This window comes from Cebidichthys violaceus, unplaced genomic scaffold (assembly GCF_023349555.1).
Source record: "Cebidichthys violaceus isolate CVI_PGR_0920_01 unplaced genomic scaffold, fCebVio1.0.p SCAF_6, whole genome shotgun sequence".
NCBI classification, from domain to species: domain Eukaryota; kingdom Metazoa; phylum Chordata; class Actinopteri; order Perciformes; family Stichaeidae; genus Cebidichthys; species Cebidichthys violaceus.
Window position 1 is genome coordinate 3,730,153 of NW_027176816.1, and position 288,358 is coordinate 4,018,510.

The 288,358-nt window shown below is 39.4% G+C and overlaps 12 protein-coding genes and 2 non-coding genes across 34 annotated transcripts in view; 9 read left to right on the top strand and 5 right to left on the bottom strand.

Annotated features, from left to right (window-relative positions):
• Nucleotides 1-9,602, top strand: part of LOC137889850 (cryptochrome-1-like) — a 15,890-nt gene extending 6,288 nt beyond the window's left edge. The window contains exons 3-15 of the mRNA XM_068733945.1: nucleotides 1,323-1,431; nucleotides 1,636-1,778; nucleotides 1,906-2,090; nucleotides 2,550-2,638; nucleotides 2,905-3,045; nucleotides 3,437-3,748; nucleotides 4,467-4,618; nucleotides 5,234-5,436; nucleotides 6,275-6,373; nucleotides 6,510-6,635; nucleotides 7,256-7,336; nucleotides 7,601-7,725; nucleotides 9,210-9,602. Coding sequence (XP_068590046.1) covers nucleotides 1,323-1,431; nucleotides 1,636-1,778; nucleotides 1,906-2,090; nucleotides 2,550-2,638; nucleotides 2,905-3,045; nucleotides 3,437-3,748; nucleotides 4,467-4,618; nucleotides 5,234-5,436; nucleotides 6,275-6,373; nucleotides 6,510-6,635; nucleotides 7,256-7,336; nucleotides 7,601-7,725; nucleotides 9,210-9,218 — 1,774 coding nt within the window. The 3' untranslated portion in view covers nucleotides 9,219-9,602. The remainder of the gene's footprint in view (nucleotides 1-1,322; nucleotides 1,432-1,635; nucleotides 1,779-1,905; nucleotides 2,091-2,549; nucleotides 2,639-2,904; nucleotides 3,046-3,436; nucleotides 3,749-4,466; nucleotides 4,619-5,233; nucleotides 5,437-6,274; nucleotides 6,374-6,509; nucleotides 6,636-7,255; nucleotides 7,337-7,600; nucleotides 7,726-9,209) is intronic.
• A 20,847-nt stretch (nucleotides 9,603-30,449) lies between these two features.
• On the top strand, nucleotides 30,450-34,269 carry rps21 (ribosomal protein S21). Of its 2 annotated transcripts, XM_068733023.1 has the most exons (6): nucleotides 30,450-30,499; nucleotides 30,930-31,012; nucleotides 31,690-31,753; nucleotides 32,976-33,047; nucleotides 33,724-33,779; nucleotides 34,208-34,269. In XM_068733023.1, the coding sequence occupies exons 2-6, from the start codon at nucleotides 30,963-30,965 to the stop codon at nucleotides 34,215-34,217; spliced, it is 252 nt and encodes an 83-aa protein (XP_068589124.1). In that variant the 5' UTR covers nucleotides 30,450-30,499; nucleotides 30,930-30,962; the 3' UTR covers nucleotides 34,218-34,269. The 2 variants fall into 2 exon arrangements, with proteins under 2 accessions (XP_068589124.1, XP_068589125.1); XM_068733024.1 differs by lacking the exon at nucleotides 34,208-34,269 and having other exon boundaries at nucleotides 33,724-33,783.
• Nucleotides 34,270-38,364: 4,095 nt separating this feature from the next.
• Nucleotides 38,365-40,735, top strand: LOC137889489 (tubulin alpha chain-like). Of its 2 annotated transcripts, none has more exons than XM_068733370.1 (4): nucleotides 38,365-38,423; nucleotides 39,173-39,395; nucleotides 39,480-39,628; nucleotides 39,752-40,735. In XM_068733370.1, exons 1-4 carry the CDS (start codon nucleotides 38,421-38,423, stop codon nucleotides 40,727-40,729), a joined length of 1,353 nt encoding a protein of 450 aa, XP_068589471.1. In that variant the 5' UTR covers nucleotides 38,365-38,420; the 3' UTR covers nucleotides 40,730-40,735. The 2 variants fall into 2 exon arrangements, with proteins under 2 accessions (XP_068589471.1, XP_068589472.1); XM_068733371.1 differs by having other exon boundaries at nucleotides 38,406-38,423; nucleotides 39,203-39,395.
• Nucleotides 40,736-52,961: 12,226 nt separating this feature from the next.
• lama5 (laminin, alpha 5) lies at nucleotides 52,962-149,246 on the top strand. Its single transcript, XM_068733675.1, has 80 exons — nucleotides 52,962-53,496; nucleotides 59,129-59,281; nucleotides 88,494-88,611; nucleotides 90,622-90,740; nucleotides 91,700-91,870; nucleotides 92,812-92,909; nucleotides 100,753-100,868; nucleotides 104,521-104,639; nucleotides 105,449-105,539; nucleotides 105,705-105,839; nucleotides 105,976-106,038; nucleotides 106,721-106,861; nucleotides 107,483-107,620; nucleotides 108,179-108,313; nucleotides 109,204-109,338; nucleotides 109,544-109,681; nucleotides 110,612-110,664; nucleotides 111,061-111,160; nucleotides 111,269-111,321; nucleotides 111,817-111,922; nucleotides 112,043-112,142; nucleotides 112,811-112,967; nucleotides 114,188-114,326; nucleotides 115,529-115,671; nucleotides 115,941-116,044; nucleotides 116,741-116,894; nucleotides 117,017-117,180; nucleotides 118,089-118,197; nucleotides 119,197-119,294; nucleotides 119,383-119,596; nucleotides 120,454-120,580; nucleotides 120,661-120,800; nucleotides 121,496-121,611; nucleotides 121,885-122,090; nucleotides 122,622-122,823; nucleotides 124,542-124,686; nucleotides 124,795-124,935; nucleotides 125,117-125,278; nucleotides 126,956-127,063; nucleotides 127,274-127,357; nucleotides 128,143-128,373; nucleotides 129,237-129,350; nucleotides 129,481-129,611; nucleotides 129,706-129,786; nucleotides 130,467-130,681; nucleotides 131,017-131,117; nucleotides 131,329-131,512; nucleotides 131,920-132,060; nucleotides 132,268-132,419; nucleotides 132,538-132,648; nucleotides 133,277-133,388; nucleotides 133,683-133,856; nucleotides 134,818-135,014; nucleotides 135,099-135,215; nucleotides 135,752-135,906; nucleotides 136,093-136,222; nucleotides 136,331-136,433; nucleotides 136,581-136,694; nucleotides 137,356-137,538; nucleotides 137,639-137,781; nucleotides 137,913-138,092; nucleotides 138,943-139,082; nucleotides 139,883-140,042; nucleotides 140,579-140,712; nucleotides 140,887-141,052; nucleotides 141,536-141,670; nucleotides 141,874-142,025; nucleotides 142,710-142,842; nucleotides 143,028-143,171; nucleotides 143,364-143,494; nucleotides 143,653-143,820; nucleotides 144,642-144,774; nucleotides 144,883-145,037; nucleotides 145,648-145,840; nucleotides 145,997-146,134; nucleotides 146,565-146,724; nucleotides 146,828-146,958; nucleotides 147,096-147,189; nucleotides 147,280-147,399; nucleotides 148,228-149,246. Exons 1-80 carry the CDS (start codon nucleotides 53,185-53,187, stop codon nucleotides 148,374-148,376), a joined length of 11,112 nt encoding a protein of 3,703 aa, XP_068589776.1. The 5' UTR covers nucleotides 52,962-53,184; the 3' UTR covers nucleotides 148,377-149,246.
• Nucleotides 149,247-149,413: 167 nt separating this feature from the next.
• Nucleotides 149,414-154,665, bottom strand: adrm1 (ADRM1 26S proteasome ubiquitin receptor). 2 transcript variants are annotated; one of them, XM_068733537.1, is made up of 10 exons: nucleotides 154,558-154,665; nucleotides 153,453-153,693; nucleotides 152,615-152,731; nucleotides 151,855-152,065; nucleotides 151,326-151,404; nucleotides 151,108-151,244; nucleotides 150,876-151,010; nucleotides 150,369-150,526; nucleotides 149,906-150,008; nucleotides 149,414-149,774 (listed from the first exon to the last, which is right to left on the bottom strand). In XM_068733537.1, the coding sequence occupies exons 2-10, from the start codon at nucleotides 153,660-153,662 to the stop codon at nucleotides 149,686-149,688; spliced, it is 1,239 nt and encodes a 412-aa protein (XP_068589638.1). In that variant the 5' UTR covers nucleotides 153,663-153,693; nucleotides 154,558-154,665; the 3' UTR covers nucleotides 149,414-149,685. The 2 variants fall into 2 exon arrangements, with proteins under 2 accessions (XP_068589638.1, XP_068589637.1); XM_068733536.1 differs by having other exon boundaries at nucleotides 151,326-151,407.
• Nucleotides 154,666-154,724: 59 nt separating this feature from the next.
• Nucleotides 154,725-174,158, top strand: LOC137889037 (dnaJ homolog subfamily C member 5-like). Its single transcript, XM_068732617.1, has 5 exons — nucleotides 154,725-154,921; nucleotides 168,805-169,075; nucleotides 169,703-169,916; nucleotides 170,171-170,342; nucleotides 170,618-174,158. The coding sequence occupies exons 2-5, from the start codon at nucleotides 168,969-168,971 to the stop codon at nucleotides 170,713-170,715; spliced, it is 591 nt and encodes a 196-aa protein (XP_068588718.1). The 5' UTR covers nucleotides 154,725-154,921; nucleotides 168,805-168,968; the 3' UTR covers nucleotides 170,716-174,158.
• Nucleotides 174,159-175,471: 1,313 nt separating this feature from the next.
• Nucleotides 175,472-192,059, top strand: LOC137889036 (tripartite motif-containing protein 54-like). 2 transcript variants are annotated; one of them, XM_068732615.1, is made up of 13 exons: nucleotides 175,472-176,323; nucleotides 177,012-177,221; nucleotides 181,136-181,317; nucleotides 181,416-181,605; nucleotides 183,129-183,224; nucleotides 183,678-183,755; nucleotides 184,568-184,723; nucleotides 185,400-185,422; nucleotides 185,588-185,712; nucleotides 185,945-186,570; nucleotides 187,273-188,079; nucleotides 189,640-189,769; nucleotides 190,436-192,059. In XM_068732615.1, the coding sequence occupies exons 1-12, from the start codon at nucleotides 176,312-176,314 to the stop codon at nucleotides 189,724-189,726; spliced, it is 2,592 nt and encodes an 863-aa protein (XP_068588716.1). In that variant the 5' UTR covers nucleotides 175,472-176,311; the 3' UTR covers nucleotides 189,727-189,769; nucleotides 190,436-192,059. The 2 variants fall into 2 exon arrangements, with proteins under 2 accessions (XP_068588716.1, XP_068588717.1); XM_068732616.1 differs by lacking the exon at nucleotides 187,273-188,079.
• Nucleotides 192,060-193,555: 1,496 nt separating this feature from the next.
• Nucleotides 193,556-213,861, top strand: tpd52l2b (tpd52 like 2b). Of its 13 annotated transcripts, none has more exons than XM_068733922.1 (10): nucleotides 193,556-193,775; nucleotides 197,302-197,483; nucleotides 197,751-197,899; nucleotides 199,680-199,739; nucleotides 204,378-204,425; nucleotides 206,279-206,380; nucleotides 208,630-208,656; nucleotides 209,034-209,078; nucleotides 209,398-209,446; nucleotides 210,352-213,861. In XM_068733922.1, exons 1-10 carry the CDS (start codon nucleotides 193,757-193,759, stop codon nucleotides 210,433-210,435), a joined length of 765 nt encoding a protein of 254 aa, XP_068590023.1. In that variant the 5' UTR covers nucleotides 193,556-193,756; the 3' UTR covers nucleotides 210,436-213,861. The 13 variants fall into 13 exon arrangements, with proteins under 13 accessions (XP_068590023.1, XP_068590024.1, XP_068590026.1 ...); XM_068733923.1 differs by having other exon boundaries at nucleotides 209,037-209,078; XM_068733925.1 differs by having other exon boundaries at nucleotides 197,350-197,483.
• A 459-nt stretch (nucleotides 213,862-214,320) lies between these two features.
• Nucleotides 214,321-214,392, bottom strand: trnae-cuc (transfer RNA glutamic acid (anticodon CUC)). Its single transcript has one exon. It is a non-coding gene; the product is annotated as a tRNA-Glu (tRNA).
• A 423-nt stretch (nucleotides 214,393-214,815) lies between these two features.
• Nucleotides 214,816-214,897, top strand: trnas-aga (transfer RNA serine (anticodon AGA)). Its single transcript has one exon. It is a non-coding gene; the product is annotated as a tRNA-Ser (tRNA).
• A 5,333-nt stretch (nucleotides 214,898-220,230) lies between these two features.
• On the top strand, nucleotides 220,231-225,417 carry LOC137889260 (pancreatic progenitor cell differentiation and proliferation factor B-like). The gene is made up of 5 exons (XM_068733033.1): nucleotides 220,231-220,405; nucleotides 221,718-221,813; nucleotides 222,404-222,481; nucleotides 224,234-224,327; nucleotides 224,940-225,417. The coding sequence occupies exons 2-5, from the start codon at nucleotides 221,759-221,761 to the stop codon at nucleotides 225,052-225,054; spliced, it is 342 nt and encodes a 113-aa protein (XP_068589134.1). The 5' UTR covers nucleotides 220,231-220,405; nucleotides 221,718-221,758; the 3' UTR covers nucleotides 225,055-225,417.
• A 20,256-nt stretch (nucleotides 225,418-245,673) lies between these two features.
• LOC137889113 (protein-tyrosine kinase 6-like) lies at nucleotides 245,674-256,908 on the bottom strand. The gene is made up of 8 exons (XM_068732749.1): nucleotides 256,298-256,908; nucleotides 254,710-254,831; nucleotides 254,079-254,242; nucleotides 252,713-252,878; nucleotides 250,350-250,511; nucleotides 249,692-249,873; nucleotides 249,458-249,611; nucleotides 245,674-248,290 (listed from the first exon to the last, which is right to left on the bottom strand). Exons 1-8 carry the CDS (start codon nucleotides 256,729-256,731, stop codon nucleotides 248,109-248,111), a joined length of 1,566 nt encoding a protein of 521 aa, XP_068588850.1. The 5' UTR covers nucleotides 256,732-256,908; the 3' UTR covers nucleotides 245,674-248,108.
• Nucleotides 256,909-258,746: 1,838 nt separating this feature from the next.
• Nucleotides 258,747-283,650, bottom strand: srms (src-related kinase lacking C-terminal regulatory tyrosine and N-terminal myristylation sites). The gene is made up of 8 exons (XM_068732750.1): nucleotides 283,058-283,650; nucleotides 278,909-279,030; nucleotides 274,470-274,636; nucleotides 268,161-268,308; nucleotides 267,320-267,478; nucleotides 263,793-263,974; nucleotides 262,348-262,504; nucleotides 258,747-261,439 (listed from the first exon to the last, which is right to left on the bottom strand). The coding sequence occupies exons 1-8, from the start codon at nucleotides 283,435-283,437 to the stop codon at nucleotides 261,240-261,242; spliced, it is 1,515 nt and encodes a 504-aa protein (XP_068588851.1). The 5' UTR covers nucleotides 283,438-283,650; the 3' UTR covers nucleotides 258,747-261,239.
• Nucleotides 283,651-288,139: 4,489 nt separating this feature from the next.
• LOC137889112 (nucleolar protein 4-like) overlaps nucleotides 288,140-288,358 on the bottom strand; it is a 137,059-nt gene continuing 136,840 nt past the window's right edge. For all 5 annotated transcript variants that reach the window (XM_068732745.1, XM_068732747.1, XM_068732746.1 and 2 more), the window contains one exon: nucleotides 288,140-288,358. This exon is cut by the window's right edge. The gene's annotated coding sequence lies outside the window, so the exon portion shown is untranslated.

The window sequence follows — 288,358 nt, forward strand, 5'->3', positions numbered from 1 at the left end:
CGTGATACTTTAATGTGTTTTGTCCACTCTGATAGGAGAGCAGCCAACAAATGTGATGAAAACAGATACACAGTTATCAACAGTTGGTCTAGAAATGCAAAACCTGCTCATTGTTTTAATAGTTTCTACATTATTGGATGACTTTTTTAGGATCACCTTTCAGTATTCTTTCAATAATGTTTTGGGGGAATCTGAGGGTTTCAATGGCCTGGGGAGTTTTTTTATTCAGTATTTGCATATAAATTAAATACATTTTAAAGGTTTTATGTGTATGTGTTGGTTAGTTGAAAGTTGTTTGGTAGTGCTCAGTGATTTTAGACTTCTAACCATGTATTTAAAAAAATCCTGGCGGTGTAAAGACACATTTCTTTTGTGTAACTCATGCCCACCTCTGCATGAAATGACTCAAATGAGCATCAACAGGTATTAATAATGTTGCAACCTGTCTCAAAAATAATTTTTCAAAGTCTTTATTCACCACAGATTGCAAAAAAATTGTGGAAAATAGGGTTGTTCTCAAATGACAAAAAGCATTTCTTAGATGTCATCGATGGGGCAGGATGTACAGATTGTTGATTATGACGCGTGATTTTTGTTCCTGTATAAATGAGACCGTAACGAGATATCAGATCGGTGCATAGACTCTTGTACTCGCATTGATATTGATAGTTTGTCTTGTTTCTATAAATAAAAAGCCTAAATTAGAATACCATTTGAAAGGTGCAGAGCAAACCCAAAGGGGGACTGCAGGATGAGCTGGTCTACAAAAAGACCAACCAGTTTTGGACGCTCCTACGCCGGCTTCGTAGCGGTTTCTAGCTCGTAAGCAGGCACGTGCTTTAAGTGTGTGTGACCCTGCAGCCCGTCTAAAACTGAGCAGGAACATCGCCTGGCTGTCTGCTGTGTCAGTTATCCTGCCAGATTCTGCATGATTGGGTCGGCAGGTACTCAATAGTTTGACTTCTGGTAATGAAGCGATGCCTGTTAGCAGAGTTGTGGAGGTTGTGGAAGCAGAGGTGTTATAGTGATGGAAAGAAGTAATTATTGGCTTGATAAAATATTCTAGTCTTAAATTGTCATATCAGCGTGTTTTTTGAATGTTTTTTTTATTTTAAGTATTGTGACCGTGATAGAAGAACAAAATGTGTAATTATCTTTACCACATTAAGTTATTTCTGTATGTATAACTATACTCTAACCTGCAATAACATAATAGAGTTGGTCATACCCATTTTATAATGATGTATAATTTGACGTGTTTGCCTCGTGACTCTAGAATATAATCGGTAGATCAGTAATGAATATTTGTCTTCCCTCTCCAGGTTTCTCCTCCAGTGTTTGGAGGATCTGGACGCCAACCTTCGGAAGCTCAACTCTCGCCTTTTTGTCATCAGGGGCCAACCGGCCAACGTGTTCCCGCGGCTCTTTAAGGTCAGCATCTACAGAAAATTGTCCCCAGCTCTGATTATCTCACTTGAACAAAGTCCTTTTTATCAAACTCTTTCCAGCTTCTCAAGCGTTATAATTTGCAGCTTTTTGCTATTTTTATAGCATTGTTTGGTTTTGGACTGTCAGTCTGACGTCTTCAAAGGCTGGTTTATCTGACAGTCAGCTGTCTCTCTCTCTCTGTCTTAGGAGTGGAAGATCTCTCGCCTGACCTTTGAGTATGACTCAGAGCCTTTTGGGAAGGAGAGAGACGCTGCCATCAAGAAGCTGGCCATGGAGGCAGGGGTGGAGGTCATCGTCAAGACATCACACACCCTCTACGACCTGGACAAGTAAGCAAAACACAGACACAGTTTTAAAAACAAACCCTATGTTGGATTAGTTTAGTCTAAAGGTATGATACTAAATTTGATTTAAGATTAAGGAATTTGACCAGTCCCTGTCTCCTTTCTTCCCCAGGATCATAGAGCTGAATGGGGGGCAGCCTCCTCTCACCTACAAGCGTTTCCAGACTCTGATCAGTCGCCTGGATCCTCCTGAGATGCCTGTGGAGACACTGTCAGAAGCTCTGATGGGTCGCTGCGTCACCCCCATCTCTGAGGACCACGGAGACAAGTACGGGGTCCCCTCCCTGGAGGAGCTGGGTGAGAAAACAAACGCACACCCCTGCACTTGATCAAGTATAGACCTGGTGTGGGCAGCAGGAGGAGAACCCCTCAAACCAACCCCTGCATTAGAAATATGACTAACTCTCAACAATGCAGTGTTGAAGTTAGACTGACAGATGATTTGGTCCTCCATATGTTTGTGCAGTAAAGATGTTGGAAGGCCTCTCTGACTTGTTTTTACTCCTTTTCGTCTAATTGCCTAATGATCAGACCTGACTAACTGTAAAAGACAAGATTCAAAGATCATTAAAGGGATAGTTCTGATTTTTTTGAAGTGGGATTGTACTCACTGTATCTAAAAAAACTAACTAAATTTGTGCAGTACACTTTATTTTTGTATTAAAGAAAATAAAACTGTAAAATGAAAGCAGTTCAGGGGAAAACAAGTGCAACACTGTTGTGAACCAGGAAAGTGATTCAGATGATTGTTTGTAGGCTTCGACACCGAGGGCCTGCCTACAGCCGTGTGGCCGGGAGGAGAGACTGAGGCTCTGACCAGGATAGAGCGCCATCTGGAGAGAAAAGTCAGTACTGCACCTCCTGCTTATAGGCTTCTGCATGCTTGAAAGTTAATCAGAGAGCATATTTATGATAGTTTCAAGTGACAATTGAAACGTACTTTCAAATAATAATTTACCCAATATTATCATATGTATATTATTAACATGATATAAATATTTAAATTGTTAATATCATGGTTATCATCAATACTGGTATATCACAACACCCCTAATTGACATGCTTTACTTTTCTTTTTTAAATCATATTTTTTTTAAATGTCTTTTTCCAGGCGTGGGTTGCTAATTTCGAGCGTCCCAGAATGAATGCCAACTCATTGCTGGCCAGCCCGACAGGCCTCAGCCCTTACCTGCGCTTCGGCTGCCTCTCCTGTCGCCTCTTCTACTTCAAGCTCACTGAGCTCTACCGCAAGGTCAGTTTACAAGCCCTCCGGTGTAGCTCACTTTGAGAGAAAGCAGTTTTCTATCGGCTCCTATGGCAGTGTGGAAAGTCCTTTTGTGAAAATTGGGAACTCACAAGTCTTCCAGTTGATCTTACGTTATTATTACATTATTTTACAAAATTTGCTTACACATAATATATATACTTATGTAGAAATTGAACATGGGGTAGTGGTGCAAAAAATGATACAAACCCCAATAAATAGATGCTAAAGGAAGTGCTGCTTCATTACAGCTCATCCAGCAAGCTTGTTAACCAAATTTGTACTTGAATTATTAGATTATTTTACCACCCTTCTCACAGTGTCTTTTTTTTTTTTTGCCTAATATTCTCTATTCTTGCTGTGTTTTATTTGAACCCAGGTGAAAAAGAACAGCTCCCCTCCACTCTCCCTGTATGGCCAGTTGCTATGGCGAGAGTTCTTCTACACCACAGCAACCAACAACCCGCGCTTTGACAAGATGGAGGGGAACCCCATCTGCGTCCGCATACCCTGGGACAAAAATCCTGAAGCACTTGCCAAATGGGCCGAGGCTAAGACAGGTTTTCCCTGGATAGACGCCATCATGACTCAGCTGAGGCAGGAGGGCTGGATCCATCACCTGGCCAGGCATGCGGTGGCTTGCTTCCTCACCAGGGGGGACCTGTGGATCAGTTGGGAGGAAGGGATGAAGGTGAGAATGCAGGAATGTTCAGTACAGGGGAGGAACAACAGAGGATATGAGACTAGACATAAACTGCAATAATGACTGATGTCATCCACTTTTCCCATTCAATTTCATTGAAAATTCCTATTTACAAACAAACACTAGCAGCTCTCCCTCTGTTTGTTTTGGTAACCGAGCTTGTTTAAATAGCCGTGAGTGCTTTTAGTGCATGTGAGTGTACCACACTGGTTATCTCACACCCACTGCTCTTCCACTAGCATAGGAATGTTACAGATGTAACAGCTGATAATGCCGTTCTATGACAGCTTCACTGCGGGAGCATAGCACCCACCCTCCGCTTCCCCCTCAGGCACCTTTGCCACTGTTAGCTGTGAGCCATCAGCTCGCCGTCGATGTGTTGAGGCGGGAATTGAAATGTTGCCAAATGTAGTTTTTTTTTCTTAGAATATTGCCCCTCTCCCCAGGCTCCTTATTTATTTATTTATTTATTTATGTATTTATTTATTTATTTATTTATTTTTACCTACAATAGGCCTGATATGCTTTTGCACATTTAGGCCCGTCTGTTTCAAAAAGACGCATCATTTCCCAATCAGTCCAGAAAGATTGTGACCTCCCATATATCAAAGTTTGTGTTATGTCCCCTGAGAGTTCTCTATAACTCATGACACTTAAGGAAACCTCTGCATCAAGTGTAAAACAAACCGTTGTTTTTGTGTGGCAGATCTTTGAGGAGTTGCTTCTGGATGCAGACTGGAGCGTGAACGCAGGCAGCTGGATGTGGCTGTCCTGCAGTTCTTTTTTCCAGCAGTTTTTCCACTGCTACTGCCCCGTGGGCTTCGGCCGACGCACCGACCCCAACGGAGACTTCATTAGGTGGGTACCTTTCCTTTCCATGTCTTTTGTAATCATTTCATCTTGGTCTGCGGTGTGGATGCTATCGCACCAATTTACAGTAAATCTTCGTTTTTCTATCACGTTGTGATCTGTAGTTTTCATTGTGCAATGTGATGGTAACTCACAGATGATGGTAACTGACCATCAGTGATGGTAAGAGTTTTGTAGAGGGACTTTCCGTACTGTGCAGTGTTGTGGTTGTTTGTAGCAACTATTTTCAATAATACTTGTAAGCATGAAGTGCTGAAGACCAGCATGCTCTTATCAGTAAAATGAAAACTGAATTGTATCACATAACACAATGATTAATTTGTAATGTTTGTAATAAAACACATTAATTAGTATCTTATCATAGATATGCATGATTATTGATTAGATCGTAAAAAATACATTTGCACTTAATTCTAAATATTAAACTTGATACCTTTTTTGAAATAGAAAAACAGTTGTAGCTATTTAAGATTTTCTTCACCTTTTTCTTAACCTTTCGAAATATTCACTTAATGCATCCGTGCTTTACCCCTGATTTACTCTGTAACCTTCCACATCAGGTTGACAAAATTCTGCTAATCTAATGTCTCCCTGTTCTTCCAGACGATACTTACCCGTCCTCCGAGGTTTCCCTGCTAAATATATCTACGACCCATGGAACGCTCCGGAGTCCGTGCAGGCAGCTGCCAAGTGCATAATAGGAATCCATTACCCAAAGCCCATGGTGCACCACGCAGAGGCGAGCCGACTTAACATCGAGAGAATGAAGCAGATCTACCAACAACTCAGCCGATACAGGGGACTGGGTAAGAGATAAATGAATTAACAAAACTGCAGAGCCATGCCAGTTTCCCCTTGGGGGCTTCAAAGCTTGTTACTAGTGTTACATGGTATACCGATAATAGAAAGTTATTCCAATACCCGCTGTTAAAAACAGTCTGATAACCAATTTCAGTAGTACCAGTACAAGAGCTGTAGGCTATTTCCCATGAGTTGCGAAGATGTGCAACAGCAGACGAGTGTGTGTGTGTGTGTGTGTGTGTGTGTGTGTGTGTGTGTGTGTGCGTGTGCGTGTGCGTGTGCATGTGCATCGCTCTGCTAGAACAGCATTTCCCAAACTTTTTTTCGGGGACTCACTTTTTTAAAATGACAACCCAATTCACAATGAGCCTAATCTATAAGTCGTGAGAAGAGCCATTTTCATGTCATTTTCATTGCATGCATGCAGACAGACATGCAGGAATGCATGCAGACAGACATGCATGCATGCAGGAATGCATGCAGACAGACATGCATGCATGCAGGAATGCATGCAGACAGACATGCATGCAGACAGGCATGTAGACAGGCATGCATGCATGCAGACAGGCATGCATTCAGACAGGCATGCATGCATGTAGACAGGCATGCAGACGGGCATGCATGCATGCATGCAGACAGGCATGCATGCAGATAGGCATGCATGCATACAGGTATGCAGGCATTTATGCAGACAGGCATGCATGCAGACAGACATGCATGCATGCATGCAGACAGGCATGTATGCCAGACATGCATACAGACTTATATGTTGTCATGGAACTCTGAGGAATTATGTCGTCTCTGCTCAAGATAGAAAACTAAAAATGTGTTTGTGTCTTTCAGGCCTGCTGGCGTCAGTGCCGTCCACCAATGGGAATGGAAACGGAGGAATGATGGCCTACTCTCTTGGAGAGCAACAGCCAGGGACCAACAACTCACATTGTAAGTCAATTTCAAAAAAATAAAGGTGTGTCACACATTTTATTTCCATTATTGTTGGTGCCTTCATAGAAATAGTGTGGTAAATCCACTTTTGGCAATCAGTCACATGTGTTCATCTGTGTTATTCTTTTTCCAGTGCCTGCAGTGTCGGGGAGCTCCATTGCAACAGGTAATGGCAACGGGAGCATCCTACTCAATTTTCACAATGAAGAACCCATGGAGCCTAGCAGCAGACGACTACAACCGCACTCGCAACCGCATGGTAGGGCATCCCCTGACACGGGTGTTTTCTGTCTGCATTTCTAGCTTTTTACATTCAGTCTGGCTTTTATGCATATCAACACAATTTAAAAAATACATTTTAGAATGTATAAGGGACAGATTGACATTGGGATTCATCTTCCCGAGAGAATGAACACTTCAGATTAAAATTACTTTGGCCCTTACAGTGCCTCAGCTCTAAAAGCACATTTAAAAATGGGATAAAATGTTCCAAACCTAAAGTTGCTATATTTTACAATTTACTTGTGAAAACTGAGAACATCCCTGACTTTCTCGGATGCCTGTAACAGTCTGTGGACTGATTTCTACGGATAAGGTCGCGGGCCTGTAACAGTACAGAGTAAAGATGTATAACTAATGATCGCTTTCTACTGGCCAAGAGCGATGCAAGGGTTAATGTCAATTATTTTCATTTACTGCCATGGCCAACATTGAAAGCATTGAAAATAGCCATTTGGCTAACACTGGCACATTTGACATCTGCTTTAAAATAAACCATATACTATTTTTTTTTTTAATTGCTGTTGTATCGGTATATGATACTCAACTTTTGCACCATCTCAAAACCACCAAGTTCAAAGTTTGATGTGTCTGTTGCAGGATACCACTCAGTGCCAGAAGCCACCCAGACCATCACCAGCAGCCAAGTCTATCACGAGTTTGCTGTGCCTCAACACCCAGGTAGGAAACCGAAAGTATCTGTTGCCACTATCTCTCTTGTGCTACTGAATGCTCAAGACCTGTATTTGATAGAAATGATACTTAGCCCTCCTTATCTACTGTGTGCAAATGCCACCACACAAGGTCGACTCTATTCCTCTCCATCACCAACATCTGGTTCTTCTCAATGGAGGGAGATCACAGAAGATTCACCTAACTAGACCTCACATTTTAGAGTGTTTCTGATAATGCTAACGTTTTTCTTCTGTCTATTTGGACCTTCAGGACTCCTCCTGCACAGTAGAGGTAGTATCACAGGAAAGCGGGAGCGCGAGTCGGAACGAGAAGGGTCGGGCGAGAAAGACCCGGCATCCTGCTCTGCACACAAGATGCAGCGGCAGAGTGCAGAGGTCAGACTACTGCTCATTATAGTATATTTTATGGCACTTTAATGTCACTATTGATTACTTTACTTTATTGAATGAAATTACAATTTGGCCATTTCCTTATGTTTTGTGTTATGGTGTAGAGCAGAAAGCTTTTGTATATTGTTGTCATTTTTAAAAACGGTCTGAACATATTTGTGTGTGTGTGTGTGTGTGTGTGTGTGTGTGTGTGTGTGTGTGTGTGTGTGTTTTTACAAAGAATACAATTCAGGTGTCGTATGAAGGTAGATTTGTGTCTTTATTACGTGAACAAAAAAAAATGTTTTGAAAGCAAATTTCTCGCACTGCAATCAAAAATCAAGTTTGTAAGTGAAAATATATAAACTGAGAATAAATTATTTGTTAGTTTTGCTTATGAAACTATAATTTTTGGTTGCAAAACAAAAACCTTTGCTTTAAAAAAAAAAAAAAACTTTTGCTTTAAAAAAAAAAACCCTTTGCTTTCAAAACGAAAAGCTACGGTTTCAAAACGTAAAGCTACGAGTTGAGTTTGGACGTAGTGGGCGGGGCATACGCTGCTGAATGAGCCAGGAGTTTCTATTGGTGGGTTCGACTTACGTTACATGCACGCAGAAAGTGAAGCGTCATGTCAGCAACACCTCATGTCGTTCTTTAAAAAAAGAGACTCTACCACACTAACAACATGAACAACAGAAACTCCTGGCTCATTCAGCAGCGTATGCCCCGCCCACTACGTCCAAACTCAACTCGTAGCTTTACGTTTTGGTTTTGGTTTTGAAACCGTAGCTTTTCGTTTTGAAAGTAAAGGTTGTTTTTTTTAAAGCAAAAGTTGTTTTTTTTTAAAGCAAAGGTTTTTGTTTTGCAACCAAAAATTGTAGTTTCATAAGCAAAACTAACAAATAATTTATTCTCAGTTTATATATTTTCACTTACAAACTTGATTTTTGATTGCAGTGCGAGAAATTTGCTTTCAAAACATATTTTTTTGTTTGCATAATAAAGACACAAATCTACCTTCATAGTGTTGGTGCTTTAATGCCGCTGGTGTGTGTTGCCCTTTATACTTTATAATGAATTGTAAATGTGATTGTTGAGGTAAGCAAGGTTTAAATCTCCACATAGTACAGTAAATCTATCCCCAAAATAGCAGTGAAAGTTAGAATGATGACAAATCTAGTGACCAAGCAACCACACAATACATGGAGACTGTCAGAGTCATCTATGTAAATTTCAGCCTGTCATGAAGTTGCCATGCCCAAAATAAAAAATACAAAACAGGTGTTTGGATTCAGAACACTATGCAATTGTTTGAGTATGTGGGTGACCAAAACTGTAAAAAGAATAGTTAAGGAAAACAATGAGTCACAACCTTTCAGCTGCTTAGACTGTTCGGAGACAAAAAATACCTTCCTGCAAAAAAATGTAAATGAGGCGTGCAAGGTTTTCTCTCTGTAAAATCCTGTCTGTTTTCCCTATTTTCCTTGCAGACTACCTAGAGCAGGCGGTGGTGAGACTGAATCCACATTGGAGTCACCATCCAGCCAGCAGAGAGAGGAAACCTCATCGTTGCCACCTGTTTTCCAAACACGCGCAGACATGCCTGCCTCCTCTTCAAACATCTTGAACTGCTCTCTGTCTTTACAGGCAGAACATTCCCAGTGGAGTAAACACAAAGGTGAAAATGTGATTTTTGACACAATTTCTAAAAGGCCTTTAACATCAGAGGAATGTGCGAAGAAAGAAAACGCTTCAAACTTACAGCCAGACAAAGTATTTGTTAAAAACAAAAACAAAAGCCAGTGTATACTATGTGAACTCTGAAGCAGCTACAAATGTAAGTAATGGAATATGTAATATTTATAAAAATACAACTCCATCAATCACCTTGTCTGCTGTTTCATACACCAATGTAAAACCAGGCTAATTTAGTCAGGGTTTATGGAAATCATTTTTCTACTACTTTGTATTATGTTGGTCCATAATGTGCTGCGTCTCATAGTGCTCACTAGGAAAACGCCATCGCCTCCACACATGCTGGTCAGTCTCACTCCAGGAATATGTTGTTTAATTATACAAGTATAATCTGTTTAAAATGCTGTTTATACTGATATTTAATGTTTCTGTTTCTTGTGTTGTAGAGATGAAATGTTTGTAAATATGTCAAATAGACTTTTATCAAGATTGTTTTTCCAGATAAAATGTGGCCGAAAAATGAATTACGCTGTTTAATAATCTTTAAACCACGGATAACCAAACTTTTGTTGAATGTCGGCTATATACAGAAAGAAACTATCAATTATCAATATGTTTGAACTGTAATACAGTGCATGGCCTTAGTGCCCACTTAAAACATAATGATGTCATTTGTAAATCTGTAAAGTTAAAACAGGCAGAAATTGGTTTCTGTTCCTGGCCTAAGGGCCCCCTTAAAACATTACGATGTAGATATTAAGATGCAACAAACATACAGAAATGGTAAAATATTGGTTTCTGTGCCAAGTCAAGACAGAAATAATTTCACTAAATTTAATTGACATTTAGTGTTTAAACTAGGATGTGCAACTTACATACAGTGAAATTCATTAGAAATATGCTCAAGCCATATTCTAGTTAATTTTTTTAAATTCAAAGCGGGTAGCTGACTGAAGTTTGACCACCCCAGCTTTAAACCGTACTAAACTCTGATTTCACTAAGAGCACATGTGCAGTCACAGCTACAGCCTGGAAGGTTGTTTCAGAAACGTTATTGAGAGTATTGGTAGTTAAGAAATTCGTAATTTCTCAGCCTCTCTCACTAGTTTGCATTTAAGTGTAAGGTTCTTCAGGCACTGGAAGTCCAGTTGATGAGACATAGGGTTGAGCGATTATGTTAAAATTTTCCAACTGGCCACCAGCAACGAGCGGTTGCCAATATATTTGCACAGGTGTGTCTGTGTTCCACCGGGCAACTCCCGGGAATGTACTCAGCCATGTACTCTTTGTCCAATCGCACAACCCTAGTCAGTGAGCATGATATTTTTCTTACAACCAAATGCAACTTTTCACAGTTGAATTAATGGGAACATCTACTGCTGCCTGGTTTGCATATGTGATCACTTGATTTGTATCGGCAGCTAAAAGCAGATTTTTGTTTAGTTTTCCAGTCCATATTTAGAGCGTACGGTGTCTCAAAGGTAACACGGGTAACAAACCGCTTTCTATTGTTGGTCTTGAAAAACAGTGTGTTGCTTTAGATGAGTTAGGGAACGTTTTGTCGTGTCACTCTTAGCTGTAAAACTGCCTTCAGAATGTGGCATTATGGATAAAAGAGTAGCTTCCTTTGTAGTTCTTTGTGGGAAGTGCCATGGCGTGAGCCCATCAGAGGTGGACATGGAGCTTAGAGAAGTGAAACTTATTTGAAACAACCGTCAATTGTCACTGTTCCTGTTTAGAGTTTGCAATTTTTGGGGGGGGGGGACCATTTAGAGCCTTTGATACATAAAACATAATAAACACCATTTTCACAATTTCCATTTACGTCAGTGAAACAGGAGCAGGCTCTGTTCTGTAGGGTTATAGAGAATTATAGGTTCACTTCACCATCTTCATCCTTAGTGTTGCTTTGTCATCTTGTCATCGTTTCCTACATTGTTAATCATGTACAGATTATCAAAAATCATTGTGAAACCATAGAGATAGTTGGGTGCAAACTCCGCCCTCATTTTCTAAGATTCCTTATAAAAAAAATTTAAAAAAAACTTGCTAGACAAAAAGGAGAGGAAAAAAATTAAATATAACAAAGTTGAGTCGACACAGTAAAAGACATCTGATCCTAATGAGCCTAATTCTGGCAACTGTCCAGAAGGATTTATACAACTGCACAGGGAGTTATACGTTATACATCTATGGCTACCTGCAACATTTTAAGACCTGGATATATTTGAAACTGAAAATATAATATAACCAATAAATAGTTGTTGCAAAATGACCACAGTTTGATACATCACTTTGTAGTAAATAGAGTTGTTCAAATACTAGCATTGACCCAGTTATTGACCATCACACCACACCCAGACAGATACTGGATGTTTTTGTTGGTATAGTGTGAGCTGATTGTTCATCTTTAAACATACCGTCTAACATCTGGTTTTGTTGGAAAGGTTAGAATCTGCATTCAGTCTCGGGACAAATGACTTGGATGTGAAAATAAACAGCTGTCATATGTGCTCCTGAAAGCCACTGGACTCCATTGACTAAAACAGTAATTCTACCACGCTGATCATTGTAAAACACACTTCAATCAAAAATGAAACTTTTCAAAACCGTCTTTGTTAGTCTTTCCATTGTTCCAAAAATCACTGACTCTGGATTGAGATTTAGAAAGAGAGACTGAATAAGTAACACATACAAAAAAAGAAGTAGCATTTGATTTTTTTCACGGTTTACACAGTTTGTGACATTGCACTTCAAAAAATGGAAATAGGAAAGGCGTCTATCACATATTTTAAGTGGGTTGTCTTGTGTGGGAAAAGGATATGTTTAGTCTCGATTCATCTGAGCATTGCTTTCCTTCCAAAGGACCTTTTCTTTCTTGTCAATGTCCATGTTCATTTTATGACATTTTTTATTGAGGTCAGAATAAGAAAATTATTATAGAATTGGATATATTTAAAAAATAAATACCTTATCATCTGCTGGGCATGTTGGGACACGTCCAACCTTGAGTAAATTTGGAGATGATGTGGTTTCGATCACATGCTGCAACTTGTGATTTGACGACGGCAATTTGAGATGACAACACCCACCTATTAGAATGAATCGAAACCTGTTTATTCACAAGGTTTGCAAACTGTCAGTTTCTACTTTCTCTTGCACGATCAAACATTCTTGTTTGATTACAGGAGTGAGAAAGTTGTCCCTTGCAGAAATAGGAAAAATTAAAACATATTTCTTATTTTAATTTTTTGTTGCATTTACATGATACAAAAAGGAGCATATACAAATTACATGATAGATCTGTCATTATTTGTATTATATAAGAATACAAGTTGCCTATTAGGTGCGGTTTGTCTTCCTTTGTGCCTGTGGAAGATTTTTGGACATTCTTTAAAAAGTAATATTGAAGTTATATCAATTTCAAATACAAATGACACAGAAATGCCCATTCTCATGAAATACCTGTCCCTTGGACATAATGTAAATTCAGGGAATTCTTTACAGGGTGTGTGTACTTTCCATGACAATGTCATAGGAAAAGAAAAAGGTTCCTAATTGAATTTCCAATGGCATTGTTTCTGTAGTGCTGATGAGAGGAATGAATTAACCATGATCAGGTTGGCCTAGATATACCAAATACTAAAATGCAGGTATAGTATCACCAAATACGTGTTTTTTATTAATGCAAACCCATATTTGTAACATTTTAAAATTAAACTGTAAAATAAGATTGTTACATTTAATAGTTTGATTAAGTTTAGTTTAAAACAGAGTATTTTTTTTTAAATATTTTTTTACTTGATTTTACCATCATTTAAGCTCACTTTCATCTAAAATCTTCAAGGACAGGAGTTTCTGATGGCTTCAATTTTACTATTTCAAGTTCTATTTCAGAATTGATGTTACTTTGTGTTTGGGAAAATGAAAGAGAACATTTTTCAACAAGGCTGTTGGTCACATTTCATTTCAAATAGTTTTTCTGCAACACAATGTCATCTCATCTCAATACACATTTGTATTTTAAGTAAAATTCATAAAAATAACACTAATAATATTTTATACTTTTGGAAATTGTGCAGATATGGTTGCAATTAATGTATAGAATTGGAAAACTTGAAAAGTGAATGAAAGTGAACTTGTATGAACATGTATGTGCACTAAAGCATGCTCCTAACTTGTCTTGTCTTGTCATGTGTATCACCGGTGTGTTCGCTGCGGTGACTTCCTGGAGTTCGCTGGTCGTCTGTCAAGCTGACGACAAGACTAAGAAAACTTTATTAAAGTGATAATATAATAAAACAAAAAAACAACAACAATGACTGAAATAAATGAAATGAAGGAAATCTTTCGCTGAGAAACCATCTTTGATCAAATAATTTGCATTAAATTTCTTTCTTTATATTCATACGCTGGTTACTACACTCAAATTTGTATGTGCATGAACAGCATATAGCAAGTGTAGACTGTTATTTTCTTTTCTTTTTCATGCTTTGTTGTAAGGTTGACTTCAAGGTTCGACATACTAGTCCACACTATTCAAAAGCATTTGTGTTATGGGAAAATTATATAATATATATATATATATATATATATATATATATATATATATTCACCAATAGACATTAGTACAATTAACTCTTTTTGTGATTTTGTGACTCAATATTGCTTTCATATGAAATTAAAACATGTCACTCTAAAAACTCTGAGCAATGGTTACTTAAAAAAAAATATGGCAACAAAGTGACACGTAATATAATTGATTCGATTTAAGTACTACAACTTTAAGTAAAAAGTATTGAATAAATGAATTAAATCTAAACAAAAAAAATATGTAAATGAATGAATATTTGGGTGAAATTGATTTATATTTACTGAATATCTGGTTGAAATTGATTCATATTTATTAATTATCTGGGTTAAATTGAGTTGGATTCACTAAATAAAATAAAAGATATCAATTCATATTTTAGCACATTGTTACTTAATTCAACACATTCCCACTGCTAGTCTAACTTTAAATGTATTCAATAATATTGATTGTCACTTTGTTGCCATCATTTTTCCATGTCTAATTCATTCAATACTATGCCATCTTGGTGCCACAGTAAACATAACTTGGGCCAACAGATCACCATGCATATACAGTACAGCAGGTAAAAGGTATTTATTTGTGCAAATTTGTTTAAATGTGCAAAATGTATAAAAAACTAAATAGATAAAAGGGCTATAATAAAAACAAAACTGAAACAAATGCAATTCTAATATTACTATTGTTTTCAAACTGACATTTTTTTAATTAATAATTTAATTAATTATTTTATTTATTACATGCACAGATTAAAATTCTAAGGGACATGTTTTTCAAATGCCTTATTTCTTCATTTCTTGCTAAAATGGGACTCACTTGAACAAGTGCAAATTCCTCAAACATCAAATTGCATCCCTGGTGTACACAGTTGCAGTGTTTTGAATCACAAGGTAAAAGAACAGCTGCCTGTGCATCAAACATCATGCCGCTCCAATCACTTGAGTATGGTTAACACTTGAACAACCACCTGCAGCACTCTGTTGAACTCCAGAGAGACAAACCTATACTTCTAACTGGAATCCTTAACAAAATAATCATTGCATTGAACAACGAGTTGAAAGTAACCACATAGGACAGTTTTAACAGTGACTTAACAATTCACTTTTCACTTTTCTGAAGCTAGTAACTTGTTCTTGAGGCTGTTCACTTTTGGGGACCGCTTTGAGCAGTCCATACCCAGTAGGACTTTCTGGAACACTTGTACGTGAGCTCCTTGGGATAGGCAACATTAAGTACATATGCCAAGCCAACAAGCATGCAGCAAGCCCTCGCAAAGTTATCCAAAGCAGACAGAAGTGTCATGCCCTCTACCCCGATACCGACATCGTCGGGACCATCTGACGTAGTAGTCTTGATGGTGTAGATTCTCATGCTGTTATACAGCAAGGTCCTGTCTTCATCAGCATCCTGAAATAGCAAGAACATTGTGTATTACGGACTGTACAGCCAAAAGATAAGGTCCTAATTGAACATCTCCCAAATTGTTTGGACAAGAAAAACTGTAGCTGTCGTAGCTGTTGCACATTATGCACACTATTTATGTAAGTGACTTAGAAACTTTAGACAAAAAATGTATTGTAAAGCGTATTTTCATTTAAGTTTAGTTAAAAAGCATCCAATCACTTCACCAACAAATCAAAACATTTCACTAACCAGCGATAAATGATCTTTTTTCTGGCACTTGTGTATTGATGAATATATTATTCTACATTCACTAACAGGCTAATAATAATAATAAATATGTGCCTCAGTCTCTCATATAAAAGTGACTCATGGGCAGCTTTGTGAATAGCTCTGAATTCTGCCAGTTGGTGTAATCAGATTGAGATGGCGAGCATTTAGTAATAGTCCTCATTTCTGCAGTAGTATTTCAAATTTAAATAATAAACAAAAACATTTCACTCAGAGGACAGTGATTATTTACATGACTCAATGAAACAACAAAATGAAGTAGCTTGTCACAAATTACTGGGAAAAATAAAGTTATGATTGTATTTCGTGATTTGACTATCCCAAGACATAACAGGTAGAAGAGATGAAAGAGAGAGATCACTCTCTTTATCTTTCAACATGTACTTTAACTTACATCATACTCTTTTAAGAGTTGATCTGGAGATTAGGTACACTATCAAACACCGAATGACAGCATCTCAGGTCATGTTGATCCTTGGGTTGCTTGGAGCCTGAAATAACAAAAATAAACATGAGTAAAAAGTCATCCACTGATGTAAAACTAGGTTATATTCTGTCTCAGTGTCCAGCCTAGTGAAACACTTCCTATCATTAATTCCAGGGAACAAGCTGTGACTCCAGGAAGCCATTGGTCCCAGCAAATAAATAGTGCATGCCACATAAAGTCCCACAAAACCACAACACAATGTCATCATAACTTCATTGCATGTTTATGAGACATGTGTGATCAGTACTTCTATATTTTCTGCTGCTTTCATTTCAAATCCAGGTTGGAACTACTTATTTTGAACATCACTGACAATCAAAACTAGAAAAAACTGCTTTTTAACCAGCAAAAGTTGATACAAAAAGTAGTAATAATCACATGTTGTATTGCAGAACAAACTGTTTACACAGTTACTGTGTGTGAAATGTGGTATCACAGCATATTGTGTATTGCATAAAAGTATGATACATACCTGTTGATACATTTCAGTCAAAGATTTTTGATGCACCTGGGGAAAAAAAGACCTATTAGCTTTAACTCAATTGGATAGATTCATATATTACACAAACACACACAAAACAGGGAACATATTAAAACTACACAAACACTAAAAGTTTACATTTGCCTGTCCACGTATGATGAAAATCGCAAGATTACAGACTTACAAACATTGGCACTCAGACAATATTTTAAGCATTTTGTAAACTTTCCTCCACCTAACCAAATCTTAACTTGAATAAATATGAATTGAAGTACAGAGGACACTAAACATAGCTAAATGAGGTAGAAATAGTTCCAAGTGTGAATTGGAGACATCAATTTATCAGACGTTAAGGCCACTAGGTCTCATGAGGACAATCGGAGAACATCTGTTTATCGGTAGTAGTGGTCAAAGAGGTCTATTATTTTCCTGATCTTATCTTATAGCATCGTCACTGCATTTCCGTAAATCAGTAGGAGTCAAACTAGTCAGGAACACTTACACTAGACTTTCATAAAATATGGCAAATCATAAAAAACTGTGACATGCAACAATAATGATCAAATCTTATTAATTATCTTTTACTTTATGGGTATGATAATAACAGGAACACTGCAACATGTATGCAAATAAGAATGAGGCTGAGAGTAAACCTATCAAATGATGTGACATTTTATCATAAATTGGCTTTTACGTCTTCAGTTTTCTTATTCACTTTCACCTGAAGAAGATTATCAGAGGTTTAATCATCATTGAGTGATGTACTCTGTACTCTGTTGCACACTGTTGGCAGAATGGCCTCTATTTAGTATATAGTTCTGCTGCTTCTTAGCTAACCTAACTTAGCTTGTTAAGGTGGGGGGTGGGTGGAAACCACGAAACTCGGTCAGAGTCCATGAAAGTTTGTAAAAATAGATGAGCTGGTATCTCAAAAGGGCATAATATATGGTATAACATTATCATGGAGGAAAGTCATATGAAATTGTGGCATTGAACCGACCACTTTTTCAGTCCTTGCCATGCTTTTAGAGGATCAAAGACATGGTAGACTGACTTAACAAAAACCCAATAACGTTAGCTTAATTATGACTTAAATAAAGTTACAGCGCAGTAAAGTTGGCATGTTTGTCAACTTTTCATTAGCGCAAAAAAGAAATTCAACTGCTGCAACAACTTGGTTATAATTTGTTTGTTAACTAACAATAATTAAAACAGGTCTTTGGGGAAATGGCAGCCGCTGCAACATGTGGCAGAAGATGTCCATGTGGCCAAAATGCGTTGGGCGAAGTGTAAGTTGAAAACAAAGACCTCCCAATGAGTAAAATTCATCAATTTCCCGCATCTTTGACTTTCCTGATAAAATATAATTAAAGTATACTCAGTGATGATTTTATTCAAACAAAATTAAGTAAAATGTAATTAATAAATAATTGAAATTTGTTGGATTCAGCTCAATATAATTCCAAACTTTACATAGTCTTTTTTATTAAGTAAAGGTTACTATTATTTCTTTAGGAGATATTAATTAACGCCAATCACAGTTTTTACAGTCATTTTGTGATAACTTCAGCTGGCAAAAATTGCAACTGTTATATAAACTGAAAGGTAGTGAGTGTAAAAAATATTTTTGATATGCTACTTTATTTATTTTTTCAGATATACATATCAGGTGAGTTGAATTTCTTTTTATTCATACAGTGGTAAGTAAAAATATGTTATACTTGCAAAAACTTTGTTTGTGCCATTATATTAAATTCTGTGCATTAACAGCACTTACCTCTTCTTTGTGATTGTTAGGGCCCGAGCAACCGACGTCGCGCCGTGAAGGCCCTATTGAAATTCGAATACACATAGTACATCGGGCGCATATTTGGGGGACTTACCATACTCTAAAACTCACCAAACTGCACACTGCCTGGTGAATATTGCCATGATATAGGTTGCATATTTGTGTGTAAATAAATGGCTCTCTAGCGCCCCCTAGAATTTGGACCGGCAACGCCCCTCGGCCAGTATGTCCAATTTACTTGAAATTCAACACACTAGATCTACAAAAAAGCCTCTCAGATCCTTAAACTCCGCCTACTTAGACTTTCCGCCATTTTGAATTTTGTGAAAAACACATTTTTGCGAACTTCTCCTACACGCTGATTTCGATTGATACCAAATTTGCTCTGAATCATTATTGGATATACATCATCAAAAGTTATCAAAAGCTTTTTGATATCTTTTTGCGTTTACAAGGTATGGACCAATAAACTTCTTAGGGGTGTGGCTTATATATCAATACACATAACTTATCAGCCGTTTGTCCTAAAATCACCAAATTTGCAGCATATGTGCACATTGCATACTGTAACATACCCTGACATTTTATTTCATTCAACTAGGGGGCGCTACATTGTCATACATTTGCGCCATATTGTGCTTTTCTGTCACTTTTCGCAGTTTTCAGCCTTTGTACTTTAACAAACTCCTCCTACAGAATTCATGGGATCAACCTCAAATTTGGTCAGGATGATCTTCAGGCCTTTGTGATGAAAAGTTATCAAATTGGTGAGTTTTCATTGAAGAACCTTGAAGTGGGGTGGCGGCCATTTTGCCTCATTCGGGATGAATAATAAAGTTGTTTTAACTCCAAGGTACATTATTCAATCTGCAAAAAAATACATATGCATGATGCTAATTCAAGTCTGAGCATATATCAATGCCAAAATGTTCAATAACTCATAGCGCCACCTACTGGCAAAAGGAAATGTCACATTTTATACTTTTATTTACTCCTCCTAGCCAGTTGACCAGATCAGTCTCAAATTTAGTAAGGAAAGCCTTATGACATTGAAGACGCTTCATCATGAATATTGTGAGTGATGTGAAAAACTCATGGAACTTTGTACATGTGTCATAGGTCATGGGAATACATATTTTATATGGGTTTTTGGCTTGGCCGTTTTAAATTGCCTTCATAGAGCCCCCTACAATATTTCAAAAGAGCAGTCCCAGCTCTACATTTCAGTTACATGTATGAAACTTGGTAGGCTCATGTATCCCATAAAGTTATACAGTACAGTCTCAAGACCATTGTGATTAAAAGCTATCAAAAGCTTTACGTTTGACGGAATGGCTTAGCCGTAGCGGGCGGCTACTTTACGTGATTCCCCATGAAAAAAGCTTATGTAACTCAGCCGGACTTGTTCCAAACGCTCCCAAACTTCCCATGCTTGATAACACTGATGGCCTGAGGATGTCCACAAGCAAATTTTTGCCACCTGCTGGCAAAAGGAAATCTGCATTTCTTTGACAAACAGCATTCGATTTACATGACTTTTACACAATGTCGTCTGCAGTTGTTATAGAGCAACATAATACATGCTTGCACATGTTCTGTAGCGCCAAACAGCGGATTCAGGAACCGGTGGACTATTTGCAAAGCATCATTTCCTGCGTCACACGGTCCAAGAAGAAAAAGAAGCATCGGACTCATAGACGCATCGTCCGACTACCGCAGACGTTCTCAGCCGCGTAAGTTGGAGTCCCGCCAGCACCCCCAACGTGCGGGAAGATGCGAGGGCACGTTCATCGCTGCTCGCAGCGTTAATTGTGAGTGTTTTCTTTCAGCACAGGTTTAGGTTACCCATGTCTCTCTCTTTCTCAAACAAACACACACACACACACACATTCTCACATGGTCTCTCTATACTTGTATGACCCTTATGGATAGGATACATCAACTAGCCGTGTACCTTTACCTAAACCCAATTCTAACCTTAAGATACACCCGAGGGTCCCCCATTTGGACGCAGAGTACATCAAAACTTAGAGAGTTTTGTGTTAAAAGTAACTGGCAGAGAACCCACGAAGAACGAATATAGTGATGTTATAGTTCTGCAGAAACCTCAGCGTCCTGGGAACAACATGAACTAGGTCACTTCTACATGAGACAAACACATCTCCCATCAGCCAAGCAAACAAATAACAAAATATCATAAATCATACTCGATATGACTGGGACAGACCGGAGAAAAAGGCTGCTACACTCCGTTAGCAACGTGCTACCTACGAACATGCAGCATGAAAAAGCACGAGCGCCTGACGGAGATTACGGACATAGTTTCCATTTCTCTCCCCGGTAAACCATCGCAGAGATATTCAGCTTCGAACACAAAAAGTCACACAGCTTTCATCGAATATTGTACTTACTTTTGGTCGAATCTCAGCGAAAAAATGGAATATCTCCGTACTTCCACTTCATGTTTGTCCAGCTGCTGGTGCTCCGTGTGAATCCGTTCGATTCGTGTCTCTCCGACACTCCTCGGATTCTTGGGAGGGTTGGAAGCTCAGCAAATCAGATTTCAGAGCTGGACCTTTTTGAGCTTTATTGGCTAATAGTGCTGTCAATCATCTAGCTTTCAATTCCAGGCAATTCTATTGGCTCCTACGGTTCGAAGGATGTCTCAATGGTGAAAATCGGAGAGGAGGGGGCTGAGATACAGCCCTGAACAGAGAGTCGAAGCAGGATTTGACCTTAAACTAAATAACTAAAAAGGGCATAGAAAGAGCTTAAAACACTCAAAAAAGGTCCAATCTTCGGTCTATTGATTCAATGAACATCATGAGTGATACATAGAAGTGATATAGAGTGTTTTTGAATTTTAAAAATACTTTTTTATTCAAATATTGGAGTATTTGATCAGTTTTCTAATTTGAAATGCTCTATATTTCATAAATGTTTCACTGTATCTATGTATAGCTGTGTATATAGAGCCTATATCAGTTGTTCTAAGAGCCCAGCATATTAAAAGTCTTGGATACCCATACTTTCCAAAAAACAATACCCTAAAAGTGCTGTTTTTCAAGATCGAGCTTTTGAGTTTTCCAAGTTCTGCTGTGTTCCATCCTTATCTTATGTGAACCAGTAACATGTATTCTGATAGTTCCATGATTTTTCTCATCTCAAAAATATATAAAAAAAGTTTTGTTTTTTTTTGTTTTTTTTTATACAATTAATTAGGTATTTCTTATCTTTATTCGAGCTGAGGCCTGCAAATAGGCCTCGTTTTTTTAACCCATAAAAGCAAGTGTTAACCTTAAGTTCTTTTAATTAGTGAAGACCAGCCAAAATATCCTCACAGTGCAGAATTGTCCTCCCTAAAATGGTTAAAAACTTAAATTGGCTCTCACAAAGATAGCAATACAAACACACTCTCACACACACACACACACACACACACACACACACAACAAACCACTCACACCATCCCCGTCGAAACGTTATCTTAACCACAATAGATTTTTGTTTGTGAGTCAGCAGATGCAAAGCATGTAGCGGCTTGGACCAACAAGGCTTCAGCATGTTATTTCACCCAGCCAGCAAGCGCCATAGCAAATAGTTATAAACTAAAGGTTATCAGAGTTGAGATTGGGAAGCGTCCATCTAGTTTACCACTAGTTGCGGATTAATAAATAGTTAAAAAAAACTCAAACCATATTTATTTTCTGAAAAATCATCTGAATACAATTGTTTCTCCCCATACTTTACAGTAAACTTAGATTGTACTTTAGTTGTGACAAAACAGTTTTTGACAATCTGATTGTCTATAGCGATTGATCACCTGACAAAACATTTGTCCGTGTCAATTCAACTTCAAACTGTACTTCTGTCATCTTGTTGCACTTTCTGTTGTCATGTGTCAACCTCCTTGTCGTTATGAATGTTGTCATGACATGTTGTCATGACATGTCGTCCAGATGTATTATTATTTAAATTATTACATTTTAGTCAGGGATATCCTGCAGTCAAAGTTTAGATCCACTGGGTGCAACCTGTGACTCACAGGCCAAACAATAATAAAGTTTTGTGGCCTCCTTTCCATGTGTGTGGGAGTGTGTGATGGAGGGAGTCCCTGTATACATACATGCAAATAGGAATACTACAGTATATCGCTAGAAAACACAACCCCACAACAACACCAACAACATTAACAAAGTGTGTGACCATCTTTTGTTCCTGCTCTCCTGTTTTCTCATACTTCCTCCACCCACCAACATGTTTGCTTTTATTATGCAAAATCAACAAAGCATCCGAGGTCTTCCCAGGAATATAACAAGGTTTTGGAAAGAGTCTTACAACAATAAAAATACTTCAGCGACGGCCATTTTGGTCTTACGGCAACTAGTCAAGACAGCTATATAGCTATACCCCAGCTGTACCCCAGCTGAGTGTTAAAACTATCGAAAAACTGGTAAGTCTGTAAAGATCCCCAAAATAATCCAAACAAAGGGAGCCGATGGATTCAAGTTTACATACACAATGTTAAAGGAAAGACCACCGCCATGACCAGCCTGATTAGTAGTATGACAGGGAGAAAACGGTGGCTAACATAAAGCGCTAACATTAACTAGCAGGTGTTTGTTTGCCAGGTGATATCTGTGTTTGTCAACTGGGACCCTTAAGTGTACCACAGGTTTGTGCACACACTGCTTTGCAAGGATCGTTGGTGTTTTCATCAGAATGGGGGACAATTATTGCACACCTAACTTACAGAGCGCACCTTTCAACACCTTTTCTTTCTTTTTTTAAACAAAACGGTACAAATCTCTTTGTGGTCTATAAATTAACTTATGGGCTGTAACATGAAAATAACTGACCTTCCTGAGCTGCTAGTTTCAGATGGTTGTCAATGACATTTGCCCCACAAATACTAATAATGAGTGGGAAAGAACATGATAAACGTCTATGTAAGCGCTGTAAACAAGTATTATTATTATTGATATTATTTGTCTAATACCCTTGAAACCGGGACGTGTGGTCATCGTGAGGCAGCAGCAGTATTTTATCTGTCATGATATATCAAACTTCACCATAGCTGTTTAGCAGTCTAACAGTTTTCGGGAGATTCCTCCCCACCCTGAGTGTGACAAGCTAAATGCCCGCCGGGTGAATATGGGGATAGCAGCAAAGTCCTGACAGCCTCCCACACCTGATTTCAACACTTCGTTTAATTTTTTTTAAATTCTAGAAATTCTTTTGGTTATATCCTTTATTCACTAATGATGTCATAAATGTCAGCATACCAGCCAACAAAGCACACTCTGAGCTAAATGCCAAGACTTTTGTTGCCAGGTGGGTAGGGAGAAAAGCAGAAGAAAGGATTGGCAGTGAAAGTGACTCACTGCTCACTGAGAAATTATATCAACTTTCAGTGTGAGGCCAAGTTATAAATCAATACCATACAATGGGGTTGAGGCGAGGGAGTATGAAAATGTATCCTCGACAATGTGACATGACTTCATCATTGTTGATTTGTCACTAATCTGTGTTGCTGTTGGCTGACCTGGTTGTCAATGTGTTGGTGGTAAAGATGCAAATATGCTCGCTTGGGATCAACCCAGTAGCTCTAGAATTACGTCCACATTGGACAATTCTGCGACTCAAGATTTACATCCAATGCAAACGATCAGTGCAACACAGGAAGTATGGACCATATAGGCTCTATATGGTCCCATAAAATGTTTTCTATCTAATGGCGTTAAGGAGAGCGGAGTGCCCAAAAATGAAAGCATATCAGTGCAAACTGACTTCAACAGAATCTGAATAAAAGACAGCAAAATGGCCGTCATCAGTTGTTATCACTACCATTGCAACGTATGGTTCATATAATATCTTTCAAAATGTTACGCCTCATTTTCGCGTGTTTTCCTACAAAAGCCAAGAACACTCTGATTTCTCTGTGAGAGGCGGCAATTTCCTTTGTTAAATGCATACGGCCTTTTTAAAATAAACTTCTGTCTTCACAAGAAACAACTTCGTTAGGTTGAGGCAAGAAAAGTACTTGGTTAGGTTTAGGAAAAGATCTCCGTTTGGTTTAAAATAACTACAAAAGCGCCTTAAGTATGCAAGTTTTGTGACAAAGAAATCAACGTTGACTCCTTATTTCACATGGGGAACGAACAGCGGTCTCCTGGTTGAAATTTCGGCATTTGTTGTATCCATCCACCCCCCCTTGTGTGTGCTTTTGCGGTCTTTATACTTATTTGTTCATTATTAAATTGATAACAATCAAAATAATTCCATGGGATATCTAGGAATTTTATTTTATTTTATCACTTTAATGATTCAGATAGGTCAAACTGCACCTACCTGCATGTTGTGAAACAGTCGCAGTTTTAAACACATGGTTAATGCTGTGAATTGAAACAAAAATACTTGGTTAGGTTTAGGAAAATAAGATGGTTGATTTGCTACCAGGCCTGTCAAAAATAGACCAGGCATGTATTTTTAGCAGGCAGAGTGGAAAGCCGCTCCTGGCATGCTTCTGGCACGCTCCTGAAACAAGCTCCTGAAACACGCTCCTGAAACACGCTGCAGTGCATAAATAAGTAGACCGGTTTTCCAGCGGTTCATACCAGGCTCAAAATCGGATCTCCAAGCACAGCGTTTGATTAGATGTGGCCCAATAAGAATTCAGACAACAAAAAACACTGGTGTCTAAAAAACAGGAGAAAACGGCAAAATCAGCTGGGGCAGTGCGGGCGGGGCATCAAGGCCAGACAGTGGACCAATTGTAAACCGGTGAAATTCCTGCCCTGCTTGTTTTGTAACTTAAGTCATCAATGTAAGTTAAGTATGTTCAGTAAATTAACTCAAGAAAGTAAGTTAAGTTCCACACAGGGACACACAAAACTTTTCCCCCTAGACTTACATAAGGAAAGAGACAACGTTTTTTTTTTTTTAGGTAAATTCAACTTCCTAGTATGAACACTATTTAAACCATGAGGTCCTAAAAGTTGTAAAATGCACCAATAGCCAAATCCAGAGTTATTTCCTTCTTCCGTTCATGTGAATGAGCCCAAAAATGAGGGCTGGGAGATGGGGTTAAAGATTGCTCTATGGGTTTCAAGGATGTGGAACATTTCCAGGAGATCTGGGTATTTTCATCTGAAACTTGAACTTTTTGGTTTCTTTTTGGTTTCTTGTGTAAATGGAGGAATGAATGGGGCACCTCCCACACGCTGCATCCGGTTTTCTTTATACACCTATGACTCAAATATATTCTCCCGATCGGCAATCCATGCTGAAATGTCTGATTTAGCATTAAAACTGCACTCTTAGCATCTAGTTAGCAAAGAAAGTGGAGCATCTACAGTGTTAAGAGCCAGATATTGTCTCTCTGGAGACTCAACCAGAATTAAAAGAGTGAATATTGGATTTACATTCCTCAGATGACCAAAAATACAACTTTGATTGAATGCTGAATTTATGTGTTTGCTTTATATGTAACTAGGAGATGTTTGAGGGTTCATTTTCACAGGGACTACTGTTTCCTACTGTTGTTACTGTTAGTTTGAAGAGGGAACCCTTAAATCCCTGCAAATAAAACTTAACAATTTCTATGTGTAGATACTTTACCTGCCCAAATTCTGCACTTGCTTACAGTTCAGCCTCTCCCACTGCATGCATTACCATTCATTTATTTTATACCTATTTAGTAGTTTTATCCCTGTTCTACCTCCACAGTTCAAAGAAAGCAAGGGAGGAAGCAGGGATTGTATGCTAGACACGTGTAAAGGTGGGATACTTGTTACCACACGCCTGTTGACGGTGTCATGGGGATAGCCTCCTGTGTGGGCGTTTGTGCAGGCGAATTCAGTGTACGCCTTGCCTGAGAATAGTTGTGGAATCCCCAAGCAATCAGTGTAGGAGGTATCCCTTTAACTTGCCCTTGCGGTTGTTGCGGTTTCTTTAATGGTATCAGGAGAAGAAGCAGGATGACGCAATGGTGTTTGTCCACACTGATGACATTTTGTTTGGTCTTTTCGAATTTCATGTGAATTACAAAGACTACTCATAATACTTTGTCAGACAATATGTCATTCAAATATGAATGCGTCTAAAATATCGACTTATATTATATAAAATATAAAATATATATATATATATTAATATTGATAATGGATTAAGCCATATACCTCTGTGTTTTAGGTCCTGCATTGAGGTTATCGCAGGTTAGGGTTTTAAGTCAAAACGTATAATTCTGCTGATTCTGACAAATAATTTAGAAAAAAAGTTCACGTTTGTAAGATGTCAAAAATGAACACTTGTCAATGCTAGGTAGCAAAAATATACTAAAGTCAAATCAAAAAAGGAAATCCACAGCTTTTTTTTCTGGAAGCTAGTTATGTATTTTGTTTTAATACTTGAGAAATTAAACCATCAATGAAATCAAGAATCACATGTGAATATGAAGTTGAGATGACAACATATTGTTGGCAATAGTCCATGATGCGTCCGGTGATTTCCCCTTGATGCAAATGCTCTTTCGTCACCACTGGCATAAAAAGCGCTGAGAGAGAGTAGACATGGATCTGTCGAAGAGGACACCAGAGTTTGCACAACAGCAGAGGGATCTCCTTTTTTTCACTCTGCTCTCAAAGAATTTGCTTCAGTTCATCAGCCTCACCATGAACTTCACTGCTCTTCTGGTGAGTACTGTCAATGATCTGGGGGAAAACAACTTAATGCACTTTCAAGGTTATTCATTTATGTACTTAAAATGTTAATGCTTTTTACATGCAGTGCAGAAATATTAGACTGTATGCCTTCTGCTACCAAAGAAAGGTGCTGATAGTTGGAAGGATTTTGCCACACAAGGATACATTAAAATAATATTGTGCAAGAACCTTCCAAGAATAATTTTGACTACATAATATATGAAAGCTTTGAACGCTATTTCATTCATAGAAGCAGGTGGTGTGAGAAGATATTTTTCCAACAATATGACGATGAATATGATTATTAAAGTGTTCGGGGTTTTTTTGCATTTTAGCTTTTATTTGGTACTAGATAGTGAGGAGAGATAGGAAACGCAAATGATGTTGATAATGTGACTCTAAGATATATCTATATATTACTTGTGTTTCCAGTTATCACTGGGACTGATGGGGATGGTGTACAGCAGCCCTGTCTGTGACCCTGGCTGTAAATCTGCTCATAGGCATTGCGCTCCAAATTTCAAACACGTGTCGGAGCTCCAGCACTCTTCTGTTGCACCCTGGAATTTAAGGTGAGTTTCCTTTCTGTTGGCCAGAGGAGACAACCTTTTTTTAACTAACAGTACATTGAGGGATGTATAAATGAATAATAGCTATTTTAAAAGATATTTGGAGTGAAAGTAATTGAGTCACTTTGCAGAGCTGAACTTTGTCTTAAGCTTCTAACAAGAGCATAGGTCGGGTTATGCTAAGACAACTGGGTCAAAGTGTTGTCCGAACACATCAGAAATCAAAATAAGAAGGTGGTAAAAGCACACATCTTCTCACTCATTCCTAAAAGGTATTGTGTCAAGAATGGAAAAAGAGAGCTAGAGTAGAAGTTCAAACCCTGCTTACCTCCAACATATCAAATCAATTGATCATAAAAAAAATAATAACTTGGATTTTAATATTTCTTTTAGCTGTGAAAGAACTTGGATGAAGTGCTGGAACATACCTTTCCAAATTCCTGTATTAACCAGCCTTAGTAGCCCCTTATTTTCTATGCCAGAACCTGCCAAAAGAAAAAATAAGAAAGTGACTTGATGAATAATATTTGGTAAAAGAGGTTGTGCGTCAACAATGGGATTGAGTATCAAAAAAATATTTAAATATACTAATGTAGGTATCAATTAATTTACCTTTGTACAAATTCCCCTATTTATCCACTCTTCTAAACAATTTTCGTATTAATTTATTTGTATTAACTTTATTTATATATTTATTAGTAATTTATTTATTCATTGATACGATTTTTGATGATTCTTTTCTCCATAATGTGTCACTTCCACACTTGTTTGCCAATCTGCTTCCATGTATGCCTCAATTTTCATGGACACTTTCCTCCTTTTTTCAGTAATACTACTGTAGAAGGCAGAGAGCCCGCATTCATCCAGTATGCTGATTGCAAGGATTGCACTGAGGCAGACATGGTTGCCAAACCTATCTTCCTCCAGATTTTCGTCTACCACAGCCTAAACAATGACAAGTGGTGCCAGTGTCCCTTCGATCTGGCTGTCGGGTGTACATGTGTCAAGAAACAATGACAATGACGACCGGACATCAGGACTAGTCCTGGATGTAGTTGTACTTGTTGCATTTGCAGTAGTTTCACTGTATGGTGTCTTTGGAATTTATTAACAACCTAGATGGTAGTTTTTTTCTGTATTTGATTGCATCAGTCTCACACTACTTTGGTCCATTGTGGTCAAGCTCTCAAAAGTATATTTGTATTTATTAATATTTTAAAACAATTTTTTTTATTGGCTGTGCTAATGTATAATTTTTTAGATATTCATAGCTTACAATTAAATATGGTATAGATATACAATAATATATAAAAGTCCATCCTTTTTAATAGGATGAATCAAATTTTATTGTTGAAACCGTCATTGCTGAAATTGTATTAGATGAAACATCATAAGTTGATGTGTTTCTGGCAGTGTCGTAGATGTTATCAGGGGAATCCAATTTTGTGGAGAAATAACCCTACATGTTTTGTAAGATGTGGTACGTGTGCAGCATACGTTTATCACACTTTTAGTACGTATCGTGTAATGTTCAATAACAAGAACTTGGTACTTTCAGAATATTTGTGTTCAATACAAATGTGAAAACTATTCTTTTACATAATATGCATTATATAATGCTCCCATGGTTGAGGTGACTGTACCCGAAAATAAACATTATGAAATTCAAGTATAAGCAAAATGTGGGCTTTTTGTATCGGTCACTTAGAAACACTAGACCATCTGTACTAAAAGTACACTATATACAGTAGCTAAGCATATGTGGTCGCGTTTGTTTGTGTACTGGGGCTGATTTCCATTATTTGGGCTCTGCCTCTTTCTTTCTAAAGAAGAGAAATACTGCTACAGCATACAATGACTTTAAACAATAATGTGTTAGATTTGTAGCAACCATTTGGGGAGGCCTACATCTGTTTCAATATTTCAATGCACAAAACCAGCTCCATAAAGAAATTACCCTTTTATAGCCGAGATCATCAAAAATATGCGTGCACATGTTACGGAGGTGACGTTTGACTCCACCCATCCGGACAAGGAAGCAAGCTTTAGACATTGAATTAAATATTTATTTCTGAATCAAAGTACCTGAGAAATGAGTTCTGCCTTGTATTTTGTTACTCTCAACTACTGTGTAAAATACTTTCTGTCAGTCATTTAAATGATATTCCATCCAACAATTAATTTGTCTCCTGCTTTAATGTTTCTTCATTTAAAGACAAAATAAGGAACACAATATATTTAGTGGGATTTGTGAATTTAATCATATTTTCACATGTTTGAATTACATTGTATTTTTTTGTATTTTATGATTTGTTTCTTCAACGGCAACAAATAATTGATTGATTATTTAAATTATTTTTTTCAGGTGGCAGGCAGTTTAGGTTCCTCTTCACAAACTGTTGCCACAAAGCTAAAAGAACGCTAAATATTGTCTGAAATATCCTTTTACAATAGACTTAACATTTACCTTCATTGGACCTGAAGATAAGATAAATTGAAACTATATCCCCGGGGAAATTGTTGTGCAGCAATTGCAAATATATATAAATATAAAGAGTACATTGCCCCTGTTCAAATAAAGAAATATACACACATACATACCCGAACCATGAAACAACCCCTGTCTAAAAGTATATAGGCTTTTGGCCATCTGGTGTAGAGTGTGTGTAGTACCAGCATCTAGCCAGCAGGTGGCAACAACAACATCTAGAGAGAGATATTTCTTCTTCCGGATTGGCGGCTCTTCCTTTCCTGTCGGCCATTTATCGTATACGGTGAGTGTCTGTCGAGCTGTCGTCTTCAAAACGGTTAAAATACGTCTTCTATCCCTACATAGCCGCAATTTTCTGTGAGATATCTCGAAGTTAACGTGGCAGTGTCGTTGTAGATGGCCTGTGGATGGTGTTTATGGCAGAAATTGTGTGTTAATCTCAGACGTTTCCCGAGTGTGTGAGCAGCCACATGCGGCCGCATGCTAACAGTGCTAACTGCAATTGCTGGTTTCTCTGAAGACTCGCATTAAAATACATTTGTTTGTTTTTGTTAATACGGTTATAGATATATATGTATGTAGCTTTGGGAACAAGCGACTGTTAAAACATTAAGCGTCTCGTAGAGTCTCAGCAGCTAACTGTAACGTTAGCTCACGAAATAAGCGTGATGCCATTTCTGATCTCGTTTTTTTTTTGTTCACATTTCTTTCAGATTTGTAGGCGACCACCTGTACGACCTGTAAACATGCAGAACGACTCTGGTGAATTTGTGGACCTCTACGTCCCACGTAAATGGTGAGTGCCTTGTTACTGTGTGCAAAGTGTTCGTATTAGATCCTTTATTTACGTGGGAGTACTGAGACTGCACTGTAAAAATACTCCACTCCCAAGTAGAAGTCCCAAACCTGCCATGAGTACAATTATATAACATTTGGTAGTACTTTCTTTAAAATGTATTGACTGTTGAGAAAAATGTTCCCCGTCAGTGTTAGTCTAGTATGTTTCTGGGTTAATGTGCGAGTTGCGTTTGCAGATGATTACGGTTGTGCCAATGTTTTACTCCTTTATATAATATTGGGTAGTTTAATTTTCATCAATGCTTCATATTCTATAAGATCATTATTTTATAGAATATGAGATTAAAGAAATATATTTTTGAAAACAACCAAAAAGCTGTCAAATTGAGAGTAGAATCATAAAATGAAAAAAAAAAAGTATAAATTTAGTAGTAGCCGTATTTGGGTATGTGTTCACCACTGTCATAGGGTGATTAGAGGACGGTACTGGTCTTAATATTTCTGGGGACTGGCCTGTAGTTAACTTAGTGACAGTGGAGAAATTTGTTAGGAACATCATAAACTGTGTCATTGATGCTCAGCTGAAAGCTTTGTTATGCAGAGTACCGGTGTGAATGACGGTGAGGTTTCAGTTAGATGAACAATAAATTAACATATTTCATGCGTGTTTTGCAGCTCTGCTAGCAACAGAATCATTGGAGCTAAGGACCATGCCTCCGTCCAGATCAACATCGCTGAGGTAAGGGGAGAATTTCAGCCTTAAAGTTTATCCTGTCATATGTAATAGAAAGCGTGAAACTAAGATTAGTGTGTCCTGATTGAACCACTATTAAACATGCTGTTTATGGTTATAAGTTGTATTTAACTATAATATACTAAAGACGCCCCAAGAATACCTTTGTCTACATAGATGGCATTTGTATGCTTCAACTCTAATACGGTCTGAGTATTTGTGAATTTTGTCGGCTTGCTACTCAACAAGGCTTTGTGACACATGTAATACTGTCTGTTCTACAAATACACACAAAGTTCAAACACTAGGCTCAGTGTTGGTGGTAAATATTTGCATGAAGTAAACCACAGGGCCATGATGGGAGTGAGGTTCAAGGGTTATGGGAAAAACTGGTGCTGTAACAGCGTGAAGCTGGACAATTTAATTTATCAAACAGGGTCCGCACCAAGGAAACAGGAGAATGACTGGAGTAGTTTTGTCATCAATTAATAGAATAGTATCTATTCTGGCTGTCACTCTAAAGGTTGTCAGAGACTAAATGATCGCTCCGTGTTGCTTATTGTACTAGACATGAGTGGAACAACAGTGCCAGCAACTACACCTTTGTGCAGCGACTAGCCATGTTGCCTCACTGCCAGAGGGGCGTGTCGTTACAGACGATGACTGGATTTGTTTTATTTTCATGTGATGTCAAAGTCAGTTAACAGACATTTGAAACTTGCTTCACATGAAATCCACAACAGTAAAGATCGAGCCTGCGTTCAGTTTTGTGTACATTCCATTAGTGTTGGGTGGTAACATAGTTTGTCTACCGTTTGAATTGTTTTGAGAAGTACACAAAAATACCACGCAGCAATTATGTAACTAAAAACAAAGAATTTATTCTCAGTAATGAATTTCACAGCAAATCTCCGGTTATTTGGTTTTCATATCGCTGCGGATTGAGTAGAAGAAAGTGGATGCCTGAAAATACAATAACTAGAGCTGATTTTGTTTTGACTGATTCCAATTTTTTTTTAAGAGCTATAATTGACAAAAAGGCACCAGACTAATGTTGTGTTCACACCAAATGTGAAGCCAATTTTCAATTTATTCTTTTAATAATTAACAATTAAGTAAATGTATCTATTTGTGTGTTTATCAAAGTTAGGAAAGCAATGTTTATGCCGTGTGCAGTGGCTGGTTTGGACTTCAAATGTTCTGATCCAAAGTGCTCTGTCCTCTGCAGGTTGACAAGGTGACCGGTCGCTTCAACGGTCAGTTCAAGACCTACGCGATCTGTGGAGCCATCCGCAGAATGGTGAGTCTCCGTTCACTCTCTTTCTCCGCTGTCACATGTTTGCTTGTCAGTCCTCAGTTTAAGTGTTTTAGGAGAGGATTAAGCTCTTCCGTTTGTCACATTGTACAATGCAATGTTTTTGCGATCAAATTATATTTCTGTTTTTATTTATTTAATACATAGTTTATTAGTCAATTTATATTCCGTAGCTAGCAGGCTAACTTAATTGTCAAGTAAATGTAGTGAAATGGAAAACAATATTTCCTTGTGGAGTAGAAGTATAAAGTTACATAAAATGGAAACATTCAAGTCAAGTACATTTTTGAGAGCACAGGGTTCTTCTTATAGCTTCTCAAGTTTGCTCTCGAAGTGCACCAGATTGAAGCATTTACTTTTCTTTTTTTTTAAATCTACAGAATGTTCTGACAGGGTGTCATGACCCTGGGCCAACCTAAATGGTGAAAGGTCCACCCACTAATATAATCCTGAGGGAAGCACTGAACATGGATTTACATTTTTAGTATTGAGCTGCCGGGTAGTTTCTATTACAGACTTATTTGTGGGATAGGATCTTTTATTAAGAATTAGACAGAGTGTTGTGTTTGAATGCGTTGACAGTGGAAACCTGCCTCTGCCATGAAATGCTCTTAAGAGTGCTGAAAGCTTTAGTCTGAACATATTTTCTTTGGTCCTACAGGGCGAGTCTGACGACTCCATCCTGAGGCTGGCAAAGAATGACTCTGTTGTCGCAAAGTAAGAACCTGTTCTCAAGTGTCGTAAATGTGGCAGAATTACCGTTTTTTTATAGATGGGAAAATAATTCAGCATGCATGAATAAGGATGACCGACATAGTTTTGGTTATCTGTATAGTATAATAGTTCATAACTGTGTTTTTGACCAGTGTAGTGCAGGCTTTTCTGTGATGCTGCACTTCAATCATACATGATTTATGTTTGAAGCTAGTTTCTCTCTCAAGCAGCAGCAGTTGTTCCTCTTTGTCAGAGGAGAAGCATCTTGTACTAAAGTAATTGTTGAAAGTCTTATTAAAACAAATTCTAGTTCACAGCAGACATTTTGACCAGTGATACGAAAGCACATGTCACTAAAAAAGTGTTAAAATCTATCGTTTGGCCATTTTGAATTCAACAACTAACAAATCTTTTTTTCTTTTGTTTCACAGGAACCTCTAAGTGTGGCACTGCAGCAGTGCAAACTTTGTAAAAAATAAAATGGGGGAAAAACTTTTGTTGCCGTGGTAATAATTTCTCAACAACGAATGAAAGATGTAAAGCGGTTATGTGTTCCTTACACGAGTGTCAGTATCGATCGTTTTAGTATCGACTTGTGATGTTGTGACTCGTGGAGCCAGTGGACTCTTCTCTGTTAAAGTGGTGGTTTTGGTTTAATAATAGTCTTAATAGACCATGTCTGGTCGACGTTTCACAGCTGGAGGATGAAAGCTCTATGGCTGTTGTTGTCCACGTGTTTCTGTTAGACAAATGTGATCGGCCTGTAAATTTAACTATATGGCCATAGATGTACTACAGGTTTATAAATAAGGCTGTAAAATAGTACGTCAAGCTAATTGTCTTACAGATGTGTTTACGGCGCGGTGTGCAGCGGACTCCACTGGTCTGAAGTCAGTAGTGACAACAAAGCAACATGGTCGATGGTTTATTAAGGAGTTAATCTTGATCCATGTTTATTGGTTGAGTGAAGTTAAGTTTACAGTAAGTCTAAAAATGTTGAGTTAGTAGTATGCAATATTAACATAACTTGTTGACACTACTTATAATAGTTCAGGAGTGTGAATCTGTTTAGAAGTTAATCAACCTTTATGTTATAGGCTGCTCTAACTGCCACACATGAGCTCTATGCCTCCTCGGGTGAAAACTGTCCACCAAAGGGTCTGGAGATCTCTGTGGACTGACCGAGTGACCAATGGGGCTAAAACGTACTGTAGTAAATTGTCACAATGATAAAAGTGAAAAGTTGACAAAGCAGGTCAATATGAAGCCAAAGTTGTCCTCTGAATCAACACTGAAGCACCCTTTATAACATTACAGCCTTCTGTATAACTTCAACTTAATGCTCATTATTACATGAAAGCACAAACCCCAAATTACATTACAGGAGGTTACGCAAGTATTTACATTAGGCTTTTATTGTAACAAGGTACTGAATATAAACCAGCTCAGTGATTAGAGTATGAGTGACGCATTGATTTGTTTGGCATCACACTAGAAATAGGTATGAATGGTAGCGTGAAACTTGGCCTTTGTTTGGGAGTTTGCTTAAGTCTAAATCCTTTAAATAGCTGAGATCTGAGGTAATGTTTCCTCTGAGGTCTGAACAGACCTGAAGGGATAATATACAGCTATGAATAGGACCCCATCATTACTGTGATTTATTCCAGCATAGGCAGGTCACAGTAAATGGAAGTTTCCTTCAAAATCAGAAAAAAATCTTGTTTTATACTTCTAAAAAGGCAGCAAGCAAAAAGGAAAGCTCTGGACTTCATGTTTCTCATAAACTTTCATACAATGAAACTCGTTCAACTGATGCTCTTTCTTTAGAAATTGAGTCAACGGCACACGTGGTGAAAAGTTATTGAGGACATTTATTTAAGTACGCTTACAGTGCCCTCCAGAATCATTGGCAGCCTTATTAAACATGAGCAAAACAGGCTGTGAAAAAATGTCTTTGCTGTTTATCCTCTTGGTCTTTCACTCCAAATATTCACAAAAATCTTACCTTTTCATTGAAGTAAAATTATTGAAAGAAAAAAAAAATGTTGACATTAAATAAATATTTTTCTTCAAAACATGTGTGCCACAATTATTGGCACCCCTAGAAAATCTCATGATTAAAATCTAACTGAAGTATAATTCCAGTCATATTTTACATTTTTAAGTTCACCTGTTTGATTAGGAACTCTTAAGTGGTCAACCATGACTTCCTGTTTCACTGCTTTATAAATATGAGGTGACCTAGGCCAAATTCCCTTAGTCATTCATCACAATTGGAAAGAGCCGAGAACACAGTGACGATGTGTGACGAAAAGTTGTTGAGCTGCTCAAATCAGAAAAATGGATATAAGAAAATCTCTAAACAGTTGAACATACTTTCTTTCCACTATCAGGGCAATAATTAAGACGTTTAAAGCGACAGGAGATGTTAAGAATCAGCCTGGAAGAGGACGTATGTGTACATTGACCCCACGCACCATGAAGAGGATGGTTCGACTGGCAAAAGAATCTCCAAGGATCACAGCTGGAGAATTGCAGAGGTTAGTTGAGTCTTGGGGGTCACAGAGTCTCCAAAACTACCATCAGACGCCACCTACATCACCACAAGTTGTTTGGCCTCTGCTGTCAATCAACAACAAACTCAAGCGCCTACAGTTTGCCAAAAGTTACTGGGACTTTCAATGGCACCAATATGGTCAGATGAGACCAAAATAGAGCATTTTGGCAACAAACATCAAAGGTGGGTTTGGTGTAGACTGAAAGACAGCCATACAGAGAAGCACCTCATACCCACTGTCAAGTATGGTGGCGGATCATTGATGTTGTGGGGCTGTTTTTCTTCCAAAGGCCCTGGACATCTTGATAGGATACATGGTATCACGGACTCCATCAAATACTAGCAGATATTAAATGAAAACCTAACAGCCTCTGCCAGGAAGCTAAAAATGGGCCGTGGTTGAACCTTCCAGCAGGACAATGATCCAAAGCACACCTCAAAATTGACACAAAAATGGTTCACCGACCACAGAATAAAGGTTTTGCCATGGCCATCACAGTCCCCCGACCTAAAGCCCAGAGAAAACCTGTGGGATGAGCTGAGGAGGAGAGTCCACAAGCATCGACCTCTGAATCTGAAGGATCTGGAGAGATTCTGCATGGAGGAATGTTCTCAGATCCAGAGCCATGTGGTCACCAACCTCATCACGCATTACAGGAGAAGACTCAGAGCTGTTATCTTGGCAAAGGGAGGCTGCACACAATAATAAATGAAGGGGTGTCAATAATTGTGGCACATATATTTTTGAGAAAAATATTTGTTTTATGATAAGAATTTAATGTTTCTTTCAATTATGTTAGTTCAGTTAAAGGTTAGCTTTTTGTGAATATTTTGAATGAAAGATCATGAGAATAAACAATAAAGATGTTTTTTTGCATCTCGTTTTGATAATTTTTACTAAAGGGTGCAAATGATTCTGGAGGGCACTGTAAGTAATGTTCATTTATAAATAATTCTAATTCAGTAAAATTACATTCTGAATGATGAGTACTTTTACATTTTGTACTTTTGGTAACATTTTGACTGTAGGACTAAATGTGGATAAATGCCCACTTTATTTTATAGCAGTGTATTTTTACATTTATTAGATAGATAGATAGATAGATAGATAGATAGATAGATAGATAGATAGATAGATAGATAGATAGATAGATAGATAGATAGATATACTTTATTCATCCCCAGGGGGAAATTTGTTTGTAGCAGCAACAAACAAAGTTACAGAGTAAACATAAAAATATGAAGTATAAAAAATTGCTCAATATATACAACACAATACAATAACAGAGCAGAGCATATTACATTTAAGAAAATTAAATAATAAAGAAAATACAAAAAATGCACAGTATATATAATTCAATAGAATGGTATTAAATTAGCTAACTAGGTAAACTAAACAGGAGTGCAAGCATCACCAACAGCAAACAACAGCAGTGTAGCGGAGTGGTAGTCGATTGGAGGATGATTTGACCAGAGGTGGTTCATTGTAGAGTGTTATAGCAGAGGGCAGGAATGTTCTCCTGTATCGGTCCTTGTGACAGCAGAGCTGGATCAGTCTGTTGGAGAAAGTGCTCCGCTGTCCCTGCAGTAGGTGGTGGAGAGGGTGATCCGGGTTATCCAATATGGATAATCATTTCTTCAGTGTCCTCCTCTTCACCACCTGTTCCGGATAGTCTTGTTTGCAGCCAATGATGGAGCCGGCCTTCTTAACCAGTCTGTTAAGTCTGTTGGTGTCTCCGGCTCCAATGCTACATACATCTTAAATGTATGGAAACAAAATCTTCAGAATGATAGATATTCTTTCAATGGCCTTCAACTTGAGAGTTCAATATGGAAATCAGCTCTCACTGTCGCGGCCATTACCACTTGTGATGAAGATCAGTGCTTTCGTTTAACCAATAGGAAAGAAGCTCTTGTGACTCTCAACCAATTGGATTCAGCTGCTTATTCCTCCTTATAACTCCTCTATAAAGAGCTGCACTTAGCTGGGCTCCTTGTTCTCCTCTCACACAGCACTCCTTGAAGCGCAGCTGTGAGAGTTAAATCAGTCCATTCATCCTTATTTCACGCCTTTAGCTTCAGGAAACATGGTGAGTATGAACAATGAGAAGTTTTCTTTTTTATTATTTAACCAGGCTCACAGCCAATTTATCACAAATTTAATCTAACTATTTATTGGCATAAGTTAACTGTTATAAGAACTTTTTAGTGTAGTGTTTTATCCTGTTTTTATTTTATATTTTAGTAGTAATATATTTGTTGTGTATATTAGTTACGTTGTATTCTTAATATTGTGTATTATATTGATGTTCTATATATCTCTCCTAGTCTTTATGTTATCTTTCTATTTTTACCACCTATTTGAAAGGTTTTTTCCTAATATAATTCATAAATCAGACAATTAATCTGTAATCTTTATAATGGTGTACTACTGGTTTGAAAACCGTGTGCGTATGAAAAATATGACCACATCTCTGTCTGGTCCCTCCAGAGATATTTTATGTAATTACATATATGTGTATATACATATATGTAATATGTTTGACTCTTCATATGATTTTATTCATGGATAATCAACTATCTGTTCGTCTGAATAAGCTGATTCATTTTAAGACTATAAATAGATGGGCAGCATGCGTCAGGTGACTTGGTCATGATGTTGTGGAATCTGGTACTTTACAAAGAGTCCTTTTATTTCTTCCCCCCTCCCCCCTTTGGACCTCTGTCTTCAACATGTGGGGATGATCTGAAGCATCTAATTCCTCATGGTTAAAACATATAGATAGATGTCTGGCAATGTTTAATGGTAAAACGTTACAAATTGCCCGTTCCCCTCCAGCGTGAGTGTATCTCGGTGCATGTCGGTCAGGCTGGTGTTCAGATTGGCAATGCCTGCTGGGAGCTTTACTGCCTGGAGCACGGCATCCAGCCGGACGGACAGATGCCCAGTGGCAAGACCACGGGAGGAGTAGACGACTCCTTCAACACCTTCTTCAGTGAGACCGGAGCTGGAAAGCACGTCCCCAGAGCGGTTTTTGTCGACCTGGAGCCCACTGTCATTGGTAAACTCATTAAATACAGATCCCTCTTTTATTTCCTAAAATCAAAACCCTCAAGTGATTTCTTATTTGAACCGGTCTATTCAGATGAGGTGCGCTCCGGGGCCTACCGCCAGCTGTTCCACCCTGAGCAGATGATCACTGGCAAGGAGGATGCTGCCAACAACTACGCCCGTGGACACTACACCGTCGGCAAAGAGATCATTGAACTGGTGCTGGACAGGATCCGCAAACTGGTGGGTAAATTCAGAGCAGGAGGAGTTCCTTCCTAATCAGGCTGTTTACAATTACAATTTACCTACATTTTGTTTTACTGCATCTCATATATGTGATCAGTGTTTCTTTTCCTCTGCCCTCAGTCTGAAAGGTGCATTGGCCTTCAGGGCTTCCTGGTTTTCCACAGTTTCGGAGGTGGCACCGGCTCCGGTTTCACATCCCTGCTGATGGAACGTCTGTCTGTCGACTACGGCAAGAAGTCCAAGCTGGAGTTCTCCATCTACCCAGCCCCTCAGGTGTCCACCGCTGTGGTAGAGCCGTACAACGCCATCCTGACCACCCACACCACCCTGGAGCACTCTGACTGTGCCTTCATGGTGGATAACGAAGCCATCTACGACATCTGCCGCAGGAACCTCGATATCGAGCGTCCCTCTTACACCAACCTGAACAGGCTGATCAGTCAGATCGTGTCCTCCATCACTGCTTCCCTTCGCTTCGATGGCGCCCTCAATGTTGATCTGACAGAGTTCCAGACCAACTTGGTGCCATATCCCCGTATCCACTTCCCTCTGGCCACCTATGCCCCCGTCATCTCCGCTGAGAAGGCTTACCATGAGCAGTTGACGGTGTCCGAAATCACCAACGCCTGCTTCGAGCCGGCCAATCAGCTGGTGAAATGTGACCCTCGCCGCGGCAAATACATGGCTTGCTGCCTTTTGTACCGTGGTGATGTAGTGCCCAAAGATGTGAATGCCGCCATTGCCGCCATCAAAACCAAGCGCTCCATCCAGTTCGTGGACTGGTGCCCCACTGGTTTCAAGGTTGGCATCAACTACCAGCCGCCCACTGTAGTTCCTGGTGGAGACCTGGCCAAGGTCCAGAGGGCCGTGTGCATGCTGAGCAACACCACTGCTATTGCAGAGGCCTGGGCTCGGCTTGACCACAAGTTTGATCTGATGTACGCCAAGCGTGCCTTTGTGCACTGGTATGTGGGTGAGGGGATGGAGGAGGGAGAGTTCTCTGAGGCCAGGGAGGACATGGCAGCGCTGGAGAAGGATTATGAGGAGGTTGGAGCCGATAGTGTGGGAGAGGAGGAGGATGATGATGGAGAGTTTTAAACTGATCTGTACTGTGATTAACTTCAAAAATAAATTTTGTTCAGTAACTGCACTATTGTTTGATGTCTTCGATACACTCCGTCCACAGGACAGAAGAACTGTTGAACAGCTTTTTTAATGGAGCAGTGCAGTTTTTTTTTTGTTTCTGTAGTTTAAAGCATCTTGGTCAGTATTAAACTGGTTTGTACAGTTTCTATTGGAACAGTTACTCTGCTAACACTATGTTCTAAGTCAGAGTTAAACGTTTAACGTAAGTGAACTTTTTGATGTCACTTAGAAGAGCTTTATTGATTGTATTGAAAAACGAGAAATGATCTTGCTCCACTCACTTTAGTCATATGGGGGCAGTCACAGGTGTTTTATCTACTTGAGGTACAGCTCATTTTAGGGGGAAAAGATGCCTCGTTCGTATTTTGACAATGTTTCTTGTAAAATCATGTCATATTTCTTTTAACTTTGAGAGAAAAACATTGCTTTGTGTTAGCCACTCTAAATAGTTTGTTACATTTGACATCCAAGAAATGAATAGAACACCTGGTGGTTTCACTTTATAAAGTATTGTGCCCTCTACCACCACCAGAGGTCCCCATTTATTGAGAAAATATTGTTCTAAAATATTTTTCATTTACTTCATACAGTAGTTGCATAATGGTGGAGGATTCGTATTAAATGGGAAAACCAGCTGCACATCTGTCATCAATCTGCTCTACCAACAAAGCACCTTTCCATACGAATGCAGGATATGTAAATGTACTTGTATGTATACAGGATATACATATATTTATTAGACTTGCACCATTTACAACATATAACCAAACATCATCATTTGAAGTTTTTGTATTAAGTTAAGTTTCTAGCAAGGTTATAGTAGTTTTTAATTTGTTTTTATTTTATTTTTGACTTTTAAATTTCTGTTTAGTATTAGTTAGTCTTCAGAGTGTGTTTGTTAGTTTTAGCTTAGTTTAAGTATACTGCAAACATGTGTGTGTGTGTGTGTGTGTGTGTGTGTGTGTGTGTGTGTGTGTGTGTGTGTGTGTGTGTGTGTGTGTGTGTGTGTGTGTCGGGTAGTTGCTATTTCAGCATTGGTGTTGAGTACAAACTAGCTCCACCGCGACCAGATGTATCAGTATTAATATTAGGTAATGTATATTTTATCAGTCACATGGGCCATTTCTTTCTGTAGAAGTAGTACATTTAGTTTAGATACTTTAAGTACATTTAGCTGATTATGTGCATGTATTAGTTAGTACTCAGTTAGAATTTTGAATGCATGACTTTTAGTTGTTTGATTTTTTACATTGTAGTTGGTATTTTTACCGAAATAAAGAATCAAAGTACCAGGGGTGGAAGAAGTACTCTTAAACTTAAGTAAAACTAGCCATAGTGTAGAAATACTCTGTTATAAGGAAATGTAAAACAGACACAGTGGATCAGTAGTTTGAAAGGAAATTCTTGTTCTCAGGCTCCCTCCAACAATGCTACAACAAAATGTATAAAAAGTGGGAATCCAAGACATAAAAAAACAAAAAAGGTGATCATAATAAAATACAATACCTAAAATGAAATATAAGTACTGAATACTGAAAAATATATTTTGATGTGTATATTTTTACCGACATTTCTTGCAAAGCATGTGTCAGGATTTATGTGTGGATGTATTTTGTACTACTGTCTACAGGTAGCCATTTGTTTTACAGTTATTACATTTGTTTGCAGTTTTAATAGCAGACTGACTTGAAAAGTCTGCTACTCGTTGACAAAAGTGTATAGTTGTATGCTAACTTGATCTTCTCTGTGACTGTGTCTCAAATGTCTGCTCATTTTTCAGACCATTTTGAAAGTATTTGAAACCATTGCATACTATCACAGTAGGAAGAATACATCCAAACATTTCAAAACTGAGCCGTCTAAAGTCGCTGTCAAGAGTCTCAAAAGTGTACATGATTTGTATTGAGAAGCTAACATGTAGTGTCAGACACTGATATCTTTTAAGTCAGGACGCATGTAGACAGGAGACACTTTGCTAATTAACCAAAATATCAATACAGCTCTCTATTGTAACAGTAATAATGTAATGTAATAATACATTTTGAAGTGGTTATTCATCACTTTTCTGCCCTAAAGGACAAAGTATAGTGAAATAAACACCTTAATGTATGTTTTGGATGTTATCTTTCCACTAGTCTGAAAGAAGACATGTCATGGAGGCAGAATGGCACAAACTCTTAAAATTGTCCAAACAATGTTTTAGCCTGGGGCGTCTCCAGAGAAATGTTGAAGGTGATCCGTCAGGAGAGAAGACAGGGGATGTCAGGCAGCTCTACAGTAACACAAATCAGATTTAATCTGACTTAATACTGGTGATTTCCATTAAAAGGGAATGCGGCCTTTGCAAAATTGAACATGTCGCATTCTCTTTGCGACTGATGTGCTGGAAACTTTATTACAACGTTAGACCTGTTGCAAGTATGTTTTTGTAGTCGGGGCACGTTACCTCCTGTCTGACTCTCAACCATCTGGCTTTCAAGGAATGAGTGAGCAGATGAAATAGAGGTCAAAGTTTGAATAACAGGGCAAGGCATGGGGAAGTTACAGTGGTTATTCAGGCTAAATACAGTGCGATGGTCCAGTGGTGTGTGAGAGCGGTTTTAGGGCGTCTTTAACCTCACACAGCCTCAATGACAGGTATCATCAGCTGCTGCTTTACTGCTTTGTTCCCACACATTTTCTCTCTCTTTCTTTTCCTGCAGGTGAGTTTGTCATCATCGTCTTCATCAACTCTCCTCTTCTATCGCTCTCTTTCTCTCTCGCTTTTTTCCCAGACGGCCTGGTTGGACTGTGGAACAATTCATGTGAGGACTATTTGCTTCACAACCCATTTGCATCAATTAAAAACCACTCAAAGGTCCTGTGTTGTGAAGTGCTCTTACCATCTCAAGTTCACGTATACTGAAACATGGCCGAGTAATCTTCATGTCCAGCCAAAAGAAACTGTTGCTCACTGAAGGAGAATCAAAGTTGGATGCCTCTACAATGCAATGCTTGCAACAATAGTTAATAGGTAACCAGCTCTCACCTCCTCAGTAGTCTCTCTTTCTCCCTTCTTTCTCGGGTGAAATTACAGACGACAGTGAGTGTGCTCTGCAGTTTAGCCTTTTAATTGCATCACTTCCTATTTATGGACAAATTACTAACTGTTAGCTGCCTCAAACCTGTCTGGCTTGAGAAAAATGCTTGACAAGATGCAGTGGTGTGTGTGTGTGTGTGTGTGTGTGTGTGTGTGTGTGTGTGTGTGTGTTGTGTGTGTGTGTGTGTGTGTGTGTGTGTGTGTGTGTGTGTGTGTGTGTGTGTGTGTGTGTGTGTGTGTGTGTGTTTAGAGAGGAAGAAAGATTTATTTTTAAATTATATTGAAGTTAAAAATTATATTGAAGTTGAAGTATGCGAGAATGATATGTAACAACACTAAATGTGAACTGCCACACATGGCCCTGTGGGACACTAATACTAAGTTTTTTTTCTTCATTTTTTTACTCTTAAAGTATCTGTATAACACACACACACACACACACACACACACACACACACACACACACACACTCAGTGCACCTTCTCTTGGAGCCAAACTCCTAATCTGAATTAAATGCTGAGCATGTTTGCCTGTGGCAGGGAGCGCCAGGCGAGTCTAAGCTCGCCATACAATGATCTTAACGTGTAGGGATGGAGGCCCCACATACTCCCCCCAAACCCCCTCACCTGGCCCCCTGCATACCTTTGACACACACACACACACACACACACACACACACACACACACACAGACAAAGAACTCTGTTTCAGCCTTGAAACAAGGGACAGGAAGCCGATATGGTCCTTCAGCAGAACATCCAAATAAAATGTATCCTTATATTTAGAGTTTGATTGCATTTATGCTGACATATAGTTGTACTTTATGTGTCCTATCAGCAGTTTTTTGTGTCAGTTAGTGACGCAACTTTACGGACTGAAGCTCAACTGCATTTTCATCTAAATGGAAGTCCATGTCATTGTTTATTTATTGTATTACAGCACTGATCCAGGTTTCTGTTTTTAGCTGCACAGGCAGTGTAGGAAGGAGGGTCAGCCTGTAAGGCCGCCAGTTCAGCCTGCAGTTCTTTTGAAGGCCACTAGGCGTCAGCTAAAACAAAACTCAGACTACATTTAAGTGAACATCTGAACTAATGGAACTTGTGGTACTTCTAAATAAAAAAAATAAAACAGATTGTAACTCACCCAGAATAACTTTTACACTAATTTACTTCATGCCATGGTTATATATTATCCTACAGTTTCTCTTAACTTGTCCAGCTTTCTTAATGTACAGCCTGATGTCTATCCCTCACTTTTTTCATTCTACCATATCTCTCATTTGCCTTCTTCTCCCTATTCCTAACTTCCTGTCTTTTGTCGTGCCTCTTTCTTTCTCTTTCCCTATTTATCTTTCCATCTTTCTCGCTCATCCTTTTGTCCCTCTTCAGAAAGCAGCCACGGCTCGTCTCTTTGTGTCTCTTTGTTCTCTTTCGGACGCCAGCAGACTTCAAAGTAGTCGAGATCTATGAAGGGAAAGGAGGTGAAACAGACACTTGTGAGAGAGAAAGAGGGAGAGAGAGAGAGAGAGAGATGGAAGGAAGGAAAGAGAGAGTGAGCAGGTCAAAGAGACGTAAAAGGCTGCAGTCTAAAGTCAAATTCATTTAATACCTGTGGTGACATTGTACCATTGCAACGGCACAAAAACATAATTATCATCAATATTATTCAACTTGAAAACATTTTAGTAAAGTAATATTGGGTAATTGCAACAGAGATATCCCTAATAACATTTATTTTTGCTCTTTTCTTTACATGCGGGCAATAAAGTTTGCATTTAATTATTTGTGAACGGATTGCAGTAACCTAAAAACAGACCTTCCCAATGGTGTGTAGCTAATACACTGATCTGGCTGGTAAATTACTTTTCAAATTACTTTCTTTATGTTTTCTAACATTAATAAAATTAATTTAATAAAAAAATACTAATTTAACTGAAACATTAAAGCCTATAAAGGCTGCTCTTCCCTAATCAAACAAAATAACTTTGCTAGGCAATAAGCTGTCAAGAAAAGCACATGGAGCCCTAAGGAGCATTAACATGCTCATTTCTCTGGTCTGAAGTGTTGTATGGTGGTGGGATCGACTGACCCACAGGCATCAATAACGTCAAGCTCTGATCTTGAGAGGCAGAGAGAAAAAGAGAGGCCCACCAGGAGTGTGTGTGGTTTGAAGTGTCTTGTTGGAGGAGACAAAGAGAAGGGCATGTAGGTACCTGCCTCACACACACACACACACACACACACACATTTTAGTCCGCCGTCAACCCCAAACATCCCCTCCCCGGCCCACAGCACATCAAACATATCCACCCTCAGCACTGTGTGTGACATTTATGTGTGTGTTTGTGTGTATGTGTGTCTGGAAGTCCTATCTCCAGAACGGGAGGCGGCACACTTGAGGAATGCTGGGAATAGACACACAGTATTTACTCAATACTGTTATCATCTGAATATACTGAAGTTATGGCTGCAAAAGAGAAGAAAAAATGAATTGTGTGCACGTATGTGTGTTTGTGTGTAGCATGTGATGATAAGAGCATTACGTTTTGACTGAAGACAGATGCTAACAGATGGATTTAGATAAAAGCATCTAGTTTTCACTAAAGAGTGAGAACAGGAAGTTCGGAGCTGCAGAGCTGCTCCTACAGCTTACACCTACACTAATGTGGACCGATTTGTTTACCTGTCCGATTGGACTCTATTCACACTAAGCAAACTCAATGTTAAAACAGAACATGTTTCAAATCAGATATGTGAACGCTGTAGGTCTACTGTTTAAATATCAAATATATGTCACTGTGAAAAAATCCTGTCTCATAGTATTATTCTTATCAGATTGACTTTAGATATGGAGAGGATGTTGGCAGGCTGCCACTTGAGGATCGAGACAGGACAATAGAGACGTGTCTTACAGCCTTAGGCCATGTCCACACTACTCCGTTTCCATTTGAAAACGCATTATCTTTTGCTACGTTTACACTGAGCGTCCACACTACGCCGGAGTTTTCGAGTTTGAAAACGCTCCCGAGGATGGATAAGTGAAAACTCTGGGGTTGCCTCTTTGTGTGGACGGTCGTAAACGCATACGTTTAGAAACGTGTTCGCTCCTTAGCAGTTACAACGTGTCCTTCCCTGATTCGTCACACCCCTATCACGTGACCCTTTCCCGCAAAAATCACACACAACAGCCTTGCTTACCGATCAACTACCAGGTTAATTTAACGTGGACAACTGATTACAGGCATTGCTGACCTTGTTGTCTTTACTAGCAGCTGTTGTCCAGTTAAAGTCTGCCTGTCTGCGGAGGAAGCAGCTGTTATTGGAGCGATTGGTGAGCGGCGTGACCAGCGACGTTATCAGACCTACGGAGTGGACGTCTGAATTCACGGTTAGCGGCTTTTGATTTCCGGGAAAGTCACGTGATAGGGGCATGACAAATCAGGGAAGGATTCGTCGTGACTGCTAAGGACCAATCAAGGAGCGAACGTGGGTGTGGGCGTCATCGTTTCTAAACTTATTCGATTTTGACCGTCCACACGAAGAGGCAACCCCGGAGTAAATCTATTTATTTATTTATTTATTTTTTCAGTGTGAAAACTTTTGTTCTCAAATCTATTCTGTTTGTTTGGATAATGAAGACACAGAAGTAACTCCATGAATACCCACAAAGACAACGTTATATATATCCCAAAAATGTGATCATCCACATTTACTTTCATTACTTTCATTTACTTTCTTCCTTCCTATGATACTTCCTTCCTTCCCTCCTTTCCTTCCTCCCTCCCAGTCTTTCTTTTCAAACAGATTCCAACTGTTTAGTGTGTTTGTGAGTGTGTGTGTGTGTGTGTGTGTGTGTGTGTGTGTGTGCGTGTGTGCGTGTGTGTGTGTGTGTAGGGACCAGTAAGTGGTTCAATTGATGGAGCAGTTAGCAGTTGCCGCGACAACAAATGACCTATCCCTCATTCTCCTTTGGTTTCCTTGGTAACCAGGAAGCAGATTAGTTACAGAGTTCAGGAAGAAAGATGGAGAGAATGAGTGGATTAGTGAGGTGAAACGACAAGCCCTCTTTCTTCCTCTTTATTTGTCTCTCTCTTCCCATGCTTTTTTCTCTTTCCCAGGTTTTCTCTACTCTGTTGTCCTAAAGATCTCCATTCATCTTTGTTTGTATGCAGTTAAATAAATATACTTTCACATTTTGATGGAATACGTTTATTTGTTTTCTTTCTGTTAGTTGAAAAGTAGGATTACACACTCATGTCTGTGCATTGCAGAGTAACAGAGCTCGAGCCTTAGCTTACAACAAAGACTGGAAACAGGGAGAAACAGCTAGCCTGGCTCTGTCCAACGTTTAAAAAGAGAAATAAATCTTGTTTAATCTGAAAGTTACATGATCGAATATCCTTTGGCGATAAGTGGTAATAACAGGTGTTTTCGGGTGACACTTCACAGAGATCCAAACAGTGTTGCCTGTTTGATTTCAGTCAGTTGGCAGTTGTTCGTAGAGGACAGGAAAAACTGTTAGCCGCTTCACTTGCAAAGGATTTGAAGAGCTAGTCCGTTGTGTTAGCTCCACCTACTCTGATAGACCAACCACTACTGGGTGCCGCACCACTAACTGTACGCTGCTTGGGATTATTCCTGGGAATGTCGTCACCCTGTTTGTTATACTGTTAATGCAAAGACTTTAGTCAGCGGGCCACACAGTCGGCTAAAACACCCTTCAAGAGATAACGATTTAACAGACAGTTATTTAAATTTAAATCCCAGAGATTAATACTTGAACAGAAACGGTAAAGGTACGTTTTTATAGAAGGTTGAGGCCAAACATGTCCCGATCAGCAAAGTAAAAAAATCCAGACAGGGCAGAGTCTCTGCAGATAAAGACCCTGCTACACACTTCTAGTGGGTCATAAGTGATGATTGAGAGGGATTATTTTTCTATGAGTCTATACCATTGCTTTTGATTGTCTGTGATAGTGGTTTAATGCAGCTCAATCTGCTCTTATCATGTTTCCTCCATGTATTTCTTTTCTGCTCTTGTGTTTAAGGTTTACGTTTGGTTGTCAAAAAGAAAGAAAAAAAAAGCATTTGAAGACATCACCTCTGGCTCTTTGACTTTTTAAACATTTTCTGACATTTTGTAAAATAAATGAAATGATCCATGGGTTAATTGATAATGAACATTGGTGTAAATTGCAGCTGTAAACTGGAGCACACAAACCACACAAGTGAGTCCAGTGTGACCCGTGAGCCTGTGGAATGTTCTAGTGTGTCAGTGAATGAAGCTCTGCTGCATTAACACACTGCCTCTAGAGTCCTTTAAACTACAGGAGGTCACTGACCCCTGCCTGTCTGTGTGTGTGTGTGTGTGTGTGTGTGTGTGTGTGTGTGTGTGTGTGTGTGTGTGTGTGTGTGTGTGTGTGTGTGTGTGTGTGTGTGTGTGTGGCAGACTGCAGCCCACAGGTCAGAGTTCAGCATGTGTTTGACAGACGATGGAGGAAGTAGATGTGTGAGGTTTCTGGACTCTGGACTGTGTAGACTGTGCTCAAACATGGCAGTAATTTCACCTGCGTTACCTATCTTTCTTTTTTTTCTGCAGGTTCATCAGAATAGGATTTTTTTTTTAATGTAAACATCCCTTCAAACCAAAAGGCCTGTAAACTTTGACTCACCTGAGCATCTGTTATCTATGTGTGTGTGTGTGTGTGTGTGTGTGTGTGTGTGTGGAAGAGAAACCCTTTCATCTTCTAAAGTGGTTCCTGTAGCTTGATTAGATGGCGGTGCTCCAGAGTCCATGGGAAAACACACACACAGACACAAACACAGCTGCTCAGGTGTTATCCTAGAGGTGCATAAGCTTCAGCCAGGTAGCGTCTGTGTATGCAGCGAGATGTTTTACATGGTTGATTTAGTAATCTCTGGTGCACTGAACTTTACCTTTTGTAACAAAGTTTCTTCTACTTTCCCTGTACGATTCCTCATATAACTTGTTGAAATTATACACTTATATAGTATACACTCTTATACACTTGATGTAAATTTTCATAAATCCCTTGTAATGACTCAAAAAAAGCTTCATCCCAAAATTTCCTCAGACATTCTGTGATTTTCAGTCTATTACAAAGGTGTCTTGTGATGACTTTTTGTAATTCAGCAACATCCAGAAATGTGACTGAACTTTTTTGTATTTTGCAGTGAATAACATTGTGTTTGTCGCAGCCCTGTCTCCTCAAAATTACATTCAGAGTAAGTACATTGTCAATTATGTTCCGATGGAAACCTACCTTCTCGCGGATTATTGTTGACAAATCCTCACTAATACGTTTCTAATCATGGTTAGGTTGGGTTGGATGGGTGGGTCAAACAAACACAGGACTTTCACCCAGGAGACCACTGCTTGTGTCCTATGTGAAACCAAAAGTCATTGTTGACTCATTTTAAATAATGTAACAAACTTACTTATGAAATGTGTCATGTGTCATTACTTACTTTTGCACAGCTAAAAACATGTACGCCTGTGATGACGTTTTTTAATTTGGCTGCTCACAAGCAACACACAGACACTGGGCCTCTAAAGACACTGTGCCCAGGAGCCTCTTCACCTTTTAATCCATCCTTGATGCTCGGCCAGTTCTCGACCAGAGGAAGAAACACACACCAAACACAAAAATTAACTTATTAAAAGTGCAATGTACATCACAAACAATAGTTTTTGAAATACCAGTTATCTTTAAGGAAAACAGCTGCCCTCACACTTCTACAGCTATTCAAACAGAGAAAGAAATTTAGAAAGAACAACTTATTCTGAGGGCCAACAGCATCTTCCGGGGGTTTCAAACTGAAGACGGTTGAGTAACAGAAGATCATCCTGGTGTCTTTTCTTCTGTGACATGAGCCATTTAGAGTTGAAGAAAGTGTGTGTTGAGATGGAATACTGAGTGGACACACTGTCTCTCTCTCACACACTGACCGACAGCAGGACAAAAGTCTGTATGGGATGGTCTGACAGCTCCCAGGCAGAAAGACGAGATTATAGAGAAAGAAATAGAGAGAGAGAGAGAGAGAGAGAGAGAGAGAGAGAGAGAGAGAGAGAGAGAGAGAGAGAGAGAGAGAGAGAGAGAGAGAGAGAGAGAGGAGGATGGATGATAAGCACAGAAGAAGAATGACAGGCTGCCTACTGTGTCCTGGAGTTGAAGCAGACAAACAAACATATACACAATCTACAAAACAAACTTTTACTGTGTAGCTGTGGTGCTAACAATTTCAAACTGATAACCAGCAAGAACTTTAGCAAGATATTGTAAGTGTAATGCTACATGTAGGTTTTCCCCTACCAACAGAAGTACATAGGCCAAATCACTTTTCACAACTTAATGTTTATACGACAAAATGAACGTAACCATTTTCTAGCTTTTTGAGAGCTTTCAACCCCATTTCACAGTCTTCATCAGCAAATGGAGTTTGCCCAGTTGTCATGGGGTCAACCCAGTTGTCAACATGTGACCTGCTAACAATTTAACTAGAGTAACATAATAACAGGTGGTTGTATGTATATATATATATATATATATATATTGTGTGTGTGTGTGTGTGTTGGGGGGGGGGGGGGGGGGGGTTGTCTCTTACAACATTATGTTTGTACACAACTACAATGATCTCTCAATTACGTTTTGAGTGAAACATATTTTCTCCCAGATTACGGTCACAGTTTTAAACAAACCAAAAAAACATCACAAAACGACTTAATTTAGACAACAAAACTGCTTGGTTAGGTAACAACCATCATGATTTGGTTTTAAATGACTACAAAATTAAGACAAAACAAAACAGCAACAAAAGTACTTGGTTCACATGGGACATGAACTGTTTTTCTTACTCTGTTTTTTTCTTACTCTGTTTATTGTTACACACCAATACACCAAAGCAGATTCCGTGAATGTGAAAACCCACTCTGAAATCAACCGGATTCTGATTCTGACAAAGTTTAATACTTTGGTCATGTAACAATAATTTAGTCAACTCCATTATCTGATAAAGACTGTAAAATGTGGTTGCAAGCTCCAGAAACAGGCAGCAAGTCCAACTTTGAGTTAAAATGACTTTGTCAAACTACTGTTCCCTAAGGTCAAGAATAGTTACACTCAATGTTTATTTATGTCCATGTAAAAATCACTAAAATGGTTGTCACAGCAAATCATTTGTGTCTCAATTGGAATGTCGATGCAAGGTTTCACTTTATTACATGGATATAATTTAAACAGAAAAAGATTTTCGAATTTCACATATCAAATACACTTATCCACATTATATTTGATTCAAATTCTTAAATGCTGTGAAATTCATTCTGGATATTCAAAACGTACAAGCAAGCAGAAAACCAAATAATCAATCAATACCACAAATCACTGGATTTTCCCAATTCAAACCCTAGTGGTATTCCTCTTTCTATTGTGTGCTGACAAGATCTGAGTGTGTGTGTGTGTGTGTGTGTGTGTGTGTGTGTGTGTGTGTGTGTGTGTGTGTGTATGTGTTTGCACGTTTGTTGAGAACACCTGTCGGTCTGTCTGTGTTTATTTGTGTGTTTGAAGGATAATCTGGATGGCCATTCTGTTTGTGTGGGTTTATTTCCCATTTGTTGTTTTGCCACTGAGTGTAATGATGCAGAAATGTCTAAATTAATGAGACAGTAAAGAAAACAAAGATACTTAATTTTACACTCATAAGATGGACTGATGGGGAGGAAAACGTGAAAAGGAATAGTAGTGAAGGTGAGAAAGAAAGCTGACTAGAGCATTAAGGAAGCTGGAGGGAAAAGAAAAAGAGGAATGAGACAAAAGAGAAGGAAATACACAGGGAACTATAAGTTAAAAGCAAGCAGGTAGGAAAGAAGTGAATACTAAATTCTTGATTAACCGATGCATCCATGTATGACGGCTTTATTTGAACCAATTAATGAACCGTGATGATTGCTTAAAGAAAGTGAGTCAAACGCTAAGCATCGATAGGAGTTGTGCCCTCCTCCAACAACCACTGGGGACGGGCCAAACCAGAGAAAGGGGGAGGGAGGGTGACTGCAGATTGAGTTGGAATAGGTGCCTGGTGGAGCGACACGGAGAGAAAGAGGACAGAAACCAACACACTGCTCTCCAGGACTAAAAACTAACTCCCATTCCTCTCTTTCTTGCAACACATCTCCTTCACTTTTCACCCTCCAAATGCCTCTCTCCTACACGCGTTAACGGCTCACTTCTCAAACTCCGAGTGATTCATTCCTCAAACTTTATTTCCCCCCCCCCCCCTCCTCGGACCGGAGCGAGCGAACAGGTGGAGATGATGGCGAGCGGACCAGCGGCGCCGCTCGGCGCTTCGTTCCCCCCGGCTCTGCGCACCCAGAAGCGGGTCGCGCTGCTGCTGTGGCCGCTGTTAGTGACCTGCTGTCACTTTGTGTCGGCACAGGAGCTGCCGGAACAAAACGGGGTGAACGGATACAGCCTGCACCCGCCATACTTCAACCTGGCCGAGGGCACCAAAATCACCGCCACGGCGACCTGCGGGGAGGAAGACACCGGCAGAACCGTGCAGGACCTGTACTGCAAGCTGGTCGGAGGCCCGGTGTCCGGAGACCCGAGCCAGACCATCCAGGTGAGCTGGACCAAGCGTTATAAACATCTAATTCCAACTCATGCTGCTCAATAGTGAGTCGGAAACTTTATTGGATCCAATGGATTTTTGTTTTCCATAATCTTCCTTATGGTCAATTAATTGCAGTTGTCCTTCATAATAGTCTGATAGGGTGTCGTAAGCTCAATTGTGAGTTTAACAGTGATTTTCGCGTGTTTATTGCACTGTTAAATTATTCCTATGATATTACAGGCTCCGAGTGTGTCTGTGGTGCTCAGTAGTATGTGCCTGTAGTATGTATGGCAGCATTAAACACTCAGGTTGCATTCCTTTAATATTTGTATGCACCTACAGTGATCGTATCCTATTTTGTTGCATTTGCAGCATACTCTTGCTTCATCAGTCTACTTTTAGGACTTAATGGAATCAGATTTAGGATATGTGATGACATATGATCTTCACTTTTCATAGTATGCGTTTGAAACGTATTACTGCTCTTTTCACTGGTTTTGCACCAGTTTTCTGTCCTCAAACTGCATGTTTTGATCCAGTTTTTCTACTTTAGATTTTATGGGAATGCCAACCTGCACACTTCACTGCATTCAGAGTAGAGAGTTGAACAGAGGGGGTCAGCAGTGTGCATGGATCTCCCAACTGCTCTGCCAAGTCATTATTTCATGCACTGCTTCCTTTGTAGGTCTTGGCAACACTTAACACAGGCCACTTATATAAGGACAGGCAACATTTCACTTGGAGGGAACTCCACAGAAATATAGCTACCACATAATTTACGTGTTTATAGATGAGTTTTGAATGTGACGATGAGCTTGTAAAAAGCAATGTGTGTTTGATGTCTGAGCCTCCAGGTATCACTCGTTAACCCAAAGGCTTATTGCAGTTTCATAGGTTAACCATTAAAAGCAACCCTCTGGACGATAACATGCAGGCTTATTGCCTTCTCCCGCTCTCTCCCACCTGTTGTTGCCTTTCCTCACGGTGACTGATGTACGTCTTTCAATTCCAACCAAGTTTATCTGCAAGATTATCGCGCCCAGAACGAACGCTGCTTACTCTGGTGGTGATTCCTAAGTGGGAAAGGAACAGAGGGATTCTGTCACTTCTAAATCCTCAGCTGATGTTTGGTGACCTGCATGCTAATAAGTACCTTGTGAACTGAAATGAAAAGAGATCAGACATGAAGATAAAGATGTGTTGGTGAGATACATTGGAGATTGGTGAGAATGAACAGCAGGGAGTCTGAAGTGTTGTTTGAATGTAAAGACTGTGACTGAAGCCAACAAAAAAAAAGAGTGCCCTGAGGGGTGTGGGTGAGGGCTTTCAAGATTCTTTCAAGTTGTTTAAATAAACTTTAACTTAAATGCTACACAGAATAAAATTCCACCTTAGATGGAAGAATGAAAGAAATATATATTTTACTGAGTAATTATCTTTAATTCATCTGGTAATTTGGCCCCCTGGTGTAAAATGCTCTGCAGTACTTGATCCTGACCACATTTGACCCACTTCAGCGTCTCCACACCGAGGATTATATCCAAATGTTCTCTCATCAGAGTTTTCTTTCAGTCTTTCTCTGATCTGCCTGCTCAGGGCGGTTTGGTTGAAGTGGTGACGTTGGTGCATAATTAGCTCAGTAAATCTCAAAATGAACCCAAGAAAATCTGGTCATTAGCTCGAGGAATGGCGCATTATGTGTTTGGGCTAAGAGGTTCAGCCCACTTTGCTGGGCTATTGTGGCTCGGCCCACTCGTTGGGTTCCTGCACCCGCTGAACAACACACACACACACACACACACACACACACACACACACACACACACACACACACACACACACACACGCATTACCAGAAAACACACTCACTTTTCTGTGCTGAGGTTAATCCTGTTTTGATTTGACAGCAAGCCTCGAGAGTGTTTTTATTAATTAAAAACAGCAGGAGGAGGACTGTAGTTTGTGTGGTGTGGCAGAAAAAGCTCAGGACTTTTACCCAGGAGACCGCTGCCCATGTCCCGTGGGAAACCAGAAGTCAACATTGACTTATTGGTCACGTAACTTGTATTTGGGTAACACCACTTCTGCAGTTATTTGAACCCAAACCACATCTTTTCCTCAGCATAAACAGGTAGTTTTGTTGCCTGAACATTGCAGGAGATGCACAGACGCACTGATTGCTCTCATGTTGCTGGACATCTGTAGGAAAATGCACAAAAAATAGCAAAAGTACTTTTCATAACTATATCCGTGGTATGAGGATATGTTGCACCAGGAATTGTACCAGTTACTCATGATAGGTGTCAATGGGAACTTAGGCTGTAAAAACAAATGCGATTTCACCGCAAAAGCTGACCCAGTGCGTGCCCCTTTTTCATTTTGGTGAAGTATCATGAAATACTGATGCCATATAAGATGGAAGATTGATTACATAACATGGCAGGTGTTGACTGAGCAACACTTCGTCTTCCTCTGAGTGAGGAATTCAGGTCCTCAGGGCAATGCTGCTGAAGAGTTTTGCTTATTCACCTAACAGTGGAGGGAAGGAAAGAAATGGAAATAGAGATGAAGAACGGTTGAATGAAATAGTGTGTAATGCACATAGAGAGAGAGAGAGGAGAAGGAACTCTAAACGTTCATTTCCAGGTGGTCTTTTTGTTGACAAGAGAGGATTGAGCGTCTGCTGTGAAAGAAAACGGAGAAAAAGAGAACGAAATAGCGTGAAAAAGCGTTTGACAGCAAGGCAGGAAAACAAAAAGCAGGCTCCCTGACATCTCACTGTGCTAAACAACCTGTTGTGTTCTTTTAAGGTGTCACAAACTTGAGTAGTAAATCAGCTGGGCCATTGTTAGTTGTTTCAAAGCTCACAATCTGAGAAGCACCTTCATTTGCCTGCGTTTAGCTGCTGACTGGAGGTGATTTCCTGCCTTCTTTAGTGTCTTCAAGTCGTTGTGAACTGCTTTGTGGTCTTAGACTTCACAGACATGACAGCAATAAGTATTAAAGGAGATATTTAGATAATTACAATTGAGTAAGCACAAGGGTATGCAAGGGGGAGAATATAAGTGGAAAATACATTTTGAAAAAGTAAGAAATTGCAACAATTTCAAAGATACAAATGTCTGATTTATCACTGAAGTACAACTGCAGAGCCCAATAGGTGTCACTGAAGGTACTATTTTATAAATTGTTAACCTCAAATTAGTCATTCATACTTATTCATTCACTCAATGAACAATGTGCCCTCAATTTACTTCATCTTGCTCTCAAAAGAGCTTAATTTTCTCCTCACTAATCTCTTGTTCAGGACAGCAGTGTTTCTTTAACAGCCATGCTTTGTAGTAGAAGCACTGATCTTGGTTAGGCATGAAAATAAAAGTGAACTAAATCCAAGTGGTCAGTAGCGAGAGTGATAAAGGCAATAGTAACGTGGACCTAAATTGAAGAGAATGATTTGTAATTTGAAGTACACAGACTAATTTTAGGCTGTACATGATTCACACAAATGTGAAAAGAAGGAAGTTGGGACGGGAGAGAGGGGGTGGGGGTGGGGGTGGGGTGGATTCAGATAGGAAGCATCAACCTCTGACCTCAGTGACCTGCAGTGATAACATCTCCTAACTCTGGCTTTTGTTCAGGTCCACACTTGTTTAGTTTATGCTAACGCTTACATAGCCAGCAGTGGTCGGGTTAAACGCTCCGACAACCAAACTGGATTAGCTAATAATGAAGAGAGGCTTTAGAAGCCAAAGAGGTGGAGAGGACACTTCAAGTGGACTTCAGTCCGATGGCATCACGTGGCGGACCCGGAAGTTGTAATGCCATGGTTCGGCCACTATGTCAAATTTGCTTCAAATCGCTTTTCCTTTTGGTCTTGGTGTAGAGTTATTGGCTTGTAACGTCAGAGTGTGTTCAGTTTTCTTCTTTTCGAGGTGTCAATAAGAAAGTTCAGCGCTTGCGGCTAACGGGACTTTTTTTTTAAATTTTTTTATTGGTGCAATATAACATTACAAAAAGACAGGCCAATTGGATGGTGTCAAGACATACAAATATTAGGACTCTTAAGACAAGTTCAGTACACTACAACAGTTAATGCTGAACTGGGAGGTTAAGTTGGCCAGGTACTGTAGGGAGAATAATAAATGATAATAAGAGATTATTATTATTAACAGGACTTTTTAATATGTTATGAAATAAATGTACAGTTACTCTACCACAAAATTGAGGAACAGAGGTGTCAGAATGCACTTCGGAGGTCACTGCTATCCAACACGGCCCACAGCACAGACCTCGTTACCAACGTCGCCGGTGTAAGAGACTGCCTTCATCTGGACCGAGAGTGTTTTAAAACGGTGCTGGTGTGGACTGAAGGGTTTTTTTGAGAATGAAGGAGGAAAAACACAGTTTACAGAAATACCCATGTACGTGTAGAGAAGTACCTAAGATTTATGTGGAATTGCTGAAAAGTTCCTTTCGGACATTTAGACAGCTGGACTGCATGCCTGAATTTGATTTACTTTCCAAAAACAAATACCAGACAATGAGGGCAGATTTGTGCTGCGATCGGCCACTTTTGAGGTTATTGATGAACCTTGTTCTTTTTTTAGGTTGTACCAGGCTTTAAATTTGTGTTCTTTCGAAATACTTGTCATGACGAAGTGACTAATTCATGTAAGATACAATTATTATATTTTTGACTTTCTGGAATTATCTTTGAGTGAGATAGATAGATAGATAGATAGATAGATAGATAGATAGATACTTTATTCATCCCCAGGGGGACATTTGTTTGTTAGATACTAGTGTACCATACACTACTTGCTAGATAAAGTACCTTATAGTAGCAAGTGTGTATTATTTTTTCACTGAGGCTATGAAATTATTGTTATGAATGATTTTCCTTTTCTCATATAGTACTCTATGATGTCAAATCAGACTGCAAATGTGTGTCAATTCAGCACAAAACAGTCACAGTGAGGCACAGAGACTACATTTATGATACATTTCAACCTACTAGCAGAAATACAATAGATATGGGCTTGCTGTTACAGTAACGCGAGTGGAGTCGCCTCGCCGCTGCAATATAAGTAACTTGACCCGGGTAGCTTTGGGGACAAACAGTTCTTTTTCATAGTGTTTACTGTCACTCTGAAACACTGGTTTGGGTGGTTACATAGGGCTGTGACTTGACTGAGGGGTCAAATCCCACAATAACCAGTGTGTGTTAATCACTACTTACATCCTGTTATGGTGTCTATGAGCAAGAAGTTCAGTCTCCAGAGTCGATCTGTAAATAAAAGTGAAAACAAAGTGTAAAAGTGACTTTTTTCAATGAGATATATTGAGATAATCCAACCAAAGACTTTTGGACTGATTGGATTTGAACCCTGCAGACTCTCATTTGGTACATGGAAGCTCTTGTGTATCCTCTGTGACATTTGATGAAATATCTAATGATCAGAGCATAACTCAAAGACCACAAAATGTAAGGATGTAGGTGACATTTTGTACGTTGCATCACACAGCGGCAGAGTCTGTGGGGAAAATGTGGTTGAAGTTTCAGTTAAGAACTTTGTAACAGTAGCCTCATATGCTCAACTAACGAATAAAACTTTATACATGTCTGTCTCTGTCTTCTCAGGGACAATACTGTGACATCTGCAGCCAGGGCGAGAGCGATCGCGCTCACCCCATCACCAACGCCATCGACGGAACGGAGCGATGGTGGCAGAGCCCGCCTCTGTCCCGCAGCACGGAGTACAACGAGGTGAACGTCACCCTGGACCTGGGACAGGTAGGACTCATTAAATCTACATAGTGAAACACACCTACGCATGTTGTCTATTTACTTATTTCTGTTGGTTAATCTGTGGTTCCATTAAAAATGCTCTATACCAAAGCTGATGCATCACAAGCTCTGCCAGTGTTTTGAAATGGTATACACTTTCTGTCTCCAAACTGAGTGTGGCGTGTTCGCCGCCGCCGCCGCCTCCATCCCTCCCCCTCTCAAATCTCTCGCCTTAATAACGATATTGAGGTATTTGGAGAAAAATATCATCATATTTGGTTTTCTCCATATTGCCCAGCCCTAAAACATAAGCAACAAAGAGTAGATACCCAATTAAAATTTGAACTGCTGTGGTTTGTGCTTCCCAGATGTTTCGCCCCATGAGGGTGTGTCATGATTTTTGATGGGGCACATGCACAATGGCATGTTTTACTGATATGTGTCTCTGGAATTGTTGAATGTGTTGTGTGCTCTAGGATTTCACAACAGTAAAAGTAAAAATGATAGTCTTTGAGTACTATGGAAAGGTGTTAATGCCAACCTTTACTGATACATATCCATTTATCGCCGATGTTTTATTTAACTTCAAATTAAGCTGATTGGATTTCAGCCAAAGCCACTTGTAGTAAAGTTGCCCTCAGAAACATTTTTTAGCTGCTGGTAAACTCTGTGCCACCTCGTAGCAATAAACAGCTCCGCCTGGCCCTCTCTGATAATGAAAGTGAAATTCATCTGAGCCCATTAACTGGTTTAGCTCAGTGATAAATCAGCCTCTTGAAGCTCAGTGACCCAAAAGAAAAACAAAATGAAACGGTTAACTCTTCAGTTGATTTTAGCGATGTTGTTTTTGGCATGAACTCATGTTTGTTCCAGCTGGTGTTGCAGTAACTCTATCAGAATGACACACACTCATGTATAGATGTATAGCGCACACACACAGGGACGCCCTCTATACAGAAAAGCTTCACTCTGTCTTCCTGTGCTCCAAGTTAACCTTTTTGTGTTCTTGAACGTCGCTCTTGAACAACCTTTTATGTTTCTGAATGCGACTCTTTTGTGCCAGGCTCTCCTGCTCGAGTGCCCTCATTCAGCAGCGCTATGTGTGTCCAGTGTGTCTGTGCACTTGTGTCCTTGACAAGAGTGCTTTCTGTCATGGCATTCAGTTTCCCATCCCTCTTCCGTCTACCGTCCCCTCTCTCCTCTCTCTTTACTTTATCCGCTTCCTCTCTTTCTCTCGCCTGCATCTCTCGCTCAGGGTCGAAGGTCTCAATAGAGAAGCAGGGAGCTGTCGTTGTCACTGAGTGCTTAAGCTTTGATAAGCCTGTTTACCTTGTGAAAGTAGTAAAAGAATGAATGAAAAGTACAACATATTCACAATCATGTTGGCATTGACTAGATGACAACGATGCAGGCTACCTGGAAGTTTTTTGTTACTGTGGGGAACTTTTAACTGGTCTCAATACTTTAATACTGATGTCTCTATTTGACCTACAAAAGTAAACAAGACCATCAGTGAGAAGAATATCTATTTATATACAGTTATGCTTATGTTTGTCATCAGTTCCTCTGGGAACAAATCATGTTGGTTCACCAGAAAGTCCTTCAGCTCAGACTAAAGCAGGGCCTCCGATCCATAATTTCTTTGTATTATTATTTCTTGTTGTATTTGTTTTTTTGGCGGGATTTAGACTGTTGCTTGGACAAAGCAGGACATCTGACATCATTTGAATCCAGAAAACTCAATTCAATTAAATTTATATTGGTTCAAATCATAACAGAAGTTAGCTTGAGGCGCTTTCCATTCAGAGCAGGTCTAGACCCAAGCACTGGGGCGACCGTGCAGAGAAAAAAACATTTTATAGACTAAACAAGTTATTTATAATGAAAATTCTCATCGGCTGCAGCCGTAGATGTGTATTAGTCAATTAGTCTTCTTTTATTAGTTTTCTTGTCAACAGCATTGTGAGGATGGTTTTGGTACACTTGCCCTGCATGTTCAGTGCCTGAATGAATGCACTGGAGAAACAAATTGATAAAATCACAGTGGCACAGAACAGTTTGATTTTGAAATTCACCAGAACTGATTCAAAAAGATATGTTAGTCCTTTTTGTATAAAACCTTCTGGTAGCAGCTACAGATAACCATGGAATTTAACTTTGATTTTGATTACATCTTGATTACATCTGTTCAAAATGTTTACAACCTACATTGCAACAAAATGAGAGAGAGAGAGAGAGAGAGAGAGAGAGAGAGAGAGAGAGAGAGAGAGAGAGACTCTGGTTACCAGGTAGCAGTTTTGTCTTGAAAGAATGTAGGTAGGCCAAGGCCTGTGTGTGTGTGAGAGAGACAGTGACAGGGCTCAGAGAGTGTGTTGAAGACCCGCACCGACCCCCCTCCCCACCACCACCTCTGGCTGAATGAAAGAGAAGGAGAAGAGGGAGAGATTGGAATGTCAGTTAACCTGTCTCAACCTGCAGAGGGGAAGGCTTGTTAAATTTCCTCTCTCTCTTTAATGTGGATCGGTCTCGTCATGGCCGATACAAGTTTTGCCTATTAAGTTTTGTTTTGAGCCGATACTGTATTAGATCAGTGTATGCTTCTATGTAAAGAAATCGATTTTTCCAGTTTTATGCAGAGCATCTTATAGTGGGCAGTGGAGATACTGCCAAATGGTTCAAAATATACAAAGCTAGTTGATGAATACATTTTTTTATATAAATGTGCTCAAGAGTTCAAATTCACCCATAAAAGGAACCAGCAAATTCAAAATTGTAATTCAGTGACTAGTTAAGCTTTAATATCACCACATCAATCACGACACATCTTCAGGAAGAGTCAAACGTGTTTTGCCACTATTAGCTGGCTAACCTTCGCTCGGACGCAGTGGCACAAAATGGATCAGTATTTGCAACGAAAAAGCTCCAAAGCGTGTGGTGAGAAAATATGACCCCGAATACAACAACTTTCGATTTATAATAGCAGTAGTGATGGGTGAGGGAAAACATTTATTTTGGTCAAATTCACAGCTAAGTTTATTTTTTTTCTCCCCGTTTTTCATGTTATGTTTGATTTCTCACTTATTTGGGAATGTTGTCCTCTAGATTTCTTTAACAATCAAATGTGGACCCAAAATGTAACCGGTACCAGGTAACCTGGTGTAGAGGACCCTGACTGGTCCTGAGCACTGAGAAACCTGATCAACCAGCATCAGTCTTGGACCTTACTAATTCTCTTTTGGCTAAATGGGAGCAAAGACCTGCAGTCAGGTTCAAAATCTGGTGGAAATCCTGAAACCAGAAGAGTGGAGGCTGTTATAGCAGCAGGTTAATGGCCATATGGATCCAGAATAAGATGTTTGGCGATCAAAGGTGTCCACATACTTTTGGTCATGTAGTGTATCATGAGCTTCTTCATTTATCTGTACATAAACTTAGAGTTTGTAATCTTATTCAAGATCATTCTTTGTCATATTTGTTAAAATTCTCTTTACATCCCGAGAGCAACCAGTAAATCAAATGCTCTGACAAAAACGCTGCTATAGCTTGACAGCTGTGAGTACTAACAGCAGCCATGTTTTTTTGTGTACGTTCATTATGATACTTTTGTGGGAGTGGCTTTCGAGAGAGGCCTGAAGAGACCACATTGCCTGTGTTGAAGACTTGCCGACTTTCTTGCTAGATTTAGGGACTTTTGGGACTTTTGAACACTGCTAGCTACTTTCGTTGGAGTTGGCAGCACTGGGCTGGGTTTTTCGGTTGGATACTTTTTCTAAATGTAGCGTACTCTTGTTGGTTTCTCAAGATTACCAACCCAATGCTTAAACTCGAACTATAAGTCTTGTTAACAGAAGTACTAAATCCCAGCCTAATACACAGCAGTATTTAGATTTTAAGACTGTTAAGATACCCTTGAGCAAGGCACTTAAAGCACACCAGTTTGTCCATGACTCTCAGGTGTCGTCAGTTGAATGGGATTTCAGAAGGCTATGCAGCTCAAACATTAATTTTTTTAAAGAACAGATTAAGTTCTTATGGTGTGGAATTCAGTTGGCAGTAAACACACCGTTCCATCAGTATCAGTATATCAGAGCATTACTGCAGCAGGTGTGTACCAAGCACAGACTGTATCCACCCAACACTCAGTTTATCAAACATGAACACTGGAATCTCGTCATGTTTTTCCTGCTCTCTAATATTTAATTCTCCTCATCTTCTACCATATGTTTGGATCTAATGTGTGTCAGACTTTTATATTTATTTACTAATAATTCATACTCCAGCAGTAGCCTATATATTACAAAGAGTGACATTGTGATTCCATTCTATATTCAGTTTTAATTTATTTTAGTTCTTCATACATTCTATGGTCTGATTATAATGCAAATAACTCTTCGCCCTAAGTTCTATGACTGAAGTTAAAGTGTGTTGGGTTCTTAGATTAGTCAACAATAGTTCCCTTATTTCTTGTCCATGATAAGAAGTTCTCACACAACTCTTCCTGTCCTCCAGTCTTTCTATATCTGCTTATCTTTAACAGATAACACAAGCCCATTATAGACCATTTCCATCTCCTCTACCTTCTTGTCTTCTTTCTTCTGGTGTGTCTTTCTCTCACTCCTCTCTTGTTAGCCTTTTTTATTTTTACCTCTTCTCCTTATTATCCTCCTAGTCCTTTTCTTCACAAGTAAGAACACACTTTGCTATTTTCTCCTCTGCAGTTTCATTCCTCTTTCTACTCTCCCTAAGTCGCTTTGATCGCCTTTCTTTTTTTGTCTTATATTTGGACATCTTTCCATTTTCTTTGGCAATATCCCAGTGCGTCAGTTTTCTTGTTTACGTCACCTCATGCAGATATTACAGCTGCAAACACAATACAGGTGAATGGAGGCATTAAAAATGAAATTTGAAAGCTCATTAACATAATTGTACAGTATCTGTTAGTACACTGAATGATCCAATGACTTCAGGTTTAATTGGAGCTTCACTTCACTCCATTATTTTCCATATCTGTAGTCTATAAATATATATCTCTGTATACTGGGGAAGGCTAGAGAGAAAGAAGTGGAATGACAGCTACCTGATGAATTGTAGGAAGAATATGAACCATCCGATGAGGTCATACCCAGTTCAACACAATTCACCATTGTCTTCTAAGCACAATGTAACCTTGGTGTGTGTTTTCACTCCATGCACAGATATATGTTTGTGTACAGTTTAATTCCTCAGGTATGTGACACTGGAAAGATTCTGTAATAACAGGTGAAGGAAGAGGAGGAGATTGGAGATGGAAAAAAACAAGGTGACCAAATTCATTTTGAAGGCAAGGTGAAACAAAACTCCCAAGAAGAGGGGAGGAGAGGAAGGAGGGCTAGAACATGGTAAAGAGGAAGACAGGAAGGAGGTTTTAAGTGGGGAAGAAAACTGAGGTGAAGAAGAGAAAAGACGGTGAGGGCATGGAAAGAAGAAGAAGAGGAGGAGGAGATGACGGAACAGGGGATGTTTGTCTGTTTCAGCAGCCTATTATTAGAGCACAATATAGGCTTCAGTTGGGAATGTGTCTTGGTGTGTGTGCGTGTTCATTTTCTTCAGGTGAGGTCTTCTCTATTCCATAATCCTCCCACCTTGAGTAAAAAAAAAAGGTTTCCTGTCATCACACTTGTCAAAGTCTTTCATTTTGCAGGAAGCTGCATTTTAAGCTTTCTGCAGTTCCAGTGATTTGAAGTGTTTTTAGTTCATTGCAGAAGATACTTAAAGGCAGTGTCGAGCAGTACCGGCGCCTCAAGTAGCAGCATTTCTACATTTCTCAGTAGTGTGGTGGTATTGTTGCTGTTTTCTGAATCGAATAGCTTGTCAGTAGCTGAGCTCTTGTATTGATCAAGCAGTGAGGTAGCGTCCACACTAGCTACATATTTCGAAAGCATTCTGAAGCTCAAGAGCAGGGGAGCTTTATTTTTGCAGTTTGAAATAAAACAGTTAAGGATCAGTAAGTGACTCCAACACCATACCTTCCCTGCGTAGCTGGTTGAGGCAGAGACGATTGGTTAAGGTTCGGCATTGCCCTTGACTAGTTGGGGTCAGGATTGCCCATTGGTCAGGGCATAGGTCCTGAACCAATCGGGTACCTCGGTAAGCATGGACGCTTGGTCAATCCAGAGAAGATGAGTGGAATTTAGATTTTGGTGCATAAAGCATTTAAAGGATACAGAAGCATTTTGTCATTAAGGCAGCAACTCATTATTTGCAGATTATTTTCTTGATTCGTTGATTGAAATGATAAAAAATAAGTGAAATATGCCTTTAATTTGCTTTCATTATTCCACCAACAGTCTAGAACCTGAAGATATTCAATTGATTGTTATTTGAACCACTTTCTAAAGAAATAGTCTCAAAGGAAACGGTAATTATCCAAAATATGTGGACATTGTTTCTGGGGAGACAAGTAGCTTTTTGCAATTCAATCCTTTTCACCTCCGTTATATTTGGTTGTTGGTCAAAATCTTAGAAATATCTCAAAACCGGAAGAAATGAAACCAAAACTAGCTGCAGGGCAAGAAAACCACAAAAGGTAAAAGAGAAAACATGTTTTCCTTGTTTTAAATTTTAGATGAACTGACTCTTTAAACAGCCTTCAAAGTGGATTAAACCCTACAAATGTGAAATGAATCAAACATGGCGACATACATGCTTTTTAAAGTATATTAAAGAGCTTGTCGGCTCTTACTTGGGAGCTTGAAGTGTTTCTCACCGTCCCATGCTCTTAACTCTGGTATGTTGGCAGGTTTCCCTACAGGACAAAGAAAGACACATACACAGATATACACACACTTGCATGCAATGTTGAGGTAGCTCTATTGTTTGCCGTGCGTAAAAGCGAGCGTCGTGCCAACTGCTCCCAATTGAATGCTTCCTGCTATTGATGTGGTTTGAACGTCAGAGTTAACTTTAAAGTGCTAGCCGGCTCTGAGCTGCAGCAGGGTGGAGGTTTGTATTTGGAAAATCCTGACAGTTATGACATGCTTTTTGGGGGTAGAGCTGAGTTCACACCAAACATGTTCAAAGCAGTTTAACTTAAAAAATGTCTTTAGTTTGATGTCAAGTGAAGCTTAATGTTACAGGCACAGTTCCTTTATCCAGCCTGAGTTTCTAAAGGCTGTGACACACAAAGCAAATTTGTTTTTCATCTCTGCCTTTTTTTTTTTTCTTCTTCAACCAGAAGAAGACAATGTGCTACTGATACTGTAATGCCAGTGCAAAGCAACTTTAAACAGCCCGGTGCAACTTTTTTTTATCAAACATTCTCTCAATTTGTCTTCTGAGCTAAAGCAAACCATATAGACAGATGGGCAGCATCATGAAAACTGTATTCTGAGCTTAACACTGGTCTGTTTAAACGGATATACTCTTTTTGTAAAGGTGTCATCTGTATCGTTTTCAAAGCGTTCTACCCCTAACCCAAAGGAGGTTTTATTGGAAGCCTTAAAAAACCCTTCTTCAAAAAGTTTTCTTCAGAAGCAAGTGGTTTTAGGTAGAACCTCAGCCCTTCAGGTGTTTCAAAAGAAAGAAACTGTAGCTTCATTGTTTTTTCTTCTTATGCTGTTTTTTTTTTTACAATGTAATTCTCCATTAGTAAGAAGTCCAATATCTCCAATATCTTGATGCCAATCACAGTCAAAACAGCAACAGACTCATGGATGAACTCATAGATGCCTGCAAATTTGACTGTGATGTGATACAGCAAAATCAAAGCCAACCCCAATGATCCCCTTAACACAAGGGCCTTATGGGTATTAGGAGATTCATTTTACCATCTGCTAAGCAACAGTTGCTCTATAAGGCTGAATGGAACAAAAACACAATTTTATGGACTACAACATGACGGACTGTAACATTAATGTGGTATCCTCCCTGCTGCCTGTAAGTGAGCAGAAGTAGGCTGAGATCACTTCTTTGTGTTTGTGTGTTAGCATGGATGTGTGTGTGCGTGTGCGTGTGCGTGTGTGTGGGTGTGGGTGTGGGTGTGGGTGTCGTACTGATTAAAATCAGTTTGTCCTCTGCCAATTCTGCTATTTACAAGTGATGAGCATGGGAACTGCTCTGTCTATTGTTTTGTGTTTGTTTTTTTACGCACTTTTCAGGTGTGACTGTGTGTGTGTGTGTGTGTGTGTGTGTGTGTGTGTGTGTGTGTGTGTGTGTGTGTGTGTGTGTGTGTGTGTGTGTGTGTGTGTGTGTGTGGTCGGCTGTACAACATCCAGTCAAGTAGACCGCTCTTTAAAAGTGTGTGTGAGACTTTTCAAGATATCATCTCGTATTCGCCGTAATGTCTCCCTTTCTATTTTTTTCCCTTTGCATCGCAATCTCTCTATTCATTTTTCTCTGACTCTGTGCAGCCACAAAGACTCCTCTGTCGAGTGGATGACTGACACTGTAATGATGGAAATAAAGAATACGAGGGGACAAAGATAGATATGATGGACATCAAACATCCTTGTCCTATTCCTCTGTGTCACCCTTCCAGTCTCTTCTTGTTTAGAGTCAACACAGATAAATTCCACTGTTGGTTGCTAATGTAATAGGTCTAAAACAGCAATAAGTATTATGTTCATCAAGTTATTATAGATAATGTCTTAGCAAACTGGTATCTGCTTACATATCCGACAGAAACAAAGCAACGTGAAGTTGTTTTTCTGTCAATGTTTACTGGTCTTTTTTCTGTCTTGTTTTCTCTGAGGATTGATTAAAATAATTGGAATTTCTTCACTTGTCACTCATTTAGTTTGGCTTATTGCAATTTGCCACTGTACATGTAGCAGATTACAGTTTGCTTGTGTAATCTCATGTGCCCATGTTTTATGATGTTATATGAAGCAGCACTGTGTTGGTTTTGTCAGTCAAGCGAACTAAAACGGAAAGCTGAAATCTGCAAAGAGCCACATGTGTAGATGTTGATTCACAGTGGGATCGGCAGTATTTGCACTTTCTTAGATTCATTGATAATAAAATTATATTTTACTTCATGCAACGTCGTTGTGTTTTCTGTCCCTTCGTCGGAACCATTGCAATCCTTTTTGTCTATTTTTGATCTATGAGTTGGTCCTCTCATTTTTAGAGCATGAATGTACTACGTTTTGAGCCTCAAAGAGGGTTTATATGTTCTCATCATTACATCTTCTTTTCCTTCTTTCTTTTTTTCTTACTGTACTGTCCAAAATGACTCAGTCAACCACACATTTCAGCCACATCATTTAATAGTCATACTCTTTTTGTTTCTTGATATAAATCCTTTCGCCCTCTTCAGCTCCTTGGCTGTGATTTTGAGGATCAACAGTTGGAGTCATTCATGACTCCCTCCCCTCTTCCGTCTTCGTCAGTGACTCTTATTTCTGTCACCATCTAATCAACGGCCTTCATCTTCCTGTTTTCCCGTCTGTCCCTCTCGTTCAGGGTTAAACGTTGCCCCTGAAACTGTCCTCTCACACAGACAAGAGCTGACACACACAGTGCACATTTTTCAGTCATTCATTATGTGTACTGGCCAGGAAAATGCGCAAAGAGGGGGAGAAAGAGAGGGAGAGAGAGAGAGAGGGAGAGAGAGAGAAATCTGACCTTAATAGGAGTGATTCAGCTTTGAGTGAAGAGAGAGATCGAGGAAAAAGGGATAAAGTTGATGCCACATTTGAACCAGGGTGAAGGATGGATGGAGGCAGGGGGAGGGGCAGTAGTCCGAAATAGTTGGCTGATTTTTCATAGGTCATGTTTAGTTGTCTGTTTCTGTATGTTGTTGTAGCTGATATCAGGGTGGGTTGATGTTGGAAGGTTAACACACCCTCAGTTTTAGCTTCAGTTTGGTATTTTTGATAAATTTGTATAAAGCATAGTTTCTTAAAGGTTTTCTCATTCTTTTGGCTGGGACACGTCCAAGCTAGATGAATATACTTGTGACAAACAGTGACACAACACATGATGCATCAGGCTGTACAGTATACCCACTACACAAGTCTAATTCTATTTATTGAAGAAAAAAAAATGTAAGCACTATTTTTGTTTTGGCCTTGTTTGAGAGTTTATTATTCTGTTGTAAGTTGTATTAAAGCTTAAGAATATACATTTTCTGTCATTCATTTTTACAATTCCCTATTTTCACTTCTTCTTTACGCTAAACTTTGACTTTGACAATGAATGATTGTGTGATCACACTAGCTAACATTTTAGAATTATAGCCTAAAACCCCTGAATAGTTGCCCAGAAATGCATTTTATTTATTAGTCACCAATTCAGGTAACCAATAACTCCAGTTCAGTAGCTTTAAAACTCATTTTTAGAAGCCATACAGTTTGAACTGCTGGCAATTTGTTTCCTAGAGGATTACATTATTTATAGGAAAAAGGTTACTCTGTGTGGCCCCAGCCTTAAAGTTCAATGTGTCCAGATATGCAGATATAACAATCACAATCGCGAATGAGTCGCACGACAATCCAATTGTTGTGCTAACCTATGTATATGCAGCTAACGGCGTACGACTAAAAGTTTACAGGTGGAACTCTGGCTTGTGAACTTTGCTTCCACATTACGTGCAGCAATCTACATACCGTGTATTCTGTGTGCGGCTGTGTGTGCCAAACCGGGACTCCCCACACGGTGATGAATACACAAAGTATGGAAATATGCAAGTGTTTGACGGATTGGAGCAACGAAAGTTGTTGGGTGAAGAACTTAAAACAAAAACTAGAGAAGAGGAAGGAGGAGGAAGTGGATGGAGGTGAGAAGAGAGTGAATAGTAGGAGGAAGAATAGGAGGAGGAGGAGGATGACTGAAAGGGGAGAGTGAAGTAGAGAAGGACTCCAGCTGGGGATGATAGAAAAAGAAGCCATTCATACTCTATCTTTGATTGAAATGTTCTGTGTTTGTCATTATGAAAGCAGAGGAAGTGATTATAAGAGGGCGCCTCCCACTCTTGTTGCTGCCCTTCAGTGGTTTGGTTTTGGTGTGAGTGTATATCATGCTTTCTCCTTCGTGGGATGTCTGAGTTCTCCAACAGAAATAGTTCTGCTCTATTTGATTCATTATATCCTGACCCATGACTCTGTGTTTGTGTCACTCCCTCGTCATGCATGATGTCCGTCATGCATGATGTCTTTCTGCCACAGGTCAAATGTCATTATCAGTTCTTACCTCCCCGCTGCTTTGAACTCCATGACCAGCCCCAATTTGGGCACACACACACACACACACACACACACACACACACACACACACACACACACACACACACACACACACACACACACACTTCTCTGTTAAATGTACCTGCTTCCTATTAGTCTCTCTTGCCCGTTGGTTGTCCCGTTCACCTTGTCAACACAGAACTGATCTTTTAACCTTTATGACCTTGTCTCTCTTTAAATTTTCTCTCTGCTGCTTCCTCTTTCTACCTCTCACCCCTGTACCTGCCCACTCAGATTTCCCATCCACCTATCCTTGTCTCTTTCTTCTGCTGCCCATCCATCTCCTCCTGTACTGTCTGTCAGCCTGTTTCTGTCCTTGTAGCTCTGTGTTATCACTGAGACGGACATCTGGAGTTTCCTCCTGTCCTGCTTCTGGAGGGTAAAGGGCGTAAGACAGATAAACTAAGAGAATGACTAACTGAGATGGATGGACTCGCATGGAGAAATGAATGGCAGTAATGGGAGGAGGTAGAACATTGCCTCTACTCATTGAAAATACAAGTTTGAAGTCAGATGATGTAAATGTTTGAAAAGCCGTAAATGATGTGGCTTCTAGAAAGACAAACACCAGGAAAACTAGTGAAATAAAGAGAGACAGTTGACCCTTCGCTAAGACAGGCCAGACTGGCAAATCATAGCGTCGCATCGGCCAGCTCCGATCAGGGTCCGCCAGCTGTTCGGCTCTGCTCCTTAGACTCTCATGCAATCTTCAATTGCAGGCTGGTTATGTGGATTTCAAGCTGTCATGGTTAAACGTTGTGTAATAGTGATACTCGTTACAAGGAGAGTTTGAAAGGACATGCAAGTTTCTAAAATGTTACGTTTTTAGTACGTAAAAACCTGTGGAGCAAACTTAACCAGCATTTGCTAGCACATCATTAACTAGCATTAAGACTTCTATGCTATGCTAGCTACGATAGTGAATATATACACATGCTGCGTTTGCTCTTTAATGATCAGAGCAGTGGACTGTGGATGAGTAATTATATCATGCATGGAGCGCAGTAAAGCTTAGTTTATACTCGCCGTAGTGAAGCGAGGTGTGCACACCAGAAAATGATGTTTGGTCTGCAAATAACTGCTCTGTGATCTGGTTCAGACATGTTGGCGCTCTCTTCCAGACCGAGCAACCCAGAGCGTCCATTCAGCATCAGTCCCATTGTCTTGCAGTGTTTGCCCGCTCTCACAATCTCCTTTTGATGCCGCAGTGGTCCTTAGCCCTCCCAATGACTTAGCATTCAGAATACTTCTCAATTCAATGGGAAATTAATTAAAGAAGGAGATTAGATTAGTTAATCAGTCACTTGAGATGCAGGCAAACAAACAGCATACACTTCCTTCGTTTGAAGAGGCTTTATTTATTCTCCACAAATTCAGTTCCTCATTCTGCATTAAATAAGCCTCCTACACTGATAAAGAATTCAGCAATGTGCATGCATTCAGGCAATAGATGTTCAGTGTTTTGAATTCAAGGGATGTTTAGCCTTTTCAAGGTCTGTGTGAGCTGTTGACACATTCTCAGTCAAGCCGTTCTCACTCCCAACTCGTCAAACACCAAGGGTTGGTCAGAGCCCCTCTGCATCAGAAATCGACGGACGGAGGCCCCCTTCAGTGGCTGTATGCGACGTGACTAACTGGGGCTTCAACTAACCCCATTGTAAACCCTCCTGCGGCTTCTTCCTGTGAAGATGGACGTTTATTTTGAAAGGACACTATGCATATAACGAGCGTATATTGACACGCCATCACGACCAGTTGAAAACTAGTGCTAGAGGGGTACCTGTTAGCTAGCAGGCTAGTAGTCACCAGTACACTTATAAATTCACAGGGTTTTGTTTAATGCTAGCAAAGTGAACTAAATAGGCAACTTAAGTGTGAGGACAGGACTTCTGAGATGCTGCTGTTGTTGTTAGGAAATGTGTAAGTTCATTTGATGAAACCAAACATTTCATATTGTGTTAAATGCACATGTAAATATACAATGTGTAAATGAGACTGCTTTGGAACTGGAGCTATGCTAATAGTTTCCCCTGCTTCCAGCCTTTGTGCTAAGCTAGGCTAAACACATTCTCCTCTGAGTTCAATACTTAACCCGCAACAAAGACAACTGATAATATCAATTATTCTCATCTAACTAGTCAAACATGTAGCCTAAACATTGAGTTATCAGATTTTTGCATTGATCCTAAAAAAGGTATTGCTCATGTTACATATGTCCAGCTGCAGTGTGCGAGGAGTGTGTGCAGCTTCCTCCCCAGACAAAACCAAGACAGAAAAACACTTTCTGTGCCAGGCTCGTCCTCCCTGAAGGACACCACGGACTTTGAGCAGTTTTCTTCCAGCCAAGTCTGCCAAGCCGCAGACTAAGAATAGCCTGATGCTAATGTCAGCCCGCTATCACACAATGAGCTCATTTAGTGTGAAGGAAGTACTGGATTTGACAATTTACCAACTTAAAAGGCAAACGGAACGTGTTGTTTTTATTAATTTTTATTGTGGGTCTGAAGGATTTTTGATCCAACATCAAAGATGAATAAACCAGCAGGTATTATTGTATATTTATCTGTCTTTGTGGCATTGATCCAAACTTAAAGGGATAGTTCAGATGTGTTGAAGTAGCGTTTTCAGTCAAATTTGACTGTAATTCATTCACATTGAGATCTTCTGAGTAAATTAAGCTAAACACATCTGTGCTGGTGACAGCCATGGCCAGAGCCATTTTGATTTTGAGTTATCTGTCTGTCCACACTCGTGAATGTAATAACTCAGTAACACCTTGAGGGAATTTCTTCAAATTTGGCACAACAATACCCTTGGACTCAAGCATAACTTTACCAGAATTTGGTTGTCAAAAGTCACTCTGACCTCACAAAACACATTTTTGGCCATAACTCAAGAATTGCTAATTATGACCATTTCACCCAAATGTCTAATGTTTATGTTTTTATTTAACAGGTTTTTTTTTTTGTGAATAGAAGAAGAAAGGCAGCCACACATAACAAAATGTGAAGAAACGGGGTATAAAAACAACATAGTGTGAGGAGATGAAGAAACAGCAGAGACAAAGAGAGAGGTTTGTCCCTGTTAATGCAACAGTAAATATTGGTTTTTACCTGGTCAATTCCATCAGATTGTTTGAGTTTCTTTGCTGGTGAATGACACAAAAGAGCAGGGGAGGAGAGGAAGTATAGGTCACTGAGTTAAAGTTAATCTTACTTTACATTTCTAACGATGAACACCAGTGTAAGGTCACTGGTGTTCATGTTAATCATCATGACAACAGTGAAGACCGCACAGAAAAAACACAAATCCAGAGTTGTTAGTTCCAATGTGATACACTAAAGACAACCATTCATCTTTTATCCAGGTGTTATTATTTAAATCACACATTTTCAGGGATTCATTTAATCCAGAGCAAGTTTCTGCTCAAGATCTTGTGACTTTTTTTTTTCTCTAGCTATTGGAGTTTTTATGAACATGTACTGGTTTAGTGGTGTGTTTTCTATTTTAAGCTGATATCAAATGGTGACTTACGTTCTTTTATCTGTTTTCTTGTTTGAAGGACCTTTGTATTGAAACTACATTCTACACCAGAGTATAAATTAAGATAAGATAAGATAAAACTTTATTGATCCCCACAGGGGAACTTCAGGGGTTGCAGCCGCACAAAGACAGAAATAAATACAAATAAATAAAGGATTTAAAAAAGTAAGAGGAACATACAACTATTTAAGAGTAGAAACTATACAAGAAATGAACAATAATTAAATATACAAGAGCAATTAAAGACAAAGTTACGAGGTAAGTGACAGGTTGTGTTAGCACCATCGCTGTACCGATGTAGTGATCTCACTGAAATGAAGGAGAAACCTGTGTTTTTGATTCAGTGCTGTTGCTGCTCTTCTGAATGTAGCCTTACAGTTGTGTAGCTGCAAGAATGTCTTCCTCCTTGTACAAACAGAGGAGTGGAGAGTGGCCGATGGAGGGATGAGTCCACTGAGAGGGAACAGGAGGGCAGCAAACAGAAGGGAGTGTTTTCCCATAGTTAAGTCATAAAATGGTGAATGGGAGTGGAACGGAGGTGTGTTTGTGGGGGTCAATCTGTGAGACACACACACACACACACACACACACACACACACACACACAGAGAGAGTCAGAGGAGGGTAACACCAACTAGTTGGTGTTTTTGGTCTTAGTCGACTAAGATTTCTTTAGTCAAACAGAATTAATAAAAAAAAAAAAAAAGCTTTTTCATGCTGAGCACATCTCGGGTAAACACAAGATTTAAAGTGGTGTTGTGATGTTGATTTAATCAACTAATCTATTAGTCGACAAAATCCGAGTATTAGTCGATTAACAATTTATTTGGTTGAGGACAGTCCTACTGACTCGTCAGGATAGATAATATATAGCTTTGAGTCCTTCAAGTCTAAAATCCTTAAAAAATGCTCTTTGGATGTCTTGAAAGAAGCCGGCAATGATGGAGCTATAATTGTCTAAGTGTGTGTGTTTGCGTGTGTGTGCAGCTCAGCTAGCGGCTAACAATGTCTTGATGAAGCTTAGTCAGAGTTCAGAGAGTGTGACTGACCGTGATGCGCTCCACGGGGCAAAGTCCACATTTAATACCTCATCACGCTGAGAAACTATGGAGACGACCTGAAAGAGATGGGAGTGTGTTGTTTGGATAAAGAGGCTGAAATTATGAGTGTGGCTCTATAACACATGCTCCTTGTCACATTTCTCTGTGAAAAGCACCAACCTGGGGTTTGGACAAATTAATGGGACACAGTCAGCTGCTTGAGACCCTGTGAACACCACACCATCAAAGCAGACCGATACAGACAGACATTTGTACTGACAGACTGAGAGAGCGAGGTGTTTATTAGCTACTGAGGGAAACAAGCCGATAGCTGCAGCAGCAACTGTGACTGGTTCCATTAAAGCCAACAGCTGGGCAGCCTCAGCACTCCCAGTCACCATTAACATTCAGCCTTATACTGTAGCACATGCTGGGAATATTTGGCAATGTAGAGCACATTTCTGTCTGTCGGCTTGTCTGTTTGATGGACACCGTATGCGACAAAGAAGATGTCTTGCTGATATATAGCTGAGCTACGTAGTTAATTAGAGAGTCCTAAAGTTGACTTGACTTTGGAACTAATCAATTGAAACCCCGTCTCCTACACAATGGGTTTTTACACAACTAATTCCAACAGAAAATAAGTTTTGAAAGAAATGAAATGTTGCAATTTTGGAAAAGTTAAAATAACGTATAGTTGGCACGGTGCAAAAAGAGGCACCATTTCACTCAAAATGCCACATAAATGCATTTATCTAATGTGTGTCTATTGTTTAGACTGTCAGCTGTTAACTAAAGTGATTATGAGACTAAACTACTTTTGGTACAAACCCCGATATATGTTTTTTGATCATGAGATGGAATCAGTTTGTCTCTAAGATCACAAATTAAAAGGAACAAAGACATGATTTTTAAGGTTTACATTGACTTGACAGACAAACGGTTCAGGTTTTGTCCTGGGTCACATGATATCCAACTCTGTATTTGATATTAAACGGATCACTTTCATCTTGTCTGAATGCAACCCATCAGTGTTTTTATTTAGAGAGTTCCCACAAACTCCCCCTCGTTCCTCCTCCTCCTCCACTCTTTTCATGAAAACAACCTGTACTCCCCCTTCTCTCTTACTTTTTCCTCCTCCTCCTTCTCCTCCTCTTCCTCCTCTTTTCATTGAGACAGCCTGAACTCCCACCTTCTCTCTCCCTTATCACTCCTCCTCCTCCTCCCATTCTTGACTAATTATGGAATTTGCCCCAGCTATCTGTTACAATAAGGCACGGAGGGAACATATGAAAGGAGTAGTGGATCTGGAACGTGGAGAAAGTCAAGGTTATAGGAGAGGAAACCTCCCTTCCTTCTCTGTCTGACCTCACTTTCTGGGTCTGTTTTATCATCAGTCCTTTTTTATATATATATATATATATATATATATATATATATATATATATATATATATATATATATATATACAGAACTTCCTCTGCTCTCCTCCTTGAGTTTGGATACATTTGGAACATTTTCAGCAAAGTTTTCCCAGGTGAATTTCATGCTTATTGAATCTGTCAGGCTGCAACATGTCAGCTGACTTTGTCTGCGAGGGAGTTATCTGAACCATGTCAGAATAAAAAGTAAAAAAACAACTTTACTCTCAAATTGGGAACAAGTGTGTCTCTTTCCGTTTATTCGTTGCAGTTTGCTGTAGGTTATGACTTGGTTGTTATGAGATGTTAGTGAATGGAGCATAGTTCCAACGGTTTTAGGGATTACACTGATGAGACCAAAATGAAATGCTGCATTGTGTCAGATGTAATATCTCAAAATGCAGCTCATCGATTTCACCAAACTTGGCAGAGTGATGCACTAAACCGTTCAGCTGTTGTTTTTAAAACTGCTCTCACTGGCCCATTAGTAATCACATTCTTATTGATTTAAACTCAACAAGATGAACTGATTTAGAGTCTAAATACCAGTCTGCAAGTCTTCTTGAGGCCGACTTTGTGATTAGGAAAGTGAAGCCTCGGTGTGTACAAAGGCGTTGGAGAGAGAGAGAGAGAGGGGGGAGGGGGGGGTGATGCTAATAGTTGAGGACATGATGAGGGTAATTTGTCCTGGAATGTCTAAATCCTGCATTTCTCACCTCCTTTGGACCCACAAACCTTTAGTCCTGGACCAGCATCAAGACATGTCATTCTAGCTAGTTCTTTTCTGGAATGAACTGGGCTTATGATACAGGCCTACATAATTTAAACCCTAAAACCAAGTTTTAACCCTCAAACAGCTATTTGAAGACTCAAAATCATCTGTTGTTGACCAGGTATATTTAGGCAGACAAGGAATTTGTCTGTGAGGCAAGGAGTGGACAAAATGTCCTCACTTTTCATAAATGTCCTCACTCTCAAGGTCTAAAACATGCAATAGAAGTGCAAGACACACACACACACACACACACACACACACACACACACACACACACACACACACACACACACACACACACACACTGTGCAGGAGTTTCCACATCCTGGGGGGATGTTGAACTGTCAGACAGAGTGGTGGAACAAGGCATCAATCTGTAGAAGAACCCTGAGGATAAACTGTACCTCCAGGGCCTCTTCTGCCTGTTTCACCTCCCTCCTCGCCACTTTCATTCTGCTACTCCTCTTCTCTGCTCCTCCATCAGCTCCCTCTTTTTCTTATCCTTTCAGCTTTTATCTGAGCATTGGCATCTTTACTTTGTTTTTTTCAAGATGATTAAAAAAAAGAAGAACTCAAATGGCACCAAGATGCATGAAAATGCTTTTATTCCTCAGCCGTGTGCAGTCATAATGGCAGGGTTTGTTCCAAATTTAGTTAGAATAAACTGAGATATGACCTTAAAATACAAAGCTGTAAGCTTGGAAAGCTATGCAAAAATGTAAGCAATATACAGTGTATGAAGACAGCAAACTCGAAAAATCATCTTGTTTTGACCCCCAGGTGCCAGAACTCTGTCCAATAAATGGACAATACAACAAAATTAGTTTTTGACGGCTAAAACAGTAGCAGTAGAGGTGTCATCATTCCTTCTCACTTTTACACTTTTCCCTCCCCCTCCTTTCCTTCCCTTCACCCTCCTTTCCTCCTTCTTCCTCGTCTGCCCTGATAAATATTCTCTGAGAAGAAGCTTCCCTCAGTATTTCCATGATGGGAGTCCATCCCTCTTATCTCTCTTCCCGTCCTTCTCCTCCAATCACCTTCACGTCTGCTTTTCTTTTCTCACTATCTTGACCACTCTTCTCATTGTCTTCCCCTCTCAGCTGTCACCCTCTTGTCCTCTCTAGTGCCGCGCTCCTTACAAAGACGGGACGTCTAAATACCCAGGATGCTCTCGTTGTCCAGTTTTAGAAAAACTAGTGGCGAGACATGGATGAGATATTGATGATAGATCTGTATTTCTGCAAAAACAGCTGATGTTATGCTAGTGTTCCTTAATGGGTGATTTAGCATAGAGCATTTCTAACTGTGATAGTAGTTTTGTTTCTAATACATATTCAGTCTTTTCTTTTGCACCAGTGGATATTTTACTCGAGTTATTACGTTTTTAATACCTTGTAATTAGGACATTGAATTAAGAGATATAAGACATATTAAGGGTAAAGAAAAGTATCTCAAAATCTCCAATTATGAGGTATGGAAGTTATAAGAAAAGTTGTTCAGTTTTTTGATTGACACATTTCTGTAGTATTTAACATAATATGAGGCCTAAAATGAAACAGCTGGATTTGAAATGCCACTCTGCTTTCCACCAATAAATTATATTTTGATTGCTCACGCCATTCCATTTTTTTTCTTCCAGTGGGAAGTCAGTATTTCCACTTTTGTAACATCCCTAGAATGCAACTCTTCACCGAGTCTCAACCTAGCTTTTCTTTTCTTGCTCTGACATGTCAGACATGGGCATGTGTGCATTGTGAAGAACTTTTTAAACACTGTGCAAACCAGCGTGAAGATGGAAAGATAAAGACCGAGTATGTAATCTTAACATTTCTGAAGTGTTTAAGAAACTCTGAGATCACTGGCTGAGCGTGTATGGGCCGGCTGTATGAATGTATAGGTCTTGAAGGTGTGAAGGTGAAGGCTGTCTATGCACATCTTTAGCCTCTGGGCAGCGAAAGGCCACCTGGAGAACAGTGCAGTTTGAATATGGAGGTGGTTATTGGGAACATGCAGGCTGTTATTAGGCACAGTTCTCTAAAAGTGTTGGTTGGGTTTTTTTCCTCTACCGTTCTTTTACAGGCGTGAAGATAATGTGTACTTGAAGGGGACACCTTTTTCTCTCTGGAAAAGAAGATGACTGCTTAACTCAGTGACAGCTAATATGTTGCCAACATTGGGTTTCAAAGTAATGAATTTGAGTCTATACAGGTCAGTTAACTGTCTTTTAAAGGTTACATTTGTGCATTTATCTCTGTCAGGACTGTAAGTCCTCACTGTTTATGATAAAAACAGTAATAGACACGTGCTAGACTGCAAATGGGATAAAACGTATACTTTCATGGCTCGTCAATGAACGATGAAGAAAGCTGGTTGTTTTGACGGATGGTGTACTCGTGCTGTCCTATGATCGACAAAACCCGAGACCCAATTTTAAATGGTGATTTTAAAAAACAACAATTGTAACTTGGTAGTAGTGTTGTGAAATGAAGTGCTTCTCACAATTTTTGACAGTTCTCCAAAACCATCAGTGTGACAATCACACTTACTTTACCAAGCGATTGTGTACCTTTTAAGAGATTGTTCATACACTGTTATATTGTTATATACCCATTTGTACAGTTCACCACATCTTTCCTTTGCGTACCATAGCAGGCTTTTCACCCCGTCTTTGACTAGCTTTCAGATGATAAACTTTCAGATGACACTTCGTGCCAACTAGTCCGTTTCAAGCATATTGAGCTCCTTCCCGCCAATCACCTTGAGTTTCTCACTTGTGTTGGAGGATAAATCACTCCACAGTGGAAAAGTCAAAGCCTCTGTCTGCTTTGATAGACGCAGTATCGTTTTCAGTCCTTATAATTCCACAAGAGGCGTCTTGTTTTAAACTGCGAAACCTGAAACCGTCAGAAAATGTTCTCACTGAAATCTAAGAGGAGCCGTGAGAGTCTTCCCTCAGGAATCTTTGTCAGGAATTCTGCACTGGGATCCTGAAGGAAGAGTATATGGGCATTCCCGAACCCCTGGAGAGAGGGAGGGAGGAAGGGAGGGAGCGAGGGAGGTAAGGAGGGATAAATGAATGAATACATAAATGAATACATGAATGCATGTTCAGGGAGGATTAGGAAGGAAAGAGAGGTACAAGAGAGACACTGAGATTGACTTGGAATGTGAGGCATGACCTTCGTTCTCTGGGAAGCTCTCTCATGCATGCACACACACACACACACACACACACACACACACACACACACACACACACACACACAGGGCAGTTGCCGTCTGTCCAGACAGACAGATACACTGATAGACTGTAAAAGACGTGAATCAACTTTTCACTTCTTTCCTCTATTAGAGATTGTGTGTGTGTGTGTGTGTGTGTGTGTGTGTGTGTGTGTGTGTGTGTGTGTGTGTGTGTGTGTGTGTGTGATTACAACAGCTGGTCCTCAGTCTGGCACCACTGGATCTGTTTGCAGAGACGGAGAGAAACGGATTACACATTGACTGACACGGATAACAAGAACAGTCAGTGGAAACAGAATGAATGAAAGGTTTAATGTTTCAAAAGGACAGGGTCATTGGATTTTGAATATCAATCAATCGGCTAATCCTTTCCACAGACTTGCAACCTTTGCCAGATGATATCAGATACCAAGTGGATCATCAAAAACATGACCTTTTGGGATATGTATGTATCGTCATGCTTAATAAGAAAATTACTCATTTTTTTAAAGGGTACTTTTAGGCCAATATCTATTAAAAAATGGTGGAAAATGTGGAGAGAGAGGAGGGCCGGTGTAGTTTGTTGTGTTGGATGGCATAGTTTAGTGTCATCTGTCTTGAGGGTTACCGTTAAACAAAGCCAGTTAAGAGATGCAGGAGACAAGCAGAAGCACTTATGACCACGGAATGGTCCTTTAACTCTCTTCTGTTTACTGACAGATGAAGCTGCAGCTCCGTCTCTACGTTACAACTCTGCCCACGTTTCCTTAGTCCTGTCTTTTATCAACCTCTCACTCTTTCTCTCACACACACACACACACACACACACACACACACACACACACACACACACACACACACACACACACACACACACACACACACTCACACTCACAAAGACGCCAGAATAATCTTCCCATCCGCCTGGCTTACTGTAAAGAAATATCCCACACGCGTCCCTACACACACACACACACACACACACACACACACACACACACACACACACACACACACACACACACACACACAGGAACATCTGTTAGTGCTGTGTGATATCAGATTATGTAGTTGGTTTCAGTGTAGCATCGTGTGAACTCTGATTAAAGAGCCTTTTCTCCAGCGACGGAAACTTTGAAATCTCAGTGTGGGTTAATTCCAGTCCGTTTAGATCTAGTTTGATTTAGTGCTTACATTTTAACTGACTGAAAATGTATCTGGCAATTCTGACAATCAGTTATTTAACAATTTCAAATAACAAACATTTGCTGGTTTTCGCTCATAAAATCCAGGAGTTCTTTTGGGTTTGGGCTCCTGGAAGATGTCATAAGAATCTGTAAATAGCTTTGATACTTAATCGCACAAAATTAATTGGAGTAGTTTTATAATATTTCACTCACACTCGACGAAGGCACTGCACTACAGACAATAGCTTTGCAAAAAAAGCTAGTGAGTGAAGGCTAAGTTGAATATAACAGATATATGGTTCAGAGGTCAAGAATAAACCTTCATGCTCAAATCAAAACATTAACCGTCTTGATTCCTCTGAGAATCTTAGAATTTGATATTGGTGAGTAGAAAATTAAACAATGTCAATTTTGAAAAGTAATTATATTGTTTTTAAGGCAAAAATGCTAAAATTCATGGTTTACAGCTTTTAAAATGTGAATATTTGCTCCTTGTTCTTTTGTGGCAGTAAATTAAATACAGAAAGCCCAGAAAACAATCTGCAAATTAATCAATAATGAAAATCATTGTTAGTAGGAAAAGTCTAAAACTTGAATTATTTGGATCATGAGCTGCATCTACATGTTCATGGATACATGTTCCTATTCTGTCTGTAACTAAGTGCAGTTCTTCACCAGACAGCAACACATGTTCAATACACAATGTGTTTGTATTGACTTGAATCTCATTAATGGACTAAAGAGATTAAGGAAAGTTTAGGCCGAGTTCTGCACTCATTAGAAAGATAGTTCCTCACACACACACACACACACACACACACACACACACACACACACACGTATACACCCACACACCTACACTCAGACACAGTGACCTATCCTGCAGGTCATTTGGCTACATTTCCTCTTTGACTCTTTCTTGGATCTCATTTCCTTCCCTATGTCTGTCCATCATCCATCATGTCCCTCAGGTGTTTTGTCCTCCGTAGAATTGCGACTTATTTACATTTATTTGAATTATTCCGGTACTTCCACTACCTTTTTAAAATGGTTACATTCTGATTTCATTTAGATTACTGCAGCCGCCCAACAGAGGTCGATTTTGACGGTCATCCAGATGTGGGATTCACAGCTGTTAGATCTTTATCATCTCTTAACATTGAAGCCCATGGAAATGGAGACATTTGGATATGGAAGAAACCAATTTAACTTGATATTTACACAATAGAAATGATGCCTTTGAGTGTAATAGTAAATCAGAGAATTATTCAGCAGTATCTCAGTGCTTTCGTTTTACAGTCAGGGGAGATTCTTGAATCGTTGTATTAAGCATCTCATACTTACTTTGTTTTCTTAGTTAGTTTATGAAGTTTATGCGTAACAATACTTCTACAACTACAGATTGTGATTTGAAGACTAAGAAGACCAGCAAACATCATCATTTAAGGAGTGGAAATCAAGGAATTATTGGTATTTTTGCTTAAAAAATAATTACATTAACGATTAATCAATCAATCAAAATTCAATCTGTAGATAATAATACAAAAAGTTGTGCACCATGTGGATTCAGCCACAGCATTTTCTCCATAAAAGGTCCATGACCAAAGCTTTGACTTTGTATCAACAGGTGACATTTACACTGGATGTGTCCGCTCTTATCGCTCTCACTCTGCAGTGTTTGTACATGTTGTAGTGTCTCCTTCATCCCTCCATCTTTCATTGCTCCAACCTTCATTCCTCCAACCTCAATCCGTCATCCCCCCATCCTTCCCTCTGTCCCTTTATTGTGTGTCCCCTGTCTTATCTCCATGGTTACATTGCACCAGGAATGTGGTGCCACAGAGGAATGTGTACAATTATTAAACCAGCTAGAGGCCAGACACACACACACACACACACACACACACACACACACACACACACACACACACACACACACACATTCCTTAGACATATACACACAGTATACGTATAAATTCAGAGAGTATCTTAAGTGATATTTCTAATTGACATTTTGACATTTCATAACATCCCTTTAAGTGGGAAAGGTGTGTCGGGTAGAATGTTGTAGTAGTAGTAGTAGTAGTAGTAGTAGTAGTAGTAGTAGTAGACCACTTATATCAGGTGTACCCGTATAACTGAGCTTTTAGTACGATGAGACAGTGAGCTACAAGTCACTTAACTGAGAAAATATGCAGCATTAAATTATTGTTGTTCCCTTTTCAGTAATAGTTCAGTGCTAGATAGAAGAAAAGGGAAGACGGCTAAAATAAAACATTTAAATAATAGTAAAACAGTGAACTTCATGACTCCTTATGATACTTTCCATTCATGTGTGTGTTAATCAGATGAACGGTTGTCAAGATAACTACTAATATATGTGTCTTGTAGATCTCCGGTCTCTTCTTGAATTTAATTTTAGTGAGTGACGAGTGATTTATACCCAGCATGCCGTTCTGTGGTGTAACCGTTTATACACTACACAGTGTTCACATAAGGCACTACTAATAAATATGCCTGTAGATCTGACGAGCTTGCACTCTGCTCTGCACTTGGGTCCTTAGCAATACACCCGCCAAATCTGATGTCCAAAATGAACGAACGGACAGACAGACAGACAGACAGAGACTCTAACCATTTTAGTTAGGTTTGATGACATGTACAGTTTTTTTAAGGACAAAGCACAGATGTTTGGAGCCCTGTCCCTGCGAGGTTACATGATGGAGTAATGCTTGTCTTTTATTTGCTTACTATGCGCACTTTTAGTACCGTGTCGGCCGCCTGTGTGTACGAGACAAAGTGGTTTCCAGACATCTTTGATGGCTTGATTTTACTGCGTTGGGAGGACGGGGCTGTCACAGAGAAGAGATGCCTCCACTCTGAGTTATTAACGACGAGCGTTTTTTTAACTGGTATCCCAAAAGAAAAAATAATGAACATTTATGAATAAATGTTCATAAATGTTTTTTGTTTTGTTTTCTATATCTACAGATTTCTTCCAATATCTTTGCTATTCTCTCCATCTATTTCTCTCGTCCCGTAGTTTGATTGATGGGATTGACAGGCAATTCAGGGAGGCTGACCTGGGAGGCCGCCACTAATCCATAAATCCTGTAGAGGGGTGTGTGGGTGTTGGGGAAAAAAAGGGGTCAGCAAAACCTTTTGTTGTAACTGTGTGAGTGTGTGTTTTTAGACCAGGCAACAGACTGACTCCCACCGAGGGCTGGAGACAGACAGCTGAGAGAGAGAGAGAGAGAGAGAGAGAGAGAGAGAGAGAGAGAGAGAGAGAGAGAGAGAGAGAGAGAGAGAGAGAGAGAGAGAGAGAGAGAGAGAGAGAGAGAGAGAGAGAGAGAGAGAGAGAGTGTGTGTGGTCGAGAGAGAGGTGCTAGATTACTCAGGGGAACCGCTTTTAGTCACCTCTAATCATACATTAGTGGGTTTACTACAGTCTGTGATTTGAAAAATCAACGCTTCATTTCCCATTAGAGCTGCAACTGATTATACGACTGATCCTCTTTTATTATGGATAAATGAGTCACTGTGAAATGAATTATCATATGACAAATTAAATGAATGAAATAGTAAAATAATACATTGTTAAACCTTAGCTGAAGCGGGGCGTAGGCAGTGATGTGACTGGCTCACCAAAGCAACAGCAAATTGACATTTTTTTATCAACATTTTTTAATACTAACTGCAGAGAGAAATAAAAGCGAGCTGTGACAGTCAGTAAAGGAATGCATTGAGCGGTGTTTTGTAATTAGACTTTGGGAAAAAATTATATTCCGTTACAGTTACACAACAAAAAGACAGAACCAGATTACCGATACATTTATTAAAAATGGGGATTACTAGCAGGTTTACAATTTTTTAAATTACATTTTAAAATAAAGAACAATACACTACCACACACATTACAACACTTCACGACACAAGTCACACATTATGGCCTCTAATATTTTGGAAGGAAATTTCTTAAATTAGGTGTGGCCAGAAATCTTAAATATAGAGAAAAGTTTGGTAATAAGACTTGCAAGTGCAGTTATAGATAAAGTGGATTGTTGCATTCAGAATCAAGCTGTATGAAGTCAATAATAAAAAATACAATAAAGTCTGACGTTCAGAGCCGATCACCTGATCTCTGCGTGTTCAGTCGTGTGTTTTCAGTTAGAAATGAAGTCTTTGGTTCAAAGGATCAGCTCTGAACTTGAGGTTGCTCCCTGAGCTGGTCAAACTTTAACCCTGGAGTCAGAGGAATGCTTCTGGATTTGTCCTCCAATGTCTTTGGCCCTGAGGGACATGCAGAGGCCTTGCTTTCTGTTTCCTGTCCTTTTTAGATCTCCTTCAGACACACGCTCACACAAACATTCACACACATATATGTTTATATGTTTTAAGTAGAAACCATCTTTCTCTCCGTAACAAAGCGCAGTTAAAAGTCTCTTATGACTTCTTTCTTTCTATACATGTTGACAGATATTTCTGGATACCAAATTAAAAAACAACTAAAATGAGCAGAGTGGAGGAATGTAACGCATTTCCATTTTTACCGTTTTAATTACATGAAAACACAGAGTTGCAGTTTTAGATTTCATGTTTGAGAAATGATGTAAATCATGCAGGAAATGACTGTTTTGAAAGTTGCAGTTTTGTAATAGTATGATACTGACAAATTGCAGTAACTGAGTATGAGTGGTTGGACAGATGGAGACGGATGAACATGAGTCTCCTCTGTCAACAGAGATGACATGTCCTCCTCCTCCATCCTCCTCCTCTTTCATTCATCAGCCTGAAACGCACACTTCTGGCATTTCACAGTGATAGAACTAGTTCTTGCAGGTCTTTCTCTGTAAGTGTGTCAAGACCTTTGTCTTGTGTGTTGTCTTCGCCTCTGACAGAGCTGCCTGTCAGAAGGAGGAAGTATGGCGGTCACAGGCCGAACTCCAGTAATGGATGGTCAAAGTGTGTGTGTGTGTGTGTGTGTGTGTGTGTGTGTGTGTGTGTGTGTGTGTGTGTGTGTGCTCCGATGGGGAGACAAAGACCAACTAAATGTCGAACAATGTTAATTAATACAGAAAGACAAGTTGGTTGGTTTTAGATCCAGGGATTTAAGCTCAAATTATATTTTCCGTCAAATTTGCTCAATGTTTGGTCCTCAAGCTCACCCTGTGTGGACAGTATGAGTGTGAAATCTAATGTTACATCTTAAAACGGTTGCATCAGGACATTAATATGTATTTTCTATGGAAATCAGTTTTTGAGCCACTACAAAAAGTTTAAAATGTGGCCTGCAACAGGTAAGGCTTGTTTTTAGCCAGAAACAAACAAGTACAAAACCCAAGAGAGGCAATGTTGCAAATTATTACAATTTTATCGCAGATTTAAATAAACTTGACATCGTCAAATGCTGCATTCAAAAAGCAGCTCTCAACACACACGCGCGCAGAGGATGTGTAACAATTAAATGTGATTAGTTGTAATAATTGTATGTGAGTCATCTTGTTATTTTAGTGTGTTCTGTTTCAAGGTCTGACGGATGAAACAGTACAGCTGGACTTCTCTTTGCCCATGAGAGCAGTTTGTCATCGCCGTCTAACCAGCTTCAGGGCCTTTTCAGGAAATGAGTGAGGGATGACAAGTGAAAGAGAAGAGGCTGCAGACAGCCGGAGAGCTGGGCTGAAACCTGAGAGTGTGATTGCAGAGCACCTGGTGCTCATTACTGACAGGAATCAGTTTTTTGATAATAACTCAGAACCTAACATGTAACACGACAAAACAGATCAGACGCACTGTAGTTGGTTTTGACGTGATTTCTCTCAGGAGGGAAGAGGTTTCACAGGTCAACTGTGGACCTCCGAATGGTTTTATTAGAAGCTGGCAGCTCGCTTTTCCACTTTTAACCACAACAGTTGAATTAGCTGGTCTTGTTTTCTCCTCTATTAACCCCATTGCATTCTTTTTTTCCCTTGTGTTCCCTTTCATTTCCTATCCCACCTTTTCTTTTCTTTTTACTTCTTGTCTTTCTTGTTTTTCCTTTGCTTGAATTTCTTTTCAGATGCCATCTTTTTCCTTTTTTTCTTTTGTTTCATGTCTCACCATTTTCTTAATTTCCTTTTATTTTCATATCATATCCTTTCCTTTCATATCTGTCCTTCCTTTTGTTTAATTTCCTTTCCTTGTTTTCCTTTCCCATCCTTGACACTTTTCTTCTTTTCCTTCCATTTTCCATTCCTTTACCCCTTTACATTTAATCCTGAAGTTACTGTGAGACATTTTTAACTGGTTATGAAACAGTCTGAATGTATTACTCGTGACCCTATATGGCCTACAGACGTAAACAAGACCATCAGCGAGAAGATTGACTATTTCTTTGTGGTTATTCTTAATTCTTGTCATCGGTGCCACCAGGTCGGATTGAAGTGAATGAAAACCGTGCAGGTTCAGCAGAAATTCTTTCAGAAACTTCAATCTGTAACAGATGTTTCCCTGTGAGGCTGTCACCGATCGACCGTAAACAAAGCTGCTGGCTGTGATAAACAATTTCATTTAATTTCACATTTTAGAGACTAAATGTATCTAGAATAATCAAGAAATTATTCTGCAGCTTATTAAATGAGGAACATAGTCGTTGCAGCCCAGCAATGAGAGAACAAAAGTTTTATGAATATGAATATATTTGTGCTGTTGATGGGTTTATTGTTATTGTTTACCTTAGAGCCATTTGCAATGTTGCAGTTAAAAATAATTTCTTGTCATCCTCTAAGTTTGAATGTGTGAATAATGTGAATGTCTTCTTCTTTGTGTCTCTGCAGCTCTTCCATGTTGCCTACGTGTTGATTAAGTTCGCAAACTCTCCCCGTCCGGACCTTTGGGTTCTGGAGAGATCTGTCGACTTTGGTCAGACCTACCAACCCTGGCAGTACTTTGCCTGTGAGTATTGCACATATACTGTATATATTCACCTATACAATGCATACATATGTCTGTGACTCCAGATGTTTGGTCATTAGAAGCAAACGGAGTCAGATTCCATCAGCATCACTTCATGCTTTCCTAACTTCCCCCAGGGTAAGATTTAATGCTCCCTCTAATCTCACAGTTTAACAGCAGCCCCGAGGGCAGGCGGCTGATTGGTTGGTTGGTTTGTCGGTCAGGTCGGAGGAGGGGGGACATTACGTCATAGAGCTGCTAGCTGATTGGATGTGGCAGCTGTCATTGTAGGTGGGCTCCAGGGAAATTCCAGGCATGTCTGCCAACAGGTCACAGCTTGATGTTCACCTGAGTAGAAGAAAGAGGCAGAGGGGGTTTGGGTCTGCCTCATCTGTGTGTGTGTGTGTGTGTGTGTGTGTGTGTGTGTGTGTGTGTGTGTGTGTGTGTGTGTGTGTGTGTGTGTGTGAGTGCGTCTGTCTGTCTGTGTGTCTACTCATTAATTTGGCTTATTGAAAGCTGCTCCAGGTGTTCAAGATGACAGAGAAATAAAGTCTCTGCAGTTTGATAGCCATCTTTACCCTGGAATTCTTTAAGGTGAAGTCGGTAAACTTAAAAGCTGGCCGTACCAAAGCTTGTTCTCTGATTGCTGTTGAATACATTACTCCATGCATACTTCATACTAGTATACTCACAGGGACTCACTGTCTGTTTGTTTAATGCTCTGCAAGTGTGAGATCACCTCCCACCAGCTGGGATTTCTTTCATTAAATTCTACTACGAGGAACTTCCATTCGTGTTGATTTTGTGGTGGGGGGCGTTTGAACTGCTGGTGCTGTTCGAGGTACGGTTGGCTGGGACATCTTGACATTATAAAATCACCCTCGCCTCCTCTTCTTTGTCTTGTATTCGTGGTCTTTCAGTCTTCCTCTGTGTCAAGGTCACTTCTGAGATAAAGTGAAACCATTCCAGGAATGTAGCTGTGTCTTCATGAAGAAACAATGTGACTTAAACAAGCTGAAATCTCAAACTGTCAGACGCACTGTTACAGTTTGTGTCTCTCAACCCAAATCAACCAGCTAACGTTTAAATGAAGTGACCAACATAAATGAGATATCATTGAGAATCAACCACCCTTTTTGTTTGTATTTGGGTTAATTTGGTCCAGGAAAAAATATATGATAAATTGTTGCATTTTAGTTTTGATCCCTGTTCACACTGACTTTTTTACAAATGAACCAAGAGGAGTAAACATGAAGTTATGCAGACTGACGGGTAACTTGTTGATTGGATAGTTTTGGCGATTGTCATCCTGCGTCATCAGGACAGAAGTTTATGCAGCACTTTAGTGTGTCACATGTGTATATTTATGTTCCTTGGTGTTATAAAGAGGTCATAAAAAAATAACTAATTATAAGCATTATTAGTGCTGGATGTTATGAATAATGAATCCGAGATTATTACTGTGGGATCGCCGTCACACATTTTTTAATGGAGTTAGTTAAGCACGGCAGTTATAACTGCTTATGACCTATTAATCAGGGAACATACCTTGCTGTGATGGATATGTGTTGATAAATAGGTTACATACATTTATATCTTAAATGCTGAATAAGATCGGTTGTCTTTGGATTTATATTGATTCAGATCAGAGTTAGGTTTGCAGTAGGTTAGGCTTCAAGAGAGTCTTATAGAGTTAGTGTTTTCGGTGGAAGCTGATGATTAATGATGTCTTTCCAGCTGTTGTGAAGCTGAAAAGGCTGCTGAGGTATATTTAAGGAGAACTAAAATATAGACCTCCACCAAGCCGAGACCCTCCTCTAATTATCACACTGAGATGCATCATTAAAGATGGTTCACACTCCTCACGTTTAACACGAGGGGATGGTCACACGTTTGCAAATGCGCTTGTGATTGATTGGACGCTTTTCTTTTTTCTCCCCCCTTTCTCTCTTTTGTGTGTGTGTGTGTGTGTGTGTGTGTGTGTGTGTGTGTGTGTGTGTGTGTGTGTAGCCTCCAAGAGAGACTGTATTGAGCGTTTTGGACAGAGAACCATTGAGAGGATCAGCAATGATAATGACATCGTCTGCACCACCGAATACTCCCGTATAGTCCCGCTGGAGAATGGAGAGGTGAGTGTGTGTTTTGTGTATAAAGTACATTAATGTCTTTGTCCAACGCTGTAGAGCTGAAACAATTAGTCAGTCCATTAATTAGTTGAGCCACAGAAAAAGTTGGTCATTTATAAGCAAATATTCCCTCATTCCAACTGCTCAAATGTGAGGATTTGTTGTTTTTCTTTATCTTATGTGACTGATTATCTTAAAGTTTTGGACTCGACTCTGGGACATTGTGATGGACATGTTTCACTATTTTTTGCATTAAGATGAATAGATTCATAGGGAGAAAAATCTGTATTATTTTGTGGAATTGGGGCCTAAATACCTTGAAAATATGTATCACAATATAGCAGGTTTTCTGGTAAGTCAATTATTTAATGTATTAAATAACCACATGGTCTTGTAGTCTTAGGTAGGTCATAGTCGAGCCTATTTTTGTATACTCCTGTCTGAATTAAATGTTTGACAAAAGAAAAGTACAGCGTAGTGTCTCATTTAATTGTGAACTTTAGTGCAAAATGATCAGATTTTCTGTCAGTAAGTGCTTGTTATTTATTCAGACGACATAATTGTGTAATATATCTTGATATATAATTTCGCCACTACGATTACATTAAAAGAAGATAAATTGCCATTTTGAGTTATCACCCAGCCCTTACTATAAATGTGCCAAAAGTCAATTCTTTATTTTATACAATTGTACAATGACTTAAAAAGGACATGAGGGTGAAGAGTATTTTTAAACAGCATATTATAATAATCATATTAAGTATTAGTCAGGAAAACAATCCTGCACTATTATCATGCAATATAGAATCAAAAACAAAAACATTTTGCTGGTGCCATGATATCAAACTATGAATATGATTTGGTGGATGTCATCCCTTTGATAATCCAGGACTTTCCCAGGCTGTAATGTTTATATTTATAATTTGGTCAGCTGATAACCAGCCTCTGTCGTCCTCTCCCAGATTGTGGTGTCCTTGGTAAACGGTCGGCCCGGGGCCCTGAACTTCTCCTACTCACCAGTACTGAGGGACTTCACCAAGGCCACCAACATCAGGCTTCGTTTCCTGAGAACCAACACGCTGCTGGGACACCTGATGGGAAAGGCGCTCCGTGACCCCACTGTCACCCGCAGGGTAACGCAGTGCAACCGATTAGGAATGATTTGTTGATGCCATATTCTTCCAAAGAATGATTGACGGATAGAGAATAAAACTTCTTTGTAAATGCGACTTTTATTACAGTTTGCCCCTCCAGACTTTCAGCACAACTCATACATATTAGACGATCCCTTGGTGGGTTTAGTAGAGTCAAAGAGATTAATCGATAGATTAGATGGTCATTGGGTGCTTTAAGTAAAATAAAAATACAAAAGAACAACATACAAAACGTTGTAGAATTCATTTTATTTTACTTAAAGCAAACAATGACCACTTCTAATCACATTAAAATGCATTATTACAGTGATCCTAATGCATTATAAAAAGATGTATTCAGTAAGATGTATTATTATATTATTGACAATGTATTACAACTATGGGAATTATAACACAAGGCTGTGAGTGACTTTGAAGTATTATGATACTTGACCTGATAAGTCATTATAAAATGCTTGTGTGTTATGATTATTGTTATAAAGCATTATGCATATTTATGAAAGCTTAGAACTATAATTGAACAGTGCTACAAGCAGATTATAAAGCATTATAAGTATGTTTTATAATGCGTTATAGACATGGACGTCATAGTGTTGCCAGTCCGTCCATTAGAAATTGGAAGGGGAAACGGGTAACCTGGATCTGTTCAAAGGATAAAAAAATAAAAATCAGTTTACCAGCATTTTACAAACAAGATGTAACATTTTAATCAGTGCGCTTCAGAGGTTCTGTTTCCGACCTTTATGTTAAGCTAAGCATCTCTAGGCGTTTAACTCTAATTTACCGTACACAGACGTGACAGTGGTGTGGATGTGGGATCATATTTCCCAAAATGTCGAAATATTCCTTCAACACAAACGTGATGTACAACAACATATCGATGATAATAACTCATGTTGTGTATTGTTTTCATTTTACAGTATTACTACAGTATCAAAGACATCAGTATCGGAGGACGCTGTGTGTGTAACGGACATGCTGAGGCCTGCAACGCCAATGAGCCCAACAACCCCTACAAGTAAGACACAAATTGATACCCAACCTTCAAAGGGTCAATAAATATCACACAGACACACACACACACACACACACACACACACACACACACACACACACACACAGACACAATCTGGGAATCAGACTGCACTGTTATGACTCGCAGACATGTGGCAAACCAACGTTGTTTTGACTGGATTTTGTACTGCAAGTATGTGTGTGTGTGTGTGTGTGTGTGTGTGTGTGTGTGTGTGTGTGTGTGTGTGTGTGTGTGTGTGTGTCTGTGTCTGTGTCTGTGTGTGTGTGTGTGTGTGTGTGTCTTGGTAAATATAGTAGCTTATAAAAGTGATTTATGTTATTACATTGACACAGACGCATAGTGTTAAACCCACTCAACGCTGCAAAATGCAAATTACCAAATTCATATCCTCGAGCTACTGCTCTGATGTGATGCATAAGGGTTTCAATCATTCTTGGCTGTAGTTGCGTTCTGTGCCAGTGCTGTCTGTCTTCATCATCTTCAACATACCTGCTCACCTGTAATGCAAGTAACAGCACATGAGCCTGCTGATTAATAATGACGGAAAGGAATTACAACAAAAATGTACAATGCATGTGCAAAGAAGCACTCATCTGTAACGTCTTTCTAATATACAGTATAAATGTCTTTTACTACTGGAGATTTGACCAAAACTCTTCAGGAACAAGATTCAAATCAGATGTTCATGCCATTAGTGTCAAATCTCAAGCAGAAAACCAAGTCAAGTCTGAACAAATGAAGGGTTGAATGCCAACTGTGAACACCTGAAATGTATTAAAGTATATCATCCTCTGTCAGAAGAGTATTTATATCAGTTTTCAGGGTGTTCATGCAGTTTCATGGGAGCAAAACAGCTGGAGTTGGAGAGGAAGACGTATCTTTCTGATTACAACTTCCATACAAATAAACTTCCTCTCCTATATTTAGTTGTTTTTTTTGTTGGAGCAGAACAACAAGACGGAGCCTGTTTTAATTCATGTGGATGAACTGTGTGTGTGTGTGTGTGTGTGTGTGTGTGTGTGTGTGTGTGTGTGTGTGTGTGTGTGTGTGTGTTGGAATCTGAATTTCCAGATAAGTGTAGGTGTCTCATGAAGAAGCGGAAGTGGGCCGTATATGTTTAATTTAATAATAAGTGTGTGTATTGCATAATTACAATTGTGCGTGTGTGTGCAGGTCATTTGTGTGTGTCTACCTGCAGGCTGTGGGGGATTTGAGACACACACACACACACACACACACACACACACACACACACACACACACACACACACACACACACACACATACAAAAGCATGAACAATCACATATCTGCCTATACATATTAGCTGTCTGCTCCTGACTGATTTGGGATTTGGGAGGAATTTTACAGGAGGAGAGGGAGTGCTGGGATTTGTCAGATATTTTGATGTACAGTGAAGGAGAATATACTGCTGCTGGGAGGCTTTACACTGTGACCCCATAGAGGATATTTAAGCCGTGATTTGTTTGACAGTAGATACAGAGAGACAGGTGGCTTTATTTATTTATTTATTTTTCTTCTGTAATTCAGTGGTTGTCAATATGGGGGAACGATCTAGTGTATGACAATATGTAGGATTAGAAAAAACTAAATGCATAACTCTACTTCACTGACCATATATTTGTTTGCGTTATAATGCCAAAAAATCTGGACTTGTAGACCGCTTGACTTTCTTTCTGTTCAGAAAAAAGCACTGGGATACAGAGGTGAAGAGCATCTTACATACAAAATAAAATAAAAGGCAAAATTTCAAGGTGGATACTTTCCATCGGAATGAGCGGGAAATAACGTGAATAACATGTAAATACAGGGGTTTTCTGCTCAGGCTAACACATCATATGCAGATAGAAACAAACATTTTACCATCATAAGCAGACAAAATTGTGAGTCTAATAGAAATTTAAAAAATATACTTTTCTTTAAAACATCAATATGCCAACAAAATCCTTTGATTTGTTTGCTGTGTGCAAACTTTTGATTTAAAGGATTTGATTTATAAAAGAACTGTTTTACAATAAAGGATGATAATTAAAACTCCACAATTATCATGCTCAAGCTACATCCCACATGGTCACAGCTAGCCAGCAAAGACTAGCACGTGTTAAGTCATAAGTTTATTCACTAAATATTGTGTTTGCTGTCACCCCAAATAAGTTAACTATCATAAAGTATTTTATAATCAAATTTTTTGCAACCCTAACCTGGATTAAGGTTGAATTACTAGAGTGACTTATTGGTCACAATAAGCAGCAGAAGAACATATTGATTTACATCATCAGCCCAAAATGGGTTGTGTGCCTGGTGTTAAAATACAGTCTGGGTGAATCCCTCAGGCGAGGCTTTCCGATCTCCAAAAGTCACATCTGTGTTTGAGTTGCTGTCTTTTAGACACTGAGCAGAGCAGAGTTCAGCCTCAGTCGCTCTGTCAGGTGTGTGTTTGAACTAAAGCTGTTGAAATGTCCTCTGCGTGTCCGTCGGTGTTTGTGGTAGAGGACTGTGTGTTTGATGGGTGTTTGTAATATCTCGGTGGGGCCCCGATAGTTACTGTAAGAAGACGTGTGTATACTTTCATATATCTGCTTGCGTGCACACACATCTTCACACGAGTGTATGCAGAAGACCTTCTCCCCCAGACGTGTAACATATTTCTCTGCTGAAGGCAGAAAGACTTTATGAAAAATAGTACTTGCTCTCTTTTCTTCATATGCTCTTTACAGATTTCCATGTCAATACCAGTTAAGTAATCTAAAATGACAAATTAAAACATCCCAGGCTTTGTAAAAATATTGGTTGTCTTATGTTAATGCGACCAAACTACTTACAGGTTCAAACTAATTATAAAAAGACTTTGGAATTTTTCTCTTCCACAACACAATTATATGTAATTCAACCAAGTCTAAAATACACTGCGTTTTCTTAATGGCTCTAGTTGTATAGTTTCAGACAGTATGTGAGCTTTAATCTCTTCCTGGCAGCCGAGGTATATATTTACACGACAGAGTGTGTTTACACAGCCATGATAATGTATGGCAGTTTAACAGAGAGTGCCTGCAGGCTGATGTACAGTACAGTCAACCTGAGCAAGTCCTGGCTTCACTCCCTTTATACTGCATTCGAGGGAATTCAGGAGATTATATATAGCTGTGCCTACGGTGTGTAGATAGATACTGAATTGTAAGTCGCTTTGGATAAAAGCATCTGCTAAATGACTGTAATGTAATGTAATAATGTCAGCTCATAATAGGTTTTCATGATTCAATATAATAGTTAGAATGAAGTTACAATAATTTTGATGGAAAACTTGTATGTGTAGCAGACGTCATGTCGGATCATATTGTTGCCAGCTGGCTGCTTGGTATATATTGTATGTCCACATTCACGTAGCTTGTTCTGTTCTGCACCATTTGGTTTCACTTTGCTGCATCACCTCCAGTTCAGGATCAGAGCGCCGAGAGGTGAGGCTACATCTGGGTTAATCATTAGCACAGCTGGTGCCGTGTGCGTATGTGTATTAAGTGTAATTGTGTCTCAACCTGTGTGTGTGTGTGTGTGTGTGTGTGTGTGTGTATAGTGATTGTGTGTGTGGTTAAAAAGAAAACAGACCTTTCCTTTGGGTGTCGGGATAATAACAAAGCATAAAAAGGAAGGAACTGCGGAGGAATATATATAAGTTCTGTTCTTGTGCTTTTTTTGTAATTCCTTTGTGACGTAAGTTTAGAAATATTATTGAAGTGAATTACAATGAGTGTTGAGAGAACGGAGAGGAGTCTCATATTTTTTTAAGACGGAACCAAATCAGTCAGTTTTGTTGTTATTTGATGCTGAGAGTTGATCACTTTCCTAGCAAATACATCTGACTGAAGGCAGACAATCTGTTGGTGTCAAAGGTCACCGTGACATCACAACACATGACTTTTACCATAACTCAAGAATTGACAATTTCAGACAAATGTCTAATAGGATACAATTATGAAATTTTGGACAAACATGGATGCAAACCATAGTTTGACAATTTTGTTTAGATTATGGTAAATTTGGAAGTACAGCTAACCAGGGTTCCCCCAAAGAGCAATTGGTTGGCATAAGTGTAGTGTGATCTCACAGAAATATGTGAAATCAGGACGACCTCTTACCAGCATGGCTTACATAGCCACATGTAAGCGAGTAGTTGTGTTACATGGCAACACAACTACTTCTCAGGTTTAGTAAAGAAAATATCATGGTTTGTATTAAAATAAGTGTATTTGTCATGTAATGTAACTTGCATAGACTATTTAAATTAAAAAAGGTCAAACTTTGACTTTCGGTTTTACACAGGGCATGAACAGTGGTCTCCTGGGTGAAAGTCCTTTGTTTGATCCATTACTTCCTAATGATAAGTTAAAGTAAAAAAAAAAATAAGGACAAAGGAAAATGGATATTTCATATGTCTGAGGGGATATGAAGATCTACATGAGGATCTACATGGAGCCATAAATAGTGGTTATTAGATGTATTACACAGTTGCAATTCCTCCCATGATTAGATTAGAAGGGAGAAGAGTGTAAAGCAGAGAGGTTGGTTATTAACGATTGACCAGTTTCCCGTTCTAAATGCTTTTCACAATCAGCCAAAATCCTGACAGAATTCCACTTTTAGATACAGCTGTTGGTCTTTTACCAAATAATAGATTGTTTAATTTGTGACTGGTCTTTCACACACAAAAGAATAATTTACCCTAATGGAAAGAGCAATCACTGAGACATGAGCCCTGTCAAACTGTTTAAACTAAATTAAATCTAACTGACATTTAAAGTATTATATTTGTGATATTGCAGGGGATATAAATGTGTGATTCAGGGGGATTCTGGTATTTCAAACAGTCAGGGATGTGGATTTATATCCTGTTGCAATGTGGTTTATACTTAGTGAAAATATTCCAAATATTCTTCATCTCTTGGGTCTTACAGTTACTGTTAGAGTGATTTTTAGACTTGTTTCATGAAGACAGGTTTTGGATTGATGGGAACACGGCATGAGGAATTCAAATAAATCCCTCCTGACCTCATCAAGCTTTGGGAGATGCTCTGTCTGCTTTGTGTCAGAGCGAAGGAATGCCGATCTGAAAACTTACATCAATGCTGGACTTTGTTTAACGTTATATATCCAGCAGGTGTGTTGTAGACGACAGAAGGTCTGCTGACTGGAGGTCTGTGTTTCAAAATTCGACCTATAGCTGCAGTGCTGATGTGATTATGACAGATAAAAGCCTTTAAAGGCCACGAAACACAGACTGCATTATCATGGAGAGAGTGTCCTGCTCAGGGTTAAGATCTGTTCTTAATTGAGTAGAAGCACTGATTAGAAAAGATAAAGGTAAGCAAAGTAGAAATACTTTAATTCACAATAAAACAGACAGACAACCACATCTTCCAGCCACCCACAAGCCCAAATTCCTTTGTTTCCTTCATGTTACTGAAGAATTCTTCAAAATAGTGTTTCCTTTCTCGGTATGACACTTTTTTGGAATTGTCAGCGGACAAAACCAATTTGGAGTTTCATGTTTACATTCACTGAGAGCACCCACGCCTTGACCAGTCGATCAAACTTGTACATTGTCAGCACATTTTGGTCATGTAGAAAGGGTGATTTAAAATGTATAGCATCTAACAAGATTTGTAAAATCTGACACGGTCTGTCCAGCTTAACATAAAGTAAAATCCACCACAGTGCTTTCTATGTACAAAAGGGAAAGCTAGCACCACAGACAGCCACTAAACTGTATTAAATATATATTTTGGAAGATAATAAACTTAGAGCACAAAGAAATGTCTTATATTTTCGTCGTGTCTTTGCTGTTTTAGCAATGTAGAGTTCCTGTAATTTAACTTGTTCAAATATAGACAATATGCCGTTTGGAAATTTAATGAACAAAGGGAAATTCAGCTTAATAGTCCTTTGAGTAATGACCAAAGTCTGCTTCAGTCACTTTGCTTCGGTCAGGAAGCTGCTGGTCCGCAGCTGACGATCAAAACCAGGAAGTAGTGAATTTCGATGGAAACCGTCCATTGAAAGTCATTTCCTAAAATGCTTAAACAGAGCGAATCAACAGGGAGCAAAGGAAAGAAGGATGGAGAGCCAGAGAGATGAGGGACGCATGAGTGAGCGTGTGAATTAAATTGTGTGAGCGAGAGAGAGACTGAATGGATCGTATAGTTAAGGTGAAAGCTGGAAACACAATGAGCCTGTTGAAACACAATACACAGACACGTTATCAGCACGGACCAGAGTGCAATAACACAACCTCCCAGAGCAGAGCAGCCCTCCAAAGAGGCATTTTAAACACTAAAAATAACTTTCAAATGGAAACTCATTTTATTATAAGATTTTTTCTACCACTCAATAATTAATATACTGATTAAAATAGTGATTGGTGATATCATCAATCATTTAAAAAAAAAAACTACTTAAACTTGTGACTGTAGACAAAATGCTGCTTGTCTTTGTATATGTGTGGTTTATCTTTTTAGAATTAGAAAACCAAAATGAGAGACAAAATTATCGCAGAGACATAAACTAATCACAAAGAGACACTAAATAACTACAAAGAGATGCAAGATGACTACAAATCAAAGCAAGTTTATGTTGACAAAAAAGTGTAGGCCGAAAGCCTGAGCTTATTATTCCCACCCTCTTTACATTCATTATTTTATACAGTTCCCTTAAGATGTATACAGTCAAAATGAAAGAAAGAAACAAAATTAATGTTTGTATATTATATAAATCCAAGAGTCTCAAACAATCTGTTTCGTACCTCATTTCTATTTCCGTTAATCTTAACTTTGAATATATTTTTAAATATATATGCTTTATCTTGACTACAGGTTGGATCGTATTTCATCCTGGTCTCCTAAAAATTACGTTCCCATACAACTAAACAACATTGCATTTTTTTCTCCCAGATTCAGTTTGTTTTTTCACCCCGGAGAGTTTTCCGTGTAAAAACCAAAAGTAACTAAACCTAAACGTACTTGAGAATGCAGTTGCAAAACGGCAGAAGCACCACTTGCAGTTAAAACACAATAATGTTGATGTACACGTAGGTAGGAATGTTGATATGGAACGTATTTTTGGTTCAGACATGTCGAGATTCAACGTATCGGCAGTTTGCAGGAACGTACAATGCCAATGGTTTATTCTGGCAAATGAGTTCCATATTTAGTTATTTGTTTAAGTAAATAGTTGTTTTAGGATTTAAATCAAACATTTGTAATTGTTGGGGATTTTCTTGGATTTATTTCCTTCCTCCTGTGACTCCAGGCCTCTGTGTTTGTCTCTCCTTGGGGTAAGAGTACTGAGAGAGATGAGAGAATGGAGTGAAGAGGGTTTTTCCTCCCTCCCTGCTGTGTTTTGGCCACACTCAGCAGGCCGCAGGTTTACAGACTAATCCGATTAAATGCTGGGGTGAAGCAGTCAGCCACTGGTCAATGAAGGAGGAAGATTAACCCTTTCATTGTTGGGGGGGTCTATTTCCACTTTTCTCTTTTCTATTTACTCTCTGTCACACTCTTTCGCTCTCTCTTTCTTTGAAGTGACAGTAGCGGGGTTAGAGGTAGAGGAATGTGAACTTTTGAGAAAAGTTCAAATTATGTTTTACCCAAAGCACAGTGAGCTGAGATTGGTACAAGGTGTGTGTGTGTGTGTGTGTGTGTGTGTGTGTGTGTGTGTGTGTGTGTGTGTGAGAGAGAGAATGCAGTGAGTGAGTAATTTTAAACTAAATCTGTTCTTTTCTTTACTCGTACTGTTGTTGTTGTTGTTGTTTACAGGTTACTGTGTGACTGTCAGCACAACACCTGTGGCCTGTCTTGTGACCAGTGTTGCCCAGGATACAACCAGTTACCGTGGAAACCAGCCACGACCTACAATGCCAATGAGTGTGAACGTGAGTAGGAGTCCTGGTACTGTGTTCACTGATGCACACACACACTTACTCAAGCATCTGTGGAAGGACGCATGCTTGGTCTCTCTCTCTCACTCACGCACGCACACACACACACACACACACACACACACACACACACACACAGTTCAACCAGTGATCCCTGCAGTGGAATGTGTTTTCTTTCATGTGTTGTTTCAACAGAACGAGTTGGCCTTAATTTAATGAAGCTAAACAGACGCATGTTCTGCAATGCTGCTGTTAACTTTCTTGATCATTTTCACACATCTGAACTGTGTCTCTAGAAAATTCCTTCAGGACTTCTGGTTGAATATGAACATGAATATAATCAACATATTTTGAATACTTATTTCCTGCCATATGTGTGCTGGGAGATCCATTTACATTTAGAGATGCCTGTGGATATAATCATCATTGATGGTGGGGTGAAAAGTTCTCACAGTACCAATATATAAAAGCAGCATTTGCATTTAAGATGGTGAACATGGTTATTATGTTAAATGACAACAATTGGAAGCATTTATTCATGCTAAGAGAGCTCAACAGTGACCACCCACTTTTTGAACGGCCCCGGTTCGGACCTGAATTTGTTAATTTAAAAGCCAACCATCTACGAGATGAATCATGACCATAAAACCTTTGATTCTGAGCAAAAAATGGGACTGTGTACATGATTATCTTAAGAGTGAAGGAACTACTTATCCCATAAACCATAGAGAATGGTGACTTGCCGCCTCTGGAACCTCACAAATAACTTTTAAACTAACCGTTGGCGATCAAAAATATACACAGATTCAGCAGCTGCACTGCTTATTTTTCACAAGTTCTCAAATAATTTCAGGATCACATTTTGGTGAGCTATTTTTGTAATATAAGATAAAGTTTCCAAAATGAGCCACCACGCTGGTCGAGTTTGAAAGCCAGGAGCAGACCATGAAGCAGCACGTACGAGCCCGTAACCGATGCGGTAATAAACATTTCCATTGTAACAGCGAGGTCCATCAATCGAAGACGTTGCTGTTACACGTTAGGATTGTGGGTAATGTGATTCTCAATGACATCACAAATAAAACATGTTTTTTCGGTCCGCAAGATTAAACTTTACTGAATTCTCCTAGGAAAGATGTAAGTTGGAAAAAGTTTGATTTAAAAAAAACAAAAAAAAAACGTAATTCCAGATGTGGAAATAACACTCTCCCTGCTTGTAGGCTCACAAGCTCAGTATATTTTAACTCATTTTAAGTCCTGAACATTGTTGATTGAAGCATTTCAGGAAGACTATCCTCTAAAAGCTTCAATCGTGCCGTAACTGCTTCTGTGACTGCGTCCTGCTGCAGTCTTGATTTATCAAAGCTATGGTTATATTTACATGTGAGAGCCGTCTGTTATCAAGGCTGCAGTTATATTTAACAGGAAGAACAAGAGTATCACAATGGCAAAAGGGTCACCAAAGGGCAACATGATATGAAACTACAGAGAGAGGGAGATACAGGCATATACTGCCGATAGAGTGAGACTATAGCGGATCAGATTATGTTCATACGGCAGCTAGAAGTATGTATATCAGATAATAAAGATATAATACAAATCTCTTTTTTCAACAAGCGCGAGGAAAACAAAGCTGCATGAATTCTTGTGATGTGTAAATTGTATTTTGGCTGCATGAATATAATAACATTACAGAAAACCTGTGTATCATGTTTCAGTATTTTTAAAAGAGGGATGAAAGTATCTGTTTCTGCTAGAATACATAATCTGGCTGAGAGCAGAGTGTAGCACTTTGTCTCTGTTCATGAGCTGAGTTATTCTGGTCTGCTAGTTTCCGTACAGTGAGTCAATTGACTGACTCACTGTACTGAATAGTCTTTTTAGATTTTTTTTTTTTTTTTTTGGTTTGTTTCAAGAAGGGAAAAAAAAGTCAAATGTGCCTCAGGTCTGAGAAAAACACTCACCACTATCAGAGCTGGAGGATAAGGAACGCTGGTTTATTTAGCCGGCACCTCTCAGGCGCTGGGGGTCAGATAAGAACAAAACACTCTCTATCAGGGTTTCACTGGCTCTGTATGAAGAGCAAACGTTGGTCAGGATTTCATGCGTGTGTGCCTTAAGCATGCGATTCTCTTTCTTTATCTTAGATTAAGGTAAAGAATGTATGTAGTCTTCTTACATGGACAATACATGGAGGCTGTAAAATGAAGACTGAAGTCAAATAGATTTGTCGAACCAGAAACAAACCAGATGCTGATGCAAAGCACAACAATTACATTAATCTCAAAATAATTATAATTCCAATATTTGATATCAAAATAAGATGTTGGCCTGTGTCTTAGCCCTGTGTTCAGCCCTCCACCACCATGAAGAGGATGCACAGGTTTAGAGGAGGATTGTTTTCAAATTCCCATGGAGAGTTTCCTCAGTGGAGGCTTTCATGTCTAGAGTTCCTTCATGAACATGTAGTAATACACATACCTGCAGGTATGGAGATGTTAAAATGCAAACCTATTTCAACAAACAGGATGTTAAAATCAACCATTTCAACTTTGGGTAATGTTGTATTTTCTTGACTCCCTAAAAGAGATTGCACCGGTCTTTGATCGCTGGCTGTAATCTGACATGAAATAACTCTTTTATGATTCATAAAATATCCCCAACCTTCTTATTTCTACTTCAAACTACAAAGAACCTGAAAACTGACTTTCATCAAATGTCAGGAAATAATTAGGCTTGTGTGGCGTTAATTACACAGCGTCTCTCATTTCTCTCCTTTTATGATTTGTTTGGACACAAGCTGAATATGATCCTCAGCAGAGTGTGTAATAATCTACCATCCAGCTCAATGAACACCTGCCAGAGGAAACCGGTTTCAACAACTACACTTGAAGTGACTTCACAGAGCAGCCTGAGACTAATGTCTGAGGTTGTTTCAGATCAACTTCTCACTGAGAAAGTGATGAATCATTGACTTGATCTTCTGAAGAGCTGAGAAATGATACCAGGGTTTTCCGTCCATATATTAAACAGATATCTACTACTGTACTTATTAGTAACTATGTGTTAACTAACTGCTTGCTCTCTTTCCCTCTCCTGTTATCTCTCGTCCTCTCGATTTTCTTTTATCCTGCTTCATGTCTCTGGCTTTGCAGCCGTTTTTACTCTCCAGGTGATGAACACTTAGTGTTGTTTCCAAATGCTTCCTGTGTGTTTGTGAGCATCTGTTGTTTTATATTGATTTACCTGCTTGTTTGAAGAACTATGAGCTCAAAGTTAATTGTGTAGAATTGACTATAATTCCCATGTTTTGTCTAATAATTATATCATAGCTAGAGTTAATCATTTAATATCTTTAAATCACTCCATTCTTCATGAAAACATGGTAAAAAATCAACATAGGGTTTGCAAATAATATATGTAAAAGTTGTAAATAGATTATTTTTTAGTTTAATAAAAACTAAATACAACATGTAAAAAATGCTCAGCTGTGACTTCCAACTTTTACATGAAATAACTTTGTTTGTTTCATTTTGTATTTGTATTATTAGTTTATTTGTTTGTCTGCAGGTAAAAACATTACCGCTATTTCACTGTCGTTTTACTTTCCAACTGTATTTAATGTGTGATATGTTTTGTGTTTCAGCGTGTAACTGTCACCGTCACTCGTTTGACTGTTACTACGACCCTGAGGTTGATCAGAAGAGAGGCAGCATCGACATCCACGGACACAACAGAGGAGGAGGAGTCTGCCTCAACTGTCAGGTAACGCTCCTCTACTATTCTATAAGTGGCTGTTATTGACGTCTTCTCTGTTCCACCTGTGGTATCTTTAAAGTTTGGTAAAATTAGATTAATTTAATTATTTTTTGTTTATTTTTTAATCCTGTTATATTGCCTGTAGGTAAAAAATAACTAATAATTACATGGGTGATAGTCATAGAAAGAACTCTGAGAGTAGAAAGTCCTACATTTCTGAGAAAAAAACGAACAGTGTTGAGGTTTTTGGTTTTTCTGTTAATCAAGGAATCACATCGCTCACACTTCACACGCTGCAACTTGCCGTGTATTATGCCTAATACCTAATGAAGACCTAATGAATTTATACTTTGCAAACACTTTTGATTTTAGACCATAACCACCGTAGTATAATAAGAATCTGGATTTTGAAGAGACATTTGAGTGAATCAGGCCTATTCTGAAGTTTTGTTCTCGTTAATTTGTGAGTTGTTTCTCGTAAATTCACCACTTTAATCTTACGTTTTTTTTCTCGTAATTGTATGAATTTAAACTCTGAGTGTTTTCGTGGAATATTACTCCTCTCCCACAGCGCTGTAATTTTCCTTTTTTTGTTTTTGTACCTACAATGGCCCGAATGTGCCGTTTTGATAATGCAAAGTCAAGAAATAATTGAATATGTACTTAATATACAGTACAAACATTGGTTACAATGTATAAACATTGTTTATATGATGAACACTCAAAATAATTGTTTGCATTATTGAGTTACTGATTACAGTAACTCAATAACTGACTGATTACAATCAATTCTAACGGAAACTCGTCCTTTTCAGCATCACACCACTGGAGCCAACTGTGAGCGCTGCATCCCCACCTACTACAGGTCACCTGACCACGCCATCGACTCCCCAGTGGCCTGCTCACGTGAGTGGCATCTGTCTGTCATGATCAAATGGACATAAAACATTGAAATGCAAACATGATATATCCATCATTTTATCATATTTGTCTTATTGCCATCTTTTTGCACCTGTACTTATCCCCCTCCTCTTCCTCCTTCTTCCTCTACCTCCCTCTTCGTCTCTGCAGGCTGTGACTGTCAGTCAGAGTTTACAGATGGCACCTGTGAGGATCTGACCGGTCGCTGCTTCTGCAAACCAAACTACACCGGAGAGAACTGTGACTCCTGTGCCAGCGGTTTCATTAACTTCCCAGACTGTTACCGTGAGTCCCAGACAAAAACAGCTCATGAAAACTGTCTGAGCTTTGGGATTTGATTATTCAAAGGGACTGGACAACACATCCATATATCCACCATATCTAATCTCTCTCTCTCTCTCTTTCTCTCTGTGTCCATCAGCCATCCCCATCTATCCATCCAACAACAACAACGGCGAGGCTAAACCTGCAGGAGAGATCATCAGTAAGACTTTTTATTTTTTGCTTTTGTGTCCTTAATCTTTTTTTATTTGACATACAGTATGTTTGTGTGTTGTCCTGTTGTTGCTTCTCGGTCCTTTTTGAGTATAAAGCTTTTGGCTCTCTTATCTAAACCATTACAAAGTATTTAAGAACAATTGTTATCAGTAAATATAACAGAAGGAATGGTTTCAGTACAGAGAGCAATGTGCAAAGAAGGTCAGCTAATAATATAAGTTAACAATAAATTCACACACTAATGACTGATCTTCATACTCTCATACTGTTTCTGTGTTTACCATGTTCTACTTCATCTGTTCAGCTGTTGATTTTGGTGAAAGTCAGATGTTTGGGGGAGTTTTGGGAAAATCAGTGTGGCGTGAATGGAATGTCAGTGGAATGTGATAAGCTGGAAAAACCAAAACACTGTTCAGTCCAACCTCATAGATACATGTTAGTGTACCACCTGCTGTGGCTCTGCTCATATCAGCCTGTTTGTGTTTGGGAGTTTTGCTTGTGATGAACATAACTTGGGAAGCTGAACAGGGATGCATTCTCAACATATAGATAACTTTGACTAAATCTCTTTCACATTGTTTTTTTTGTTTTTTTTTAAATCACCTGTTCTCCCTATCAAAAGTTAAATAATTATTGCCAAAACACATGTTCATGTCCTCTCTCTGCAGACTGTGAGTGCAGTGCAGCCGGTACTGTGGATAACTCCTGCAGGCCGGATCCCCGAACCCGGACCTGCGTCTGTAAACCAGGTTTCACTGGTGACCACTGCGACACCTGTGCTCCAGGTTTCCACGGACTCAACTGTCAGGGTGAGAGATGCTTACATGGATAGACAAATATATTAAGGCTGCCACTATCTATTTGTATTACAGATTTGTCTGCCCAATATTTTTTTCATTAATAAATGAATCCTTTGGTCTATAAAAACACTCCAAAATATCCTAGGCCGTGGTTACACTTGTCTTTTTAATGCAAAACTTTGACAGTTGAGTTTAATGGGTTGGGTCCCATTTGTTCTGCTCACAGGCACATACAGACAAAGATACAAATACACAGAGGTAGGAATTCCGAAAGCTTTATTTATAGGCTTGTTTATTTATTCTGTTAGTTTACCACCCAGGCGTAGCCACACACACACACACACACACACACACACACACACACTCCTGAATAAACAGCTTGCGTCCAAGCTGTGTTAATCACAGTAAATAGTTTTAGAGCTTTCCTTCAGTCAGTTAAGATGATAAAACACACACACACACATTCATCTCCAAATAGAATAAAAAAAATCATGTTATTTATCAGTTTGTGTTGCTGCTGTTTAATTTATCTAACTGTGTTTGTTTGTTTGTTTGTGTGTGTGTGTGTGTGTGTGTGTGTGTGTGTGTGTGTGTGTGTGTGTGTGTGTGTGTGTGTGTGTGTGTGTGCAGCCTGTCAGTGTTCAGGTCCCGGCTGTCTGGACGGGTCATGTGACTTAGTGACCGGTCACAGTGTGTGCCGGAGTGGTTTCCAAGGCTACCAGTGCGACCAGTGTGCACCGGGCTACTTCAACTACCCGCTCTGCCAATGTGAGTCATCTGTGGCTACGACAATGTACACAATTACTGTCTTTTATTTTTGAAAGGCACAATGAGTAGGATTTGTTGGTTACAGTTTGTAAACACAAAGTTGACCCCTCTTTCCGAAAGCCAACACCAGATTCACTCTCCTTTTGAAAGAGCTTTGCAGGGTTGGAAATTAGCAGCAGCCATCAGCAAAATGCTGGTAAAATATGCAGCTGGCTGCCAGATTTGCTTCATTCACCAGCCAAAAAAAACAATGGTAATTAGTAGAGGGGCTTTGTTTGCTAGGCATTTCTCCTCGCTATATTTGTGTGTTTATTTTTGCACTGGCACCTGGTTGCTATGAGGTTGACGCCTAGAAAACGCCCCCAACACAGCAACACCCTAACAGACACCACCACACTCTCCTAGTGGGTGATAGGTGATGATTGAGAGGTATTATTTTGTGTGAATCACTAGGAAAATCCTTCTCATTGTGCCTTTAAAGTCCAACGGTGTTCAGTGTACAACTAAATCCTGGCTCCATCAAAATCACAAAGACTCTCCCCGTCTCTCTCTCTCCAGTGTGTGGCTGTAGTACAGTCGGCTCCCTGCCTGAAGGTTGCGATGCGTCTGGTCGGTGTCTGTGTAAACCAGAGTTTCACGGTCTTCGATGTGAACAGTGCAGATCTGGATTCCACTCCTACCCCAACTGTCAAGGTACACGCGCGCGCACACACACACACACACACACACACACACACACAGACACAGACATTTGAAAAGAAAGTGATTAAATGCACCTGTTACTGCTGTGTACTGTAATGAAAAGAGAGAATATGATATCCTGCTGGACTGAACACATATGGACTCACGTGGAAACACTTAACTTAACACACCTTCTTATGAAGTGTTGTATTGCCTTGTGAAATTAAGTTAAGTTTAAATGGACAAATCAACAAAAAGTAATAATACAGTTATAAGGAAAGGATACTACTCTGAAATATGGGACCGAGTTGCTAGTTTGAATCCCTGGACTGGGTATGAAAAGAAACAACAAGTGTAGACAATTCCATTATTTTATTCAAAGCCTAAACTTGGCAGAACAATTTAAATTAAACTAAAGAGAAACATAATATTTCCCTAGCACATTCAGTTACTCTCAGTTATGCTCAGACTTATGTATCCAGCTCTCAATAAGGATATACTGAGTGTAGACTAATATTTTTTCTTTTCTTTGTACCATGTTCTCAGTTTTTCTTTCAGCCTATGTAAAAAAAACTATTGGTACCTATGTTACATTTATGATGTACACAAACTACTTTTTGTATCTGTGCTATCTCATATCATGGTATTTAGTGTTTTAATTATTTACAGTTTGTTCTACCTGTCATTATTGATGCCTATATTGATACCACTATGTAGGTGTGGCCACACCCGTGTTGTTTGTTTTATTAAACGCCTTGATGACCTACAGTGATCAAACATGTTGGCTCTTTTAATGACAACAATGATAAAGGCTTTTTAATATTAACCTCCTCGTTTGTCTTTTATTTTGTCGTGCCTGGATTGCCTTCCTGTTTATTATGTCTAACCTCTTGTTTTCTCAGTGTGCACCTGTGATCCTCGCACCTCATTGGACTCCAGCTGCACTGCGTCAGGTCACTGCCACTGCCAGCCCAATTACAGCGGAGCGTCATGTGATCAGTGCGCTCCTGGTTACTATGCGTACCCAAGCTGCACACGTAAGTCATTGAACTTTATATTGACGCCTTAAACTCCTGACTGGTTTCTGTTAGGTGAACAAGGTAATACAATTTGTGTCGTTTGGAAATCTCACTTGACTTCTTTTGAGGCTGGTAGTACATGATGCTTACTGGCTAAATACATAAATACCAATCAATTGATGAGACTGATGAATAACTGGAGTTGATCATGTGTTTGTTCCAGCCTGCCAGTGTTCTGCAGAGGGCTCCCGCTACACCAGCTGTGATCAGGTGACGGGACAGTGTGTGTGTCTGCCCAACGTGGTGGAGCTGAGGTGTGACAGCTGTGCACACGGCGCCTACGGATTCCCCAACTGCCGAGGTGAAAACAATACACACACACACGCAGGTTAAACACAGGGAAAATGATCTTGACTGCCTAACATAATGGAGGTGAGGTGTGACAGCTGCAGTTAATGTGACCTACAGCTAATCACACACACACACACACACACACACACACACACACACACACACACACACACACACACACACACACACACACACACACACACACACACACACTTATGTTAGAGAGAACATGAGTAAGATCACAAGCATTTTTAGAGGGCAGAACTGCTGTGTTGGAAGCACGAGCAAAGTCAGAATGAGGAAAACCTCCTGTTCATTCTGACTTGTGGGTGTTCACACATTATCTCAAGTGGTTACCTCCACTGCTAGCTTTAGCTTTACAGTGACACCATTGACCAGAGGTTGAGTCACATGAACTTGAGTCAGACACAAGTCACAAATTTGATGACTCTAGACTCCACAAAGACTTTCAACTCGGCTTGGACTTCAGCACGGACTCATGACTTCACTTGGACATTGAGCATTTGACCAAGGGAATATAGGCTATCTAGCCTTCTCTAACTCACTATGGCAGGGTGGTGTTTTCTCAGTGTCAGGCTCTGAAATGTTAACTTCCTCTTTTCACTGAGCTTCAGTCTTGTGTTAAATCTTGTACACACCAACTGCCTCCTTGTGCATGCTATTAAAGATATTTCAAGCAGTACAAAGTGTTGTTACCTGACTGAACAAACTGGTGTCTTTATGCTAATTCATGTTGTCACTTATATGCAGAGGAAAAGGAAGCAGTTAACAGGAACTGTATAGTATTGATGAATAAAGACGGCTACCACCAACTAGCATGTATCTGATATTATGACTTGACTCTTGCTGTATACTTCTAATAACTGCATTTTGATACTCAACCAGTTGTATCAATATTTTTTTTCTTTGTCATTTCTAGCTGGTACCTGCCACCCTGCCGGCTCTGTTCAGTATGTGGTGCAGCCACCAGTGGTGAGTTTTCAAGGTTTTATTTGTTTATTGTTCATGTTGATGATTTTTTTTAGCAAATTATTTTTAAGATTAACTGTGACACAAAATAGTTCCAACTGAAAGAGCTGAGCTAATTATGGAAGCCCATTTCAATTTACCAGGGGTACCCGGCCTAGGGGACCCCCTTGACCATTATAATGAGAACATTTCTTGAATGAATGACTTAACATCTCAAATTAATGACTTAGTATCTAAAAATAAGGATTTGTTATCTAACTCATTATTTTGAGACAGTTTGTCATTATTACGTACACGATCTCTTTTATCATCACACGCTTAAGATTTGATCTTATTATTTCCTTTTACTGGCAGAAATGGCCTCATATTAGTTAATTTTCCTGTCAATAACCCTCTCAGGGCCAATGTGAGTGCCATCGTCATGTGGAGGGCCCGGCTTGTGACAAATGTAAAGCTCTGTACTGGAACCTTTCCCCTGACACTCCTGATGGATGCACCAGTAAGAGATACTACAAATACACACATCTCACATATGTTTAACTCATTTGAATGCAGTAAATGGAGCTCATAAATGAACTGAAGTCTGAGCGTCTTCTTTCTCCTGCAGACTGTGAGTGCAACATTGCAGGTACCATCAGTGGGGTTGCAGAGTGCGCACAGGTGAGCACATTTAACTGCAGTTCTTTGGCCTATATTTAGATATTTATACTGTACTCTCCTCCTGTAGAGATGATGCATTTAGCACATGAATATTTGCACTTGAAGCACTTAAAAATTGGTTATTATTGGTTATCATTTTTCTTTAAGTGAAAAACAAGCCAAGAACATCGGCATGTTACACATGTTTGTATTCAATATTGGTGTTTTCATGTTGATAAATTTGTCTCCATTGTTGTCCTTTACTACCTTGTGTATCCCTTTAAAAAAGTTCCTCTATTGTCCTTAACTAAATATATGCCATATGCAGTGACAGCCAAAATGGTTGGAAAATAAAAAAGTAGGAATCCGAAAAGATGTTGCTAGTGATGCATGAGGGTTAAACATACAACAGAACGATCGATACTACCCTTTTACTGAATGAAAGCCCTGTAAGATCAATATCCATGCTACCTGTTGTCATTCTAACAGCAATAATCTACTTCTTGTTTCTGACAGGAAACTGGTCAGTGTCACTGTAAGCCCAATGCTTGCAGTGGAACCTGCTCCACCTGTAAAGATGGCTACTACAACCTGCAGGAGCACAACTACTTTGGCTGCCAGGGTGAGTGCTCATCCGCTGTGTTAAATAACACTTTTTAAATGTTGTTTTCCCCTTCAGACAAAAGCTTTGAGTGCTGTGGTGCGGCCATCTTGTATTTACTTTTGTGTGTTGTGTATTTAGGTTGCCAGTGTGACATTGGAGGTTCATCGGGTCAGTCTTGTGGAGAGAGGAACGGCCGTTGTCGCTGCAGGCCCAATGTGGAAGGGCCAAAGTGTGATCTGTGAGTTAAACAACAGACCTGAGAGGGATTTCAAATAGTATTTGATGTACTTGTAAACATCAATTTATTTGAATTGATTTAATTGTTATGATATTTTGTTTATTTGCAGTTAACAATGAGACTCAGACTCAGGATCAGGATGATTAGTGGCCTTTGTGTTTTCAGGCCAAATGCATTGGTAGTGAATCGTAAAATGAAGACTACATTTCCTGTAGTTCCAATTGCCCAATCACAAAAAAAAAAGATATTCTTCAGTTCTTATATGTTTGGGTTGACCAGACAATAAACATGCAGAAAGGGAGCTGTTAATTTATCACCCTTCCATCTCTGGTAATGGGTTGTTAATGATGCAGTAAGTAATTACAATGAAACACAATAAAACAAGAATTTAAAGACATCAAATTACATTAGAAAGTGCAAGAAATTAGCTGCAGTTGCTTGCTTCTGAACAGGAAATATCTTGCCTCATATTGCCAACTTTATTTGATGAAAAATGTGGGTCATAAGAGACCAATATCACCACATAAATGAAGAAATGATGGAAAAAAAAGAGAAATGAGAAAACCGTCTGGAGACCGAACTTTATAAAAATGTTCATCCATGTTCATCCAATGCTTGTTTCTACACTAGCTCTTTTACCCTCTAAATGCACCTTACTGTGTCTGCAGACCTCGTCCAGATCATTACTTCCCAGACCTCCATCACCTGAAGTTTGAGATTGAGGAGGGAACCATGCTCGATGGCCGACCGGTGCGATTTGGCTACAACCCTCTGGAGTTCCCGGACTTCAGCTGGAGGGGTTATGCTCAGATGTCCCCCGTCCAGGTAGGAACATTACATTTGACTTTTACCATCGGCCTTTACCATACAGTAAGGATTTGGTTGGGCATTACAACATGTTGCATTAGTGGATTAAAGATAAAGATGTTTCATACTGAAGAGGACACACTCTGTGTAGATATGAAGAGCTCAAACGAAAACACGACAATCCTTAACTTGCTGGATTCTTGAGATATTCAATACTCCAGATCATTGTATTTCATGTCATCTCACTGATTTGTTATCCAATACTACAGTAAATATATAAAATGTATATTTCTACGTGCTTTTCTTACAAATGATGTGATCGTTATTATGCATTACATATGTGACTGTGACTGTGGCCCGTCATTTATGCTCCTCCTGCATGAACCAGAAAGCTAGCTCCATGGCTGAAAGTGATATGGACATTTAAAGCGATATTTCTCAGTGGTAGAATTACCTCTCAGCACTTACTACTCCAACGCACTTGGGAGTTTAACATTAAATGTAATTCAAACTTTTTCTTATGCCTCTGTTGATGAAGTAGTTGACATATGTTCCTTGTCTCAATATGGATCTGAAAGGTTAATCTTTTTTTATTAATTTTGCAAGTTTTTGAATAATAGTGAAAGTAAATCATCTGGAAAGATATTTTTAGAGGCTAACTACTTCTGAGCTTCTTTGGATGTTTGTGCTGAGAAGTGGAAGTCCAGAGAGAAATATTCAATGTTGTTTTGGGTGATTAAAGTGTTTGCTTTTGGTGGTGACAGGGATGATATTAAAGTCTTGCTTTTGGCTTGGTTTCTCTTATTCTGTTGGTGTTTCCTTTATTCATCCCTCCCTGTTTCATGTATTTGTTCTCATTCCCCTTTACTCTTCTCTTCTCATCACACTTCTCTATCCATCTTTTTCCTCTTTAATACTACATACCTCCACTTCCCTCTCCTCTTTCATTCATTCCTTCCTGTGCTTCACTCCAATTCATCCCCTTCCTCTTCTCTCTGTACTCCTTTGTCTCCTCCTCTTTCCCCCTTGTCTTTCCTTTTGCTTCACCACTCCTGCTTCCTTTATCCACCCTTCTTTTGCTACTTCCCACCTTCTCCTTTTCTTTCCCTCGCTTTCTCCTTCTTCACTTGCTGTCTTACCCTCATCCTCTTCCCTCCTATGTTTCCCTTCCTTCTCTTCATCGTCTCCCCCCACTGTTCTCCCTCTGCCTGCTGCCTTGCTCACTGGTCGTTCGGCAGTCCAAAGTGTTGGTGTCGGTGTCGGTCAGCTCTCCAGACCTCTTCCACGTGGTGCTACGTTACGCCAACAGGAGGGGTTTGGATGTTCGGGGCCGGGTGTCGGTCATAGACGACGGCTGGAACTACTATTGTGGTAACTGTGAGTGAGAAAAAAAAGACAGAGAATGCTTCCTATCTACTTCTTCTGTCTTCTCTCATCTCCTCCATCCCTCACTCCAGAGGCAGTGCAGTAATTGCTCGTTTGAAAGCTGCACATCCACACCCATTAGCTATTAATTTCCATTCTTTGCTCTGGATTTCAGCTGTGTTCCAAAGATATGTCTTCTATTTAGATTCCAAGTCAGAATTCTAACTGGGAATCAACATCATATGGAAAATGTTAAACATACTAATTTGAAACTTCAATAGAACAGTTTGTTCCACGCATGTTATAGTTAGCAGCCAGCACTTTCGGCTAAATATTTTTGATACAGCAGTAGCCTTTGCACACAGAACATTTTACATTAGGCAAAAAAAAATAGTCCAGAGGTTTTTCTGACTTGGACTTCCAAACTGAAAAACAGACATTTCTATCTTTTGATTGGAACATTAATTCCAGCTTAATCTGCCGTCTCCTCCTTTCTGTACTCTGACTTTCTTGCTTCCCCCGTCAGCTATCTATCTGCCAGACGATAGAGGGATGTGTGTTTTGGTTGGTGATGTTGAGCTGCTGTTGGTGGCGGCCTCTCCCCCATCTTTTCTCACCTTCAGGGCCACAGATCAGTGCAGAGTTCAGGGATTTATGACTTAAGTATTCGTATCTTCTACCCTCCACACTTCCTCTTCTCCCACTTCCTCCCTTTGCAAACCCGTCCCTGTAGACTGCAGTGAAGCTTCAGGTTTATGTGAGCGAAGCAGACGTCTATCTGACTCGCTTCATCCTGAGATATGTAAACTCTGTGGGCGCTACGTCCAACGGTAAAATAACAGCCTATCAGGTCAACCGCAGAGGTAGGTGTACACCAATCACAAGAGAGTACCAGTGTGAGTGTTTTTGGCTGTGAAAAACAGCAGTAGATGAGATGTATGTGTGAGCGTCTTGTTGTATTAATCAAACACAATTCATAGTTTGTGTCTCCTGGTTTCAATACAATTGCATTTTTGTATTTACATTTTACATTTTTACATTTAAATGTATGGTAATGTTTGTAAAACATGGTTTTATTGTCGTTAATTTATGTCATATTGTCCAATTTTCACAAGTCTTTCCCTTAAATACATGTACAGTATCCACTCTCTCTTTTGATTGCATTTTAGTTGTAATATCTAACTCCATACATTTCTGGTGTGTGTGCTTTCCAGGTTCAGAGCAGTCCAAACAGATTGTCTTTGCTCCCAGTGTGGAGCCGACTTTTGTCAATGTTCCCCAGAACACCTTTGTTGAACCGTTTGTCCTGAACCCAGGAACCTGGACTGTTGTTATAGAGGCTGAGGGAATCCTGCTGGTGAGACACACACACACACACACACACACACACTACTCATCTTTTTTTAAACATGTCTACAAACACTTAAACCTTTAACTGGTGATGCGAAGCCACCGTGAGCACAGAAACCCGAGAGAGAAATGCATTGTCATGCTTTGTCGAGATAATGACCAGAATACTCATATTTAATCTACCAAATCTCCATCAAATGTCAACACAAGTTGACAAAGTGATTGTATTCATTGTTCACAAAGTAACACTGTATTCATGCTCTGTTTCGCCTTCAGGATTACCTGGTCCTTCTCCCCAGTGCCTACTATGAAGCTCCCATCCTGCAGATCAAAGTTACTGAGCCCTGCTCCTACAGCTCTGTGCCAGAAGCCAGCCAGAAGTAAATATGCGCATTCATTTTTTACTAAATATAGCTAAATGATAGCTGACCAAAACAGCTAGCCTGGCTCTGTGGGAGTGTAAAAACAAGTTGTGGTTTCATGGGGAGTTATGTGTGAGACTATTTCTTAGCCGAGCACAGTGACTTCCTGAATTCCAAGACATAGTCCAGCGCATAACCCCTGTTAGAAAATAGTTTTTACACTTGTACAGATTAAGCAAAAACAATATAATGTGTTAGTGAGCTTTAGAGGTGCTGGTTGTGTGGCTATTGTTACCTCTAACAAAGCCAGGCTAACTGTTTCCCCCCGTTTCCACCCTTTATGTGAAGCTAAGCTAACAAGCTGATGGCTATATCTTCATATTTACCAGACAGACATTAGAGTGGGCATTACAATTCTCAGTAAACAACAAATGAGTATATTTCCCACAATGTTGAACTAATCCTAAACCCAAAAACTAATTCCAATCTTGTAGTCAGCCTAAGCATAAGTATGGGTCAAGTTGTTGTTCAAAATCCAATTAAAATTCTGATCAATTGGAAAGAAAGATGGACTTAAAATATTCTCACCCTAACAATCTTACCATGCTATTCTTGTGAGGACATTAAATCTTTCTGTCCTCGTGAAGACTCAATAAACAAACTGAAACAATCATATTTTAAGTCACTGTCTGTTACGTCTCTTTATCCATGTAGCTGTCTGCAGTACAGATATCTGTCTCTGGACTCCTTCCCCTCAATCTCCGGCAACGATGCCAGCTGTCGCAACGACAACCACCTGCCGCGCCCCTGCCCAACTGAGAAGGTCACCCCACGCCACCCTGACATGGCCGTCTGCAGTGGCTACGATGTAAGAGAGGGGAAAGTGTTTGTGCAGTATGCGTGTTGGTTTATAGAAACACAAAGACTCAGAGGCCAGACAGAGCTTTAATAACTGGTTGATTTTAAATAAAAATCGAATTTACGCTTCAGATCAGCGTCCAGCTGCGAGGGCGTCTGCCGTCTCCAGGCGATTACGTTCTGGTCGTGGAATATTCCAGTGAGGAAGAACTGCCACAAACTCTGTCTGTCGCTGTAAACATGCCGGGAGCACGAACACACGAGCACCGCTTAACCCTGCAGCACTGCAAATACAGGTACAAAGAAGATCTTTCCTCCGATTCAGTGCTTTTAACTTTTTTTCCTAAGATTACACCGATCTTTGATGATTTCCAGGTTTCTTGAAGAAGTGCAGAAATCTGGAGAGGAGGGAACTAAAAGATGTCAATCTGTAGTCATATTTAACATCCTATTTTTAAAGATTAATGAGTGAATTGATGCCTGCTCTGTGGAGAAAACACTTATTTCCACACCTCTGACCAGAATGAAGGTGGACCTGCAGGTTTTGTATGATTTACAGATAATAATCAGAGGCCCTTCCTAAGTCCCGCCCCCCTTAGTTACTGTCGTACAAGCTTGACAGACATGGCGACATCGGTTCTGTTAAGGTGCTGCAGTGTGTAATTAGAACTACTTTCCACTCCACAGTGAACATAAACACTACTCCCTACTCCCTGTTCAGGGAATGTTGGTTACATAAACCCCTCCAATACCTGTTGCAGCTGCTGATGAAATTTAACACTAATGAAATCAAATATATTTATAATTAAAATAAATATATTTGGTGGTCTCCTCCCTCCCTGATTTAATAGTTGGTTAGCATAGTCCTGTGCTAACGCTCCAGCACGGTGCAATGACTGATGGGTAATCTTGCTTGTGAAGATCCGTTGTTCAGTTCTTCCCTACACATTTCACAGTTCCATTTGAACTGAGCATGTTTGCTCCCTAAGGTTTGTAATCTTACTTAACATGGCTGAGTACCCTGTGCAGACCACATGGCAGGAACGCAGCCTATTTATTCTGGCTGCAGTGAAAAGTTTGTGTGTTTTTACCATAATGTGTGGACCCAGCTGGTTCACAGTTTACTGTTACCGTCTGTTCTTTATGCAGTCTGTCAACAGCTCTTAATCACTCTGTGTGTGTTTGTGTGCGTGTGTTTGAGTAGCTTCCTGTGTCGAGTCGTGGCCATCGATGGACAAAACAGAGCGGCCGTCTTTTCTCTCCCCTCTGATGCCGAGATCCAGCTCATCTCCGACCGTGCCAGCTTCTTCCTGGTGAGAGCAACACCCACGTCACATGATAGAGCCGGAGATCAGCGGTCATGAGATGAGCATACTGGAGATATGTTTTAAACATGGAAGGTTTCTCTGTCCTTACAGGGTTTAGCGCATTTAAAAGAGATTTGCAAGATACTAATGTTTGGAAAGTGAGCCTATGTTTATAATTTGAATCAAACATAGAAATGTTGGTTTTATTTATATTCTAACAATTACGGAGTCTGATTTAAATAGTTTTTCTTGAACTGGTGTTTATGCTTTCTTAGATTATTTTTATTTTTTTTCTGTGAAAACTGGTTGAAAAGGTTTTGGCAGCGTTTGTTGCTGTAATACTCAGTTGGACCACAAGAGGCTGAAGAGTACCACAACACCATGTATGGACTAAAAGCTAAAAGCATTCATGTTTAATTTCTCCATGCGCTCTAAACACAAGGTACATATAATGTGTGTAAGCAAGTTATGTAAATCAAATGCTTTTGGTCCTATTATTGGAAAAATGATCCTGACAAAACCTTTTTTTCATCAGATTTGTTTATCTTTCTGGCCCTCAGGGCTTCCGTAGAGGACAAAGGAAATTACCAAAAGATATTTATTTTTGTAAATGAGTTGTTCTCTCTACTTTTATTTTCCAAGTTTTTCAACATTGTCAATGTCTCAATGTCAAACCATGATAAAATACTTGTGACACAAAAAAATGTAGATTCTGAATAGATTTTTAAACAACAAATGTATTTGTCACAAGTCATTCAATAACACATAATACATGTTTATTTTTTATATCAATAAATCAAATGGTTAATTGGAGTGATTAATCACCTAACAATGTCTCTGATAAAATGTACAAAATATTAATAATCTCCAAAAAATTGCATGTTTTGCATATTCAAAATAATGAGTATATTTTTGATAAATTACTTTATCAAACATTGATTCATTTTCTCTTGATTGACCATCTTATTTCCATTAACAACCTGTGTGTTTCTTCACTGTCTTCAGCACAAAGTGTACCTGGTGCCTAAAGACCAGTTTACCATGGAGTATGTCACACCTAAAGTCCACTGCATCAGCACTCACGGACAGTTCTCACCTGACAGGTAAAGTAACATATAATAACTGTACCGTAACTCCTTTATAAATATGCACATACTGAACAACTCCTACTGTTTCCCTCTGTTTCTGTAGTTCCTCCTGCGTCCCCTCACGCTTCCAGACCCCGTCAGACTCGCTGGTCCTGAAGGAGGGCCAGAGCTCCTCCATGCAGGAGCCCATCCTGGCCTCCCCTGCAGCAGCTCCTCCTCTGCCCTTCCAACAGAGAGATGAGCCGGCCTGGACGGGAGGAGACAGACCTCCCCACGCTGCAGATAATGGTGACCACATGAGGCTGGATTCACTGCAGGTATGGACGCTGATGCATTTATTGTAGATGTTAGACTTTTTTTAATTTCAGTGTTTTGTAGGGATCATGTTCACAGTAGTCATGTTTGGAGCTGTTTGCTTGAGATACAGAGATTTTACTGCCTTTGTTTGGTTCATAGAGTCTTTGGAAAGTTGTTATTTTGATATAATTTATGTAACTATTATTATTTCTTTAAGTTTCTACAAACAGAAATGTTCTTTCCATTTTTAATAAGTCACGAGTTTCTATATAGATGAGACTATTACAGGAAAAGAGTAGATTATGATACTTTCTTATTGATGAAACCATCCAGTATAGCATATTATATACTAGAGTATATTACATTTTTTAAATTGGGATCACCTGGACCAGCTGGACTAAGAAACCTCTTAGTAAAACTCTCTGTCCTCTTCTAAAATTACTATCATGCCTTTGATTAGGAGAGCAGATGAAATTCAAACCAACAGTAGGAAATGACCCCAACATGCAAAGGTTTATGGGTATAATGAAACAGATGCTTGTGGTCCTCATGACTGTGGACAACTACAGTCTGGAATGATACTCAAATTCAAGCATATCCTGAGGTGTTTTTACCTGACACCACAAGAGGAATAAGTCCCTGCTGAGCTTCAGTTACAGGAATGAGGAGCAGATTTAATTTAAAGGGATGACACATAACCAAAACAGTTCGGTGATAAAAAGGCAGTACAGTAAGTTTATCAACTGTGATTCAGACCTCAAGAAATATCCTGTTGGAGTGCCTGAGTGAGATGAGTCATTGAAAAGAGGGAAGTTCGAGGTAAAAATCTAAAAGTCTGTCTGTTTTCCATCTCTTTCTCTGTCATCCCCTTACCCAGAATGCAGCAGTGTACTCCACCCGTGTCCATGCCCTGGGACGTTACGTCTTCATTCTCCACTATCACCAGCCTCTCCACCCCAACTACCCTGTGCAGGTGTACATTAATGGTGGACGAATCTGGCAAGGTAAGAGCACGTACAGTACTGACAGCTGTACAAACTGTACAAAATAAAATAGATCGACAGTTTTCATGTGTTTTCTTCAGGCCACGCCAACGCCTCCTTCTGCCCCCACGCTTACGGCTGCCGTAACGTCCTGGTTTCTGAGAATCAGATCATTCTGGATGTGACCGACCACGAGGTCTTCCTCACTGTGCAGATACCTGCTGGCAAGACGCTGTGGCTGGTTAGTGCTACTGCCCCGCTTTTATTTCTCTCCTTTTGTTTTCCTGATATTGAACTCTTTTCTTTTTTTTCTCTTTTGTGTCGAACACTTGTCCCACAAATATCTTTAGGTTTTACTGTTGTTGGTGTAGTTTCTTAAACAAAAACTGTAACAGTTTACAATCTTCTCATTATTCCACAAAAAAGCGCCACATCTTTACATACTAATAGTATTTAAAGCCATTAATCAAAGGTGCATAATACAAGATTGTGAGCATTCCAATTTCCTCTCAACATGTCTGTTACGGTTTCTGTTTCGGCCCGTCAGCTTTGGAACAGTGTGAGATCTGCAGCTTTTAAGTGCCTCCTTAAAATTCAATTTTACAAGATGGCCGACATGTTTTTTTTTCTTCCATTTTCTCATCACTTCCCATATCCTACTATTTTATGGTATTTTATTTGAACTTACTTGTCATTACGTATTTAAATTGTGCTGGTTTTAGTGTCATAATTGTATTAATTTGATATGCACTTCCATGTATTTTGCACTTTTATCTGTTTTGAATTCAGTTTGGTTGTTCTAATATTGAATTCTATGAGATCACCTCTTCTATTTACATCTTATTTGATTATATATGGGTTATACCCTTCAACTGTCTTTCCTCCAAACCCTCTTCCTCTCTATACCTTGCCCCTCCATGTGCGGTGTCATTACAGGATTATGTGTTGGTCGTGCCTGAGAGGAGCTACAGCTCCAGCTACCTGAATGAGGAGCCTCTGGATAAATCATACGACTTCATCAGCAACTGTGGACAAAACAGCTTTTACATCAAGTCAGTATCCAAGCAGTTTGCAGAAGAGCTGAACAATGATGAATGTTTTTTTTATTTTACATTTTTCTTAAGCACAGTAGTCATGTTTTCCTTTGCCAGTGAATTCACACTACTTGTTTAGCTAAATAAGCGCTAGAGATATTTTAAATGAGTCCTTATTGTGATCATTCAACGGTACTGTTTTCATTTACTTATTGTCAAAGATGTGAAAGTGAAAATCTTCCACATCAGCGTGTTTCTACAGTATGTGAATGACTCTCTTCCTCCCTCCAGCCCTTCCTCTCAGTTCTGCCTCGGCTCGGCGGTGTCTCTGTCGGCCTTCTTCAACAACGGGGCGATGCCCTGCGCCTGCCACGAGGTCGGAGCCGAGAGCGACACCTGCGAGCAGTTCGGCGGCCAGTGCCGCTGTCGGCCCAACGTGATCGGCCGGGACTGCTCCATGTGCGCCACGGGCTTCTGGGGATTCCCCAACTGCAGACGTGAGTTTCTGATTGACTGCCTGACTGTCAAATAATTAGCTGTAGTCACACTGATTATAAATTATGTTTAAATTATTCAACACAAGGTTTAACAAAACGGATAGTAAACATTAGTCTACCAAGGCCGCTTCTACAGTGTCCAAATCATAAAGTGTCATTGTATCAACTGCATGAATGTGGATTTCCAATATGACTGCCAGACGATGTCACACCTCACCCAAATGCTTTCTTTTTTTACTTTTGTACTCTCTGTTGTTGGACTTCTGTAATGAGATATTCAGACAGAAATTTATTACAAATCCTGATTAAAACAAAATAAATTTAGCAATACCAACTGGCACTGTTGCAAAGAAATTTATAACTTTTCAAAACGATAATAAAGAAAATTGTTCACAGACATCTGTAATGTGTTGTAATGGTTTCCCACCCTCCTGTCTGTCTCTGAAATGTTTAAGCAAGCAACGGTATTTTTCTTTCGATGGATTTATTCTTCCCTGTGACTAACTGTATCCCCTCTCTTCTTCCCTCCAGCTTGTAACTGTGGTACGAGGTTATGTGAACCGGTGACCGGCGACTGTATCTGCCCTCCGAGGACTGTGCTCCCAGAGTGCACCCAGTGTGAGCCCCAGACGTTTGGCTGCCACCCACTGGTTGGGTGTGAGGTCTGCAACTGCTCTCGGCCGGGCATCGTCTCCCCCGATGTGAACTGCGACACCTTCAGCGGACAGTGCAGGTACGACAAGACGAGACGGAGGAAATGATGATTGATGTGCTTGTCGTTTCTGGCTCTGGGGCCGTAATCAGAGGCAGACCAACTTTCCCTCTCTAAAAATGAAGATAAACAACAAACAATAAAAACAATAAATTCAGTTTCTTCTCATTTCCTCTTAAGTTTTAATTTCTTCAGAAGCCATGGATCATCATCTGCTCTCCACACTGCCACCACTGTGTTGTGTGATACATTTGGAGGTTCAGCAAGTTTAACTTTCAAATGTCATGCCTCCGTTTGGAAATACCTAAAAAGGCAGTTATTTCTCGCCTGTTTTGTCTCCTGACAGGAGCTTGGCTCTGACTCTCTCAGTGGGTTGATTGCTGTTTTTTTGGCCAGCTGTACTTGCCAACTCTTGTCTGTTCAAGACTGTCTCTTGTCTGTGGAAGCTGCAGCTTTTAAAACGTAGCTCTCTGAGGACTGCCAACAACACAGCAGCTGTCTGTCCTCGTCCTTATCTGTCTGCCTGCCTCTGTTATTCCTCCTCCAATCTTTATAACATTATGGTGGGCCAACAACTACAACAGTATTTGCAAAGGCAGCTCACGTTCATCACACAACACTGTCTTTCGTGGTTCTGACTAGGATCAATAGTTTGTAATTGTAACAGTTCTCTTCTTCACTCAACATGAACTCTTCATACACCTGATTGGACGAACACACAGCTCACTGGGCTTTTATTTGTCTTTGCCTCCAATGCAAAACTGGAAAAACATATCCTGGAACCTTCTGAATATTAAAAACTGGCACACTCTGAACACTGAAATTCCAAGTAATATTCAGAACTTGAAACGTTGGAAACCGTATTTGCTTCAGTTACCACCATTTCTCTAAGGACGTTAATAATTTCTCTGTAATTGTGTGTAGTTATTAGCACTAATCTTTGTGAATTGCATTTCACAATGAGGCTCATTTGCATAGAAAGGGACTGATTTTGTGCAAAATGCCTAATTTCAATATGTGCAGATAGCACAGGAGCACTGAGACACTGTTTGCTTGGCCGTGCGGATAGTGGTGCATTTTACTCTTGGAGGGTTGCTTTAAGAATTACACAATTTATTTGTGTCGTATTGCAGGTTTAGTGACTGCAAAAGCTGCGCAATTCTTTTGTGAATTTGCTCCAGAGGTTGCTGTTCTCACTCATTGTGAGCACTGCAGCTGAAATTGTACATGTACCCCTCATTCTGTGTCTTTGTTTGCTGTTGCTGATCTGTGGCCTTGCTGTAAGCATTGAAGAATTAAAGATATCTTAAATCACTATCATTCCCCCCACACACACACACACACACACACACACAAGACTGTGTCGGCTTTGTCCGGACAAGACAAGGATGTAAAGGTGAAAGTATTTCTCTGCCTAAAGGCTCTCATCAATTAAGATCTTGGCACCTGGTATTGACTCAAACACACACACACACACACACACACACACACACAGTTGTATGTACTCTGCAGTCGGCTGTCAGTCTATCTTAACAAGTCAAAATGTCTATGTATTATCAGTTATTCGTGATGAATAATGGGGAGCAATAAACCTTTCATTTCTTGCAAGATTGAAATGCATTTCTGCACATTAAGGTTAAAGTTTGAGACGGAGAAATAGAGATTTACATTTCATCAATAAACCTACACCTATTGATTCTCAAACATTAATTAGAACAATTGCATGTTATTTTTTCCAGATGTAAGGACAACGTCGTTGGTCGTAAGTGTGACCGCTGCGCCCCCGGTTTTTATGGTTACCCCAACTGCAGGCTATGTGACTGCAACGAGGCAGGAACTGAAGAGGAAGTGTGTGACTCCTTCACAGGACAGTGTCTGTGCAAGGTAGGCAACGCTAACACATACACACACACACACACACACACACACACACACGCGTCCTCCTGCACTCAACAGTGTGTTCTGACCTGCTTGTGCGTCTTCCACCTGTAGGAAAACGTCCAGGGTTCCCGATGCGATCAGTGCAGAGTTGGTACGTTCCACTTGGACCCAACCAACCCTAAGGGCTGCACCAGCTGCTTCTGCTTCGGAGCCACCGACCGCTGTCGCAGCTCTGACAAGAGACGCATCGAGGTATTCGTGTTTCTTCATTTAACTTTTACCACAATCTCCACAGTCTTAAAATCCAAATCTGTGAAGTCTTCAGCCAACAGAGAAAGGCTTGATTTCAAATTCTAACTGGTGAGGGTGTAACCTTCCTTCTCTTCTTTATTCAGTGCTGTTTTATCTTTTACCATTTCCCCCTGTCCTGTAGGTGATGAACATGGAGGGCTGGGTGTTGCTTGGAGCAGACAGACAGGAAGTACCGGCCGTGGTGTATCCTGGTCAGGACCTTGTTGAGGCCGACCTCAGCGATGTGCCCGATGTCTACCAGGACCTTCACTGGCACGCACCAAAGACTTACCTGGGAGACAAGGTAAGAGGGTAAAGTCATCCTCTGAAGGTGGTAGGAAAGAGTTAATAGATTCAGCAAGGAACTTTAAACTGGGTATGAAACAGTCTCAGTTTAATGCTGTTGGCTCTATCTGACCTACTAAAGCAAACAACACCATCAGAGAGAAGATTGGCTATTTCTATATACTTATTCTTCATGCTTGTGATCGGTGCTACGTGATCAGATTCTGCACAATGTCAGATGAAGTCATTCAGGAACCGCCAAAATTAATTAATTCCTGACAGTAGCTTTAATTCAGAAGACGTTATTAATTCCTCAGGGGGCAATTTCAGGCAAACAATTCTTAAGCACTTAAAAAAAAAATGTTCTGCATTATAGGAGTACGTTTGTTCTTCAGAGATCAATGACTTACAGTGTGTTTTTTGCTTTTAAATACACTGGTACACAAGTACAGTAAACTTGTGAGATATAAATCAACAGCTTCAGTGATAGTAATAACAAGTTAGGCATGATCAGGCAAACTTCGTTTGTTAGAATGTCATGCTGGAACAACTTTAAGCCTTTAAGGGCTTCGCAGTCATCAAATGCTCAACTGGAGATGTGGAAGTGGTTGCCAATATGTGTCTTGCATGTAGAAAGAGAGAGATTATGAATTGGGGTGTATTGTCTTTTTGTTGTTTTTGTAAGGAAATAGTGTGACATTTTAGAAAATCGACTTATTTGTTTTCTTACTGAGAGTTGGATGAGAAGATTGAAACCACTTTGTATTTACACTAAATGAAGTGGCCACCGGTAGCTTTTTAGAATAGCTTCGCTTAGCTTAGCATAGAGACTGAAAGAAAGGGGAAACGGCAAACTTGGTCCAGCACCTAAACCCTCATAAAACTGCAATTGTAGGGATTAAAAATCAGTGAGCTTTAGAGGCGCTGCGGGGCAGATTTTGTTACTTTTTAGACAAAATATTTAATTTGATACAATTGTGTTGGAAATTTTGAAAATCATCACATCTATCTTTTTACATAGATTTTGACTTTTGGACTGTACGTTAATGTTAATAACAATTATAGTGTAGCCTGGTCTTTATCTGGAACTGTGCGAAAACACAGGGTTTCAACACAATAATTAGACTTGCATTAAGAATGAATGAAGCTTTAAAATATTCGGTACAGCCCCACTACCTTACCTCGGCCATTTAAATGACATGATAAAAAACACAAGAGACATAACCCGGGGCTTAGTCACAACACAACCACCTACAGTACACACACAAAAAGATCCCACGTCATGATCCAGAGGCTTAGACGAGGTGTTTGGATACAGATAAGCATTTTCGTCTAGACGTTTGAATCAACAGCTTTAATGTGGGATTCTACCAGCATCAGTCTGCTGGGCTGATGGTTTGATTTAAAGCCCAAACCGAGTCCTGTTACGCAACATGAACCAGCTTCAAATGTCAGCTTTGACAAAGCCTGCATGGTCGCCTTGGAAATAAAGGCCCTGGATCTTGTTTCCGTTTCACTGTACAGTCTGAATGTAATCTATTGTTGTATGGATTAAGATGCAGTCTGTCTGCTTTTCCTGTCTTTATTTCAATCTTTGCTTTCTGCCTCACGGCTGTTCATCTCCTTTTGTCATTTTAATGTTTGTTTGTTTTTCATCTCAATATCTCCTGAAACTACCGTCTACTGGTTTCCCCAGGTCTCATCCTATGGCGGTTATCTGAGGTATCGTCTCCACACTCAGACCATGAGAGGTGACGTGTTGTCTCTGCCTGCAGAAGCCTCCAGGCCTGACATCATTCTCAAGGTACAAAACACACAAATATCACCTAGGTTCACATATCAGAAACGTGACGCACAAACACAAACATATACAAACATGCATGTACACAGAGAGTATTGTTTTTTAACAAATGCTTTTAGCTCCCAAAAGCCTGCCTAATGTGAAACAGAACATTCACACACTCTGTTAAACTACTGCACACACCCTTTTCACATTATTTCTCTCCTCCTGCAGGGTAACCAGATGACCCTGGTGTTCATGGAGAGAGAGTACTCCTCACCTGAAGAGCCTCACCTGGGAATCGTTCACATGGTCGAGGTAAAGTCACTTCCACATGCAGTCATGGGTCATTTAAAGCTTCGTAAGCCGGGAGATTTATGTGAGAAGCTGTATTTAACAACACCAGTGCAGACTGGCAGCAACTGGCAGCAACATGTCCAACAACATGTCCAACAACGGTTTGTCCTTTTTCCAAAATATTCTTGTCGTACGTTTTAGTGTTGATAACCAAAGGAAAGTCCTTTTTATCCTGAGACGGGAAAGAGCTTCAGAGACTTAGCAGTTTAGTGACCTTGGGTTATATAATCTTGTCTCTCTCTGCCATCTAGAGCTGTTGATATGCAATATTAATTATTTCCCAATCAAGGTTGTGCAGATTGAAGAGATATTTACCTGACAATTTCTGTCAAGAATGTATGCTTTGTGTTTTTTGTTGGAGATTAAGGATGAGTATTGTTATGATATAATTATGATGAGAGAAACGGATTCAAGTTTAATTATATCGTAGGATTAATCCAAGCACTGTTAAATTTGAGAAATGATTTTACATGAGTTTACTGATCTTGTTAACATTGTTGAAATAATAATAGATGATGTTAAGTAGCTACTGAATATGTAGTGTGCATGTTTGTTTATTAGTTTATTTATTTATAATTTTCTTCCTTATTTTATTGTTTTTGCCATTTGTTGGCCAACAGGTGTCGCTCTCCACTTACTTGTGTGATTTTGTCCATCCTCCTTGAGGGTCATCGTGGGATAAAGAAAAGTCTAAATCCCAAACCTGACCAAACCTTTGTTCGTCTCCTTCCTTCCTCTCCTCACAGGGAAGTTTCCGTCACGCTCAGACCGGTAACGCTGTGTCTCGGGAGGAGCTGATGATGGTTCTGGTTGGTCTGGAGTCTCTGCAGATCCGAGCGCTACACTCCCAGTCTGCCCACTCGGTGTCGCTACGCGGCGCCGTGTTGGAGGCCGCCGACAGCCTGCCCGCCGGTCGCCACGCCAACAATGTAGAGATCTGCATGTGTCCTGCCAATTACCTGGGAGACTCTTGTCAGGTGAGGAACCAAGACCTTGTTTCCCAAAAGCATTTAAAGACTAAAATAACCCCCATCCCTTTATTTTGAATAATACTAAAAGTGGAATATTCTACAATGTATGCATTACAGTTCAAAATATGGTCTGCAGTTATGTGTAAATGTCACAGCATGTCGCATCTTCACATTCATTACAATGTATCTCCTCCTATTTCTCAGTAGTCTGTGAAAGATCTTCACATCGTGACTTTAGGAAATCCTTCAAATAATTCGGATGGTATATATTTTGTTTGTGGAAAAATAAGTCGGTGCTTTTTTATTGTCAACCCAACTACACAAAGTTAAATAATCAACAGAAATACAGTCCAATTAAACAGAAAATTAATTTGGTTATGGACGTTCTTTAAGCATTCTCTCGGTCCAGCTTCTTAAATGTGAGAGTTTTACTGCTTTTCACTGAATTATATTGTAAATTGACAATTTGGGGGTATTGGACTACTTTTTGGACAAAACAAATAATTTTAATGGGACCTTGTCGTCTGAGAAATATTTAGTTTTTTACTATTTTCTGTTCAGTTTCAGCAATTTATACATTCCTATTCACAATCGTGCCTTTTCTATTTATATTTCTCTATCTGTGTCTATAAGGTTTATAGATAATTTAACAAAATATAATACAAATTTAGAAATTAGAAAGAAATGACTAATAATGATGATACAAAAAAAGTTGGGGAGGGTGGGGGATAGAGAGTTGTTTTCTGGCATTTCAGAGGCAAAAATCCGTCCATTAATCCATTAATCCAGAAGGCAATCGACAGATTATCAGTAATCATTCATGAAAATGATCTTGTCAGCCGTCACATACATGTTCCTCTCTTCTCTAGAAATGTGCTCCGGGTTTCTACAGAGACACTATTGGCCTGTTTCTGGGGAAATGTGTTCCCTGTAACTGTAACGGACACTCTGACCGGTGTCTGGACGGATCTGGAATCTGTTTGGTGAGGATTTTTAATGATAAATCAGTTGACACACACAAACCTCTTTGTCCTTCTTGATATCATTCCCCTCTAGCATTGCGTATCGGTAAATCATCTATCTTTCTCATTCTTTTTTCTCTCTGTCCATCAGAACTGCCAGCACAACACAGCCGGTGACCACTGTGACATCTGCCAGGGTGGTTTTCTCGGCAACAACAGTCTTGACGGACAGGCGGTGTCGTGCTCCAGTTGTCCCTGCCCACTAAGGGTCTCATCCAACAAGTGAGAACATTTCACTGTCTTTTTTTAAGTCCTCTTCTTGTTATTTCCCCATTTCATCTCATATTATAATCACTCCTTTTTTCTCTCTGTGTAGCTTTGCAGAAGGTTGCGTGCAGAAAACAGACAGGATGCAGTGTTTGTGTATGCCGGGTTACGCTGGACCACACTGTGAAAGGTAAACATCCTCCTCAACCTAGAAAGTTTAATAAGTTTTGTATATTTTTAATTTATGACTGTCTGTTCTCATCTGTCAGGGTTATTACCTAGTTCCCCCTGTGGATCAATAATGTTTGATCTTATTTGATATCTAAGGTAGTTTTATAATTTACAAATTTTATTCTAATATATCGAGTTGTTTGTATTTTTAGCGGTAAGCTCAATAGTTACCTCTATAACATACTGGATTAGGGCTACAAATAATGATTAATCTGCCAATTATTCTCCAGATTAAGTGATTAATCGTTAAAATACTGAAAATCGATCCACTGTCCATCCCAGTTTCTCAAAGTCTAAGGTGTTGTCTTTAAATATCTTGTTTTGACCGTTAAATATAATGTAAACCAGAACAAAGCAGGAAATTGCCATGTTTAAGACATTTTTGCATGTTTTTGCATAAAAAATTACTTAAACAAAGAATCGATTATCAAAATAGTTGCCGATTACTTTTCTGTCAACCGACTAATCGATTAGTTGACTGATTGTTGAAGCTCTATACTAGATTTTTAATTGATAACTCATGATAACATTTATCATTTTGTCTCATTATGTCACTAAATCTTCAACTAAAGATTTTAACTTTACTAATTATATCTTTATTAGATACATGTGTCATTAAAAATGGATCTCTTAACACAGGTGCGCCCCCGGCTACTACGGCAACCCCATGGTGTTGGGCAGCAGGTGCCAGCTGTGCCATTGCCACGGCAATACGGACCCCAACATGCTGTTCACCGACTGTCACCCGCTGACGGGCGAGTGTCTCAGCTGCATGCACAACACGGCCGGGCCTCACTGTGACATCTGCGCCCCTGGTTACTTCGGAGACGGCGTCGCTGCCAAAAACTGCACCAGTGAGTTCAGCTTCGCTGTGCATGCTATTTTACTTTTCTCCACTAGGGGCAGGGCTGCTGGATTCTGCAGTGTTTGACGCAATCCATCAAAGTCAATGTTGTTGCTAATCATTGACATATCATGACGAGGGTTAAGTGAAGGTGAATTAAAAACAGTGATGAAATCAGAAATTAGGACACTGATTAATGCGAGACAAAGAAGTGTCCTCATTTTTTATCCATACTCACTCTATTGACTCCTAAAAATTAGTTTATTAAACAGTGTGATGGATTTAGTTGTTAAAAGTTGTATCAGTACATTAAAAAGTTTTGTGCGTTCTGTTTTCTTAACGCAGAATGTAACTGCTCTCCATGTGGCACCGAGTCATGTGACCCTCAAACTGGACAGTGTCGCTGTAAAGCTGGAGTCACCGGACCGCACTGTGACCGCTGTGAGGTAAGTGCTGCACTTGATATATAATTTGAAAACATTCATTTACAGATTGCATAAAAAAACAATTGGAAGCTTCTAGTTAAAACAGAAGTCTGATGATCACATTTTGAAATATTGCATCTAATATCTCAATGATAAATATTTCTGTTTTGTAATGGGGAGTAACTTTCCAACTTCACCTCATGACTCTGCCTCAATCTGTTTTTCCTCTCAGGATGGCTCATTTGGCTACGAATCGTGCTCCGGCTGCCGTCACTGCGACTGCGACGCCTCTGCAGCTCTCATAAAGCCGTGTGACCCTCAGAGCGGTCAGTGCGCCTGTCAGCCTGGAGTCAACGGGCCAAACTGCAGACAGTGCGCTCCTGGATACTGGGACTACGGACCCAACGGATGCCAGAGTGAGTGCATGCATGACACACTATACAGCATACTATACTTTTGTCTCTGTCTTTTTCATCATCTTTTTTTTATTTAATTCATGTGATCTTTTCATTTAAGTTCATTCAACACTTAGTATTCTGTTTTTGTAACAATAATCAGACCACAATTTCTGTAGGGCATCTTTGTGGCCTAAACAAGAGCCCTCATGATCCTCATTCCAGCTGCAGCTAGTATAGTAGAGAGTACTCAATTTATATTCAAATACAGACCAGCTGGAATAAGGGCAGTGTGAACACTTACAGCTTAGCAGAAAGGACTTTAAAAACGGTATTAGAGCTGTAAAAGTTGCAGTAGAATTAAAAAAATGGTGGCATTATCAGTAGTAGCATTAGTAGCAGTCATATTAATACCTCCCTCTCTCCAGAGTGCAGCTGTAGAGGAGGACGCTGTGACCCTCGCACAGGAGAGTGCCGCTGTCCTGACGGGATGACAGGAAAACAGTGCGACACCTGCAAGGCAAAATACAGTGTACCTGTAGAGCACCATGAGGGCATGCATTGTGACCGTAAGTAAAATACACACCCGCACATATGTGGTTACAGCAATTGATACATTTTTGTGTCGAATTTATATACATGATACTTTTAAAATATGCTTAAAAAAGGAAAAAATACCAGAGAACAGAAAAAAAAAAGAAATCTTGGAAAGTGTTATTATAACCCTTGAGTGAAATTAAGTGTGAATGTGTGTGTGTTTGTGTTTCCCCTTGCAGCATGTGACAGCTGTGTCACAGTCTTGTTGGAGGATCTTGACAAAATGAACGACAACTTCCGTTCGGTAGGCGGTCAGCTGAGCAGCCTCAACGCCAGCTCCATGGCCTGGGCTCAGCTGCACAATCTCAACAAGTCTGTGGAGGACATCGCTGTGAGTGTGCACACGCGCAAACGCACACAAACACGTGATGTGGTTCAATCGATAGGCTGTAAGACTGCCGCACTGGTGGTGTCATATTGCATATAAACACATTTTCCCATGATTCTAGAGTGCCATAGAGAACTACAACAGTACGCTGGATGACAGCAGGAGTCGGGCCGACATGCTGGATGCTGAGATCATTAATATCAATGATGACATTGATGAACTGCAGAGCAAGGTGTGGCCACTTATGACACACAGACACACACACACACACACACACGCACACATACTGACAATTTGAATTCTCCAAATCTTTATTTAAAGTATCTTATATTTCACTAAATAAGCCTGTTCCTCTTTCTATGTTCATGTCAAACAACACAGGGACACTGTGCCTTGCTCAGGGGCAAGTTCAGTTATTGTTGGAGCTTTGAAAATACAACATAATACAATGTTTTTACTGTGTTTTGAATATTACTGTAAATATTGTGATATAGTGATAGTTAGATAATGCTTTGATAATTATTGGGATATTTTTTTTCTCCACGCCTTTCTCCAAAACTTTAAAGCTCTGGCAGAAATTTCACTAATCTGCAGTACTAAAAGTAAAAAAACAACAACTTTAAATACATTTTGCATACAACTGTTCATTTTGATTTCAGTAATAAATGTATTATTATATCTGTGAAGAAACTTCAATTATTATTTTTTTGTAGTTTATTGACCTAAATGTTAAAGAGCAACAATGTCATTTTCCTTGGTTTAAAAATAACAGTTTCACGTGTTCACAAATATAATAGATTAATTAATTTTGTTTGCTTTTATGTAGAACTGAGAGTGTTATGTTGTTGTGGTGTTTTCAGTCGACAGTGATGACCGACAGGGTTGGTGACCTGCGGGACAGTACCAATAACACACACCAGAGGGCGGAAGACCTGCTGTCCTTCATCAACAACATCACCATGAATTTAAATGGTATGACAGGGGACAATGAGTCCATCCAAACCTATTTTTGCAACATGATACAAGCTGTTCATTTCAGTCAATCAGTGCTTCAGTTGCTGCATGAGAGGCAGAGGCCCAGAGTGTGGAAGCCCATTTCTGCCAATGTGCTCTAAAAAAAGACTCTGAAAGTCATTCTAATGAGAACCTATCTGGAAATAATTTAGAGTAGGGTCATCTAATCCTTTTTATAGCTTCCATCTATTGAAAGGAGGACTGCTATATAGACCATTTGATTGATGGATGTTTTTCTGGTGCTTTCCATAGACATCATGATGATGGCGAACCGGACCTGGCTGAATGACACGGAGGCCGAGCAGGACGTTGGGGAGAGGGAGAAGAAGATGAGGGAGGTGCAGGCCATGCTGAGGGAGATGAAGTACAGGAGTTGTGTGGGACAGAAGAAACTGGCTGACAAAGAGAAGATGGAGGCGCAGAAATGTAAGTTTTTTTCATGAACACATATATATAAATGGTACTTCATAGAAGATAAATAAAATATTGCTTTGAAACGAGATAGTTCTATAGTTTATATTCTATGTTTAGGCTGAAACACTTCTACAGCCTACATTCTCAGTGGCAAAAAGAAGTTGGTAGGCAACAAATGTCCTTTTTAAATAGGTTAAGAATGCAAGATGAAGAATATGTTCACACAGGGAATGACTACTTTAATGGTAACTGCACATTTAATAGTATTTGTCATCAGTTTGCTTACTATAAATACATGATATTGCACATTCAAGTCATATTATTACAAACTAATTTCCCCCTGGGGATGAATAACGTTTATATCTATCTATCTATCTATATATCTATTACACTATACATATTACAAGGAACTGCTGGTTGGACTACGGAAGCCCTGAGAGGCAAATCAGAAAAGAAAATTCTGGTGATCAGTTTTTAGTCTGCTCTAAATAGTTTTCTCTCCTGTGCTTGACTTAAGAACAGGTGAGAAAAGGTTTTGCCATGAAAGTCTTTCAAAGTGCTGAGTGTAATTGTATTTGTTTGATTGTTTTCATGTGTGAAACAGGTGTAAAAAAATATGTATTGCTCATATTTGATAATTTCCTCACATGTCCATAATTAATACTTACATGGTCAGGTCTAAAATGGTTAGCTATAAGTATAATAGCTATAATTTGATTTGCTTTGACTCCCACTATGTTATTACATTCATACCATCAGTCTGTGGATTTTTTACTTAGTGCGAGCTAATAGGAGAGAAAGTTGGTGCTTAAAGGTTGAAACCATGTTTCTAATGCAGACCTAAAGTAATCTAAAGCAAAATGAATCAAGGTCAACGTTTTCACAGCTTTAGACTCCAAAACAACAATAAAAAAAATAAAATAATTGTAGACGTGTTCACTTCTTCAAACTCGGTCTCTGTGTCCTCTGCTAGTGTTGGACCGTGTTTACAAGGAGTTGGCAGGTCGTCAGGGAGAAAACAGCGACTTGGCCAATGCTATCAGAGACCGCCTGGTCCGCTTCCACTCTGAAATGATGGATCTTCGAGACGCCCTGAACGAAGCTGTGAATAACACTGCCAGAGCCGCAGAGATCAACAACGTCAATGAGAAAACTCTGGAGGACAACCAGGTGAGCTGGGAAATCGACAACACCGGTAGAGTGAGGACAGTCATGAAAAGTGATATTGACTCCGTCTCTCTCTCTGTCTCGCAGAGGAGGATAGAGGACCTGCTGTCGAAGCAGAAGGAGGTGAACGACCAGTTGTCCATGGCTGAAGACGATGTAGCGCAGGTCAACGATGTGTTGTCCATGCTGCAAGACTCCAAAGAGGTTAGAAAAACAAAACAAAAAAAACTTCTGCCAACATCTCTAGACTCTACCTGCACCACACCTGGTGTTCAAACTCTGATGATATAAATATGCTGAGCAGCTTTACACCGGCCTTTTGGAGAGACAAAAGAAACTCGGGCTTAGTTTGCATTTCAGTTCAGATTTTTGAAGTTTCCGTTCTGCTCTATGGGGTTTTCTTTCTTAAGGTTAGTACAAGAAAAGGTTTTGGATATGCTTCGTTCATTGTAAAAAAAAAAAAAAGCCAGGTTCAGTCATAATCTTGGGCCTCAGTGTTTCATCTGTATATTATGAATAAAAGAGATCTGATGTTTTTTTTGCAGAGCAGAGTACAAATTTCTTTTGTTCTCCATCTAGTTTTTTAAGTTTATTGTTTTTAGCATTTTGCTTTCATTGATGGTGCAAGTAGAGATACAGACAAGAAATGTCGTGTAACAAAAGATTTTTTCTGGAATCAAAATGCAGATGTTGCGGTTGTATGGTATGCATCACTTTAAAACTTCAAACGTCTTTCTCAGGAATATGAGCGCTTGGCGGCCCAGCTGGACGGCGCAAGGACACCATTGGCAAAGAAAGTGCAGAACTTTGCTTGGGCCGACTCCAAAATTCCTCTGGTGGAGGAAGCAGAGAAACACGCTGAGCTGCTGAACACTTTAGCCATGAACCTGTCCAGGTAAGAGAGTAATTAGTTAAAGTCTGGCACATTAAAACTCCTGCCAGTCACATGTCTTGGCATTTGGGGACATGTGTGTCAAATTTTGAGTCAATCAGACTCATGCTGTGAGGGACATGGCCTTTAATCACAACAATGAATACGGTAAAGTAAAGAGAAGATGTTAATAATCTTGTTTGTCTGCAGTGTGGTAGCAGAAACCAAGAAGGAGGGAGTTGTGGATGTAACACAATCTTACAACAAGATCATCAACAGTATCAAAGAGGCAGAGGAGGCAGCCAAGATGGCCGCCAAGGCTGCTAACGACACAATGGCGGTATAAGACACATTTATTCTTCCACCCGTATTGAAGATGTTCGTGCACAAATTGAAACTACCAAAACAACTTGCTTCAAATTATTAATTTGTCGATGTGTGTGTTTAGAACATAAAGGACCAGGACCTCAGTCAGATCGCTGATTCTCTTAGGAACCACAGTGTGGAGCTGAAGGACGAAGTCGAGAAGCTAAATGATGAACTCAACGACGGTAAACACACATTTTTTCACATCAGCATATTCATTTCAGAGATTCATCATGAGGGATGTCATGAAATCAGGTAAAAGTAGAGTCTTGTAGACTTCACTTGGAATGTTTTAGTAGTTGAAGTTTTGTTTTTCTTTTAATGCTGCACAGAGCTGAAGCCGCAGCTGGAAGACGCTCAGAGGCGACTGAACGATGCCAAAACCAAACAGGTGGATGTGATGAAAGACCTGGCGGCGGTTCAGAACAACCTCAACTTCACTACAAGTACGCACATTCCACACGCATTACATGGCATTTATTTAGCTGGCGCTTTTATCAAAAGTGACTTACAACAAATGCATTAAACCATGTGAAGTGCAATGATAATGTGAGTACATCGACTTCATCAAATATGCTGATACTTGAGCGTTAGCTCATGACAGGCTGTGGTAATGAGTTATTGCTTTTATAAAACCATCATCAAATATGGCAATGGCACACTTGTGGCCACTTACAGCCATAATCTCTATCATGTCGAGACCTGCATCACGTTCTGAATTATGGTGCTGTGAATGTATTTCTGCTGCATCCTGCTTGCTTCCATATTTGGGCAACATTGTCAAACCTCCTCTTTATTTAGTGCTGCAAGACATTTAGCAGGTGGTTTATTTTCTGTAGATGCACAGCTCAATCCACTCCTCCATAAAAGTTAACCTTAAGTGCTTCCAACTTTTAGCAGCAAGAAAAGAGCTCCTATCAGGTTCAGAAGATGTGAATACTGTAATAAATCTACACAATGAAGAATTTAATAATATGTTCATCTACATCTATCTCTAAACATGTGGTACAAATCATCCACGCATAGAAATCCTAAATGGATTCACCTTATCCATCTCTATGATTTTTTTAAAATACATTTCCCTCCTTCTTTCTCTGCGCTGAACAGATGCAAGTCAAGAGATCAACGAGGCAAAGCAAGCAGCGGATCTGGCGAACACCACGGCCACACAAGTCAACGATGCCCTGCGTCCCATTAAAGAGCAGCTGGACAAATGGCAGCAGACATACGGAGACGCCAACGCCACCAATGATGACATCAACAACGCCCTGATGGAGGCCAACAAGACTGGTAGGATCTTGTTGATGTGTGCGACGTATCGCCAGAGAAGCATCCTTAAAAAATCTATTATTTCAGTAACTGGTTTCTTTATGCAAATCTCTCTCTATAGTGCACGCACTGGGTGAGACTATTCCTCTGCTAATGAAGAAGCTGGATAAACTACAGAATCACTCCGTACAGATGCCAAACATCTCTGAGAACATCAGCCGCATCCGACAGCTCATACAGCAGGCGCGCAACGCTGCCAGCAAGGTACACACGCGCGTGCGCACACACACACACACACACACACACACACACACACACACACACACACACACACACACACTCTGACGTTGGATCTGAAAAGCCTGTAATTTTCTCATCCTCTTGCGTCCATCCAGGTGGGCGTGTCGGTGAAGTTTAACGGGTCGTCCGGTGTTCAGGTCCGTACTCCTCGTAACCTGGCCGACCTGGCTGCCTACACCTCCCTGAAGTTCTACATCACTCTGCCGGAGGCGGCGCGAGCCAGGCGGCAGGACAACAGCGACAAACAGTTTGTCTTCTACCTCGGCAACAAGGATGTAAGCACCCAAGCAACACAGAAGCTCATTATGCGTTGTGGAGTTTTTTTTGTTTATTATTTTAGATGTAGTTTTTATTGTTGTTTTATTCTTTGTTTTTGTTGGAGATATCAGCCGTAGCAATGTCTGCTTCTGCTCCAGTGTGATTTAACTAGATGGCATTCGGCTTATGGTGCTCAAAGTGCCAAAAGAATGCATTGAAAAAACTCAAAAGCAATGTCTCTTCCAGAGCCAGTTGCTCAAGATAATCCACAGACCTTGTTGTAAGCAGTTTCATGTTGGAACTATTATTTCTCTACCGAACTAAACCTGCCAGCCGTATCACCGTGCAGAAGGAAGTGTGCATTTACACTCCATCCTGCTAGCTTACCTAGCACCACCAAGCTACCAAACATTACAGCTCAGCCGAGGTGGATGCTACTATCTCCCTGTCAAAACCTCTCGCCCATGAGTAAATGCCCGCTTCCCTCTGCGCAGTGATACGGGTGGCGGCAGTAGTTTGGTAGAAAGAAAATAGTTCCTACATGAAACTCCAACACCCGGAAAGTCACTCAAAACAATATAGATTGATAAATAGCACTACAGGTAGGAGGAAAAATGTGGATTTTTTTGGATATTGGGGTGAACTGCCTCTAAGAGGATCCGTGTACCACTCTGAACATTATATTTCATTCATTTGATTGGCACAGTACCAATATGGCATCTATCAATCAATACGTTCCTGAGTTTATTATTTGCTTAGTGATTATTGAGAGAGTGTTTCTAGGAGTTATAGTCCAGTAAGAAGATATGCTTGGCAAGGACAGTATGGGTTTCTTGTAGTTCATTCCTGTCTATTTGACATTTGTAGTCAAGTAAGGAGTACCTGGGCATGGTGTTGGAGGGAAAGAGACTGCGCTGGTACTTCAATGTTGGAGGAGAAACTGCTGAGGTGCTAATGAATGAAGACGTCAAGGCTAACGGAAACTTCAATAGCATAGTGCTGGAGAGGTAAGACACACCATGTGCATACATGGTGACATGATTGATTTTGACGTGATTTTTTTTTTTTTATTCCAACTTTGTAAACTATAATCATTGAAAAATACAAATTAATGTAACAAATTGGTGTCTTGTACCTGGATATTGTAAGCAAGTCGCTGTAGAACGGTAAGGGAGAAACAGACAGTACCAGCATAGGAGAAAAGTAATGTACTGCTGTGGATGGGGACAACTGCAAAACATATTTTAGCCACCTTAAAAAAATCAATATCAGTTTAAGTGTAGGCTATATTTAGTTTTTCACTGTTAAACCTTGCTGACAGACAGCCCTTGCCGACAGGCAACTGAAGCCATTATATATGCTCAATTCAAAGCCACAAGACTCCATTAACAAAAACTGTAATTTCACCTTGCAGATCACAGGAGTTGCTAGTCTACTGCTTCCAAACTAAACCTTTAAAACACCAAAGTCACACATTAACACAAAAAAGTAACCAGTCGAGACAGGAGTATAGATAACCCCATTTAAAAAAAATCACAACTACCCCTTTAACCTGCTTTTATCACAGTACAGAAAGTTGATATTTCGTTTTCAGGAAAGACTGCCATTCCACATTCTAGTGTTAATGTGTTGCTGTTTTATTACAGTTGAAATTATAAAATTTTCTTTGTAAGTGTCCAGAGTTTCTCGAAACGCTGTTTCAGAAATACATTTATGCCCAAAAAATGTAATCAGTATGCAAGTTTAAATATTGATAAAACATATCAGTCTCTTGTCCTCATCTATTTGTCTGTCTGGTTGAATGCAGGATCCTACAGTACGGTCAAATGTCCATATCTTCAGAAGCCTCTGAGGGGGACCAAAGAGTCACCAATGCCTACGTGGAGGCTGGAGGAGATCAGGGGCTGCTCAACCTCCTGACCGACAACACTGTCTTCTATGTGGGAGGATATCCAAGTACTTTTAAAGTGAGTACATGGTGGAAGGCCTTCATATGATAGTGGCTCCACCATTGCATTGCAGTCGTGGCCTATGAGAGCATCCACATTTTTATTACAATGTTATGACAATAAAAATGCACAGAAATAATTACTGGATGTTTTCTCATGTAGTTACAAACAAAAAGTAATATTAATAATAAAATAATACTGCAACTAAGCTGTTATTCTAAATAATAATCTTTATTGATAGAGCACTTTCTTGAAAACCCAAGTTACAAAGTGCTTCACAGAAGGCAGAAGATTTAAATTAATATTAAATATTCAGATTTATGATCCAATTCCATTATTGTAAGATAAAGGAAAGAGACATTTAAAAGAGTTAAAGAAAGAAAAAAAGACAATTCCAAGAACATAAACTTAAGTCAAATCAGTCTTTTAAAGACATTTAAAAGATGTTATAGTAATGGGTTTATGACTAACCCTAACCCTAACCCTAAATTTGAATTATATACTGTATATTAACTTATAGTTATTTTATCTTTATTCTCTTTTTGTTTTTTTAGCCCCCCTCCCCGCTCGTTTTGCCTAACTTTAAGGGCTGTATCGAGTTGGATACGCTCAACGAGGAAGTGCTGAGTCTGTATAACTTTGAAAACATCTTCCAACTCAACACTACAGCGGAGAAACCTTATGGCAGGTCAGTGTACAAGTTGTCATTTCATTCATATAATCAAAACCATGGTGGGTAAATAACCTCCAGTATATGTTTTCATGTTGTCTTTTCTATATATATTTTCTTTACTTTTAACTAAACTCACTTTCATATTTTCCATTTGTCTACTTCTCTGTGATTCATTATGGATTAAAAAAGGTCCAAGCCGGTGCTGACTCAGGCCTGGGTGAATGACGCGGCATACTTTGACGGTACCGGCTTTGCTGAGATCACATTTACTGATGAATCTACTCGCATGCAGCGCTTTGAACAGGAAGTCAAACTGCTCTCACACAACGGAATACTGCTCCTGCTGCACAAGGAGGTAAAGACTTCACTCATTCATTTATATATTCATTCATTCATTATTCTCTTAAGGAAGCCAATTAGTTGTTCTGTCTTACTTTCTCTTTCGTAAATTTACTATTGCTTAATAATTAAGCAATTCAGTTAGTATTGATGTTTTTATTGTTTTGCATTCATTGCCAATGCTTTTTATCAGAGCCTGAATTGGCCGGCTGATATAAATATATCACAAATACAAGAGACTGCCTGAAATTAATTAAGATTAAATATCAGCCAATAAGATACATCAGAGAGCAAGTTTGTTTTTCTTTGTAATGTCCTGCTCAGTGCACATCTTGTTCAAATTTAAGGGATATTTTGGCTGATAGTTATCCAATTTTTTGAAACTCTTAAATATCAACATCAGTGAGTATCGGCTTCAAACGTCTAGTATTGGTCGGGTTCTAATAATTACTATACTGGCTATATGGCTCAATGTTTTCTCAATGTCTCACTCCATCAGAGTCAGTTCCTGTGTCTGGCGGTACTTCAGGGCAGACTGAAGGTATTCTATGACTTCAGTGGTGCTCTGATGGAGCTCGAGCCCAAAGAACCTTCATCTGAATTCCTGATGATCAGTGACGCCGACCCCAAAGCTGTAAGTCTACCATGTCTTTCCCATGTGTATAACACATTGGTACTACTTTCTCTTTCTGTATGTATTATATCCTTGTTGTGAAGGACCATTCCTTGTTAAAAATCGAAGATATTAATTCACAGCTGGAATTCAAAAAAATAAATCTTGGTTATTAAGTGTTATAGTCTATGTTGATGTGTGGCGGGTTGTTTTTAATTGTATAGCTGGAGATCATCATCCTGCGTTCAGCCTCGAACCGTGTTGTGGTGAGGAACAACCGCGTTGGCCTCTACACCCACCAGTTCAGTGAGAGCATCCCCCAGTTCAGTGGCAACTACTACTTGGGAGGAGTACCAGAGGACATGATGCCTGGGAAGTGAGTAGTACATTATTAATGGCTGGATTGCCATGGATTTTGTTGCAGATATTCATATGCCCTACAGGATGAATTTGATTAACTTTGACGATCCTTAAGTTTCCCTCTAGTGCAATCAGGAGTTCAAAAGTTCTACTTCAGTTTATAAGCAAATACCTGCAAAACTAATGACATTCCCATCAGCCTCAGCTGTACTTTTTGTTTTCATGCCAATTAATAAATGGATGCAATTTGAGAGGCCACAATTAGTAATACAACAACCACACCTTGTTTTTACCTGTTCTTAAGTCATAAACACAGGAGAGAAAATGATTTCAGATCAGACAAAATTCCTGCTTGCCTCTCAGGACTTCCAAAAATGTTTTTGTTTTTTTTCCCACTTCATTTTTATTTTAATGAAAAAAAGCCCCTTGAGGCAAATTTGTATTTGCCTTATAGTGGGCTTAATAAACAAAATTGGCTTGCCTTGACTTATTCATCGCTCCCTGTGTGCTGTATATGGAGGTTTGCTATCATGTTAGCTGTAACAATTATACAAGGCCATAATAGGTCCACGGTGTAACTTCTTCAGCTTGTTGAGAAATGCTTCTGCCCCCAAATTGCCTAAAAATACAGCTTTACTTTAGTTCGTTAAAGAACTCTGCCTCCGTCAGGCTGTTTCATTCCGTCTCTGTCTCTTTTCAGGTTGAAGCCTCTGTTTCCAAAGCAGGGCTCTGTGAGGGGCTGTTTCAGGAACGTGAAGGCCCAGAACTCTCACATCGACTTGAAGAGGATGAAGAGCTCCGGACTCAGTTTCGGCTGCGACAGTGACCTGCTGGTAAGAAAAACACTGCCCACCATTCAGCTTGTATAAAAAGGAGTACATTTAATGGCATTAGATTGTATATTTAAGACTGATACAGCATGTCTTGACCTGCTGTGTGTGTGTGTGTGTGTGTGTGTGTGTGTGTGTGTGTGTGTGTGTGTGTGTGTGTGTGTGTGTGTGTGTGTGTGTTCATGTAGGTGGCTCGGGAGGCTCATTTCTCCAGTCAGAGCTACCTGAGCTTGGCTCTGACCAACATTCCCACCCTCAGAAATAACTTCTACTCCAGCTTCGGCTTCAGGACCGAGCAGAAGGAGGCACTCATGTTCCACCACCATGATCAGGTCTGACAAGTAACCCACCTCCTCCTGTTTCCTCTGTCTTTATTTACAGCTATCTTAAATCAGTCAATACGTTTGTATTGTGTCCATGATGTTTGTCTTTCTCCTGCTTTGGTCTCTTGGACTTTTAAGTGTCATCTTCTTACATGTTGTGTTCTGACCTGTGTGTGTGTGTGTGTGTGTGTGTGTGTAAAGGACGGAGTGTGTCAGGTGTTTTTGCATGAGGGCCACGTTGTAGTGAGAGCTGGCAACAGTGAGATTAAGACACAGAAGACGTACAACGATGACAACAGCCACTACATTGCTATCTACAACAACATCAATGGGTAGGCTGGCTGTGTAATCCTGTAAAAGTCCACATAAAGCTTGTCTTTTTGTTCCAAATGTCAACATGAAGCCATCAAACTTTGGTACAAATCTAGTTTAAAATAAATCATGCATTGCTGACACTGTGTTGAGTGTCTGATTGCTCACCCTGTTCCAGGATGCGTCTGTACATGGATGACGTGCTGGAGAAAGCAAATGAAGGCATCCGGCTGAACAGCAGAGGACGTAGTGTGACGACCACAGAGGGAAGCACCTTCCTGGGAGGAATGCCCGACCAAAGCCTCACCAATCTCACCGGATGTATCAGCAATGTTTTCATCAAGAGGTGAGAAGTAATGGCAGGATTAGCAACACAGCTCAGTCAAAAACGTTGATATCATATCATCAAACAGGGTGAAATCATAGTTTTAATGCCAGCATTATTATCTGCATTCCTACATTCAAACTATTGATAGAAATCTCCATATTCAGAGTGTTTTAAAGGCATATTGGTTGATTTTTCCTGAAAAACGATGTATAGACTGATACAAAAGTAATCCCTCTCAATCATCAGTTATGACCCTCTAGAAGTGTGTGGCAGTGTCAATATCTGTGCTTGTATTTTCTTATTTTGCTGTGTTCTGTACGTTTCTGGCCATCAACCTCAATAAACAAATAGCGACCAGGTGCCAGATGGTAAGCACATATCCAAGAGGAGGTTTCGAAAATGGCGGACAAAGTTCCAACGAAAAATAAATGAATAAAGCACGGCGGGGTCATATCTGGGGTTGGCTGAGCACTGTAACCCTCGTTGAGCCGGGGACGTAGAGCCAACTTTGAATGTTAAAAACCACTCTGTTTTTTGGGAAATCTGCCAACTACAAGGGCCAGAGGAATGATTCCTGTTCTAACAACCTGTGACTCCTTGATAAGTCTGCTGTAACATAAGATTCAGTGCAATAATTGCACTTGATTTGAATATACAGTATGTTTGTAATTTCAGTTTAACAAGATATCTTTTAACCACTTTTCTTTAAATTCAGCAAGTAACTTTCCTTTAATTGTAACTGCTAACATGTTGTCTGTGTCCTACATGATAAAGGATCACTATACATACGTATTGTAATTCAGCTTTGTCTATAATATATGTGTGTCTCTTGTCTGCAGTGAAAAGAGTCCTCAGATGGTGTTGAACCTGCTGAAAGTGAAAGAAAACGTCAACGTTCCTCTTGACTGTCCTGCTGCCAACAAACCTCAGCAGATCGTCGCTGCCCAGCCCAAACACAGCAACAAACCCAAGGTACACACAGGCAAACAGCCAATTAAACAGCAAATAAACATCAGACACTAACTGAACCTCTGTGCCCAGTAATAAACACTAAATAAATGTAAACTCTCTCTCCTACAGGGAAAGCACAAGAAGCCATCCGGGTCTCGCAGCCGTAACACCAGGGAGTCCTGTCAGGGGGAGCTGTCAGACCAGGAGGCCCGAGCGACGCACTTCAGCGGCTCCACACACAGCTACCAGAGATACGACTCTCTGCCCAGCTCACCCAGCTCAATGTGAGCGTGAACACACTGTAGATTAAGTGTCCACCCTGTTGGGAAAACTCATCCCTCGAGTTCATGAAATTTGGTACACGCGTTTCTATCTGCTTCAGGGTGACTTGTAATCACTTTGGTGATCCACTTACTTTTTCTGCAGCAAGGATTCAAACATACGGAGAATTATCTCGAACACTGCTGCTCTACAGGGTGTTTTAGCATCTTTTAGCACTTTGTTTTAGTTTTGTGGCACTTCTACTGTGCATCAGGCTGTTTTTTTTTTAGCTCTGATACACCTAAATGTACAATGCCAAACAAAAGACAAAGTTAGCGACTAGCTGGTGAATAAAGTGGAACATTTAGCAGATAAGGAACCACATATTTTTCTCTGAAAATCGTGGAGCCCAAACTAGAGCTAAAAGGAGTAATTATTGGATGTGCATTCATAAAGTATGCACATCCAATTTTTGTTGACATGCAGGTAACAACACTTACAACAATGCTTATAATACAAGTTCATATTTAATCATGTCTCTCTCTCTCTCTCTCTCTCTCTCTCTCTCTCTCTCTCTCTCTCTCTCTCTCTCTCTCTCTCTCTCTCTCTCTCTCTCTCTCTCTCTCTCTGCAGGCCTCACATCTCCATGGCGGTGAGGATCAACTCCTCTGATGGCTTGGTGCTGTATACAGCCGGCGGGCAGCGTGGCGCAACCATGATGTCCCTCAGCGTGTCAGACGGCCACCTGTTGCTTTTGTTGGACGGAGGAAAGAGGAAGGTCAGCCTGCGAAGCCGCAAGAAGTACAACGACAACCAATGGCACACGGTGAGGTTACAAGCAGGGTCATGTGACTGGTTCTACCCAGGAAGTGAATTTGAAGGAATCTATTTGATGTGTTTTCATCTCATAATTTAAATCTGTCAGGTTTGCATCATATTGATTCACCTGAATATCTCACCTGCTCTGTCTTTGTCACCTCAGCTGTTTTTAAAGCGCGAAGGAGAGAAGATCAGCCTAATAGTGGACGGTATCGGCGCTCAGTCTAAGAGAATGCCTGGAGGAGACAGGACTCGTCTCGCTGGGCCTTTATATATTGGAGGAGTCCCGCCCTCACTGACGGTAAAACACCAGTTTTCATGGGGATTGTCGAATTTTTCTTCAAACTAAATGTTATGCCATCAGAATAATTACAAATTGCTAATAAATGGAAATATGACATGGGTTGTAAAACGCTGACATTTCATTTTGAATCAAATAACCGGAACCCAAAAAAAGTTAAAAGGATGGAAGTAGATTTTTGTGGGGTTTGTATGAGGTACTGAAATAAGTACAGACTAATGGAGGAATTTGAAAATAATTAGGTAAATAAAACAAAAAAATATGACAAAAAGACAAAATTAGAGGGCAAAAGTCACAGTGGAGATGAGTAATATCTGAATGTGAGGTACTGTTATCTCACACACCGACTCCAAGACAGGAAAGCACCTTCATGACACATCTATTCCTCTTGATTTGTTTTCCGTCTGTGTTGTGTTCTTCTAAACTTCAGGCTCCAGGCTCCGGTGGCTTCGTCGGTTGTGTCAGGGACCTGGCACTAAACGAAGCCCGTGCAGAAAGCCCCGCTCACAGTCAGGGGACGGTGCCCTGCTTCCAGAGCCCTCTGCAGCCCGGAGCGTATTTCTCTGGCCAGGGAGGACACATGGCAATAGGTTCTTATCGTCACTCTTCTTCTGTGTTTTTAAATTTCAGTCACGATGCATCTTCTTGTTTGGGTCATTATGTATCCTGACATAAGGCGCTTTCTCCATGCAGATGAGTCCTTAGTTCTGGGTCGGGATCTGGAAATCAAGTTGGAGGTTCGGCCCGTCTTGGACTCTGGGCTGCTGTTGCATGCTGGGACATCACCTGACCAACGCCTGAGTTTGGTCCTCAGACGGGGAGAGGTGAGACGACACCAGGGAGGGTTTTAACAACAGCTGGATGCTATTTTTATTGAGTTGTAAAAGAAATGCAAGAAAACAAAAGAAGAGAATAATAATTATTGAACTGCATTTTGAACTGAACTGAATTGTGTGTGTAGGTGACTGTTTCATTAAACAGCGGCAAAGGTGAATTCTCTACCTCCTTTACTCCTGAGGAACCTCTATGTAATGGGCGCTGGCACACAATCACAGGTGAGTTTACATCAACAAGTTATTTGTCAGTGTGTTGTTGCCCTGTTGTAACGCTGAGATAACGATGTTGTGTCGTCTCTGCGTCTCCAGTGGTGAAGAAGAACAATGTCCTGCAGCTCCATGTTGATGCAGCCAGTGAGCACAGCGTCGGCCCCAAACAGAGCCGCTCTGCAGGGTCCAAAGAGACCGTCTACCTTGGAGGGGTACCCGGTGAGTACACATTCACCCTGGGTTTTTTCTTCTTTTTTGCACAATGCCAAAATCATGGTATTTGGCCTGATCCTGTTTCATTATTTTTTATGGTGAAAATTAAAGTAGTTTATCACCATCTGAGATCATTTATATTAATTTGGATCAAACCCAGCCATTTCAATGTCCTAATGAGGTGCTGATGTTATCAGTTTACTCATATATCCATAATTCCAACGTTTTCCTTGTAATAATTTCTTAATATATACAATTTTTCCCTAAATATTGCATTTTTCCATAACACTGTAATACTTTCTTGTTCTAGACTTTATTATACCCATGTGGAATGTATCTCCATAGCACTGTACATGTTGTATTGCAACTATTACTATGTTTTTTAGTCACTTTAATCTAACTTAACAGTTAACTATACTATACTAAACACACTGAAACGTCAAATTTACGTGACGCTATGATTTCTTTCACCACACAGCCAGGTGGATAGAAAGCATGGTCAGATAATTGTTGATATGTGAATATATTCTTGATAAATTAATGAATCTATAAACTTTGTCTATAAAACGGCAGAAACATTGCCAATCACAGTTTTCCAGAGCTCAAGGCATTGTCCTAAAATAGCTGTCGGTCCAACTAACTGTTTAAAATCCAAAGATGTTCAAATTACAACAAATTGTCACATCTGGGAATCTGGAAACAGAAAATATTTGCTTAATAAATCATCTAAATGACTTATGATCGCGATATCTCAGAAACGCCTTGAGCAAATTCCTTTCAAGTTTCACACAAACATAAACTAGATTTCTGTTAAACATGTTGTTTGTCCACCAGATGGTGTCACAGTTCCTGGTCTACCTGCAGGCCTGACAGTCTTCCACGGCTGCATCCGCCAAGCGACGATCAACCGCAGACCTGCCATGTTGTCCAAACCACTCGCTGTGCATGGAGCTGTGGGGACGCAGGGCTGCCCACACATGTAAACCCAACACACACACAATCTTATCCTCACATTCCCCAACTGCAAATTACTGGTGGTGGGTGTCATGTTACTGTAGCTAATTTAAAATATATATTAATATTTATTTTCTATTTTCAGAAAAATGTATATTTTATATTTTACAGTTTTTGTTGCAATATTACTGGTTTGTTTTTGTGCTACAGGGTGCTATAACATCTGTCTGCGCATAGAGATGCACTGATACAAGATATCAAATATCAACTCTAAAATCAAAAGCTAATTCAAAAATGTGTAGTTTATTGTCAATGAAGGCAACACTGCTTTCATTTTCTTGCTTTTGGAAGCAAATGGTGAAAAATGAATCATGTCGATGATCCAAACTCATTTCCTGAATCTGCATTATATATTCAAGTAAATGATGCATCCAGCTGTGTATCGTGCATCTCTAGCAGAGACTGTTAAGAATACCTACTGAGTCGGTACACTGTGAACACTGATGTATGAGCAACGTCCTCAGGCAGCGCAGATGGGCAATGTGGCCTGGAACTGGCACTAGGACTGGACATTTGGGAATAACTGGCATCTCAGTGACACAAAGATAGTGCTATATTGTCACAGTATTTGAATGAATGAGGGCATGAACGTGGGATTAATTCTTGTATGAAGAGAGAACTAATCACCCCATCTGCCAGCTCGTGTCCAGGTTCAGGCTACATTTCCCATCGCTATTCCGTCATAAATGTAAACATTTACCAAACATGAGTGTGTGAAACTTGTATGTAATATAACCACTTTTTAAAGAATATCTCACAGAAAGAATAAGCTGTCCCTCCCCATCACTCCCAGACCCCAAGTTTGTAAATGTATTTTTAAATAAAGTCTTTTTTAAAATACAAAATTACACTTTTCAGTGTTTGTTTCCTATCTGCAAAAGATGCGCCTTGAGGTCAGTTGTTTTGGACGTCACGTTTTTATTACCGAGAGTGAATCAGAAAAGAAAGTCTGAGAGCATCAGCTCTGACAGTCTAAACTGTAACAGAAGGAAAACAAAAATCAAACTTTGGGCTCAATCTCCTTTTAATTTCAGAAAATGACTCTCTCCTTTCAGAGTAAAAGCAATTGTCAATAGAACAAAACAGAGCAGTTGATAAAGACAGTAGTATTCATCACAGGGAAAACTGGCCTAACTTTCATGTGTTAAACTGTGGCTTTCACCCTGACTGAGGAGCAGAGTGTTGCCTTTGGTATAGAAAGGTGTAAGACAACCTGAAATGAGAGATAGGTAAAGGAACATTGATCTCAGATTTTACGGAGGCTTGGCCGTCTGAGCTCTAATCCAGACTCATGTCCTCGTCGTCCTCTTTCTTCTCTTTGGAGTCTCCTTTACTGTCCTGCATGGCTTTGGCAAACGCCTCCACATCTGACAGGAAGACCAAATACATATGAATAAATAACCAAAGCAATAGGTGTATTTAAGAGAGAAAAAAAAAAACCCTACATTAAATGGAATAACATATGTTCCAAGTCTATCTGATATTGCATGCGTCTCACCTCCTCGGTTGGCGGCGTCCACAGCTTCTGCCGGAAGACCAAACTGATTCATGAGAGGGCCGAGCTGCCCGGAGGCCAAGGCACTGCTGAACATACTCATCGACTGAAGGAGGGACGAAACAGTCACTGGGGTTCATTCAATACTGTCTGACGTCAAGCTGCAGCAATTAAACCAACTTAAAACCTACACGTACATCGGTTGCTTGTGAACACACTATTTAGCAAATCATATGTCTATCTCACACCTTTGATGTTATTGTCTGTGATTCTCAACAAAAATATCACCTTTCCATGAATCTGTTCAGTAAAAGATTTCTCTTTTCCACAGAGGATCAACATGTTGGAATTTTGTACTCCCCCAGCCATTATTTCCCCCACTACACTCACCTTATACCTTTCCCCGACATGAATGTCTTAACCAGAATTTCAGTGTTTATTTGGATTTATTTTGTGTTTCTGTTACCTGTTGGAACTGAGGCGAGTTGATTGTGTTCTGGATCTCATCAGCGCTCTGCAGTAAACTTTCTCCACTGGGGAGGAAGGGCAGCAGCCTCTGCTGGACCTCGGCGTTGGTCAGGATGGGAGCCATCATCTCCGGGGTGCAAACGCTTGCCAAGTCCACTAGAGAACAAGAGAGGAGCCCCATCAGTCATTCATTTTCTTCTCTGTTGCTAGCTTCTTTACTCCCTCACTTAGCCGATGCTGTTATTCAGACTGACTTATAGTGACTAATCTGTCACCATACCGAGACCCCACATTCAATCATCTGTTACTCATAGTGGTGTAACAGACCGTAGTTGATCATTTATCCATGATCTGTACCATCATAGTGTGTAATAAAGTTTTACTGCTGATTGTTTTCTGCCAATCTTCAGTCAAAATATGTAATCGGCATTAATGCCTCCTAGCCGTTATATTTGCTCCCTTTTCTTCTGCTGATCAGATCTGTGACTCAGCCCTAGTCACTCACCTGCTGCTCCCTGAGCAGCCGACGTTGCGGGGACGTTCATGGTGGCGAGGATGCTTTGGAGGTCACTGAGCTGGATGGGCTGGTGGGAGCCAGGGCTTCCAACAGAGGCTGGGGCCAGTGGGGTCTGAGCTGTGGCTGCAAATGTGACAAGAGTAAACAAGTTGTTTTTTTCCTCTTCATTAAAAGCTTGATTCTTAATTGGCAGAGAACGATGGTACTGCACTTGATGTACCTGGTGTGGAAGGAGCAACACTAGTGGGGGAGACCGCTGTGGCAGCAGGAGTCACCGGGGTGGTGGGGGCCTGAGAGGAACTCAGTCTGGGGGCTGCGCCTGATGATGGAGTGGCGGCTGCTGACTGGCTACGAGAGCTAAGAAGGAATCATTCATAATAATATAAATATTCAGAGGTCATTTATCGTATTCTTTACATATATTATGTTCTGTCTTACCTGGATGAGGAGCTGCTTGTGGCAGGTCCTCCACTGCCCAGCAAGTTGGCAAGTCCTGGTCCTGCTAGAGCTCCCAAACCTCCTTAGACAAACATGAACAAATCAAAAAAGGGTCCAAATTCATGTCTGACTCTTATTTAAAACAAATACACCAGCTGTAAGCTTCACCTAACTTTGTGTTGACTTAAAATATAATTTGAGAAAGGGAGTACAAGGAATGACAAATGTATATACTATACTACAATAAGTTATTTTTTTTTTTAAATATATAATTGAACGTGCATTTTTTTAAGCATAATGCCACTGTTCAATTACCATAGTACATTTTGGCTTATAATCATGTTTGATAAAATACTGTACTTGTGAGTCTTTACATTCTCCGGTCTTTTTAATGTGACCAGACTTCTTTGTCATCGTGTTTATGGTGGTTTCCTGAAGAAGACTTCCCTCGCTCAACAGATTCATGAGCCTCTGCTGTGGTTGAGTGTCAAGATTTATAAATACCTAAGAAATATCCAGTACTACTCACCCAGTCCTCCCAATCCAGTTGGTCCGATCAGCTGCATCAGCTGGTTGTGGCTCATATTTCCCAGCAGGTTTTGCAGGCCTCCCTCTCCTCCAAGTGCAGAGAGTTCGTGGCCGCTGCCGCCTCCGCTTCCTGCCGCTCCGGGAATGGGAGGGTTGTTCAGGTACTCATTCACCTTACGACAGTACTCATCATCCTTGTCGGTCTTTGGCTCCTGATGGAAATGAGGCAAGCAGGAATTCCTCAAAATCAAAAAGTTGAATTCTCCACAGACCAAATGAACAGGCTCCGATCTATCCGAGTCATTCCTATGTGATGACGCAAGGAAGATTTGACAACACCGATAAGGTAAAATAAGAGACACTGAATTCATACTAATTGTGCTTTAGCCGATCTGTTTCATACGTGACTTTATTCTAAAAGCAACACATTGCTGAAAACTAATAGACAAAATCTGTCTCAACTGTTTTGACAAGTCAGAAAATCTATTGAAACAAAAGAATATAAAAAGGGACAAAAACAAATCCATAAAAATGTGTAGCTCTCTGACAAATATACTGATTACAGCCATGCACACCCCGTCATCATGAGTGTAGTAATCTCTCTTCTCTGCTCCTCAGTCTCATTGCCTCCCACTTCAGTTTCCCATCTATTGAACATCCATCTGCCTGCACACGAATGGACATAGACGTCATACAGTCACAAAAGACAGTCCCCATTTCTCCTCCCTTTAGAAAGAAGATGAGGGGCATCTTCCTCTCACCTGCATCCAGAAGAACAGCCTCTTCGATCCTGCCTTGAACTTCAGCACAAAGACACGTCCGGTGGTGCACTGGCTCACCTTCTTGAATTCACAGTCATCGGGGAAGATGATCAGGTCCTGGAACAGGAAAGCCACAACATAAGACATTCAGGAGAGAGAGGGGTGGAAAAAACACTGAGGTTGCTCTGCCACAACAAATCACCATCAACCGATTACTGAAAGGGAAAACAAAGGCAATAGCATCATCACTGCCGCTCTGAAATAATGACAGTCACCTTGCTTGCTCTGTTGAAGCCCAGCTAAATACAGATTCAATGTGTAAGCATTGCTTGTATGAAAAATGCTTGTACGTACAAAAATAGAATGAATAGAAAAGGGCAAAATGACAAAATGAGACATTATTTTTTTTTTCCCCATAGAAGGAATGCTTTAAGAAATCATTTTAAACAATATTTATGTTATGTGTTTAAACAATGTTTTCACTACAAATATTGAGATATTGACCTCAAACAAATGTTTTGTGTTTTTTGCCTCGGATGACAGAAAATGAGAGATGGGGGATTAAATACAATAAAAGTCCCCAGTCGGACCCAACCAGAACCACAGTGGCCCATGTCAGCTCTTCAAACCCAATTTTTTTTACTTTGCTCAAACTAAGGCATCCGGCCTTGTTGTGTGATTGAAAATTATAATTTGTTCAAATGTATGCACTGTAGTCAGAACAATAGTTTCAAAATCGACGGGGGTCATAGAAACTTCCTCAAATATGACAACTAGTTTTGTTGACAACTAGACAATATTACAACAGAGTAACAGTAAGTAGTTTAAAGTTACTCACATCATCAACATTTCCAGTGGTCCTATCCTTCCAGCAGAAGTGAATCAGGGAGTCGTCAGACTGCTGGACATATACAGTGCCCTTGCGTTTGTCCGGTGTCACTACGTTGCCCTTCAGGGTCATTTTCCCAGCACGAAACTCGACCAAGTACTTGCTGGAGCTTCCCCTAGAGCCGCTCACCAAGCTTGGAAAGAGAGCACCTGACGACATCTTTAGATCTCTTTGTAAACAAGCCTGAATACTGGAGGAGAAGGGAAGAGGGTCAGGTTTGCAAGACCACAGTTTACATACATTTCATTGCTGCATGATTATTACTGGTATGAGTAACACAACTAAGAAGAGGAGGAGACATAAATTGGAGTATTTTGTATCTGTGTGGAACCATTTTTATTGTAACGTTATATAACAATTTCCTATATTTGTGGACAGGGACAGAAATTAACCACTTTAATAAATTACTTTTTTACCTGTGAGTCATAGAAAAACCTAGTTCTCACACACACACACACACCATATTTATCATGGACATGTAAGACATCCATGAATGTGCAAATTGGACAAAACATACATTTCAGGTTTCATACTTTTAGTTATAATACTTTTACTACACCCGAAATACTAGCTACTGACGTAATTTATATTTCGGTGGTACTTTTTGTACTTTAGTAAAGACAATCTGAATGCAGGGCTTTAGAATTTAACGTTAGTATATTGCTACTTTTACTGAAGTAGACTGTAACGTTAGGTTATAGATTAACACTTATTTCGTAAAGCATAACACTTTAAACTTGACTGTAAAAAATAATGTTGTGGTATAATCCAAAAGTTTCAGGAGTTTTGAGCAGTTCGTTTGGGTCATATATACTTTTCTTAGCGAAGCTAACAAAAGTAGCAGTTAGCCAGCTAACTGCTAGCTTTGTCATGCCGGAAGTCGATGCTAACGTTAGCCGGTGACTTGGCTAAACCCACGAGCAACAAAGGCCAAGTATCTAACTATTTATCTAACGAGCAAAAGTCATTCAAACATTTTTAAATAACAGCCAACTTTGTACAGAAGCAGCTATATGTGAAACTGGTGTTTAAAAAATGGATCTTGATCCAATACCTGAAGTTGTGTAGGCAGAGTTCATAAACTTTTTCTTCTTTACGTGGTTTAGCTCGCTACTAGCAAAGATGCTCTGATGTTCTTATCACGATCCTGACTTCCTGGTATATCGTGAGCGCGCCTACCGTCACTGGGAACGAGCTTCTGGAAAAGAGGGCGGGGTTTCAGCGCGTGAACCGCTCCGCTCAGCCAGGATTGACAGTTCCTTCCTTCCTAGTGTAGCCGTTAGCTCTGTGCCTGTACTACCGGCGATTTGAATGGTTTAGCGGCGGAAAGCAAAGCAGAACTGGGATGCGAGTATTATAAAAAATAGAGTTAACGTTACGCTTAATTTAAAGATAAACAGAAGCCACTCTGAAACAAGGTAAGAAACGCACACAGTTAGCCAAGCGGGCTAACACAAGTCAGTTTTGCTGCCCTTGGATTAGTTAGCGAGCTAGCGTTAAGTGCTAGCTGGGTTATTCAAACCAGGCGTATCGCCCAGTTTATGCTAGGCTAACCAACATGGATGCTGTGAGTGTTCTTTTGATGCCTGGAGATTATCCGCTTTAACCACGAGCCGACCGTTATTTTCTAGTTCGGTTCACATTCACTAACCGAGAGCCGTTGCATACGTTACAGTGTGTGAGGGCAGGCAGACGTTGGTTGGATTCTGATCGATTTATATCGATTATTGTGACACATTTAACGTTAGTCAGTCTTGAGGATCAACCCGGATTTGTAGTCTGTTGCCAAGTGAGGGGCTAATGTGTTTGTGACCTGTCTTTGGTAGTGTCGGAGAGACAGGTGCATGTCAACAAAAATAGCCAAGCCATTATAGAATGTATAGTTCAGTAGTCTAAATTACTTCCATTGTTTTGTTCTTAACGGGACAGTACTTATTGCTGAAATAGCTGGAGTAGAGCTGCAGTCTTTCTCGTTGTCTTCGTTATGTGTATGTGGAGTGGCAGGTGGTCTCAAAAACTGTCTCACTGCGTGGGTGTGTGGGAAAGCACGCAGCATGTATGTTTATGTCAAAATATGTACAAATGTGATCATGAAGACTTATAAAGCCACTTTGGTTCTGTCATTAACTGTAATATTGTTAATTATACAGCAACCAGGTCCTGCAGTATAAGTTAAGGTGATATGTTTGTTTTTGTAGCAGCCATTACATCAATGTATCCACATTTTCTCTTCCAACTGTGATTCTGAGGACTTACACTTAAAGTCTGTTATTCGTTTTTGTGAGAAATGATCAAAATAAATAGCATTTGTCTCCATTTTGAATTTTAAGTTACTTTGTTGTATTTTTGGCAGATTTTAGTGGAACAGTCCATTATGGTGGTGTTGCTGTGCTAGTTATATCTGTGCAATGTTACTTCCCGCATATGACTGCTTGTGGATTGGCCTTTTTATTTTTTGATGTTTTCTTCCTGGAGCGTGTCACTTAATATAACTGTCAAACAGCAGGAGGATAAAAGTAGGATGTAAAAACAAAACCACAGGCATTAGCATGGAGTCTAAATCAGGATAAGAGTACTGATATAGTACAGTCATTGAGCTACTAAAAAGCAATTTGTCGATTTTCAGATACTATGAACAGCACTGTAATTAAGATAGCTTTTGGTGATAAAAATCTTGTATGAATCTCTGTAGTCTCACACAATAGTTAACACTACTGAAGATTCACGATGAATGCTCAGCACTTAGCATCAGTTGCATAACTTATTGAAGTACTGATACTTTAGGTTGTCCTGGCAAAATGATACTGGTCTAGGGGATGTCTTGATATTGTATGGTTCCCTATTGGTACTTTCACAAAATATTTACGCAATGGAATTAATCACTAAAGTGTATATAATGACTAAGTGGGTTAAGGAAAATAATAGAACAGCTTGATTTGCTCATTTTACTGCAATGCAGCCTTTAAACCAGGAAAAGACACTTTTATGATGTTACAATAACAAAAATCTAAGACAATATCGAGTCTCATACCACAATATTTGTATAATATCAATATACTTCCCATGTTATTCCTGAAAACAACCTGTTTGTCCTTGTATTTACTCGATTTACCCTCGAATGCCCGAGTATACAATCTCACAATGGTTATCCTTGTCCAGATACTGTTAGCCATTTTAGAGAATGACATTATTGGGGTCAGTGCATTTCCAGCCACACAAGAAGAAAGTATGTAATCAGCCATTGTAGTTCAGCCTGGGGCTACTCTGAATTCAGAGGAGGGACTAGTTATAACCTGTTCATATGCTTGATTGTTTCATTCATTAAGTGCTTAAAGTATGTATAAATAGCATCAAAGTGGCTCCATTGTCTCTTAAACATTTCATATCTGAGTCAGGGTTTTTTTCCTGTGCATGTCCAACATTTTACCGCATCATATTATTTTTCTGAGTCAGCTGGTCTGTGTAAGGGTTGAGGTTAAGGCATGATGGTGAATGATTACATCAGCATCAGCTCCGCCACAATTGATCATCAGTGACTCATAAAAAAAGTCAAACAAAGTTACACCTAGATAACAAACTAGCAGTAGGTCAGAGCAGGAGAACCAAAATTTGGATCAGTTCACTGGTAATTTGCCGCTAACAATTATTTTAGTTATCGATTGATCTGCTGTTTATTCTTTTCAATTGATTGGTTAATTAGTTTATATGTGTTAATAGTGTAAAAGGGTAAGTTAACTTGCATTTATATGGCAACACTCCAGTCTTCGACCACTCAAAGCGATATACACTTCATGTAAACATTCACACACACATGCATACACTGATAGCAGGTGCGGCCATGCAAGGTGCCACATGCTCATCAGGATCTAAACTAATGTTCATTCACGCATACAGACCATTAGCACTTGCCCGGGTCTAGCCCTTTGAATCAGCCCACTCCACTGAGTTTGAGTCAACTGATTTGTCTGGAATAGTGACAAAAAAACAGCATTTTTCCGATTAAATAGTAAATGACCAATAAGTGCAGTTGGGGGATAGATGATTAGCCAATCAGTGCTAAGGGCCAGGACTCAGGCCATTTGCAAGCCACTGACGAGCGTTGTCAGCTGTGTTCCAGAACAGAGGAGTAATAATAACAACAAAGGAAACCATTACAGACGTTCTCTTTTTAACTCGTTCTGCTGCGCTCTTAAAACGCTAGCTCAAAGAATGTTGTCATGGGATTTGAACCCCTGTAGATGTGTTAGTCTCAAGTGATTGGTTAGCAAAAATCTAATCCCCCATGAAAATTAGATTAGATTAGAGTGGAGGTAATATCAAAATGAAGACGTGTCGGTGTTTAACAAGTTGACATTCTGTCTGACATCAGGCACCAATGGCACAGCTTTCGGTGTCTTACAGGGACATTCCAACATGGAGACTGGAAAATCCGGGGATCGAACCGCCAATAATTCGATTAGTGGATGAACCTATCTAGCTCCTGAGCCACATCACACTTTCCCAGGGCCCATAGTGACATCTCCAGCCTCACATTTAAGAAGCTTTTTGCTTACATCACCCCAACAATGGGTACATTTTACAAAATAGAAACTTGTTTCTGTTCCATAGGATTTACCTAACTTATTGTGCTATTTCTTAAGTCGAGTAACTTGGATTGGCTGTGTGGTGCAGTGTGACAGTTTCTTGTCAGAGTGTCACTGCTGTGACCCTTGAAAACCTAAAATTATCCCCCAGCTGGGATTCCTACTTTGGTGATATTTGTATCCCCACATAGAAGGCTGACAGGGTTCGTATTCAGTCTCTGACATTTGATACAAAAGAGTATTCGATGAGCTACTGCATGAACCGAGCTTTACAGAACTACTTGATTCACTATTCATTCATTATCATTTTTTTATGCAATTAATGAGAGACCAGCCCAGTTAATAATTTTATTATACAGTGAAATGCTCCCTTGCTGTTATCTTTCAGTTGTTGTTTTTAAGCAGCATTTCATACTGTTCAAATGTAAAATGCCTGCTTTAACATCACTTACTGCTGCTGCAATGAGTCTTAAAAAATGGAAATGAGTTAGCATTTTGCACTTTCGTTTCCCTCGTCTTTAACTGTGTTTTTAGTTAGATGCCTGAAATAAGGTCTGTTGTAAACACAACCTCAGGAGATTTTAATGTTTTGTTCTATGACATAAATTAAGTGAGTAAATACCTTATTTTTAAATTAAGCTCTATTTTTCACTTATTTAAATGATATCGATCTAAACACCGTTTTCAAGTCACTTACAACAATAGGAATTCACCACAACTTGTCATGTTTTTTATCACAATCGTCCCATCCCTACATGTATACTATAGTTTAGTTTGACCAGCCATTCATCGTTGGTTTCCTTCTACTTGATCCCACGGACCCGTTGAGCTAAACAAGGCCAATCTCGCTTTTAATTAACCTCACACTGCATGAAGAGACACAAGAAACTGACTGTAATGTAATCAGAAAAAGTAAATATTCAAAATAGTAAATCTCCCCCCTGTAGTTTAAACTTTCACAGGTGTATTAAAAGGGAGACGGTGGCTGCTGAAGGTCTCAGGTCATGAGTCTTGTCATGATGACTGTGTCCTAGACAGGATGGTGTAACAGTCCTGTGATCACAAGTCACATGAGGCTGTCAAATATTCACATTCACTTTCATTTTCTTGCGATTTCACAATTTTGTCTCTTTCTCACCCTGAACCAAACCCTTCTCTCTGTCAGTCACTCCATCGCTGTGTCCCTGACACATCCGTCTCCACCGTCCACCTCTGTCATTGCTCTCTTAACTTTGACTGGGATTCAACATCAGATTTGCTCTGGTGGATCATGGGTGTTCCTCTATAAAGTACTAACTTCCTGAATAGTGTGAAAAATAGAACTGGAATGTGAGAGTTTCACAGCAAACGTGTTAATTATGTTAAAACACAATCCTTCTTGGGACTTTATGGAACATTATTTTTAGAAGTCTTGGTTTCACAGTTACACCTGAGCTGAGCTTTTATTATGCACTATAATATAATAATAATAATAATACTTTTGTTTTATATAGCACTTTTCTAATATCTAATATCAACAGAGAAAACCCTGTTGGCAATTCATTTTCTGTCTTTTTTTTAATAAAATTTCTGTAGGTATGTTGGACAATGCACATTTATCAAAATTACTTTTCAAATTTCAAATGTAATGTTGGTGAGATGTTTTAAAACCAGAGCAACAGGAAATGGCAAAACATTAGTACTGTAATACATCAACAATATTAACATGCTGTATATAATATATATCTTTATAATGTAATCAGTTAATCATCTAATTGCTTTATCAACAACATGTGCCAAACATTTACAGATTACTTCTTTTACAGCTACAAATTAATTATAAAATGAACACCGTCACATTGAGTGGTGACTCTACTCCAGGAGCCCACAGTGTCACTAACTACGCTCCTTAGAGAAGCGGACAGAAAGGTCTACAATATGTGTTTTACGGATTCAGAATCCAGGATGTTAAACTGATTCAGCAACGAAAACAGGTTAAAAAGATAAAGATAGAAGTTAAAGCCTACAGATCACAGTGTAAAAGTGGACCACCACATAACAAAAGGCAAGGAACAACACTTCATTCACTGTTATAATTATTAAAAAACAAAAGCATCATGTGTATTCAGTATACCTTCAGTTTACCACTATGCAACGCTAGTTAATGATCTGCTAACATACTTATGTTAGCTCCACAGGTTTTTACGTAAAAACATTTTAGAAAAGTATATCTCCTTCCAACCTCTCTGGGTAACGAGCATCACTATCACACAACGTTTAACCGTGACAGCTCGAAATCCACAAAACCAGCCTGAAAATGAAGAAAATCTGAAACGATAGCATGAGAGTCTATGGAGCAGAGCCGGATAGTTGTCAGACCCTACGCTATGATTGACCAGTCTGTGTTGTGTTGCAGGACTTAGTGAAGAGTCAATGCTTTGCTACAACAGATTGGAAAAAAATGGTCTAATATTTCACATTGGTTGATGTAGATATTCCAAATGTATCCCAGTTTATTTTCTGTTGCAGTGCAAGGAACCTATTAAAGAAGGAATGTTCATTACGTAACCTTGACAGCATTCTAATTTTGGTGCCAGTTCTATTGAAGTTATATGAGGCAGGCATGGCAAGTCCAACAACAAAACTACTACCTGGTTATGTTTCGGCTACAGAAGTACTTTGTTCACACAGGACTCAGACAGCAGTCTCATGGGGTAAAGCCTTGTGTTTTTCATCCCGTCCACCACCCTGACCTCCTTTCTATTCAGACTTCTGCATACTAATATGAAACTTATTTCACTTCACTTATTTAGTCAACAACAACAGAAGTTTCCTTGCAGTTTGCCTCAGTGATTTACATTTATACTAGTCATCTATCCCATATTGTTAGCTACCATACACATAAGTCATGATAACGATGAGGAGAGGCTGTAAAATGTCACCGTCACAAGGATTATTTCTTACTAACAATAATGGTTTTATCTCCAATTAATGTAGGTTGTCTCAATAGAAATATTGCTGGTTAACAGCTAAACAAAGTGTAAATACTAACTCTAACCAGATTTATAGGGGCATAATATTATAAAATGTAATGATTTAGTCAATAATAGAGAGCTGGCTAACATAAGCCCTCCTGAATATATGCAAGTATCATAATCCGTTTAATAAATGCTCTATTACAATCAAATGTGTGTAGAATACTACCGGCTTGGCACCAATGTGAGTTCTGTTGACGTCACAACCTTCTTTTATCTATTCCTTGTTGCAGTCAAGGAATAAACGTACACCTTCCTTGATTGCAGTGTATGTGGATGACTTCAGCTGATAGGCAGTTCACATGGACCGAAGCTGATGCCTCGCAATTCAATTCTGTTGGAACGCTCTATACAAAGTGTATGTGCCTACACAGTGTACCTTAGCAGAGTCATTACTTTACTGTTTACTCATTGAGAAAGCTCAAGCACAAATGCTGACAGACAACCGATTGGACATTAGCTAATGAATTGGATTGGCCCTCTTTGCATCACAGCATGCCGGGGCCAAGACGTAGAGACTGATGGGAAAGCAGTCTGTGGAGTGATGTCTATATGTCTGTACATTTGTATGAATATATCTATTGTATTGTATCAAAGGGGTGGATGAGCGCTGGCTATCATTGTTCTCCTAATAAGTAGCAAGTCAAAGGTAATTTCATTTGCAGTTTGCTTTGAAGATTTTTTTGTGACTGAACAAAGAGGCTTTGTCAGTTGATTACTAAACAGCAGGTGCCTTTAACAGTACATATGGATATGTCCTTATCTTCATAGACAAATCAAAGCCAAATTATACACAACGCTCTGTATTTTGGGCTTAGTCCCTGTCATCATGTGGTATGTTTCTACTCCTAACAAACCACAACACAGTTGGAAGAGGGTGGAGATTCCACGCATACATATTTGTCTTGTCAACATAATCTTCAGTCAACCAGCAGTTATTGTTGTTTTCTCTGAGCTGACATATGACAACCCGTTCAGCTGCTTTTAATCTCTATTCACACTTGTTATCATTTTTGGGACAATTCTTCCGTCGCCACTTCTTGGCTCTGGCACAGGAAGAAGACATTCCTGTGTCTCATATAAAGCTCTGAGTGGCTCAGATATTTTTCTAGCTGCGAAGTGGACATGTATTTGAATTATCATTGTTCTCACATGGGCAGGGAACCAAACGGAACCAAAAAAAAGAGTTTTTAAATCCTTTTTAGTTTCCCGTACAATGCATCAGTGGTTAGTTTCCTGTCCTGTGTGCATGTGTGTGGCAGCTGTGTTTACTGTGTCAGTCGTAGCGTTGAGGTTTCATTACCATCTATTGATTTTCGCCGTGTGTGTGTGTGTGTGTGTGTGTGTGTGTGTGTGTGTGTGTGTGTGTGTTTGTAACCTGATCTCAATGAATAAGCTGCACTCTTACGATCACTGCCTGCCGGTCTGTTTGTCTCTGTGTTGTTGTTTTTATTTTACTATTATAATAGCGCTGCAACTAACCATTATTTTCATTATCGATTCATTCTCAGATTCTTTTTCTCGATTAATGGATTCATTGTTGTGTCCATGAGATGTCAGATTGTCTTGTTTTGATCAACAGTTCAAAACTCAAAGGTATTTAATTTACTATATGATACAGAAAACAATCATAACCTCAAGACATCAAGTGAAGTAGTCGTATACTTTCCACTGTCTTAGTCGGTTTAGACAGGAGGGCTCCTTATCTGGTGATTAAAATCTCCTAAAACATCATTGGTACCTATCTACCGAGCTTCAGTGATACTAGGGACAAGAGGTGCCAAATTATATTAAAGGACAATACCCACCCCAGCCTTTTCACCCTGCTAGTCTCAGCTGTCTTACCACCAGTCTTCAGAGGAGCTTCTTTCCTCAGGCTGTGAGACTTGTAAACTCATCATCTACCCTCCACCATATAATATAGATTGGGGTTATTTTTGTGTATTTTCTGATATAGCAAAATAGGACTACAAACTGCATTATGTTGTGTTACTGTTGCAGCCGGGACATTATTGTGTAAATCTAAATGTGGCTTATTTATTCAATTTAGGGAATTTCATGCATCCTAATTTTTAACCTTATAATTTTGAGAACAACTCATGACAGGAAGGATGACGAGGTTGTGATGTTTGCTTCACACATAGGACTCATGACATGAACCACACAGATGAGACTCTTTCCGTTGTCTGGCTCTTGGTGTCTGAGTGAAGCCACGAGCTTTTGATGCAAGCTGACGGAAACCGTGCTCTATTTTTCCTTTATTTGTCTTGCACACACAACAAAAGGGTAAAGTAGAAAAACAGCTAAATAAGTGCATAAATAAAACCATAGATTGTAATTCCAGCTTCACACAGACTGTAATGTAGCTACCATATTCTCCAAACACAGGATGTGAAAGTTGCTGATAAATATACTGTAGTTTATGCCAACATATAGGCCTAAAATAAAACTCCTTGGTTTATTGAGACGGACCATTGATCTCTTCTGCTGCGTTTCAGCATGTGGGAAAGCTCTCTACACAGAACAAACTGTGCTATCTTTTTTCGCAGCAGTCTTTTCTAAAAAATCTTCAAACCGCATTGCTCAATTCTCCACTCGGTACACAAAGCCTGCAGTCGGTGAATACAAGCACATGATTTGTTGCACCAGTGCTTTTGGCCCCATCTTTCTATTTCACTTGCTTTTATTACGGTCTTTCATCTGCTTATAAGTTCCTGATGTTGTGAGAGGATTAATGTCGCATACAGCTGTGAAGCCAAGATTTATTAACACACTGACTGTCTCACATAGTGTTTAGTGTTATTGATCCAGCACACAGCAAAAAGAAGCACCATCTTTGGCAGCTATTCAGAGTTTTACAAAGCATTTAACTTTGCATGTTATGAATGTGTAGCTGGATTATGCAGGAACAAGGAGGTTTTGATTTATGTGTGGGAGCTGCAAAATATGTTTTTATTTGGTGCCGTTTGACATGTAAAGGATGAGTTGTGACCCCGACAACAAGAAGCAAACAAAATAAATCGCTTTATTGGCACAGATGCAGCCTAAAAAATGTATTCCACTGCAAGTGTAATAGGAAAATATTATGGGTAATGGCTGCAAGACTGTTGTACGGTAATGGTGATTTATTATATGACAAAAGAAATAATATAAAATATACTGTACTATGAAATTTATTAATATTGCAGCATAAAGCATTGTGATATATGTTAATTTTTACTGCAGTTGGATGGTGAGATCATACATAAAATAAATAATAACTAAGTTGATCTAGTTCAGATCAAAGGAAAACAACCTGATTATCAGATTACATTTTAAGCAGTATTTCTATGCATTTATAAGCGTCACATGCCCGCTGAAAATCCTTCAATGAATGAAATCCAGTAAAAAAGACTTGGTTGTGAAATAACACATGATTTCAGTCTCCCACTTGCACACGTTCACACTCTAAGACACAGGCCATATGCTGTCTCCCTCATTACACCATGTGTTAAAGCTTCCCAGTCTGTTTGGTCCTGTGAATGGACTTTTTTATTTACATGACAAAATGTCATTGGCATGCCGGCTAAAGTAGACATAGTCTTTGGTTCAGGCTCAATATGATGGTTGGGTGTGATTATTAACCACACACACACACACACAAGCTAGCACAGTCTTTCAGTGTGTTGATAATCCCTGGAGTATGGATGAAACGCACTCATTGGTTAATTCCGGTCAGGTCGGTGGTGAATCTGTGTTGTGACTGGTTAATCAGAGGCACAGCAGTGGGCGGGATTTAGGGAGGTGTTAAATCGACTGTCAGGGGAGTGCCACAGCTGCCATCTGGTGCCTTATAAGCCTTTACAGAGACTAACGGCTGACACACAAATGAGAACTTTGAAATTGTTTGGTAGCCTGGTGTCTCATTTTATTTCAAACAATTTTCAAAAAGGATGCGTTTACGTTTCTTTTAAACTTTATACTGCCTTTTTTATTACATTGCAGCCAGTTACAAGCAGATTAAGTCAGACACTCACAAAAAACATCATTGGTCAATTTAAGCTTATCACAGTTATATCAGTATTGGCAAATAAATTAGTTTGCCCATCAAAGAGAACTGAAAATGTCCCGCTCAATGTGCTGCTCAATGTGTATGGAAACTGGTTTATTAAACAGGCACCGGGCCTTTTATTATTAAAGAGCTATGTTTTACACAGACAGTGTGCTAGCTCGGATAATGGTAAATTCTTACAACAGAGCTAAAACAAAAGCTGTCTGTCTGTAGTCTAACTGTTGAGCTTAGTTTGCCACATTTTAAAATTTGGCAAATTCTTGTAAGCTCAGCAGCCGCCCCTCCTAAGATATTATTGAGTTTATATATGTTGACATTGCTGTCCAGTGGTGGCTGCTTGGGATGGTTTCCGACTTGTGCGATTCAACAATTTCCAATAACTCAAGTCAAGTCCAAAAGTCAGTATTTATCGAAAAAGGATAGGTGCAATTATTTTGATTTACAACATATTTTATCTCGCAAAATATTTTGCTTCATATCATATTTTTTGGCATTTAGCCTTTCAAAACAACATTTTCACTGCGGTCAAAAACAACATTTTCTCTTCCACTTACCTCACAAAAAGGGAGGCATGGTCAATCTAACACACCATACATTAAATTGATATAACCAATAACAAAAAATGATGACGTCATAAAATATGACAACATCCAAAGCTTGATTTGAAAAAGCTTTGTATGTAAAAAAAAAAAAAAAAAATATATATATATATATATATATATATATATATATATATATTGAAATTTGGTACATCCATACTTTGCTGTTCTGCTCAAGAAATACGTTATAGTTTTATTTTAAACATAATTAAATTCTATTCCAGTTATCAATTATATATAGTATTGCCAAAGAACCAACCAATAAGGTGTGGTGACGACAGGCATGCAGCGTATTTTCCTGTTAATTTAAGTCTAGCATACTCATCCAAGTGACTGTGTGTAGCTGAAGGCTTGCTGTGGTCTCCAAGCCTGTTCCCCCTCACACACCTGCTGTCTGACAGCGTTGTAACAACCACAGGGTTACTGTTACTGCCCAGTTCAAAGGGCAGCAAATGGATTTCCTTTAGGACTTCAAACCCCTTGTTGTAGCACCTTTTGTACATAAATAACACATTTACAAATAAGTATTTGTAGTTTATATGTGTGTAAATATTTGCCTGGCTCATAATCACCTCTCCTCCTGCTTGAAGTTGGTTTATTTGCCTTTGTAAAGCAACTTATTCACTTTGTTGTCGATGGGTGTATTTTGTTTTTTTGTGGTCTGGTTGAATTAGCTGATCATGAAGCCTGCTGTACATAAGCCCTGTGGACCCACAGTAGACCCACAGTAGACCCACAGTGGACCCACAGTGGACCAACAGTAGACCCACAGTGGACCAACAGTAGACCCACAGTGGGTGGATTAACTGTTGTTTTTCATTGTCTGGCCTGCAGCTGATCTCCTTCTACTCTCCAACTATTTACCTGCATTGCATCAGGCTTTTACCAAATGATTTAGCATGAATGATAATATTGCATAACATAAGCATTAACTCCTAAATCACCAATATTTCAACACAACAGCTACAGTAGCTTGGACAAGAAAATTGCCGGTGGCTATTTTCCACCGTAGATCTGCTGTATTCTACTGTAGTGATATAAATGTAATGTCTGGTGCTGTTCGATTGCTGCTAGACTGAGCAAACATATTTTTCACTGCAGTGAAAATGTCGGGATTTTTGAAAGGCTAAATGCCAACAAATATAAATTTAAGCTGAATGTATTGTTAGATAAAAACATGTTGTGCATTTTTCTCATTAAATATTGTCTTTTGTAGTCCAACTCACCGGAATTATTGGAAATGTTTGGATCACACAAGTCAGAAACAATCTTATGCAGCCACCACCAAACTAACACCTCATCTTCATCTTCAACTGTGCAGAAATGCAGGTGTTAAACACATTAAACTCATCATTTATTCTTCAAGAGTTGATGATGGGAGTAGCTAAGGAGTGAGACATCTCACTTCCTTCTTATCTCTGTTGACTCAAAAAAACCTCCCAATTATTTTCTGTCATTTTCTGACACAGTCGTTCACTCATGCATCACAATGCATCTTAGAATTGAGAAATTTCGACACCTTTAGTAAAGACAAAGTTAATGAGCTGAAGCGAGCTGTAATAGAGCATTTCCTAGAAACACGAGGTTCATTGGGTGGTATTAGAGGTTGTGCAAATTGCAAAACCCTTGATTGGTAACTTAAAAAAAGATTAAACAGGACGATTAACTTAAGTCTTTATTTGTTGCCGACAATAAACAACAATTTTACAGAGGCAAAGGGGAAAGAGCATTAACGTTGAACCTTGTTATCTTGTTAAGTGTTGCATGTGTAATTTTGCAAGTAATCAGCTGTTGTGCAATGTAAATGAAGATGTAGGTTTAGATAGTTCACCTGCATGGTAATAATCACCACTTCCACTTTAATGCTGTAGACACAGTCACTTATATCAGGATTTCTCAACCTTTTTTGCACAGCAGACTTTTTGTATTGATAATTTTGTCGCGGACCAACCGACTGGGCCCACCTATGACTGCTTTGAGATAAAGTTGTGGGTTCACATGCATGTTCAAATTATGTCTCACTACTGGAATTTAGTATACCAGGAATTGAGGGAGGATATGCAGAATTGTAATCTTAAGCATATTAGTTAAGTATCAGATAAAACACAAAGAATTTAGATTTTAGTTATTAAGCAGACGTATAACTGCATAGTATCTTGATTACTCACAGAAGAAGAAGATGCAAGGCCGGATTTATGTCTGTGGAAGACGTCTTTTATTATTTTTAGGAACGTAGCGGCCAAGGAGCTGTTTTTGTCCGGTGCCAATGTTTTTGTAATGTGTATATTACATATGAATGCGTCTTTTGTCAGACGGACGTAACCCTTTACGGTCTCTGCAATGGTACTGCTTTCATTCACAACACAGCACTACTGCCATTTTCCCTGAAATGTTAGGAGGTCTTGAAATTGGCGTTTCAGATTTCCCAGAATATCGATCCGTGCTCCTGTTCACACATGACCCCCATGTGTGAAAGGGACTTAAGATAAGGGCTGTTGTGTCACGTAGTATTCATGTTGACAGCAGCTGCTACTTTACCTGTCAGCTGACATATCTCTCACATACTTCTGCTTCTTTACTACAGTCTTTCTGCTAGAGCCACCGCCTCTTGTTTACTGAAGCTCCTGAACAGTTGACTTACTGGAAAGAAGAGGTTCTTTCAGGACACAGATTATAAAACTCGCTGCCTTACACACCTGCCTGCCTGGCTGCGTGACATGGACTTAGGTTACCCTGGTTTATCTCATTTATTCCTTTCTCTTCCTCTACACAACACACCTTTAACTCCCTCAACACCATGTTAACAAAGCAGCTGACCATGAACATGCAGCTTAACAAATCAGTATGAAAAGAGGAATGAGTGATTATATTTGCTTTCGTTCATTACGTCCTGCTAAATTCTTGTGTTCTGGTGTCGTTTCTACATTTGCTCCATGAGCTCATGAAACATGACATCCTCTTTAAAAATGTACCAAAGCAACTTGTTGTGATTTAAACCTTTTAGTTTACCGACTTGTTTTGTCCTCTTCTCTTGTTTTTCTTCCTACCTGACAGGTGAGAGGCTGAGAGAGAGAGAGAGAGAGAGAGAGAGAGAGAGAGAGAGAGAGAGAGAGAGAGAGAGAGAGAGAGAGAGAGAGAGAGAGAGAGAGAGAGAGAGAGAGAGAGAGAGAGAGAGAGAGAGAGAGAGAGAGAGAGAGAGAGAGAGAGAGAGAGAGGCCATGGAGCAGCAGAGGCAGAGATCTCTCTCCACATCAGGAGATTCGCTGTACGCCGTGCTGGGAGTCGATAAGACAGCAACGACAGACGACATCAAGAAATGTTACAGGTATGTGTTAATACCCGCACCATAATTTACTACAGGAATGTAATACAACAGCCCCATAGTCCAGCTTTGATAGTGATTGTTTTAATGTAGCACCACTAGAGGGAGTCAGAGGCCTCTGACTCTGCTTAAATTAGGAGTTCATTTAAGTAGTTCTTTGCTCCATATTGCTTCATTCAGCTTTTGAATGAAGCAATATGAATGACCATATTTAAATGGTGAGTTTTCAAAAGGTTTTAAAGATGTAAAATGTTGATGTAATTTTTTCTACAACAGGAACTTTCCCTAGTGAATTTTGAATGTGGTGAGAGCATTTCTATTAGTTTGATAACATAAAAAAAATCAAGTTAAAGGCGAGTGGTAGAAGAGAGAGAGACAGCGGCGTCCTGTGAATGGGTGAGCAGCGTTCTTACTGCAACAGTCATCTTGTTTCTGTGACTGGAAACCGATGTTCCTGTTTCAATTCCAACCCCGTTAATGAAGTAATATTTCTCTCGGTAACACCACGGTAAGAAGAAGTATCTAAGATGCTCTTTTAGTCGTTTTTCATGAATGTCTGATAAAAGACCAGCATAACAGAGAAAACCTTGCCAACCTTACCTTTTCTTTTTTCTTTTCTTTTTTTTACAGGAAACTAGCATTGAAGTTTCACCCAGACAAGAACCCGGACAACCCGGACGCGGCTGAAAAGTTCAAGGAAATCAACAACGCCCACTCAATCCTCAGCGATGGCACTAAGAAGAACATCTACGACAAATACGGTTCTCTGGGGCTCTACGTCGCAGAGCAGTTCGGAGAGGAGAACGTCAACACCTACTTTGTTCTGTCCAGCTGGTGGGCGAAGGTAGGACAGAGGCCAAAGCATGCATTTATTCTTTATAATCAACTTTAAGTGAACTCAGAGTGATGTTGGCCTTCCAAGTACTGGTATATTTAACTTGCCATCTCTTGTCACTACTAAATGTTTGCTTGTATGAACTCCTGACAATGTAGTGTCAGTGTTAATTGTTTGCCATGTCTCCATGCTATCCTCTGCTCTGCCGATGTCCTTCATCAGGTCAGTCGTTTAACTCTGTCTCTCTCCTCTTCATCCCACAGGCCTTGTTCGTCTTCTGCTGCCTGTCCACTGGCTGTTATTGCTGCTGTTGCCTGTGTTGCTGCTGTAACTGTTGCTGCGGTAAATGTAAACCTCGGCCGCCCATGGACCAGGAGCCCGAGTTCTACGTCTCCCCCGAGGACCTGGAGGCCCAGATGACCGCTGACGAGAGAGGTGAGGGCAGATACTGAAAGAAAAGACGATACTTACCCTTCATGTATATCTTGTGTATATATATATCATGTATATTTACATGATAGTTACACAATGACATATGCAACACTTCATCATAATCAATATTAGGTCCAACCCTCTATGATTCAACAAAGTAAACATCAAAGTATAAAAGAAACTTACTGTGTGTGTGTGTGTGTGTGCGTGTGTGTGCGTGCGCGTGCGCGTGCGTGCGTGTGCGCGTGCGTGTGTGTGTGTGTGTCCGTCCTCCCCAGATGGCGGTGAGCCCATTGTGATGCAGCCATCCTCAGCCACAGAAACCACCCAGCTCACCTCTGATGCCCGCCAAAGCTACAGGACCGACGCATACTAGACACACACACACACTCACACATACAGCTCACACCTGGCAGTTAACCACAGTTATAGTATCAACCAATAACCCACACACACACACACCAGCAAATAATAGAGACCATCTCTCACAGTCAGCACAAACGTTTACCTTTCATTCACGTTAATTTTGTAATTAATGTGAAGTGAGGAGAGGAGGAGGAAAAATCAACACAAAACTAAAAAAATATATAAAAACGATTGTTTTAACACAAAATTTTAGGTAATTCACCGGTTTAAGATGAATCCGGCGAGATATATTAAGCACTTCAAATAGGCTATGACGTTTCACAATAATGTTTTTTTGGGGGCAAAGATATTGTGTCAAAGACGTCGTGTCTACACAGGAGGCGTTTTGTTTTTAGTTTTAACTCTCTCCACAGGAGTCAAACAACCCAATGAGTAATTAAATGCTTTAAGTCTATTTTGTGTGTTGGGCTCTGAGCAATGCCAAAGCGTCGGCGACCTACACATGCAGACTGCATGACGTGCATTTCGTCATCTGTCCATATCAGCTGGGGCTAACCACGGACTGTCCGCATGCAGCCCAAAGGTTATGATGCAAACTGTACGCGTGACAAACTTTGTACACAGACACACAAACCTCTTCTCAGTTTTCTATTTTGTGCCTCCTCGTCTCCTCTGTCCTCCGTCCTCCTGCCCGTAACCCTGAAATCAATCTCCCTGGATGCACAGGTGTGTCCTTTGCGGAAGTGTTTTCGCCACCTGTGACGTATAAAAGACACACAGCTATGCCACATGTCATAATTAATTGACGTTGCTTTAAAATGACGGCTCCGAAGCACGGATGTCTCATTTTGTTAAATGCCTGTCTCCTTGTCTCCTCTCTCCTTGTGTCTTCCTTTTGCTCGCATCTGAGGTGGGAGGGACAGGGAGAGGAGGCGAGCAAAGGAGTCGAGGATGTACAAACTGAAAAATAGGAAGAGCTTGTAGTAGAAACAGAATCTGTCTGTTTTGGACTATATCCGACTCATATGTGCTGTCGACGCTACAAGGAATTGACTCACATATTTGCCAAGTGAAAATTTATGCAATACGTTCCAGGAAAGAGTTTTTTGTCACACAAGTGTTTTACCCTTGATGTCTAGAAGTTTATAAAATATCTAGATTTTGTTCTTCATGAGAAACAAGCCGTCTCCTTTTAGCTCGTCAGGAAACTCTCTTAAGGCTTCTCTCTCAGCCCGAGGCTGGCTGGAAGTAGGACAGTGATCCCGTCTGTCTTCAGTTAGGAGCTTAAAGGACTGTGTTAAATGTCCGAAGAGGTCAAAACTCCAGCGACACTTGTAGTCTATTGAACAACTTTATTGTAAGACCAAAGTGTTTCTGCTCGGTGTGGAGGAGAGGGCAGCTCACCCTAGCATCGGGTACCCTCACAATTGAAACAGTTTGCTCACTTAGATCTGGTTCAGCAGCTTTTGGGCCTCTCCATTCTGAAGTCATTTGTCTGAAGTCAGAAGGTCTAATTAACATCCCAGAGAGATCCCTAAATTTGTTTATATACAAGTCTGGCATGCAGACACCCTGAGCAGGTTAAGTTCCTCTGTCGTCCAGCACATTTATACTGCATGATTAAGCAAGTTTTCAACCAGACAGAAACTGCTTCCTTGAGGAAACACCTGACTGAAACAGATACCTGGAAATCTACACCAGCCAGCGGACAAATAGTACTGCTGAATGTTGACAGTGACGGGTGTGTTTCTCTCCTCCCTCTGGAGTCTGAAAAGCTCTTCTAGTAATAACTAACTCCTATTAAATCTTGAAAAAGTTATCATATTGCTTCAGTTTCTCAGTAGTAGCAGTAATAATGAGTCACGTTACTTGTTATTAATGCTACTCCATTGTAGATTTGCCATGGTCCTCTTCCTCCTCTTTCTCACTTCTTCCTTCTTTCATGTTTTAACGTTGATCCACGTCCTCTTCTGTACACGAAGGATTGACTTTTGAAGCTAATAGAGACATTACCAAGTACAATACCGTACATTAGTGACGTCTTGGTGTCATCCGGACAAACAGACATATATATACACTGATTGAGCCCACTTTTTGTGTTTATAGTTTTCAATTTGTTTTGTGAGAAAGTAACAATGCTGTACATGTCGTTTAAAGTGAATGTTTAGATTTGACGTCACTGTATTTCTTTTGAGTTGAACACTTCTTCTGTCTCCTATTTGTCTCTGTAGATTTGCTTTTCATTGTTTTTCTTTTCTTATTTATGTCGTTAACGAAGGGAGGATTTTGATATCCAAAGTCTTATTTGTTTTATGTGTCAGCAGTTTTGTAGATTAAATGATCCTCATAGCAACTGAAGAGCAGTTTACAACAAGCCGACTGATTACGTAGAGAATCATTTTCCAGAATAACACTCATTTTCTTCTTTTGTAGCTTGTCTTTATTTGTCGCACACAAGTAGCACTCCAGCTCTGCTAAAGTAGGAAATACAGGAGCTTTGTGGTTGTTTGTGTCAACAGTTGGATTTTGGTTGTGATTGAACCAACCAGGCTAATTTATTCAATATATTTCCTTCGATTCCTCAATCAAACACTTTGTTCATTATGTATTTATACATATCATGAGACGGTGCAATATGAGCTAAATAATTCTCTTCCAAACGTCCAATCGCAAATTTCCTAGGTTTCAGAGAATCTGCAGGTTCATAATCGTAAAAAAGGTTCTTAATTAGCTGAGTTTAAAGCCAAAAGAATAAAGATAAGAGTTAACACAATAGTTATTGTGTCAGCTAAGGTAAACACAGTTCAAAACAGGCTGCTTAAGTCAGGTTTGTATTTTTTGTTTGGACTCCAATCAAGGATTAAAAAGATGTTTTAGGAACCTTTTTTACAGAGCTTTTATGAAACTTGAAGATGCTCCTTTTAAATCAGATTTCTCTTGATTAGTTTTGTGTTTCGTGTCATGTGTCCACTGAAATGCCACATTGTTAAAATCCCTCCTTTCCTTTTTTGTAATCTTTCCTCTATTGACCAAACATGCAACAGTGTCTGAGTGAATGCACGGGGCCGCCTGAAATACATAAACCTGGAGTCTAGAAACTTCTGTCTAAAACAATGACAAAATGCATAACAACTGATGTAAGTGAATACAGCGACCAGATGATATCGAAGCATTATTTTATTTATTTTATTTTTCTTATGTTTTTATTAATCTATTAACAATTAGCTTTCGTGTCGAGGGGATGTATAGAATTTTAGATGTGAACTATTTTGACAATGACGTGACAAAATGACAGACCTGCTGTATATACACGCAGTGGCACAGTACATATAGAGACTTAGAGGTTTTCTGTTCATAGCATGGACTGATGATGTTTGCGTCTGTCAGGCAGATGTGTGTGAAAATGAAGTATATGATCCACTGTTGTAAAATAAATGTTTCTGTTGCTTCAGAGCTTCTTTTCTCTGTGTCTTTTGTCCACAGGTATCGCCAAAATCAAAACAATGAATGTTTCTTGTAGAAATGTAAAGCAAACTGAAACTGCTAATTATTCTGACTTTAATTTTCTATATACATGACATCATTATTGTGTTCTTGTTACCTAGGAACCATTTAAGGTTGAAACTACACTAAAATACCAATAAAACTGCATGCAGCAGGTAAATCAAGAGACATTAAGTGTGTCATTGTCACATTCACAATCCAGGCTCAAGTCAGTTTTTAAAATGTTCCTGAATGAGTAGTTTTGTAGAGTTACCATGAAAAACTATCTATTTACTATGATTTGTATCATGTATCTATGCTGTTGACATTAGCATAGTTGTGATAATTATTTATTTTATCTATTTTATTTCATGCATCACAAACTTATGAAGTTCACAGTAATATCATAAAAACATAAAAAGTGGTTATGAAAACCAATTCCCAAGGAAAGAAAAAGAAAATAGCATTTAAAACTGATTTTAGCAATTTAAAAATGCCACATTCCTGGCTAACTATCCCAGCTATAATTCCCTGTAGATACCATAATATCCAAAAAATTATACATATCACAAACCGTATATGAGCATAAACTACAGTAAATGGCTGCTATATAAACAGTGAATAAATGACAATTTAGTAAAACACTTAAAATGATCAAAATAATAATAATTATATTCAAAGTAGAAAATACTGGCTGTAACACCTAAATAAAATTATAATATAAAATGTTCTTATATCTGCGTACAGCTACATCATAGTATGTTTTAAGCCATTTATTAAATGATTATATTGTGTTTATGAATGCTTGAATGACTTGAACTTTTAAGTAAACTCAGTAAATAGGTTATACTGTGCATGGAAATATTACTACACGTAGAGGTTGACTGACTTTTCTGCAGTGGTCTCGTTAGCCTATAGTAATAAAAGTGTCTCAAGATTAATGTGGTAATTATTATTTTAATTGAAAGGCTACAGTTAGCACCTTTAAGAGGACCTTGAGTGTGTGTAACAGTAGAAAGAGGACAGCCTAGCATGGTCTTAATGCGTCCACATACCAGCCACTGCCTGATATGGTGTGTGTGTGTGTGTGTGTGTGTGTGTGTGTGTGTGTGTGTGTGTGTGTGTGTGTGTGTGTGTGTGTGTGTGTGTGTGTGTGTGTGTGTGTGTGTGTGTGTGTGTGTGTGTTGGGATTATTTCAGAGGCACTGGGCTGAAACCTGACTCCCCCCCAACTCAAATCAGTCCTCTCACGCTGACACACATCGCTGTGGATGGTGAGGAAGCTGCAAACAAACAATCACAGCAGTCGCTACTTGTGTGGATAAAAAGAGGAATGGAGTGAGTGTTGGACGAGCGAGAGAGAGGGTGTGTGAGGAAGAGGAGGACGAGCAAGGAAGAGGTTCTAGAAGGTGAAAAGGTAGAGAGACTCTGTTCATGACCAGGCAGATTGTGTGTCAGCGTTCGGTGTCACAGGAGAGATCACAAACTGACTGCTGCTTCGTTTCTCTCCTCGGATTAAGATACTTTTCTTGACCTCAGCTGTCAAATGTGTTTTTTTGTGTGTGACAACATCTGTGATTTTTCTGACTACATAACTGGACATGAAAAGTTTCACCTCAGGCAACGAAAGCTTGACTGAACTCAAACTGTCTGAGTGAGTGAGTTGGGGATTTCCAGAAACTGAGACAGACAACGTTGCACTCTGTTGTCTGTAGGAGCAGCAGCTTCATGCAAAACTTACCCAACAACGAAGTTTCAAAGTGAATGAAACAGTATCCTGGACTCTCTGTGCATGTCAACATCCAAAACATATTGAGAAACGTGTAAAAGACTTGACCTGAAGACCTGCAAGGAGATAAAGTTCAGCCTTCCTGCTCGTCCTACAGGACTCTTCCTGTTTGCTCTTGGTTGCATGATCTCAACTCTGCTGTGATTTTTGAATACTATAACAGAGAACTGGATTTCATTGAGACACAAATACGTCTCAATAAAATTATTATATGATTGACTCTGAAGACAAGCAGAAAGGCCAGACACCGGAGGAGGAACGTCAAACTGCCTCCAACTTTTTAATGACAAAGAGAAACTAACTGTCAACAGCCCGAAAACATTGACCGTCATCAGATGGAGAGGAAGGTGAGTAAACAGGTTGTTGTGTTTCAGCTTTGACTGTTATGTCAATGCTGTTGTGTTTTGTTTTTCTCTTTAAATTTGTCCTGTCCAGTTTTCTTGTGTTAACTGTCTATTTTATTGCATTTCCCTTGCCTTTTAAAAACAAACCTTAAAAGGCCATACTGGTAAATTTGCGCGCTTTCCCCCAAAGCATTTTTGAGTAAGGCTAACATTTTAGATTTATTCATATGCTTACTTTTACAGGCATAGCTTTTATTGAAATATATCTGGAATATATACTTATTACTGTCAGACAGTGTGGAAAAAGAGGATTTTTCCCAACTTAAAGCTGCTGAAGGGATAACAAAATATGGAAACTGAATGTTAAAGAACAAGCAAACGTGAACATTGTGAAAACAATATTGTGAATTTGGTAACTCCAATGATTAATCTACATACCTCAAACAAATCAAGTTGCAAGGTTTTCATAGAAATTAACCAAAACAAATGTCTGCCTGGGAGAAAATTAAAAAATAACTTACAGTATTTATTTTTTTTAAACTAGAGTCAGCACTGACTGAAGTTTATACATATTTATAATAATTGGTCTAAAATGTGCAAAGTCACCAGTGCAGTCCCTCACAAACAAACAGACTTGCTGGCTGACAGCAGCAGAACAGTGCGGTCATTCAATCAGTTCTGGTTCCAACAGGAGGAGGTGAAGTTCGGCGGAGCAGCCATGTCTCTGCCGGCGGAGCTGAGCTGCCTGCAGGGCGTCGGGGGAGCAGAGGGTGAGGCGGCGCTGGCAACGCTGGAGAAACAGCTGATCTGTCCCATCTGTCTGGAGCTCTTCAACAAACCGGTGGTCATCCTGCCCTGCCAGCACAACCTCTGCAGGAAGTGTGCTAATGAGCTGTACCAGGTCTGTGAGACAGCACACGTGTGTGTGTGTGTGTGTGTGTGTGTGTGTGTGTGTGTGTGTATATATATATATATATATATATATATATATATATATATATATATATATATATATACACATATATATATATATATAGATGTATATATATGTATACATATACATATATATATATACATGTTTGTACTGTGTTTCTGTACATACAATCCCTGTATGTCCACACAGTTCTGTACATGTATGTACTGTATGTGCTGGAACACACTTGGAACACACTCTTTCATCACATACTTTTTATACTATGGGACAGCATTGTTCACAACACTCACACACACATACTCAAACAAAGCCTGTGTCAGATGTGAGTGTGTGTGTGTGTGTGTGTGTGTGTGTGTGTGTGTGTGTGTCTGTGTCTGTGTCTGTGCTTGGGTTCAGTGGATTATATCAGTGTCTAAAATGGGATGTGTGGATGTATAACTGATTCGCTCATGTACATGAAAATCCCCTGCCGTGAGCTATATTTACTGCTATTGTTCATAACGCATGGTGTGTGTGTGTGTGTGTGTGTGTGTGTGTGTGTGTGTGTGTGTGTGTGTGTGTGTGTGAGAGTGTGTGTGTGTGTGTGTGAGTGTGTGTGTGTGTGTGTGTGTGTGTGTGTGTGTGTGAGTGTGTGTGTGTGTGTGTGTGTGTGTGTGTGTGTGTGTGTGTGAGTGTGTGTGTGTGTGTGTCTGAGTGTGTGAGTGTGTGTGTGTGTGTGTGTGTGTGTGTGTGTGTGTGTGTGTGTGTTTTGCTAACATGTTGAGATCCCTTTTGCAGCAGCGGTGGGTAACTAAGAATGTTACTAAGTGTATGTACTCAAGAACTCTACTTAAAGGTGCAATGTGTAAGATCCGGCCATAGATTTTGGTTTAAAACATTAAAATAATATACTAACATTATCCACAGAATGTGAAGAGGTTGCAGTGTTGACATTTTGACCTCATGATGGTGTCAGAATGTGTGAACCCAATTAATGGAAATCCATCCAACAGTTGTTGAAACATTTCACTAAAAAAAGAAAAATATCAACCTCATGATCGCTCTAGAGGAAAAGTCAGAGGATCACCAAAATCAGATGCGCTCATCCTCTGAGGACCATGAACATCTTTAGACTATTTCATGGGAATCTGGACCAGAGTGGTAGACCAACAGACGCCGACAACATTACCTTCCATAGAGCCACACCACTAGCATGATGATAGCAAAAACAAGAGCCTGTCTTCCACTACAGTGGAAAGAAAAATAAAGTGTGGCATCGTGTTGGGTTCATCATATAATCTGAATACACGGGGGCCACTAATGATATGGTGATAACATGTGCGCATGACTTTTCTTCTCGTACCACCAGCATCTCATTAAAGTGGACTCAGTTTCTTAGAATTAAGATTTAGATCTTGATGTCCAGCACTATTTATAATACCTGACATCGGTAGTTTTATTACTATTACTACCAAACCTGAAATGCACTCTCATATTCTTATGGTGACATTTTACCACCCAGTAGGAGTCACATGCACACCCAAGCACACTTTACATGTGTGTTAACTTACATGTACACATTTCTTCCTGTGTGTTAACTTACATGTACACATTTCTTCCTGTGTGTTTTTCGCAATTGTGTGGTATGTGAGACGGAAACTTGATACGGTATACTCCTCCCTTACTGACATGCTCATGTTTGACTCTGAGAAGTCTGTCCTGCAAAAAACACTCAGACAAACACACACACACACACACACACACTTTCACACTGATACATGCAAGCGAAAGATTAAGATATCACCTAAACCTCCCCATCACCTGACCACATACTACAGCACAGCTCAGCCTGCTATAAGGGGGGACACCGCAGGTGAATAAGGTAACATTTTTAGATATCACCATAAAACTTCCCAAGCTGATAACTTACATTAAGGCTTTTTTTATGTTATAGGATTTCTGAAAATGTATGTTTAAGTTTGCAAATGAGGCATTGTCTTGTCCGAAATCCAAACATTGGCTAAGGCCAGGTTCAAAATTAACACATTATAGTCAAATATTTTTACCGAGATGATTTTGGATAACTCTCTGTATCACTTCATAAAGCACAAAATATTGCCAACAGCCATAAATTCAATTTAATTTCCCCATGTTTCTGCGAATAAAATGATCTATAAATCAGGATATGAATGATATATGAACAAAGCCTCTGTAAAATAAACTTGGTGTATGTGAGTGCTACTGAAGTGGAAATTTCTGGCTCAGAGTATGAGAGAAAACAACGGACTTTAAAGGAACAGAGTGCAGCATTTAAGATGATCTAGTGGCAGAAATGGAACGTAATATGAATTGATTGCTGAAATTAATTAAGACAATCCTTTTTGTATTGCAAAAGACTTCTGAAATGTTATGCTTAAATAAATAAATGCAGCATTATCTAATTCTAACTTTTGGTGAATTTAGGAGAAATCTACAGACGTGATTCGACAAAGTGTGGTAAAATAGTCACCTAAATGTGTATTTTGGAAGTTTTCTTTCCATTAGTCTGAAAGAAAATGTGTTATGTAAGCAAAATAGCCTAAAATCTCAAAATGGCCAGTGTATGAAAAAATCTATGTTTTTGCCTGTGGTGCCTCCCCTTAATAATATTTGCCCCAAAATGTCCCATACTGTCATGTTCTGTATGATTGTGAATCAGGTATTAACATGCATTCTATGGGGTATTATAAAGGTTTCAATAAGTCTGAAATGTAACTCATTGGAACCCTGCAGGAACCCTTCTGAAGCAGACTATTTTGGCATAATATGTAAAGACTTGGTAATGGATTATACAACAGAAGTGGTTTGAGGAGTTTCTATGAAGATTTTGATTATTTTCTTTGACTGTGAAATCGTGTCAGTATAGAAAACGATATAAATTCAAGCCGGCCGTAAAGACATTGTAAACCATCTCTCTCTCTCTCTGAGTGCTCAGTGTTTGTCTCTCTACCAGCTGATCCCTCAGCCAGGCCCAGCAGCAGCTGAAGCTTATTAAAGGTCACTATTTCAGGACTCGTTACACCTCTAACCTTCCCTCCGCCTTTCTGCTCATCCGCCCTTTTCTTCACTCGTCTATCGGTCTTCCCCCTAAATCTCAATTCCCTAATTGGTTTCAACTTTGGCTCAGTTTTCTCTTGTGATCTCTTGTTTTTTGGTTTCTGTCTTTAACTGTTGAACTATCGACCCATATTTCTGTCTTTTTGTCAGTAAACTGCTGAAAACTGAAACTGATTCCGTTTCTCCAGCTCTCATCAACCTCATGTCAGCTGTTTTCAGCAAACAAGCTCCGATTGAGCCACTGTTCACTTACTGAGACTAAACATCCGACACAGTTAGAGACTAGCTGGTGAACATAGCGGAGTATTGAGCAACTAAAGAGACAGGTAATTCCCTCTGGAGTTGATAGAGACCAAATACAGAGCAAATACGACTCCAATGGGATGATCATGTTGCTCAGTGTCTGCTGCTTCTGTTCTATTTGTATATCTTTTTTGTTATTTATTAATACATTTTAAATCTCCTGCGACCCGACTTTGCTAATGACTGATCTAAAGACAGGGAGAGTAAACATAAGGTACTCTAGGAGTGTTGTGTGTGTGCAGACACTCTGTTTTCATGCTGGATGGTGAACGGGGGATTTTGTTTTTACCCAGTAACCCGTCCTGAACCAGGTCTGACTTCACCCAGAGAGACATTTGGAAGAGTGAGACTAAAACTGCTGCTCATTATTGAAATCCCAGCATGCGGCTGTGCTGTAAGACAACATACTCCAACTGTTGGGTGTTGACAAGCAGTCGTGAAGGGTTGAAGGTCCTTCCTATATGAATAATTACAACATCCTGACGTTGTTTATTTCTGTGCAGCCCTCCTTGTTCCAGGCTCGTACCACCATGCAGGTGAACAGCGGTCGTTTTCGCTGTCCGTCCTGCAAACATGAAGTTGTGCTGGATCGCCACGGAGTCTACAGCCTGCAACGAAACCTGCTGGTGGAGAACATCATCGATGTCTACAAACAGGAAGTCAGCAACAACAGCAAAGCTGCAAGGTGAAAAGAGACGACTATAAGAGAATTTCGATATAGAATATGCCTCCATAACATAAATACAGGTGTTTGAAGACGTGGTGTTTTCTCTCTCTCTCCAGCCCCCTCCCCCCTCCTCCACGTCCTCGTCCTCTACTTCCTGGTCAGGTGACATGTTCGGACCATGAGGGTGAGAAGGTGAACATTTACTGTCTCACCTGTCAGGTTCCTACATGTTCTCTCTGTAAAGTGTTCGGGGCTCATCAGTCCTGTCAGGTGGCTCCTCTGACAGACATCTATCAGCAGAAGAAGGTATTTAACATTCTCCTATGATGGTGTGTGACGATTATACCAATGTTTTTTGTTTTACTACGTCTATTCTATCTACATCTATCCTTCTGCTATTCCTTCTATGAAAATCTACTTGCAGAGATAGTAGCCAAGGCCGTTCTTTACATTTTTGTCAAAGTAATGTTGCAGGTTTGAACAGGGTAGTTGTGTTAACGCTTTTTAAATCTGCACTTTCAAATTCACAGCCGAAATTACGGTATTGCAAACCACGGATACGTTGAATGTGGAAGTTTTTGCATTCAGTCAGAGCAAGTGACGCAGTGCCACGAGCAACGTGATGTAGTATTTCGGAGTCAGTTATTGAAGGTTAGGTGGTATAATAACGTTAATAACAAGCGAGAAAGTTCACGAAGGGCTGGTGGGATGGTTCAAGCAAACACAGGACTTTCACCCAGGAGACCTCTGTCTCCGTCTGTGGAACCAAAAGTCAACATTGACTTTGTTAGGTAACCTCAGAGGTACATATTGTACTTTTTACTCCACAATTTTATCTGGCAGCTTTAGCTATTTTTCAGATTACAGTTTTTCATCCTCTTCCTGTCGAGTGAAAACCACGTATCTCCAGATGTGCTGATGTTGAATGTTTGTAATAAACTGAAGGATGAAATGTTCCTTTATGTGTTGAGAAACTGCACTTACTTTTTAAACTAAATAAATTACTTTAAAAGCCTCTTGGGTCAGCTGAAAGAAGCATCATCACAAAGCTGAAAACAGGGCTGTTTTACTGAGTTTGTGAAAAGTTGACTTCTTAGAGATATGTGGTTCACACAGGACAGCGACTCTAAAAACATGATGATCTTATAGAATATGATTCATTGCCATCAATTAAAGTACCCAACAGTATATACAGGAGTTAAAAAAAAAACAGCAGTCAAATGCAACATAAATATTATTGCAGCAATATTAATCCAGAAACATCATATATAATAGTAAAACACTGAACATTTTATCACACAATCAATACTTAAGGACTTTAAATAAATTCAGTTTACATACTTTTGATTAAGTGAAGTTTTGAATGCAGTATATTTACTTGTAGCGGAGTATTTTCACAGTGTGATATAAGTACTTTCACTTCAGTAAAGGATCTGAATACTACAACTGCAACACTGCACCTCTTAGTGGTGATTCAACACAACAGTGATTCATTAAAACATCCAACATCTCTCATTATCGCTGAAGAGTAACCAGTGAATGAATGAACAAGAGAGAAGTTTGAATATTTAAATCTTAACTCAAGGACTTAGTTTGTTCCTTTTGTTTTAGCCCAATTTGATAAACATTCTCATTAAAAGAGCAGTTTAATGACACAGCTCGCCTCGGTTAGCGTCTCAAAAGTATCGTGTTAATTATCTATTGGGGTTCATATGTAAAACCTAGCATCTTCATTTGGCCTCGGTAATTACAGACTTATTATATTACTAAAGACTGCAAATAACTAATAATCATGAGTCTTAATAACTTAATGTCCTTTTGTTTCTCAGGATGAGCTGAGTGAAGGAGTCAGTTCTTTGGTGGCAGTCAACGACAAAGTCCAGGCAGTTATCAATGAGCTGGAGGAGACTTGCAAAAACATAGAGGTGTGTGTGTGTGTGTGTGTGTGTGTGTGTGTGTGTGTGTGTGTGTGTGTGTGTGTGTGTGTGTGTCCATGTGGATTATTCTCCCACTGAAAATTGTCTCCAACAAGTGCAATATTTCTCTTGTTGACACAAAGTAAAAAATAGCGAATATGCAGATTTTGGCATTTAATTTATCTCAAATGAAATAAGGGTCATCTCTACGAGGAGGTATCGTTGTATCGTGTGTGTGTGTGTGTGTGTGTGTGTGTGTGTGTGTGTGTGTGTGTGTGTGTGTGTGTAAAGGCTAGCCCATACAGTATTTACTGCCTGTATGTAGCAGTAACAGTTTTTTGAATATGCTTACTCCTTTTACAGTCACATACATTCAGTTTCTAGTTCAGTAAAGTGTGAAAACACTGGACAGAAAAGCATGCATTTTGTTTTGTGCACTCACCTTCATTCCTCTCTCTGCAGGAGAACTGTAAGACTCAGAAACAAAGTGTGTGTGAGAAGTTCAATCGTGTGTTTTCGATCCTGAAGGAGAGACAAAAGGTCAGATGTTTTCCTGTTCTCAGCACATTTATTATTATTATCACATTTACTGGGGGAAATATTCTATTTTTGTTGTACATTTATCTGACTGCTTCCGTTACTAGTTACTTTTCACAATGAAAAACAGACAGTATTATGTAGTGGTATACTATTATATATACTACTATTTTATTACTGTTACTATTATGTATACTACCCAGTGTGTTAAATTGGCTCCACATTGATGAACTACGACATTAAAATGCTCTTATGTAAATTAATTTGTGTTAAAAACAGAATAATATAATATTCTATAGTAATACAACACTTGAAGAGAAGCCATTTTACATAATTCAATTTATTTGAATATACTTTAATACTTTTACCTTTGATACTTTGAGTACATTTAGCTGATACTACTTCTGTACCTTTGTGTTATTTCTACTTTTACTAAAGAAAAAGGTCTTCCACCACTGTTGATGAGTGCTATTTTAATGGACATAGACAGTAATAGCTGGAATATTACTGATATAATACTGATGTCATAATACTGATAGCAGTAGCAGATCTGAATAAAACAGACATAAAATATAAGTAATTTAACATAAAAACTACATGTCAATATATGAATGGACTCCTCATATATTTTACTTTATAGTATTGTTGTTTTTCTCACAGAGTATTTTGCAAAGTGTAATGTTAATCTATGAAATACATGCTAGTACATTGTGTATGTTCAGGGTCTATGTAAGCAGTAAAAGTCACAGCAGCAGTAACAGGTCTCATAGTTGTAGTGGTTTGTTTTTGTCTTCATCATCATCATCACGCTGAAGGTGATGATGCAGCATATCAGCTCTGAGCAGGAAGAGAAGATAGGCCACGCCCAGGCGTCGGTGCGATGCTATGGGGACAGCGTGGAAGCCAACAGCAAACTGGTGGAGAGAGCAGTGAGCAGCATGGAGGAACCGGACATGGCTGCTTTTATTCAGGTGTGTGTGTGTGTGTGTGTGTGTGTGTGTGTGTGTGTGTGTGTGTGTGTCTGTGCAAAATATTTTTAACAAGATTTCCATTAAATTGTTCAAACAGATGCTCTTTGGAATTAGGAAGAAATTAACACTGTATAAAGGCGACGGTGCAAACCTGAAGTGCAAACATTTTTGTCTCATAAAATACTGAGGTATTTGAGGTAATACACAATGAGGTTAAAATGCTACAGGTACTATTAGCTGTAGATACACGCAGTTTGATTGGTCTCCCTTTGTTTTGTTTTTATTTAGGCCTTTTTATTTCTCAGGGGCAGTGCGTATAAATAAATATTACTTTGTAAATTTGCCAGAATAGCCAGGAGGTTATTTTTCTTAAAGTAAAAGCAAAACACAGACAGACATAAGCAGGAAACAGACATGGCTAACAATAAAAGATGGTTCATTAAAGCAAAAACAAACAAAAGTAGCATTACTACAATAATACTGACAAGCAACTTATAGTTATACTTATAGTATTTATAGCAAGTTGGAGAAATGTTCAGATTTGTGTTTGTGCATCTTGTACTGAATTGAGTTGATTATGTAGATAATAAAAACTGAAAGGTAATAGACATAATGATTGTTTGTGTCCAGAATCTCTAAAATAACTCATTATCAATTTCTAATTTCCTCCCTTCAGAATTCAAGAGAGCTGATCACAAAGTGAGTATTGTGACGAGATCTGTTATGTTTTGTTGCCTACTGGATGGTTTTGATACAGCTCTTTCTTTTCTAAAGTAAATCTTTTTTTTGATTTTTTTTTCTTTTGTCCACTCTTAACTCCCCGTACCTTGTTTTTCGTCTACTCCCCCCTCTGCCACTCCTCAGAGTGATCACAGCGACCGGCTCCTGTCCAGCTGAGACACTGAAACCAGGTTATGAGAGCTTGAGCCAATACATATTCAACTTCAGCAAACAAGAGAGGGCTCTGAAGAGCATAGACTTCCTCAAAGGTAGGAAGAGGGACTGCCTGAGAAACCACTTTGAAACTTTATCTTCATAAGACACCATTTATTTAGCATGGGAGACCTTTCAGCTGCACCAGTTGCACCATTCATTAAATGTATAGGTAAACATCAATAAAACCTAATATTTAACTAATACACTTTTAATTAGATAACACTTTTAAATGTATCATATGCAAGCGCACATTCAGTCTCAACAGGTATTCTTTTCTCTCGGCAGTTGTGCAAAATGTTCCTGAAGAACCAGAGGTGGAAAAGGAGCCTGAAGAACCCAAAGAGCCCTCTGTCCAGATTGTAGAACCAAAACACCATCAGGAAACCTCCCCACAGAACCCAGAATCTGTTGTAGAACCAGTTAAAGAGCTAATCCCAACACTGATATCGCCACCAGTAAAACCAGCAGCACCAACATCAGCCCCAGTCCCACCAGCCCCAGTCCCACCAGCCCCAGTCCCATCAGCCCCAGTCCCACCAGCCCCAGTCCCACCAGCCCTAGTCCCATCAGCCCCAGTCCCATCAGCCCCAGTCCCACCAGCCCCAGTCCCACCAGCCCTAGTCCCATCAGCCCCAGTCCCATCAGCCCCAGTCCCACCAGCCCCAGTCCCATCAGCCCCAGTCCCATCAGCCCCAGTCCCACCAGCTCCAGGTCGGGTTAGGGACTCTGTGGAGCCTGCAGGGGCGGTTCTGCAGCCAGAGGCCGAGGACCCGCACTTAAATGACAGAGAATCTGGTCTGATGAAGAACAAAACAGAGGAGGAAAAAGAGCTGACAGAGCGATGTGCAGCTCCTGATCCTGTTAAAGAGGGAAACGTCTGTGAAGAGCAGGAGGGACTGAGCACACAACAGGTACTTTCAGCTCATCCTGAGCCTGTTAACTACAATGTGTGTACACTTAAAATGTGAAAAATGATTAATTTGATAACATTTTACTTTCAATGGATTTCCGACTCTCCACGCAGCCTCTGGTCTCAACACATTTGCTAGAAGCACTGAAAGTGATCTGGGACGAAGTTTACGGATTATATATTTGGTTAGAATAACGTCATTATCATGTGGTCCAGCAGCTTTCGGCTCATTTAATCTTTATTGTCCCCGCAGGGCAACCTGTTGATTCCTGGTGTTAATGTTTGGGCTTGTTGGAAGGTATCAGTTACTTTCAAGTCAAAAGACTCAAGTCCAAGTTAAGTCATGAGGCATTTGTATCAAAGTTCAAGTTGAGTTGCAAGTCTTTTTTTATTTTTTCAGTCGGGTCTAAAATCATCAAATTTGTAACTTGAATCCACACCTCTGGAAGTAATGTAGACTGTGAATAACAGCTGTTAGTTCAGTTTAAAGATTTGTTAAATCTCTAGTCTCTTAAAGCTGTGTTTTCACATCTCTGAGAGTTGATTGAAATGAACTGAAACCAAAAGCTGCATAAAAGGATTAAAATCAATCTATAACATATAATATAGGCTTTGGAAAACAGGTCAGCTGTTGCTACTGGGCTTTAAAGAAAATGTGAAAATGTTCTGTATGGCTTTTTAACCGTCTTCCTTCACATATCAGTGTGAGACAGTTAGTGATGCAGGTGATTGGACGACACAGAGTGAGACAGAGGACAAACACGATGCTCAGGAAGAAGAAGAAGAAGAAGAAGAAGAAGAAGAAGAAATGCAGATGGTGAAGGCAGAAGTAGATGCTCCGTTTTACCCCAGCTGGTACAAACCCAACAGCTGGTGCAGGCTAAGCTCTGATCCCGCAGGATTCCCAAAGGTTTGTGATGCACACCAGACGATGAGTCCACAACCAGCTGGGGATTCACGCTCACAGGCCGAGATCCAGACTGAGGTTGAACGTGTAGTTCAAGTCGTGTCTGAGCCCCAAATGCAACTACAATCTCCACCGCAGCAGGCTCGTTCAGGGGTAGAGAGAGGAAGCTCAGTGATGGACAAAGACGACTCTGATGTCTGTGATGGGAGGGTAGAGGAAGCAGAAGAGAAAGAGCAACATAATGAGGATAATTTAGATCTAAAATGTGCTTCAGAGCTGAAAGATAAAGGGTTGGGAGAGGGTGACGCTGAGACAATGAATGAAGAGCTGGAAGAAGGAAGCGTGTGGTCTGATGAAAGGAAAGAAAAAACTGATGCTTTATCAATAAGGGAGGATAGCTCTGAACCTCAAAATGTCAGCTTGGATGCAGGAGATCACGGTGTGGAGGCCACAAATAGCTCGGTACAGGGAGACGGCAACACTGAGATTGAGGCAGTGAGTTCAGAGTTTGAAGAGAAGAAAGAGGATGGAGAGAACAGCGAGCAGCCTGAAGACTTGAAGACTGAAAGTGGAGAGAAAATAACCTCCTCTGTGTCTCTCCAGGTCAGTGTCGTCTGGTTTCACCTTCATCATCGTCATCATCGACCAGGCTATTGCACTCTTCACCCACCTGCTCATGTGGCCACATCTCCACATTGTCGGCTTCTTCTTCTCTCTTCTTTTGGATTGTCTTGCTGTTTATGTTCTGCAGAGTCACTTTTGCAACTTGGCTGAAATTGCTTCACCACTTAGGTCTCTGTCTTGTTGTTATTTGGGGAATTGAAGGGAAAACAGGAAGGAGGAAGAGGGAATTAAAAGTTAACCTCATTTCAGTGACGAGCAAAAAAACTTTTTTGACCTTTTGTCAAATACTGAAAGGAATATTTTATTCAGCAAACACCTTTGTTAGCATCCTGAAACAGTGTTAAATAATAATAATAATAATAATAATAATAATAATAATAATAATAATTGTATTTTATCAAAAGCAAGACAAACATGACATTTAAACATAGATAAAACCGTACAATAGATAACACAATAACAAAAAACATACAATACAATACAATGAATGGAAATATAAATAAAAAGACAATAATAACAATATAAAAATTAAAACCAATAAAAAGACGACATCGCATAGAAGCATTTTTGATCACAGATTTACAAAATTTACAAAGAAGTAAAACCAAGAAATACCAGATCAAAGTGGAATTAAAAGAATTGAATACTGTTAGAACAATATGCTCAAACACAATTGCACTAAAAATAAACAATTTAAGAGAATACAATTTTAAAATAATTTTGGTTTAAACAAAGACACCGACTTCCCTAATCTCCTCCAGCAGGTCGCTCCAGAGTCAATATAATAATAATAATCTATCCTCATCATACTAAATATAGTCGTTTGGCACAAATGGAACCATTTTCTATCAGACTTCAACTAATTATTGTTTTCATTATGGATTAATCTACTGATGATTTTCTTGATTAATTAATTGAATGTTTGGTTTATAAAAATCAAAAAATTGTGAGAAATGCCGTCACAATACCCAGAGCCCAAAGTGTTGCCTTCACAATTCTTATTTTGTCCGACCAACAGTGTTAGAATAAAATATATATTAAAATGAATTAAAATTAAGAGGAAGGTTCAGAGGAAAAGCAGCAAATCTTGGCATTTGAGAAGTGAAATGTTTTTACATGAAAAATTATTAAACAAATATTCAAATAGTTGCCTATTAATATTCTTTATTTTGCTTAATTTGTGAAATAACTAAAGCTGCCAGATAAATGTAGTGAAGTAAAAAGTACAATATCTCCCTCTGAATTATGTTGAAGTAGAATTTTGAAATGGCATGAGAAGAAAACACTCAATTATGTACTTAAGTACTACTAGTAGTAAAAGTACCTAGTTATATTACACCACTGGATACAGTTGAGTCCTCTTTCCTTCCTCCTTCCTTCTCCACATTACAGTCTTTTTGTTGCAGCATCATCTCTCCATCTCTCTCTCATCTCCTCACTTTGCCCACTTCTCTCGTTCCTCCTGTGTGTATGTCATCTTTTACCTCCTCCTCCATCCATCGCTTTCTCTCTGTTGCTCATCCCTCCGTCTTCCTCCAGGCTGTCATTCTGCTCTTCTACCTGTTGGCCTTCCTGGTCTTCCTGCAGAAGGTGTGGACTTACATCGGCTGCTTCATTTGCACATAACACCAGCAGGAGACACGGCCATCCTCACTGCTGCACTGCTCAGGTATACACCCCCTCCATACATTATGATGTATTTTTATTCTATAAATCTGTCTGTCTGTCTGTCTATGTTTTTACTCTTGCCTCTGCTGGCACCTTGTGGTAGAAATATGTAGTTACATTAAGTCAGTAATGAGTGTATTTCTATTTTAAATCAAGTATAAAAATGATAATGACATATTGACTGTCTTTTTAAAAAAAAATAATATTCCTGATGTTTCTATGCTCCAGCAACACTGACATCACTCATTACACCCCTCTGCTTAATGCTATGTGATAAGTATTATTACTATGGTTGTGGAAACGTGTTTTTCTGCCATTGTCAAAGTGTAAATGTCAGTTTGGAGCAAAAACTCCTCATATAGTTAATTCTCGATACTCATGTATTGTACTGTAGTACAAAACTGAGGTATCTGTACTTTACTTGAAAATATCCAGTGCATGCTACTACAAGAGTATACAACTTCTGAATTGTATACTCTTCCCGATTATACTGATACTTCTAATATACTCATTTAACATTTTCAATGCAGGACTTTTACTTGTATTTTCACTTATATACTTCCTCCACCACTGGTCGTAATCAACAACAAACGTGTTTTTATGTCGACTGTTTCTATGTGATACTGAGTCTTCATATAAAGTAATCTGCTGTCCCCCTTTGATCCAGATGGAGACTGAGACGAGGAGTCCTCCTCTTCCTCGTCTTCCTCGTCTTTTAAACTTAGCGAAGCTCCTCGTCGACCCAGGTACTGCTTCTCCTGGCTAAACTCCCCCCACAAGAGGAAGTAGAGGACCGAGAGAAGCGTTTCGGAGATGATGCTCTGCGGAGGAGATAAAGAAAGAAGGATGCACTCCAGAGTCAGTTTCATCAGCTCAGCGCTGCCCTGAGACTTAAAACATGCATTTGGAGTACAAGTTATACTTGTACTCCAAAGTTACACTCGTTTTATCAACAGCCTCTGTTTTGTTATAAATATGCATCCAGTTTAAAATACAAAATAAAAAACAGGAATAGATCTGTGCTGGATATGTGTTCTTAAAGGGAAAAACTCTGACTCTGTTGGGCTTTTATTTTGAAAACGTATTGAGAGGAAAAAGCTGTTGCCCTTCACACTAAAGGTCTTTACGACTGTCAAGTTTGTTGTTTGAAGTTGTATTAGTAGCCATACTGCAGCGTAGAAGAGGTAGTATTTGGAGAAGTAGTCAGTATTGTAACAGCTACATTAACTCAAGTACTTTACTTAAGTACAATTTTGACTTACTTGTACTTCACTTGGGTACTTCCATTTTATAATACTTTATACTTCTACATCACTCAGAAGTAAATGTACTTTTTATTCCACTCCATTTATCTGACAGTTATGGTTACTAGTTACTCTTTACATATAAAAACATTTAAAATGGTGTAGTACTATACTACTAATAGTATACAAAGTATCTAAATGTGTCTCCATGTGGAAGTACTAAAACATAAAATGCTCTTACATGTATTCATAAGTGATACAAAATATAATAATATAATAATCTATGATAATATAACACTGTGAAAGGAGCCATTCTGCATAATGAGTACTTTTACTTTTAATACTTGAAATATATTTTTCTGATAATGCAGGACTTTTACTTGTAATGGAGTATTTTTAGTTTATGGTATTTCTACTTTTATTCAAGAGAAGGATCTGAGTACTTTTTCCACCACAGCTAAGAGTAACAGTTGTAGTAATCCGGAAGATATGACCTGTTTTTATCAATGAAGGAGCACTAGTATTATTAGCTCAGGTAGTTAGAGGAGGAAGAATGACTTTTAGTAGCAGAACTAGTCCTATAGTAGGATGTTTACTCTATTAGCCTATTACTGAACAGCTACAGGATATGAACACAAATGATGCAATACCTTTTACTGCATGTTACTGTTCTATCTAATGAAACAGTTGAACTCTTAAATATTTAAAGTCTCATACTGTGGCAGATTTTGGTAACTCGAGAGGTTTTAACAGCACTTTACAGGTGATATGTGAAAGTTGTTAACCAGTTTGAGCCACTTTAGAACTGATGATGTTGGATGTCACATGTGATTCAGTGTGGTATCGAAAACATTTATGATTTTTTTTATGCAGCTTCTGCAGCTGCAGCGGCGTTTTATGTGTGTTTGTGAGTGTGTCTGAGCACTTTCTTTTTGAGTGGTTGGTGTATGTGAGCTGGTGTCAAATGCAGGACAGAGTGGCTCAGATGAGGTATTGGTTTTGTTTGATACGTGCATAGATGAAATAAATCCCTTTTACGCACTTGAAGAGTTTTGTATGTTTGTGAATAGAGGAGGCTTCGCATAAACATAATAAATACTTAGTATACAGCTCTTGTCAAATAATTTGGTTTGGGACACAAACCAAAATATTTGTGTGACGTCCTTCGACTACCCCGGAAAAGAAATTCAACAACTCCAATACCTGTAATGTAAGTAGTGGGGAACTTCCTGTCTGGAGGACACGCCTTTAAAATAAAAGCACGAAAACGAAGATCACGTTTACTTGCTAAATATTCAGGTGCACGCTTGAAGATGAACATTCAAAGATATATTTCTTTTACTGCCAAGTTTAAAGTTCAATATATAATCACTCCATATACAAATGATTGTTTCCCAGGTACTCTAAAAACAATCTTCCAACCACTAATAATAATAATAATAATAATATTAATTATAGGTTCCTTAATTATTCAATGATGTACAAGGCAGCAAAACCTCTTGGCATATGTTTTATAATAAATCAGAATAGCATTAGATATGAGTAAGTGAATGCTAACTTTTTCTGTGACCGCTGTTGTAATTTTGTGCCACATTCACCTAAAACTATAATAGCTCAATATGTTATGATGAAAACATTGTTTTGCCCAACATCATGTTCAGTATACAATGCCACAATGAGGTTAAGAGTATGAATCATGAAATATAAACAGGTTAACGATAAAGATTGGTTAGATTGCATAAAGAAATGCAAATACCGTACCTGTATGTACAATATTTTATCTGATAGAATCTTAACTAAAACAAGGTAAATTGATCACATTACCCCACTGCAATGGTTACCTGTATATTTAAGAATTGATTTTAAAGTTATTTTACTAGTTTAAAGCTGTAAATTAGCTTGCTACTCCCTAAATCAGATATTTTCTTTCATTTTATGTTGCAGCCAGATCACAAAGATCCTCCACTGCTTTTCTTTTGAATGCTCCTTACGTGCCCTCTGTTGTTATGCCCTTTAACTGTGGAACTGACTACCTCTGGACATTAGAATGGCAAACTCTATTAATCTGGATTTTAATTTGGAGTAATGTTATAGTTTTACTTTTTAAATTATTTGTATCCCTAGTGTTTATAAAAATGTTTTTCACTCATTGACTTTTATTTGTTGATTTTGAACACTTGATTTGTTTGATTGGATTTTTTTTTACTTTTAACATTAACTTTTATTAAATGTATTTACATTTTATGGCTTTATCGTTATAATTTTAGTCTTGTGAAAATGTCCTTTTTATTTTTTTTCTCTTTTCTAGGGAAGCACTGCATGTTTGTATAAAATGTGCTTTATAAATACTTAATTATACTACTAAATAATATAATACTATACTACTACTATATAATACTTAATATATATATTTACTTGCCTATGTATCTGTCTTTTCTGCAGCAACACGTGAATAGGAAAAAAAATGCATGATAATAATGTTTTATCTTATTTTGAAATTCCTTACCGGACGTACCTGTTGTCGTGAGCTTTACAAAGAGCCGTTTAAGCTGAGCTGGCTGTTGGGCTGTTTTGAGTTCCTGTTGACGACTTTGTTCGAGTGGGAGTCTGTCTCTAAAACCAGGAAGATTAACACACGCCGAGTGGAAAGCCCACTTAACTAGTCTGCAGTCCACATTCCACACCTGTCGAGGTTAACTTTGAACAAAAAAAAGTTGTTCTAGGTCTGTGAAATCGACGCCGAAATGGACCCCGCCAGTCAAGGTAACGTACAAGCTAAAAGCTAGCAAGCGTCTAGCTTAGCTTCAGACATTAGTAAAACGTTTATTAGGCATACAGAATACGGTTGTAATAAATAAATCCACCACCACGCAGCTACTAACTTAATCATGTTGCTAGTCTGTGTGGTTGAACGATTCTTTATGTTTAGAGATCATAAAACATGATGTCGTGAGGACGGGCCCGCTGCTATACATGACAGGAGTAAGTGAAGACGTAGCGTGTTACTAACGCTAATGTTACAAACTTCTCTTCACAATTCCATCTGATCCACTGACATTGATTCAGCCTTCAAGTGAACAATGTCATCATATCTTCTGTGAGACTTACAGGCGTTTAAACTCTAACGAGCCGAGCTTAAATCGTTGTAAACAAAAGGACGAACGTTAATGCTAAAACGTTAGCTAAAGTTAGTTTTGTATTGGTGGCTTTTCAAAGTAAAACACTAACTATCCTCTGCCTCGTGTTTATCTGCACGTTTGTCAGTCTAGTCTATTTGAATCACTCTTTATTTCTCAGTCAGATTTGCTGACTAACTGATCCAACTCATCCTTGGTGTTGCTAGCATGCTAGCTGCTGCTTTTATCCCTGTCACTATTCACTCTATTGACAGATCTTCACTTCCATCTTTAGCCAGTGGTGGTAGAAATACTCGGGTAGTTACTTTTAATTAAAAGTAGTAACAGGCTACCTCAGGGTGAAATCATTCCAACACAAGTAAGTGTTTTATTCAAAACCTTACTGAAGTATCAAAGTGAAAGTACTCATTAGGCAGCAGACTGTCTGTGATATTGAATACATTTCTGTTTACGCTGCTTTTCATGTTGTAGCTGGTCAAAATTAAGCTACGTTTAACTACTGTTAGCATTAAAAGGCAGCCTATGCTGTGTGACAATACTACAATAACCATAAATTGAGGATATGATTTAATTCAGTATCTTCAGGTCATCATGTCTGCAGAGTTGTCCTCTTGAGACTTCTTGTGTCCTTGCTGGCCATCATAGACGGGTCATGTTTCATCAGGCTGTGCTTTAAGATGAGCGTTTGTAGGAAGTGATTATGGTTGCCTATATTTGTTTGTCTCCTTGAAGCATGACAAACTAGAGTGAAAAAGGGCAAATCAAATCCTGCCACTACTGACGCGGTAAGGGGGACTTTTACCCAACTGATGCATTCTCACATGACACTGACGTCAGGTTTTTTTTAAGCCCATCCTTAAAGAATAAACACCAACAATAGATGTCAGATTTGGATGCAGTCTAAATCAAAGAGAAATGCACCACAGAGTCTATTTTTCTACGTCTGTATCAGTAGGAAAAGAAGAAGTGGATATGAGGCAAATCAATCCCTATATGCAACAGAACTTGATTCTGGGGGTTGTCTGATGCCCTTCTGGGAAGTGTAGGAAATCCCTAATTGATGGCATATCCCACACACTAAAGAGTATCTGAGACTGACCTCCAAATCCCAGGAAATGTTTTCTTTCTGTTCTCATATGAGCCTGGCTGCTGCTGCTGCTGCTGCTGTTTCTGTTTCTGTGGGCCACGCTGAATCATTCTTGGCTGAATCAATACACCTAGAGGGTGGAGCAGTCATGTCTCTCGCCAAATTGTAATGCGGATGTAATTGTTGAGACTCTGGATCACACGGCGCTGCCAGCAGATGTTAATACCGTATTTTTCGGACTATAAAGCGCACCGGATTATAAGGCGCACTGTGAATTAACGTGTCTATGTTCACACATAAACCGCACCGGATTATAAGGCGCATTAAGCAAAACAACACAGTCCGGTAAATCAAACTTTATTCAACTCAGTTGTAACAACAAATACCGGTACAGACAAATACACTCCCTTATCGATTCATTCCTCTTCCACAAATCCATCGAATTCTTCATCTTCAGTGTCTGAGTGAAACAGCTGTGCGATTTCGGCATCAAGAATGCCCGAATCCCTCTCGTCATTTTCCGAGTCAGTCTTGTTGCTGTTATCGGTACTTGGCTGTTCAGTGATGATTCCAGCTTTCGTGAAAGCTCGGACGACAGTTGCGACCGATGGTTACTTGTTGTGCTTATTGATCGATTTTGACTTTTAGTTTAGACATTACATTCCTGTTACGGGGCCGATCAGGTAGTGACACAGCGTACCGTAATGCTCCGAATATCCATTGAGCGGAGCGGCTTCGTTGCTTACCAAAGTCGTACTTACATATTTCGACAGATTTTTGAGCGCATTGTACCACATAAAATCGATCAATAAGCACAACAAGTAACCATACATAAGGCGCGCTGGATTATAAGGCGCACTGTCAATTTTTGAGAAAATTTAAGGATTTTAAGTGCGCCTTATAGTCCGAAAAATACGGTAATGTCGGTCTTTTGCAACGCTGTTATGTGTTTGTCTGCTGCGTGTAGCATATATCCACTGACAAGTAAACTGTACACACACTGCACTGCTATGTTCACAGCTGTAACGTTACTGCTAATTTCATACTCATTGTCTCTCTCTCTCTCTCTCACACACACACTCTCTCTCTCTCTCTCTCTCTCTCTCTCTCTCTCTCTCTCTCTCTCTCTCTCTCTCTCTCTCTCTCTCTCTCTCTCTCTTTTGCCTGGAGTCTTGCCAACGTTACACTGGACTTACAGCACACTGTCGTACAACCCTGACCTTGAGTACGCCAGACCGACAAAGAGCTGACCACCTCGCAGCTACACTAACTGATGTGGAGACTGACTGACTGGGAAAAGTGGCTGCTAACTCTTCCGGAAGCCATCTATTTATTGTGTAGCTTTATTTATTTATTTTCTCTTAGAGGCAGGACTTCGGTGAAGCTATTGCCAATTAAATGTTGGATTATAAATGGAAAGAGTTTATTTTCACACAAGGCTTCAGGCTGAAGTTCCAGGTTGTTTGTGTCTTCCATGCCAGCTATGACTGTGCCAAGCTTCTGTTTTTGCCAAAATTCTGACGGTGTCCTCAGGTGAATGATGAAAGCTGTACTCATTGGCAAAGAAATGCTGACTGTGGCAGACGTCAGTGTAAAAAGAATAATATTTCTGTGAACTTACGGTTTACACCAGAATAGATTATGGTCGTCTTTTGTTCTTTTCGGGAAGTTTATTGTCCTCCTTTTTTTTTTTTTTTTTTGGTCTGCTGTATTGTGGCGTTTCTGTTTTCACAAAGCAAAAAGGTTTACTGGATCTCAGCCAGAAGGGTCTGAAGTTACTTTCCCAGAGTGCAGTTCAACTCCCAACGCCGCTAATTGACACTTTCTCTTCCTGTCGGATATCTCCTGCACACTGGCCTTTTCCTGGCCTCGGTTTGTGTGAGTTTGAAATGGATACTGACAGAAGAAGCATCTTAGTAAACCACTCTAAGCTTTTAACACTGATCTAAGTGTTTAGCCCTCTGCAGCTCCTCCATTTCACGGTCCCATTAACTTCTCTTATTCTTCACCTTGTCTTCTCCCTCCCTTTATCCCGTCACCTCTCTTCATCGCTCTCTTGTTCCAGATATCAACCTGAACTCTCCTAACAAGGGCCTTGTTGTGGATCATTCAGACAGCCTCTCCGATGTGCCGGTGGAGGGAGTGATGGAGATGGAGGGGGGGGCGGTGGGGAACCCAGCAGCCAACCCTCTTCCTCCCAGCCTGACGGAGGAGGAGGCTGAGGAGCTCCGCTCAGAGCTCACCAAGGTAGGGCCCAGATGTTCCAACACCACCAGTGTTTACACGTCACTATAGGCAAGAATAGTTTTGTGTTTTGTAGATACTGTCGGGAAATATCCATGAAATTACTGCCATTCAAAAGTTTGGGTTCGCCTGCCACAGATGCCTACCCAAATATAAAAAAACCAAATGCATGCACCGTCGTGGTATATGAATCTGTAGTCATGTAGAGCTCTGTGAGTAAAGAGGAAAACCCCGGACGTATCTTTTTCTGGTGTCTCTGTCGTGTTTTAGGTGGAGGAGGAGATCAACACCCTGCGTCAGGTTTTGTCGGCCAAAGAGAGACACGCCGCAGATCTGAAGAGGAAACTCAGCCTCAGCCCGCTCAACGAACTCAGGCAGAACTTCAACAAGAGCTGGCAAGACGTACAGACCTCCAACGCGTATGTATTCATCCCACCGCATTGTTTCAACACAGGAGACAGAAACTCACTGAAAGTAGTCCCTCAGATATTATGATGTTCTTGGAGAAATTTAGATTTTTTGGGGGGGATTTTTCCTTCAGTCGTCTAAAATGTTATGAATATATAGACTATGCATATAAATATACAAAACTACGACTCCTAAAGTTTGTTTTTGAATATTCGATTACAAAAACGGGAGGTCTTAAAAGTGTCTTTTTACCCGTCGCACTCGTTGACTTTTTGATTTTTCTCTGTTCATTTGGTTTGTACTCCCTCTGGCGAGAATAACGCAACGAGCGGCGCATTGAGCGTAAATATCTGTGCATGCTCGGGGGTTGCTCCATCAGCAGAGGTTAGCCCTACGGTGCAAAGCCCTTGTAAAAACAAAGCTTTAGCAGTGGGATGGAAACCTCGTCGAAGATGGAAGACATCTCTGAGGCTACGTTTTCAATAAGAGAATCACTTCTAATGCCCACATTAAAAAGTATTCTAGCAAGATGGAAGAATGAAGTGTGAGAAATGACTTTGAGCACCGTTCAGTGAGATCAGCACTCCCTGCATACCTTCTCTGATAAGAGTTTCACCATGTGGTGACTCATCCGGCTGTTTTCTGACTGATTGACTTTAGCTGAAGGCAAAGGTGCTGCATTATCAGATGTAATAATCATGCTTTTAATCATACTGTGATCATGATTGCTAATCAAGCTAGTTTCTTTTTTTCAAACAGTAGTTGCTCTGATTAAACTGATTACGAAGATGAAACCACGTATCTGTTTACAAGGAGTCTCGTCACCCTTTATTGTTCCCACGGCGACGTTTTCTGTTTAGAAACAAGGACATAATTCAGCACTTTTGACATTTGGTGGTTTGCAAACGACTCTGGGTATTCAAAGAATTTTATATACTTCATTTATATTTGATTAAATATGAAGTCTAACCTCAGTGTTTTGTCAGGATCAGGTCTGTTTGACTCTTGATGATGATTTTATCTGTCTGTACTAACACTTCTCATTAGCTGAAGAACGTGAATTATACAAATGGACGGACTACTTCGATTTTTTTTTTTTTTTTCAGATAATATTTTCAACTCAGGCTGCCCCCTCATAGCGTAGCATCATAGCGTAGCATCATAGCGTAGCATCATAGCGTAGCATCATAGCGTAGCATCATAGCGTAGCATCAGACGGGACCGACAACTATCCCGCTCGGCTCCGTAGACTCATGACTTTCAGATTCTCCACATTTTCAGGCTGGTTTTGTGGATTTATACCCGGAGAGGTTGGAAGGAGAACATTAGCAGAGTATGTACATCATTAACTAGCATTAGCACCTCTATGCTACTACAGACATACTGAATATATACATATGCTGCAAAACTGCTTTTGCTTTTTAATGATTGAGGAACAGTTTTCTTTCTTAATTTCATTGTCTAACGTCTGGATCACCAGGTGATGTGGTGGTTAACTTTTACACTCTGATCTGTAGGCATAAGCATCAGTTTGACATCCTGAATATAATAATAATGATAATAATAATAATAATGGCAAAAATAAGAAAAAGAGGGTTCTTTCAAGGATAATCACATACTTACTTACATTATTAAGACCATATGTAGTCAGGTGTAACTTTTATAACAACCACAGCGCTTTGAGATTTTTTTTTTTTTTTTCCAGCCCTGGCTTCCTCTTCAAGCCAGCTTGCTTTTAAGTCCTCGATGTTTACCTCAGCAGTGTAACACCCTCGTGTTTCTGTTTCCTAGCTATGTGAGAACCACTGAGAAACTGGGCGAGTGGAATGAGAGAGTTACCAGCTTGGAACTGTGAGTCTCTGTTTGCTGCTCGCTCGCCGCTGATGTCTGGGCTCCTGCGCTGTTTGCTCTCTCACGCTCCGACTGTTCCTCAACCCTCGGTCCTTGTCCGTTCTCACCTTCTAACCGTGTTTGAGAACACTTACATTTTCAACAGTTGGTGTTTAACTTCGTGTGTGCTTGGAGGAATGAGATGCTGTAAAGGAATGCTTCCAAATGAGAAAGTGAATAGTTTTATATTTCATAATGTGATTGAGGTCAAAATGAATAGTATTTCTTCTGACTGTAATACGGTCTTAGGTGCATTTTCATACACCTAGTGTGTTAGCGGGTTTTCTTTGACCCTGTTTCGGAGCTTTTCCAGGTCTGAGGAACCTACTCTGTCAGACTGTTGCACATGTGGCTAGACTTGTAGCACTGCAGTGGGATTTGGTGTGTCTCTGTTCTAACCACTTCAGTTTCATAACTCATTCACCTGAATCTGTGTTTGGCCTGTGACTCACCTTTTTAGTGTTTGCTAATCAGATTTTTTTTGAAGTGTCGCTGTTTGCTGAGACGTGGCATGGTTTCTTTCATGGAAGTCAGAGCTGACAGAAGTAGAACTACGACCTGTTGTCTATCGCCGTTCTTTTCTGCTCTCATATACAGATCTATTATTCTCTTCCCTAATGGGTTATTTTTCTGTCTTTCTCTTCAGTTTTCTGTCCCCACCTCCTCCCTATTGCTATCATTTGTCTGTTTTTACTTCCTCTCACAGAGGTCAGGTGTCCTCTCTTCTTCCACCCAGAAGTGCTGACACACGTCCTCCTGTCTACTTCCTCTCCAAATCAACATTCTTCTATATTTAACATTCTCTCAGACGCTTCTTTTCTGAAGTTTGGAGACAATCCCAGGGACGCTTTCTTAGCTGTAAGATGAAGGGTGGAGCTAAGAAAGTTGTGTGCAGATAAAGGTTTAGAATTCTAAGTCTTTGCTGTAGTATAATCAGGCCACTGGTGGTTATTTAGCGTGGCTGACATCCCTTTTAGCGGGGCAACAACAATCGTCAAGAAACCGTTTTATTCTGTTGTCTGTTTCCCTAGATTGCACAAATTGACCATTTGTGTGTTGATAATCAGACTCATTACGCCACACTTCGGTAACGGTTGCATAATGATTTGAACCCGAGGGCTGATTAGCTAAATACTATCAATTGGCACAAGCAGCAATTATGTAATGATACAATAACCAGTGTTCAGCTGATGCCCATTAGTAATTACCTCGATTTGAGGGATGATGAGACGATGGGCCCCTGGGCACAGAGATATGGTGAAGCCGCTCTGAAGTGCCTTGTTGTTGGTTGAAAAGTCTTCCTGGGCTTCAGTATTATTATATTAAAACGTCCTGCCATCACAGAGCCACGCTGACACTCCTCTCCATAAATATTTTACATTATTATATGAAACATAATATAACTTTTCTTTTCTTTAGCTTGGGTATACAGCTATATCATGTTGGTACAAATCTCTATGTTCTCTAGAGATTTGGGGTTCATTTGTTAACACAATGCTTTTATTCTGAAATATAGCGGGACCATTGTTTCCATGCTTGTCTCACCTTTTTAATAAACTCTTGAGTAGATAAAGTCTCCCTAGGAGTTGGTTTGAGGTGGAGATTTATTTTTACCATGTTTCTGTGTGCGGCTGCTTAAAGAATCCAGACTATGCAGTCGGCGAGAAAAACATTACATTCTGCTTCTGTTGCTGCGAGATCTGATGCTAATGGAATTTTCCAAGTGGCTGCCTCCTATATGAACTGGATTGGCAAGCTCACTCGGCTAGTTAGCCTACACTGACTGCTGAAGCTATTCTTGACTTTTACACACATCTACACGCCTTCACAAACAGCAGCAGGTGCACTGATCTTGGGTTGGCGTGTTTGTTCTACACACAGAAATAGACTTGCTTGTCCGCTCGCACACTTCTCTCTCGCTCTCTCTTTGTCTCGGGTTTTCAGTCACGCATTTGCTCACAGTGCCAGAAGAATTGTGGATTATTACATATTTGCCTAGAGTAGCAGAAACACAAGCAGGCAGGCGTATTATTCTTGGTTCAGGCCTTCACAAACGATGCCAAGTACAGCACAGGAAAAGTGTGTGTTTTGTGTCGCTCACCCACAACACAAACGCACACATGGATGCAGCCCAGTCGTGCCTGGAGACCAGACGGGCAGAACTGCTGCTACAGGAACAAGTGGGAGGAAAGGAAAGGAATGTGATGGAGGAAGGAAGGGAGGTGAAGAGAAGGACATGGTGTTTTACTCTGTAACATGATCTCTGATGTACAGAGAGAGAGATGAGCTGAACTGAGCTAAACAAATGAGTTATGAATTATGAATACGTTGAAGACGCAAAGACACAGAGTAGGTTATCATGAAATCTAGAGTGGGTGGAGTCAGTCAGCTGTTTTTACTTGATTTTCAAGTCCGTTAAGTGTGCTTTATTAGCATCACAGTCAAAATCAAACAGCAATTTATGCCAGAATGTCAATGGAAAGACAACGTAAACCTCACCACCTTCCCTTTAGCCATATGTGTATTAACTGACCATTGACATCCATTCTCTGACTTCTCTTTCTACGTCGTTGGGAACATTTTAGTGCAACAGCTCGTAGAACTGCGATTCTCTTTCTGAAAAATGAATCCTCGCTGAAGGCGTTGGAGACAAAGAAACATCCGAATGTAAACGAGACAAAGACCCTCTTTCTATTCAAAGTGTTGCGTTTTCTGCTGTAAAACAAACACAGCAGTTAAACAGTGATGGTGTATTGACAGACGGGGTGTATGAAGTCACTATGGCTGTGCTGTGTAAGCAGCATTGTGCTGATGTAAGTCAGGATACAGAGACTGGCCTTGTTTGGAACAGAGCCATCTACAAGGAGAGCCGTCTCCTGTTAATGTAGTTTTGTATCTTTTCTTTTGTCATTTGACATGTTTTAATGTTGAGCAGTGGTTGGTGTGGTGTGTCTGCTCAATAGAAACACTGATGCTCTATCATGCACGGCATCACTCCCGTAGACTGTTTGGAGTTTAGTTCAGTGTTAGTTTAGTTTACTAGCACAATGTTAAAATAAATAAATATATATATATATATATATATATATATATATATACACACACACACACACACACACACACACACACACACACACACACACACACACACACACACACACACACACACACACACACACGAAGACAAGTAATGTCAAATGAAGAGGCAGAAAACCGCCTGAACTAATTTGAAGCCTCCACCTCAATGTTAAAATTTCACTATGTTAAAACGGAAGATGAGATTGATATATATATTGTGTGTGTATTTTATTTTTATTTTTTTTCTTATGTTTCAAAGCCTCCACCAGATGAATGCACGGTTGGACTTCCTGTCATTCTTGTGTTGTGTTGGCTGTGCTTCCTTATCTGCTCTATTGTTTTAAAGAGAAGTCGGCACAAACACTTCCTCTCTTTTTCTAGACAGCGTACAGGCCGGTGTGTGTGTGTGTTTGTGTGTGTGTGTGTGTGTGTGTGTGTGTGTGTGTGTGTGTGTGTGTGTGTGTGTGTGTGTGTGTGTGTGTGTGTGTGTGTGTGTGTGTGTGTGTGTGTGTGTGTGTGTGTGTGTGTGATGAAGCTTTGTTACTAATCATGAACAGGCTGTTCTGCCTGGTGTTTGGTCTATTAACCCTTTTGGTGTTAATACATTTTCGCTTTGTTATGTACATGTTGTTGATTTGTCGGATACATTGGAAACCCAAACGCCGTCCTGTCTGTTAATAACAACATCTGGAGTCTGGTTTACTACAGTGGTATGAACCCAAAATAAACAGGCTGTGTTTTAACTGCAATAAACTGATAAAAAGGATGCCAAAATATTTCAATAATGTTGCTTATTTGTTAAGTCTGAATTCCTGCTTTGTTGTGTCTGTCCGCAAGACAACAAGTAAACATCTCGTGCTTGTTTTTTTTTTTTAATGATGCTAACATTGCAGCTGCTCTATTAACAGTCAAAGTAATGTCATCTAGACATAAATGCAGCATCAGAGGTGGTCCCCTGGGTGCCCACAGAAGGCTACAATATTTTTTAGTATAGAAAGTATACCTAGATGCATATTGGCTCCATAAACCAGCAGTATTTGTATATGGTTTGGATTAACAAATGTATTCTGGCGGACTGTAAACGGTTTCCCTCCCCGTTGACCTGGTTTTATGTGAGTCATAATCCGTGTTCTCTAGGACAAAATCAAATTTCATATTTGTTTTCTTTTACTGTCCTCTTAAAGCTAAAATCCATCTCGTTCTCTCCATTCTGTGGCAAAATATTAGATGTGAAATGGTGGTTTTTTTAGTTTTCATTATTAACTGTATGGGGGAGACGAAGAATGTTTGTTCACGTTACCTCTATGATTTTACATTGTGTTGTGTGTCTAATGCTGTTATTTCTCCTGTACACTTGCTGGACATCCACCAAAACCTTCAAATCCAATCAGTGAAACAGTTGTTAGGAGTCTGTGTTGAAGCCGACACTGTAACTCTACTGAACTCTATTGTGATCTACTGTACTGTATTGCGAGTGTGTGCCTCTCCCCCTGTGTCATTATCCTGCCGTTGTGTCTTCAGATATCTGTCTGCCTCAGCCACTTTGGATGACATTTCCCGCTCTGAAGCGTGAGTTGACCCCTTTCTTTTTTGTGTTCTCCTTTTTCATTTTTGTAGACGAGTTAAGGTTTCTTTAAGTTTGCTTTGCTTTTCGGGGAGGTTTTTTTCCTCTTATTTATTGACGATCCATCCTTTTTTTGTTTGTTTTTCTTTTGCGATAGTGAGGGTGCTGGTTGTGTTAGTGTCTGTTTGTACTTATTTTAGTTCTATAAGTACCGGATCATCCAGATTCTGAATGATGCTGAAAGAGCATGTACTCCAGCAAGTGTTCCTTTAGTGTGGAAGGTCAGCCATGTTGAGTGATACAGTGGTGAGTGTTGGTATTCAGCCACACCAGCTTATCTCCAAACATGTATTTGCTCAGCCTCTGTGAACCATCTGCTGCTGAGCCTTGATGTGTGTCTTTGGGTGGGTCAGCTGATCGTGACGTTGGCTTTTACCCACGATGTGTGTTGATGTTTGTTGTGTGTCCATACAGACGGTGAGGGGATGTTTGTCTCAGCCTGTTGGTAGCTTTTGCCAGTTTGGATGTATTTGACGCTCTACTAATTAATTTTTTTCTTTTCATGGATCACTGATCCACTACGGTTTGTCTCACCATGCCTGTGTATTAATTATGACGGTGGAGCTGGGAAGCAGTTAACTTATCTTAACTGGGCACAGCATAAGGACCAGAGCGAGCCAATGCTAACTGTTTCTCCTCTGTGGGTGTATCTTTAAACGATTGAATGAACTGAGACTATATAATATGTAAATCAATCCTAGCTTTAAGGTTACTCGCGGTCGGTTTGAATTTAAAGAGCAACTTGACACAAAGTTGAAAAACATATCTGCAGCTCTGACCACCAGTAGTGGTGTCAGTGTGAAGGCTTCTCACCATACCTCAAGTTAGGTCTGAGAGATGTGGCCAAAAAAACACTGAGGCCAAAGTTTAACTTTAAAAAAACAAATAAAAAAGTTTAACTTTCTAGTTAACTATCGACCACACGTAAGGCTGTTTTTAAACTTAGGAGCCGTCCCTCTCTATGACGGCAGACTTGACAGCTATAAACACTTTAGTCTTTAGGTGTGTTTGGTCCAAGATGTTGTGTAAACTAATCCGTTTATGCACAAGGGTTGGGCCATCTTTTCTGTTTTCATGTTGCCCAATTGTGGTTACTCCAAATCACAGGAGCTTTGGAATAATGGAACCTTTTCAGCTTTCTGCAAGCAATACAGTTAGTATGTGAATAAACACACATAACAGAGTGAACATTTTGTTTTCAAATGTTTAAACATTAAAAGTCTTATGTGTCTGTGCTTTTTCACAGCGACGTGTTCCATTTAACATAATCTTATCTTTAATTTCACAATGCAAATCATATCCATAGGGCTGATATTTTTAAAAAGCAAATGGAACATGTAAACCGGAGTCTGGTGGCTATTCTTTTGATACACCAGCCTTTAAATTCCCGTGACTGTATTTCTGTGTGCATATTAACCATCGGGGTGGTGACTACTGGACTTCTTCTTGTGAGGGATGAAGCACTAACTAAAGTCGGTTTATGTTCTCTGTGCTCCATTGGTTTGGTCTAATGTACCCCTGTCTTTTTACCCTCACATCCCTCCCCTCTCTTATTCTTCTACCTTGTTTTCTCCATTTTGTTTCTTTTTGCTCGCTGTCTTCTTCTCTTCTTTCTCCCCGCCATGTTTTTTCTTCTTTCTTTCTTTCTTTCTTTATCCTCTTCTTTTTTTTTTTTTTTTGTTGCCATCCCACATCTTCTTTTCATTCCACTCTAACCATCTCCTTCTCCTTTTTATTTTCTCCATTGTTCTCTTTTATTCCCCTGTTCCCTCCATCCTTCCTCCTCTCTCTTCTGCAGATACAAAAAGACTCAAGAGACTCTCTCCCAGGCGGGACAGAAGACCAGTGCAGCTTTGACCACAGTGGGCACTGTCCTCAGCAAGAGACTGGGCGACATGAGGTATGACGCTGCACAGCCAACATTTCTGACACTCTGGCTAAGATGCAAGAACAAATGAGCAGAGTGGACCGTGTTGAAACAGAAAGACCTCAAACCTGGATATCATCCAATAGGTCTATATTAATTCTGGATCAACAAGGCGAAGCTGAAAAGAGCTTAGAACATTTGATGAAATATAAAATATGCTGTGGACGAGGGCAGCAGCAAAACCTATTTTAGTCAAAGAAAAAAATCTATATCATTGTTAGTGTATGCTTTATCTATAACATTTTCACTGCTTTACCTTACAGTCAGACAGCCCTTTCTGACAGGGAGCTGAAGCTGTTGTATACATCTATGCTCGCTTCAAAGCTACCAGACTCCTTTTGACAAAATCAGCAATTTGAATTTGGTGAATTCAAAATAACCCTTTTTAACACCGAAGTCACACAATAACACAAACAAACTAACTGTTCGATAAGGGCTGTCTGACTGTAAGGTAAAGCGGTGGAAATATAAAAAATATAGCGTACACGTAAACTGATTTTGTCTATTTGAAATGGCCTAAACACGTTTTGCTGCTGCCTCGTCCACAGCAGTACATTGCTTTGCTACAAAACCAGGATGAGAAACATGGCAAACGGTTTGAAACCAGCTGAAAATTTGGTGACGGTGACACTCTGCTCTCTTTGTCTTATTGTACTGACCAGTCGTCAGCTTCTCATGTCCACTAACCATAACCGGTAACTGACTCTAACAGACTCTGTTAAAATTACATTTGTTGTATTTAGTTTAACAGCTTTGTAGCCTGAATCGTCATTTTACTAACTGAAGGGGTGGTTCAACATGATCTAATGATTGTTTTCCATCTAAACGGGAAGCGTTTCTTTTGGCACCAAATACTTTAATGAAATAAAGATCCACTGGTACGTCTTGGGAGTAAAATCCCGGATGCTAAATTTGAGCCACTTGAATGTAAAACGGCATCTTCGATGGCTTGTCTTATTTTAATTTGTTGGACCATCCCTGTAATGTTAACTTTTTCAGCCTGAAATTACACTTGTGTCTGGTTTTTACTTCCAACTGTACAGACCAGGTCACACATGCATGAGAAAACATCATTATCAATAGAAAAACAAACAGACTCTGTGGAGATGCACTAACCACCGACTCCTTCACATCTAACATCTCCGCCTCGTTGACTCACGCAACTGTCTGTGTTAACGTTCATGTTTCCATTTCTACAGTCACATTCGCTGTGTGTGTGTGTGTGTGTGTGTGTGTGTGTGTGTGTGTGTGTGTGTGTGTGTGTGTGTGTGTGTGTGTGTGTGTGTGTGTGTGTGTGTGTGTGTGTGTGTGTGTGTGTGTGTGTGTGCGTGCGTGCGTGCGTGCGTGCGTGCGTGCGTGCGTGCGTGCGTGCGTGCGTGCGTGCGTGCGTGCGTGCGTGCGTGCGCGTGTGTGTGCGCGTGCGTGCCTTCATTGACTTCTCATAGAGTATGTCCCACTAACGGAATACTTCAGCAGTTTTTACCTGGTTTACTCTGTACGTGTGTGTGTGTGTGTGTGTGTGCGTGCGCATTGTGTCCGTTCCTGCATGTTTTCCATTCATTCCTCTGTAGCTTCAAACGTTTTACTCTGATGTTGTTGTATTTCCTTTTTCTAAACATCCCTGTTTTGTTCATTTAATTTGATCTCACAGCTGGAAGAGGAAAATGTTATTTCAGCTTCAGTGACCACGTTTACATGCACACACTCGTATTCCACTATTCCGACTATGACAATATTCCGAATTTGATATGGCAACTAGCCAATAGTTTGTAAATCTGGAGTAGAGATGCATACCCAAAAGAAAAGCACACATTTCTGGTCGGAGGGAGAAGCACACCTACTGTTAAGCTTTATGAAGGACTTGGATATCAACAGGTTTTGGGATATGCGCAAATATTTCAACACCGAACTTGTCAAGAAACATAGTCAATGACTCCGTGTAACCACATTAGTATGGAGATAAGAAAGCAGAGTCTCTTAACATTCCTGATTTCCCTGCTGATATCACCGATGCCTCTCCCCTGCTCTCTGTGTGTGTGTGTGTGTGTGTGTGTGTGTGTGTGTGTGTGTGTGTGTGTGTGTGTGTGTGTGTGTGTGTGTGTGTGTGTGTGTGTGTGTGTGTGTGTGTGTGTGTGTGTGTGTGTGTGTCATGATGCTGCTGCTTTTGGCTCACGCTCTTCTCCCCTCCTTGTTTTTAATTGCTGCCTTGGTTTGACCTGCAGAGCTCTACCTTTCTCTAATTCCTTTAGGTAAGACTAACACGCCCGCTTGGAGCAACTAAGAGTTTGATCACAAAAGAAAATTTGTTACAGAAATTGTTTTTAACTTAAAGCTCAGCTAATTATACTTTGACTTGTTTTTTTCCAACCTGCTCTATTATCCTCTATTATTTTCTTACTTTAGATTGCCTCAATTAATTTAGTCCTCAGCGCATAGAAGCTTAAAGAAGCATGTAATCCTTTGCTGTTACTTCAACAAAACTGTAGTTCTTTGAAGGATTTGTTGATCTGCATTATGTTAGTTAGTGTGTGTGCGCGTGCGTGTGTGTATGCGTGTGTGTGCGTGCGTGCCACTACTTGCTTTATAACACTTGCACTTCTGTCTCCTTTCTTTAATGCTTACAAAGTAGCAACTATTCCATTCGCCACTCTATAAGTATGCCAGCCATGAGGTAAAGTAACACACAAACTTGCTCACTGTACTGCTTCCGTTTAACTGTCAGTGTAACACACATCACTTTCTGTACCTGCAGTACTCTGTACCTGCAATACTCTGTACCTGCACGGCTGCTGTTGGTCTCTGTACTGTTCATCTGTTGTTTGTTATGGTTCTGCTTTCTTTACAGATTATTAACCATGAGTTCTTAAAATATATTTAAAAAAAGTATTTTTTTCCCCATTGTTTTATACCTTCTTTTTTTTTGTGCATGTAATGTTAACTTGTGTGTTTACTTTTTTTTAAATATATAACCTCATATTTCTGTTCTGCAGGAACTCTGCAACCTTCAAGTCATTTGAGGATAAAATGGGGAACCTGAAGGTGAGCGGACCGTCGGGACCACGTTACATTCTGCTTCTTTCTCCGTGTCATCGTCGGAGTCAAATCAGCTTTTTGTGCCACAGCATCATGTTACCTTCCTGTACATACAAATAACAAGATAAAAGAGCTTCAAGTGGCATTTAATATTGGTGAATTATTACCAAGTTGTCTGAAAAGATTTGTTAGATAACAATAAAACAATCAAGACTAAGCGGTTGATAAGTTGAAAGGGCTTTTTATACTATTTATATCATGAAAGTGTTCATAAACAATTCCACAAGAACCACAGCCATCTATACTACTCACTAATTATATACAATATATGCTACGTGCCATTTATCAGAGTATACTGTTTTAGCAGTTTATACAAAAAACTGAACATACCTATAGGGCGGTACCAAATGTCTTCTTTTTATTTTAATTTTTTTTTACATTTGAAGGTTTCATTGAGGTTTTCGAATGAAGCTTTGAATGTCTGTTGTCATCACCTAAAAAAAAAATTGCAGAACAAAACATTTTGGGTTATTGTGGTAAAATAAATGTAAGTTGTGGTTCTGTTAGATTGCTGCTAGACCGCACCCTTTTACATAGGGGTGTGTGTGTGTGTGTGTGTGTGTGTGTGTGTGTGTGTGTGTGTGTGTGTGTGTGTGTGTGTGTGTGTGTGTGTGTGTGTGTGTGTTATGGATTTCATGACACGCTGATGGATTTTAAATGTAGTCAAAGTGTCTTTTCCCAACAGGAAAGAGAAACTGTGAGTCGGTGTATTAATGCAGACGATCAATAACACTCTGGTCTTTTCTCTCTCTCTCTCTCTCTCTCTCTCTCTCTCTCTCTCTCTCTGTCTCTGTCTCTGTCTCTGTCTCTGTCTCTCTCTGTCTCTGTCTCTCTCTGTCTCGTCTCCTCAGTACAAGGTTGTTGGCCCCAAAGGGAACGGGGAGGCCGTCTCCCCCACCGACACCACCCCCACTCAGGAGAACCCGTCCTTCTGAATGCATCCCTCCTCCTCCTCTTCTTCGCTGCCACCTTCCTCACGACCTGAGACTGTACTGTTAATCGCCTCACATCGCAGAGTCAGCCCTGACCGTTGACCCTCCAGCTCACCAACTCGCCACCACTCACACTTTGCCTCGGGGTCTGTAGAAGCAGCCGGGCGGGGGTGAAGAACTCGTTTGGTTTGAGGTGGGATGCTGGTCCCACAGCTTCCATTCCTCTGCCTTGCTGCTGAGGAAAAGGAAAATGTTTTGTTGATGTCTAAACCTGAATAATTTACAGACCGTGCTTTGTTACATCCCCCCCGCCCCGCCTCTACTTCCTCCCCAGTTAGACCCACACTCCTTCATAGTCCAAATAAGTCAAAACTGTTGTCTCCTGCACTTTTCAGACACCTTTTTTCACCCGTTTCAGCAAATCACCTGGCTTAAAAAAATAATAATAAAAAAAAAAAAGGCTAAAAGCCATTATTAAGATGTCAGGCTCTTAAACTAAATGAGGATCTTCACATCTTTTGGGTTTGGGTGTTTGTTAAGACGGAAGTCAGAGTTTAGAACCCAGTTATCTACAGACTGAAGGTGGAGGAGCATTTTACGGGCATAAGCAAGACGGTGGTTTATCCTGCTACTATTTCTGTCTTCTTGTTTCTGAGTACACTCATGTACTTGAAATCTTACGTTCACACTGTGAGCACATGCTAGTGTCACCACAGTATCCCCATATATTTTCTCTCTAACTTGTACAGAGTTCTCTTCAGTTGGAGGTTAGTGGTTGTCCTCGTGGGGAGGGGGATCCAGCACATTCTCACTCCTCTTAGACCTTCTACTGCTACATGCATGTGCATATCTCATCTCAGTTGTACCGTACGAACCACGCAAAGAAGACCGAGGTCTCGCGTAACACCCTAAGAACACCCACAGGATGTAAAAACAGGAAGAAAAAAAAAAAAAACAACCTTAAACCATTTTGTATTACAAACTATTTTACACTGCTTTGCAAAATGTTTTTACATAACTTTTATCAATATGTATAAATATAGATGAGTAAATATATTGTCTCTGATGCTGCCAAACGGTAGTGATCAGGTTAAGAGGTTTAAGGAAAAATCAGGGGAAGGCCACACAAAACTATGGGTCAGTTTCATAGACATGGGGTTTCTTCTGTCAGGAGTTTGTTTCTCTTTTAAGTACATTTGTGATCTGAAAAAAATGTTAAAATGTTTGTGAAACTGACTCATTAACGAGCTGCAGTCGTTTTGCACCCGTTGGGTTTTAATCGGACGAGAAAGAACGTAATCAAAATGGTTTAATTTGACGGAAGTGTACCGTGATGGTTTGATCTCTACAGCTGCCAAGTCAGACTAAAACCTCTTTAACGCTTTGAAATGTTTTGAAACCACTTTGACTGTGCTTCTTTTTCCCCTGGTTCGACTGTAGTTCCCTTCCTGTCGTTGAAGGGATAGTTTGGGTGTTTTGAAGTGTGGTTGTATGAGGTACTTCAGATAAGTCGGTGTATTACTACAGTAGATGGCAGGATCGGCACGGGAGCAAAGCAATGTACTGCTGTGGACGTATTTTAGACACTTCCAAAAAAACAATGGGTTTAGATGTACGATATATTTAGAATATTTCCACTGCTTTTTGTCAGACAGCCCTTTCCGACAGGGAACTGCGGACGTTCTCTACGCTCTGTTCAAAGCCACCGGGCTCCTTCGACAAAAACAGTCATTTTACCGCTCAAAACACAGGAGTTGCCGGTCTACTGATACCTCTGACTGTGTATAAGTACCTCATACAACACTACTTTAAAAAAAAATATAAATGATCCTTTTTAACATTCAGAACTCAATGTGAGACGATGCTTTGCTTTGTACACTACCCGGTGAATGTCGACGTTTCTCTATCAGCCTTACTCGCTTTAAATGGTTCACTTGTTATTATTTAGCTGGTAGAAAAGAAATGTTTGTTTTTCCTTCTTTTTTTTTCTTTTCTTGAGTTGTACAGACTGGTTTGATTGAAGGAAGGAGAGTTGGCGTTTAAATATTTGGAGTCTGACCGGCCGCAAAATGTGTCATAAAACCGTCTCGCTGCCATTAGAAGAGACTTTTCTAACGACCCCTTAATGCACTCCTGTTAACACACATCAAATGCTACTAAATGCCACACACACACACACACACACACACACACACACACACACACACACACACACACACACACACACTGCATGAGGCCAAACTAACACACACCTTTTTGTACAAAATCACCGTTGCTCTTATTGTCGTGCACCTGTAGTGATAAAACGGAAGCTCTTACAAACTCTACGTTCTCAGAAACAACGACCGTAAACCTGAGAGTTGTGCTGCGCCGCGCTTTTCTCCTGAACCTGAAAACCGAGAAGGTTGAATACTCTTGATGCTGATCGTGGTCGATTTTTCACTGAAGGTGTTTCAATGTTGCCTCTCGCATTGCCAACTAGAAAATGTTGCTCTTGTATCCGGGCTCAGCTTCAGTACAATGTCTCCAAATGCCAATGTGTTTTATTGAGGCAATAGAAAAGGATAAATATGAATCGTTATATTTTGACGACATTAAATGATTTCTGCCAGAACTTACATCCATTGAATGAAAATACACACAGCTTATAAACAACCCACCCCCCCCCCGGCTTCATAACTGCCAGTGTATCATACGTGTATGTTTTTGTTTGTGTTGGTCATTTTTCTAGTTAATATATTCCTGTTAGGTGAATTGTTCTGTTTTCTTTTGGTTTTCCTTTTGTTAGGACAGGTGGACATTTTGGTATTTGTACAAATAATTTGCCATCACTTTAAAAACAAGTTGCCAATACCTAAATATCTGTTACAATATCTCTTCCTGCCTCTGAATCTCATGGAGTCTCTGACTTTCTGCTTCGCCAAGATTGAAAATGCAGATGCACACTACAAGAAATATAAATCTCAAGTCATTTAGTTCAGAATTGACTCCTAAAATCATATTTTTCTGACGCAAAGCGGAGAAATTCCCACACACTTGATGCTTTTTGTAGGGCAATGATCTCAACGTACTAGAAAAATGTGGTTTTACTGAATGACATGACTTGGACCCCCCCCCCCCCCCCCCCCCCCCCCCCCCCCCCCCCCGCAGTGCATATGTCGCCTGTTTAAAGCTGCTATCAGTTTTGTAGATGTGCTGGGTAGAAAAAGGAGGATGTTCTTTTGATTTGGGTGCCAATGGGAAGTGCAGCACATCAGTGCCAGCCGCTGCAGAGGCTGGAGGACAGTAGAGTACTTAAAGCTTTATTTAGGTCCTGGGCCTAACTGATGTAAAATATCAAAAGGGATCAGATTTGGACGATTATGGTGAATTAATTATTTGGTTTTCTTGTATATGTTTGGATATCAATAAAGCATTCCTTTAAATGAATGAGTAGTGTTTGGTCAATGTTTTTTTTGCTCTAACCAGAGCTTTTGTCTTTTCAATTTGTTTAGTTAGCTGGTCATTTTAGAGGTGTCAAACATACCGGTCTGTGCTCTGAAACTGATGAGACCAATTGAATGATTGGCACAAAGTAACATTCAATAAATTGGAAACTTTTTAATAACAAGCATAGTAGTCTTGAATTACTAAAATTATATCTTTTGATGCGTTGCGACTTGCCAGTAAGTTCAGTCCTCATCTATGATGACAACAAAAAACACCATTACATCAGATTGTTAATCATAAACGGATTAATAAATGTTACACACACTGTAAAATATCCGGCAAGTGCTTCTAATCATTGCGTTATATATGAAGTAAATACACTAAAGTCCTTATTTATGTCATTTAGCCCTATTAACTTCATACCTTAGCTCACACAACTTATTGACAACAAAACCGTAGTTCCCTGACCGGGAATCGAACCCGGGCCGCGGCGGTGAGAGCGCCGAATCCTAACCACTAGACCACCAGGGACACACACGCGCTTTATGTCATAGTGGCAAACAAATATCCTCAACATAATACTGACTTCTATATTATCCACACTTGTGTAAGTCACAACATCATCGAGAAGATTGTAAGTAGTTCTAGTTAAATATTTCATAGTTGGTCAATCAAATTAGCTTTACCTTTACCTGAAACATTAAAGTGATGAACACCAATTTAATGTATAATATTCTGCATAATGAGCATTTTCAGTTTTGGTTTAATAATACCTTTGTACTTCAACTTGAGTAACATGTGTAGTACATGATTTACTTGTAACAGTATTTAGACTATATTGTATTATATTGTAACTTTTTACGTTTAAGTAGAGATCCGAGTATTTCTCCGATTTTATTAAAAAAGTGATCGTCACGTGATGTCATATCATTTTAGGAGGCATTATTCGATATGGTTGTCGTGGCCGAGTGGTTAAGGCGATTGACTAGAAATCAATTGGGGTCTCCCCGCGCAGGTTCGAATCCTGCCGACAACGTAGAGAAGTTTTGTCCACCATCATTAACACATAGAGTCAATGAATAGGTTTCTTCATACGCTGTAAATCATATATAGGTATAGCTACAAACTACACACACACTGTTAATTGTCTGCGGATTTCCGGAGACTGTAGGATGATATGTATTTATATGTTTTATTGTTTTGAAAATAATGTGACTGAGATCTTACATTTTGATTGTCACACAACTACTTCTCTGTAGGCTAATTGTTGTCCATATAACAATAGATAACTTGAAACTGATGATTTTCACCACGTATCTGCAAACAACAAACTACACATGTATGTATCCCTCTATCTAAGACAGGGGTCGGTAATTGGCGGACCGCGGTCCGGATCCGGACCCAGACGCTGTCGTATCCGGACCCAGACATATAATTGAGAATCATACATTTTGGCGGGCGCTAATGTTTTAACCTGCGCATCTTTTTTGGCCTTTACGGCACTCATTCAGCAGTTCAGGAAACACACTGACCAATTGCATGTAGTAATTTAATCTCACGTGACGCTACTCAGCCAATCGAATGTTTATTCCAAAATGCATCGTGAGTCGAATGAAATTACGCAGACAGGCGAGAGACGGACACCATTGAGAGAGGCGGAGAGCATTGAGAGAGACGGAGAGACGGAGAGCAGTGAGAGAGACGGAGAGCAGTGAGAGAGACAGAGAACAGTGAGAGAGAGCAGTGGGAGAAGTAAGTCGGAGAAGCAAGTTAACATGGCGTGCTCTAAAAAGAGCAAAGTGGACCTCGAAAACCGAGCTTTTAATAAAGAATGGACGGACTTGTATTTGTTCATTCTTCCTGCTGGTGCTACAAAACCACTCTGTCTCATATGTTCAGAGACCGTGGCCATTAAGGGCCAATGTGAAACGCCACTATGAGACCAAACACAAATCTTTCGACGAGGCAGCTTTTTCCACTATGAACATTATTAAAAACAAATATCGTTCCAGGATATCCAATGAGCACCTTCATATGTGCATGAGATTAGCCCTGACACCATTCCAGCCCAGATTTAAAATCCTGGCAGGACAAGCTACAACTCACTTCTCTCACTAAACAAGAAAAAGAGATGGAGTGGGATGTAAGAGGGAAAGAAAGAGAAAAGGAGGTGTTAAAGCTGTTCAATTGTTAAGAGATTGTTTATTGTAAAGTTGACAGATCATTATGATGTTAACAAAAAGAGAAGAAAAAAAGTTAACTCCAGCCACACTCTTTAATTTTCATTCATTTTTCTAAAATCAAGCACTTTTTTTTAATAAGATGTAAGTTTTTCAAAAGTTATTTTTTGTGTATTTTATTTTTAGATGGAGCCTTTATTTTACTTGAAATGAGAGAATAACATTTATTTATGTGTTTCTATGTATTATTTATAATCCATCCAGTTCAATTTGAAAACAGAATAATAATTGTTAAAATATAATTGATGTGTGTGATGTCTTTATTTAAATTTGACAGTTGTTGACTACACAGAGACGTTGTTACTACTACTAGGCTACTATATGGCACTAAATGGCGCAAGTTAGATATTATTATAATGTTCCAGACCTTTGCACGAGGAGATTTTCTCAATCTGGACCTTTTGGAATTTTAATTGAATACCCCTGATCTAAGCCTACCATATTGAATTTTCAGTTTGGTGCAATTTATGGATTTCACCACAAGGGGGAGCTCCTTGTACAGTGCTTAGTGTTCATGTTTCTGTGGTTAGTCAACTGTAATACAGTCACTGAAATGTGCTGAATTTTCCAGCAAGGCCGAGATCTTGCTTGTGGCACTGGCACCGCAGTGACTAGTCAGTGGCAAGCGTCAGTCAGGTGTCACAACATCAGTTTTATCATCATAGTATGGATTTTAGTTGAGACACCTGAGCCACCCGTTCATATACATTACATTACATTACATTACAGTCATTTAGCAGACGCTTTTATCCAAAGCGACTTACAATAAGTGCATTCAACATTGGTAATCAAAAGAACTACTAGTCACCAGAAGTCATAAGTACATTTCCTTTTCCAAACAAGCATCTAAGAGCATGAAGCAGAGCATAACTCAGAGTCAAAGTACAGTGCAGAAACAAGAAAAACAGTTAGTGCTATAAGTAATACGAATACAACAAGTGCAACAAGCTAGTATGAATACAGTAAGTGCTAAGTGGAAGGCTCAGGGTAGCACTTCCTAAAGAGGTGGGTTTTCAGCCTGCGCTGAGAGATGGGCAGCGACTCCGCTGTCCTGACGTCAGTGGGAAGTTCATTCCACCACTGTGGGGCCAGGACAGAAAACAGCCGTGACCGGGTCGATCGGCTGCCAGGTCCTCTGAGCGACGGGGCAACCAATCGCCCCGAGGCAGCAGAGCGAAGTGGCCGGGCCGGGGTGTAAGGCTTGACCATGGCCTGGAGATAGGAAGGAGCTGTTCCTTTCACTGCCCTGTAGGCTAGCACCAGAGTCTTAAACTGGATGTGAGCTCTTACAGGTAGCCAGTGTAGAACAGAGAAGGGAAGTTGTTTGGGAGAACTTGGGGCGATTGAACACCAGGCGAGCTGCAGCTTTTTGGACAAGCTCCAGAGGTCTGATGGCCGACGCCGGGGCTCCGGCGAGTAGAGAGTTGCAGTAGTCCAGGCGGGAGATGACAAGAGCCTGGATGAGAACCTGCGCCGTCTCGTCAGTCAGGAAGGGACGAATCCTCCTGATGTTGTAGAGCAGGAATCTGCAGGAGCATGTAACGGATGAAATGTTTGCTGAGAATGACAGTTGGTCATCCAGGGTCACACCCAGGTTCCTCGCAGTCCGAGTTGGCGTCACCACGGTATCATCAATGGTGATGGACAGGTCCCGGTGCGGGCAACCCTTCCCCGGGAGGAACAGTAGCTCAGTTTTGTCTAGGTTGAGCTTGAGGTGGTGCGTCGTCATCCACTTCGAGATGTCAGCCAAACACGCAGCGATGCGCGTCTCCACTTGGGTGTCACTGGGGGGAAATGACAAGACCAGCTGGGTGTCATCGGCATAACAATGGTAGGAGAAGTCATGCGAGCGAATAACAGAACCCAGAGATGTTGTGTAGAGCGAGAAGAGAAGGGGGCCCAGGACTGACCCTTGCGGAACCCCGGTAGTCAGCATGCGTGGTTCCGACACGGCCCCCCTCCAGGTCACCTGGTAGGATCGACCCGTCAGGTAGGATGCAAACAGGGAGAGTGCAGAGCCTGAGACGCCCATCCCCTCGAGGGTGGAGAGGAGGATTTGATGGTTCACAGTGTCAAACGCTGCAGACAAGTCCAGGAGAATCAGGACAGAGGAGAGAGAGTTAGCTCTCGCGGCGTGAAGCGACTCTGTCACCGCAAGGAGGGCCGTCTCTGTCGAGTGACCCACTTTGAACCCGGACCGATGGGGGTCCAAAAGGCTGTTTACATTATACATATATACTTTTTTGTTTCTCATTCATTTTATTTAAGTATGATTTTGCTGGTTTTGAAACAAAGGGGAACATAATACACTCCAAATTATTACTTTTATAGTCATTTACAACAATCTGCAAAATAATGAAAATAAATCATCCATTTTATTGTCATTTAAAAGTATATAAATAAAAAATGTTTTAAAATTAAAACCCATAAAAAGTCCAATCCAAAAATACATCTCTGAAAATATCTTCACTTTTCCTCTGCTTATATGTAGATGTCAGTAGATGCCACAAGCTGCCAGTGCCAATAGTCAGGGAAGTGCCACCACTAGTCAGGGGAGTGCCACCACTAGTCAGGGGAGTGCCACCACTAGTCAGGGGAGTGCCACCACTAATCAGAGGAGTGCCACCAGTAGTCAGGAGAGAGCCACCACTAGTCAGAGGAGTGCCACCAGTAGTCAGAGGAGTGCCACCAGTAGTCAGGGGAGTGCCACCAGTAGTCAGGGGAGTGCCACCAGTAGTCAGGGGAGTGCCACCACTAGTCAGAGGAGTGCCAACACTAGTCAGAGGAGTGCCACCACTAGTCAGAGGAGTGCCACCACTAGTCAGGGGAGTGCCACCACTAGTCAGAGGAGTGCCAACACTAGTCAGGGGAGTGCCGCCACTAGTCAGGGGAGTGCCACCAGTAGTCAGAGGAGTGCCACCACTAGTCACGGGAGTGACACCACTAGTCAGGGGAGTGTGCCCCACTGGTCTGTGTACGTTTTAATAGTTTGTTTTATGGTTTATTTGTTTGTTTTTTTGAAGAGCGACACAAAGCAAGACAGGTAGTCCGGAAGTAAGAAAATGTCAAAATAAAAGTCAAGGCAATAGAATGACTATGCAAGAAAATTGTACGTCTAAGATGCAAGCACCTACCAGGGTAATATTAGAAGAAAACTAAATATATAAATACATAAACGTGGGCCGATGGGAGTATGTTAGCAACAATAGACTACATGCAATTTAATATTCATGTATCCATGTGCACAGCAATAATCAAGTTTTCGATTAATCTGTGGATTGTTTGATGCAATACAGTTCGGAATATAGTTTAATCAAAGTCATTTTTGTGTGTGCAGAAAATCCTATCTTAACAATAATGGGTGTTCTCAGGAAATGTGGCTCCTCCCACTCAGCTCGGCAGATTCTTGACAGGTGCCGAACGAGTGCCGCTCGCTCGCCTGACTGACGCTTGACTGACGCTTGCCACAGACTTGCCACACGCTTGCCACTGTCAGTAGTCGCACTTGCTGTCTCTCGAATTTCAGGGAAACATGGTAATTAAAACGGAAGTTTGAATCACACAAATGCTGATAAATATTACATTATAAAAAATAAAAGGAAATTACAAAATAAAATACATTAAATATGAAAGACAAAAGAACAACCCAAACTTTATGTGTGAGTCATCTTGTTTTTTTATTTTTCAGAATTTGGAAAAAAAATACTTTTTTTGTGTTGCACTATAATTTGAAACACTCTTATTACACTGATAACATATGATGAATATATATCATTGACAAATTGTGTACGACACAATACTTTATCACACACGCACAATACACAATACTTAATCACATTCATTTACAGGGTTTGGAAAAAGATCTTTAAAAAAAGTGTATTAAATGTTAAATTAAAAAAGTGGCACCTACACTCCTGATGACGGGTTAGGATATATAAATCATAGCCTCCTGCAGTTTAATTTCTTACCCTTCCATCTCTTTTGGAAACATATCAAATAATGATTTTTAAGCTCTGACCTTTGGTACTACTTATTTGCGTAGCCCATAATTTGTCGACAGTTTTATATGCCCCGCCTCCTTGACTGCGGATGCTACGTCACCAACCCCGCGCTATAAAGTCGCGAGCTGACCGTTGCAGCCAACAAGAAGCCTTGCTGACATCCTCTCGGACCTTGGAGGGTTACACTCACCCAACACTTATGTTCAAATGGGCCCCGTCGCCTAGCGTTTACTGCCCCAGCCTCGCCAGACTGAGTTGAATTGGGTGCTACGGAACATCGAGCACGTTTGGGTTCCTAAAGAGGTACGTTGAGGGTATCCACCCGGTTATAAAATGGTGGTAACGCAGTATTCTTGTGCCGGTGAGGAGGAGAGAAGTCTTCATTCCTGAAAGCCATTAATGGCAGACATCTCATTTGGTTTCGGTAACAAACCTACTTGGATAGTCTGATGAAAATGTCGTGTTTTGGCGTAAAATATACCCTTTCTGACTGGTGGGGTGAGCTAATGCTAGTTTGTCATAACGGCAGCTGTCGCAGAGTCTTTGTTATGTTTATTCCTATAACCTAGAATAATAAACGTTATGTATGTCGTCCTTTTGTCGTTATATCTGTTGTTCAACTCACAGAATACCAACGGTCATATTACCGGTGGTGTTGACTCATAAACTGTCTCAACTGACATCGTTAAAGTGAACAGGCGGTTCTTCTTTTACAGATTTTGTTTTTGTCTTCGTTGGAGACAAAATGTCCCCGTTACCAGATAAAGGGTCCATCTTTACGATGTGTTATCGTATCCCCTTTAAGACTTTTATTTAGCAATCCGCCTTCTTAAATTATGGTTTTATTTATGTATTTATTATATTATTTATTTATTGTTCATGGTACAGAATAACGTCAAAATGTCGGTTTGGTGCAGTGACCATCTCATGTAAACAAGACCCCTGCAAAACATGGGGTGACGTCATTACATTAAGGACGTGAACGTGCGCACGTTCACATCTATACCAGCAAAAAACAACAACAACAACCTTCTGGTTTTGTACATTATGTATTTTTGTACATGAGATAGGAGCAGTTTTAATATACACTTTGTGTATTTGTGTATATGTTCCTGTTTGAATCCTCTGAGTTTTGTTTGTTTTTCTGCATCACAGCTGGAGTCCAGAATGTTTTTCTCTGATTTCTTTTGTCACATTTTCTCGTATATATTCAGTGTTTAAAGGATTAGTTTACTAATTGATAAATCAATCGACCAATCCCCAACAAAATCGTCTGTTTAAGACATTCATCAAGTGAAACTCTGAAGAACATGCCTGTTGTTAGTGGTTTCTTACATGTTATATAGTACACTATATGAATTGATTTAGGAACCACTCATTCAACAGCCATTTTTCACTATCAACAATTACTTGATCAATTGAGGACATTATTGGCACATACATCTATAATGAAATGACAGATATTTGAAGCTCTTGTTATGGAATCTTCATAATTTCTGTCTTGGATCCCTTTGTGGGCATTTGTCCTGAAAGGAGTATTGAAAAATGTCTCAAATCCTTTGCTGAGTAATGTATCCCAGCCAGTTGTGATCATACTGTTGTTTTTCCTCTCCAGGTTTCCATCAAGCACAGCATACAGCGACCAACTACAGTAGAATGGCAGCCATTCCAGCAGGCGGTTCTCTCGTGGCGACCACTGACTACTACCGAAGTGAGTCTCTCTCCTTTTATTCCCTTGTCACACCAGTGCACAGAGCCAAACTGACCTCTTACACAATACTATACTGTAGATGAGGCATCATTAAATTGCTCGAAATTTAGATGTAATGAGTCATCTTGTTTTTTTTTCTGATTTAAAAGATGACTAGTATGTATGAGCTGTGCTCAGGGTAAAATATTTATTCTCAGGCTGAATCATTTGTTGAATACTTGTAGCATAAGTAACCTATTCCTTGTTTGTCATGAATCATTTAATCAAGTACTACAGAGTTGTAATGCTGACCAGTCATTTCCTGTGTATCACAAATATTTGATTTATAGGCAAAATAGACAGTCGCCCCTCAGGCTGATAACAAGACGAAAAATGTATTTGAATCCCTCCGCCGCCGGCTCTCCTTTTAAGGAAACATAGCTATTACATTAAGGTCTTCTCGTGGGTCAAAGCACTAACCCTTCAGTGTGATCCTTAACATCTTCACTTGGACCTCTTTACCTGTTACCTTTCACCTTTTCAGTTTGGTTGACTATGACTTAATCAACCATTTGCTCAGCGCTTTTTCTGCTGATTCTCTCTTCCTGCAGGGCGCATTGGTTCTACATCCAGTAGCAGCTCGTGTGGCAGTTCGGAGTACAGTGGAGAGGTCATCCCTCATCATCCAGGTGTGTGTTTGTATCCATGAAACAGAAAAAAACACAGAACATTCAAGTCTTTGTGCCAAAGAAAACTTCAGATATTCACTGTTCCCTTCACGATTAAATCTGTATCAGTGTGGAATAGCCTCCATAGGAAATTAAAACTCAGTTTACAGTCATTGAATCAGGAAATAACGCAAGACAACTTAGGTGTACTCCGAAAATAAAGAATGAGTCATTTAAATGGCTTTTGGTTTTTGAGAGAACACTGTGTTCAACACCTACAGGAATTGTGTCTCTGTAACAGATCCAGATCCAGATGTTTCTGTCTGTTAGAGGAACTGGTCAACATCCTGTGTGCAGTTTCAAAAGATGGTGACGTTACTCAATCCACACTATACCACAAGCAGAGCTTCAGTTTCAGTAACTTTGAGGATCACTGTGGTTAAGTCAGCTGTTTCCTCATAGCTACTATGTTTGAGTCATCTTGGAAAATGCCCGGTCTGATCTCACGTTTTCTTATCCAGCAGAAACATGCTTTTCACTTTTGTATTTTCACTTTTCCTCCCAAGATTAAGGGATTTCTTTTCTCCCATTCAGTTCTTTGGTTAGAATTCAGATGTCAGTATTAACAGAAAAAATCATTTAGCCCCTGGTACACCACCATATCCCTTAGGTCTGGTTAAAATCTGCTGACTTCACCAGTAATCCTGGATCAGCGTTTCAGTGCAGCTTGACTGTTCCAACCGCTGGGTCAGCTTTTTAATGGTGTCTTTACACAGATACACACCACAGTGCTGGAGATGAATGTAGGTGAAAGGGGAAGTGTGTGTGTGTGTGTGTGTGTGTGTGTGTGTGTGTGTGTGTGTGTGTGTGTGTGTGTGTGTGTGTGTGTGTGTGTGTGTGTGTGTGTGTGTGTGTGTAAAGACAGTGGAATGCACATGGCCTGCATTACTTCTTTTGTGTTAGTTTTACTAAATGCAATTTGATGGAAAATTACAAAGAAATAAATATAGCGGCAGTGGTTAGGTCTATTCTTAGTAGAATTAAAGTCATAACCATAATGGTAAAATCATGGCATTATTGACAGCAACAAAGAAAAAAACACAGGGAAAATATATGATGTTAGACTGTATAGTATTACTTTGTAGTACTTAATTACATGGTTTACATTGTTTGCTGGGTGTTATAACAAAGTAAGCAATTAGTCATTAAAAAAAAAGTAGTTTAATAAAATTGAGGAAACTAATTCACATTGTGGACAGTCAAAATATTTTGGGAGAGGCCCAGTGGCTATATGTACACAATGCATCACTCGCTGTCCCCACTTTGACAATTGGCTTGACCTAGAAGTTAATCATGGCACACAGCAGCTGTACTCTACATTTCACTGCCTGTGTGCAAATTAAGCTGTTACTGGAGTGGCGACACAGTGAGGCGGAGTCCTGGTGGGGGAAACCTGAGTCATGTCTCCCCTTTGGAGTGTGGCTGATGAAACACACACTCAACTCAAACGCGCGCACACACACACACACACACACACACACACACACACACACACACACACACACACACACACACACACACACACACTCTACACACTCACATTAGTTCGCTGTAATGTTCAGTCTGCTGTTATACACGCTGTCCTGGGGTGTTAAAATGTCAAATTAATAGAAAAAATTACACAAACTCCACAGAGAGAAAGTTTAATTAAATGGACAGTAGGCGCTGTGTTACCTCTGTATAAACCTGTGTCTTCATTATCTGCCTCCACAGGACTCCCCAAGCAGGACTCAGGACATTGGTGGTCCAGTTTCTTCTTTGGGAAGCAGCCGGGGATGACCCCACTGACTGAGGAGGCACAGCAGAAGTAAGTATAAGTCAGCTTTGTACATTTTGTTAAATAAAGCTGCCACTGAAACAACCTGACTTAGTGGCTCGATGTGTAGAGCGTGTTGTCCTTTAACCACAAGATTTTCAGTTCTCTCTCTTTCTCCTACTATCCACATGTCTAAGGGCTCTCGGGTGGATTTCCGGTTTGTCCGGAGTACGGGCTTAAACGGGTTACATTTTATGCAAAACTGGTTGAACTGAGAGTAGCAGCCTACATCATCAACCTGGGCAGACGGTGTCACAATATGCTAAATCTAACTTATTACATTAGTAATAAGCAATATGACAATATGTTAAACATAAACTTATGTTTGTTTTTGAACTCACTAAAAGAGCCATTAGTGTCAGACAGGTTCTGAAAATAAAAATGCTTTTCTAAGCTGTGAGAAAATCTTAGAAAACCTCAAATCATCACAACACTCTCACTCCATCCAAAATGTAGATTATTCAATCAGTCCTGGTTTGGTTGTATGATATGGCTGCAGGCTATGACTTGTCCCTGTGTAAACTAATCACTCTGGTCACACCCTTTCTATTATACAGTATCAAGAATAGCTTTTCACTATCTCTCTCTCTCTCTCTCTCTCAGGGCGGGGGTCCAAGGTGCAGTGACTAATGGTCAGATAACCTGCGTTGCCCGAGAGATGGTGATGCAACGCCAGGTGAGTGAGAGCAGCGACGCAGGGAGCCCCACCTCCTCCTGATCCTGATCCTCACTCTGATCCACTTCGCACCTCAGATGGGGGGGGGTTGAACCAATGACCAACGCTAGGTGACGGGAGAATGTCCCGTTTACCTTATTCGTTTTTTTAAATATTATTTGTTGTAGTTATAGGGCTGCCTTACTTGTTTTTTTTTATTGACAACCAAGAAAAAAAAAATATTTAAAATAAATATAAAAAACAAGAATATGATGCAATTGATAAACTCCTTTGTGTTTGTTTTTTAACATTTGTACTGTGTTTGTAATACTGTGTTGCATACACATCGACATGCCTTTGTTAAACATTTTTCACTTTTGTCACCCTGTGATTGCAAATGCAATAAAGTAGACTCTTGCAGCCTAATGCTCTGTGTCGGGTTCACGTCTTTGTTCTTCTCACACACAACATATAGAGCAGAAATATGCCTTCAACATACAACAACTTAAAAAGTTGGGTTTTTTTAAATGCTACAATAGAAGTACAGTTTGAACACATATGGCTTTCTCTGAAGTTTTAAGAACATGCTTCTTTTTATACTTTATTAAAAGCCATGTGTCCATAGCAGTTGGTTGAAATAGCCCTATAAGGACCAGGAGGTGAAGGAGTCGGTGTTTGCCAGCAGCGGTTCATTTGTTTTGTACAGGGCTATTCCAGGAACAGAGTAAACACCAAGAGAGCAGCACTTCATGTCCTCCAACTGCTGTTGCTGCTGCCGGTGGACCCAGAGTCTGGAGTTGCGTAACTGTTTGCTCATTGTCTAAACACCCACTACATCTGGAAACTGAGTCCAGCTGTCTCTAAGGATTAAAAAAACCATTCCTGCACAAACTGGACTAAACTCCCCCCACCAGACTGTTTCAACCTCTGTTTTTTGCTTCTGACGTTTCAATCAAATTTGAAATTCTTTGGATGTGTCTTTGCTTTCAAACATTTCTCACACTTTAAGAGTTTGTCTTGACACTGAATTTACTTTCAAAATAATTTTATATCTAGAGAGAGTAAAGAAACATTAACTTTAGAACCCAACTCATCTGAGAGATCCGTGAAAATGCCAATCATCCAGTGGTGGAAGAGGTAGAAGTAGCAATACAACTCTGTAGAAATAGGTACAGTTACAAGTTAAAAGTTTTACATTCAAAACTTCCCTTAAGTTAAAGCAGAATGTACTCAAAGTATTAAAGTACTTGTTGGGCAGAATGGTCCCTTTTTAGAGAGTTATATTATTATATATCTGTTGGAATATTTGTACTAATGCTTTAACACATAAGCAGTTTTTCAATGGTACAGCTGGTGGAGTTCGAGCTAATTGTAACTTATGCTGTTGGATTGTTTAGTCTGTAACAAAGTATAATGTCTTGTAAATGTATTTCATGTTTTGTACAATCATATTCTGTAAAGTAACTAAAACTGTAGATAAATATAGTTGAGCAAATACAATATTACCCTCTGAGATATAATGGAGTAGAACTATAGAGTAGCACAACATTATAATATTCACGTGAAATACAAGTACCTCAAAATTGTACTTAAGAAGCCTACAGTACTTGAGTAAATGTACCCCACCGGCCATACACAGTATATGCGTATTACAAACATTACGAATCGATCCTACTATACGCGACTGCATGTCCCGCCCTTCTCTGCCTCTGATTGGCTTAACCTAATAATCTACCCTAACACTAACCAATCTCCTTCCTCGTGCCTAAACCTAACCAATCCAACCAATGAGGACAACGAGTACTAGCCAATCAGAGGCGCCGTTAACAAGGCGGGGTATTTAAACCCGTCAAATCTCTGTCTTCTACATTTGCCTGTTGCACACCTGCTGCCGATGCTAATTAAGGTTAGCTCACTTTACAGTTGCCAACACCTTTTTATGACAATTATCGCTCATGTAGTATCATAAACAAATAATAGAATATTTTAGTTGCTGCTACTGACGTTTAGCTAATGAGCTAACGCTAATACCCACGATAGACCCCGCAAAGCCGGAAGTGGGAGTTTCATGAATAATCTTCCCAGATGTCCGAGAGATGCTTCACTTTACAAAGGTAGGAGCTGCTGCAGCATATGTTGGTGTTTTTGTGTGAGTGGATGTCTTGGTTCAAGTTTTTTGTTTACCTGCTTGGCTACTCTCAATAAGCTTTGAGGTCCATGTCTTTTGGTTGTGGTTGGTGTTTTGGTATCTGCAGGCTGAAATGCTGCTGATTTCTATCGATTTATCGACCTATCTGTGGTCGGCATATTTGCATTGTCACTCATTTATTAATGGCCTAAGGACGAAAGTGCCAGGGGCCCAATGGTAGATTTGACTCTGCTGCTAAACGGCCTACATGACTCACTTTGAAAACATTGACACATATCGTCGTCCCACGCCTTTATTTTGAAATAACCATGGCAAGTTTGTATTACCATTTCCGTCCAAGCACACCTGTTTCTTATAATTGTCAAATCACACTTTAATGTGAGTTTATATTTAAATGTAACTGGTTGTGTTAAACATGATATTGTCTCATATTGATTGCAGGACCCTGAATTGATTGAATCAAAATTGTATTGTGGCAGACTTTGTGATATCAGCATATATTGTATCGTTGTCCAAACAATGGATATAATATTGTTTTGTGATGAAACTTGTGATTTAAACAGCTAGTGTTTCATATTTCATTATACTATATTATTACATGTTTATGACCCAGATATTCTGGCTGCATTACTGTAAAACAAGTAATGTATTTATTGCCAATTCCACATTCAGTTTTTTAAAAGTATAGCCTTTCTGTTTGTGTTTACCTGGGTGTTGAACTGCTGCTTACAATTGCCTTTACAATGGCAATGGTCATTATATTCAAAGGTGTAAATAAAGCTGAATTTAATTTAATTAATATACCCGTCTATACAATAAACTCCTCACTGCATCTTCTTTATAATCATTGGCTGAGTTAACTGCAATAAAACAGCAAGTGTTATGGTCAACAAGTTTCTGATTAAATGTCTAAATCCTACTAGCAGTGGTCATCACATAGAAGCCCACCGGCTCCATGTACACAGTAAGGGTGATAACGATGCAGAAAGAAAACCCCAACTAACTTAAGCCTATTCTGTTTCCCAAAATTACAAATCCACAAACTCGCTTTATCTTCTGACTCATAGCAGTTATCCTGACATGCAGAGAAAATTCCCTGCTGACTGTAGTGCAGCAAAAATCCTGACATGGATTTTCCAATTTGACTGTGAAATGGGTTTGTGTAAACACCGCTGTCCTCTAATTCCCCCCCTCAGCCTCTGTTTGTCTGTATGAAACAGAGGAAAGACAAACAATACTGCAAAGTGGCACCTCTGCAGGACAGTGTTGAAAGGTTGAGGGTTTGTTCTGTGGCTCGTTTGAAGAGCAGAGTGGCCGCTCGTCCTCCCACGCTGCAGTTTTTCCGGGTCATCGAAAAGTGGGAGAGAAGGAGGCGATTTCATCTCTTCTTCATCTGGATCTTATTCACCTGTTGTCAGACTCCCCTCCCTGTTTCTCTGTTCCACAACATCTGTTCTTCCTTTGACTCCCTGGTTGTAGTGCTGGGTGATGGTTGAAATCTGTATCATGATAGTATTAAGAATATCAATAAATAAGGAAGTTATGTTTTAAGTTTGGTTTGTTGGTTTGTTTGTCAGGATTTAGGAAAAAACTACAGGCCAGACTTAAGGAAGCTTAATGTAAGGGTGTAGCATAGGTCAAGGAAAAACTCCCAACATTTTGGAGCGGATCAGACTCACAGACTCCACACATTATTTTTCATTAGCCATTACCTTCGGGATCTCTAATCGTTATATTTGCTCCCTTTTGTCTTTTGTGCTGATCCGATTTTTGATCCAATCCGTGACTCTAATCCGTGATACGACCAGAACCGGGAGTTTCAATAGCACACTACATCCCCGTCCCAATGTTCAAATTTCAAATAAGTACCAGCCTTAATAATTGATTATCAAAATAGTTGCCAGTTAAGTTTCTGTCGATCGACTATTGATTTAGTCGACTAATCATTGCAGCTCTGAATTTATTCCCTGTCACTGTCATCAGTGTCAACAGCTTCCTTCTTCCATATTAAAAAAAAACCCAACATCACTTAAAGCCAAGTTTAAATACACGTCTGTGAATTGGGGCAGGGTATCATAATACATATTTCATTATTCTCAGTTCATTTATGCAGCGACTGGAGTCAAAATGACCCGCTGCAAACAATCTTACAAAACACAAACTGAATTTTCACAGTGCTCGTCCACTGAAATTATCCTTTGTGAGGCTCAGTTTTAGGACTAGTTTCCACATTACATTTACATTGCTCACCATTTGAACCACTTTGCTTCATTATAGAGCTGCAAGTAGTGCTGGGCGGTATACCGGTTCATCCGGTATACTGGTATTAATTTCCCGTATGATATAAATGTTTCATTCACCATCATACCGGTGCATAGCCGGACTAACAAGCAGCAAAATATATTGTTCGCGCGAAGAGCGCTATGGTCGGAGCTAACGCTAGAGGGACCCCTAAGTTATGGTTATAACTTTATAACACAACAATTAATAACCCACAACTAACTCTCTTTAACAGGGCAACACCACGGCACACAACAGTTTGTGACACAAACAATTTGTAACATTAATAATTGTACATTTATAAAAGTACACCGCCGAACGGCATGCTGGGTACAGCTCGCTAGCTAGCCCGTTAGCTAGTCTGTTAACAGCTGGGAGAGGCTCCGTCGCTACAGTAACGTTACGTTAAAGAACAGAAAAGAGCGATGCAGGACCGGAGATGCACCAACCTCTGTGCCCAAGAGAGGAGCTGTGTCTGCTGTTTGGAAGTTTTTTTTTGAGGCCGTCAACCAGTAACGTTAGCGCTAGTGACACAGTGAAGCCAAAGGGTCAGATTGAAGAGGCATTTGCTTGATGCACTGCATATGACAAGAAAAGCAAGAGGTGGAGCGACATTACGAACGCAATGACGATCCAGCTCTGCAAGGACATGGTCCCGCTACAGACAGTCGAGGAAGACGGGTTCAGAGCAATAATTAAAACACTGGATTCAAGGTATGTCTTACCCAAACTGCTATCCCAACATTATACGACCAACACGAAGCAAGCTGGAAGCGGAGCTACGTACAGTCGCCCACTTTTCTACAACAGTGTAGGTCAGTTTATAGTGTTCATACAACTATCTTAAAATTGTAAAACTTTAAGTTCTGTTTTTACTACGCTGCAGTTTGCACAATAAAAATTGTTTACATTCTGCAACAGTTTCATACATTCTGATTCCTTCATATATTGTAACATGTTGTGGGGCCGAGCAAACCCTCTAGTAATCAAAGCCTTTTATACATGACATTAAAATGTTTTTATAGTCTATGTACTCCTGACAGTACAGTAAGCCACTATAAACACACAGTATATAAAAACACAGTCAAGGGAGAAAAAAATACCGTGAAACCGCCAGAATCTTAAAAAATACCTGATACAAATTTTTGGTCATACCGCCCAGCACTAGCGGCAAGTAAGTTGTCTTTGCCCAAATCCAACTTTGTGACGATACAAACTTTTGACTCCACTTGAGGCCTCCAATTTCCACTTCATTTCCACTTCATCCTTTGATAGTAAATGTTGAATTTAAGTGCCTTTTTACTTGGAAATCGTCCACTATGTCTGAGCTTGTCTGCTCGGTTGCTCAAGTCCTGAGCAACCGAGAGGCCTCAGAAATGGGGACGTTAAGGGGACCTGCTTTTTTAAACTTCCTTTCAGTCTATGAACCATGAGGTGCGCTTGTTTCCTTCTACTTGACGCCTCGGTCAGCAGGGCTGGTTGGTTTGGAGGTGGAGAAGTGAACAGAAGAAGAGCGCAGGACAATGTTGACCCATAATCCTTTGGTGCCAATGCCACCTGGGAATCCTGAGGAGAGAGAAACCAAAGAGTTGAATCATAAAACAATTTAGAAATATATTATTGTCAGTGAATCCACCTGTAAGATATATCAGCTTGTTCCTTGAGTATTGTTTATATGCTAAACATGCAAATATATCCATTTTTGGGGTTTAAAAATGTATCCTGTAGGATTCTACCGTTCTGTTTTATAGTAGTTGAGGTTCATTTTAAAAGCTGAGCAGCTCTTAATGCTGCAGTATTTTACAGGTCACTGGTCATTGCAAACTGGGGAAGTGTCAGATTCTCTACTTCAGTCTCCGTCACTCTTTCTCGTTGTCACATTCTCACCTCTCTGCCCTCCTTCTCTTTCTCAACATGTGTTCTGCTTTCGGGTCCCTGATTATTTTTGAGACAGATACCGCTGACATTGATCACTGAAGTTTATTTTGAGTGAATCCCACAAGCAAACGTCCTGCTGCCATAAATGAACCCTAGAGCAAGCCACCAAATAAGTATAGTCATCCCCGGCGGACAAATACACTCTTGATCTCTCACATTTGATAAAAGCTACAGTCCCCAGTTGTTTTAGGAATCTCTTTTTAGAGAGGAATAGTTCTATATGTGGCCCCTTTTTGATAGATTTATGTCTTCAGTAAAAGAGTGAGCTTGGCGCTGAGAGCTACAGATGCAGTAAGGAAGTCTGAAAGTAATGAGAGAGACTTGATTGAATTAACTGCATATCGACCTGCTTACTGATTACGTACAGTCATGTCTTCGTACATACACCGCGTTCCAAATTATTATGCAAATTATATTTTTTTCAGATTTTCCTAAATAGTTGATGCAAATGAAAGTCAGAATAATTTTCAAGTCATCAACCGTTAGAGTATAATTCAAATTTTATTGAACAAACCTCCCAATGATAACAGTATTTTTTTCAAAAATAAAAAACTCAAGATGCACCGTTCCAAATTATTATGCACAACACAGTTTAAAAACATTTTATAGATTCTAAAGAACTAAAAATGCTAATTTGTTGAATTTGCAGCATTAGGGGGTCATATTTACTGAAATCAGAAGCTATTTCAATCAAAAACATCTTAACAGGCCAAGTTACATGTTAACATAGGACCCCTTCTTTGAAATCACCTTCACAATTCTTGCATCCATTAAACTTGTGAGTTTTTGGAGAGTTTCTGCTTGAATTTCTTTGCAGGATGTCAGAATAGCCTCCCAGAGTTGCTGTTTTGATGTGAACTACCTCCCACCCTCATAGATCTTCGGCTTGAGGATGCTCCAAAGGTTCTCAATAGGGTTGAGGTCAGGGGAAGTTGGGGGCCACACCATGAGATTCTCTCCTTTTTATGCCCATAGCAGCCAATGATTCAGAGGTATTCTTTGCAGCATGAGATGGTGCATTGTCATGCATGAAGATGATTTTGCTACGGAAGGCACGGTTCTTCTTTTTGTACCAAGGAAGAAAGTGGTCAGTCAGAAACTCTACATACTTTGCCGAGGTCATTTTCACACCGTCAGGGACCCTAAAGGGGCCTACCAGCTCTCTCCCCATGATTTCGGCCCAAAGCATGACTTCGCCACCTCCTTGCTGACGTCGCAGCCTTGTCGGGACATGGTGGCCATCCACCAACCATCCACTACTCCATCCATCTGGACCATCCAGGGTTGCACGGCACTCATCAGTAAACAAGACTGTTTGAAAATTAGTCTTCATGTATTTCTGAGCCCACTGCAACCGTTTCTGCTTGTGAGCATTGTTTAGGGGTGGCCGAATAATAGCTTTATGCACAACTGCAAACCTCTGGAGGATCCTACAAGTTGAGGTTCGTGGGACTCCAGAGGCACCAGCGGCTTCAAATACCTGTTTACTGCTTTGTAATGGCATTTTAGCAGCTGCTCTCCAAATCCGACGAATTTGTTTGGCAGAAACCTTCCTCATTGTGCCTTTATCTGCACAAACCCGTCTGTGCTCTGAATCAGCCACAAATCTCTTCACAGTACGATGATCACGCTTAAGTTTTTGTGAAATATCTAATGTTTTCATACCTTGGCCAAGGTATTGCACTATTTCACGCTTTTCGGCAGCAGAGAGATCCTTTTTCTTTCCCATATTGCTTGAAACCTGTGGCCTCCTTAATAATGTGGAACATCCTTCTTAAGCAGTTTTCCTTTGATTGGGCTCACCTGGCAAACTAATTATCACAGGTGTCTGAGATTGATTTCAATGATCTAAAGAGCCCTGAGACACAATATCGTCCATGAGTTTAATTGAAAAACAAAAAATGTAATGTTTATGACACTTCAATCCAATTTGCATAATAATTTGGAACGCGGTGTATAGTAGGAGTGCTTATAGTCTATTTGCCAGAAAAGTCCTTTAAAAGTTCAGGAAATGTCTTTTAAAAGAGGTCAAACCCTCACTGGTAATCTAACTATAAAGCAAGGAATGTCTGTCTGTCTGTCTGTCTGTCTGTCTGTCTGTCTGTCTGTCGGTAGGTATGTCCTTCACAAATCTCAAGAAGCGTCCATCTGATCTACTTGGCCTGTTTATTGCTGAGGACCCAAGGATGTGCAGTGTGGAAGTGAAGACCAGATGGTGGCGCTATAACAAGGAACTTTTGGCCTGTAACTTTTCAACCTTAAGTCACAAAAATTAAATTCTTTTTTTTCTGGATTCTGGATTTTGACCATTTGCAACTAGATTGATTTTTCGCCATCTTTAATTGTCCAAATCATTTTTTTCACTACTCCTACATTTTGTAGCAATCATCCCCAAATTTGGTACAGAACATCTCTGGAACAAGATGAAAAAAGTTACTTTTTTTTTTTGACGTTCCATACAGTTTTTGTATTGTTGGCCCTCAAAGTTTGCTCAAATGCTGGCGGCAGGGCTTACATTACAAACAAAATGTCTTGTATCCTGAATGCTGTCGCAGCATCATCTAACTATAAAGGAATGAATTTCTTTGTATGTGTATGCAGGTGCAAGCAGACACATACACACAACGCTGCAAGCAGAACCTCTGGGGGCCAATCAATTAGACGTGCCTGTTTAAAACGGAACATGCTCCGAACAGATAATAAATAAACTTATTTTTTTTGTATTTCATCAATGTTGTGTGCAATTCAAGTGATTTTCCAAAAAGAGAAACTTGAATCATTTTAAGTTTCCATTGTTTCCTTTCATCACTGCTTCCCTACTAATATCATATTAATGTTACTGTGTGTACCAGCAAAGCATTTACTACTTTTACACATACACTAATATTCCACTATTAATCTGAATTTGATACGGTCATATTAACTCAATATTCTATTTGGATATTCTGAATGTTGCATTTTCCAATTAAGACGTGGGTATTATCTGATATTATTCTGGTTTTAGGACTATATTATTCTGCTATTCTTTGAACTTGCATACATCACATTTAGAATACGCGCCTCAATCAGGATTTTTTCGGAAAAACATGAGGATCCATCTCTACTGACTTTTGTTTACTTTTGGGATGTTCTTCATGCTTTGACATCTTTATGCTGCAATATACAATGACGTTTTAGACAATAGTGTGCTTCTAGCTTTGTGTTTGGCCCTTTGTTTCAATGTGACCATGAAGCCGTGCACAAAGCCAACTCCCTCAAAGTTAGATGGCCTTCCTTCAAAAGAAGTGTACTACATGTACTGTGTCTGTGTGTAGAGTTTTACCAGGAGGCGTGGCCATGGTGACCCAGAGGGTGACCTGTCTCTGATTGTGTCTGATGGAGTCGTTCTGACAGCTGAACATTTCATCAACAGGCTTCATCTGCTCCGGGCTGGGGGGCAAGTCTGAGAAAGAGAGAAACCGACGAATGTACTCAGTACTGAGTCATATTATTCTTCTACTCTACGCCGTTTACATATACCACACCTTGCTGATTTTAATCACACCACTATGTCATACTTAACATGTGTTTGTGTCTTTAATTGCACCTGTATAGTTTCTATTTTTACTTATTCTTATTTTAGTTTCTATTAATCTTATTTATTTATTTATTTACTTCCTCTATCTGTAATCATATTGTCTTTGCTGCTCCAACAACCAAATTTCCCCTCTGGGGATCAATAAAGGCTTATCTTAATAATCATTACAAATTTAAAAGAATACTCATTAATCATTGCATTTTTCTTTGACTGTAGTTTTAATCACATATATGCTGTCATTGAGTTTAACCTCCTGTGAGGAACTAAGTTAATCTTATCATACTTAAACATCAGCATGGTTGTCATGTGTTTTTTTTGCCTTTTTTCGAGGCGAGTCTTGACTTGCTGTACCTGAGTGTTCTGATGCTTTTAATGGTTTTATGTGAAGCACTTTGAATTGCCTTGTTGTTGAAATGTGCTCTACAAATAAACTTGCCTTGCCTTGCCTTGGGCACTTATGCAAACCCACCGCATGTCTCAGAAACGTGCAGAAAGGGAACATTTTTCTCAAGTTTGAGCTGTTGTAAAGATGTTTAAAGATCCGACAGTGTCAGATTGTATAGATATCAGCACGTCTCGGCTCACAGACGTCTGTCACACTCAATTTACATTCTTGTTTTCTTTTGAACTCCATGAACTCCATTCCTGCCTCCACTCCAGATACAATGGAGGCAAAATATTTATATTTATCTTCTTGTGGTGCTGAGAGTATTTAAATATGAAAACAGTCCTGTTATAGAAACAGTAGCCACAGAATAAACTATAGCTTCTAGTAACAACTATTTTTGTCATTTATTAATGTGCCAATTATTTTCTGAATTTTCTAATTAATCATTTGATCCATAAAATGTCAGAAAATAGTTAAAGAAATGTCCCAGAGCCTATTGTGACGTCTTCAAATTACAGGCTTTGCAATTATGGTTGAAATCAATAATGATTTTATAAAAAATACTGCAACAACTAATGATAATTATCATTATATTAATTTAGTCAATCATTTTTTTACATTTATTTGCTTATTTTTTTGGTCAATAAATTGTGAAAAAAGTAAAATCTTCCCATCATAAGTTCTTCAAATTGAACAGTAAGATCACTACTATTATACATTTCATGGGCTGGAACAACAAGTGAATTTTGATTTTCTGCTCTGATCAAACTTGGTTGTACAGTTGTCCAGATAACATCCCAGTTAAGACAAACAGGGTGTTATTTTCAGAGTTCAGCCAGCAGGGCCGAAGGGTTTGTTTTCCAAAATAACGCATGCATATCCTTCAGTATAGTGCTGCCTTCAGCATGAAGGAAACACACACCTCAGGCTTTAAAAATAATGTTTACTCTGTGTGCGTTCATGCAGGCGTGTGTGCAGGCCTACTTTTGTAGAAGTGGTTGCGGGCGAGCAGACAGGCTGGAGAGTTGACGCTGGTCATGGTGTGTCAGATGTGCGGAGTCACTCACCTACAGGGTTAATGAGAGAGAGAGAGAGGAAGATCATGACTCAGGTCAAAGCTGAAGTTCAGCGGATGACTCAGGCATCAGGTGTTTATAATCTGAACTTTTAATCAGCTGGACATCAGTTTTATGGTGAACAAACGTGTTTACAAATTAAAGTGAAAAAGAAAAAATGATAGAAACAAAGAAAGAGAAAAGCTTTTTCATTTGCCGTCATTACAAACTACAGTTGTGTCTTTTGAATGAGTCATACCTCATAATCATAATTTTTTGAGTCTTGTGTTGATAGACTGATGGATGGATGTATATACGTGTTGTAACGGACCAGTTGATCCGTACTTATCCCTCCATCCCCATGGTTTGGCATGCATGTGAACTGTTAAATTATTCATTTGAACCATGATTTTGTGAAATAAAGTTGTACTGCTGATTGCTATCTGCTGATATTCAGTAACAATATGTGATCAATAGATCGGCAATAATGCTTTCTAGTCACCGATCCCTGATAATGCTACATTGTGAACAACAAATCCCTGTTGAAATCCAGAGCAAACTGATGAGGAGCTTCCATTGATTTACATTATGATGCATTCATTCTCTATTCAGTAAAAATGAGTAAATTATAATGTTATCACAATGTGTTCAAATGTAATCTTGTAAAATGTAGTGTTTGGCAATAAATTTGAATAAATACAGTTGTTTGAAGGAGACACTTTCACAGCAATACAAAATAGATGATAGAGAGGGAATTATGAACTTTAACTTACTAACACTAACTTAAGCAGCTCATAACTAGAACAACTAATGCCAAGTTTGTTTATCAATAAAAATCCAATCTTTTACTTCCTAATAATTTGAATGATGTGTTTGTATGCAGATAACCACTATAGTTGACTATAACAAAGTATAAGGATAACATTTAGAATATTTTGTGTTGATTTGAGGGCGGTTGAAGTTATTTTTTGTTATGGTGGTGAGAAAAAAAAGTCTCTAGCCTTGTATACCAGTGGCTTAAACATATTAAAAAAAAAAAAAAAAAAAAAAGATCTGTATTGGCCAATATGCTTCTACTGTATTTTTTATGCTTTACTAATGAAATGTGGAGGAAGCTACATTTCATTGTGCCGTCCTGTATTGCATAATGACAACGAAGGTCAATCTTGTAGGCCACAGTAGTTTATACTCAACAGTATCAGTACATAGTGTTGTATTGGGAAACAACTTGGGTGCCTGGAGATACAGTGGTAGATAGAAAACAGAAGATGCACTGGTCAGTTAGTGTGATCAGAGAGAGTAGAGAGCGCCACCTACAGAAACTAAAAACTGCACCAACAGAGTCTAAAATAATATTGTCAGAGGGAGACGTGGAGGAAAGAAAGTACGAGAGTTGAATGTCCAAATGAGCAAACAAAAGAAACGATTATTCCAATGAACCCAAGGACAGTTGGTTCATACTGTCACCCGATGCTGCTATTATTAGATACTGTGTGTGTGTGTGTGTGTGTGTGTGTGTGTGTGTGTGTGTGTGAGAGAGAGAGAGAGAGAGAGTGACCATCACTTTTCTGTTTTTTGTGCTGATCTTATCACGAGGGAACAGTGAGGGGAGATAAAATGAAAAACATGAGTCTCCCTGAAGAATCCCCCAGTTTTAATTCCGCATACTATAGTTATAGTATAATATAGTATCGTTTCAATGTTGATGTTGAAATGTGTTCTTGTGAGCTGAAGCAGCCCTGTCAGTATGTTTTACCTAGATGTACGTAATTTTGTAGGCACATGTATCACATGTAGACATAAAAACAGACTCTTGAGGCCGTAAACCCAACAGGAAGTCATGTCAAGAGTATTTTTGACAATTTCCAGGCGCTGGACTTGAATGAACGCCTCCTAGAGGTGTAACCCTAGCAACTTCAAATTTGATAAGTACTATCTAAAGAACTTTGTGAGTTATTGGTACTTCAAAGTTTTCATGAAACGTTCCAGTACCAAGTTTTTTTTTCATTTTTCAGCCTGTTTACTACAAATTCACGTGTTTAACAAGATTTACAATTTTGTTTCGTATGTTATTCCCTTATGGGCTTCCATTAAGTTCACTCTAAATACACTTGCACATATTTCTTAAGTACAATTAAGTAATCAATCACAATGCAGATGTCTGCTATGTTGATTTGTGGGCTTGTTCTCCTGTCACCTGTCTTTGCGACATGTTTGTCTCAGGTTTTGAATAACTAGTTTTGGCTGCAAAATCTAATGTCTCATTTCTTGTGTCTTTGAAATGACAAAGATGAATTACACTAATGTATTTAAAGAGATTTGTTCCTAAATAGATGCTACTTAAAGTGCATTAAAGACAAGAGGCCAGCTACAGCGTTGGTTATACATACGTTTGGTCATGCTGGGATGATAACAGAATGTGTGTGCTGGAAAGATACACGGCTCTGAGTATGTGTGATAACCCTAAAATAAAAAGTCACTCCATTGTGTAGAGTCAAGACAACAGAAAATATGTCTGGTAAACGTCCCTATTGAGCTACATGTACCATATATGCCTACTTGAAACTTCTAAGTCAAATTGTGGGATGTTTTTTCCCATGAAGCTGCTTGTTACATAAATGATGCTTTCTTGTAAGTCTATCAGATGTGTAAATATTGAGTTATCGAAGCACATGTGCGACAACTCTCGATTTGAGTTTTCCTCAGAAGATCTTTTTTTTTGCATATCTACTCCTGTTTTTGGGAAGTACTCATTTATTATCAAAATGTAGGTGCTTAGTGTTTTGAAATAGAAATACTGTTTCTTTTGAAATCAAAATATGAGTTTTAGCATGCTAGCAAACAGACCACATGATACATCAACACAGTATCTCCATAGTATGTTCACTGCAATGCCATGAGCATGATAAACATGTATAGTTTACATGTTTGTATGCAGTTTATACTAGACTGTTAAATAGACAATAAATGATGCAACGCTATGACAGACTTTGCTGAAGGGTCTATTACACCTGAGTTGAATGATGAAATGATGGTCATGTAACTGTGAACAACTGTCAAATGTGGCTCTCAAAGTCTGTGGTCTGATCTTTTGGTCAAAGATAACAAGAAAGTTGTGAAAGAAATCTGACTTGCTGAACTTAAACATACAGTGTTAGGATATACCCAGTATAACTTCCACAATCCAGGAAAAAACAGGACATGTCTTATGTGACTACCTTTCATTTTCTCTGTTGTGTAAGGGGACCCTAACCACAGTTTATATAAGGCGGGTCTGTCAGTAAGATGTAGGGGAAAGGTCTCGACCGCCCACTGCTGATTCAAAGCCCTATAGAGTCTGCCTCTCCTTTTCTTCCCTCAAACCTGAAATTTCTTTCTTTCTCTCTCTGCGTGTTGTTCTATCAATCCCACATAAAAAAGAGCATGATAAAAGGCAGCAGCTCAATAGGAAAGAAAGACAGATGGAAGGAAAAAGGAACGACTGAAGTAAAACAAAGATAGGAGGAAAGATGTAAAGAAAAAGGAAATGAGAAAATAATGGTGGCAGTACAGGGAATAAAAGACAGGATCTACAGAAATAAAGGGGGAAGTGAGTAAGGAAGGAAGGAAAGAAAGACAGAAATGGGGAAGGGAAGAAAGAAAGAATAAAGGAAGGGAACAAGGGAAGGAAGAATGACAGAGTGAAGGGGAAGAAGAAAACAAGGAAGGAAATAACAAATAAAGAACAAGTGTAAAGAAGAGGGAAAGAAAGACAAAAAGACAGGATTAAAGGATTACAATGAAATGAAGGAAGAAGGATGTAAAGGAAGAAAGATAGGATCAAGGAAAGAAATATGGAGGGAAGGGAGTAAGGAAGGAATGAAACAAGGAAATGAAGAAGGGAAGAATGAAGGAGGGAAAGGATGAAAGAGGATCTAGGAAAGAAATAAAGAAGGAAGGAGGGAAGCGAGTAAGGAAGGGAAGAGAAGAAAAACAAAAGGAAGCAAACAAGGAGATGAAAAAGGAAAGAATGAAGGAAGCATGGAAAGGAAGAAAGAGGATCTAGGAAAGAAACAAAGAGCGAAGAAGAGAAGGGAGTAAGGAAGGGAAGGAAATAAAGAAGGAAGGAAACAAGAAAAAGACGAAGAAAAGAATAAGGAAACAAGGAAAGTAAGGACAGAGGAAAGGATGGAAAGAGATGGAATCAAAGAAAGGACGAAATAAAAGTAAACATGCACATGTAGTTGTGTCTTAACCTTATTGAATCACACTGAATGGTTCGCTGGTTGACAAACAGACTATTCTCATGCAGAGACCCACCTGAAATCTGCTCTTCTCCCTCAGATCTGCCGCTCTGCAGAATCCTTAAAGTTTCAGATAGATATCGTGCAGTAATTTACACAACATCTGCAGGTTCCCCCTCTGAGGGGAACGACCATTTCATGTGTAGGAGTGGCTTGTGTTTCTGCCAAAGAGTCAAGTAGCATCCAAGTCAAAAGGTCAGCAGCTGTTTACCTCACAAACACACAGCTTCTTGTTTTAGCTCCAGTGTGACCTACATTTGAGGTGGCCGTAGACCAAAGGTCACATTGATGGAAGTGGAGGGTCTCCTTCCATCAGCGAGACAGTGCAGACTTTTCTATTATCCCAGGATTATCAGTAATATATTATTCACAGCCTCTGCCCGGTTTAAGTACAGTCACCTCTTACAACAGCTTCAAAGTCGCGTTTAAAGGCCTTTTTTGACAATCTGTGATGTGAAAACTGTAGACACACTACGTAATAAAAAATAGTTTCTTCGTTATAGGTATTAAATGCTAGCTCACGGCAATAAAGGAGTTCTGTAATCTTGAGACTCAGTTTTTACAATAGCCTGTTATGATGTAATCCTGTGTTGTTGCTCTCTGTACAATTTATACAACTCAAAAAAATGCCATGATTCACACTTCCTACTTCTTCCATCACTGCTCTTTTCCAACAAATCCAAATGCATAACTATTTGCTTTTAATGGTAGTTTCCTTGTCGTGTCACTGACTGAAGTATTGATAATATCAGTTGTTATTTTTCTGCATGGAACAAACACAACAGTGATTTGAAAGCTACCTAAGATTGAAACTAACATATCACAACACTTGCTTCTGGTCTTGGCTGTTGAACAAAACCTCTTTCTGCCTATCAGCAGAGCTCAACCTCCGTCTCTAATCCACTTCCACTTCTTCTCAGTCTGACCAGTGTGAAGAAAGCTGCATGATTCACATGGAACACTTCATCATCTTAAATATAATCTGAGTAGAATATTTTGATGAGATTTATACTCAGATAGTTTTCAGTGGAAAATGGCAGATGGGGACTGGTTGTGAACATAAGACCACTATATTAAACTTAAAAACAGCAGCATGACCTGCAGCTGTGAATGGTTGTTTCACTCCTTTGTTATACAAGAGCAGACTTTGCCCTGCACCCCGTGAAACAACAATCTCTATTAATCCTGACTACGAGATGAATGCCAAGGAGATCTGCCTTGTCAGCAGACGAGGGTTGAGCAATAAGGTCTTATATTTGAGGGAGTTTACAAAAACAAGCTTTAATCCCCTGACCTCAGTGCACTTTACCTGCTACTGGATTACATCAAACAGTATCTCTGTACACATAATCATAAAGGCTTTACATGTGCTGCCACTCCTCTGCAGAGTAAACATGGCAAGTAAGTACACTTGACCTACTTGTTGCACTTTCTTTTTCCTTCTTTCTAATGTTGGTCACTGCCTTTTCCTCTTTTTTTTACCATCTGCGCAAATATCTCTTATATCTTGAGATCCTGTTTTGTTATAGTCTCAATAAGTAAAATGAAAATGTAAAAACTCTTATGAGGAAGAAAAAGAATAACCATATTTTTCTTCTCTAAATGAATCATTCACGCACTCATAGATGGCACCGCCTTCAAGAGCAATTTGAGGTTCAGTATCTTGCCCAAGGACACTTTGATATGCAGACTGGCTGATCATCTGATTAGTGGACGACCTGCTCTGCCTCCTCAGCAACATACACACACAGTTGTATATGTCAAACTACGTCAAATAACATGCTTCAAGACTGTAGAAGAATATACACGTATTGAATATATCATGCAATTCAATTAACTTTGAATCAAATCAAAATTATGCAAAATGAAAAAGAGATCACTTTTGAAATACATAAAGCCTCAATGGTAGAAGCCACATCCTGCCTGGGAACATTTTCTCCTGGGATTCTGGAAAAAATAAATCTTAATAAATAATAATAAATTAAAGACATTATTGAGAACACTGCGGCTCATTAATGTGTTTTTTAATAACAATGGAGCTTTTGGCGCACAGGAGGAATCAGGCTTTGAATGCACACACAATACTTGTTAGTAGTAATGGAAGCGTACGTTGTTAATTGTGAACCTGACTCAAGTGACATCATTTGAGGACATTTAGGACTTTGAGGACTTCACAGCTCCCTCTGGAGACACCTGAGGTTTTATACTAGCTTTTTTTATATATGCAGGATTACTCCCCAACCACCTTTAAACAGATGTTGAGGTGTAAAATCTGAGTTGCCCTTTGATAGCAAGTAAAATATTATACCACACAGGTCAAGTTTTTGAGATTAACATTATTTATGTATTAATTTACATTACAGTCATTTAGCAGACGCTTTTATCCAACGCGACTTACAATTCAGTATCTATCGTAGACGCAGCTACGGGAGCAATTTTAGGGTTAAGTGTCTTGCTCAAGGACACATTGACATGAGACTAGCTGGAACCGGGGATCGAACCGCCGACCCTCTGATTGAAAGGCGGCCCTGCTCTCCACTTAGCCATGGTCACCCCATTTACAGCTTGTCTGATCCTCTGACGGGTTGTGTTTCATGCCCTGATGGGACAATCAAATATTATGAGAGAAAACTGTCTATATGGCTGATATGACTGCGGCCGAAAATTGATGAAAATAAAACACAGGCTGTAGGAAATTCAAGACATAGATGTCTCTTTAACGCGTCAGGACAGAATAGTTTCAGACACGGTCTTGGGTGGACTGTAAAACCGTGACTGGAGCTGGTTGAGAGCAGAGCTGCACTCGGGGCCAAGAGTTTTTATTACAAACAAGTCACGAGCCATGATAAGCCAAGTGTTATAATTCATTACATAAATTAAACCTGTCACATTTTATGGCTTCTGCTCCACCAGAAGTCTAGTACTTTAAATGGTGATTGGTGTTTTGCTTTGATTTGTTGGCAGGATTCTAATTTGATGAGCAAGAATCATGACACAATTAAGTGTTTTAAACACTTTCTTTAAGAAGTGAATCTGGTCCAAGCTCTGACTACCGCTGCTTTTAAGATCATTTGTAATTTCATATTTTTGTGAAAGCAATGCTTAAAAAATATGCTAATCTTCATGTTTAGTTGAGTAAAATAGATCATGTTAGTGTTTAGGAAAGGAAATCAAAACTAAATCTAATTTCAAAAACACTGAATTTCCCCTCACTTCCTGTGCTTTTCACAATAAATACTATCCTTGGCACCCTTCATTTTCTTTGCAGTCTGTACTTTGTAGTTATACTTTGCAACAAGGAAGCACTGTTACCGCTCAGCAAGGAGTTACACAGTTGTAGTTTTTACTTCTAACAGGATGTCCATATGCGATTAGAGGACATTTCATATATTGCCGACAGTGTTTTAAAGCTGACCCTGGAAAAAAAGCCAGAAAAGTTTTAAAGTCTGACCTTTGGTCAATGTTTGGTTGTAATCAGGCTTTTCAGATCCAATCTCAGATCAGGAAAGATGCAGAACAAGACCAGATAAATCCAGAAAGATGTTGTGATCAAAAGTATAAAGCAGAAAGAAGTACATCCCTGAAGCTTAAGTTACTGAAGAGGCAGACCTCTCTTTCTTCCCTCCTTCCCTCCATATGAATCTCTTCCTGTTACTCTTGTCCCAAATGCAGCATCTGTCGTTGTCAACAATGATACACTACTACACTACAGCCTATATATGTTGTCACTTATTATCGGGCTGTTAATGTGTAGTTTTGAAATGTATTGCTCGAATAGTTTTAACTGAAACTTAAAAATAATTTGCTTTTGCTTTTGGGTTTTGCTTTTAAGTACAACAGCGTATTAGGGCCATTGTAGGAGCAAAACAATATAAATGAAGGAGCCGGTAATAGGGAATAATATTAATAGAAAATACTAGGAATTTCCAAGATTAAAGTCGTAAATTTACTAGAAAAAAATTGGATATCATATGAGATTATAGTGGCAAATTTACGAGAAAAAACTCACAAATTTAAATCCATATAATTTACAGTCACATCCTTCTGCTAACTTCGCTAAGTTCGTTGATAGTTCTCCCTGTTGTGGTATTATTAAGTAAGTTAAAACTTAATTAAATGTATTAATCCTTGTCAGCTCAATATCGGCAGTTTCAGTGCATTTTCCATAAATTGAATGCATGAAATGTCTGTATATGGGTGCACTGAAAGTTGAACTTGCTGCTTATCCGGTTCGTTAAGAAACAGAGATGGATTGTATGAAACAATAACAAATAGTTATTTCTGCCTTCTCTGCCTCTCACTTGATTTACTGCCTCAGTAAACATTGTGAACATGAGTTTATGGTCTCAATCACTAGTTTCAAGTTGTCTTAAATATAGAATGATGTTGTAAATGATGGTCCCATTTAGAGTAAATTGGACTATAAAGCAGGGTATGATTTAGGGCAGGGGTCTTCAACGTTTTTCAGGCCAAGGACCCCCAAACTGATAGAGAGATGGAGCAGGGACCCCCTACTATACAGTATATTGTATAAAATTGTGTTTTATATTAAACTGGGCCTATAGTGCCATGTATAAACATACCTTGTTATTGTGCATTCAATACTAAGCTATTCAAATAATGCACAAGTTCATATATTCATGTTTTTATTTTAAAGGTACAGTGAGTAGGGTGGCCGTGCCACTGCCATTTAGAAACATACCTTGTAATGATAATCATACATACAAGCTATTCAAATTGACATTTTTATTTTAAACATAAATGTGGAAAGGAAAATGAGTGATGGCCTATTAGTGCCACTGCCATGCATAAGCATACGTGTTATCTTGCATACAATACTGAACTATTAAAATAATGGACAGATTCATGTTTTAAAAAATAAATAAAAAATGTATAATTTATTCCTTCCTTCCTTTCTTTATTGTGTCTTTTCTTCCTGTATTCCCTCCTTCCTCCCCATCCCTAAAAAACACCAATCAGCCAGCAGAACATCCCTGACATCAATACAGATTGAATATCTATATTCATTTTATTCATAAATGTCATAAAAATGACCAACAGTTTATGTCAGTATTCATAAAGGGTTTGACAATACCATATTTTGGCTAATAAAGCTGTTTAAATTTGAACTCCAACAGCAGAGAGACAGAGAATGTGGGTCAAACATCAAGTTTTATTTACCCTGTTAATGCTGAAAGCAGACAGGAGGGAATGTAACACCCAGAGACACACACACACACACACACACACACACAAACGTACATTGATTATGCCTGAGAAGCAGTTTCCTTGACGTACATAAATGCTCAAAAGTGTTCTTTAGTACTTGTCATAATCACATTATTTATAGATTCATAACATGTGTTGACATGTTGACATGTGCATTGTGCCTCTTTATCCAAAACTGTTGGTCTGTTCCTTATAATCCACATATCACATTGATGTTTTCTATATTAGTGAGTACCGATCCGATACCTGTATGCCTCACTGTGTGGAAGTGACTGAGATTATTCTTTAATGTATAAGGCAACATCAGGCTTGACTTAAACATTGCTTTCGTAACTCTGTAAAACAAAATGTAAAAAAAAAACATAAACATAAATGTACTGAATTGTTATTTTATTTAAATAATGGTATCCAAAACATGATCAGCCCATTGTCACTGATACCCGATCCAGTTGTTTGAGTCAGAATCGGATCCAATTCGATATCACTATCGGTGCATCTCTGATTTCATATCTATAGCACTTGTTCTAAACCTGGGGATTGAGACCCCGCCCACAAGCTGTCACTGTATTTTAGGGTTTACAAGATGACTAATTTATTTTTAGACCTTCCTCTAATCTGAATAAATGTATTTCCTCAGGAATAGATAAATGGAATGAGAGTGGATCACATTGTTTGTGTCCTGATGATCACTGATGCAAGAGACAGCAAGGGATGAATCATGGAAACCGTTTATAGCAGCTCAGAGAAGACTGGACTTGTTGAGAAACTGTTGAAATACTGGTGGGGTATGAGCTGTGAAGAAGATCTTTGTATAATGACTGTGAGTGTGCTGCCCCTCTCTGGCCAAAGCCTAACATTGCAGCTTATCGTGTTGACTTTATCGACAAGTTAGAAATTTATTTAAGTAAAATGAGTTTGTTTAAAGCTTTGCAAAGGCTGCTGGTGTACTTCTCTCTAAATGTTTTGAGGTTGTCGTGACTCAGCATTATTAGTTGGAGCTGTTTATCACATTTGCTTTACTTTGATTTCAGGGGCCCTTTAGTCGGCCCCTTCGCGTAGCTTTTGATCACATGATCCTCATCAGCAGATGTTGTGTGTCAGCCTGGTTATCATGTAGTCACATTTCCATTTTCAATGTTTATCTTTTGCCTCTATCAAACTCTCTGATGGTGAAGATCATGTGAAGCAATAAGAAGCTCCAGAGCAGCTACTAAATGGATCTTTAGGTGAGATTGTTTTGTCAAGTGTTATTTAAAAGGTTTAGCATGAAGTGTCACACACAAAATAACTATTTGTATATCAATTACTCACCCAGTGTTACCTTGAATTCTTGAAGAGAACTTTCTCACATGCCTCCAGAGTGAACAGAGGATCAAAAACTGAGCGAAACTATATCATCAGTTTAAAAACTCTCATACAACTTGTGCAGTAAATCTTGTTTATCTAGTCGTATGCTCACTTCTGAAGCACATGCATCTTCTGCCACTACTGTCATGCTTGCTGTTTTTTTTAGCAAAGATGCATGTGTTTGGGACCTTGATAAATGAGACATGGAATATACTGCATGAGTTGTGTGTTTCGATATAGATTTGCTGTGGTTAAACGCGGCCCCCATTTACTTCAATTCATCAAGACTTTTCACAGTTCTCCTCAAGAATTCAAGGTAACAGGGAGTAACTGATGTACAAATAGTCATTTTGAAGGAGAAGTATTCCTTCAAATGGTGACAAGACATGAAGCATACCTTCAAAATTCACATTAATCTCAAACATTTAGTTGATACTAAATCTCAACACACATGGCTTCTCATGGTTCTATATTCTATTCTTTATTTCTCACTATTCAATCGAAAAGATAAAATTAATTAGCAGCTGTTTTACTAACTGCTCTAATCTTTGAAGTGATTCTTTCTTGTACAGATGCCACTCTCTGGTTCCAGACTTTTTGCTGCTTTTCAAGCATTTGGTTTAATCTCTACAAAAGTCACCAGATTATTCAATAATGAAAATAATCAATCGGCATAGTGGACTGAATAAAGTACATCAGGCGTTGCAGTTTTGCACATTGCAAACACACAATGAAAGTCTTTCTACGCAAGAGCCTGTAAAATCAGTTTCCGTTTAAGCAAAAGTCCTCAGTGAAAAATTGTCGTGATCCCGGCTCCGTGTCGGACTCTCTGTGGTGCTGAGGTTGTACTGCAGGTTGCGGAAGGTGGCGGTCATTCCATCTCGTAGGAGCTGTTGTCCAGTTGATCCTTGAGGGACTTAAAATCTGGCCTGTCGTCAGCCTCGGTGCTCCAACATTTCAGCATAATTTTATAGAGATTGTTGGGACAATTGGGCGGAGCTGGCATCCTATACCCGTTGGTAACCTGCTGGTATGCTTCCTGGTTGCTATATGCTGAGGGAGAGCAAGGGAAGGAGCGCAGAAGTGGTGAAGAGAGGTGAAACATTTATTTGTACCTGTAGATACACATGGAGGCTTTCTCAATGTACTCCTGTGCAAGCTTTAGTTGTGATGGAGGTGATCTTGAGGAATTATCTAAAGCCCTGTTTGCACGGGACTAATATTACCAGGGGACCTCATGTGATTTAGTAAGTTGACCCCCCTTACATCTGTGTTTCATGCGGCGCATTCGCATGGGATAAGCAAAGCCTGTTTATACTTGAATTTTAGGCCTACTGATATTATTCTCCAGCTATGATGCCTTAACATCTGAAAAAAGATGACGACCCCAAATCACAGAGATGTGGTTTCGCACAGGACTAATATTGTCCCATGACCTCTGGTGTTTGGCAAAATATGGTAGGGTATTTGCTGTAGTTTTTTTTTTTTCGACAAATTATGGAAATTGCTGATTTGCACGGGATTAAGATCACAGACGACCTCAATCGGGTGACCATGGCTAAGTGGAGAGCAGGGCCGTCCTTCAATCAGAGGATCGGCTAGTCTCATGTCAATGTGTCCTTGAGCAAGACACTTAACCCCAAATTGCTCCCGTAGCTGTGCCTACGGTGTATAAATAGATACTGAATTATAAGTCTCTTTGGATAAAAGTGCTAAATGACTGTAATGTAACCTCCGCAAATATTACTAATTTATGCTAGTCCTGTTCAAACAGAGCTTAAAGGAGACATAATATGCTCATTCATGTCCATGCTTGTATTTTGGGTTTCTATTAGAACATGTTTACATGCTTTAATGTTCAATAACCCGCTTTGATTGGTCAGCGTTGGGTGCCTCAACTACATGGAGTTAAGCATAACTTCTAACAGTGAATATATAGTTGTGAAATCACCCTTTATAGGGAAATTGGTTATTTATTTCATCATCTTCTGAAAACTCACATTCAATAAATATATTCAATCACTTTGGATGAGCAAATAAAATTGGAAATAAACAACATTAAAAAACACTTAAATCTCTATAGGACAACATGGGAAAATATTTTCCACAAGAACTTCAGCTTGATATTTCATTTCGTGATCGCCATATATAATTGATTGAAACTACTATAAATTATATTTTTTAAAACCTCTTATCCAAAAACCATTTAATTCCACCAACCTGGATAAGGAGTGCCTCCATAGGTGAAAATCTCATAGAGCAAGACACCAAAAGACCAGACGTCTGACTTGTTGGAGAACTTCCCGTGGCTGATGGCCTCGGGAGCGCTCCACTTGAAGGGAATCTTTTTATCTTCTGTGATGTAGAACGGCTCCTGGATGAGAAATCTTTGTCTTAAAACCCTGCAGCCTTGATTTCACTTCAAAAAGACATTTCATATCACTTCCTTCCTACCTTGATCACTCTGGCCAGTCCAAAGTCAGCCACCTTACAGATATAGTGCTCCCCCACCAGGACATTTCGAGCCGCCAAATCTCTGTGGATGCTGTTCTGCTCCTCCAGGTATGACATCCCATCAGCCACCTGGGCACCCATGTCAATGAGTGATGCAATGTTTTGATTGTGCCCCTCTGGACCTACAAAAGGAAAAAAAACACACGACAGAAATAGATTTGCACTGAGAATTAGACCAAAGTGCATTTATTGTCACTTTTAATTCTAACTGACAAGATTTAAAGTTTAACCTTCTAAACAGAAAGACTTAACTTCAAAAGCAGCTGCGAGGTATCTTGGTTTTGTGGTAATTTTGGTGGTCACAGAGAACAAAAACTGAATTGTGCATCTGGCCCATCTCAAGGTCCCATTCAGAAAATATAGTGTGCTAATGATCTTACAGCGTGAACATGCCCATAAAGTTTTGCAGCCGAGTGCATTTTTGTCCTTTTCTGCATCTGATTGTATTTTCCCATGTGGCAAAGTGTGAATGCGCTTGAGGCCAATGTGTTGGTTGTGAGTGCCACTAACATCCAAACCTCCTCAAGGGAGTTAAGAGAGAGGAAAGGGAAAAATGTAAGCCCAGGTTATAGGAAAGGAAGGAGAGGAGGTTTTCTACCTCTGAGGAAATTGAGCAGGCTTCCTTTCTCCATCAGCTCAGTGATGATGAAGTAAGGGGCTGAGGCCGTGCAGGTAGCAAACAGAGAGATGAGGTGACGATGGCGTAGACTCTTCAGGATCTGAACTTCCCTCTGAAATTCACGGTGGTTCAACTCCGAGTCTGGGAAGAGAAAGAGACAGATAGAGAGAGAATGGGGGGAGAAAACAAAAAATGGATGAAAAAGAGGAACACAGGAGGGAAAAAAAGCAAGAAACAAGAGATGGAAACCAAGGAAGCCACATTGAAATCTTGACCATTTGACAAGATGTTATTGTCACATAAATGTCGCATTTATTACAGGTAGGAGATACCTTGAAGTGTATCTAGTTATTGTTTTAGCAAGAATCTGGCAATTAAAGACATCTCATGATGCAGGGGTTACGATTCAATATATTGCAATACTGTAAGCAAGGTGATATATTGCAATTTTTTACAACAGTGCCATGTGCATAAAATCTGAGTAACATCCTACATCATAAAACTACTTTTTGTGCAATTTGAGCCACCGTCTGCCACAAATCTTTGCATGCAAACTTTTGATTAAAAGTCGATAGTGATTTTGAGAATCTATACAGTATCACAAAACATAATCGAGATACTCAATTTTATCGATATTTTAATACACCTCTAATATCTCAGGGGTTATAATATTGATTTTGTATACTGAAGTCTCTGGATTACCTTGAATTGGATTAATAGATGTCTAACATTTATTATTATGTTTAATTGATAATCAATTCATAAAGCAGTATCTGTTCCATGTATTAACATATGTGTTTCAATAACCTAATAACTCATTGGAGGACCCATGTTTTTGATTGAGTTAAAGTGTAATATGTTTTTTAAGCACTAGGTGGTGTTTTTGGTTCAGCCAGTTTAAGATCATGCCAGTGATCGCAGATGTTGTTGATTGGGAAAAGAAGCAAACAGTTTTTTAATTGTGCTCGTTCAATAACGTGTGGCGTTATTTGTTTTGACTTTGTGACCAAACTTTTTGGAAGTGACGGTCACTTATGGACACTAGAGGGAATTATGATTTATCAACTAATAGAAGGAAACTGACTACAAGTAAATCCTGTGTTTTATTACATTTGAACAGTAGTCAGTGTTGATCTGTGTTACAAACTATTAATCATAAATATCTAGAATCATCCACAACACACTGCCCTGAGTTTCATTCTACAGATACATTGTGAACAGTGATACCTGGAAATATGAGCTATTTACTTCCTGTTTAACACAATATTACTGTACAGTGAGTCATCAGAGCTACTTGACAGACTGCACTTTGCTTCATGCTTCTACAATAGCTCACCTGACTATTCCCATTTTACTTTTTGAAGTTGTTTGTTACAAACAATTGATAAAAAAACAACATGTATCGTGATTATGTTAACAGTAGACAGAGATTAACACGTACTTTATGGCAAAAAAAGATGATGAATGTCTACTCAACCAGGAAATAAATATACTGATTGTTGCACAACACGGCATCAGGTTTAATGAATAGTATAACTGTGTGTCACTTCAGTTCCACACATAACAATGCTGCTTGAATGTATCATGGGGATTACCATGATTGATCTCTCGATCTTCTTGTTCTGTCTCTCATCAGTTTTACTGAAACGTGGTCTGACATGTTATCGAAAATGCATATTTGTATTCTTAGACAACACAGGGAGGAAATCAAGCACTCTTTAGCAGCAGTAGTGGAAAGTAAATAAGTTAATTTACTTAATATACAATTTTGAGGTACTTGAGTATTTCAATTTCATGCTACTTCATACCTTTCAGAGGGAAATATTTTTCTACATTTATCTGACAGGTATAGTTACTTTTCAGATGAATATTTTTAAACATATGATAAACTTATACAACACATCGTTAAAGATTACACAAGATAACCAAAATCAATGTCTATTTCAGGCCTCTTGTCATGTTTCAGATGTGTATGATTGGAGAAAAAGTCGATAAAATATAAACCAAATTTGATGTTTTTTACTTAAAAACCTCACAGCCCTTCAGATTTATCTCGTGAGCTTTTGGAGGTACCCGACCCCAAACTGGAGACCACTGGTTCCCCAGTATCATACTATAAAATAATCAGTACAAACCTTCAGCAACCGCAACAATACAATCTTGCCTACACATAGATGCATCAGTATTAATAATCTAATAATAATTTTGATGCTGCTGTTTCTTTTTTTTTATCAAACACTTCACACCCATCTCCTCTGTTTTTGTGGAGCTTTTGCCAAACAACTCCTCATGATCCATCTATTAAATAAAGCTTCATTAGATCAACAAAGATGATGAAATACCACTTTTGATGATCTTGATGGCGACATTAATGTGATTTTTCCAGCGTCCCCGGTAGACTTCAGCGAAGTATCCACTTCCCAGCTTTTCCTCCAGGGTGAACTCATCTTTCGGGAGCTCCCACTCATCCACTGTAAAGTGATTCAAATCTAGGGTGGCTGGCTTTTTCTGAAGGAGGAAACACACATGGACATACTTGTATCTAACAAAGGGACACAGATACAGTACATACATTCTCATCCATACATATGGGCTTAGGTTAAATTAGTATCTTATCTTAGTATCGTATCTTTTTTTCCATCACTGCAAAATTTGGAAATGTAATATGTAAAATATATCTGTAAGGTTTGTTGCCGCAGCTAATAATTTTTTTCATTTTCAAGTCTTTGACAATTATTTTCTTGATTAATTGTTTAGTCTGTAAAATGTCAGAAAATAGTGGAAAATGCCCATGACAAATTGCGTATGTCTTAAGCCGAAGTTATACTTTCAGCGGGTACGCAAGTTTCCTCTAGTGTCTGTGTGACGTAAATGACATCCTCAGAGGGTGAACATGTAGGCTTTGTGTGGACATCCATGTACGCCAATTTGTTGTGACCATGTAGGAACGTATCCTCCAAGCAGACAGCACAAACGGAACTATTAAGTGTTCGTGGTGTCCGCTGCTGTCCGTGAATCATGCTTCCATTTTGGAGTATAACTAAGTCTTTAGTAGGAGTCATCAAATGTCTCATTTAGTCTAACCAACAGTCCAAAACGTATGATATTTAGTTAATATATCACATAAAACAAAACATGAGCAAATCAGAAATTCAGAAGCTGAAACTGGGGAATATTTAGGCATTTTACTTGAAAAACGACCTAAATGGTTGATTATCAATATAGTTGCGGATTATTTTTCTGTTGATCGACTAATGGTTTCTGCTCTAGTTGAAAAAAATCTTGTTATAACAGGGCACCGTCCTGGCTTTAAGGATTTTTTTATTCCGGCCTATAATTAAAACTCTGTACTATCACTTCCACTTCCTAATTTTGAGTCCACTCAGAAGCTGTTGTATTGGCTGATAGGAACATTCATTTTATGTTTTTCACCACAGGCATCTGGGACTTTGTGTTGCATTTTTCTTTCCAGCATTGTAGTTTCAATCCATTTGCTCCTTGCAAACTTCTGAATATTTGCTGCATGATTTTTTTCTGTGAATTTTACATTCAGGCTTAGTTGCAGGAAAACAATTTAAAACATCTACAAACACAGGGACACACATTGATGTGCAGCGCTCTAGCAACAACTATATTTGAGTGAATTCTTTGTCCACAGGTTTTGTTCAAGCAGAGAGATGGAAACAAAACCAACAGAGCCTGTCCTACCCTCTTGCACGGTTTTCCCAGTGTGACGGTGTTGTTCAGGCTGTTGGCGCAGTAGAACTCCACCAAGTCGATCAGAGAGCTAAATCGTTGGTTGTACTCCACGTGAAAAGAACCTTCGTCTGTTTTGAGGACCTTGAAATGCTTCACCTGAGTGTTTGACCTCACTGCGGAGAGATTCACGCACACAAAGTCAAAATCAAGCCCTCAATAGCATTTTTGAGTTCTCTTAATATTTGTTACCAAAGCATTGTAGTTTGAGCTTCTAAAAAAACAGCCCCAATTGATTTTCAAAGAAATGTAAAATACCAAGGGAAAATAAGTTCATTGACTTAACGTGTCAATGAGTGAGCTTTATATATGTGGGTTTGACTGTTTCCCCTTTATTTTACTCAATACTTCCCACACATGTCATTATCTTAACAAACACACCCTGCACTGGTTTTTTTTAACTGAAGTGGAACTCCCCCCCCCCCCACACACACACACACACACACACACACACACACACACACACACACACACACACACACACACACACGCACACACACTTTCTATTTCAAACTATTGCCACCACACAGCTTTCGTTCTGTCTTTTGGGCTTCCTCCATCACCCCTCTCCTTCTTATCTTACCCGAAAGAACGTGTCCAACGTTGTCTTTCTCACTTTCTCGGATGAGGAAAGCTCCATTGGCATTTCCTGATCCCAGCAGGTGGCCTTGGGCCTCAAAGCGGTTCATTTTCCCAAAATACCACCTAGATCAAGACAGAAAGTCAAAAATGAAAGTAATTATTAGGAAGTGTTGTCTTGGTTTTCAAACCTTTTGATAATCAGTCTGTTTACAATATCTGGCAACTGTTTTTGGTAACAAAACAGTATCTGATATGACAACAACATATGATCTGGTTTTAATTTTTCAAGGTAAACCTTTAGTGGTCAGAGTATCTAAACATGTCAAAAGTATTTATAGAAGCAGGTGCAACAACAGCACGCAGTACAGTACACAGAACAAAGAAATCATTTGCTTCTACGATACATCATCCAACCAAAGGAGTTATTGTGACAGTAATAAAATAATAATATAATTCAAGTAGCCTTCCAGCTGGTGTTGACATGTGGGAAAAACTTCACATTACACACTTCCCATTCTGTTGAAGCAATAAACAAAGAGAGAGAGAGAAAAACAAGAAGTGGTGAGGCTGACTGCCGAAGTGTTTACGTCACAGTTTGCTTCACTGCTAGAAGACACAAACATGGCACTGACATTATGAAAGGTGTTATTGACATTTCTCATGGTGTTAACTCAAAACAGAGGTTTGAAAGGGTTTATGCAATCCAGAAAAGTAAAAAAGAAAGAAGGGAAGATGTAATTCTTCATGAGATAAAGTTGGGGCTATGAATTCCCACTTAGAGACTAAAGGAAATGGATGAGTGGCGTCAAAAGGTGGCAGGTTATGGAAACGTGTACTCCAAACACACTAGAGGGAAATATTAAATTTGTGAGGAAGAATGATGACTGACATTTATTTGTTGAATGTTCAAGTTTAGGAAGCTTATAGTATTGTTTTAGGTCTTCTGTAGATGAATAAATAGCATCAAAATAAATGTTTTGCAAGTTTTGCTGGAATATAATTTGCATACACATTATTTCATAGAAAATATGTGTTTCAGGCCCAAAATGGACTCTTCCTCAGGTAGAGAGGTATTGACCTCAGCTTGAAATGTTGTCGGCTTTTTTCAGATAAAATAAGATAGAGATTATGTTTAAACATAACTCATGTAATTACCAAAGAGCTGCAGTAAATCATACATTTGTTAAGTGTATAATGGCTTAAACAGGTGATCACAGCTAGTTTCTGAAGCTATGGTTTGTACTTTTAAACTGACTGGTACTACAGAATATGTGTTCTGTGTATGGCCATACTTCACAATGCTTCCTGTTGACAAGGATTTCTCACATGCTGGGAAGCTTGTAATGTATTGCTTGTTTCATGACCTTTGCCCCATTATTTTGTTAGAATGTAAAAATTGCCGTATGTTAAGCCTATGATTTACATTTTTTAGATTGATTCCCGTTATATGGGCCGAACTGAACGTGCATAGCAAGTCAAATGTACAGTAAATTACGAATTAGGAAGGTCTGCTGAATCAGAAATGTAATGTGCTACGAGTTAAAGAGGAGTATGTTTCCGTAAGTGTTCAGTAAAAGTGAACCACCCACTGTTGCATCCGTAGGGACTCGGCCCGCTCCAGGTAGTTTTGGGGCACGATCCCGGTCTCCAGGACGCGCCCGTTCTTCTCGATCTTACGCGCGGTCCACCATTCTCCACTGCTGTTGATAACGCTGAACAGATCTCCCTCCTGGAACGACAGCTCATCCGGGTGCCGAGATTCAAACTGCCAGAGCGCCTTGTAGACGGAGCGTCCCTGGGGCACTGTGTCCGACGGGGAGATTGGACTCGGTGCTCTCTCCACAACGGAGCCGTCATTGCTGCCGTCTACCTCACCACCTCCTCCTCCACCACCACCACCACCACCACCACCACCACCACCACGTCCTCCATCTTCTGCTCCAGGAGGAGGCTTTTTATCGTTGAAAATCCTCTTCCATAGCGCGTCCAGACATGGGCAAGCTTTCCGCAGACACTCACCCATAGATGACCTTGAATGTCTCTCTCTTGCAGGCGCCTTTTGTGCACCAGAGCGCTTTAAAGCGCGTCAGCCGGCTACACCTGTTGGACAGGTAGAGAGGAGCGCAAGGAATCCTTGGAATGCCTTTACAGGAAAACTGCTGTTTCTGGGGTTGTCCTGTTGAGAGCGTGACTAACTGCACTCAAGGGACTGACTGGAACTTCCTTATGCCAGGCAATAATAAAACGCACGAGAACCCCGCCTACATAATCTGACAAACGCGTCGTAAATTTTACTGCTTATAGATGGTTCAGAAAGATACCGGTAGACTACTGGTGTAGACAGATTGCTTAACCACCACACATCCATCTATTCAAATAACTGCATTCATCTAGGCTACAACACTTGTATACAGTCTAAGGTATACTTTTACTTTACTTGAGTTATTCAGAGGCAAATATTTTTTTCTTAAAACGTACCCAAACTAATTTACTTTCTAGTTATTTAGTACATTGGGATTAACAGGGGTGGATCTAGAGATATATATTCGTCTGGAAACGTTAGAAACGGCAGAAGTACTGCCCTGAGCCTTCCACTTAGCACTTATTGTATTTGTATTAGTTTGTTGCACTTATTGTAACTGTATTGGTTTGTTTTTGCACTGTATATTTGCGCTGGTTTATGCTCTTAGATGCTTGTTTAAAATAGGAGATCCACTTATTGGTGACTAGTAGTTCTCTTGAATACCTATGTTGAATACACTTCTTGTGAGCCGCTTTGGATAAAAGCGTCTGCTAAATGACTGTAATGTAATGTAAAATATAGACATTTTGATAATATATACATATTTGTAATATTAGTCCGGGATTATTATTATTAATAATACAAAGAATACTGATATGAAAAAATTATAATAGTATATATTATTCTTAGATGGACTATTCTGGTACTTTTGATACTTTAAGTATATTTTGATGCTAATACTTTTGTAATATTTGTAGCGGACCCCAGCCGGATAATGGTGAAGCGTAGCTACTGATGTTTACTGCGGTCAAGTCAGCAGACACTTAACTTGTAGTGCGCCTATATGCTAAAATGCACGATAAACGCATTCAAACGGCACAGATCGGGAGCGAGCGAAGGACTTTGCAAAGTTAGCGGAAAGATTAACGTGAGACAACTTTCGGTTTTCTACACACCAACATTCGGTTTTCAAAATAAGATGCCAACAAAGTATACATATTGCATAATGGAAATAAGATTCAATTAATTTTATTTACATCAATTACAAACATTTGTACCTGCATCTCGTGAGTTAAAGGGACAATACACCTAAATTGTGCGTAAAGTGTCTTTATTCTTTGATTTGCGGGTTGCTGGAAAGATATTAAAATTAATAATACCTGACTGACAGTCAATTAAGATATTTTACTACGCAAATACTCTGAACTGAATTTGTATCTTCAAATTGCAAATTTCTGAAATTTTAAGATGCTACAAAAATATTGTTCTCAATAATTCCAATGACAATGACTGATGTATATGTAATCAAGGCATCGTTGACTCCACCTATACAGAACATCTGACATTTTTACTTTACAAATTAAGAGATATTTCAAAGTAAATGTCTTACATACCGAGAAAACATCTAATAACTGAATATTTGAAGTGTTATAAAAGTATTTCCTCAATAATTCCAAACAATAAGTGATGTATATGTGTTGAGGACATCTCTGAGTCAACACATATAAGTCATACATTTCTACCGACAAAATATCTAAAAACGGAATATTTGAAGTGTAATAGCGCTTTTTTTTTGTCATTCAGTGGATTGATAATTGCACTGTAGTCACCACCTTTTAAGGGGTTTCATTTCCCCACGTACACTTAATGTTGAAAAGTGTGACGTATTCACCGTAAACTCATTCATTCCACATTTCAATTCTTACTTTATCTGTACTGTACTTCTTCCTGGGTGTAGTTGCAAGCACATGACAAAGACACCAGATGTTATGATAAAGACAGACACATCTCAAAACAATAGTTAAAATATTTTATTCTTTGCACTACTGGTGTTTGGTACCTGATGGCAGTCAGCCTAAAACATACAACTCAATCTTGTGATTTGGTGATTATGGCTAAAGTTTCCTGAACTTGGCTTTGTCTGCTGTATATGGTCATGCATAAAAGACAAAAGTTGCATTGTTCTCAAATTGCATTGCAACAATTATGTGCAATTTTGTAGTGTAGAACCCCCCCCCCCCCCCAAAAAAAAAAGGGCCTTCTGTATATGGCTGATTCACAGTTTTTTTGCCTTATTCATTTTTGTAGTTTCTGTGGTGTGGACAGTCTGTGGTGTAAACATAGTCACTCTAGTTGTAACTGGCCTCTGTGGGCCTCTTAAAGAGGTTTAAGAACTTATATCCTATACACATGGCTCAATGGCCCACTGGCTTTTCAAGCACCGGGTCAACTGGCAAAAAAATTGTCATAGGACGATAAAGAAAATCTCCATACGATTCTAGACAAACTTGTATTCAGGTTCATTAGATATGCAACATGTCGCCAAAAAATTCTGAAATGAATAAGAATAAAATACTTTATTCTTGTGGTTATTAATAAGACTGACAGTGTTTAGCCATGCAAGAGGCCCCATGAGGCCAGAAAAACTGATGGATGTATTAAAAATGGAGTGAAAAGACTAGATGCTTACGTTTAATGGGGTATAAAATGTTAACTTTGTCCTGGGCCATTTTGTCACATAAATCAAATGGCCACTGTTCAGAGGATATTCCATTTCAGAACATCTCAAAACTTGCGATCCTGTCAGACTCAACTTGACATGCTTCAGGTTTTATCAGCCTCAGCTGTACTGTTCTCATCTGTCTAGAGCTCAATCCTGACATTCTTAACGTGCTAATGATTGGCAATGTTTTTGTGAAGTGTGTTACTTGTTACTAAGTTTTGCATGTATGTCAATTGTCAAGCTACCATGCGAACATTAGCAAGTTACCGTGGAAACATCTTTGCATTCTAAGCATAGACTGCTGCAGGGATGACCTATTTTTTTTTTAGGTTTATCCGGAAGTTAGAATCGTTCTGGTTCCCTCAACAAAAGGCCAATGGGATATTTCCATTACATTTTGAATTAATGCAGAAAGTAAGCTCTGTGGCTAGCAAAGTTTTTAATACTTACATGTTTTGTCAGCTAGGTAACCTTTACAAATTAATATCACTTTTATGATTTTTTAAGCAAAAATGCTAAATCCACAGAAGTAAAAGCTAACGTCAAGCTCCACCACGATAGCATGACTTTAACTACACCACCAAGCTTCCCACTTGATATTTGATTTCACGTTGGCAACCGCCGTTTTTGAGACACGTAAAAGCTTAAAAATTATGGTATGTATTTATTTATTTCAAGCATCTAACCAAAAACCCATAAAAAAAAAAAAACCCACTGACTTTGAGAAACCGTAAGTGCAAAAATGTGAACTAATTTCCCAGTTTTAGGACTCATTCCTGCAGCACTTTATATCTCAAAATTTGGGGAAATACCCTCATTCCCTTTCAGATAAAAAGATCAAGACCACTATATTTGGATTTTTACTCCCATGCCATATGTACAATGAAAGAGTTCTTGGTGGCTGTAATCATTCAGAAATACCTATCCTATCCTTTAATCTTAAAGTTCAGCTGAAGGGGATGGAAGTCTGGTAATTACTTCAAAATAAGAGAACGTTGGACAAAAGGAAATTGTCACTTGATTATGGCGCTAAATAAAAAGTCACGTGATCAACAAAATTGTTCATCCGTTGGGAAATGCAAAGGTTTGAACCAAATATCATGGCAAGGAGTGATGAGATATTTCCCTTCAGACAAAAGTGTTGGACTAACAGAGCGATCCACATCAGTGTCCTTAGCATGGCTAAAAACCAAGCCAGCTGTAATTATTGCACATAACCCCGATATTTAGCACTGGCTCGCAGTCAAAAGACAGGTGATTAAAGTCCTGACCTGTGATTTCATAGCATTTTTAAGTGTGCACACACAGACATGGCACATACAGAGGTAATAAAATATTATTTATAAAACACAAAAGGGTATAAAATTAAAAACAGTGTGTTCTGTGAATGTGCTGAGGGTTTTAGCGTTCAGTTTTATTTTTAGGTTGGAGTGTATTTACACATTTCTTTGGCTATTTTCAGTCTTTCATTTGTCCGCCTTGCTTTCTTTTAGCCTAAGAAATTAAGTGTTCCTAATTTTTCTTCTTTGATTTGGCGAGCATCTTCTCTATCTTGAACAATTCACTTCTGTTTGTCCGCTTTTGATGCTCTTGTCCCTCGTTCAGACCTTTGTGTTTTTAAAGTACATATACCCTGTTGTGGAAGTGCGTTGCATGGGGGAGGAGAATACTCCGTGCTATTTTTCATCCCCCTCTATTTCCATATTTGATGTCCATCCTGCTGTCGATGATCAGTTGCAGATAATCTGCTCCCACTGTCCTCTTCTTCCCCCACGACTCGCTCTTTCTATACCTCTATAGTCTTGAAGTATATCCTGGCATATATTGAATCCAACTGGCTGTGCAGGGCATGGAAGGAGGGTCTCTTGGAGGGCTCAGCGGCCCAGCAGTCCATCATGATGCGATAAATATTCTGAGGACAGCGGGTTGGGCAGGGCAGCCGAAACCCAGATGACAGCAGATCCAACACTTCCTTGTTACTTTTTCCTAAAGGGGGAGTGACATCAAAGCATTAGAGTTGAAGGAGTTTACTAATTCCTTCACGTTTTATTTTGCAGGCAGGAATATTCCACTGCCGATATCCAGTAACCACAGCTACGATAACATCAGGAATCGCTGCAACACCTCATCTTTGAAAGGTAAAGTCAACATGGCTCAGCATATATTGAATCAAATATATAATTTAGATTTTAAAAAGGCTAAATCATTTCCATAAACAGCTGGTCACTGTAGTTTTTATCAAACAAACACAAGGAAACAGTGCATTTGTTGGGGACTATTTTCAGCTGCGGATTAATCCACATTTGGTGCATTGTAATAAAGAAACATGTCACCCAATGCAACAGTGTCGCTCATTGATGTGTTTTTAATAGTTTTTTGGACAATGGAGCCACTAAAAATGTGTCACAAACAAATGCACTATTTCCTTTTGTTTGAGTAAAAACTACGCCGCGCAGCGGTTTATAGATCTTTAGTTTTTGCCTTTTTAAAATCAAAATTCTTACAAATTTACAACAACGTTGTGCTGATCCTTCTATACTTTCCAAATTGTTATCTTCAGCTTATCCGTTCTTTTAATGTGATTTGTTGACAATGAGTAAAATACAGAATATCGCCAGCCTGACGTTTAAAAAAGCACTAGCTTTATGGATAATGACAAATATAACTGATTAAAACTGTAATTTTGAAAATACATTATTCTACTGTATTAACTAACGTCACAATGTAAGAATCTTCATAGTTAAATTACCTAATAAGCTCAGAAGGGTGTAACCACACATGAGAAACACCCAGTATCTCCTAGTATTTTAGAACCATAAGTCCATTGTGTAACTGGAAGTCGTGCATACATATAACACTTTTCCAATGATTAATAAAAAGGTTAAAAACTATACCTTCATAAGGCATCTTGCCACGTGACATCATCTCATACAGTAGGACCCCGAATGACCAGACATCTGATTTTACGGAGAACTTCTGGTAAATTGCCGCTTCTGGAGCTGTCCATCTCACTGGGATCTTTGTGTTTCGACTGGCTGTATACACACTGTCCTGTGGAGGAAAATGGCAAATTAACAAAATATACATATATATATATATATATATATATATATATATATATATATATATATATATATATATATATATATATATATATATATATATATACACACACACACTTTTACTTAAACAGACATTATGTAGCCTTTATGTTCCTCAGATTCATTACTACAACAGACGGTGTTATTTTAAATGATCCCAGGAAAAGCACCGGGCTTTGAAGCCAATTAGACATCTATAAATCAAGGGTATCAACTGTCGAGTAGGAACACTTAAATATCCCTAATTTAAATCTCTATGTCCTAGTGCTGTCATTGTGTCATGTGAGCAAGCAGTTTGGAGGAGGGGTTAAAGGAAACGCTAGTGGGTTTGCTTTATGAGGTCTCACAAATGCCTAAGATCCGGGTAAGTATACACCCGAAAATCAAATTGTTTAGGCTTTATGAGTAAAATGTCTAATCTGAAAAAGGTCTATTGCATTAAGAAAAGAAAGAAAAAAAAAAGACTTAAATCCACATGTTCCAAATTTGATCACTAAACTATTCATACTACAACAAAGGTAGCGTTCAAAAGCACACTTTGCACTTCGTGTCACTCTATTGTGCATAAACAGCTCATTAGCTGAGTGGAAACATCTTGGTGACTGCTCTAATAGTGTCGTGGTATAGCAGTACATAGATTATGTACCAACACTATTTGACGCAGATGAAAAATCCATTTATGGTAAATGTGTCTCTCTTAATGTCTAACACTTCTCCCTGCAGATGACATAAAATTACTCTATTTTAGACACACAAAAAAACAAGGTAAAAGACCAGACTAGCAGAGACTTTCTTCCTGGAGAATCTATTTATTTACAGTAAATATCATTGTCTCTCAAGTAATGTGGTAATGATGTACTACTGTTTAAATATTACACAAACAATCTTTAAGCGATATCTTTCTGAGCTGATATAAAATCTTTCCATGTCTTGGAAGCTCTCTATGAATAAAACATTCTGTTATTATAACACACTAACAAAGTCAATTATGCAAATTTGAGTGCTGCTCCATTATACTGGACAGATGGTTGGAGGATGGAGGTACACATTAAGTTTACATGAGTTTATACTGGAACAACAAGGCACACTATACATATTTAAAGAGAATACGGATAAAGAATCAGTGTTTTTCTAAAAGAAGAAAATGGTTCTTGACTGAAGAGACAACAAACATAAACCCTGTGCTTCATACTATGAGTTAATGTTGTCTCTCTTTTCAGACATGCAACCTTACTTACCTTAATAATCCGAGCCAGTCCGAAGTCGGCCACCTTGCAGACCAGATCGTCTCCCACCAGGACGTTTCTGGCAGCTAGGTCCCTGTGGACGATGTTTCTGTCCTCCAGGTAGGCCATGCCCTCTGCGATCTGACTGCCCATGTAGATCAGATGAGCTGATGTCAGCACCTGGCCTTCAGCAGCTGAAAACACACACAAACACAAACTGTCAGCTAAACTAGTGAAAAGCATGAATTTGTTTCCGATAACCCAAACAATCAATGAGTTCTGACAGAGGCACTAAAGAAGTATTTAAAAACACTTTACAACTAAACATTTTTTTACATTAAACATGACAGGAAATCCACCTTTTGGAGTTAGTAAATTGTATGTACAGTATCTTTTTTATATTATCTATTGATCCTGGCCCAAGTTTACAACAGTAGTTGTCTTTTTTGCAGAAGTTATTCTGTCTTGTAAACTTAAGAAATCTGTCAGAAATCTATGACGTTACTACAAGGCAATGTCACCCTCATGTCCCCAACAAAACTCATCCATGGTCTGTGTGGGTTTTGATTGTTTGTTTATTGGATTAAATCCAAAATGGAAGAAAGGAGAAAACTAGTGTTCGTATTTTCGTTTTGTCCTCCACACCTCCAAAAGACTACTTTGCCAGGAGGAGGGCGTGTGACAGCTCCGGGAAACGAACCACCTCCTCTTGGCAAATTAGTCTCTTGTTGGCGAGAGGACGAAACAGAAATACCAGTTGCTTTCTCATTTCTGCCACAAATGATGATCGTAAAGTTAGATTGTATTGACCCAGTAGTAGAGGTAAAATGCAGACCCCTATTTGTTCGGAGCATGTGGCTACACATTGCACCTTTAAGGTACGATATCCCACCTGGTGAGCAAAAATATCGAAAGAATCAATTGCCACAGTAAAGAGGCATTTGCATTATTATTTTATTTTGTGGTATTACATTACATGTCGCATCACATCAAACTCGATAAATACAGGAGCTAGATGTAAGAACCTGCAATGTAAATGAGTGGCGCATGTTTTCCTTCATGTTTTGCAGCATGAGTGACTCTAAATGACTCATACATCTGAATGTTAATGGCTGTGCAGATCAGCAAATAAATAACATGTACAGTTGTGTTCAAAATAATAGCAGTCCCACATCACTAGCAAGATAAATCACTGTTTTTGTTAGAATTTCAACTTCTACACTGCAAGTAAGTTTCTAGAAGGTTTAGTAAAGGTATAGAAAACCAACAGACCCAACAGGCATGACGTGCATGCTGCTGATTCTGTGAAACTGAATCATTTACTGAAAGGGGCGTGTTCAAAAAAATAGCAGTGCCGAGTTCAATTAGTGAGGTCATTGATTATGTGAACAAAATAGGTGTTAAACAGGTGGCCCTTATTTAAGGATCAAGGCAACTGACGCTGCATATACTGGCTGTGCATTTGTCCTTGAAAAGGACAAAATGCAGTAAAATGGGTCGTTCAAGACACTGTTCAGAAGAAGAAGCGTTCTTTGATTAAGAAATTAATAAAAGAGGGGAAAACCTATAAAGAAGTGCAGAAAATGATAGGCTGTTCAGCTAAAATGATATCAAACGCTTTAAAATGGCAGCCAAAACCAGAAAGGCGAGGAAGAAAAAGAAAAACGAATATTCGAATGGATCGGAGAATAACCAAAATGGCAAAGGCTCAGCCAATGATCAGCTCCAGGAGGATCAAAGAAGATCTAAGATTGCCTGTGAGTACTGTAACAATCAGACGACGTCTATGTGAAGCCAATTTACCAGCAAGAAGCCCCCGCAAAGTCCCATTGTTAAAAAAAATACATGTGCTGAAGCGGTTACAATATGCCAAAGAACACATTGACTGGCCTAAAAAGAAATGGCGTAATATTTTGTGGACTGATGAGAGTAAGATTGTTCTTTTTGGGTCCAAGGGCCACAGAGAGTTTGTCAGACGTCCTGCAAACACTGAATTCAAGCCACAGTACACAGTGAAGACGGTGAAGCATGGTGGTGCAAGCATCATGATATGGGGATGTTTCTCGTACTATGGTGTTGGTCCTATTCATCGCATACCAGGGATCATGGATCAGTTTGAGTACATCAGAATACTGGAAGAAGTCATGTTGCCGTATGCTGAAGAGGAAATGCCCTTGAAATGGGTGTTTCAACAAGACAATGACCCCAAACACACCAGCAAGCGAGCAAAATCATGGTTCCAGACAAACAGAATTCAAGTAATAGAGTGGCCAGCACAATCCCCGGACCTTAATCCCATAGAAAACTTGTGGGCTGACATAAAAAATGCTGTTCATGAGGCAAAACCAAGAAATGCAGAGGAATTGTGGAACGTAGCACAATTATCCTGGGCTGCAATACCTGTTGACCGGTGCCAGAAGTTGGTCGACTCCATGTGCCACAGATGTGAAGCAGTTATCAGAAACCGTGGTTATGCAACTAAATATTAGTTTATGATTCTCAGGAAAGTTGAATCTTCAAGCATTTCTTAGTTTATACAGTACATTTTTGAGTTTGTAAAGAAAGATGTCAACACTGCTATTTTTTTTAACATATTTCTTGACTTTCTGTAAAATATTATCAAATTCAATTACTTTTTCCAATTTTCTTGCTTTGAAATAGAATGTGCAGTGTCCCCAATGCATTTGTGTTCATTAAAATACAATTTATTTGAAGAATTTAGAGGTTTACTCACCTTTTTAAACACATTGCTATTATTATGAACATAACTGTAAGTACAGTCCTGACATGCTGACACACACACACACACACACACACACACACACACACACACACACACACACACACACACACACACACACACACACACACACACACACACACACACACACACATTTTAAAAACACCCACTGGAATGAGGCATATCAGAGTCAAATCCTTCATTCTGCTCGCTAAGACTCCCTGTGATTAAAGCCTTTTGTAAAACGTCAGAACAATATTTCTATGCCGAGCAGAGCTGCCAGATTATAATTCCATTGGCTTTGGATTTTAAGGGGGAGAGATTTAACCGTCACTTGGCCTAAATACTGCTTCAGAGGGCTTTCAAAAAATGTCTGAGGTAAGGGTTGAATTTCTCAAACCCCAAGAAAAGCTAAATTAACTTCCTGTTCTAAACCTCTTTGCATATTAAAGCAACAGTGGAGTGTGGCGTTTAGAAACAGGAAATTAACCACCTTGTTGAGGAATTGATCAACTGATTCACCAACATATTTGTGTAGAAGCGCTGACATATTTAAAATATTAGAGATTTTATCAACTTTTTTTTAAATTATGTTTTTATGGTTAAATATGCACCAATCATTGTATCGTCTCTCGTGCATTTTTCATTTTATAGAATTGAATGACTCCGGCTCAGGTTACCTGTGCAACCCATGCCTTAGTTAGTGTGTGTGTGTGTGTCAGTGTGTGTGTGTCAGTGTGTGTGTGTGTGTGTGTGTGTGTGTGTCTCAGTGTGTGTGTGTCAGTGTGTCAGCACTCACAGGCGAGGTAGGACTTGAGGCTTCCTTTCCTCATGAGTTCGGTCACGATGTAGACCGGCTCTCCTCTGGAGCACATGGCCAACAGCTGGATCAGCTTGGGGTGATGGAGGCTCTTCAACGCCTGAACCTCCTTCACAAACTCGTCCTGCTTTGTGTCCTCTGGAGGAGTAGAAACATAAATATTGAGAAATGTATACTTCATTTGATCATCTTGGTTGTCCTGTTGTTCACTGTCGTTTATGCTTCTTTCATGTCCTTATCTTAACAACTATGTCTTCTCCACATATCTTCTCTTCTCCACACATCTTCTCTTCTCCACACATCTTCCCACATTTCCATAAATAAGCAGCTTGTCTGCATGTAATAACCTTCACTTCTCTTTCTCTATGCTTTATTATGTATGGTTCCAAATTAACACAGTCCCTTGTGTTTTTTTATATAGTTTTCAAGGTGTTAAATTACTATTTAATGGCGACAGGACCATCCGTTTTTGCTGCTTCAATTAAAAGGTACCCTGTAGAGTTTTTGAGCTCTAGCTATGGAGCGATGTTTTGGTTTCTACTGTATCTTTTGAGACACATTCCTTCCAATGATTTCAGACTTTTCCAATGATCTTCAGGTGCTGTAATGTGTCAGGAAAAGAAGCAATCGCCAACAAAATGCACAGAAGACGATTGCAGGCTGGCAAACATGAATGTAAGAAATACTGGTTTAAAAATGTTCAAAACAAACATCAGTTGTTTTATGAGGAAGAAAATGCTTTTTTTTAAACCCCAGAGATATTTCTAACATGAGCTTCAGTCACATGCTTTATACTCTGAACAGTATCCTGCATTTGTACCTTGTTTCAGCGTCTTTATGGCCACTTTCTTGTCCTCTGTGGTCCACAGAGCCTCCCACACCTCTCCAAAGTGTCCCTCTCCCAGTTTCTTGTGGAGTCTGAACTCCTCTCGAGGTCTCTCCCATGGCTCCATGTCAAACAGCTCCCGCTGCGCAGAGACAACAGGGTGAGTCCAAACTTTAAAATCAAAACAGTTCAAAATAAGTGTGCCGATGATGATGCAGAGGTACAAACAATTGCAAACCAAATGTGCAACTCAGTTATTACAAATTTTCCAACAAAGAGGGATTATACATTTTAAATAATAGAACTCCCCACTCTGCAGTACAAGGTGTTGACACACAGGACCATGCAGAATGTACATGATCCCTGTATGAGTTGTAACATGAAGGAATTGTGCGAAGCCGGAAGCCAGTATTTGTTGAAATCTACTAAAAGAAGGAAAGAGAAAGTAGGTGTTGATTACAACACGTCTTTGATTGTGGACTCATTAAATTACATGTTCTTGGCACTTTCCCGTCACACTGATTTTAGTTTTTTTGACATATCTTTAATGCTGGTTGTCTGACTGTGACTGTTTTCTGTTCACAGATCTCTTGGAGAGATAATCAAGGTGACAAGAGACACAACCAAACAGGGCTACATCAAGAACAGCCTGAGTTTAATTCCCTCCTGATGCAAAAAGGTTCTGATGCGATTCAAAATGTTCTTCTCGTATAAATATTTTCTAATTTAACAATGGAAAAAAAAGAGACTTTACCATGATCCCAGATTAGTGTTCTCTTTTTTCAGTTTGGATGGTGTGGTGGAAAAAACGGTTTAATAGTACCGAGTGAGTCCTATGATACTGACATTGAGAAAAGAAGATTGTCTTTAAAGTAGTTATTCTCTGCGCGGAGAAGGTTCAATCGTCATACAGGATGCAATGCGGTCTGAAAGGAGGAAGGAACCCAGAGTGTTGGTTGTGTACGACTTATAAAGGACTTGAGCACATGGTGAGGTAGGAGGAGTCACCACTAGGACATCTGGACAACAGTGACCATTCAGTGATTAACCATTGAATGGTCCACTGATTGCATCCCCATTCAGTCCCTTATCTAAGCTGACAATATCATGCCCCTGATTAAGACACACACACACACACACACACACACACACACACACACACACACACACACACACACACACACAGTATTACTCAGCCTGAGAGGACCCTCACTGACCATGTCTGACATCATTAACCTTGTTTATAAAAAAAGTTTTATCTCACAAGACAAAAAGGGCCAAAACACTGAGTGTTATGACAATAAAAATATAGATAAGTCACAGTGGAAATCTGCCATCACAATGGAGATGCAGATGTGTTGACATATCAGCAGCATTGTGTAAGGTAAGTGAAAAACAAATTAATGATTGAAAGAATGAATAAACAATAGGCTTAATAAATGGCAAGTGAATTCAAAGAATTTATGACAAATTTATTGTAAGTAACAATCAGGTGATGAAGATATTGTTCAAATGATCAAGTGCTTTGATGAACATAAAATGAAATAAAAAAGAGCAATGAAATGATTGGTTAAAAACACATGAATAATAAATTAAATGACAACTAGTCATCATTAACATATAAATAAGAAACTACAAATCAACTTGATTGTATATAAAAAAATTAAAATGTTAATCAGGGGATACACAAAGCAACTTGTTTCTTCAGCATTGTTGCTTTAATGTGCACATGTGTACACACATTTAATTCAGTTGCTTAGTCTAAAACAACCAACAAATGCCTGGTTTACATAGTGCAAAACAAACAGAAATGTAGAAGGACATTTAAATTGAAATAAACAACCTTCGGGTTCATTCTGCTGATACATATTTTACTTTATACAGCAAAAGAGTTTTTTTGTTGTTTTTAACACCATGAAAATTATATCTATCATTTGTTTCCACGTCATAATAATTATTTAAAAAAAAGGTTAGGCAGATTGTTTTGTTAATCCGTAAATTAAAATGTCTCCCTTCATTTATAATTATGCATGACATAATCTAATCATGGCAAATAGCTTTAAAAGTGACAAATGTAACCACTTGGGCTTTACAGTCAGTTGGGCAGTTCATTAGGCATTTAAACAGCAGGATAAATCTGCCTTTAGAATCTAAAAGCTATCAGAGGAATCAGACATTTCCTCAATACCATGCGTAATCAGCTTTTATTGACGATGTTCCTTGGCTACATAATTACAGAAAACAAGATCTTGTGCACTGCCAAGTCAATAAAAAGTGACTGAAAGCATCGTTCGTGACTTGTTTTACTGGTAAAACATGTAGTATTTAAATCTAAATGTGAGAGTTTCTTTTCTAAAAGCAGATTTATTATTGCGTTTGAAGGACTGATTGATCAACCACTAGACTGTGTTTAAGTCCAGTGATGCTGCCGAAGGGCGGCTGTGAAAACACTTCAAGAACGTCTTTGTATAAAAAAGTGAGCCTATTTATAAAAGCAATATTTTGGATTAAAACTGAAAACAAAAATGTTTTGGCAGCCGGGAGGTGTACAACTCTACATACATTTTAAGTTATGAATAGTTATGTTTCTTAAACAACTGTGGTTTAGAGCTTGATGTATTTCCATCTCACTGCTCACGGTTTGAAACACAAATGTAAATGTGTTTAATGTGTTGACTGTTTTTAAAATCTATAAAAAGATAATTAAATATCAAAGTGAAAAAATACCTACAGGACATGCAGTTATGTGTTATGCAGTTTGTGTTTGCTGTTGATGTTGTATGTTGAAAGCATTTGTGTTGATTATGTGTGTTGTATTTGCATATGATGTGTGTGTTTCTGCCTCAGTGTGTCCGTGGCCTCAGACTCACAGCCTCTTTTGGAAGGGAAGAGAGAAGAGGAGGATTCACTGATGGCTCTGACCCTGTAGTAAAAATGATTTTATGTTCTAACACACTTCTTTGTCCATGTAGGAAAACCACACAGTTGACGTCTTTAATATCTGTAAATGGTACGTAATATTGCCTTATCCAAAAACAACATTTTGTATTTCAAATCTGAGTCTCTCTAAAGTGTAAAGAGTGGCTGTTTTGAAAAGGTGGTTTCTCAGTCTGTAGTGAAAATGTCGTCTCCCGCCAGCCTCAAACTGATGAGCCATGAATAAAGAATACTCGCTGGGGGTTTAATGTAAGCTGCAGTGCAGAGATAGCTTGAGTAATTATAGCAATGCCGCATGATTTTATTCTCTGGTTAATTACACTCCAAAATATGTTTGCCTCTTATTAATTCATGCATACAGAGCACAGGACAGCACTCGTTAAATTACCGCTGCAGAGCAACAATAGAAAGATGAATTCAGGGTCTTTGTTATAGAGTCCTACTGCTGAGACAAAAGATGCTGATTAAAAACTAGAGCATTTGCTGCCTGAATTAGACTTTTACCTCTTGAATTATCAGCATCAGGGGGAACTGTTATGAGTCATTATTGGCTGCTGGTCGTCACTGTGAAATACTACAAAAACAAGGTCCAAGGTAGTTGAGCACTATTTTGTCAAAACTTTACCTACATGTATTGGTGAGGGGCATAGAAATAAAAAGGTAATGTACGAATATCATTTGGTATTTATTTTTCACGTTATCCTATACATAGATATTTAAAGCAGCAACATGCAACAACGTGACTCCAGCAAGTGGTTGAGGTGAGTTTTTGACACAATTGATTCTTGTTGCATTTAAATCACTATTGGTGAGTCCAATTGAAATGCTCAAAACCAGCTTGTTCTGGTTTCAGGCTCCACATGAATTCAAAGTCACAAATTAAACAGCATTTAAACACGTGTTGTTTTTACCCATTTGTATACGATTACTTTAAAACAGGTATGAATGAAACTATGTGTTTATATATGGAAGTAAGACCTCATTTACCATAACAAATCATATGCTGATATACTACAATGACCTTCTTTGCATTTTGTTATGACAAACTGACATTTTTAACATGCTGCATACAAATTTTTATTTTTTTACTTTTTTTGACATACTGTATTATGACTTTTTTTACTTATTTCGACATGCTATACTACGACTTTTTCATCAAGTTTTTTTTTAAATACTATACTATGACATTTTTCATCTAATTTCACAATCTATACAATTACTTTTTCATGAATTGTATTCAACTTTCTTTGACATACTACTGTATACTATGGGTTACATCCCAAGTCTCTTAATTGCATCCTCTGTTTCCCTCACTTTTTTTTGCCTCTTAGTCCCTTCCACCAGGGTCAGGATGCATTGAGAGACGGAAGGAAACCATGCGAGGAGAGAGGAGTCAAGGAAATATGTTTTAATAGCAATGAGACGTCTTTTCCTCAGTAATGTCACTTTAAGTGACGTCTGTTTCTGATGATGGTGGATCAGTTGGATCAGCTGTCAGTCAGATTTAACAGCTGGAGAGACTTTTGATTGGAGTTTGTGTCTGTACACATGCACTGTACTAACAATAATAAAGACACAGAACCATCACTGCCAGAGTAAAGATGTGTTCTCTCTGTAGTCTGTTTCCTGTTTAATAAACTGCATGGAGTATTTGTACTGTGTTCTATTGTTTATAAGCGCAGGACCGATTTCTACCGGCGGAATGCGTTTGTCTTATTTATTAATCTACGCTAATTTGCGTCTGTATGTTTTGAAATTCTGATTGTGACGTCATTATTTAATAACCCAGATTATGGTTTATCTGAAACACTGTAATTAATTTATTAGGCTCAATGTTTTGGGGGAAATTGAAATGATATAACTCATCAAACCCGACACTCAGGAATGATCAACTGAATGAAAAGGATGGTAAATGATGTAAAAAGTGTTCTCTCTCTCTCTCTGACTTTAATTGTATCCATAATACAAAGTTATTGAGGAAAATATCAGATATTCAATGACTTTTTAATACATTTTTTTCTATGACCTTTTTTAGACATACAATACTATGACTTTTTACGACTCCTTAAGACATACTATAATATGACTTTTTTTGACATACTATACTTTGACTTTGTTGACTAGTATACTGTCATTTTTCAACTTTTAGTTTTTTATTGACTTTTCGACATACTATACTATGATTTTTTTTTATGAGAAAGTATACTTTGACTTTTCTATGACGTGTTGTTTGCAGGTCATCTGGATATGCTCTCTCCATTATCCCTCCGGTTTTCTGGCACCTCTTAGCTGGCCTTTAAAAACCCGGTCAAGCTCCGTCCACATTCTCTCACCTTCTGCAGCAGCATTGATATCAGCCACCACTGTATGATCTTTTGAAGTTTTTGTTTGTTTTATTTGCAATAAACTTTACATGCAATAAAATATATTTTTCAAACTATACTTGTTTTATTGAGTCTATGTGGCTTCATTTGTGCCAGGGTCGTAATCGCACACATTTTTTATGACTTACTACACTAGGACTTTTTTAACATACTTTTTGGACATAATTTACTATGACTATTTATGACTTACTATACTATAACTTTTTATGATTTTTTTCGACATATTATACTATGACTGTTTTATGACTTTTTTCTACATTCTATACTGTGACTTTTCTTGACATAGAATACTATGACTTTTTTATGACTTCTTAAGACATATACTATGACTTTTTTCAAACTACTATACTATGACTTTTTTTCAACTTTCTTTGACATACCTGAATTAACCAGCAACTTTAAATTTAGTTCATTCAGGTGTGAAGTGATGTCACCCAAAAAAGCCACAATGTTATATTCTCATCTTCTAATAAGAGAAATGTGTGTGCAGGGACTTAATCTGTGGTTATTAAAACAACTTGTTTCAGCTCTATTCCTCTCTGTAAACATCATTGTTGGGCAGTGAATTCATGTGTTTTAGGGTTCTGATCATATTGACATTACAATACATTACGGTCATTTAGCAGACGCTTTTATCCAAAGCGACTTACAATTCAGTATCTATCTACACACCGTAGACGCAGCTAGTCTGTTCTGTGAAAAAAACCAGCTGAAGCAAGGTTCATAAGAGGACTGAGATTGAACGAAACAGGAACAGTTGTTAGCCATAAAACCAAAACAACAAGACGCTAAGACACTGAGACACTGTTGGGTCTTGTGATAATGGTCTATATAGGTTCATCACTACAAGCTACCCTGAGCACATTCCATACTCAATTGCCCCTAACTTTAAGGTTAGGGGCAATTGAATTCCTTATCTCACGGGGTCCTCAGAATATAACTAATAACAGAGTGTTTCTGTGAGCATCTCTCTGTGTCCTACCTGCTGGGCGCAGGGCTCCTCCAGCAGCACTCCCAGACTGCGAGGGTTTTTCTGGTAGTAGGCGATCAGCTCTCCCAGTGTAGCGAAAGAGATCTTATCTGAGACAAAGTACGCCCCGATGGTTGAGCGCTGAATCCTGAAGTGGTACACTTTTCCCTCACTTCGGGCTGTAAGAAGGACAAATCTGATTATTTCACTATCAAACTCAGAATTTATCATTTCAGTCTTTGTCACAACCAGAAAAAGAGTTATGTTTGCTGGGAAGATAAGAAGACTTGTGTAAGAGGGAGACGCTTCATGACTCATCATCATCATCATCATCATTATTCAAATTTTCATTGGAAAACATATTCAAATGATTATGTTGTGATTTTGTACCAAAGAAAGATGCTCTCTTAAGTATGTAGAATATGATGTAAGGAATATGACATTTCTGCAGCACAACAAAATTTAATTTTAAATTGTGTTTTGACACACATTTCACCTTTAACAATTATTGGGCCTCCTGCAATTTAAAAATCGCAGTAGGCCATACTGCGATAACGATGACATTTTGATAAAAGGAGCCGCCCTACAGAAAATATATTTCCTTCAAAAAGTAATTGATAATGAAGTTGTATGGGAACGTCATTTTTAGGAGACCAGCAACACATCAACTGCACCAATGACGAGATTTTCCTTCAGATAAAAGCCATCAAAAATATTTGACAGAAGCTGTAATCACATAACAATTCTACAAATAGTATCTTTAAATATCAAAGAAATGTGGCTAAATGTAGAAATTACAATAAGATATTGACTGACAAATACACCAACATGTGGAAGCACTAGACTAAACATATGGTATCCTAGACAGGGATACCATATGTTTAGTCCTCACGGAAAAACACAAACTATATCATTATACGCTCCATGAACAAGAAGATGGTCGTGTTTATATGGTCTAAGGAAAGACAGTAAATCTGACATGAACTTGTGTAATTGTGCCATAAAACCAAGTAATTGAATGTGTGGTCTTTTTCTGCCTTCACTCTCAGGCACGTATGCACACACAGAGTACTGATGATGCATATTCCAAAAGGACCAGCACAGTGAAAATTGAACATCCAACGGCAGCATTTTCCCCTGGGACCTAAAGGACATTGAAGAGGGGCAGGAAGGGGAGAGAGGGGGGACTGTATAGAGGGAGGAAGTGGACGGAGGGGTGGAGAGGAAAAAATGCAGACGCAGAAGATGGTGAAGCCAGAGGGCGAAAAGAAAAGAATGGAGCAGAGAGAGAAATGAGCTGGAGGTGATGCAGAGGAGAGGGAGAAATAACAGAGGCTTTAAAGTCACAAATCTCAGGAGGGCCATTAGAGAATTGACTGTGGGCTCATTCATAAAAGTGTAGTTTGATGACAACAACTGCCTTCCATAAGTAGGTTACTGTGGCTAAAGACAAGACATTAAACTCTCTCGTCTACAAAACACTCCAGTTAATACTTTGGTCGGGTTTATGGAGTCCTTCTTTTTTCAAGTTCTATTTTAATTTCTAAAAAAAATAAATGGACAACGTTAGCTGACGGTTCAACATTTTGGTGATTTACTTATTTTTTTCTTTCTGAGAGTAAGATAAGAAACTCAATGTCAATCTCATGCCTGTGTATGAAGTACTTAGCAGGAGGTGATTAACTTAGCTTTGCATGAAGACTCATTCAGGGGGGAACAGCTATCCTGGCTCCCTCCAGAGTTAAAAGAACCTCTGTTAACGTTAGCTGTCAGCTCCGACATTAAGCCAAGCAGGATTGTGCTGTCCAACGGCTGCTAACAGCTTACGTTACAAGCTCTCCTACTGCCAATTTCAACATATATTTGTTGTTTACAATGTGGCATTATCAGGAACATTTTGTTAGCGTCTCCAGGTCTGATCCCCTGTGCCAACGGTACCAGCGGTACAGTCACGTTTTCTAAATTTTAGCATTGATTTGGCACCGAAGAATCTGTTCTCGTCACATCCCTACTACAAACGCCTCAAAAGCTCACTTATTAACACAGTTAAATAAGTGAGAGTTACATACTGCTTCTACATCTTAACAAACAACCAAAACAACACCCCAACATCACGTGTCAATTATATTTGTTGAATCAAGATGAAGGAATAAACTGCAATGCCAAACGTCTTGTCCAGTTCAGTGCCAGCGACTTCTTTATCTTTTTTAATTTCTCTCCCGTTAACGTACACAGAAGCATGCACGGACACATCCATAACTATATCTACTTGCAACATTGGCAACACTGGACTATAACAGTGAGCAGACCAGATGCTGTTATGAGACAGTGTCACATCGTCCAAACACAAAACTGGTCAGTCTGTCGCAAAAAATACCAGCTCCATATTTGAAAATCAAAAGAGAGATTATTTCTATTCAACACCAATTGAAGTCGTAGCAGTTTAAAAAACTGCAATCACTCGTTTTTGCCACCGTCAACCTCCAACATGGCAGCCTGAGGGCATGTTGTGTCACCTCCTGCCCTCTATAGTGGGAGCAGAGAGAGAAAATCGAAGGCAGGGAGATTAAGGTTGACAGTGGCTGGAGGGGGTGATGGATGAAGAGAAACAGAGAGGAGGGGAAGAAGAAATGCAGCAAGTGACATCAGGATTCCCACCGAAACAAAAGCACTGCAATTTCAGAAAGTACATTCAAATAAATACACTTTAATGCATTTAGAAAGAAATCCTGTAACTAAATAAATCACAATTTAATTCAGACCATGATGCAAATATGGAAAAAACATAAATATAGAATATCTGTTGCTGATCACTCATCAAAGCTGTTAAAAAATGAGTTTAATTAATAGAGAAATTAGCTATAGTGTGCTGCAGGAATGAGTCCTAAAACCTGGAAATGAGTCAGCATGTTTGCCTTTCTGTTTTCATCATCTCGAAGTAAACAGTTTTTTGAATGGGTTTTTGGTTAGATGCCTGAAACAAGGTCTGTGGTTAACACAAACTTAAGTTATTAAAATGTTTTTTTCCTACGACATAAAATATATCAGTTAATATGAATACATGAATTCTGAAGCTTTTATGCGTCTTAGAAAATGCGGCTGCTAGCAAGTGGCTAGATGACTACAAAACGACATAAGTACTTCTACCTCCTCTGTAAATGAAAAGTTGAATTCATCAGAAATAAATAGGCACCCTCACTCAAATCTATACACTCAAAAGGTTTTGCTGCTGCAGCCTTACTTGGTAACTGAGGTTATGTATAAATATTGGATACATGTGCTACTCTTTACCATTATCCAGCTCTTCTGGCCACTGTAACATGGAGTTTCTAGAATTTCCATATCGTGAAAGTCAGAGGAGCGAATTCACAAAGAAGAGATTGCGGTCACTGATAGTACCATAAATTGTGCACCACTTGCAACCGCTATCTTCCACATCTCAAGGTCCCATTCACAGATTATATTACTGCGCAAACAAGCCTGTTAAGCTTTCAACTGAGTGCAAATTTCACCTTTTTTTGCAGAGGAAGGAGAATATTATTTGATTACTCATTCATATAATAACTTTAACTTTCATTCATTTTGTTCTCACGTATTTCAGAAATGACATGTGGGGAAACTTTATTCATGTATTTTTCATTGCATCCTGTCACTGGATCCCACAATAAATGAGTTTGAGCAGACGCCCTTTTTAAATCCGCTTCAGTGACCACCAATTCTCTGAAGACGCTAATAGTTTCACTGTGACTGTGTGCTGATTTTGAGAATTGGATTCCAATAAGGCTCATCTGCATAGAAAGGGTCAGATTGGGCAAAACATTTGCATATTAATTAATTGAAATATGTGCAGATAGCACAGGAGCACTGAGACACAGTTAGGGGGGCATTTCACTCTTTTACGGGTGACACAATTTCTTTTTGTCTTATTTGTGCAGGTTTAGGGGCCACAAAAGCCGTACAATCCTTTTGTGAATTCTCCCCTGTGAGTTTAATATTACCTTAATCACAGACTTTTTGGTAAATTATCAGAATGTATTTTTACAACTGGTATGATTTACTGCATTAGGTTCACAGCAAGATCCAGCTACATTAAAAAAAACTAAAGCAAGACATTACATTACAGTCATTTAGCAGACGCTTTTATCCAAAGCGACTTACAATTCAGTATCTATATACCATAGACGCAGCTACGGGAGCAATTTTGGGGTTAAGTGTCTTGCTCAAGGACACATTGACATGAGACTAGCTGGAGCCGGGGATCGAACCGCCGACCCTCTGATTGAAAGGCTCTCCACTTAACCACAGTCAGACGGAATTAAAGACGGAGCGTGAAGAATAGTTTGATGAAGGCCGTGTAATAAATATAAAGAAGACAGGATGAGAAACAAAGAAAGAAAATAAGAGATGAACGAGGTCACTGTTGTGTGTGATGGATGGGCGGTGCCGCTTACCAGAGATTGTGTACTCATCACTGTGACTCTCACTGATGCGAACCAGGAAGGAGCCATCTTTGTTTTGGGAAGCCAGCAGCAGCTTCTCAGCTTTCACACGGTTTATATTCCCATAGTACCACCTGAAAAGCGGACAGATAATATAGATTGTGAGATAAATGGATGATCAAGACATTTAACACAAAGAAAAACACAATCATGATTAATGAAAACAGAGAAGGATGGGAGTAAATGGTCAAATTAATAAAAAGAGGAGTGAACAAAGAGAAGAAGAATGTGGTACATGTTAATGTAGACATGCAGAAGTTCGTACACACTGAAGCAGAACATGTGTGAAGGTAAATACACACACACAGATATCAGTTATAACAGCAGCAGCATGTTCAGCCACAATCTGAAGCCTCATTGTGAGAATGATGTCAGCCATTTAACAGAATACACCAAAGGTACACATTTGAGGTATCTGTATTTTACCTGAGTATTTCCAATTCATGCTACAGTGAGAAGATCAGCCATTTCTATATTGTTAATCTTAATGCCATCGGGTCCGATTCCCCACTAAATCAGACAAAGCCGGGAGCAGAGCTTCACCTCGCTGTTCCACCGGTCTCCACTGGGAGCCAACACCACGCTGCGGGAGGCCCAGGCTGTATTGCTGGGCCCGCTGGAGGAAAGGTAGGCACGGGAGAACCAGTACCGAGTGGGGCAGACTGTCAGACCCGGCTGCAGTAAAATGAGAGGTTTTCTAAAAGGGACTCTGGTGCTTGGAAACACTACAGCTTTTGTCAATGGTGAATGCCTATATCATAACAAAAATAAAGTTACTCTTAGTAGATTAAAAACGTGAATGCATGAGTAATAGTAATGTTGTACCGTAGTATTTTCACAGTGTGGTATTAGTACTTTTACTAAATAAAGTATCGGAATACTTCCTCCACCACTGATATGTAACATTGAATACTTTGGAGGAATTTGTTATTCAGATGCTTTAAGTGCTTAAGTGTCATTGAGTCCTGCCTGCTTGTTCACATACAGAAACGGACCTTTATTTACTTTGTTATCCGGGAGGGCGTGCCTGCTCTGCCTGACATTCAGGTTTCACTTACAGTAACAAGAGCCTGCTACTCAAGAAACAGCAGACATCGCTGAATAACAGAACCTAGAACTATTGTGCTGTAGTAATACATTTAAGATTAAATATAAAAATGTACCAGCACTAGAAGTTTCTATGGGAACTTTGCAGGGATACAGAGTTACTACAGGAGTATAAATACAGGAGCTGAAACTGATCAACGGAGAGTTAATCAATTACTTGTTTCTGCCAATATTCAAGATTTTTTTTATTGCTGTTCTCTATCACATCTAATTTGATATTTTTTAATTTTAGACTGATGGTCTGACAAAAAAAAATAGATTTTTCATTATCTCAAAGCTTTTCACCATCATCAGACATTTTGTAGATAAAATGATTGATAAACCAACTAATCAGCAAATTGATCGATAATGAAAATAATTGTTATGTGCAGTGCCAAAAACTCTATTAAGTTACTATAAATTAATTTAAGTAGGTCCTAATTTAGTGCATCACAGTAATATTATTGGAATATCATGAAGCTGCATCACAGGAGAAAAGTTTTTCAGACTTTAAAATTACTAATTAAAACAGTTCTTAAACGGTTACCTGTCATCTCTCACACACACACACACACACACACACACACACACACACACACACACACACACACACACAGTAAGCCTCTGAATCCATGAAAGTCATACTGTAAGGCACAACTTGATGCATATTCTCTACTGCACGTACAAATGATTGTATCATGCACTAGGAAAAGATGAAGCCTTGTTTGTCATGAAACTGTCTTTTAGTAATAAATGTGAACATTTTGTATATATATATATTTTTTTTTTATTATTTTATTTTATTTTGGGGTGTGACTTATCTCATAGGAATGTTAGTGATGCTGCAGGAGATAAATAGCAGAAAGCACATGAGCTCAGCATGAACTCATAACGCTGGTGCTTTGATCTTTTTGGTTACTCATTCTCAGGCTAAAAATAGTTTCTGTCATGGGTTGATGTTCATCATTGGAACAAAGAATAAAGCTTAAACATTATCAAAAGGGATGCTATTATTGTTTTGAGGCCTATATCTTCAGTTTCAGTGTTGTGTTGTGTTTGAGGACAGTGGGACATGTGGAATCGGTGTTCAAATGGCAGCATGAACGCAGACAAAGAAGTCAAAGGAAAGAGGCAGAGCTCTGTGCTGAAACATGAGGACTCCCTGCAGGCTGAATGAATAATGGAGGACCTGCAGCTGCAGCTTCTGGGCTACTTTTAGCTCCAGTCTGGTTCAACAGCAGCAGAGGTTGTCGTTTCACCTCCAAACATTTGTGTTCAACTTTGCTTTGGACGACAGGACGATGCCAGTAGGCTTCGAGTTCAGTTTGTAAACTTAATAGGCAACAGACAAATACTATGCAAATATTAATCTTATATCCAAAATGGCAAATATTTCCCTGGTTCCACCTCCAATGTGAATATTTTTGGTTCTTAGTCTTCTTTGACAGTAGATTAAAAATCTTTGGGTTTCAGACTCTCGGTCCAACAGGGAAAAAAAAGTTTTTTTTTATTATGTCAATTTGGCTTTTTTGGAAATTGTGATGGATATTCTTTTCTTCTTATTTAAATTTTCAGACTTAATCATTAATCAGGAAAATAATCAATAATGAAGATACCCATTAGCAGCACAATACTAACTTAAATAGCTGGATCGGGTATTGGTGACAATGAGGCCAATCTCTTCAAATGAATTCTATGTTTACATACATACATACTTTAGTTTCCTCTTTAAGTTTTGACAAATGTGATGCTGCATTTAAAAAGAGGAAACATCAGGCTTGATTTAAACATCACTTTCCTAACTTTGTCAAATAAAATGTTACAAATAAATACATAGATATAACTGTAATTGTTATTATAAAACATAATAAATTGTACACCAGCAACTTTGTAAAAAACATCTATAAATTGGCAGGAATTACAATTCAAGTGCACAATAAAGACAATCCCAGTCTCCTCCACACAGGGAGGCATACAGCTTATTGATTAAACAATGGTAGTGGATCGGTACTTGGCATCAGCCAATATCTAAAGCCAAGGCATCGGACTGAAAAAGTTGGATCTGTGTATCACAACACTTTTTTTGTCCAACCAACAGATCAAAACATAAAGATATTTAACTTAATATCACAAAATACCCCCAAAGATCCACATTTGAGAAGGTGGAACCAGTGGATTTTTGACCAGTTTTGCTTTGAGAAACTACTTAAATTATTAATCAACTATCAAAAATAGTTGCAGAACATTTTTCTATGGATCATTTACTCATCTAACTCAATAAATATTAAATTTCAAATGACATAGAAATAGTAAATCAAGTAAAAAAAAAAAAAACAGCCAAATGAAGACTTCAAATCTGTAAATTTGTGAACTGATCAAAACAGCTGACAAAAATTAACTATTGTTTCAGCTCATACACACACACACACACACACACACACACACACACACACACACACACACACACACACACACACACACACACACACACACATATATATATACACATTTTAAATCAGACTTTCAACTGTAAACATCTATCAGGAAGGTCGTTACAAGTCACATCAGATCAAATTACATAATGTCAGTGTCTGAGGTTACATTTAGCCCTTTTAGTGGTTTTCAGTGGTGACTGAACCAGTTTGATATTGTTGTATCAACACAAGCAAGTCTTTAACAGCAGAGAAGTCAAACCCCGGTCAGCTTCTATTTTCAGGATGTCACAGTTATCAGAATGGAAACACGTTTCATGCTGATGTTCATATACTCTGTATAATATAGTCAAACCTTCTGTCCCTTTAAACGCCCCTCTGTGTTTTCAAATGTGTCCTTTGAATATATTGTGGCAACATTTTGGGGGATTATAGGATCTTTTGACACATCCTCACTGACTCACAGCATGTGGAACAGCAGACTGAACACCATATAATCAGCAGTCGTTTGGGGAATGAATGAACGGGATAAGAGCTGTGGAGACAAAACAAGAAGAGCAGAGGTTGCATTTTCAACACTGACTTGTGTTTGGCGAACTCGTCCTGCAGCAGAGCCACGTAGTTCGCCGGGATTAGTCCGGACTCCAGGGACCCGGTCAGCTTCTTGGCCAGCACATACTCCCCCCGCTTCTCGATCACCGACAGCTTGTCCCCCTCCTTCACCGTCAGCTCGTCGTCGCTGCGGGCCTCAAAGTCGAAGAGCGCCGCGTAGAGCTGCACCGGCCGCTTCTTGGGAGACGGGACGCGGATGTCGCCGGACACGGTGCGGATCTCCGCCGTGTGCGCGGCCGGATTGGCGATGACATGGTTGTTGTTGGGGACGTTTGGGTAACGGATGTCTGGCCATATGCAGTTCCAGAACCGGCTTAAACACGGCATACAGGAGCGACAGCAACTCTCCATCCCGGGACATGAAGGAGCGCGGTGGCGGGGTTATTCCAGGTTTTACCGTGACACCGATCAATACGACGCGGTTCAGACTTCCTCAGTCCGCTGAAAACGGCCTCTTACAGCCCGCAGTGATCAGCCGTCCAGTCCTCCGGGTTCCCGTGGCTGGAAACATACTGCACCGACAGCAGTGCTTGGGTAGATTAGCCGGAGGAACCGGTTTTTTCTGTTGAGATCATGGATCTGAGCTCCGCGTCTGCAGTGTTCACGGCGGCTGCGGGAATGCGGAAACGGCAATGGAGGGCATCCAAGACGGATCGCTTCCCTGCGAGGACTCGGCGGTGTGACCCAATGCGAACCGGGAACGTAAGCATGGAACCCGAGGATATTTTAATCCATTGTAATCTGGTATGAATGAAAACCGTTGCAGCAGTTGATGCTCAGGTGGGAAAGAGGAAGGTGAAGGTGAAGCGGCAGCACGGTGCGTAAAAAGTTTGGGTTTGGCGCTCTGCACAGCTCCTGCTGCTGACACACCTGCGTAGTGACAGGGGGGAGGGTACTAATGTGCGTGTTTGTTTGTGTGTGCGCGCATGTGTGTGTGTGTGAGTGTGCGCCTGTTTGGCTCGTAGACAGTTTTCCCTGAAGGTCATTTTGGTTGAGTCAATGATGGAGTCTGTTTGCTAAACAGTAGTTTCCACCAACATAATAAGTCAAGCTCCACTCTGTTGTATTATTTATCTTTGTTACATCGTGATCTTCATATTGGCCTATAATCACTGTATTAAGTTGATTATACTTAAAAAGTGTTTATCTTGAGAAAAACAATTCTGGGTTCCTGAACATAAGGACGTAAACACTCTAAACCAAGCTCAAACCCAAGAGGATCCGGAGTTATCCGTTTCCCATTTAGAATAAGGCAGCTACAAGACATTTGATAATTTATTGCCTAAAAATCTGTACGTCATTTGGGAACAACATGATAGTTCCTAACAACATCATCCTGTAGAGCCTATACATCAAATTTGGTGTCTAAATGTTCTCCAACTGTCTTCATCATTTTGAAACCATAACAACAAATGTTGAGGATGACTAATTTTCACTCCTGCTACTTAACAAGAGGCGAACATCGTTACTATTTTAAAGTTACCTCACATACAAAGGTAGGGTTGATATTTTGCATTAACAGCATTACTAATCTTGAAACATATTCTGTTTCAATTCTGGTACTCGATAAATCCTTTTTGTAGTCCTTTTTCATGTTAAAGGTCCAAACATTCTCTGGTTCCAGCGTTTCAGGTTCTGTGTTTCATGATTGTAAATTAATCATATTTGGTTTTTGGACTGTTGGTCGGAGAGCTCGGGCACTTGGGGCTTGTCGTTGGCATTTTCTAACTACTGTTTGACATTTTATAGCCTAAATGATAAATTGAGATCACCTGCAGATTATCCAGAAGTGAAAATAATCATTAGTAGCAATCCAAGCCTGTATGATCAGGATCATTCAAAATAAATGACTGTAGAGTCTTAAAGTTATGCAATATTGTAATCTTATCTTCCTCTAGCTTTTCATCATGCCTCTGTGTTGGTGACAGCCGTGGGAATTATGCTTTCGGGTTTTCCACCGTACGTCAGTCCCATTCTCGCCGTAAGCTAATTTCTTCAAATTTGGCACAAAACGTCCACCTGCACTCAGGGTTGAACTGAGGAGAATTTCGTGGTCAAAGGTCACGAAGACCACACCAAACACCTTGCAATAACTCAAGAATTCATATGTTAATAATGACAATTTCATAAAAATGTTGGACAGACATGGAAGAAACTAGCGTTTGACTGGTTGGTGGAGGCATACAACTGTGAGTCAGTAATTGTAGTTTAGAAACTGTGGAGTCTAATGACTGCAGCCTTTGTATCATTCGGTCCTCTCTTTGTGCCTTTTAACCCTGCATCAGTTCTGCAACATTACAGCGAGATACAAATACATTACAGTCGTTCAACGCAAAGTAGGATGAACTGAGCACCGCGGATTAATGTGAATTAATCCGCCCAACAAAACACTATTTCCTACTGTTTTAGTAACATTTGATACACAAATAAAATAAGTAAATTACAGTGACCAGCTGTTTTAAGGGAAGTCATGAAGTAAAAGTACTTCCTTGTACAGTAATCAGGCAGTGAGCTATTACCATCTTGAGGTAGCAGAAACGTTTTAATACTAAAACTGGTTCTAATCCAACATGAAAGCTTTTCAGTTTGAGCTCTAATCTTAATCTTTCAGTTGGAACGGCTGTTTTAAATTTGTGAAAGGCTCAGTTTCTCAGCGTACACGTTGATTCTGTAAGTTACATCAGAGGAGTCTAATGAACTGAGTCTCCACATCACAGGCTGTTGTTCAGTTTCTGCTGTTGTTACAGTTAAAAGCTCAAAGAATGAGGATTTTCTGGATAAATCCGTATATACTGTAGTAAAAAAGTGAAAAGGGCAGAAGGAATGAGAAAGAGAGCGATTTGAACTCTTGTGTGAGCCTGATGGTGATGTAAGCAGTAATACGATTGTTTACCGAGGTAAAAGTACTAGTACAACAATGTACAAATACTCCATTACAAGTCCTGCATTCCAAATCCGTAAAAGTACAAAAGTACTATCACCAAAATGTACTTAAATATCAAAAGCAAAAGTACTTGCTGATGCATCTATGTTAGATCAGTATGTTGCTGTTGTTGCTGATCACTGCTGGTTTTAACCATTTTATACTCCGTTAGTAGTTCAGTCGAGTGGTTCCCGACTTTGGGGTCGGCACCTCCAACGGGTAACCAGATAAATCTGTGGGGTCTGCTCAGATTAATGTGAAGGAAGAAGAAACTAAAGGCAATATACCAGCATTGACTATAGCCATGATATATAAAAAACTAAATATCGATATCATGTTAATATTACATATATGATAATAATGTGTAATTAATCCAGCGCCTCTTCAATCATTTTATGTTATACTTATGGTTACAAACTCTCTTTCCGCCTTCATTTGCCAAAGAAAAGACAAAATGCATAATAATGAAAGTTATTATTAATTTCTGTATCATAATATCATATTGTGAATTATTTTGGCTCTGATAATCACTTAATGAAAATCTGATATTGTGTCAACCCTAGTTCTGATACACACATTTGTGTATATTTTGCGCTTTTCTTTAATCTTTGCTTTTTTGTAAAATGTTAAATAAATTGACCTCTTTGGGCCTCAAACTCTTATTTAAATGAAACCATGTGAAGTATAGAGGGTAAATGCTCACATGTGAATCATGACAAGAGGCCTTATTTTGCTAAAGCTCACAAGCCCAAAAAATTAAGAATTACTGGTTTAATCTTCAACAATGGATTGTATTTTCTAAGCTCATATTTTTTTTTAATGTAAAATCTTAAAGGGTAACTTTCGATATTTTCCAACCTGCATCCTTTTTTAGCCTGTTTGTTTGTAGCTTATAAAATGTCTCTGAAGAGTCCAGAATGTTGTCAGACACTTATAATAATAATCTGAGCCTGTCTGTGACAAAAACAAACGATTACAGCGATTACATTACAGCCGGTTTAGCGGCTGCCGCCTACAGCGTCCTCACTCAATACTGGACCGGTTTCAGACATTGTTGTCTCCATTATTCACTGAGACACAAAAACATGATCCAGGTTGAAAAAATACCTAAGTTACCCCTTAATGAAAAGTAACTACAGCTGTTGAATAAATGTAGTAGAGTAAAGAGTGCAATATTTCCCTCTGAAATACACTGGAGTAAAGTAGAAAGCAACTGTAAATAAAAGTAAAAGTACCTTTTTACCTGTACTTGTGTGAATGTACTGAGTTACTTTCCATTCATCAAGCACTAACGTGATCAGTGCACCTTTAGTCTGGAATATAAAAGAAAAAGCGTTGCTCTGTCAGATAGATAGCACACCGTTTTATTAGTATATTTAGCTTTGTGACATACAGCTTGGGAGAAAACAAACAAAAAAAACTAAACGGTCACAATTTTTTTCAAGTCCAGAAACATTTCAGCCTTAGCAGTGACATCACACAAAAGAAAGCTCAGTTTTTCGATCATTGGTTTCTTTGTCATGGACCAGAGTGATATGTTCTCGTTGTTGGGCTCAACAAACACGCCTGTACCGCTCCAACGTAGTAAACAAACAAAAATAATAACTCTACATTTCTTTTATCAATTATTTTCCCGCGATCGTTTAAGTTGCTTCACATATATTATCAACACTTTTCTAAAGAATCAAAATATTTAGCCACAGGTACTGGAAAAAAGGTATCCACTGTTATATATAATAATAAACACAATAAATATAAAAAGAATTTTTGATATAATTTATATGGTATCAAAGAGAGAGGGAAATGGGCCTTCAGTTGGACGTGTTTTTACAAAAGTGATGTCCTTTTTTTTTTCTTCCTGAGGTTGAGTTTTGTCGTCTGCAGTTTAAAGTTTTGCTAAATATACTAATAGACTAAGAGACCCGACACACTAGGTCTGTAATGGCTTATCATTCACTGAGGAATCGTCTCCACTGGATCCTGGTCACACCAGTGGAGGGTCATTGTGGCCCCACTGTGATTTTGTGTGCTGTGGAGTCAGCTGAGAGGTCAAAGGTCATCTTCCTCTGAGCCAAACAAACACACAGCTCGACTCCCCCCCATCCCACCCCCCTCCCCCCTCCCAAACAATCGGTTTCTTTATTGGGGAAGCTTGCTTTTCAATTTCAGCCGTGTGACATTTCTTCACCAAAACACACAAAAAATGATTGTCCACTGTTGCCACTCAGTGAACCGATAATCAAACACAAACTAGCGGTTGCATTAGTCAATGAAACATAGGTGCAGCTTTAGCACAAATGTTAACTGAATGCTGACAAGGCATTTCTAAAAGGATGCTAAAAAACAAAA

Excerpts from the sequence above, each read along its gene's own strand:
- rps21 (XM_068733023.1), top strand. The coding sequence starts at position 30,963 with ATGCAGAACGACTCTGGTGAATTTGTGGACCTCTACGTCCCACGTAAA. Across the intron at positions 31,013-31,689 it reads CTCTACGTCCCACGTAAATG|CTCTGCTAGCAACAGAATCA; the intron begins GTGAGTGCCTTG and ends CGTGTTTTGCAG. Across the intron at positions 31,754-32,975 it reads TCCAGATCAACATCGCTGAG|GTTGACAAGGTGACCGGTCG; the intron begins GTAAGGGGAGAA and ends TGTCCTCTGCAG.
- LOC137889489 (XM_068733370.1), top strand. Across the intron at positions 39,396-39,479 it reads CCTGGAGCCCACTGTCATTG|ATGAGGTGCGCTCCGGGGCC; the intron begins GTAAACTCATTA and ends CGGTCTATTCAG. Across the intron at positions 39,629-39,751 it reads TGGACAGGATCCGCAAACTG|TCTGAAAGGTGCATTGGCCT; the intron begins GTGGGTAAATTC and ends CTCTGCCCTCAG.
- lama5 (XM_068733675.1), top strand. The coding sequence starts at position 53,185 with ATGATGGCGAGCGGACCAGCGGCGCCGCTCGGCGCTTCGTTCCCCCCG. Across the intron at positions 91,871-92,811 it reads ACCCCACTGTCACCCGCAGG|TATTACTACAGTATCAAAGA; the intron begins GTAACGCAGTGC and ends TTCATTTTACAG. Across the intron at positions 109,339-109,543 it reads TGCGTACCCAAGCTGCACAC|CCTGCCAGTGTTCTGCAGAG; the intron begins GTAAGTCATTGA and ends TGTTTGTTCCAG.
- adrm1 (XM_068733536.1), bottom strand. The coding sequence starts at position 153,662 with ATGTCGTCAGGTGCTCTCTTTCCAAGCTTGGTGAGCGGCTCTAGGGGA. Across the intron at positions 150,009-150,368 it reads ACTCGCCTCAGTTCCAACAG|TCGATGAGTATGTTCAGCAG; the intron begins GTAACAGAAACA and ends TCCCTCCTTCAG. Across the intron at positions 149,775-149,905 it reads GGACGCCGCCAACCGAGGAG|ATGTGGAGGCGTTTGCCAAA; the intron begins GTGAGACGCATG and ends TCTTCCTGTCAG.
- LOC137889037 (XM_068732617.1), top strand. The coding sequence starts at position 168,969 with ATGGAGCAGCAGAGGCAGAGATCTCTCTCCACATCAGGAGATTCGCTG. Across the intron at positions 169,076-169,702 it reads GACATCAAGAAATGTTACAG|GAAACTAGCATTGAAGTTTC; the intron begins GTATGTGTTAAT and ends TTTTTTTTACAG. Across the intron at positions 169,917-170,170 it reads TGTCCAGCTGGTGGGCGAAG|GCCTTGTTCGTCTTCTGCTG; the intron begins GTAGGACAGAGG and ends TTCATCCCACAG.
- LOC137889036 (XM_068732615.1), top strand. Across the intron at positions 177,222-181,135 it reads GTGCTAATGAGCTGTACCAG|CCCTCCTTGTTCCAGGCTCG; the intron begins GTCTGTGAGACA and ends ATTTCTGTGCAG. Across the intron at positions 185,713-185,944 it reads GAGCATAGACTTCCTCAAAG|TTGTGCAAAATGTTCCTGAA; the intron begins GTAGGAAGAGGG and ends TTCTCTCGGCAG.
- tpd52l2b (XM_068733922.1), top strand. Across the intron at positions 199,740-204,377 it reads AGAGTTACCAGCTTGGAACT|ATATCTGTCTGCCTCAGCCA; the intron begins GTGAGTCTCTGT and ends TTGTGTCTTCAG. Across the intron at positions 206,381-208,629 it reads AAGAGACTGGGCGACATGAG|AGCTCTACCTTTCTCTAATT; the intron begins GTATGACGCTGC and ends TTTGACCTGCAG.
- LOC137889260 (XM_068733033.1), top strand. The coding sequence starts at position 221,759 with ATGGCAGCCATTCCAGCAGGCGGTTCTCTCGTGGCGACCACTGACTAC. Across the intron at positions 221,814-222,403 it reads GACCACTGACTACTACCGAA|GGCGCATTGGTTCTACATCC; the intron begins GTGAGTCTCTCT and ends CTCTTCCTGCAG. Across the intron at positions 224,328-224,939 it reads ACTGAGGAGGCACAGCAGAA|GGCGGGGGTCCAAGGTGCAG; the intron begins GTAAGTATAAGT and ends TCTCTCTCTCAG.
- LOC137889113 (XM_068732749.1), bottom strand. The coding sequence starts at position 256,731 with ATGGGTGAGTGTCTGCGGAAAGCTTGCCCATGTCTGGACGCGCTATGG. Across the intron at positions 250,512-252,712 it reads CATCAAGATCATCAAAAGTG|ACTCGGAGTTGAACCACCGT; the intron begins GTATTTCATCAT and ends TTCTCTTCCCAG. Across the intron at positions 249,612-249,691 it reads GACTGGCCAGAGTGATCAAG|GAGCCGTTCTACATCACAGA; the intron begins GTAGGAAGGAAG and ends TTTCTCATCCAG.
- srms (XM_068732750.1), bottom strand. The coding sequence starts at position 283,437 with ATGGAGAGTTGCTGTCGCTCCTGTATGCCGTGTTTAAGCCGGTTCTGG. Across the intron at positions 279,031-283,057 it reads GACGAGTTCGCCAAACACAA|GTGGTACTATGGGAATATAA; the intron begins GTCAGTGTTGAA and ends TCCGCTTTTCAG. Across the intron at positions 262,505-263,792 it reads GACTGGCTCGGATTATTAAG|GACAGTGTGTATACAGCCAG; the intron begins GTAAGTAAGGTT and ends TTTCCTCCACAG.